General features: G+C 43.4%; 5 protein-coding genes across 17 annotated transcripts; 4 read left to right on the top strand and 1 right to left on the bottom strand.

Annotated features, from left to right (window-relative positions):
- The first annotated feature begins 5908 nt into the window (after positions 1-5908).
- Positions 5909-29730, top strand: EPHX4 (epoxide hydrolase 4). The gene is made up of 7 exons (XM_081914267.1): positions 5909-6429; positions 12319-12404; positions 22057-22214; positions 24428-24556; positions 26097-26200; positions 27024-27172; positions 28781-29730. The coding sequence occupies exons 1-7, from the start codon at positions 6142-6144 to the stop codon at positions 29010-29012; spliced, it is 1146 nt and encodes a 381-aa protein (XP_081770393.1). The 5' UTR covers positions 5909-6141; the 3' UTR covers positions 29013-29730.
- A 1679-nt stretch (positions 29731-31409) lies between these two features.
- BTBD8 (BTB domain containing 8) lies at positions 31410-75810 on the top strand. 5 transcript variants are annotated; one of them, XM_081914072.1, is made up of 18 exons: positions 31410-31740; positions 34746-34943; positions 47404-47693; positions 49185-49302; positions 50175-50264; positions 54955-55035; positions 56713-56809; positions 57703-57791; positions 57986-58088; positions 58507-58689; positions 60879-61016; positions 64197-64353; positions 66604-66665; positions 68137-68770; positions 69283-69373; positions 70156-70289; positions 70963-73260; positions 74680-75810. In XM_081914072.1, exons 1-18 carry the CDS (start codon positions 31589-31591, stop codon positions 75147-75149), a joined length of 5385 nt encoding a protein of 1794 aa, XP_081770198.1. In that variant the 5' UTR covers positions 31410-31588; the 3' UTR covers positions 75150-75810. The 5 variants fall into 5 exon arrangements, with proteins under 5 accessions (XP_081770198.1, XP_081770200.1, XP_081770199.1 ...); XM_081914073.1 differs by having other exon boundaries at positions 31412-31740; positions 64224-64353; XM_081914074.1 differs by lacking the exon at positions 50175-50264 and having other exon boundaries at positions 31411-31740.
- Positions 75811-80901: 5091 nt separating this feature from the next.
- LOC309371529 (protein SPO16 homolog) lies at positions 80902-92636 on the top strand. Of its 9 annotated transcripts, none has more exons than XM_081914331.1 (6): positions 80902-81002; positions 84901-85024; positions 88694-88787; positions 89812-89980; positions 91228-91306; positions 92208-92636. In XM_081914331.1, exons 2-6 carry the CDS (start codon positions 84956-84958, stop codon positions 92340-92342), a joined length of 546 nt encoding a protein of 181 aa, XP_081770457.1. In that variant the 5' UTR covers positions 80902-81002; positions 84901-84955; the 3' UTR covers positions 92343-92636. The 9 variants fall into 9 exon arrangements, with proteins under 9 accessions (XP_081770457.1, XP_081770458.1, XP_081770455.1 ...); XM_081914332.1 differs by lacking the exon at positions 80902-81002 and adding an exon at positions 82094-82289; XM_081914329.1 differs by lacking the exon at positions 80902-81002 and adding an exon at positions 82366-82559.
- A 918-nt stretch (positions 92637-93554) lies between these two features.
- On the bottom strand, positions 93555-120985 carry GLMN (glomulin, FKBP associated protein). The gene is made up of 19 exons (XM_081914200.1): positions 120846-120985; positions 119277-119337; positions 118241-118366; positions 116701-116820; positions 115292-115400; positions 111873-112119; positions 110418-110520; positions 109164-109351; positions 106612-106665; positions 105629-105659; positions 103457-103546; positions 101546-101587; positions 101381-101454; positions 101112-101196; positions 100154-100263; positions 98239-98302; positions 94586-94709; positions 94073-94155; positions 93555-93944 (listed from the first exon to the last, which is right to left on the bottom strand). Exons 2-19 carry the CDS (start codon positions 119313-119315, stop codon positions 93828-93830), a joined length of 1806 nt encoding a protein of 601 aa, XP_081770326.1. The 5' UTR covers positions 119316-119337; positions 120846-120985; the 3' UTR covers positions 93555-93827.
- RPAP2 (RNA polymerase II associated protein 2) lies at positions 120891-174141 on the top strand. The gene is made up of 13 exons (XM_081914199.1): positions 120891-121025; positions 122558-122603; positions 122722-122836; positions 124706-124804; positions 126074-126139; positions 126621-126709; positions 129316-129351; positions 131569-132502; positions 133431-133525; positions 133736-133816; positions 144247-144315; positions 171910-172059; positions 173428-174141. Coding segments are annotated over exons 1-13 (1836 nt in total). The 5' UTR covers positions 120891-120970; the 3' UTR covers positions 173429-174141.
- Positions 174142-224469: the final 50328 nt, after the last annotated feature.

Below are 224469 nucleotides of genomic sequence, written 5' to 3' on the forward strand. Positions count from 1 at the left end.
CATATCATATTTCTCCAGCCCAGCTCATTTCTGGGCAGTATCGGAGTTGGGTAAGGGATGGGTTTTGTTTATCTCTATCCCGGGAGTCTCCAACAATACCAGACACTGCCTTGGGTGCCCAGCAAGTAACCCTACCGCTTCCATTCTTTTTATTTTGACTTTTTTATTAGAGGGAATGTATTTATGTTTTTGCTTGCTGTTGTGGGGCAGGTGTTTGTTTTGCAAAGCTCTACCCATATTTTGCCTGTGTTGGAAAGGGCTCTGAGCACCGCCCATTTTTCCAGTTCTGAATCTGGTATTTTGTGCCACTCAAGCCAGTTTCCTTAGTTTTCTAAGTGTACCCCAGAACCCAGAAGGGTTGGGGGCCACTGCTCTCAATCGCATGCTTCCTTTTCGTGTTATTCCCCTCACACCTGCTTTTATAGTCCAGTTGGTGAAGACACACAATATGGTTCCTTGAGGCTGAGGCTTGTGAATGAAGGTTAGAGATGGAAACCTGAAAAGTGCAACCAAAGCAATCAATTCCCCTTTGAAGAAAGGTTAAAACATTTGTGGCTTTCGAGACTGGAAAAAGCCAAGTTAAAAGAATGACAGCTTTGTATAAAATGATGCATGGCATACAGAAAGTGGACGGAGGGAAGCTTTTCTCTCATAACAACACTACGAGAACCCATGGTTATGCAAGGAAGCTGAATGCTGCAAGATTCGGGGAGACGAGAGGGTGTTACAGATTTGGGGAGGACCCCCTCAAACCCTATAAATGCTAAGATTATGATTATTTGGGATACAAAGGGAGAATACAAACTGCAAATGAATTCCTGGGCTGGCCTATGCAAAAGCACACACACACACACACACACAAAAGACCTGGCCAAGCTAGGGCCATTAAGCAACAATACAGGGCCACTGAGGGCCATTGGCAATGCAAGAGAACTGTCCTTCCCCACCTGCCAGAGGTGGGGATTTGGAAGGGTGTTTGAGGTGACAGGAAAAGGGAGCAAGGGATTCTGGGAAGGAGAAGGAGGAAGAAAGGGATGGGATCCATCTTTGAGCAGGCTGGCTGCAGAGCTGACTGGGGAAGATGTCTTGGACTCCAGGGATGCGCTGCTCCAGGGCTGTGGGGGACAAGCGCCTCTTTAAACACCATGCCATAAGATCTGGACTCCCTCCTTGCAGACTGAAGGTGTAAACAGGTGAATAAACCCAATTTCTTAAAGCTACAACAGTCTTCACCATGTCTCAATGCTATAAAGCAGCCTTCCTCGACCTGAGGGTCCCCAGATGTTGTTGAACTACAACTCCCATCACCCCTAGCTAGCAAGGCCAGAGCTCAGGGATGATGGGAGTTGTAGTCCAACAACATCTGGGGATCCACAGGTTGAGAACTGCTGCGAGGATAAAGGAACACAGCCCCTGGGCGAGTGCCTGGAACCCCATGGGCTCTTGCCACCACTCAGCATAGAGAGCCACCTGACTTTTGTAACAATAAACTATTACTTTACACAGTGGCAGCTCATAGTTAAGCTAAGGACTTTGCTATCGCAAGATGGTCACCAAGCTGGCTGGCTATGAACAGTGGCGTAGCGTGGGGGGTGCAGGGGGGGCCGGCCGCACCGGGCGCAACATCTGGGGGTTAGGGTTAGGGGGCGCAAATTCATGGGTTAGGGGGCGCAAATTACTTGCCTTGCCCCGGGTGCTGACAACCCACGCTACGCCACTGGCTACGAAAGAAGATTTATGGAGAATAAGGATATCAGTCATGATGTCTATATATTACCGCTGGTATCAGGGGGGTTATGCTGTTAAATACCAGTTGTTGGGGAACGCATGGAAAAAGTGTTTGACCACTGCAGGAACAGGATACTGGACCGAACACAATGCTGGACCAAACAGGTCTTTGGCCAGACCCCAGTAGGAATGCTATTGATGTTCTCAACTCCGTATCATCACCAGCGTATTCCAGGCTTACAGGTCCTCACTGGCTACAACTGATCTCCCTTCTGTCACATTGTCTCCAGATCACGGGAAAAGAAGGCAAGTGCAGTTTATCTGTGCAGTTTGCAAAGAGTAATCAGAACCAGAAGAATCTTTATTTGCATCAGCCGCTAGCCATAGCAATAAAATAAAATAAAATGTACTGAAGATAGAGGTAAAAACTTAACTATACAAAATACATTCTGAAGGTTTACATCAATAGTCAAATAATAGATCTTACTCTAATTGCCCCTGCTATTTTTTTTATTTATTTTTTTGCAGTTTTTGCTGTCACCTGGTTATCTTAATCTGCTAGAAGGAACGACACAGTAGCAATGGTTGATTGACCTGGTCTGGATAGTAGTAGAGGGGTAATAACCTCACTCATCAAATCTTTACAGTGGTACCTCGGGTTAAGTACTTAATTCGTTCCAGAGGTTCGTTCTTAACCTGAAACTGCTCTTAACCTGAAGCACCACTTTAGCTAATGGGGCCACCTGCTGCCGCTGCGCCACCGGAGCACAATTTCTGTTCTTATCCTGAAGCAAAGTTCTTAACCTGAAGCACTATTTCTGGGTTAGTGGAGTCTGTAACCTGAAGCGTATGTAACCCGAGGTACCACTGTATAAAGAGTTCAAGCTAGAAGCACGTGAGCTACTGACTCAATACTGCCATCTCCACAAGGACATAAGTGTTTTTCCAGCAGAATCTTTTGAAATCGACCCTGTACAGTCGAAGGCAGTGTATTCAATCTTGCATAAGTGAAAGCACGTCTGTATTTTGGAATTGTTAAATTTTGCAACTGGGGTGCCAACGTGTCAAAATGACTAGGTGGAAAATCAAACCGTGGACAAAATTTCCTTATCGTGACCAAGTTATTCTGTTGCTCAATATCAATATATAGGCACTGTCTAATTAAATTATTTGCTTTACCGAAGCCCAGTGTTAATAACTGTTGTGGTGATGAACCAGAAAAGGAAAGCTTTCAGTTGACCATTTTAGTCCAAGAGCTCTCATGACTATCTAGCGATACTAAGGGTAGTAGACTGGTGGGGTTTGCCAAGTGTAACTTCTGGAGTGTGCTTCTAGTTTCTTCCTTTCACAGGGTGTTTACCTTGCTTAAAAACATGCTTAAAAACACACACACACCTCTTTGTACGATGCTCCCCTTATTTCAAATGGAAGCCTATTTGGAAGGAGGGGATGAGTATGGTGGTTGCTAGGCAACCCCTGACATTCCTCTATGGCAACCAAGTTTGCAGTCGGGGAAAGCTAGCAATTGTCAAGCGGCAGCCACACACCCTCTCCACATCCCATTGCTCTTGCCCTTCTCTCTTATTTGTTTTGCTTCGATCTTACCTTCCAGGAAAAGTTGCTGCCCAGGCACAACTCGCCCGGTTCGTGCTTTAACAGAAAAGGATGCAATGCGGGAGAACCCACCAAGGGTGAAGCCAGGGACCTCATTGTAACACAGACATTGTAACACAGGCACATACTAGCAGTAACAGGCCAATGGTCCATCAAGTCTACTATCCTGTTCTCACGGTGGCAACCAGGTGTCTATGGGAAACCTTCAAACAGGATCTGAGCACAACAGCCCTCTCACCTTGTGTGGTTTCCAGAAAGGGGCATTTGGGAACATTACTGTGAAGGCAGAGCATCATAGCTGTCAACCGCCCCTTATTTGGCAGGAAACTCCCTTATCCCAGCGCCGTGTCCCGCTGCTGTCCCTTATTGATAATGTCCCTTAAATTTCCTGGGTTTCAAAGGAAGCAGCTCCTCTCCCCTGCCGGCCAGGGAGGAGGGCGGCTCCAACTGTGTTGCTTGGCTGCGTTGCTCACCCAATGAGGAGTTTAAGAACGACTGGGGGGGTGGAGCTTGCATGCCTTGTGCCAATCAAATCAGCCACATTGTCTGGGGACTTGCCTTTGCTCAGTGCTTCCCAGCGGAGAGGTGACAGTGGTTTTCCTTGCTGCATCCCCTTTGCCGGGTTGCTGCACTGTGGGAACCACAGCTTGAGGCTTTGTTTGGCTGCTGCCTTTGTTTGGCTTTCTGCCTTTGGCTCGGAGGGGCTCAGAAGTTGAACATACCTGTGCTTGGAAAATCCCTTATTTTGGCTGCTGATCCCTTATTTTCGAGGCTGCTGGCCCCTTATTTTCAAATCTGTAAGTTGACAGCTATGCAGAGCATAGGCACCATGGCAATGGTCACGGATGATTTTATTGTTTAATTTACATAAGGAGGGCCAAAGGTACATAGCAGCAGCGAAGAACCTCTGGCCCCCAAGTCTAATTTGCACTACCAGTCTTCCCCATTTGATCCCCACCTGCCATACCCAGGACATCTTCTGTACAGCCAGATGCGGAGCAAGGAATGGCCCATTTCTCTGTCCATAGCAGGGTTGATCAGCTGAACAGTGGTAACTGCAAAGTCCTGCTTTTGCCCATGCTGTTTTGAGTTGATACAGTACCATAGTGCATGGCGCTCATGACCTCAAGGTTGCAGGTTCGATTTCCCATTTGGGACAGTTCCGTATTCCTGCATCGCAGGAAGTTGGGACTCGATGGTCCTCAGGGTCCCGCCCAAACTCTATGAAAGCGTCATAAGCTGCTGGAAGCCATTGTTTGAGCCTCGGACATAAGATCTCCAGGTTGATGGACTATATGGAACTGACAGAAAGGACTGGCAGAATCCGAAACCAGGGAGAGGAGATCGTGGAAGAAGACTGGAAAATTTAAAGTTTATATTTAGAAATACTGTAAAAGTAATGACTGCTAGAAAAATGGTGGAATGATATTTTATGGATTTTGCAGAAATGCTATAAGAAATTAAGTATATATAAGTAATTTAGTCTTAATGGGAAATAAGGTTAAAAAATATGTTATTTATAATATGATAGAAAATAGAGAAAGATGGAAAGGATTTGCTGAAACAATTACTAGAAGTGGGATACAAAAAGGGAGGTGTGAGGAGGTCGAGGAAACAAGGGAATGAAGGATAGAGTATGGAAAATGAGGGATGTTTTTAAATTGTTTGTGTTTTGCTTTATTTATGTGTTTAGTTTAATGGGTTCAGGTTGGGTTTTGTATTGTTTATATATTGTATTGTATTGTTTTTGCTTTTCTTCTCTTTTTTTTGTTTTTTGTCTTTCTTTCTTTTTTCTTCTCCTTTGTAACTTTTAAAAGTAATAAATATTATTTTAAAAAAAGAGAGTTGTTCTGATTATTAAATGGGAGAGGCGAATTGCATGACACTTTGCTTTTTAGAGGAAAGAAGCCCTAAAAGCCACTACATCCCACTAGCTCTGGAAGCTCTCTTACTGGTATATTCTGTTTTAAACTCTCTCTATATATCTATATATATCTTGCAGATATATATATGGCGGATTATATTTCAATAAAATGCTTTTGGGCTTCCATAAATATATAACCCCCCCCCCAAAATAAGTCTCTCTCCCCTTGTGCCTGTTTACTCAGGCAATGGTTCGCTGGGCCAGGCCAACAGGGAAGTTAAAGGGCTGCCCCACCCTCAATAAATGTTGTTGTTGTTAATGTGATGATGATACACAGTAACAGGGGTGTCAACTTGAATATCAAATACTGGGGGTGGGGGGACACCAGGTAAGCCTCACCCCACAGAATCGATCACATGACATGGTGCACGCACACCATTTGAATGGCAGTGCCCGTGAACTGGGGGTGGGGGCCTGGAGCCCCACAAATATTTTATTGGAGGGGCAGAGTTGGCCCCAAGGAGTTGGCTCCTGCGGATCACCAACGAATATCCCCTACGAAGCGCGACGACGCAAAATACACTGAATGAAAAGCAGTGTTGTTGTTGTTATGAACGCACACGCGACACGTAACGGCCCCCTTTCACACGTGCAGCCGGGCTGCGGCCAAGTGACGCGCCTGTGCACGTGCGAGCCGATCCTCCGCGCGCGCGGCGCCCCTCTGAGCCTTCCTTCGGCAAGCCGAGCGAGGGCCGCGGGCTGGAGGCGACGTGCGCGCCGGCAGAAGCGCGGGACTCCTCCTCGGTCTCTTCCACCTCCCTCCCGCCTCCCCCCGTCTCTCCATCTGGTTCGGTCCTCGCGATGCCGTCGTCGGTTCGTGCCTCCCGCTGGCGCAGCCCATCTCTCCTCCGCTGAAGGGGGGGCGGCGGCGGCGGATGGAGAGATCGAGAGCGCGAGTCGCTTCTCCCGCTTCGTGCCTGGTCGCCTCGCTCTCCCCCGGGCTGGCCATCCTCCCCGGCCGGCTGATGGTGACACTCCGGTCCGTGCTCTTCTGGGCTCTCGTGTACGCTTACTGCGGCCTGTGCGCCTGCAGGGAGCTGCTGAAACTTTTGTGGAGCCTCGGCACGAGGCCGGCCAAGACCTTCCAGTGGCTCGTCCGGGAGAACCCGCCGGGCTGCCTCAACGACCCTTGCTGGGGGACTCACTGCTATGTCCGGATCAAGGTAAACAGGAGCTTGCGGGGAGGGACGGCGCCGTCCTCACGAGCTGCGAGGTCTGCGTGTCTGCGGGGAGGGAGCCTCGCTTCTGCTGCCCAGGGCAAAGGGGGCACTCGATCGCCCTCTTCGTGGGAAAGGACAAGCACAGGCAGAAAGAGGCTTGCCTTGCTTCCCTCCTCTCTCCCTCTCTTTTTCTCCTTCCTTCCCTCCTTCCCAGTTCTGTCGCTGCTGGAAAACAAGGCAGAATGCAGCCCATAGAAAGGGTTGTGTTTGCTCCACAAACACCCACACATTGCTGCAGATAGATGGGTGCACACACATGTCATCCTGTGCACACCACACACACACACACACAAACATATATATTTGGGGAGGCGGGAGGCGTTATGGAGGAGGCGGGCTTGCAAGCAGCAGTCCATTTCCGAGATGCGAACAGTGAGAATAAGCGTGCGAGCTTTCTGGTCTTTCCTGGTGTTGACGAACCATGTGTTTTGTCTGTGCCAAAACCTACAGCGGGTCATGATCTCTGTGGGTCGTGATGGTTTTGACATTCCTGTCTGGAACAGATGCCCCCTCCCCTCCCCCCCAAAAAGAGAGAGAAAGCCTTGAGAGGAAATGCGAATATAAGCAACCAGTGTGCAGACATGAGAGGCAATGCATTCGAGGTGATTTGCAAACACGCTACTCAACCTTGCTTCAGGAAAAAGTCTGGGTGCTTAACCTAACTCCTGGTTTGCCTGATCTCTTAATCTCTGCAGGCACCGACTAAAAGTCCAGTATCTGGTCCATATGTGGTATCTGGGACAGAACTTTTTGGTGAGAAGGCAGCGGTGGCTCTTTCTTTAATCAGATTTATTTATAATTTTAAAAATGCTTGGAGAGTAGGTACACTTTTCCAGCACGCACACAAAAAGGTCTGCGAGCCCACACTGGGGGGAGTCAAAATTGTCTAGTCTCAAGGCAGAAACTGTGGTGGCGCATGAATCAAATGCCATCTTTGAAGTGCAGAGGCCATGTCCTTGATTCTAGGTCCCAAATTGCTTCAGCAGCATTCATATCTCTTGACTTGCCCTGGATTCATCAACTCAGCATCATCAACTCAGGGAAGAAGGACATTGGTGGGACTAGTTTATTGATTCTTTTGCCCTTCCAAAATGATAAATAGAAGATGCACTATACTCGTCTACAATTGTTTGCAGGTTTCATTTTCTCATTAAGAAAACACAGCCTTTTAGTGTTCCCAGGAGCTGTGCAGAATGAAGACATGATCTGCTCCTGCCTACTGGAGGGAAATACAAGCTAGGTCAGAATGGCAAGGCTAGTTGGTCATCAGATCCAACCCACCCCACTGGTTCTAGTCCTACCCCCTGGAGCATCAGAGATCATGGTGTGCTCGAAACCCCTTCAAATATTGCCCCCCATCATGCCTCACCTTAATATTTTCCTGCCAAACCTACCCAACTCTTTCAAGCATCTTCCAATGGCTTGATGCATGGATAGTGCTTAAGTAGAATTCCACATTGCATACGACTATTTGTTGTTGTTGTTTAGTCATGTCCAACTCTTTGTGACCCCATGGACCAGAGCACGCCAGGCACTTCTGTCTTCCACATTAGGGTGGCACAAATCGGAACTTCCTCATGTTGATTTCTTCCTCTCTGACTGCTAACGTATAGAATCGGTTACTCTTTGCCATGATATTAGCATGCTGTATGGCTTCCCCTGCCCCGACCAACCAAATGATGTGAGCCAATTCAGATGTGAGGATCCCAACATGGGATAAAAGAATTCTACACAATGGGGTGGGGGAGAACTTGGCACATGGAATCCACTTTCAGTGACATCCCATGTTTTGTGTAGCAAGCGGTTCTGTCCTTTAAATGGTTCTGAAAATGTATCTTTCTGTGCATTGATCCACTACCAAAATGAAGGAACGAAACTTAGAAGAGCCCTGCCCATTCAGGCCAAAGTGCTTTTGGGTAGACCACAAACAGGACATGGGATCAGATGTATATGGAAAAGTTAGGTTTGCAAGTTTCCTTGCAGTTTGTTGGAAAGAGCTTGAAATGCAGTGGTACCGATGATAAAGATTACCATTAAGAACTTCACGCGCTTGTTGTGAAACATTGGGGGGGGGGGGAGAATATATTGCAGAGTTGGAACTTCGATATGCACTTAATTTCTATAATGCCATTGAAATTTTCCCTAAGAAAATGAATTAGCAGTATATATCAAAGCATTGTAAGGTATGTAAAAGCACTGTTGATACTTTAAGTTGAATTACCCACCCAGTTAGTTAATGGTAGTTAAGTGCCCTTAACTACAATAGAAATAAATTATGTAGACTTAATGGCTGTGGGGAAAATTCCTATAAATGAAAGAATAGAGATTTAGAAATCTATGTTCAATCTATAAAACCATAGCTAACTTGAAATTTTAGTGAGAAGTTCTTTTCATGTACATCTAAAATCAAGCAAGTTTTATTTATGGTGATAAAGTATTTAACAGAGAGTCATGTGGCAATTATTCTAAAACTTAGGACATATGCCAATATCTAGAACCCGATGCGAACAAATTTGCATGGCAATTTATTTCCCTTGCTCTGAAATGAACAAAGCAAGTTTTGAAGCCATAAGAGTAAGATGAAGGAGAACCTCTCTCTAGAAGGGTGGCTGGGCTGCAAGGCTGGGACACTCCCATCTCCAGGAAGCACCCTGTTGAGTGAGTACAAATGTGTTGTTAAATAGAATTTGCCATGGTTTGTTCTTGTGGCAGCACAGCTAGCCACTTTGGCAGCCATAAAACCAGCACAGTGTCAAGTTAAGCACCACTTGCTGGAGTGCCAGCTTGGCCCCATAACCGTGGGGGCCGTGGGGGCCATATAGTGTGCATGGCCCTGGAGCTGAAATTTGTGGGTGCTCGGCCCCTTCATGGGGAATTTTGTGGGTGCTTAGGCACCCCAGGGTCCCAGAGAGTCATCACCTATGACCACATGCCTCCACCACTGCCTCATTTTGTCCTCGGGGAAAGGTGCTGGGTGCCCTCTCACATGCAGCAGTATTCAGAAGCGCATACTGGCTGTCTCTAGTGAATTACTTCATAAGCTGTTGCTGCTGCATACTTTATCAGCTAATTGCATGTTGATTTGGCCATCAGTCTCATCATCTGTCTTACAATGGCACTTCAGGCCTACTGACTCCCCCCCCCCCTGTAAAATAAATTAAGTGCCTCTTGAATATTAATTCATTGAATCAAGGCATGAAACACCGTTCCCCATATCAGTCAGTCTGGGCTGCTCATTATGTGGGTGGGACAGGGCCTTCTCTGTAGTGGTGCCTCAGCTACAGAATCCTCCCCAGCCCTCCTGGAAGCATGGATGAATACAACACTGCTTCCATTGCTTGGTGAAACACAGGCTTACTTTCCTAGGCCGTTGCATGTTTTGTTGGATTGCTTTATGAAATTGTTTTGCGTTGTTCCGCTGGTTAGTGAATTTAAATTTTAATGAGCTGTTTTATGTAGCTGTTGGAATCCACTCTGTGAACACGAGGTGATGAAAAGTGGTCCATAAATGCAAAAAAGAAAAAAATACAATGTTAATTTTTGTTTGTTGCAAAACAGCTTTGGAGATGGGAGGGGTACATGCACAACATCACAGATACTAGCCAATCAACTCTTGGCAGAGTTGCTTTCTGCATGGAGAGGGAAATGTTTGTCAAAAGATAATGTTTAGAGCTCTTCAGCTGGAGAAGAAAATTTTCATGTCACTTCTGTTTTGCGTGTTTTTTTTTCTTGATAACAGCTTATTCCATTAGTTCCAAGAATATTTATAGAATTAATTAAGTACGTATAAGGAGGAAGGATCAGATTGTGATTAAATTAGTTTAGCAAGCATGGCTTTTCCTACTCTGGGAATTGTTGTCCTGCGAAGGAATAACTGGAGGGCAGGAATGGAGAACCTGTGACCCAATATTGCTGGACAACAATCCCCACCGTTCCTCACCATTGGCCATGAAGGTTGGGGCTGATGGGACTTGGAGTCCACAAACATGAGCAAAGCTTCCCTTTCCTGCTGTGAGGAATCTGCAACATCTTCACAATCCAGCTGTGAGGGAGAGAGGGAGAAGCCAGGTCATATATACACTGGCTTTAAGATGTCCTTGGCTTTACTGCTTAGAGAAACCTTAGTTCCCAAGCGCTTTACCAATTTTGCCACAAGATTCATTTCACCACGACTTCAGAATAATGAAGCGGCAGCCACGTCAACCTCTCTCAATTATCCGGAGCCATCTTCTTGCACTGCAGCTGAGTGTTCGCCTCTCACAGCTGGCTGATGTCAAGCATGAAATGAAGAGAGGCTCTCAAGATAGCTGCTAACAGACAAAGATCCACAGCGCCTGGCTGGTGTCCTTATTAGCAGTCTCAGCAGAGAGCTTGTTTGTTGATCTGAAATAGTATGAGAAGTAATGTGACAACCGGTTGAAGTAGAAGTTTGCCTGACACCACTATGGCCCTATTAAGGCTTCGGCGGAAAGCCTGTACAGTTGCAGTGTCCGACCTAGGGTACGTACACACCGTCTTAATTTTGCAGAAGCCACTGCTCCTGATAAGGCGACAGAGGACAGGTGTCTGCAGCATATTTCATAACAAGCTCCAATTAGCTCTCTTTTCCAGGTGTTGCCTGTCATCCCTGCCTGAACCAGAAACAAGGAACTGCATAAATCCTTTTAAGTGCTTGCTTGATTTGTGCAAAGTCGCCATAAAGTGGAACATCCCCCATGTTCCTCCTCCTCTGTTCCTCCCATGCTCCTCTACCCTCCTTGGAAATACCTGGATGCACATCCACAAATAGCACAAGAATCCATAAAACAAGGAGTTGTGAAATAGTCCTGCTAAGGTGCAGACAGATGGCCAATATTCCTGGAGGTGGGGACAGTGTGCTCTCAAGTAAGTTGGACCAGTCCGATGCTCGATGCCGTGTGATGGAGAGCCTGGTGTGAATATTAGAACGGTCAGTTGGTTAGAGAAATCTTAACTAATACTGTTCATATATTTTTCAGGGTTTATTTTGGATGGTGACCTCATGCGCCACACAAGGCACCGAGGGGAAGGGGAGAATGCACACAGAAGGTCTCATGTTTGACATCCCTTCCCAAAGAGCTACTGCTGGTACAGTTGTACCTCAGAAGCCGAACGGAATCCGTTCGACTTCCAAAAGGTTCGAAAACCAAGGCGCGGCTTCCAATTTGGCTGCAGGAAGCTTCTGCAGCCAATTGGAAGCCACGGAACCCACGTCCACGTTCAGGTTCCAAAGAACATTCGCAGACCGGAACACTCACTTCCGGGTTTGCAGCGTTCAGGAGCCAAAATATTCGAGTCGCAAGGTGTTTGACTTCCAAGGTATGACAGTACTGAGCTACCAGACTAATGATTTGATTCAGTATAAAGCAGCTTTCTATATTCCTATTCCTTTCTGTGTGAGAGAGAGGCGAAAGGTCTCAGAAGTTACCTACCTGCCATCCACTCTGAAAGTACTTACCGGTACATTAGAAAATAATTAACATTTTAAAAAGACCACTGCTCAGCTAATTGGAGGCCCCCTTTTCATCGGGCTGAAGCTTTTAAACTGGTGAGGCATTGTATCCTTGTTTAACACTGCACCTTCAGTGATAATGCAGCTGAAGCGATCAAGAAATGAAAGGGAGCGAGTTGAAAGAAAACATGATAGTATGCTATTGGTCTTATGAATGCAGAGAAAAACTGGACTGCTGCAACTTTCCGTGTGACTCTTGAGAAGCACGAAATTCAAGCTATCCTTTGAACAAAGCTCTGCTCCATACCTAAACAGTAATCGTTGAATATAAAAACACAACTTGTCTTCTCTTTCACTTACAGGATTCCGGGTTAAGATTCCACTATGTGGCTGCTGGAGAGAGGGGCAAACCGCTTATGCTGCTGCTTCATGGCTTTCCGGAGTTCTGGTAAAACTCTTCCTTTATGTTAGTTTTATGCCACATATGCTTCTGTTTATGAACTACATATGCAAGATCAATATCCATGTGTGTTTCACTACAGTTATTAGTACATAGGCACTAGCTTCCCTTGACAATCGGGGAGCCCCGGTTTTGACCCTCAAAGCCCTACACGGCCTAGGACCCAGGTACCTATAGGACCGCCTCTCCTTGTATGCCCCACGGAGGACCTTAAGGACAACACTTTGGAGGTCGTAAGGTGGTTAGATTGGTCTCAACTAGGGCCAGGGCCTTTTCAGTACTTGCCCCGACTTGGTGGAACACTCTGTCACAAGAGACTAGGGCCCTGTGGGACTTGACATCCTTCTGCAGGGCCTGCAAGACAGAGCTGTTCCGTCTGGCCTTTGGTTTGGACTCAGTCTGACCCTTATTTTTTCCCTCCCCTTACAGTTTTGATCCATGGGCTACTTTTAAAATGAGGCTGCATTTTAAATTGCATTTTAACCTGTATTTTAAATTGTTGTTTCCTCCCCCCCCCCAATTGTGTTTTTATTGTAATTTTACTGGTGTTAGCCGCCCTGAGCTCTGGCTGGGGAAGGCAGGGTATAAATTATTATTATTATTATTATTATTATTATTATTATTATTATTATTATGCGATGTCTGAACACTGAGGCAGTACAGTCCCCTAAAAGAAAACAAAAAAAAAAACAAATTTGGGGGGTGTGGAATTCCCTCAGCCCCTAGGAGTCAGCACCTATGAATCTGTATCCTGCTTTTGTCCAAGAACTCTTAAATTAGTAGCTATTGTATTGATAATCAAAGCATGGTAACTGTTATTACCCATACATGTTGCACATCACAGACAGGGACCTAAATCCTAAGAAATTGTCTACCCGCTACCTGAAAATTTGACATGTGTATGTGTACTTGAAAGGCAATCAAAGTCAGTGTGTATAGGAGTGCAAATTAAACCTTATCCAAGTTGTTTTGCAGGGATGGGGGACCCATGGCTTTCCACGTGTTGTTGGAGTTCATCTCCCATCATTCCCACCCAACACTGCCAGTGGTCAGGGATGAAGGGAGTTGTATCCTAGCAATATCCCTGGAAGAGCACCGTTCCTGCACTGTTGCTTGGTTATATGACTCCAATTCACTTTTTCTGTGGATTTTGTCCTATTAGTTATATTTTATACAGGGGTGCCAACTTGGGTAAAATATTGGGGGGGGCGGTAATCCCCCCATAATCAACCATGTGATGTGGTGCATACACACCATTTGAATGGCAATGCCCATCAGTTTGGGGGAGCAGCCCCCCAAAATATTTTATTGGGGGGCGAAGCCCCTAGGAGTTGGCTCCTATGGCTTTATAGATGCCACAAAAGGCTATAGCTTCAAATGTAAAGTATTTACCGTCCAAAATTTGTTTTGTTTTTCATTTTTATTAAAGAGAAAACATTTTTTTAAAAAATCTTACGTTGTAACAAAGGAAAGTCAGAGAAAAAAGGGCACCAACTTACCATTTGTGTTCTAACATATTAAAAGTTACCTTCTTTTCCATAAATCTATCAATCTGCGTTCCTAAGAAACATAATAAGATACAGAGTAATACGAACTTAAATGAGAGCGCAAACATTGAAGGGGTTGAGGATAGCATTTTCTACCATATTAACCAAAGTCATGTTGCTATTCTTTTAACAATGGAAAACTTCATTCTAAGTTTTAAAAAAATGAAAGAAAAAAGTCGGACATTCCAAATACCAGCAAATACCTTAAAGAAAGATACTAAAGTATCTACCAGTTAATCAGGACCTGATCTTCTACCAGCCATGGGGCCAAATCAAATGTGTGTGTATGCTTGAGGGTGAGGATCTATGGGCCACTCTGGACAACCTGTTTATTGAGTGTTCATCCTGATTTGCTTGTAAAGATTATGCGGAGGTTACATTATAGCCGATCTTTAATGAGCATTTGTGTTTATTTGTTTCCAGGGCAGTTATACAACAGCAAGCATTTGTCCTACATCCATTCTGATTTACGGGGTGTTTATACATCTTCCTGTTAAGTCATTCTTCTCCGCTTTTTAATGCGTTTCACTTTCCAGACCATTGATTTTATCAAAAATGGATTTGGTACAAAATAGTGACACTCCGGAGGCACACGATGGTAAACAATTTGCCATATAGGCCAACATTAACATAACAGCGCAGTTCACATGGGTGCTATTTTTTTATATAAAAAATACAGTATTAAAATTTATGAGGTTAAAAATATGTATGATTGACTGTGGGAGAATCGCGGCATAAAGTACTCCAGCTAAAAATACCATAGTTATCTACGCAGATTGTATTTATGATGCTGGTGCCTTTTATTGAATCAAAAAGATGAAATGATAACTGAAGAGCATTTCAAAGTGCCTGAAAAACTTCCACTTTTAAAGAGTGAAAACAAGTTATGCAAGAGTAACTCATATTTACAAAATGGTTTAGCATCTTGTTTCAAGGTTAAAGTTTGGGCAAACAAAATAAATAGTCAAAATAAACTGATATGGAGAAGATGAGAGGGCAAAATTAGCTGATTACATGCACCATTGACTGTACCTCTTAATGTATCTACCCATATGTATCTACCCAAACCTTAAGTCTGAGTGACTCTGTTGAATGAAGTGAGGCAGATAACCATCAAGATAAGGGCCTTTTTGATAGTGGTACCCTGGTTAAAGAACAGCCTTCCCAGAGAGGTTTGACTGGAACCATCCTTGTGGTCTTTTCATCCTCTCTGTTCACTCCAGGCTTTTAAATAATTTCAACATTAATGTTAAAATGATGTTGGAATGAAATGAAGCGGCTTCAGCAACAAGGTTAAAAAGAATATGTAAAAATGGATTGATAATCAGATGAAAATATGAAGCTATAATATGTTAAGATATAGAATTAAGATAAAAACAAAGAGGGAAAGGATTTGCTGAATTAACCATGTGAATTGGAATACAAAAAAGGGAGGTGCGAGGAAGTCAGGGAAACGAGTAAATGAAACATAAGATATGAAAAGATTGATCTGTTTTTAATTGTTTTCTTTTTTTCTTGTATTTTGTGTTTTTCCTTTGTAATTTTTGTATCTTTTTTATTTGTATTTTTTCCTTTTTTTATTCTGTAACTTCTTTTTGTTTGTAAAACTTTAATAAATATCGTTATAAAAAAAATTAAATAATTTTAAAATCTGTGTTTTAACTTGGGAGGTGCGATAGCTCCTGTTTTCATCTTTGGATTTTTATGGTTTCGGCTCTTATTTTGCATTTAAATTGTTTTCATACTTATTTGTTTTAAGTTGCCCAGAGAACTTCATGCAGTTGGATGTCATACAAACGTTGTGAAACAACAACAACCCAGTAATACAAATAAAAGGGGGGGGATCAATAATAATCTCAAGTCATATGTGGAAGGGCTAGGTTCAATTCATACATTATTATTTTTAAAAACAATTTTTTATTGGTTTTTAAACAAATACAATAACCATTAAACACTTAACCAGCAGTACATGTAATTGTGTTTGTTTTCAATCCTTACATTACTGTGGTGGTGACTTGATCATAGAATCATAGAATTGTAGAGTTCAAAGGGATGCCAAAGGTCATTTGATCCAAACCCTTGCGATGCAGGAATCTCATCCACAAGGAAGCTTCTGATCTGACTAGTTAATTGGATAGTCTAAGAATTAATCCTGAGGTAGCCAAGCCAACCTCCTTCAGGTATGGTTGGACTAAAACTCCCATCATCCCTGACCTTGGCCTTGCAGGTTGGGGATATTGAGAGTCTAGTCCAACATCATTTGGAGATTAGGGTGTGTAGGTCAGTGGGCAAACTCTGATGCTTTTAAAAACCTTTACCTGTATTGCTGAGGGACGCGGGTGGCACTGTGGGTTAAACCACAGAGCCTAGGACTTGCTGATCAGAAGGTCGGCGGTTCAAATCCCCGCGACGGGGTGAGCTCCCATTGCTCGGTCCCCGCTCCTGCCAACCTAGCAGTTCAAGAGCACGTCAAAGTCCAAGTAGATAAATAGGTACCACTCTGGTGGGAAGGTAAACAGCGTTTCCATGCGCTGCTCTGGTTCGCCAGAAGCGGCTTAGTCATGCTGGCCACATGACCCGGAAACTGTACGCCGGCTCCTTCAGCCAGTAAAGCGAGATGAGTGCCACAACCCCAGAGTCGGTCACGACTGGATCTAATGGTCAGGGGTCCCTTTACCTTTACCTTACCTGTATTGCTAAACTTGATCCAAACCTCAAGAGTGCAGCTTTGGACAAGTAGCACAATGCTCATATAGTTTGGGTTCCTAGTAGCAGTTTGGCTACTGTAATAACATATGAATGGGGCATAAGTTTGTTGGGATACAGATATAAAGATTTCATGCTGTGAAATATGTTACAGGCACGTGTGAGATGCTAATAATTGGCATATTTTCTAAAGATTCACATATTTATACTGTTGGGTTTGCGGTATCCTTTGCTCTTGCTTGTCTGAAGAACCTTCATGGTAGTCTAGAGAATTGTCTGAGGTAACTCAGTGCTTTCAATGGGTAAAAGCAGCCTGGCCAGTGCTTAGAGAGGGAAACAGAAAGATTCTAAGCTTCTCCCAGAGATAGCTATGATTTACCATATTTTTTGCTCTATAAGACTCACTTTTTCCCTCCTAAAATGTAAGGGGAAATGTGTGTGCGTCTTATGGAGCGAATGCAGGCTGCGCAGCTATCCTAGAAGCCAGAATAGCAAGAGGGATTGCTGCTTTTGTTGCACAGCGATCCCTCTTGCTGTTCTGGCTTCTGAGATTCAGATTTTTTTTCTCTTGTTTTCCTCCTCCAAAAACTAGGTGCGTCTTGTGGTCTGGTGCGTCTTATAGAGCGAAAAATATGGTATTTATTTTACATACCTGATATGCTATAAATGGGTTTGCAGAAAATAGGACTTGCTTCTCATGAACAGCTTTTATAGGGCGATTGGCCCCTGCCTCACAGTTTAAACAACAACAACAATAGGGCTCTGGGGAAATCGGAGTGGGACTGAAAAAGACGCCATTGCGTTTCCTGAGCACTGCATATTTGGGAAGAAGAGGGGGACTGTGGAGCCTTTGAAAACTGGACCCACCAAAATACATAGCATCTCCAATGAAAAGAAAAGAAAATCTATACTTTGGACTATCCAACAATTTATTCAGAGTTTAAAATAATAGAGAAAGGCAAACAGGATGTGAAGGAAAAAAATATAAAAAATTTCCTTCCAGTAGCACCTTAGAGACCAACTAAGTTTGTTATTGGTATGAGCTTTTGTGTGCATGCAGATATATCTAGGATGTGAATAGAGATGCAAGATCCTTTTCAAACTATTTTTAATGAAGTTTTAAAAAATATTTTAAATTATTCAAAGTGGTGTGTCCCCCCCGCCCAGCTTGTCATGGCCGTTCAGTGACAATGGAAACTGATGGGCAATTAGGCAGCTGTTTGACCAAGCCATCTTAGAATGCACTTTGAGCCGCCCACCTGACAGGATGTGTTTTCAGACCAGTTTTGTTTAAGATAATGTGCAATGGAAAAGACTCCTTTGTGCATTATTTACGGATGGCAATACTGCATCAAGATATCTGGGGGTTTTTATGTCGATCATCTCCATGCAAATAGAGATCTATAAAGGTCCGTTGTCGGGTGTTTTGGAGTGTTGGTGTTTTTATGTGCCAGTCTTAGGTATCAGAAAATTTCTGTGTAGTTGAAAAGCACAGCTTTATAACACACACTGTGTATGCAGAAAAGCCTTTGCTCAATCCCTAGCAAGGAAGGGAGATGAAAAATGGGAGCACCTAGAAGAGAGGTTGGGGGCCCTGGGAGTAGGGATGTGAGGGACCATAAGGAGAGGGGGGAACAGCCATGAAGAGGGGGGGGGTGTGAGTGAGAAAAACCCAGCCAGGGAAAGAGATTGGGATTTGTTGTGATAGAGTTGGCTATTAGGGAAAGAGGATTGCAGAGAAAGAGGTGGGTTGGTTGGCAGAGGGGAAATGAGTGAATCAAGAGTTAAGGGATGTACATATCATCATTTGAAGGGATGCGGGTGGCACTGTGGGTTAAACCACAGAGCCTAGGACTTGCCGATCAGAAGGTCGGCGGTTCGAATCCCTGCAACGGGGTGAGCTCCCGTTGCTCGGTGCCTGCTCCTGCCAACCTAGCAGTTCAAAAGCATGTCAAAGTGAAAGTAGATAAATAGGTACCACTCTGGCGGGAAGGTAAACGGCGTTTCCGTGTGCTGCTCTGGTTTGCCAGAAGCGGCTTAGTCATGCTGGCCACATGACCCGGAAGCTGTACACCAGCTCCCTCGGCCAATAAAGCGAGATGAGCGCTGCAACCCCAGAGTCGGCCATGACTAGACCTAATGGTCAGGGGTCCCTTTACCTTTACTTTATATCATTTACTCTGGTTCCAGTGTGCTCCCACCACTGCTGCTTAAAACCGAGTGAACATGACGTCAGCCCCAATATATATACACCCTGTAGTTTCTCGAGAAACACTCCTAACTGATGTATTTCCCCTCAAATCAGCTTCCATCCGACTTGAAAACTCAAGCCACAGTTAAGTTCAGCCATAACACGTGTGCAGAAGACAGCTTCCTTCAGTAGCAGTTTAGGGGGTTGCAGACATGGGGGAACAAAACAGGTATTGCTTTCAGGGGCGACCCCCGCCCCCTCTCTGGTGTGCACAGCAAGCGTTAGTGCGACTTGAAGCACAGTGAGGGGAAACGACATTGCAGCATTTTAAGCTACTAATGTGTACATACTGTTTACTGAAGAGGAACTGATTTGAGGCAGATGCTGGGTGAGTAATGCATTTGGGAGGAATTTATCAGATGGCGTTCTTCCTATTAATCTTGGGTGAACAAAGTAATTTTAGAGGAATGCGTTTGGAGGTGATCAGGGGAAAATAATGAGCTCGCTTTCTGTGAAACTGGTGTTCTGCTGGAACTGAAAAGTGTAGGTTCAAAGGAGTCTGCCTGTGCCTGGTTTTGCCTTCCATTAAATGGGTGTGCTTCATTGTACTAGTTACATTTGTGACTAATCACATCCACAGTTGCCATTTTACAACTGACCATGCTCCCATGGTAGCCATCTTTGCAATAATGTCCACAACACTTTCTTAAAATTCCCAATGTGCCTTTGGGCTGAAAAGACTGAGATCTTTGCATACTTTCCTGTGCAACCTGGAAATTTCAGAGTCAAAGTTCAATAGTTCTACAGGTATAATTATATGCAAGTGAGGCTCTTCACCTTGCTAACAACAAGGCAGTTATATAGGCTTAAATAACCGGGTGATGTATAGTACATTATTATTAGCTTTAGTTGCAATAGAATTCATTGCCACACACCGTATATAGCACCTTCCAGGATCCTTTTAATCTTGACCCCTTTGTTATCCAATCATAGTCAATTATATGTTTAAATGAATAATAGTCAAACTCAGGCTATTTGTGCTTATTTAATTCATTTTTCTTATTCACTTCCTAAAATATAATACATTTTGAGTGATTCTACCCAGGTACTACTGGAGAAATTATATGGGAGTACCAAATCACTGACAGCTGTTAATCTTCATCATAAGAGGCAGCTGAGATTGACTGAAGAAGAACTGATTGAGAAATACAGCAGGAAGGAAAAAACACAGAATTTCGGTTAATTTGCTGCACGTGTTACATCTTCTTTTGAGCTGGAGAGCGAACAAGTTTTCTTGCTTTTTATCTTCTGAAAAAGAGCCAAACTTTATCCATCAGATTACTCCTGAGGCCTAATTCTTCTGGTCCAGATAGTCGTTTGTTTGTTTGTTTGTTTGTTTGTTTGTTTTTGTTGTTTTAAAAGGCAAAAAAGATGAGAAAGAAAGCTTTATTCTTACATTATCAAAGTCAATTCAGTACCCTTTTTAAAGATGCCCAGGGCTACTATAAAGACATACTTTAGCCACATTCATTCCTGTATTTACTCACACAGATATTTCATGAGAGCAAAATGGTAGGGGAAGGGAATGGCCCAGAAATGTCCTCCTTCAAACGAGATACGTCTAGCTGCATCAGTTTCCCAGATTATGGCAGAAAGTCTACGAGAAGCTCATGAGGCAGAGCAAAGAGGAGCAGCAATCACTGATACCTCACTGAAGTGGCTGTGTTAACTGTATAGCAATGAAGCATTTTCCTTTCGATGACCAAGTACTAGAATCTTACTGTATGTTTGGGAACATTTGGGGTCTCCCCACCTCGCAATAGGTAACTAGAGCATACCAGAATCAGACAAAGACTCATACGCCTAGCGCTAGATCAGTAAACAATGGTGCAGTTTCCAGAGAAAGCCCCTCGGGCCTAAAGTTGTTTTGCTTTCAGATGACTCACAGCGCTCTCCTCCCACCTCCAAATTCAAAATTACAGTGGTACCTCGGGTTAAGTACTTAATTCGTTCCGGAGGTCCGTACTTAACCTGAAACTGTTCTTAACCTGAAGCACCACTTTAGCTAATGGGGCCTCCTGCTGCTGCCGCGCTGCCGCAGCATGATTTCTGTTCTCATCCTGAAGCAATGTTCTTAACCTGAAGCACTATTTCTGGGTTTGCGGAGTCTGTAACCTGAAGCGTATGTAACCTGAAGCGCATGTAACCCAAGGTACCACTGTATTAAATTGGCTCCAAGCTGCTTTTCTGTACGACCTCACATGAACTACAGTACAGGCTTTCTCTATATGACTTCCCCTCACAACTCAAATCAGGAGTATTAAACTAGCAAGTATTACCTGGAGAGAGATTCCCAAGTATCAGAAGACTGTCTCCTATAACTAGCTTCCATTGATCATTCTGAGCTATTAACAGCGCATCAAACTAACCAATGATGATATCTCAGGCTCAGGAACCAAGAAGAAAAGGAATTTTTTAAAAGTATGGGAAATGTTTATAATGTATATACAAAATCATTGTAAATAGGTTAAAACATTAGCAGGGTTTTTAATGCACTTGTAATGTAATGGAAACTACAGACAATTTAGGAAGATTTTAGACAAGTATTGATATGCAGATGAAAACAGAATTAAGAGGACCCATGGATGGGTTGTAGAGGAAGTCAGGAGATTCAGAGTAATCTCAATACCTGAATGTGTAAGATATCTGGATGTAACTTTATCATTATTCTTTATTGTTTCTCTTTCTTTTCTTTTTTAACATTGGAAATCAAATTACAAAATAAAAATAAAAATGATGATCTTTCAGCATCCATAACAAGACATTTTTACTAAAGGTGTAGGGACATCGTAGTTACATTCTGCGTTGGGCACAGGAGTTAGGCTAGATGATATCCAACTCCGTATTTCTGTGAGGTAAAGTGATGCCTTGTTGATGCGGTGAATGTATCACCTTGTTTTGAGTTGTTTTGATCTGATGCAGCAAGATCAATATTGCGGGTTTTTGCTTCTGTGCAGTTTTTGTTTCTTCTTTTTTTATATAAAAAATGCTGGTATAACATCTTTCTTGAATTCAGGTTTGTGATCTTTTATGTTTCTGGTATGAACTGCTTTTCTAAAAATAAGGTAAAACAGCTTATCAACCTTAAGTAAAAAAAAAAAATACTAGGAAGTAAAACATTTTTCTTCTTTAATAGGTACTCCTGGCGTCATCAAATGCGGGAATTTAAGAGCGAGTACCGAGTTGTGGCCTTGGATTTGAGAGGTTACGGAGAAACCGATGCCCCTGCCCAGAGAGAGAATTACAAGCTAGACTGTCTGATTACAGATATAAAGGATATATTGGAGTCTCTTGGTGTGTTAATAGCATCCAAACTGCCCAGCTTATAATAATCCTAAAATGGGGAACGCTAACATTTTCCCTTTAACAAATTCTCGTTTAAATATGGCTGTTCATGTGTGCAGTGCATGCTATTTTTCTTAATTTAAATCTTAATTCGGGAAAATTGGGGTGGATTTTTAAAAGCCGCGATTCTTGAGCTGTTTATCAAAAATTCCTTACTTGAATCGGAATGAAAGCGTCAACACATGCAGTGCTCACATGCTGGGAGTTAAATGGAAAGGTCTTTCTCGACAATAAAGCCCAGTAGAAAGACAGCCAGAATGCATTTGCTCCAGGTAGACCACCCGTTGCACGGAAACTACCATTTATCCAGCAGCAAATCCGCATTAAGTTGCCAATGGGAAAATGCAATTCTCGCCCACACCCTGAGCAAATGCAGTTTCTGTGGGGGAGATGACTGTAATTCGTTTACAGGCACTTACTGGTTTGATGGCCAGCGCCACAGCTTTCCCCAACCTACATAAATTTTTGGATGGCTGCTTAAGCAGAGAACAACTCCTCTCCCTCAGCTTCCTCGAGGGTCGTGCTGTCTCATTCTTCTGCACTGGAACACAGTCTTCTGATATGCCCCCCTCCCCCCCAAAAAGAGGAGCTGTGTATGTGAGGGAATGAAAGCAGGAAGGCCATCTCCACATAGCAAGACTATCCGTGCCCTCAACAAAACAACATACAAATGAGTTTAAGATTAAGATTAAGATTAAGATAAAGATAAATTTATTGTCATTGTCCGTATATACACAGTATACACAACAACGAAAATCAAACACCCAAAGACCGGGTTCACATACACATTTGCACGTATCTCCAACACTCTCATCCTATTCAGACATAATCTATAAAACATAACATAATCCAGAATATAACATAACCTATTAAAGGCATAACATAACCTAAAACCTATCTCATTCCTTCCTACTCCCTGCTTGCTATTTCTTGCAACTGGCCCTGAGTTGCTTGCAAGTATTGTATTTGCGATGAAAGAAAGCACATATCTGTGGGGATATGGAACCTAAGGTAAATTGAGGTAGATGTTAAGCGTCTGGAAAAGGCCAAACGTTTCTATCTGTCGGACCGACAGACAGATATGAAACCACAGCAAGCATCTCAATCCGTAAGACAGAAGGTTGTAAAAGGGGTTTCGTTTTTCTTGTAATTTTAAAAAAATCTCTCTTTCCTGGTTGTATAATATTGCAGCCTTATTCCCCCACCCTTCTTGTTATAAGTTGATAAAGGGACGTGGGTGGCGCTGTTGTCTAAACCACTGAACCTTTTGGGCTTGCTGATCAGAAGGTCTGTGGTCTGAATCCACACAATGGACTGAGCTCCCGTTGCTCTGCCCCAGCTTCTGCCAACCTAGCAGTTCTAAAGCACACCACTGAAAGTAGAAAAGCTGTTTGCAGGCAAACACTGGTTTCCTTGGCCTGAAAAGTGAGATGAGTGCCGCACCCCATAGTTGCCTTTGACTGGACTTAACCATCCAGGGGTCCTTTACCTCATAAGGTAAAGGTAAAGGGACCCCTGACCATTAGGTCCAGTCGTGACCGACTCTGGGGTTGCGGCGCTCGTCACGATTTATTGGCCGAGGGAGCCAGTGTACAGCTTCCGGGTCATGTGGCCAGCATGACTAAGCCGCTTCTGGCGAACCAGAGCAGCATACGGAAATGCCGTTTACCTTCCTGCCGGAGGGGTACCTATTTATCTACTTGCACTTTGAGGTGCTTTCGAACTGCTAGGTTGGCAGGAGCAGGGACCGAGCAACAGGAGCTCACCCTGTCACAGGGATTCGAACCGCCGACCTTCTGATCGGCAAGCCCTAGGCTCTGTGGTTTAACCCACAGCACCACACGCGTCCCTCCTTTACCTTATAAGTTGCTCTAAAACACGTGCTGGAATATAAATAAACTCCAGTTACGAAAGAGGGGGGAAAGGGCTTTTAAGAAATTTCCCACCTTGTTGCTATGTTGTATCTCATGATTCTGAAAGCAGTTTATTAATAGAAGCACCCACCTATCGTGGTATGAATAATTTGCCAAGGGGTGAGTTGGGAGGGGCAGGGATGGAATTGAGACATACTGCAACTTCTGCTGTCATTCCCTTTGATGTGATAATGTATTTGGATGCAACTGCTGGTAAACAACTATCAGAAATCTATTTTTAAACAACAGGGTACAGCAAGTGCGTGCTGATTGGTCACGACTGGGGTGGAATGATTGCTTGGCTAGCTGCTATTTGTTACCCAGAAATGGTGACGAAGCTGATTGTTGTGAATTTCCCCCATCCGTCAGTTTTTACAGGTAAGTTTTTGGGGAGATGGGATCCAATGTTCTATCTGCCTGTAGCATTCTCATCTTTAAGCAGAGATGTGAGGTGCTGTTTTTTCTAGAAAAAGAGGTGCCAAGCCCCGGTGCCAAGTTAAGAACAGAGTGGGTTTGAATTGGAAGAATAAACATACCCAGGTGCCTCAAGCCATTAGAGAAAATGGTAGAGCAAACATCTTCAGAAACATAAGTACATAAAAGGAGCCACGTTGGTTCATACCAAAGGCCCATCTAAGTCAGTATTCTGCTCACTCAGTGGCTCACCAGTAGCCAATAGGAATTATTCAAACCCATACGTGCTTAGCACTTGTGACTCCCAACAGCTGCTTTTCAGAGGTATATGCTTCTGAGACCAGGGTGGATTTGATTTAAATCAAATCAATTTAAATCACGATTTAAATCACTTTTTACAGAAAGACTCATTCTTGCTGGTAGAATCTTAATATTCACAACCAGATGAAGGGTTTCATTTTTGGAATAATAAATTTTCAGAGTAGTTTTTACAGTTATATCAAAAGTTACTGATTTGGTTATATTATTAGAAATACATAGATAATTATGAAATTATTGTGAGGTTTAATAAGTTAACTGTTTATATTTGGATAACTTTTCTGCTGTACTTTATTGGAAGGAGAAAAATAATCATTTCCTTAATAACAATTTAAACAATTTATTTAACTAAAACAATAACATTATAGCATATGTATCTATGTTTGTTAACTGATGTAGTCAAACAATTAAGAAAACACTTAGACTGAGTTTTAGCACACATGGAAAACTTAAATCCTTATTTCCTGTTGAATAGCCTTTGGGCTATAATGTAACATAAATAGAAAACTATCTTTAGAAAGATTTTTCCTCCAAAAGCATTTATTTTAAAAATCCGATTTAAATTTTTAAAATCCGATTTTATTTTTTAAAAAAACATTGATTCTTATCCACCCTGTCTGAGACTGGATATACAGTACAAAGTGTCATGACTAATAGGCATCGATAGCCCATGTGGTCAGAATGAAAGGGAGGTTCAAGTCGGCAGGACCTAGGGTTGCCATATTTCAAAAAGTGAAAACCAGCTTTTTTAAAGACTTGCCTATGATCCAGGACAAAGCACCGCCTTTCAGAAATTCCCGAAAGAACACTTCTGTGTTCTCTCCCTCTTGCTTCTGTAAGATTAAGGAGAAAATAAGGTGTACAAGCTGCAATCCTAAGTGCAGTTCCTAGAGAATAAGTCTCAGTGAACGTGACTGGACTTTCTTTCTGGGTAAATGTGCATAGGATTGTCTGCAACATTACTAATTCCTAGGTACAAAAGGATATTAACATTTTATCATAATTCAAGATCATCAGCTTTTCATTTCAATTCACAGGTGTGTTATCCTTTTCATCATCATCATCATCATTTATTTGCCTTTCCACAAAATTGTGCCCAAAGTGCCTCACAGCATGTGAAATAAGCCATAATAAATACACCAAGCTAAAAAAAAAACCAACCCCAAACATGTCTTTTCTTTTCAAGAATACATTCTACGACATCCATCACAAATGATTAAATCTGCCTACTACTACTTCTTCCAAATGCCATGGTTTCCTGAACTTATGTTTACAATAAATGATTTTAAGGTAAGTGTGCTGAGAGAGAGAATTTGTATCGCTTATGGAAACATTGCTGCGCAGAAAGGAAAGGTATGTTTTTAATGCTTCCAACCTGGGATGGACAGATCTCCTTGGCACTATATTGAATACAAACCCACAGTCCCCAACACATTCCAGAACACCTTGGAACTGTTTCAGAGCTAGGGAAATTCGAACTGGTCCACATTTATCAGCTTTGCAGTTTCCAAAACAATATGCAGACTGAAACAGACCTGTCCTTCAAAATTTGCACTTACCCCAATTTTGCAATGCAGTTCTCCAACCAGTATTTACAAAGACACATATTTATGGGGAAAGTGCACCTAAAAATGAAAGTACTCATGAAAATAATATACAGAAATGCATTATATTAGGGGAAACTCACAAAAAAAATGTACGTGAGACAAAACTGCATATAAAAATGTGTTTATCGTGTGGATTTTTTTAAAATAAAAAAATGCTAATTGCTGCAAAATGTGGAAAATTGCAGATTGGGAAAAAATGAGAAACTGGGAAAACAGAAATTGAAATATCCTTCCATACTTATTCAGCATAGCCTGTTCTTACCTTGCTTTTTAAAATAATCAACTGGGGGTTAATTTTTTGATATCACATACTTCTGCAAAGTTGGGGGTTTCACTGAGGCGGCTGATGCCACCTTATTGTCCATAACTTCTGAAGGTGGGAAATAGAGGTATGATAACAGAAAAATTACTATAAAGCAAATGAGAGACAACTACAGTGCTTATGAATGAGAACTGTCTAGTAATTTTGGACAGATTTAATTCTTGTTACTTATTTGTTGCCACAGATCCTGAAAAGCCTCTTTACTGGCCAGTCAAGTGGAATTGGAAGGAAAGGCTGTAGGCTAACAGCGGAAGATATTGAAGCTTACCTATATGTATTCTCCCAACCAGGTGCACTAACCGGTCCCATTAATCACTATAGAAACCTTTTCAGGTCAGTCTATTCTTCTTTGATCAATCACATAATACGAGCCTCTGTTCACAAGCACAACCTAGGAGTGTTCGGGTACAGAGTATGGCTTAATTGAGGTGCAGAAGTCATTACCGTGCACTATACACTGTGGGTTAAACCACAGAGCCTAGGACTTGCCAATCTGAAGGTCGGCAGTTCGAATCCCTGCGACGGGGTGAGCTCCCATTGCTCTGTCCCTGCTCCTGCCAACCTAGCAGTTCGAAAGCATGTCAAAGGGCAAGTAGATAAATAGGTACCACTCCGGTGGGAAGGTAAACAGCATTTCTGTGCGCTGCTCTGGTTCGCCAGAAGCAGCTTAGTCATGCTGGCCACATGACCCGGAAGCTGTACGCCGGCTCACTTGGCCAATAAAGTGAGATGAGCGCCGCAGTCCTAGAGTCTGTCACGACTGGACCTAATGGTCGGGGTCCCTTTACCTTTGCCTTTATACATGCGTACAGAAACATAGCAGTCAGTTCTCACAGCTCCGTAAGAGATAAAATGGGAGTTTGGTGGCCTTATTTTGAATTTTCTACCTTGAAACTCAGTTCAGACACTCTTAAATGCCTTTTGGGCGTGGGGGAGGAAGGACAAAACTAGTTTGGAAATGGATGTTCAGCCGTGGGGTATATGACTTTTCTTAATTTGAAATTTATCTAAAGGAGGAGGATGGTAAATGTTATGTATGCAGTGTAAGCCAAGCCCAGGCTGCATGCATGCCATTGCAGACCTACACCTTGATGTCTCCTGGAGCGCAGGAGCTTCAGCTGCAGAACAAAAGACAGGAAGGATTCTAAAACGCTCCAATGGTATTTGCTGGTAGCTGGCAAGCAGCCAATCCCTGCTGCGATAGGGCCGGTGTTGTGATTTGCTAGTTGCAGCATAAGGCAACCTATCACAGGCAGGCTGGGCCGGCTTAAGGTATATATACTGGGCCAAGTGCCCCCTTTTGTCATTCTTGTTCCTGATGCGTCATTAAATTCTCCTGAGCCGAACCTAGGCCTCGAGTCCTGCTCGAACCCACCTACCCTTCAGTAATGTCACTTGAAAGTTGCGGTCCAATTTGCCTTTAATACGGGATGAGTTTATATGAAGTGAAAAGCCCTGTTTTCCTTTGTTCCTTATAAATATGTCCTTGTGTGGCATAACTGGGATATAGGCTGATAACCAATTGTGGCACACTTGCCTAGTGGGCTTCTGCTTGTGGAACTAGCATTCCCCATTCCTGCCTTCCCATGTGCTCCCGAAATCCGCTCCATAGGGTTCTCCAACCCTCTGGATCAGATGGGGGATGCATTGCCACAAGAGAGAGAAAGGAGCAGTCCAACTCTGATCACACAAAGCTAGTAGTAGCCCCAGATTGTATTTTGTATCCCTACCTGAATCGAAGGAAGGTAGGCCCAGATAAATGTGGCAGTGCAGAAATATATACAGATCTGTGTCCACACTGGCTACACAAGTTAGCCTGATTTCAGGTTGGATCTCTCTTGGTGGATTGAAGTGACAGACTATGAAATAGAATTAAACCTGATCTGTTTGTCCCAATTTTTAAAATAATAAGATCTTTATTTTCTTTTATTTTTTTTAAAGTTGCCTGCCTCTGCAGCACCACGAGGTCACCATGCCCACTCTGTTGCTGTGGGGAGAAAAAGATCCTTTCATGGAGGTTGAGATGGCAGAAATCACAAGGATTTATGTAAAAAATCAGTTTAGACTTACGATTCTGTCCGAAGCCAGTCACTGGCTCCAACAAGATCAGCCTGACATTGTGAACAAGTTGATATGGACTTTCCTGAAAGAAGAGTCAAGAAAAAGAGAGTGACTGTAGTGACTGTTGTTGTTTTTTGCTGGCACAATCTAAATGTTAAAATTAATTGTGATCAGGGCCATATTTGCAGCAAACCTTAGACCTGAGCTCTGCTAGAGAAATGTTTTTCAATGTACTGTACGTATTGATGCCAATGTTATTACAAGAAGGTGATGTAAGACTCTGTAATGTTAATGTTGGTTTTACCTGTATTCTGTATTTTGCACATGAAACACTTGCCTTAAAAATGTTTGTGCTTGTACAATAAGGAACTCATAGAAAGTTGCTTAGTTTTGGTTACTCACTTGCTTTAAAATTCTAATGTGTGGTGCCTTTAACAAATTTATAATGATTAATCAGTGCAGGGGTACCAGATGTAAAAGAGGTTATTATTGGTATGATGATCAATTTCATTCTACTGGTTGGAATTTTTTTTACTGTATTTTTACCATTAAAAATGTTAACAGGTCTTTTGGTCTACATATTACTGCAAAAGCCTAAAGAAAACAAAACTTGTGTCTGGGCACATTTTGAGATCCTAAAGTGACAAATCAGATGTAATTGTGCTAAGTTGATAGCTGCTTGTCCGGTGATGTAAACTGGGGGAAAAAACTAGGATGTATACACATAGTGTTTCAACAACTAAAATAGAGAATGAAGAACTATGATGACGACTTATGTATCCTAGTATTTGCCTTGTTCTAATAAACTGCAACTGACTTGGTGCCCTGTACCCAGCTCTTTATAGTGAGTTTTCTAAATGTATGACAGAAAACACGATGTATCCATTCATGATTGGTTGACTCCTTTGTGATATCATTATCCCAATTACCAGGAAGGCATTGCCCATCCTAATCCCCTCTTGCTGTGGGACTGTAACCTATCTGCACCATACATTTAAAGCAGTATCATACGAGAGAAGCCTTCCCCAAAGAATTATGGGAAGTTTGTTAAGGTTGCTACCGGTTGCTAGGAGGCTATTACCACCTTCACAAAACTGCAAGTTTTAATGGTTTAATGATCCATACCTCTTCCCAGTGGGGACACAGGTGGCGCTGTGGGTTAAAGCCTCAGCGCCTAGGACTTGCTGATCGAAAGGTCGGCGGTTCGAATCCCTGCTGCGGGGTGCGCTCCCGCTGCTCGGTCCCAGCGCCTGCCAACCTAGCAGTTCGAAAGCACCTCCGGGTGCAAGTAGATAAATAGGGACCGCTTACCAGCGGGAAGGTAAACGGCGTTTCCGTGTGCAGCTCTGGCTCGCCAGAGCAGCGATGTCACGCTGGCCATGTGACCCGGAAGTGTCTCCGGACAGCGCTGGCCCCTGGCCTCTTAAGTGAGATGGGCGCACAACCCCAGAGTCTGTCAAGACTGGCCCGTACGGGCAGGGGTACCTTTACCTTTTACCTTACCTACCTCTTCCCAGGGAATTCTGGGCATTGAAGCTCCGTGAAGGAAATTGGGGTCTGTGGGTTAAACCACAGAGCCTAGGACTTGCCGATCAGCGTTCGAATCCCCGCGACAGGGTGAGCTCCCGTTGCTCAGTCCCTGCTCCTGTCAACCTAGCAGTTCAAAAGCACGTCAAAGTGCAAGTAGATAAATAGGTACTGCTCTGGTGGGAAGGTAAACGGCGTTTCCGTGAGCTGCTCTGGTTCGCCAGAAGCGGCTTGGTCATGCTGGCCACATGACCTGGAAGCTGTACACCAGCGCCCTCGGCCAATAAAGCGAGATGAGCGCCGCAACCCCCGAGTCCGCCATAACTGGACCTAATGGTCAGGAGTCCCTTTACCTTTGAGAACACTGCACTCTTAACAAAATTAGGGCTGCCGTATGTCAAAGTCTGAATGGACATGGGAGCGGGGGGGGGGGGATTTCCGAAAAGGCGCTTTGTCCTGGATCAATGAAAAAATCACGGTTTTTTTGGAGGGGGAAAGCTCAACTATTTCCGGATCTTCCTAAAATAAAGCTCAACAATTTTGGAGTCTTCCTAAAAAAGTTTTTTATTCCCTTTCAATCCATATGGAGAAATCACACAGAAACAGATCTAAGTCCTATTCATGCAACATATTTTTTTTTACTTTTTGAAAAATGGCTTCAATACATAACAACGTATTTCATTGAAATCTAGCTCACTTGGCATCAGATCAGCGGAATTCAAACACCATCCAATCTCTACTTCTCCTCTGCCGTGTCCCAGTGACACCCCTGCCAGCTTTCTATACGAGTCCGCGGCTCCGGATCACCGGGATGCTTATGTACCCAAGCCCCGCCGCCCCCTTCTTTTCTCCCCGCCTCCACCCGCACCAAACCACGTGCGCCCCAGGATGGTAAACAACACGGAGGCGGGGCTCGACGGAGAGCCGCTTCGCGATTGGTCTTCTCCTCCCCGCTGCCCAATGAGGCGAAGGGTAGGGGTGGGCCTCTTCTCGGGCCGCCGCTTCTAAACAGAAGGCGAGAGTTTCGAGACGCTCCCTTCGCCGAGCGCCGGTTGCGCCCTGGGGGAGACAAAGCGGAGCGTGAGCGGCCGAGGCGGCGCCGCAGCTCTCAGGGACCGTCGGCTAATTCTGAGCCGGAAGTCGGGCTGCCTGGCCGGCTTCATGGCGCGCTGGGGCGGCGGCGCCTCGTCCAAGGGCCCCGCGAGGGCCGCGGAAAGAGAAGGGAAAGGCGGCGTCGGCGGCGAGAAGGCCTCGTCCGAGAGGCGGAGGCTGAAGGAGGCGGTGGCTGAGCGGCTGAGGCAGGATGTGGAAAGGTAGGGGGAGACCCCAACATGGGCGAGCGCTTTCTTTTAGGATACCGCCCAAATGGTTGCGCTTATTTTGAGGAAACCATCGGAATTATTGAGCTTTTTTTATTTATTTATAAGGAAAACCCCCAAATTGTGGAGATTCTTTGTAGGAAGGCCCCCAATTTGTGGAGACTTTTCTTTTAAGAAGGCCCCCAATTTGTGGAGACTTTTCTTTTAGGAAGGCCCCCCAATTTGTGGAGACTTTTCTTTTAAGAAGGCCCCCAAATTGTGGAGACTTTTCTTTTAGGAAGACCCCATACTTGTTGAGTTCTTCTTTACAAAAACACTTGATTGACTTGCCTATGATCAAGAACAAAGGGCCACCTTTTGGAAATACCCCCCCCCCATTGTCAATTCCACGTTTGAAATCCCAGTACTCTTAGGAAAATCCAGACGTGTGGCAGCCCTAGACTTGGTACAAGGAAGTGGGGAGGGGGTCACATGCACTCACCTTCAGGCCAATCTGCAGGGTGTTCTTAGCATCACTAAACCCCGGTGTGGCTCTTCCCATGTGCAGGTTGCTGAGGAGAGGGGCATGTGGGAAGCAACAGCACAGGCAGTCCCAACATGCACATGACCCCCCTCCCCCCGGTGTGGCACCTGCTAGTTTTGCCACCCCCACCCCATTTTCTTCATAAATCACCCAAGGTGTTTGTAATGCACGAATAGAACCATTGAAGTATAAAAGCACTGCGATTTCTCCATTGTAATATAAAGTAAGCAAATAAACTGTTATTAGTGCAATTAACTGAGCTTTATTATGGAGACTACCAGGCATAGGTGCCTGAGCACCCACAAAATTCCCTATGGAGGGGCCAGGCAACCAAATATTTTGGTGCCAGGGCCATGCACGCAGCCCTGTGCACACAACCCTTTTACCAAGGTGTGGCGATCACTCAGGGTCCCTGGACATTTCAACATCTATTGATCACTGTGCCACCACCCAAGCCCTACCTGGTACAATACTGAGTCCAGTCAGGGTTAAATTGGAACATAAACTTCTGTTTATTTATTGCAGTTTAACAAGTGTGTGGTTTCATAAACAGTATCGGTCAATTACAATCATGGGGTGCCTATCCAGACCTATAACTTCCGCTACCTGCTCTCGCTCACTAAACCACCTCCCAGATATTTATTTGTCTTCCTAGCTCCTAACTGTTCCTGACTCAGGTTATTTCACTACACTACCTCAACCTACCCACAGACTCTATCCCAATTCACTCCCACTCCAACCAAACTCCCAACTCCCAAGGAACTCCTCCCTTCGCCCCTCCCAGAGCTGGTTTTATAGTCCCTCTGACTCCACCCCCTGGGTTCTGATTGGGTAACCTGTTTAACTATTTCACCTCCAGCACTCTCATATGTTAACGTCACACGGGGTTGCTTATTAATCATGCAATTTTAGAGTTGGAAGGTATCATGAGAGTCATCTAGTCCAACTCCCTTCGACGCAGGAATCTCTTGCTTAACGTGGCGTTTCAAACTCATGATTCCGAGATTAAGAGCCTCATATGCTATCGTCTGAGCTATTCCAGCTGATGGAATAATTGTTTCTCCCTGGAGACTAATTGCTAGGGGATGCCCTTCTGGGACCTGTTTTTCCATCAGTGCTTTCGAAAGAACTTTCTATCAAGGAGGAGGTCGCTTTCCCGAGTCCTCCCTCCAAGCTTCTAATAATTCGCACGTAGGCACCAAACTGGTTATCAGACTTTATTGGCATCTTCTCTGGCACCAGCTACAGATGTCAAATGGCAGCCTAATCTACAGCGTGTTCTCTCCTCCCCTCGCCAGGTTAACTCGAAGATTTATAGGGGCTGGGGAATGCTGGCAGCCAGCCAGCCAGCCCCATCACCTGCTCCCACTTCAGGAACTAATTGTTACCACCTGCCTGAGGGGCCCCACCCAGCGATACTTGTTTACAGAATCACTACTTCATGACACTTTCATTCTCCACTCCTTGGAGAAAGCTGCAGTTTTCAAGATTTGAGAAAAAGCAAGGGATGGATGCAGGCTTCAGCATGCTCCAAGTAGGTCCACTGAAATAATGGGACATAAGTAGTTGTCACGGCTAACTTAAATCCCATTAGTTTCAGGGGGTCTGTTCTTGCCATGTCTGAGTTCCTGTCTGCACGATACATTTAAAGCAGCATCATACCACGTTAAACAGTCATGGCTTCCCCCAAAGAATTCTGGGAGCTGTAGGTGGTTCAGAATTGCTTAAAGTCACTAGGAGACCCGTATTGACCTCCCAGAGCTCCAATTCTTAGAGTAGTTAAATAATCGGTTCTTCCCAGGGCACACTAGGAATTGTGCCTCTGTGCAGAATCTCAGCAAGAAAAAAGCTCCCTGTCTCGCTTGCTCTCTGAAGCTACAGCTTTCCCAGTAGCTAAACAGAAATGAAAGGTAAAGAAAGAAAGAAATTGCAAGTCTTGGAATAGCAAGAAGCAGGGAGAGAGAAAACACAGGAGAGGAAGTGAGTTTCGCAATGGGCCTGGTTGTTCGTATTATTGAACAGCTGGATGTGAGTCCGATCCGGTACTGGCGCCAGGTTTGGGGTTGCTGTTGGGCAAAATCTCTGTGGGGGACCTTTCCAAAAGTTGCTCACTTCATTTTCCTTCCAGTGCCCACTTGCTTGCGCCTTTTCTCAGGGTCTTGTCTGTGCAGCTGTCCTGGGGGGGAAATAAGCATAAAGCACTGTGGCTTGCTCACACAGGTGAACAGGACAGCAAGGAGGAATAGGAGGGCACCTCCACAGGTTGGTATGTACTGAGCAGGTGACCAGTCATCCTGGCTGTTGGTGCCACCCCTGTTCCAGTTAATTTCAGTGCCACCTACCATCTGGGTAGCTGGTTATTGGAGGATGGCATGTGAGCAAGCATAGCACTTTGTTTTAGACATCCAAGAAAGAAACATATTCTGAACTCCATTTTGAGCTCAATGCGTGATGCTCTCTCTGTTGTGTTTCACAGGCTTCTTAAGGAAGAAATCCAAACTGATGTCACTTTCCATGTTGGCGGCGCTTTCTTCCGAGCTCACAAGGGAGTGCTTCTAGCAAGAGTTCCCAGTTTTTTCTCCCATGTTGCTGGAAGAGTGTTAAACAGTCCAAACCATGGTGAAGTTTTGTATCTGGAGAATTTGGAACCCTCTGAATTTAAAACATTCCTGCAGTAAGTTTCCACTCTCACCTGCCCCCTTAAAAAATGTAGTTCGAGCCAGTATTGTGATAGATCTGGTGACAGTTAAGAAACTTGTTTTCAGCCTGGTAGTTTTGATAGCAGACCATCAGTTTGTCCAATTATAATGGTTCTCTAGGCATCAAGGAATGATCCCGATACTTAGATTGGGGAACAAGGAATTTGGGAAGAGTGAATTCTCCCACCCACCCCACTCTACGATATGTTAAAAGAATTGTGCCCCACCTTCTTTTTTTTAACACTGTAGATATGAACCCATAACCAATCATCAACAAACCAGAATATATATTTTTGATACGTCTGTTTCTTAATATTTGGCAATATGAAATTGGAAGGGAGGTAGCTAAAGTGGAGGTAAAGGGGTAGCTGACAGAGTGATGGCCAGCAAGTTGTAAGAGTGTACTTAACTGCAAGATGACTTTGGGATAGTCTTAGTACTCATGAATTAAATGGAAAGAGGTGTGATTTGCATTGAGTAACAATGGTCTGCCCCATGAAACTGCATTTCCTCATGCCTACTGGCTAGTTAGATGACTTTGTTAAAAAGGTTGTTTTTTCATTAGAGATGCTTCTTGTATGTGGGAGAGAAACTCTTCTCTTTCTTAGAATTTTAAATGTTTTCACCAAGGATATATGAAAGAGATATAATGTCTATTCTACATTTTCTGCAAACTTATGCTCACTACTTGAGAGTAAGTGTGTGACTTGGGGAGCAACCCTAAGACCCTGGCTATCACACATTGTGGCAATTAGTTCCATAAGTAAATTACATACTCTGTGAGAAAGTATTTTTCTTTTGTCTGTACCAAATTTACCACCAATCAATTTTATTGGGTGATGTGGGCGACCTGGAGCAAGGCCTCAGTGTTTGATCTCTGTTCCTTTTTCCAGCTCCCTCACTCCACTGGAAGTTACTGGTTGCATATCCAGTAATTTATGCACCATTCATGAATTTATAAAATTACTTCAATTTGGTACCTCAGAGAGGTGGCAGAATGCCCTTGATCTGAGACTCTGAGGCAGTGTTAGAAACTCAGATATATAATCTAATCGCCAAATGGCACCTTAAACCTAAGTTACGGTTTCCACAATGGAATGTCTAGGCACCTTTTTTGCAGTTGAACTTCCTGTTATTATTACTACTACTACTATTATTATAAATTTCTCTATCACTTTATATTTTAAAGAAAAAAATCTTAAAAAGGTTTACAACACATTAAAAGATCAAATAAAGCAACCCAGAATAAAACAAATGCTAGCTTCCAGGAAACTCTTCAGAACCTTCTTTAAGTGACATTTGGCTTTCCCCAGATTTATTTACCTAGTGCCCCATAGCAGAAGACATATAGGAAGTCAGCGTGGTGTAGTGCTTAGAGTGTCTGACTAGGACATGGGAGATCAGGGTTCAAATTTGAAGCTCACTGGGTGACCTTGGAGCCAGTCACAACCTCTTAACCTGCCTCACAAGGTCACTGTAGAGATTAATTGAGGAGGATGAGCCATTTACTTCTTGGAGGAAAAGGTGAGATGTACCGTATTTTTCGCCCTATAGGACGCACTTTTTCCCCTCCAAAAATGAAGGGGAAATGTGTGTGCGTATGGGGCAAATACAGGCTTTCGGTGAAGCCTGGAGAGTGAGAGGGGTCGGTGCACACCGACCCCTCTCGCTCTCCAGGCTTCGCGGACCTCTCTGCAAGCAGCGGGAGCGCTCCCGCTGCTTGCAGAGAGTTGTCTGCATGCTGAAGCCTGCGCGCGCTGAGCTCAGCGCATCCAGGCTTCGCGGACCTCTCCGCAAGCAGCGGGAGCCAGCACTGGGTTCCCACGGCTTGCAAAGAGCTGCCTGTTTGGGGGCTCGGGTCGGGGGAAGCTCGGGCGGGCCTCCCCCGCCTCAGCCCCGTGCCTGGGGGGGGGGGAAATAATTTTTTCCCTGTTATTTCCCCCCCCAAAAAACTAGGTGCGCCTTATGGGACAGTGCGTCCTATAGGACGAAAATTACGGTAAATGCAACAAATAAGTAATTCTTCTGACCTGCTTAAGGAAGCTGGAGGGGCCAGCCAGATGGAGCGGTTATTTGCCAACATCCACATGGTCCCAAATGGACCAGCACCTGGTGCCTGGCTAATTTCTGAGGTTGCCAGAGGGTGGTTTAGCTCGTCCTGAGGTTGTCTGCAAGTGTGCACCTTTATTTTGCTCCAAACAAGTGAATGGTTCCAATTTACAGATGTGTAAAGCCCGCCAGTGTTGGGGATGCTAGAATCCTCCTGGGGTTCCTAAGTGTCTTTGCACAAATCCAGCACCTAGGACAGCTCATTACAATATAGAGGCTCCCTTTGTGGCTGTGCTGAATGTTACACTCGTCATCAAGACTGGGTAATTTGTCCAAATCAAGACACGTTCTTAGATAATTTTCTGGTTCTTTAATCCTCTCCTTTAGAGGATTGGTGTTCCTCAAAGGGTGCAGGGCAGGTCATTTTTTATGTGGCCCAGAAGCCAATTGCTACATGAAATGTGCGAGAAGCGGGATTGATGCTTTTATTGCTCTTGCTGAGTGGGAGTCTCTTCTGTTGACAGGTTTCTTCAACTGAGGTTAAGTGACATGGCCGCTGAGAGCCTGTGGTATATTGGAGAACTGCATATTAGACATTCCCTTTGTAATGTAAAGAGTGAGCAGCATATTGCTTAATTAAATGTGATCTTCAGGCCTGCAGGGAAGAGGCTATGCTAATTCAAGCTACTTTTTAGAACAGACATCCTACTTTTACAGAGATTCCCAGGGAATACCACAGTTTTTGATTACCAGATTATTATTATTATTTGCCCATATTTAGATGGGGCAAAACAGTAGTTACATCAGCTTTACAGGTTAGAGGTAGAAGACTGTGAATTCCTATTTTAATTTTAACCACCCTGCTGTAATTATTCCCCGTTTTCCTACTTAAAAAATAAAATAAAATCCATTCCATTTCTTACCCTTCTGTCTTGTAAACTTGACAGTGTTCTGGTTTTTAGTAGGACCTGTGCAAATCTAAGTGTGAATGCCATTGGCCGTGCCACCAATTAAAAAGGAGAAATGCTGTTCTCACTGTACGTACAGCTTGACAAGTAAAAGATTTTTGTCAATTCCAATTAGCAGCTGCATAATTGAATGAATTGGCGCAATGCAGGAAGCTTTGGAAAAATAGAGCAATGGAATTTTTACTCTTCCCAACAGACAGGAAAGGCAAAGCTTTGCATTACAGCTGTGTGTGTGTGAAAATAATTTTCCCCGTATTCTGAAATGCAAATATGCAAAAGCTTCCCAGAGAACTTTAATAAGGAAAAACCAATAGATTGACAGGACTATCCTTCAAATTTAGCATTCCAATATATATAGCAAATAAGCTTATTTATCACTAAAAAGAATCTCTTGTGAATATGTCTCCTTTCAGCTGAATGAAAGTAATTTTCAGTATATTTGCCATCTGTCTCAGTTTCACAGGCAGTTTATCAGGAGCAGGTACTCAGCTGGTTTTCAATATTTGGAAACCAGTGTTTTTGCTGTGGTTATTAGCAAAGAGTTCTGTTTTGGTTCTTTGTACCAAGCCTCTGGTATTAGAATGAAGAGGCAGGATTTTGAAATGTGTGAGACTGTGGATTTGCATTTTATCCACATTGGAGAAATTTGCAGGTGTAAAATGATGTATTCTTCCCAACAATTAAATTTTCCCTCTTTGAGAAATAGAGAGGTCTTGCTAACATTGCCAAGTCATGCAGGATATTTTTTACACAACTGGAACTGAATCCTGAGTTCCATTGGCTTTTATCACAGGAGTACTGCAGTGCAGCAAAAAAAGCTGTGGTCACAAACTATACTACTACTATACTAGGATTTGCACAAGAAAACTAGTAACGTGGTTATGCAAATATTTGCAAGTCTAGGCTATGATCCTTATCTACACTATAACGTTAACAGAAATTGTAAATGTTGGTAATGCTGTAAGGTCTGATTATATTGTTAAGTTAGCCCAGTTTTGTTGAAATTGATTTCAGTCTATTTGTACAGTTTACTTTTGTGACTCGGAGTCTTTAAGCTAAATTGAATTTCCTTATCGCTATCTGTAGCTTGCGAAATGAAACAAAATCTATATGAGGAAATAAGGATTTTTATCAGTTTCAGCAGCTATTAAAGGCGGTAATCCTATTTCTGGATTTTTAATTTATTTTGGGGGCGAGGGGGTATCTTCTATTTCATCCTTGTGTCCTTCAGTAAAAAAAAAATTGTATTTAAAGCTTTGTTTTTCAAACGCCCGACTTATTTTAATTCGTCTTTGAAAGCAGTTCTTTTATTCTGTCTTAATTGTTTTCCCATTCTTCAAATGTTCAGGAAGATAAAGCTTACGATGCAGTCCTACATATGCCTACTCAGCATGGTATGTAGGATTGCAGCCTTAATTTCAAATTTGACATTTTCAGTGAAAAGTGTTTGCAGTTGGAGCCTCCTTACCCCATATAATCAACATAACCCAAACCACAAATCCAACTTACTTCTTTGAGTCTCTAATGGGCTTTGTCTATTGCTGGTGTCCTCTTGTTATAAATACAGTGGTACCTTGGGTTACAGACGCATCAGGTTACAGATGCTTCAGGCTGCAGACTCCACTAACCCAGAAATAGTACCTCGGGTTAAGAGCTTCAGGATGAGAACAGAAATCACGCGGTGGCAGCGAGAGGCCCCATTAGCTAAAGTGGTGCTTCAGGTTAAGAACGGACCTCCCGAACGAATTAAGTTCTTAACCCGAGGTGCCACTGTACCAGTTCCTGACAACAGATTGTTCCTGACCATCTTAACTTCTGGTTATCATCAAGTTTCTTGGTAGATTCACAAGGTATTTACCCGGTAAATAAATCCTTTGTTTGCACAGTGCTGACTTCAATAACAGCGCAAGAACTCCCTTTATCCAGAGCTGCTGGTCACTGGCAACAGCCTCTTGTTACTCTTTCCTACCCATTGTACCCCTTCACCAGCCACTTAATAGCTCCATCGGTTAGAGTGTGGTGCTGATAATGCCAAGGTTGCAGGTTCGATCCCCATATGGGACAGCTGTGTATTCTTTCAGGGGGTTGGATGAGATGATCCTCAGGGTCTCTTCCATTTCTACAGTTCTATGACTCTGTTTGGGACAGGTTGGTCTGACTGAGGAACCAAGACAGAATCGTCTGCTTTAGAGAGCCCTACAGTAGCAGCCCATGTGATGGGGCACAACTGCCTTCCGAACAGGGCTGTCCCTGCTGCTTGCCTGGGTGTGCATGTTCAGGTGGCGGGAGCACTGGGTTGGCTCTGCTAGTGCAGCTGCACAGTCCCAATGTTGCTGCTCCATCTGGGTGATCTGCAGTGATCAGGAGTGCAGCTCAGCCTCACCATATGGGCTGCTCCTAGGACCTACAGTGGTACTTCAGGTTAAGAACTTAATTCGTTCCGGAGGTCCGTTCTTAACCTGAAACTGTTCTTAACCTGAGACACCAGTTTAGCTAATGGAGCCTCCCGCTGCCGCCGTGCCGCCGGAGCACAATTTCTGTTCTCATCCTGAAGCAAAGTTCTTAACCCGAGGTACTATTTCTGGGTTAGAGGAGTCTGTAACCTGAAGCATCTGTAACCCGAGGTACCACTGTATTATTATTATTATTTTATTTCATTCTATATTGCTTTATATTTTTAAGGAAAAAAATCTCAAAACGGGTTACAACACATTAAAACATCGAAGGAACCAAGCCTCAATAAAACGAAGTCAAATATAAAGTATACAGTCAAGGCAACATAATTAACAGTAAAAACAAAAACATTATCTTAAAGATTTCAAAATAAAACATTACAAAGGATGTCACCTATAGAATATGTATCTTATGCTATACATACAAAGTTAACAAACAAAAAAATCTTAAACATTTCATTTTAAAAAACAACTTTTATTTATGCAGTTTTACCAGCTTTTATGCACACATTGTACAATATCCATCACTCCTCTTTTTGGAAGACTTCCCAATCCATCTCTCTGTGGCATTTTATGGAAATCTTGACCTGCCACATATTCTAATATTTCACCCATTATCATCTCAAGTCTTCCTTTTTTGATGTTATCTGCTGCTCATAGGTTAACTTGTACTTATAAGTTAAATCATATATTGTACATTCTAAGATAATTTCCAAAACACCTCCACTCCTCTTTAACTTGTCCTTATTCCTTAGTTTTCATGGTCATGGTTACTAATTCTGTGTATTCGATCAATTTGTTTGGCCAAGTTTCCTTCGTGGGTATCTCTTCTTTTTTCCATTTTTCCGTATATACTCTTCTAGCTGCCGCAGTCGCACACAGAAAGACATTGAGTGCCTTTTTTGGAATGCCATCGCCTATCATCCCTAAGAGAAAGGCTTCTGGTCTTTTGGGAAATGTGAGTTTTATGATCATTTCCCAATACTCTCTAGCATGTTTACACGACCACCACAGATCAGTTTTAATATTAAATATCGGTATCAATCTTTATTTTGGTCACAGACCAGCGTAAGATAAAAGCATACGGATAAACTGAACACATCAGACTTAAAGCAGGTAAGCGGTAAAAACTAATCATCTTAAACATTTCAAGAGGAAACATTGCTAAATAAAGTCAAATATAAAATGCACATAATTTAAAACTGCATAATTACCAAGAGAATAAAATACTATCATAAGCATAGAACACATCTGCTGCTGTTGCTGCCAGTCCTGCCAATGGTGGTTCATAGTGGCTGGTCGCTATAGAAGCTCAGGCTTGGTGGCCTGGGTCTGCGCTAAGAAACAACCAGTATATATTGGTTGCATATTGATATTGGCTCAAATGTGTCACCTGACCTCCACTGAGCAGAAAGCAATAATACCGTCTACAGTGCTGCTCCCCCCCCCTAGAAAAAGAGGTGCAGGAACTCCCACCTTTTGGAATGGACAACCCAACGTTGAGCTTTTGTGTTTTTAGACAGTCTTTTTTTCTTATAAAAGCAAGCCTTTGTCCATGTATGAATTTTCTGAAAGGCAGGACTTCTGCAGGATTTTTTTTCTGCATTAGTAGCTGCTATCGGGAATTGGTCTGCTCTAAGAGAGTGAAGGTGACATGGGTTGTTTTCCACAACACAGCATCTTGTTCCCAATGTGCTTCAGTTGTTGTGAGATCGGTGAGTGCTGCCTCCCATGGCTAGGTCAATGCAGCAGGGAATACTGCAGCGTTCTTGGGCAGATACGGAGAACTCCACAAATATTAAACATTTATTAACCTGGCCAATTATAATAGATTGAAACGTACGGAGAACTCTCCCTACTTCAAAAAGCACAGAAGCTTCCGAGTTGCATTAAAATACAGAGCATGAGTACATAGTCTGCCTGCTTTCTCTATTCTGCTGTATTTCTGTCCTCCTTTTTATATAGACATTTCAGCTTCCTGTCTCGAGCAGCTTCAGAATGGCTGGTATCGTTTAGCTTGTTTACTGCTAAGGCTGTCATTCCTTTCAGCTTCTGTTCTACATGCTATTTTTAAAGCTATTGTTTGTTTGTAATGGAAAAATTCAAAGTGATGTATACCTTGTCTCCGAATGAAGGGGCATGGAAGTCTCAATGCCGTTTTGTTTTCCTCCTACTCCATAATAGAAATGTGCTCTCAGTCTAGCAGATCCAGAAGAAATTCTAGAATCAGCTATTTTGTGTATGAGGAAGGTCCATAAGCACAGGATTGGATCATAGGGCCATCTAACACAGCATTCTTTCCTGCAGAGGCCAATCAGATGCCTCTGTGAAGGCCAAAAATGGAGCACAGAAAATCAACAACTCTCCCATCTAGCAGTAATTGGTATTTACTGCCACCTTTTGCTTCATCCGCCCAACACTGTCCATTGGGCTTGTGCAACCCAGACTTGCCCTGCTAATATGCTCTATGCTGGTGAACCATTCCTTAACGTTGTCATCTCCTAGTGTCACTTTCACGGCTAAATTTCCTCTACGTACTTACCAGGTCTGCTGCTAGGAGTCTTCAGTCTGCAGACTGCAGAGGTTACGCTCCATGGATTCCATGCTGCACCTTCTGCAGAGAGGGGCTTTGATTTCTAACTCAAAAGCTACCACATCTTGCTGTGCTGCAAATGTTCTGTAACCATGTAAGACAGGGGTCGGCAAAGTTTTTGTGGCTTGGGCCGGTTCATGATCCCACAGGCGCCGCAGTGGGGCAGAGTGCACGTGCACATGCATGCGCAAATGCTATTTTCGGCGCGGAGGAGGTATGCGCAGCTTCCCATTGGATGCAGGAGCTTCCCGCAACCAATGGGAAGCCAGCCAGCGTTGCAGAAGGCAGTGCCCGCTCTGCTTGCGCCAGTTTAGTGCGGTGCACGGGAGTCGACCAACTGGGCAGCGGGGTCCCCAAGTGGGCAGTTGGGAGTCCATGGGCTGGTTAAATGACCCCTATTGGCCACTTATGGCCCATGGGCCTTAGGTTGCCGACCCCTGGTGTAAGAGATCTCTAAGCTGCCTGTTATATTAGGCGGGGCAAGTATATGAAAGAAGGGTCATCATGGCAGGAGCAGACTTTGATAATCTTTCGTAATATGGCACTCTGTACAAAGCCAAAATTTGACACCGTCAAAGGGATCTCTTGAATTATGGATCTTCTCAAATTGGAACCCCTTGGCTGGGCCCCTCCATGCAGGGAACCCCCCCCCCCATCACCCTAAATCCGGCGTTGATTCCAGACTCTTTATTGTTATGCTTTCATTATTTCTAATGAAACCTTAGTTAATAATCCTGTGCTCTTAACTGGAGGAGATTCTCTGTAATCTTGTCTCATCCCACGTTAGCGCCTTTTGTCTTTTTGGCCTAGTTGCTGCAAAAGTATGTGTTTAACTTGAGGTGGATGGGATAGTCAGAGATGGAAAGTTGGCAGCATTTCGTTGACCATCTCTTGCCGATTATGAAATGCTGTTCCCCAGAGAAGCTTACCTGCTGCCAAGAATGATGTATTTTTAGTGCCACATTAAATTGACTTTAGATTCTTAGGGTCTGTTAGTTTTTATGCTTTATTTATATTCAGTTTCTTGCTGAACTGCTGGTGTATGTGTGTGTGTTGTTGTTTTTTAACAAGATCTTTGGAGAGTGTTAAATATTGTTTCTATAGGTTTCACTAAGTCTTTGGACAGAAGAGCAGGGGAAGGGAACAGTGAGCTGCTGTTTTAACCCAAGAGGCCTGAGGTAGCCAACATGGAATCTTTCAGGTGTTGTTGGATTCCAACTCCCATCAGCCCCAGTCAGCATGGCCGGTGGTCAGGGATGATGGGAATTGTAGTCCAACAGCATCTGGAGGGCACTACGTTGCAACAGTTGAAAGCTTTTGCATCCTATGTGTCTTTTAGGGTGAATGTGTAGCTGTTTTCTCCCCAGATTTACTAATCTGCTCCAGGTATTGGGATAAACTGCAAGGTGCTTTGTTTGTTTTTTTAGAGATGGAGACAGCTTGTCAAATGTGCATGGAGAAGTGCAGAGAAGAGAAATGGGTGTTTGATTCAGGGGCAAATGCACGTGTCATTTGGGTGGTAGTGACTGAGGGAGGCTGAGTTCACAAAAACATGGCACTGACCCCCTATTTAAAGGTGCCTCTGTATGCTCCCAGGAGTTTCGGGGTGATCTTACAGAAAACCTGCATCTTGTCTTTTTCTGCAGAATGATTTGTAATTCAAGGCATGTGGGTAAATAGTGATTTAAATAAAAAAGAAGGTTGACCCCAGTGTCTTTAGGTAGAGCACGGGACAGAGTCAGACCTGCTTTCCCAAAGCTGTTTCAATTCTCATGGGCCAAACACAACTTCAGAAGCCAAAGAGGAGGAATGTGATGCTGATTCTCTTCCCTCTTCCAGCAAGAAGCATTCCAGTTGGAAAAGCAGGAGAAGAAGGACTCTTAAACAAAAATGGGGGAGCAGATTTTGTGGGGTTAAAGTTTTAAAACGACAAGTCCTCTTTCCCATAATCCTAGAGCCACCTTAAGAAAGAGGAAGGAAATAGACTTTGTTCTTCCCTTCCCCAAATGCTGTAAGGTAACGGTAAAGGGACCTCTGACCATTAGGTCCAGTCGTGGCTGACTCTGGGGTTGCGGCGCTCATCTCGCTTTATTGGCCGAGGGAGCCGGTGTACAGCTTCTGGGTCATGTGGCCAGCATGACTAAGCCGCTTCTGGCGAACCAGAGCAGCACACGGAAACGCCGTTTACCTTCCCGCCGGAGCAGTACCTATTTATCTACTTGCACTTTGACGTCCTTTCAAACTGCTAGGTGGGCAGGAGCAGGGACCGAGCAACGGGAGCTCACCCCGTTGCGGGGATTCGAACCGCCGACCTTCTAATTGGCGAGTCCTAGGCTCTGTGGTTTAGACCACAGCACCACCCACGTCCCCCAAATGCTGTACTTTCCCCCATAAGAATGAACAGCAGCTGTTCAATCTATGGGAGGAAGGTATGGGGTGCCCTTGGGGGACTTGGTCTGTTGAATAAACCTGTGCCCCTTGGGCAATGAGAATCAAACGTGGACTTGTCTTCACAGCTTGCAATCAGTTTATTGGTCATGCTAGAGTGTGACAGAATATGTAGAAATGACTATTTCTCCTTCCCTGCATAGGCCAAAGTCATTATTAGTTTATTGCTTTGTTGGAAAGCCTGTCAACCCTACAAGTGATGATCAAGATTTTAGCAGTCCAGTCAGCGTACTCTCCCAAAGGGGAGAAGAATTTTGCAACCTTAATTTAGATGACTGTCTGATAACGGAGTGTTACAGCTTCCAGGCAGGAAGATTATCTTGTATTTTCCTGGAATTATTATAAATTGACTAATAAATACAGACAAGTTTCATCTGATTGCAGCGCACAGTTTAGAATGTCTGTCTGGAGGTTGTTTTCAGAACAGATTTGGACAAGAGTGTTTATGCCTTAAAGGACACAGCATACTCTTTAACACTCCATAAATTCATGCATATTGCCAAGCAAGTCTTTCAAGGAAATAGTTATCTGGAAGTCTTCCCCCCAAAAAGTAGCCTGAGTTATTTAGCTACTCAGAGGCAATCCTGTTTTTCTTGTTTTTTAAACACCCTTGCCCTTTATGGCTTTCTTGAAGGTTGCATGACACTTTTGTCTGTCTTGTTGTAAAAGACTTTGAGAACTGATGAGGCTGTTTTTGTTATCGTTGGCAGTAAATGAGCACTTTAGAGGGGAAAACCAGGAAGTGATCCAAAGGGCTGCTCATTCAAAGCCTACATCACAGGATCTTCAAGTTATAATCTGGCATGTTTGGGTCGCGTTTTTTTTCTGTGCATATTCACATGCACCTGTATTTTATGTACATCTTCTCTCACTAGGTCTGCTTGAATCTGATTATGCTGAGATAATGTGGTTTTCTTTCCAATGCACGGTACAAGTTTGCTTTTTAAATAGGCCAGAAAGTAACACAGGGGGGGAAAGCAGACAAAAAAATGGTTATAGTTGTAGCATAATCTCTGTTGCATGCATGGACCCTCCCTGTAGAATAACTAGTTTCTGAAACTATTAAATTATGATTGTGCATAGGAACATAGAAAACTTCCTTATGCTGAGTTAGGCAATTGGTCTATTGAACCCAGTATTTTTCGCATGGTCTGGCAGTGGCTTTCCCCTTTTTCAAGTGAGGATTTCTCTCCCAGCCTCACCTGGAGATTCTGGGAATTAAACCTGGAACTTTTGATCTACAGTACCATGGAGGTGTGGCTCTTCCCCCATTATCAAATCTGCAACAAGTTTCTTGATCAGCAATTTGTTTCCTTCGTCAGCCACTTTCAGAGAGATTGGGAACCTGGTCTGGTCTTGAATTGCCCATCCTTTAAAGCTCCCTTTTTTATTTCTAGAATGACAACTAATAAGCCAGATGGCAGAAGCCTCATGGACCAGGTTTGGTTCAGGGATGTTGCATTGTAAAGTACTATTTCTCTAGCAGATGTGCTATTAGGAAAATACACTTTTAAGATGTACCTGGGAGATATTTTTTCTCCTGATTGAATTAACTTGCGATAACTGCTGTTTTTAAAAATGTCTTGGATTTTTGAGTACTCTGTATATTAAAATATAATTAGGTTTTAGTGTTTGGCGCAGCCTCACTTACCAAAATGATTGAGATGGAGGGGCAAGTAAAGCAATGTATTGTGGTATTATTAGATTTCTGTTTTGCTACTTGTTTTGGACAACTACTTAAGGATAGGAACCCAACTTCACGAGATCTGGTAGTCAAAACCACATTTTGAATTATGCAATGCATAAAACTTTCTATGAAGTCTGATCCTTTGGAGGCGTCCTCAGAGGCAAGTCCCATTGAAGTCAGTGGGACTCCCTTGCAAATATATGTGCATGGGATTACAGCCTGACTCTCTCTTCCTAGGGTCGTGTATTCATCCGGAAACGTCAAAGAGTCTGAGCAAGCGATTCTCAAGAAAGAAATATCAAAGCCTAGCTCCACAAAGGAACATGAAAGTGTGGACGTCAGCAATCTGCAGAATGGTGAAATATTCGCTGGACAGTGCCTAGAAAGGACATCTGGTTATCAGTATTCCTTAAGCGGAGCCCTAGAAACAGAAGCTGCTGCTTCCCCTTTTATTGCAAATGAAATTCCTGGAGAAGAAGCTGCTGCTGCTGCTGCTGTTGATGCTGAAGGCAATGCAGTTGTGTCAGGTGAGGTTAAACCGGTGGCATTTAGATTTCCTTTTGTTGCTTAAATGCCAGTGTGGGTTTGTTAACCATCTGAAACAAGGTTTGCCGTTGCTGCGCATACAATGTCGAGTTTAATATTCTTCGCTGTAACTTGGCTCCTGAGTAATGAGCCTTGCGTTGTTTAGACAGGACTGTAGGGATGTGTAGCCACAGCAACTCTTACACCCACCTATTGTGTAAGAGCAGAGATGCTGTAGTGCCGAGCATTTTGTGGAGTTACGGAGTTTGCTTAAAGCATTGTTAGCCCACTCTTCCGTTGGAAAGGTACCCTGAGGCTCACACAAGATCAATAAAAACAACAACCAAGGCATATTGTAAGCCTGCAGGCAAGATGTAACAGTGCAGTCCTACACAAGTCTCTTCAGAAGTCCTGGTGAGTTCATCTTTCTCCAAAGTGGGTTTAGGATTACAGACCATTTCCTGGACATGAGAACCGCCAGTCCATAATGCCTTTGGGCTCAAGCTCCATTTATTGACCCTCATCCAGCCCACAACTGTTCAGATTAGGGCCAGGCAATATCTGGTTTTCAACAACATGATATCACCAGCTAGACACCGTGATATACCCATATATCACCATGTCTGAAATAAGGGTGGAGCTGTGTCGAGGCATTGACTGGCATCACGGTTTTTCCTGCATCATGATTTCTGCCGGTGTCTACTCTTGTGATTCGCTGCCCCTTGCAGAAGGCAGGGGAGAGCTGAGCTGAGTTACCAGGGGCTGCAGGAATCGAGAGAAGCATTGGCTGGCTTCACGGTTTCCCCCACATTGTGATTTTCACGTAGTGCACTCCCACACTGTGATTCGCGATATATTGCCAAGTCAAAAAATTATGAAATTGATATCACGATACGGACTTCAAACTGATTTTGGACAATATATGGATATATTGCCCAGCCCTAGTCCAGATCATGGACAGCCTCCCCTGACTCAGCTGTTACATAGAAATAGGGCTGGATGGCATCAGCCCATTGATGACACTTCGCCCCCCAAACAACTAATGACCACACCTGGTGCCTTTATATTGGGAACAAGTGGTACAGCATAGTGCAAACACTATGGCCCTGAAACTCATGATCCCAATGCTACTCTTACTGACTGGACTGTGAATTAACATCTCCAGAGGAGGCCTTGAGGGTGTTCTGGATGCTTGGGGGAAAGTCTCAGGGTGTATCCCTTTCTATGGAAAAAACTCCCCTACAAAGTGCTGTAAGTGCCAGTGTTAACATTTGTCAGCAACTGAACACACACCTCTTTCCCCATGCATTTCGGAGGGATTGAGGTTTTAGAGATGTTCAGAGATCCTTTTTTATTACCTGTTTCCTATGTTACTGAGGCTGTATATTTTATTAATGTGAAATTCCACAAAGCTTCTCTTTTAGGATATGTTTCTATTTCAGGACCTTATGGTGGGAAATGGTCTCATAACAAGTCATTTTTCTTTGTTCCAGATGATTCTAAAATAGAAACAGCATCTTGCTTAGGAAAAGACCTATTGATGCTCTGCAAGAAATCTTGGTTTTCGGATCTTACTATATGGATTGACAGAAAACAGTTTCAAGTGCACAGGTACTTCAAGAGACTAGCATTTTTTTTTAAAAAAGAAGAAGCTTAGTGCGTTTTTGGGGTGGGTTGAACAACGTTTAGAAATGTCTGTGGGTTGTGTCTAATTAAGCTATACTTGGAGTCAGTGGAGTAGACCCATTGACATTAATGACTTAGGTTAGTCGTGTCCATTAATATCAGTGGGACTACTCTGAGTAGGTTGCATTGCATACAGTCCAATATGTGTGATCTTTGATGGAGAAGAGCTAATCTAATACTAGATGAAAACTGGCATTGATTCAGCAACAGTGTGTTGAGTTTTTAAATATTCCCCTCCTGCAAGGAAAGCTTAGTTTAGTGAGCGAGAGAAAAAGAATACAGCTGTCTTGCTCCTTAAAGCTCTTGGTCCTCAAAATAAATAAGCAAACCTTTTACCAGAATAAATCATAATGAAAAAATTGTAGAGTGTTAATAGCTGAATTACTGTTAAGCTGCAGATCTGCCCTCAAAAGAGGTATTTCCTCATTTGGAAGGAAGATGAAAGATCTGTGATGGGGAAAAATTGTGGTGTTCTGTGTTCAAAGTGGGAGAAAACCCCAGGTGCCTAAGAATTTGAGATATTCTTCCAGCCTTGTTTTGTGGATAATGAAAATGAATTGTGGATTAGCTGTTAACTGGAGGCATTTCAGAATGGTAGCATTTTTCCACATTCTGTGACAAATCGGATTAAATTGCCAGGCATCCTGGGAGAAATAAGTATGCAGTGAGCAGACATGCATTAGTAAGTAAAGGGCAAATAATTTCAACCTTTTTTAGCAGCTTTCCTAAAATAAATATTTGTATCTAGTAGAATAATGTTTACTCCCCCCACACATCCCCACCCTTCCCTCTCTCAGGGCCATTTTATGTGCCAGATCTTGTTACTTTGCTGCTATGCTGAATGGGAGCTGGGCCGAAAGCTCTCAAGAGCACATCACTCTTCAAGGGTAAGTTGTTTTGCAAGTCGTATGGGAGCAAAGGTAGGCAATTTAAAATCACTGCAAATGCAGAGCAGCCATGCTGCATACCAAGCAATTCAAATTAATCTGTCCTGACTCTCCTATTTGGTGCAGTATATTTTGAGCAACAGTCCTAAATTTTGGCTAGTGGGAAACCTCTGTGAATTGAGAACCCGCATCTATCTATTTGCATCAAACCGTCACCTGGAAGAGTTAAAAATGGGAAAGTTCTGCATTGCAATTAAATTCAATGAGCAAGTAACATCCCTTCTCTGCTTTTAGCATGACTTGCTGGCCTGTTAGATGGGTAGTAAACAAATTATAAAGGCAATGTTGGAAAGACATTGCTGTGTCTTGCCCCCCTGGAACAAACCCTGAAACAAATTCTTTGTAGGGGAAAAGTTAGGGGCAGAGGTGCCAGCTTGCGAGGGTGACAGGGTTGGGAGGCGTCACACAGGTGAGCATCATGCCTCCGTCAGCACTGATATGTATTGGCACTGATATGAACCATGCGTAAGGCTAATGGGAACCCATTTAAAACCACAATTGCGATGCTGGAATAAGGGTATCATTTCTGGGGAGAGGTTTTTCTTGTCGCCCATGTCTTTCCCAGCGCCCGGGGATGTTATTGGGGTAGGTTATGTATGGGGGCAGATGACACAACCTTGATGGCAGAAAGTGAAGAGGAGCTAAAGAACCTTTTATTGAGGGTGAAAGAGGAGAGCACAAAATATGGTCTGAAGCTCAACATCAAAAGAATGAAGATCATGGCCACTGGTCCCATCACCTCCTGGCAAATAGAAGGGGAAGAAATGGAGGCAGTGAGAGATTTTACTTTCTTGGGCTCCATGATCGCTGCAGATGGTGACAGCAGTCACAAAATTAAAAGACACCTGCTTCTTGGGAGAAAAGCAATGACAAACCTAGACAGCATCTTAAAAAGCAGAGACATCACCTTGCCGACAAAGATCCGTATAGTTAAAGCTATAGTTTTTCCAGTAGTGATGTATGGAAGTGAGAGCTGGACCATAAAGAAGGCTGATCGCCAACGAATTGATGCTTTTGAATTATGCTGCTGGAGGAGACTCTTGAGAGTCCCATGGACTGCAAGAAGATCAAACCTATCCATTCTTAAGGAAATCAGCCCTGAGTGCTCACTGGAAGGACAGATCATGAAGCTGAAGCTCCAATACTTTGGCCACCTCATGAGAAGGGAAGACTTCCTGGAAAAGACCCTGATGTTGGGAAAGATTGAGGGCACAAGGAGAAGGTGACGACAGAGGACGAGATGGTTGGACAGTGTTCTCGAAGCTACCAGCATGAGTTTGACCAAACTGCGGGAGGCAGTGGAAGACAGGAGTGCCTGGCGTGCTCTGGCCCATGGGGTCATGAAGAGTCGGACACAACTAAATGACTAAACAACAACAATGGATGGGGGCACTGTATTCCTACTAGTTCTTTAATTATGTGTGAGACCACTTGGCCAGTACCTTTTTTGGTGAGGACTTGGTACATGGTATCTATCAATTAGTGCTTGTTGGCTTGTTGTGGTCTATATGTAAATTCAGATTTTTTTCCCTAGGAAGTGGTTACCTCATTTAAATGACATGTTACACAATTGCATATCCTGGCTTAAGGGAAGCTTTAGTTAGCCTTGAATCAGGGCTGGCAACTACTCAACCATACTTGGGAGTTTGGGCCTGGTGCTCCAGAGAGGAGTGCAGATTCTTGAGGCTTTTCCCCATTTTACCTGGGAGCTGTCACTGGGCTTGTACTGGACACTGTAGGTCTAACAGTTTAAGCAGGTTTTTGTAGCCATTTCTACAATAAGAGCAGAGCACATGGCGAATAGCAAAGCAAGCTGACTGCCTTGGTTCATGGATTACTTAACACTTGACTGTGGATTAAGAATTACAGATTCATAAAACTCCAAATCTGCTTTCCTTGTCACCTTAGAAAACGCATTAACTGAGCATTCCTTGTACAGGTGCTCTGACTTTTAATTTGTGCAATATTATACAGCCATCCCTTTGAATAAAATCCATCTCAGCATAGTGAGATTTTCCTCGGAGTAAACATGAGGTTTGCTGTGCACATCTGTGGGGATATAAAGCTGTCATTGCACTGTGATGACGATGTGACAATAAAAACTAGCTTTCTTCTGCTCTTACATATGTTGAACATGGTTGTGTATACCTCGTGGTGTGATGCTGGATGCTTTTTTTCCTCAACTGACATCCCATAACTTTTGATCGCTTGGAAGCTTGGGGACACTTCTTGATACAGCCGAGTAAGATGCATCTTATCTGCGATAAAGCCTGTGACCGCTTTTCCTATTGTCCTGGTTGGAAGTCAGGCAGCACCACCAGTGTGTCTCAGTTGTAACCACAGTCTCAGTATTTCTGATGATGGAGCTTAAGACCCATTGACCTGGTTCAGCCAGAATGCCACATCATGGTTTTGTTCTATGACAGCCATGTCCAAACACAAGTTGGCTGTGATCTACCAACAAGTATAAAAAAAATGGCAGTGATCTACCACCGTCTGAAGTCATTTGTTAAGTAAATAAATGGATGGATGGATCATTATTTCACAGATACAGTAGTTATGTTTGGATATCATTATGACAGATCCAAATAGTTACTTGATGGACAAGTAACTAAACAACTGAGAAAAGTCAAACTGTATTTTTTTATTAGTTTGCACAGATCTGAGGAGCCAGCTTCTCTCTGTCTCTCCCCTGTCAAAGGGAGCCGCACAGCTGATGTGGATCCCAATAGTGCCTGCCCGCACTAAGCCCACCTCCCCTTTTCCAGCAGCACTGCACAGACCTCTCCCCAGCTCCCTCGCATCTCCCTCTGTCTCCCTGTGTGCGCTGCTCAGGGTTGCATTGCTGTGGAGACTGGCGGTGGCGGCTGCTGCTGCATCTGAGGTTGCAGAGAAAGGCCCTGCGATGGACCAGAAACAATCCTGTGGTCCACTGAGGGCTCGCGATCGATGTGTTGTACATGGCTGTTCTATGAGAACAAATCTGGAAGAAAGCTTGGGCTCACATGCACCCTTCTCTTATCCGCACAGAGTAATTACTGTAGTGTGTCATTGTTTGCAAACTGGCCCAGTAGGCGTCTGTGCTAGCCCCACAAATGAGGATTGCAAGCCCAGATTGAATCTGGGGCCACCATGGCAAATCTTCCTATACACTGTCCGGCCCTTTTGTAGATTTTCCTGTTGCCGTTATAAACGTTCGAGAGTACAGTGCATATGGCTTATCCTGAAATAATGAAAATGCTGTTTAAGAGACCAGCTGTCAAGACAGCAGGGCTACTCGTCCGTGCTGTTTTTATGGCTACCTCGTGTGTTTGCATGCAGCTAGACAACTGTGTTGATTTTTTGTCATTTAACCCAAAATAACTAATTTCACTTTTATTGAATGCTCCTCAAACATATTTAATGTTGCCACATGTTGCAGTATGTACAGTTCTTCCTGTTCATCACGTTGGAAGCTGTACCCCGAAAGGCAAGCTTAATTCTTGGGAACACAGCGGGTTACGTTCTGAGTTGCCCTTCATTCTCGAGAGGGCTCCTTCCACTCACGGGGAAAGCATTCTAATTCAGCAGAGGTGCTGGCTGCAGGAAGCGGGTGGCGAGAGAGATAACTTTTGCTGATTCATCATGCAGTTCTGGATGGTCCTCTGACCTTGCAGGGAAGACTTAAAAGGGCTGCAGAAGGAATTTGGTGAAAATTGCCTCTTCAGTGGTGCCAGCCTCTGGTTGGCATTCTAGATCCATGCAACCAATGCAGGTGTTTTTGTTCACTACGATAAAATTGTCTTTGTCCCGCTGCAATAAAATATACATTCCTCAGTACTTTTGTGTATTCTGTATATTGACCCCTGACTTGTTCTGTGACCCTGACAAGCAAGGTCCAGATTAGATTGACAAGGCAAAGGTAGTTGGAGAAGACACTGGGTACATCAAATGAGTTAACAGCTGTAGAAGCTACTTGGGTGTAGGGTTCTCCCACACACAGCATTCCCCCCCCCCATAATTCCAAAATATTCCACGTATGGCACCCAGTAGAAGCCCCCACCAATGTGGGTGTGCAAAGAGATAGGGGAGATTGAAAATGTGAACCTATGACTCCTGGACCACTTTTTGCAGTAGTAGACCGTGGTTCGGTATGTGTTCTGAATCTTCCTGTTATGACTGTATCTGCCTCTGATCTTCTCTGGAGGAGCTTACTTTTAATCTCTTGTAAAAGGCATTTTAATCTGCTGAAGATTTCTTCGGAAAGCCTTAGAAATAAGTACAACCCCTGCCATTTTAGTGATGGGGAATCTCATAAAGATAATTTAATCTTTAGATCGCACAATCTTAAAAGCACTTGTTCCTAAGCAGTGTTGGCACACTTGCCGGGGTGGTTATAGCCAAGGACTAGATCGCTGGAGCTCTTGTAAAGCTGTTCTTGTGGGAATCCAGCTTTTCACATTTTTAGCTGTTGGGGAATGTGACCCATGTATAATTTTAGATTGCATTAGTGGTATTACTTTACCTTGATGCGGTTTTGTTTTATAATATGACAGGGCTCGGTGAACCACTTAGGGTTTATAAAACGTGAACCACCTATTTTATTTCACAGATGCTGGTGTCTGTAATGATTTTTCTTTCTGTTTTGCAGCTTAAACCATGTAGAGATGACTGTCGTTCTGCATTTTATCTATGGAGGAGTTTTGGATTTCCCAAACAAAGCAGATGCTGGGTATGTGTCAAGTTTTGTTATTTTTAATTGCATACCATGCCTGTTCTGCTTCCACCATTCCACATTAAAATAGAAAGTATGTCACAGAGACTATAAACTAAAATGGCAAGAGTGCCAGAAATAATTATTATTGCACTATAATTATGTTTGAAGTACTGCGAAAAGGGGTGTGTGTCTTATTTTACTCGGCAGCTGAGCTGATGGGGTAGTAGTGATGAAGGATACTCTGTGGGAAGGAGGGGAAATGTTTGGTACTTGGGTTAACCTGTTTATTGCTGCACGATGAAGGGTCTGGAAAACCTGCCATTTTTATTCAATTTCATGTGAACTGCATCTCACTCACGAAACCCAAAATCCCGTCCATGACCTTTGCCCTCTTTAAGTCCTCCTCTTCCTGGATGCTGTGTAACCCTTTTACCAAGCCTGATGACTAGTCACCACATTCAAAGTGCCATTGCTCCATTAAATGAAGACGTGAAGGAATGCAGCAAACTTGGTAAAGCTAAACAGATGTGGGTCAGGTTCGTTCCTGAGTGGGAGACCATCCAGGGAAGTGGATAACATTTAGGCATCCAACCTCTGCTTAAAAACCTCCAAGGAGGAAGTGTCCATCACCTTCCAAGGGAGTCTGTTCCGCTATCAAACAGCTCTTAACCATCACAAAGTTCTTCCTGATGTTTAGTCAGAATCCCCTTCTTTGTAACTTGAATCCATTGGTTTGAGTCCAACCCCCTGGAGCAGGAGAAAACAAGCTTGCTGAATCTCAGGACTACAATTACCTCAAGGATTGCCTCTCCCCTTATAAACCAACTGGGAGTCTGTGATCATCATCTGAGGCCCTTCTTCATGTGCCTTCTCCATGAGACATCCATGAGAAGGTGGCAACACAAAAGCAGGTCTTTTCTGCAGTGGCTCCCCACTTGTGGAATGTTCTCCCCAGAGACGTTTGCCTGGCACCTTCATTATACATCTTTAGGCACCAGGCAAAAACATTCCTATTCAACCATGCCTTTGGTTGATATTCTGCGGCCTTTAACATGTGCTTATGGGAGGGGGGGTTATTGTTTTCTTTTTGTTCTATTTATTTGAGATTTTATCTACTATTTTCATCTTGTGAACTGCTCTGAGATCTTCGAACGAAGCATGGTATATAAATGTAGTAAATAATAATAATAATAATAATCTTCCATGCAACAACCCTTTAGATATTTGAAGATGGCTATCCTATCTCTTCTCAGTCCTTGAACTTTGGTAATGCCTTTTGCTTGGCTGTGAAAGGATAGAGAGGCCCCATGTATATGCTGGAAACTAGCCACCCGTACAAAAGTAAATGTGCATTCATTGTTCTATCTACTTTTGCCTCTGGCCTCTTCTGTCACTGGCGTGTGTCCCCAGAAGACTGCTAAAAAGGGACTGAGAAATGTTTACCACCGCAATGTATAGCATGAATTATCAATCTGAGGTTTATATAACAGGATTGCAAGGCTTACACCTTATTTTTTTACGGGTATGCTAGATCCCTTCGGAAATGTTGCTGTACTTGGCTCTCAAAAAAATATGAGTTGTAATGCAGTTGTTTAGATTCACTTGTCTGAATGCGATGCAGATTACTATGGAATGATTCCATTATAGGCAGGATTATCTTCTGTATAATTTTTATTATTACTTTTACTCCAGTTCCATACTGAACATTGCAGACATGTATGGGCTAGAGGGCCTAAGAGAAGTAGCTATATATGTTCTGAAAAGAGACTACTGCAACTTTTTTCACAAGGTGTGTTCCAATGTTTATTTTTTTCTATTTTGACGATAGCAATAAAAGCCAAACGGATCCAAATTCTTGATCAAATCTTCAGTCAAGGTATTGCAGGCCAGAGTGCTGAGTTGGAAAGCCCTTACTGTGTCTACTTGGTAACCTTTTGTAATTGATATGCTAGAATTATAAATAGGAATAAAATACAAATTTTAAAATGGATTTAAAAGTTGCTTTAAGCAATTCTGGGAAAGTGGAATAAAATGTCCCTTAAATACGTGAAGTAGGTGTCAGATCTAAAATTTTTGTTGTTCACGGAAACCATTTTTCATCTATAAATCAGATTGTGCAAAATGTACTACGGCGAATGTGCGGGATATTTTTTTAGATTGGTGGTTTCCATCTTGTTTCTTGGAAGTCTCTTAGGGCTTCCTCAATGAGAAGAACAGGTGCAGTGGGCAAGCTTGATTTGAAAGGCAAGACTCTTTGCCCACTGCTTCTGAGCTTTGTCACAGTTTGTGGCTGTGTTCTTGAGTGCACTCTTAGTTCATACTCTCGGTGTGATGTAGCAGGCCTGGCTCTGGCACCCCACATGGGTTGAATTCAAAATCCTCCGCAATGCATGGAGTTTCTGAGACAGACCTGGGTTATAGTGGGGGGGGGGGGATTTATCATTAGATAACTTGATGTGATGTGGAAAGGCTTCCCCAGAACCAGTAAGCATGCCCAGCTGCAGAATGAATAACAAACTGTTGATTATTATTTTTTGAAGTCTGGATCAGAGTGATCCAGTTTGTACACACAAATACAAGTGATCTGTTTACGGAAAGCGTTTCCTATTGCAATTAGCAACTTTCATATTTCTCAAAGGTTCTAAAAGTACAGTAAATATGCTTATATCTTTACAATTTTAGCCTGTGCCTGGGAAGCACCAGCCTGTTATTGAATGTCTAGCTATTGCCCATTCGACAGGAGCGGAAAGCCTTTATGATGCTTGTATGAAGTGAGTGAGTTAAACTATTTTGATTCTTTCTTTCCTTCATCGCTTTAAGTTTTGAGAAAACTGCTGAAAAACAGCAGACACGTATCATTTCTTAAACTCTGACTTTTAACAGGAAAATACTTTGCAGCTGCTCACATATGTGACAGGACATCTGATGGGTTGATTTGTCTAAGCACAATATTTCCTTTGAACAGGTGGATGGTACAGCATTTTGTAAGATGTTGGTCAGAGAAGAGCTTTGCTAGTTTATCCCCTGAGCTTCAGAATAATTGTCTTGGCATGTTGATAAACTCTTTGGTAAGTCTGTTTGCTTGTTTTCAAATTAAAAAAAGCATTGACACTAATACAGCTCACTACCTGCCTTGATTTCACTACGTGTACCAAGGTGACACTTTTGTTTCATTGTGTCTTAAGATTTCCGGCCTTGGATAATATATAACCTCTAGTGGAAAGTGTGGCTATTAGAAGACTTTTGATACACTATTTCAAATTAGTATAATTTAAGTGGTGCTAGCGTCAGCATAATTTAGGAGGCAAGTTTGCCATTGGTTTGTGTATTTAAATGTTCTAAGTGATTTTATGATGTTAAAAACATAACACATCATTTAAATAAGAAGTTTGATTGATCATTAGGCTGTAACATTTTTATATGCTGAAATAGAGTGTAGAAACTACATATTCCGTGTTGCTCAGAGCACATATGTATTGTTTTAAGAGTCCACAGAATGCTGCCCATCTTTTGATGGAAGCCAACCGGCTGATCGGTAGTCTTCCCCGAGTGAAGTGGACTGAAACAGCTCTTCTCTTGGCATCTAGACTGCAAGAAGAGTGTGTAGCATTTATGGTGGCACATTTCCCCGACATAATACAAAGCGAGAGCTTTTTTGCCCTGCTACAGGTAAAAATCTATCTGATTGATGCCAATGTTATAGCAACCGATACCATAGGCTGGGATTAGTTGTTACTAGAAACTGGGCTTTCGAAGCAGTGAACGATTTCTCCACCCACCAAGATAAAGTGGCTGCAGCTGCTTGGTTATTTTTTAGGATGGGTTGCAATGCTGCAGTCTTATATGCACTTTACCTGGTAGTTCATCCCATTGAACTTATTAGGGTTTGCTTCTGAGTAGAGATAGGGTTGTGATGTTAGGCACCCTTTTATTTCAGCGGGCTTGTGAACTTTCAGTTAGTGCAGGGATCACCAATCTAGTGCCTGAGGACGCACATGTGCCCCAGGATCTTCTTCCCCTATTGTAGTTAATCTTGAAAGGGGCATTCTGATATAGCCAGCAGAATAGGTTGTGGTATGTTATTGGTTGTGTGGGGTGGGCTTGGTGCCCACAACAGCTTATCTGATTTGTGGATGTGCCGCCTCTGGCCCCAGAGAAATTGGTAACCCCTGGGTTATGGGATAAGTTGTCAAAATTTAAGTTGGTGACTATTCTTGTCTTGAGTTGTTTGTTTTGTTTTCTGCACAGTTGTACCTTGGTTGTTGAACGCCTTGGTGCTTGGACGTTTTGGCTCCCGAACGCCGCAAACCCGGAAGTGAGTGTTCCGGTTTGCGAATGTTCTTGGGAACCTGAATGTCCGACAGGGCTTCAGTGGCTTCCAATCAGCTGCAGGAGCTTCCTGCAGCCAGTCAGAAGCTGCGCTTTGGTTTCTGAACATTTTGGAAGTCGAATGGACTTCCAGAACAGATTCTGTTCGACTTCTGAGATACGACTGTATTTAATATTTTATTTTTATTTTGTTATTTATTAAATTTGTATACTGCCCTATAACTTGTAGGGCGGCTGACAACACAAAGTTACCATGTAGGAAGTGCAAAAGACATAATAGAAATAATCAAAGGACAAAAGACACCATAAAAATAAATAAAACATAAAAAGCAGTCAAAACAATACTGATGTATACACACTAATAAACAATACGCTCTCCAACAAAATCCCCTAAACAGTACTCCAGCCCACAAACACAAAAATCCAAAGTAACCTATAAAATTTAACAACAATTTAAAGCGGCACCCACCCAAGTTAAAACCCCATCGCTGTTAAAACAATAATTTTATCACTTGTAAGCCACTTGTGCTAAGCGAATATGGCTCTACTTTAAATCAGATAATGGTGTTTGGGGGCTGCCTGGTTGGTGTTGACTTAGAACTTGTTCTAGTATTCAATGTGTTATCCGTATTCCCTTATGTTTTTCCCATAATGAATCAACAATCTTGGTTAAAAAGTCTAACTGTCTCTGGGCTTGGTGTTCACCTTGCACCTAAACCTCCTAAACAAGCTACAAAGCGTTTTGAGTTAATTGGCAGCGGCAGAAAAATGAAAGAAGCACAAATACCTGAGCTTGCGTTTACACAAAACGAGATTGAAACAACCAGTTTCCCTGACATTCTCTTTGTTTACCCAAGTTTTCCTGGACTCTGGCTCTTAATTGTTTTTTTTATTTTCTACACTGCTCAGTGCTCAGCTGGGAAAGGGAAAAGAAGGCGGTCCCCGGGCGTGCCTGGCCTTAAATGGGCTAGGCCCCGCCTCCCCGGCCCACCGATTGGCGGACGGGGTGGAAGGCATGCCCGGGGATTCCCTGTCTACGCGGGGGCAAGATCCCGCCCCCGTGTGTGTGGGTGGAGGGTTTAGCCTGCAACCCCCTCTCCTCCCAGGAGGAAATGGCTTTGTGAGCATTTTGTTTCTCTATTTTGTTAAAAAAAATCTTACTGTCTGTTCTGTTCTTGTCTTTATGTAAACTGCTTAGATTTTTATTAAAATGTTATCAATAAATAGATGTGGACATACCAACACTAGCCCCTGTATTTTCAGGACTTTTGTCCATGCTAGTTCTACATGCAGACATCATTTTTACACACCTGGATATAAATGTCATTGTTACCTGCTGGAGATTCTCGAGGGCATTTTGCTGGCCACTGTTTGAGATAGTATTAGATCCCCCCCCCCTTCCATCAAGGATTTGGGGAAGTGTGACAAAATATAGCCTAAATGACCAATCTAAGATCTGCCACCAAAATGCATTTTCTCTCTCTCTCTCTCTCTCTCAATTTCAACTCTGCTTCTATAATGTCTTCTAGTCTCAGGCCATGAGCAGTGAACCTGACCTCCTTGATCAAGTGTTTGAAGCAGTTGAGAAGGGTGTTGGCACTGAAAACAGTTGCTCTCTTCTTACAGCCATGGACACTTTGCTAAATTCTGCAAAAGTGAAGGACACGGTAGGTCTTACAAAAATTTCAAAGGGAAGAATATTCCACTGTTGAAATCTGGCTAATGAATTAACTTCCTAAAATATTTACACTTTGTGGAGGTGCTCATCCTTGGCTCAAGTGACTTGGTGTAGTCTTGCTATAAGTAGAACCTGCAACAAAACATTACTTGTGCTGTGTGCTCCTTTTGGGGTTCGTGCCGCACATCCTCTCTTCTGTTAATATGTTTATTCAGTTTCTCCCTTCCTTTCCATTTTTCCTCCAGTAGAAACCTAGCATTCTGTGAGCTCCAAATGCACACGGTACTCACCAGGGTGTTTTCTAAAGTTTTGTTTTTGCCCTTCTGCAAATCGTGGCCCAAATCCCCCAAGCCTGCTAACAACTCCCTCTATGTGTTAATGCTGTTTTAGTCTGCTTAAGAATTGGCACTCCAGGAACCGGTTTGCTGCTAGTACATAGGATGGGAGCTCTGTGTACATGCTTCTTTCCCTCAGTCCCTTTTCTGTTCTGGCACAACAGAGTATGTAAGCATGTCCTAGTAAATCTTGGATGAAATCAGTGGTGCTGCGATCTCAAGGAAGCACGCTTGTGAGTCTCTCTTCCTGCACTGCTCCTCTGCAAAATGGGTCTAGTTCATTCAGAGGTGCTGCAGTGAAAAATGTGCTGCATTATGAGGCAGCAGGTACAGAAGGGGTTGGTGCTTTCCACCTCTGTAGCTGCCAGTTTGCTCAAACGCTGTTTCGGGGGTTCCTTAACTTTTAATATAGGCTTCCTCTTTTATTTAGAGAAACATGAGTGGTTGTATTAGATATTTGGAGGCAGGGGAACCTGAAAAGTTCACGTATACATGTGGGACATTCTGTGTATCTTTCTGAATCACAGCCCATGTCTTTGAGTTGGAGCAAGCAGCTGTGTAATTTGAATGGACAATTAAGTTATCATAATACCCAAATTAAGAACATGAGGTCTCGTGGTGGTGGTGGGTTTGGTTTGGGGTTGTTTTCCAACTTGGAGTCTGAAGTATCACTCTTACGTTGGGGTGGGGAATCACTCTTTAGCATTTCTCTTGAAGAGATATGTACAGTAGCTGCTTGAGTAGCACCCTTAAGCTTACTTCATGTTGTGTTCCTTGGCAAATGGATTAGTATAGTTTCTTTCCCCCTTGTTTTCAGGAAAATGAATGACTCGTAGAAGCTTGGAAAATCCCAAAATTCAGAATTGCTTATGCCTTACTGATCCTGGGGTACATCAGTGCATGTTCACTTAAACCAGCCTTTCTTAACATTTGGGTCCCCAGATGTTGTTGAACTACAACTCCCATCACCCCTAGCTAGAAAGGCCAGAGCTCAGGGATGATGGGAGTTGTAGTCCAACAACATCTGGGGACCCACAGGTTGAGAACCACTGACTTAAACTTTATATCCCCTCACATTTTAATGTTTAGCACTACAAATATATTGGTTGCAAGCAAATCATCCCTTAGGTTTGGTGCCTGTTCAGCTCAGGGTTCAGAGTTTAACATTTTTTTGTTGAGCGATCTCCACTTGAACAGGGCTGGGGAAAATATCTATGTAAGATACTAGAGAGCTGGACTTGAAACTTCCAGCCAGGCCAAATTGAAAGTAGCCATTTAGAAAGACAATTGACTTGACTTGGCAGGAAGTAGCTTCCTTTTATTAAAATATGTTCCTTATCCCTGAGAGCCTACGGGGATCAGCAACAGAAAATAAAGTATCCAGTTACTTGGTTATTAATTTATTTGTCACTGGTTCACACAAACCTTGACTTAGCATGAATCTGTGGGCTCCCAGAGAAGAGCAAGCAGTTTCTTTGCTCCTCCCCAGTCACATTTGCTGCCATTGGCTTAGTGTGCTGTCCAAGCTTGAATTTGTGGTTAAGCTCTCTCCAGACCTAACCACAAAAAACCTCTGTCAGTTTGGGGAGAGTTTTAACCACAAGTCCAGGTTCAGACAATACACTAAACCAAACCTTGTCTTTGCAGTAGCAAAAAAATCCTAATGAGGAGTAAAGCAAATGCAAGCTTTTCTCCAGGAGCCTGTGTGCTCATGGTAAACTGCTTCTCCCAATACGATCTAAACTGGACCCTGCAATCGTCATAGGAGGTCCTTCTTTGTGTGCCTCCTTCACATGAGGTCCGGAGAGTGGCAACACAAGAACGGGCCTTCTCTGCAGTGGCTCCCTCAGTTTGTTGGCTGCTCTCCCCACTGAGGTTTGCCTCACATCGTCATCATATCTTTAGGCGCCAGGCAAAAACATCCCTCTATAACCAGGCCTTTGGTCTTTTAACTATCTGTGGCTTTTTAGATGTGGGCAGGGTGTTTTTAATGTATTTTTTCCTCTTAGTTTTAATGTATCTATGTGGAGCTGGGATTGTCTGTCTGTCTGTGTGGTTGCTTGCAAGTAGCTTCTGGTTGTCCTGGACAAGATAAAGCAACTGGCAAATTTAATAAATTAAATAATAGAACTAAAAACAAGGTGTGGCTTGGTGGGATATGGAAACCAGTCCTCTGTATGCTTAGGACTGGATGAATGCATTGGACATTTAAAGAGACTATATTATGCTAGTGAAGGCAAAGGTTATTCATATATTTCTTTGGAATATATATATTTTAAAGATTTTACAAGTATTTGATGAGACTACCGTGTTTTTGTGTAAAACACAGTTGTAATTCTAAAAATGAATTTTAGCAATGTCCTGGATGTTGCCCGTTGAGCTGCCAGGGTTTAAAATCTGACATGATGAGCTCTTGTAAACAGAAACCACATAGATTATTCTGTATGATTGCAATCCTCGTCTATTGTTGACTTACTCAGCAAGGGTGATGAAAATTTAATCAGATGCATTATTGGCCCCCAGAGGATTTGACCTTGTAGTGACATAGCCGAGAGTAAAAAAGCTATGAAGGGATTCATTTGTGGTTAAAAAAAAAAGAAAAAGAAAAAAGGGAGGGGGCTATATTTTTTAATGAGCTACAGCTTTTGTGGGAGTGGCTTGGTTTCAAGCTGTGCAGAATTATGGTGCAGGACAATTGGCCTTTGCAAAACCGCGTATGCATCTCTTCGGCAATCATAAAATCTAAGTGATGACATCATTGATCTTGCTTAAAGAGTAAGTAGATTCTGCAAAGGAATAATGACTGGTTGCTATGACAATGTGGCTCTTTCCAGCTGCTGATTTTCTTACTTGGAACGCAGGGGTTTACGTGCAGGATCCAGGCTCTGCGTGATAAGCTGTGGATCTTCCTGGTTCAGTCGTTTTATGCTGTTCGTCACACACAGAGCTGGAAGCTGCTGAAGGCAGACGATCAACAGAACATACAAGCAGGTAGGCGAGCTGTCGAGAGCTTAGCACGTTGCGTAACAGCTGTGCCCTTATTAAAGAAATGAGAGGAGCTGGCAATTAATGATAGCTGGGAGAATATGTTGATGAGCCTTCTGCTCTCAAATAGTACATAATAATTTAACAAAAACGCTGCTAATATCCTGCTCTGCCAGCTTCAAGCATGGAAGCCAAGTGATTGTATGTCCCTATTGTGAATGACGCTGCTTGCGTGTTATTACTGCAGATGCATGGAACTGCAGATATGTGGAATCAAATAAATAGGTAGGCTGTCTTTTGTTTGTACTTAGAATATTGAAAGATGGGATTTATTTTAAGCACGTGGGCATGGTAGAAAGAATTCTATACCAAGCTGATGGCTGGTTTAGTACATGTAGCAGATGGAGGGTTTTACTTTGCATTCCATACCATGGAAAGCTTTAATTTTGCCTAATAACAGATCCCGGTTACTGTCACCCTTACAATCTATATGGTGCTGTTGTTGCTGCAGAAGAATCTCTACGGAAGCTTCATAGCAGCCGCTGAAATGTAAGCAGCAGAATTTGAGCCTTTAAACAAAAGGAGTCTTGCTGTGGCTCCTTTGCCTCCCCTTTGTTTTCAAATGTATGGAACAAAATCTTGCAGATGAGGTACCTGAAAATGGCTTCAGGGCAATGCTTCTGTATTTGTGCTGTGGTCATGTAGTTTCTTTAATCAGGAAAGCAAGCTACATATTCAGGATTGCAGCATTCTGCAAAGCAGTTGGGTAGCAATAAACGAATGCTAGAAAAACAACAGTACCTCCTTGCTTGTATTAAGAACAATCTGGATAAGCTAGATTGTGGGGTGTTATTTAAAGGCTGTAACTTCAGCTCCCCACCCCCACCCCCTTCGTTTCCTGATTATCAGTGGCTCAAAGTCATGTTGGGAATAGAATTGGTTTTGGAGAGTCAGACTCTATCATTCTAAACAGTGCTTTATAGTGTAAAAGTACTAGGTTCTATAGATGTGAGACCGTAACCAACCCTGTGTTTGCGAAGTTAGTGTTGTGCCTTCAACCCCTAACGTGGTTTTGTGCTTGCAAATAATCTGCAGCATTCATCCTTGCATTTTAATTATAATATCAAAAAACAGAAATATGTCATTATTTGCAATTGTATGTATTTGTATAAGCAGAAACTGGACATGTTTTCCTTTGGCAGCTATTGGAATGTTCACATGAACTTTCAGAGAAGCATATAATTTCATTTAGGGATTTCAGAAGACTGCAGGGTTTTGTTTTGTGTTTTTAATGGCAGTAATAATAGGCTAAAAAATAGAGATAAGCTCTTCAGTTTATGGGTTCCCAATGGAACAACTCGTATTTGTACTGATGTGTTACGATATGTGTGAACACACACACACACACACACACACACACACATATATGAGATAGAGGCATCCCTAAAAATAAACCTCATGATGCCATTTTCAGCCTCATGGCTTTCCTTCCAGAACAGAGGTTCACCGAGGAACTAAATGAACAAGGGTGTTTTTTGGGGGGGTAAAATTTACTCTTACTTGCATATTTTATGAAAGCAATAATATATATCTAGTGCAGTCATTTTTAGAGTGGATAGAGTGAAATGCTTTACAGAATCCAGGCACATAAATATTGCTCCCTGGCAAAGGCTATTCTGAACCAAGTGCACTTCCTCTCATGTTTGCATCTGTCTAGTGTAGGTTACGTAAGCACTGCAGAAATCTCACATCTGGGAGCTTCAGCGAAGCATGCTCTATTTGGAAACTTCATATATGGCGAGCTGTGTCGCCAGGCCAAAGAGGCTTGTGTGATCACCTCGGAATAACCAAAACATAGCTTTGCTTACAGAGGAAATACAGATTCACAGTAATTGACCAAAACTACAGATGTGAGATAACAAGAAGGCACTTGTGTGTTAAAGGAGTGTCATGGCCTACAATAAAGTTGCCTATAGCTGCAAGTAAACCAACTCGTTCGTCAGAATAATTTGTGACTTCCTTCTTTTCAAAAATGGAACAGATATACAATTTAAGGGATCCTTTCTAGAACCTGCCTGTTTTCCTTCATTCTGCACTTCAGGTCAAAAACTGCTATCATTTCTTAATTACTTGTGGTCTAAAATGTGACTCTCTTCTCAAATGCTGTCCTGTTTTACATAAAGGTTATTTTCCCTGAAGCTTCATTCCTTTTCTCCAGTATTTCTTTCTAAAGAAAGATATTCTTTTCTTATACAGCTGCTTTTGATAAAGGCGATGATAGAAGACCTACCAAAAAGCCCGTATTCACTAGTTCTCAGGTAAAACTACAACAAAAAATACCACAAGCTAGTAGTGTGTTAGCCAACTTCATTTCCTTGTAATTTTGACTGAGCTAATATACACCTATGATCATCTTGACCCTATATTTTTTGTTTCTTTGGGTGGGGAGAGGGCAGGGTACGTGAACTTTCCCATTGAAGGAAGAGGTTGGTTTAGGAATAGTCAATACTCTCAACCCCAAAAGAAGCAGTTTGCATTCTATTTCTCCTTGTATGCATCTCTGAAATGCTTTTTAAAAAATAAAAGCATATTTTCCCCAGGTTGCAACACAAAAAGTGTCCTACCTAGTGAATGGAGCTATTCAGTTTATTCATCCCATCAAATAAATACCCAGTGGACCTCCATATTTGGGGAGATTTTTGTGAGCGAATCCAACCCTAAATAAGGGGGTGGTGATGCATACAGTCGTACCTTGGTTTTTGAACAGCTTAGTTCATGAACAACTTGGAACTCGAACGTCGCAAACCCGGAAGTAAGTGTTCTCGTTTGCGAACTTTGCCTCGGAAGTTGAATGTCCAGTGAGGCTTCTGCGGCTTCCGATTGGCTGCAGGATTTTCCTGCAGCCAATTGGAAGCCACGCCTTGGTTTATGAACGTTTCGGAAGTACTGGACTTCATTTACAGGTACATTTATAATCTGCAAAACTAGAATCCTAGAAAAATGCCCGTACCAGGAGTGGGGGAAGGATGGACTTCCATTTCAAGAACTCTTTGAAGATGTATTGCATCTCTGTTCTGTACATGGAACATCAGGCCTTCCAGCGTCCTCAGGGGAAGATTTATTTTAGTCTTCAATGGTGTTCCTAGAGTTTTACTTTTGCTTGCCTGAAGGATGTATCCAGTTATTTTTATATATGGAAAAGCAAAAGATAAACTGTATGCTCCAGAAGAATTATGATGTGAAGTGCTTTCTAGTCCCTGGTGACCCAATCCATTGAGAATGAAGCCTGTTCAAATATGTTCACCTCTGGCCCAAATGCTGAGAAGTGATTTTATATAAATGACGGCACGATTTTATGCATATCTTAGAAGTCCGTCCCACCATATCCGCTGGAGCTTTCTCCTTAGGAAGCAAGCACGCCAGCTTGCCCCTGCAATTGAGGGGGCCGGCGCAGGGACGTCAGCATGCCATGTGACATCGTGCAATGTGTTGATATGTTACAGGCATGCCGTGTGGTGTGCCGCACAAGTTGTGTGATTAAGGTGAGCGTGTTGTGTGCAGCCACTGGAATTTTGAGGGACGCCAGCTCCCTCCTTGAAAATTAAGCAACCTTAGATGTTTAAACTAGCTGTTGTTTCCAAACCTCAAAAATGGAGATAAGAACATTTTCTTCAAGTGTGGTAGTTAAGACTCATGCTGAACTAAATAGCTAAGTTTTCAGAGTAAGTAACTGTGACTCTCCTACTGTTTTCCTTTCTTTTCTGAATTATCATATTTTTCTCCTCTCAGTTAAACAGATGCACTACTGACAATTCTGGTCTAAAGCATCCTGCTTTGAAAGCATACAGAAAGCAAAACAGTTGGGGTGGTTCCTGCACTAATCAGGATAAAATGAAATCTGATGGATTAGGAGCATCTGGGCACACATCGGCTACCAACAGGAACGGCACTAATAAGGCTTTGAAACATGACGATTTAAAGGGGAAAGACAACAAAAAAGCTGTTTGCAAGATGATGAAAGAGTCCAAAATGGGGGAGAAAACGCCTTCGCCCAAGGCTAGAGCTGTTATAAAGCCCAAAACTGAAAATAATGGAAATGCTAAGGCCGAAAGCTTGCTTACCAAACAGGATTCCGAACGGTCTTTATCCGCTAGCGGACACAAAAATGTGGGAAGTGGCAAAGCCTCAAAAAATCAAGAAGGTAAAACTGCAGGTGCTAGACCCAAAGTACTCCCTGGAAGCTCAAGTGTACAGATTAAAGCAAAACCTTTGAAGAAGACCAGTGGAAAGGAATCTCCCTCTCTTATGGGCACAGAAACTCTAAGCAAGTCCACTAACTCCAGCACAGATCTACGGATGTCCATTGAACAGCTCGATGAACTGAAAGAGGAAAAATTAACAGATGAAGGCAAAAAGCACTCAGGTAATAGAGATTCCCTTTGGACCTGCCTCACAGATCGTTCACTGCAAAACAGGGGGGCGAAACTGTTAAAAAATCACTTCTAAGTGAGTTGTGATTTTTTTTTATTTGATTTTTGTAATTTAATGTTTTGATTGTAGAAAGGAAATTTAGATTGGTAAAATATGGACAGATACATAGCTAATCCTTTGAAAAATCTTCACAGAATTTTGAACAGCTGTTTGAAGATGGGGGTAAAATATATTTATTCCTTTGAGTATTTTTTCACTTTACATCTAATACATTTCATTTAGCTGCCATTACCTGGGGATGTCAGCTAAATTTGCAATCATAAGCTTAGGTTATTTGAATAGGAAGCATTTGGAGCAACTGTGGATAATCAAGGTTCATCTTTTGGGGGAGGAAGTGGATGAAGCTAAAAGACTGTATTTAAACCGTGAGATTTGAACTTTCCAGCAGATGCTCATTACATGGGTCTCTTTACTGTCTAATTCTGTTTTTATTTTATCATACAGCTTTGAAAACAAAGCCTGCTTCGAAGATGTCTAATGGCGCTCCTGCTAAAAAACATGTTAATGATCTTGAGGCTAATGATTCCATGAACAGGTCTGTTGGAAGTTGGGCTACTAGTTTTTCCATATTAATAGGATTTTATTTCCCTGTTGAAAATGAGGTTCATCAAGTCAAAACATTCTAAAACTTGTGTGTTTGTTCCAGGTTCTGTATTCTGGTTTATATTTGGATGGAGCAAGAAATTATAATTATTTTTGTTATATTCTCAGGACTTCGCATCATCCAACCATTTCATTCTGGCACCATTCCCATGCTTGCCACAAAATTCTGCTTCCCAGATTCCTTAGAGAATTCAAGAAGACTATGGGGAGAGAGTGCTCTCACATTTGGGGAAGGTTTTTTTCTTTAAAAAAATGTGTTTTTCTTATTGCTTGTGACACTCTCCCTACCCTAGCACTGATAAGCTCTCACCCTCTCCTATGAGTCCTCAACATGTGCCAGAGGAGTGGGATTGGGGGCAACAGCCAGAATTTGTGAACCCCAGAATTCTATAGAGTTTTGTTTCATTGCTGCTTTATACCTCAACCCTCCCTAAAGATCATTTGAGACTCTCCATTTTGCAAGTGTAAAATAATAACAGGATTCTGAGCTCTCTCAGTAATGGAGAGACAAGCTATATAGTCAACAAGAGATGTTGTTGCTTGTTAACATCCTATTTTCTCCCTTTTTAATCTGGTATGACTTTTTTTTCTTAGAGGCATTTTGTGCTTTTTCACCTAGAAACACGTGTAGGGCATGCAGATGCTTCAGTATCATGTTAGCCTTCTAGATCTTTAATCTTACAAATAATTCAAGCAGCGTGTTTCTGTTTTCAGTGTAAAGAAATGCACTGGAAAGGGCAACAACGAACCCCTACCGCAGGCAGTTTTGAAGAAAAGGGGAAATGAATCTGGCAACTCTACCATGCAACAGAAGACAAAAAACGTAGCTAACACTGTGAAAAATCAAGGTAAAGATTTGTCCTGTACGTGTAATGCTGACTTTGTATAAACCATTTCCAAACTGGGAATCTTTGTCAGAGATGCATGTGGTTAGATGACTAAACTGCAAAGCTAGGCACCCTTTCTTGGAGTAAGCGCCATTGAATTATACAGGTGTAACTTTCAAGGAACCATGCATTGTATTGAAGTGTAAGTAAAACTCAGATCCATTTGGGGGCATTCATAGGAGTGCTGCTCATCACTAATTTGCAGGGGCCATCTAATTAGGTTACAATGCCATACCTTCTTTTAGTGGTATGTGAGAAATCAATTTATAGTTTTCAAAACTAACCATGTGGCTAGTGTAATTACAGATCTCAAATATAGTGTAATAAATGCAGTCATAATACTGCAAAGACTTTTTCCCCTTTTAACGTAATTAATGATGGCAGTGTTCTAAGTTTTAGCCTAGTGATTGCTAGCTCTTGCCTGTTCCACAGTGTGGTTCTGGTTAGTAGTGATGATGCTTCCACAAAGGACAACTTTAATCTTCTGTTCATTTTTGGACTATTTGTGTTTGAGTGTCCTTTTGAAGTTCTTTTCGTATGGAAAGTCCTGACACAGCTGACATTCACTGCTCCTTCATATAATACACTCTGCAAATTGGAATGTAGCATAACCTTTAGATTTTTGTTTCGGTAGGTCCACCAGGAGAGATCCCAAATCTACTGAAGCCTGGACTTTCTCCTAAGCAAAATGAAGAAAAAAACATGACCCAATATCTAACTCAATCAGAGAAGCAACCTTCATCAAAGAAAAAGTCTAAATCTCCACAGACAGCTTCCGTTAAAGCCACAGCAAAAATAATAATAACATCCAAAACCCAAAACCATTCAAAGAAGAGTGAAATGGTGAACAATAAAGACCAAAAACAGAAAACAGTTACAGGGCAACCTGCTCCAAAGCTTCCTTCTTCAAGCCAGAAGCATTCCAGAAGTGAATCACCAGTTCAGAAGAATTTACATGCAGAAGGGCAAAAAAATTCAACTTCGTTGGGAACTCAGTTACATAGCAGTAACAAATCTAGCCCAGGGAAGAAGAACAACAGCAGAACATCTTTGCTTGAGATAGATAAGAGGCACATACCTGATTCAGAAAAAGTGACCCCTCTTGAAGAGAGAGACATGAAAGGAAATTTGGAACATCATTGTGTTGCAGAGCTGAAAACTGAAAAGATAGCAAAACAGGTTCATAAGAATGAAGATGATAAATCACTTGTAAACAAAACAACTGTACAAGAATTGCAGCATGTCCGAGAAGAGAAGGGTGTGACTTGTGCAAATGTTAGCCAGAATCCTGCAATTTTAGCTTCTAAAGAATTGAAGTGCAAAATACTCCCTGATTCTGTTGCCTACCGGAATCTCTTGGAGCAGACAGGAGAGAACCTTTTAACACAAGTAACATCGGCCGGCTGCAAATCTAATGATACCTCAAAGGATGTTAACTATCTTGAAGATCCATTGCACAGCTTGTCTGAAACGGCCAATGACAGCTCTAACTCTGAACATGAGGGGAGGAAATCTTCTAAGGTCTGTATAGTGGGCTCTGAAAGCGCTGATGAATTCTCTGATAAATCTGCCTTGACTGAATCCCAATCGGCTACGGTGGAATCAGATGCTGCTTCAAAATCTTTTGTAGAGCATGTTGCAGAAAAATGCTCATCTAAAGACACCGATACCACAGAGACCCCAGAGAGCTATGAGAACTCAGAGGCCCCCTTTGCAGATCATTGGAATCTGAGTTCCAGTGCACTTGATCCAAAAGAAAGCCCTGAATCGGACACTGGCAGTGCAACGACATCATCTGACGATATAAAGCCAAGATCGGAAGACTATGATGCAGGAGGATCTCAGGATGACGAGGGGTCGAATGAAAGAGGGATTTCAAAGTGCAGCACTATGATATGCCATGATTTCCTTGGCAGAAGCAGCAGTGATACAAGTACACCCGAAGAGCTCAAAATCTATGACACAAGTCTGAGGATAGAAGTGAAAATGAAAAAGGAAAACTCTGATCTCTTCCGTGTTATTTCAACAAGTGATGATGAGATCCCTAGAAAAAGGCCTGAAATGTGGCTGCACCAAGGTGATGAGAAAAGGGGCGGTTCCAGGGGGAATAATGCTAATTTTGCCGCTGCACAGTTTCCTCAAGAAGCTGATCAGGTCTCCTCTTCGGCTGATGAAACGGAGGATGAAAAGTCTGAAACTGAAAATGTCGTAGAAAACCTGCCTCCACCAGAAATCCCTGTTCAGCAGTTCCATGGAATTGTGAATCTCGCTTTTGAAGATGCAGCAGAAAATGATACTGAAAGTCAAGAATTCCCTGCCACCAAAAACTTTAAGCGTTCAGTATTGCTTTCAGTGGATGAATGTGAAGAATTGGGATCTGACGATGGTGGAGAGGTCCACACCTCCCTCCAGCGTTCTCTGGAAGCTGCAACGCCTTCTGATGTGTTTGATGGCACTTCCCATGAGGATCATGGCAAGACATTTTATTCAAGATACTCCTTGGAGATTGAAGACGGATTCCTGGAGTGTAAGGAGAATGATAAGGAAAGGTTAGAGAAAAGTGAGAATGCTTCTGTAGACCCTTGTGGCAATGAGCAAAAACCCAAGGACAAGAGTACTCCAGTTATGGAACAGAAGCCTGCCGAGAAAGATCTGATTGTGAGACATAGTCCGTCTCCTGCAGAAGTTAAGGAAAACGCCAAGAGTGAAGAGAACCATGAATTTCAATGTAATAAAGTCTCAGACAATGACACAAAATCTCAAGGAAGACCATGTCACCTGGATCTTCATCAAAGAGATAATACTGAGTTACAAAAGAACAATTCTGCAAAACCTGTAGACCCAAGTAGGAGTCATATACTGATTCAGGAAGGCCACGTGAAAGAGATTGATTCAGCATCTACTGAATACGCTAACTCTGCTTTATCCGCAGGTAACGTACAGAAATAAAAGCATTAAGTTCCTCAAGATATTACGTATTAGTGGAATATTAGATTTATAGTTGGGTTTGAGACACTAACTCTAGCAAATACCTTTAGAAATTTTATCCAAACTGTTATAGAATTAAATGCTTATGTTTCAAACAAAATCTTAAGTTGCATACCATATTCTCGACCATAATAGAATATGTATGACGCTGTCCAGTGGGCAGCTGGGAATATTTATCATGAGCAAAGCAGAGAGTGGGATGCTGTTCCCTGCTCTTGAGTTCATTTTTGACCCAACAGAACATAGGCAATATCATCTTTTAATGGAAACCTGGCTATCCATTGGTTCAGCAGCCTATATGATTCACTTAAATATATATCTATATCTATATATATCTATATCAAAGTGGGATGTGCAATAAGTGCATTAATCTTCTCAATTAAAAGTGCTCTGCGTATTTGCCTTTTAAGAGCTATATTCATTATTGTTTCTGTTTTGCACAGAGCTAGGGTCTCCTCTTAAGCTGCTGTTGGATTCAGTGGGGCCCTTGCCATTGGCCTCAGCAGAAGCTGGCCTCGACTCTTAAGATACTTTTTCAGAATTATTGTAGTTCTAAGTTTTGCCAGTTGAAAAATAATTGCTTTTTAAAAAGAGAAGGGTCAGCTTTAAAACAAACAAACAGTTAATACATTTAAACTTATGCTTGCTTCACACGGTTAGGTAACTTCTTGTCTAGTTTTGTGTCTTCCTTAAAACAGGGATTCAACTTGGTACCCCCAAAGTACAACACAGAGAACCTGAATCTTTCAAACTTCTGTGTATTTAAGAGTTATAAACTGATGATTTGTGTTCTGAAGAACCATACGAATGGATGACTTATCAAGCTGTACTTCTTTTTGTTTGCTTGTCCTTGCTTGCAGCTGCCCTTTGCATGTGCAATACTTAAATATTAAGCCTGTGAATAAACCATTTGTTTTTGCCCCTTTGAGGTTGACTTGGCTTAAGTCACTGTTTGGTGATCATGTCCTCCCTTTCGTTTTCCCCTCCCTCGCTCTGCTCCTTCCTATTTTTAGTTATTATTTTAGTGGTTTTAGAAATCCATGTGCATTAAATGTTGGTTTACATGACTTGTCATTTTCTGTATCAGAAATTTTTTCCAATTATGGAGGTTTATTGTCAATTGCCAGTGGTGATTGCTGCTTTATTTATAAGCCGTATACTTCGTTTCATTTACTTTTTTAAATGCATTTTTAAAAATGGCTCAAATATTTGTGGACTTTGTATACAAGTTACATTTTTCCTTACCTCTTTAATCTGGTTGGATTGGTCCTGCTGCATTGAGTGAAGTATGCTGTACAAAAGCCCTGCAAAAGGGGAAAGCCTGTGCAATTTTTACAATGTGTAGTATTGTGAATTATTTCAGGAGACATAGATGATTGTGACAGATTGACACAAACCTGCATGTATGAGCATCGGCCTCCAAAAACCCTTTCTCCAATTTACGAGATGGATGTTGGAGAAGCTTTTGAGCAGAGGATGGAGTCGGAACTGAACATTCTAGATGTGGATTTTGAAGATCAGCCGTTTGCAGAACAGGACTGGACTCTTCTCAGGCAACTGTTATCTGACCAGGAGTCAAACTTAGACATCAAAAACTCTGTTCCTGAAGACCTTAACTTAGCACAATATCTCATCAACCAGACACTTTTTCTGGCACGAGACAGTTCACAACCTCAGGGTAAAGCACAGATTGACACTTTCAGTAGGTGGACTGAACTGATATCTCCACTGGATGATTCTTCAGCAAGCATCACAGTGGCAAGTTTTTCCTCTGAAGATTGTTCTTCCCCTCAAGGGGAATGGACAATTCTTGAACTAGAAACCCATCATTGAAGTGATCAAGTGTTTTGAGACAGGACTCCTCCCCTCTTCTTTTCCCTGTACCTCTGCAAGTGAATAGGTGATGCAATATTTCTATACAATAATAAATACTGCATCTGTCAAGAAGAGTCAGTCCTTGATATTGAAATGATCCTTTCTTTAAGTGGTCCGTTTCTAATTTAAGATTTAAACACAGGTAAAATAAACTTTTGAGATTTAAGGTGGATGTTTTTCTAAAAACTATTTTCAAGCATGTCTTCTTTTCTTTCTCTTCCTAGACTTAGGAAATTAGATGCCCTGTAAGAAAAAGCTTTGACTTACTCTCTCCTTTTTTCATTCATCACTTACTCATACATTTCCTAAATGCTCAATGAATTAAAATATGAATGCAGAATAAGTATTGCTATCCTTCTTTCTTCCATTGCTCTCCATACATAGTGACTTGGTGACTTCTTCAAAGATAAGCGATTCACAGTGATTACGTCAAAAGATGTGTGCCAACAGTACTTTCAATTCTAGAAATGTGTGTTTGGATTTGCAGGAAATAATAATAATAATGCAACTGTTTCTGAATTTATTTATAAACAGCAGCATGTTTGGGTTGTTTTCTCCAGGTTGATTTTTTGTACCTTTTTTGTTTTTGAAAATTCAATAAATTTCTAAATTGTTTAAATCTAAGATTGCACAGGAGTTACTGGAAGGGATACGTAGTGTTCTTTTTCTAGGAAGAAATATATGTTTACAGTGTTGTTAAATTGAAGGGGGGGAAACCTCAAGAATTATTTATACAAAATCTAATACAGTTAACAGTTTTTTTTCCTTTTAAGATGGTATTTAATAGCATGAGACAGGTGAAATATAATGAAGTAGTCTGCTCATTTCAAATTTCTGTCTTTTGTGTGCCATATAGATCTATATTTGGATTCCTTAGAGTAGCACACTTCCCTTATCAAAGGACACTTTTAAAGGAGTGGTATTCATATTTTTTGATCCCGAGCCTTTTTCCCAGTTACAGCTTATCATCTCGGGGGTGGGGGTGGGTCTGGCTAATAGTGCAGGAACAGTGAAACACAATATCATCTATATGTGTTTTTTTAATTTCCTTTTCAATATGCATCGTATTTACTCTGTGACGAGAAAATTGGAATCCACTTCATAGGGAGTTCTTTCCATCCAAGTTCCACTTGGATGGAACACTCAGATACTGATTTTTGTGTTCTATGATGCTCACTTAAATAAACTTAAGATGGATGGACCTTTTTGCTGTGAAGTAATTGGGCGAGATTTACCTGTCAGCGGAAGCCCTGCACAAAGACTTCTGTTTGCCCTGCCCCGCATGCTCTCCTGACCTTTGCTCTGGTGGGATGGAGAACCCTTAGTACAGCACATGAGGGAAGGAGAGGGGAGATCTGTCAGGTTATAGTGCTTGTGCAGTTGGAGCATTTGTCATAGCGCAAATTATTATTATTATTATTATTATTATTATTATTATTATTATTATTTATTTAATAATAAATTTTATTATTTGTACCCCGCCCATCTGGCTGGGTTTCCCCAGCCACTCTGGGCAGCTTCCACAAAGACCAAAAATACACTAATATGTCATACATTAAAAACTTCCCTGAACAGGGCTGCCTTCAGATTTCTTCTGAATGTCAGGTAGTTGTTTATCTCTTTGACATCTGATGGGAGGGCGTTCCACAGGGCGGGCGCCACTACCGAGAAGGCACTCTGCCTGGTTCCCTGTAGCTTTGCTTCTCGCAATGAGGGAACTGCCATGAGGCCCTCGGAGCTGGACCTCAGTGTCCGGGCAGAACGATGGGGGTGGAGACGCTCCTTCAGGTATACTGGACCGAGGCCCAACTCAAAGTTGAGTTCCACCCATTTTATTTTAGTAACGCATGTGGAAATGCAGCTTTTGAAGGATTCATGATTTCATTCTTCCCTCTCTGTCTATACTTAAAGATAAAGGGACCCCTGACCATTAGGTCCAGTCGTGGCCAATTCTGGGGTTGCGGTGCTCATCTCGCTTTACTTGCCGAGGGAGCCGGCGTACAGTTTCCGGGTCACGTGGCCAGCGTGACTAAGCCGCTTCTGGTGAACCAGAGCAGCGCACGGAAACACCGTTTAACTTCCCGCTGGAGCGGTACCTATTTACTTGCACTTTGACGTGCTTTCGAACTGCTAGGTTGGCAGCAGCAGGGACAGAGCAATGGGAGCTCACCCTGTCGCAGGGATTCGAACCGCCGACCATCTGATCGGCAAGTCCTAGGCTCTGTGGTTTAACCCAAAGCGCCACCCGCGTCCCCCTGCCTATACTTAATAAATTTAAAAAGTAATTGATATACTTGTATAGTGCTGTTCCACTAAGAAAAATTCCCAGCTTTCAATGGAAATACATGAAAACATTAAAGTAAAACACCTAAATATCTCTCTTTCACACACACACGTGTCAGAAATTAAAAATGGTAGAAACTGTAAAGCGAAGATAGAAAAGCAGCATAGAGATTAACATGGGCTTTTGTGGAAAGGTCATTCCAAAGGTGCGGTTCAGATTCCTGTGGGCATAGGTGGACCTCCTGATCTTTGACTCCAAGAGCCATTCAAGGGTTCAAAGGTAAGCACTAGCAAGTTGAACTTTGAAACAGACCAACATCCAGTGCAGTTTTTCAAAGACTGGCAACATGTAATCCATTTGGCTGGTCTCTGTTAGTAGCCCAATGACCATTTTGTACTAGCGGTTTGCAGTAAGTCTTCAATGGCATTGTGAAAACCATTGCAGGTCTTGGCAATGCATAACGGCTTTCTGTGTACTTCAATAGTTAGATTTTTATTTCTGACAAACGTTGGGATTCGTTTTGTAGCAAACATTTGGTGTATGTAATGGGGAAAGAAAGTTGAATAAATGTGGCAGGAAAAGAATATAGCTTATGCTGTGTCAGCTCTTCCTAGTTCACTTACCCTTATTTTAAAAAGATTTTATTAAAGATAAATATAATGAGTATAATATCATAAAATTCCCCAGTAAAAATTGTGACACCCCCCCCCGCCGCATCCTCCTTTTTCTACAGCGTGATGAATTTGCAATAAATGTCTTTACAATCTTCAATCAGCTTCCAAAGTCACATTCACACATTCAGTGCTCCAAACGTCCATCAAAGAGAGTCATATCTGATAATAACTTACATGTTTTAATAGTCTATTCCTATGTCTAAATGTCCAATGTAGTTTGAGGAAGATTATCTGCCTGTCTGTGATCTTTGGTGTAGAAAATAAAGGACCACCATATTGTGAGAAATGTCTCTGGTTTTTGTTTTCCATGGGAAACAATATTATGGGTGACCTTTTCTGCTATTGCTTGCATCATATATTTTTATACTTGTAGCTTTTGCCGTGTTTGTGCCAATCATGCAGCGACAAGAAAACAGGCAGCGAACCTTTTATAAAGTTGTTTATTGGTGTCCTCAAAAATAGTAAGGAAAGCCGATTGTGGGTTAATAATACATTTCAATGTTGTTTAAATTTCTTTTGCTAGGGGGGAGATGGCAAATGGGCTCTGGTTATTTGGTTTTCAAGTGGAAAAGTTCCTTTGATCTGGCGTGACAATGGGGAGGAGGAAGAGGATTCAGGCAAGGGGTGTAGCCGGGCTTGAGACACACCAGCTGGGGTGATGTACTTGCAGGGTGACACAGGATGGTGAGAAGACCCAGAACTGAAGGAGCCAGAGTCAGAAGGGGCCCTGCCTCCATGAACACAGTGGGCTCTGAGACGTAGGGAGCAGTGGGAGATATGCTCTAGGTCAGGCATAGGCAAATTCGGTCCTCCAGATGTTTTGGGACTACAACTCCCTAGCTAACAGGACCAGTGGTCAGGGATGAACTGGAGGGCCAAAACATCTGGAGGGCTGAGTTTGCCTATGCCTGCTCTAGGCGGCTGAGGCAGATGAGCGTACAGCCCAGCTCCGTAGTTGGCCAGGTGGGGCTTGCTATCTCTGGGAGGAGAGTGATTGCTTAGCTGAAGTAGGCTCAGGACAGGTGCTGCACTCAGCAGGCAAAGCAGCAAAGGGCAGCTGAGCTAAGGGGCTGTGTCTGCTCAGCTGTCCATGTTGATGGATCTTGGCTTGGATGCTCCAGGTCCACTACAGGATGGTGCTTCTGGTTGGACTTTGGACATATGGATTGACCCTAGAACGTGTTTCCCGAATGTTGAACTTGGGACTTGAAATACTGCCTTGCCGCCAGGTAGGCCAAGGGATCAGGACAATGTCCATAGCAACGTCTAGCATGAAAGAAGAGCATATGATGGAAGGGTGGAAGGGTAGGATATCTGACAGATAAGCTGTGGAGGTGTGCTGGGCTAACCTCAATTTATTCCCCAGGGGGTGGACCCAAGCAACGACCCTTGGCCAGTTGGGCCCACCCCCTGGGGAATCCCTGGACCTAGGCCTGCCTGTCACTGGACCACCCATAGTTGGGCCAGCAGTCCTACCCAGGCTGACAAAAGCCTATGGCCAGGCCACAATGCTGCCTGTTTAAGGTAAGCAGACTTGTCTTATCCTTTGCCTTAGGCTGGAAAATGTCTGAAACTAGTCCCTAGAGCAGTGATGGCCAAACTTGGCCCTCCATCTGTTTTGGGACTACAACTCCCCTCATTCTTAGCTAACAGGACCAGTGGTCAGGGATGATGGGAATTGTAGTCCCAAAACAGCTGGAGGGCCAAGTTTGGCCACCACTGCCCTAAAGTACAATCGAAGAGGCCAAGCTGCAGGGATGGGGCAGAAATTCAATTCAGTTTGCATTTAAAGGTGAATCAACCAAATCTACACTTTCTGAAGCAATACGAGAATCAAAGCACAGCCGTTCTTTTAAATTCACACTTAACTGAATTTTGCAAAGGTTGTTTACAAAAATACATACATTGGGGGTCAGAAAAAACAACACAGCAGTGAAAATAACATACAAACTGTATTACATTGCTTCCAAAAATGTCAAAATTGCATGCAGAAATAGACATTCACACTAGGATGCTGGGTAAATTTCAGGAGGATTTTTTTAAAAATTGCAATTGCAGAAATGTGGAGAATTGAATTGAACATTGGGAAGATTAGAAACAGATAACCCAAATAGATAATTCCTTATATCCCTACAGAACTGTAAACAGAATTCACCAGTTCAAAAATTCTCTGCAATGAACTTGGTGGTCTCTGGCAAGCCAACATCTCTTAGCCCTTGGTGGTTCAAGACCAGCTACTGGGTCTCAAGAGCAACGCTACTCCCATTCAAATATCTGAGAAAGGTTAGGCTTCCCAAGTGCATGTTTGGGTTATAGTTGTATCCCGACTCTGAAAAGGTTGAAGACTATTACTGTTATCTCTCTACTGTAAATATGAAGCTTTTTCCAAGTATTATGCCCACTTTAGAGAGATTATTGAGATAATGTGGGAAGCACATCAAGTACTTTGAAGTGCATTAGAAATGCTGGGTGTTATAGTTATTGAAGAAACTTGTGCTGAGCTTGGCATGATACAATTAAGCATGTATTTGACCTAAGATCGACATTTAAAAAGTGACACTTCTGAAATGCTCTCTAAGGTGAGAAAATTTCATAAGCACTGAGGCCTGATTCACTCAAGTGGCATTTGTTTTTCTTTGCATTCAGTTACACGACAGGAGGCATGGAATTTTTTTAGTGTGGTCCAGCTCTTTAGTCCTAGGTGAGTTGCTGCGATTGACAGTGTCTACTTGTAAGAAGCTGGTTCGCATGCCTTCCCTCAGTGGCATCGTATACACATGTACACAAATGGAGAATAAAAACTCTGTGTAGATTGTGTCTCTAAAGATATGCTTGATGTGCTGAGTTGGCCAGGTACAATATTGTTTTAGGTGTGGTTTTGATCATGAGGTCTTCTTCCTCTTAAGCAGAGATGGGGAATTGTGGCCCTCCTAGATGTTGTCAAATATTGGTCATGTTTGCTATGGCTGCTGGGAGCTACAGTCCAACAATATCTGGAGGGCCACAGGGTCCCCATCCCTGTTCTCAAGTAAAACAATCCAAAATCATGGTAGGTGCAGTTATAGTAAATTGGAAGGATTGGCTGTAGTGTCTATTTGTTTCTAAGCAGATACACATAATATTATCTGGCTGTAGCCTGTTGGCTCTTCAGCCTGTACATGTGACAAAACAAAGATTTATGTCCTGGACGATTTCAGTTTAAAAGGATATAATTGTGTGTTGGTGTGTGAATATTCCATGACACTACGATAAGTTATCCGCTTGATATATGACGTAGTGCCTAAGGACAGGCAAAATAATAAGAATAGGAAGAAGTGCTCAGTTAATTGCATTGGTAATGATTTCAGCAGATTAAAAAATGGAAAGGGAGCTGGTGTACTAGAAGCCCATCCTGAAAAATAAGTTTTCTACCTCTTCCTTGAGGAGGCAAAACTCATAGCAAAGTGTGAGAGGCTGCCATACTGCTTGCAACACTGTGAGCACAGCTCAATGGGGTGAGACATTCGTTCCCAGAAATCACCCAAAGTTTCTAGCAGTTTCTTTCTAGCGGTTTCTGACCCCGACACAACACCCCTAAGCAGACTGTACTTAGGGCAGTCTCTGGTATCTCCACATAAAAGGATACACTCTTCCACCACACTTGAGGGAAGTTGGCTAGTTTAAGGAGTGGGGAAAGAAGGCTGCCTGGTCTACACATTTAGGTCCCTCAGCAATGGGGCAATCTTTGCTGGGTTAAGGTGGAACAGCGGAGGGGCTGCTACAGTTGCCCCCCCAGCATCTGCTCCCTGAGGGGTTGCCTATGTTGAATGTTTGGGCTGACCCGTTACCGAGTGAAGAAGGGAGTTTGCCTCGCCATTTTTCTTGCGAAGGCACAAGAACTGAGGAGACACCGAACGTAGTACTAAGCAAGCGAGTAATACTCCAGTATTATTAAGCACGACTAATTTCCTCTGAGATTTCTAGGCTTCTTTCCAAATATACCCCTTGCAGGAAAATATTTGAAATAGCAGGCTTTTGGATCAGCGAACTAAAATTACAATTCCTATATTGAGAAAAGCTTTGACCCTTTTGTCGTAGCGCCTTCAGTCTTTTCCCTGGATAGTTTGTCTTTCTGTACTGAATGGGGAAACCTGATACTGTGTAATTTATTAATGTCCTTGTTGAATTTTTTTTTATGCTTTAGATAGAATAGACTTCCACACGAACATAATCACCAGCAGTAACGCAAAGTTTTATTACAACAATCCTCTGTAACATTAACCCTTAACCCTGTCCTGCTTTTTTAAAAAAACAAAAACCCAGTATTATTTAACTGAGCATTTGATTTTAGTAGTAATTCTGCTTTTGCCTTAAGTTAATTTAGTCAGTTATGGTGGATACATCTACATAATTTATCAAATTCATTCAGTTGTAAGTGTAGAGTGGGGGTTTTTTAATTTTATTTAAGGACACGTACTGGGGAATCTTGTGCAAGTAAAGTAAGGAGGAGAAGGAATGGAATGCGGGAGCGGAGTTGAACAATTGAGTTCTTATTAATTTATTTTTATTTTTTAATTTTTATTAAATTTGTATACCACCCTTCATCCATATATCACAGGGGAAGAGTAGAGAAGGAGATCCCTTGTTTATTCCAATACCTTGCCCCCCCCCCCAATCCAGAATTTGAGAGTGAGTTAAAAACAGAAACATCATTTCATTGCGCCCATACAAAAGGAGAACGCTGTTTCCTCAGTGGCATGCTTTTTTGAATTTGTAAATTGAAAGTTGCCTGTTTTAAAAACAAATAAACGGGGTGGGGGTGAGGGAAAGAAAAGCCCTGTAGGGTATATTCTGCAAGTGCCACTGGCAAGTTAACCAGGCTCCCTTGGCTGTGATACCAGAAGAGCTAGGCCTCAAAGCCAGCCTCCATTACTGGCGTTCCATAATGGTGTCTCTTAGAAAAGTTGTGAGGGGCCAGAGCTCAGCTTTTGCAGGGACTGGGCTAAGTAGGAATGAGTGTCAATAGATTAGGAAGCTCTAGAAGCCTTCGCTTCCCACACAGTCCATAGCAAGCCTTAGTGACAAAACTGCCACATCCAAGCTCTCTCTTGTATGCCGCTTTTTATTGAACGTTGTGAGGAATTACTAAGCCATTCTTGACTGGCATGACTCACAATGCCATAATGCTGACTAGAATTCTAACTTCATAAGCGGCGTTAGAAATGGAAATATGAAAGCTAAATGGCACGTTAAACCGAGGTTACAGGCGCAGCAACAGAATGTTTTTTTGTCTTTATTTTCATAATAAGAATCATAGGCTTGTCCTGCGTCAGGAATTTTCCTGACATGTTTCCAGGTGTAAAAATGGCGTGTGGGGATTTTGCCGAATCGGCAAAATGTCAGTGAAAACCCGGATGTATGGTAACGCAATGAAAAAAGTAGCGGAAACAGTTCCAAAAGCTTAAAATCACTATTTGGGGTGGGGAGGTTTCCCCAGAAAAAGTAGACAATTTGGGTTTGTTCTCCAAAAAACCTCAAGGGGACCCAGGGTTGCAGGTTCAAGCTGGCACTCCTTGCCCCAAATCAGAACTTGAAGCTGGGGTCTCTTTGGTGTATGCACAGTATATTCAAAATATCCACTTTGCCACACTTTGAAACACACAGTGCCTCTGTAGAACAGAAAAGGGGCAAACCTAGTATTAAAGTACCCTTATTGTGAGGCCACAGAGTGGTAAATGGGGACTTTATGAGTAAACTGCAACAAATTATAATGATCTGCTCTCTGTGGAGTGTCTTAGTACCCTAACCTTTTCCTAATGTTGTAACAGAAAAGGTGCTTACAGTATGGGAAAAGGTGAAAAAACCTGAATGCCCACAGAATTATTAGCTCTGTTAGCAGATCCTCCAAGTGCCCCTATTTTCCAGGGACGTCCCTGATTTAGAGACGCCATCCTGGTTTCTGATTTGAACCCGGAATACCCCCCTTTTCCTTAGGATGTTCCTATTTTCATTGGAGAAATGTTGGAGGGTATGGCATTATCCAACCCCCGAGCCGTCTAAAGGCAATCCTGTATAGGGAAGGTTTTTTTTTAATGTTTAATGTTTTAATTATATATGTTGGAAGCCGCCCAGAGTGGCTAGGGGCAACCCAATAAGATGTGTGGGGTATAAGTAGTAAAATAATCATTCTGGAATGGGACGTCCCTATTTTCATTGGAGAAATGTTGGAGGGTATGTGTTAGGCCTGTGTGTCTCCTAAATGTTTATGACAGTCTCGCTCATAGATGGTTTGCAAACTCTGCATTCAGATGGTTGGGATCTGTATTGCTGAGCCACCTTGAAGTTATAATGCACCTCAGAGTATCACTAACAGTGCTTGATTGACTCATAGTAATAACCAGAACAAGGACTGCACTTGGGGAAAGTGCCTTTTTCTCTTCAAGGCCTTTTTGATTCAATGGAAGCTTGTTTCTGGTGCATGTACAAATGTTTTGCACAGTTGAAAGAGAATGAGTGCACCGTTTCCCAGGGCTAAAAATAGTCAAGAGCTATACATGTCTAATCTGAAGCTTCATTGAGATCAACGGGACTTACTCTTAACTAAGTGTGCTTAGAATTCCTAAAAGTGGAGTTCATCTCTTATATTTTGTAAATGACACCTTCTCTTTGCACTTTACTTCTCCTCTAGCATTATCAAAACTCAGTATAACGTGACCTGTTATATTAATGCTATTTATAAGGTGCAAACAAAGGTCCCACTATTCATTCTCAGTTTGTAGTGTTCCATAAGTGTCTGGTACTGCAGTAACTTTGGTGACTGTGTCAACATGGCGGAAGGCAGTGGGCAAGAAAAGACACGGTGGACTGCAACCGTAATTGTGAGTTCATCTCTTCAGGTACTGTATCCTATCATTTGTTTGTACAAGTTGCTCTAGCCTCGCAAAGGGTCACAAAATAAATGAGGCTGTGTATTCCACCCTTTCTAGGAACACCTAATATAGAAGAGAGAGCCATGGCATCAAAGCTTAACAACAATGTCAGAACACAGCTCTACCATGTCCTCATATGACTGGGATTAAGGCCTCCAGATTAGAGAGGGTAGTCTGCAAACAGATTTAAGACCCACCACCTTTTAAATTAAAATTAAAACTAACAGCTGTGTTGCATTAAGGAATTGACCAACATTGAAGCATAGTGTGATGGGAAGCACAATTCTCTAAGCAGTGAAAACTCCAAAAGTGCAGAGGGTACTCAGTTTAAACCAGTCCAACTGACACTGCTATCCCATTAGGTTTCAGGGGGGCACCCAGCTCCTTCGGAGCGCCCAAGAAATCCCACAGTTCTGACCTCAGTTTGAGCCCAAAATTGCCAATCAATTGTGCTCTTTCCTATTGTCAAATAAACCCAAGTGGCCAGGGGAAGGCACAGAAATACACTTGCTTTTTTTTGTTCTAGCACTCCCCTTCCACAAGTATCTCCAGTTATTTAGTTACTGTGGCATCATATTGACCCTAGCGTACATTACCAAGGGGATACTAAACAGATCTGGCTAGGGCTATTTACTTAACGAAAGAAACTGGTTTGACGATTTTACCAGTCCTCTTCTTCTCCAGACCTGTCTTATAGCTGCAGAATTACAGTACTGAGTTGGAAGAGGCCCCAGGAGGTGTTTTAGTTTAATCCCCCAAAACGCATAACAATATTTTAATTCCATTAAATCAGTGTAGTGGCTGTTCAGAAGTGAGATTTTCTGATAAAGCATGCTTACAGCAGAGTAGACTTCTTATATTCCTGTGCTTTCCCCCCACCCCAAACACTCCAGAGGGGTTAAATGCCATGATCAAAGAGCATCGACCATATTAATATGCCCATTTCAATGAAATCTAAAACACTAATGGCCTGGCTAGAACAAAAGCACAAAGCAGAAGACCTTGCTTTATCAGATCAAAGGCCCATCTAATCCAGCATTCTCTTCTCACAGTGGCCAATCAGATGCCTATTGGATGCCCAATAGAGGACATGAGTGCAATAACACACTCTCCACTTTTATTTCCCAGCAACTTGGTATTCAGAGGCATGCCCAGTAGCATACAACCATTCTGACTCTAGTAGCCACTGATAAACTTTACCCTCCTTGAACGTCTCTAATTTTCCTTTAAAGACCCGTTCTGACGAATAGCGTCGAACTAGGACCCGGGAGACGGGGGTTTAAATCCTCACTCAGTCATCAAGCTCACTGAGTGACCATGGGTCAGTCACTACCTGTCATCAGAACCTACCTCACAGGGTGGTTTGGAGGATAACATGGAGCCATGTATATTACCTGAGCTCCTGGGTGTATAAAAGCAAATGTAAATAAATAAATACCATATTTTTCACCCTATAGGGCGCACCGGCCCATAGGGCGCACTCATTTTTTGGGGGGGGGAATAAAGGGAAAAAATTACCCCCCCCCCGAGCCCCAAAGAGCAAAGAAGCCATGACAGCGAGCAGGATGGATCCCGCTCACTGTGCTGTCTTCGTTTTTAGCCTCGGGGCTGGGGGTCCAGGGGCGAAGGCGAGGTTGCGCTCAACCTCGCCATCGCTCCCAGAGCTTGCTTGCGGGGCTGGGGGCAGGCAGCTTCCCCCGACCCCAGCCCCCAGAATGGGTCCGGGAGCGATGGGGAGGTTGCGCAACCTCCCCTTTGCTCCCGGAGCTTGCTTGCGGGGCTGGGGTCAGGGGAAGCCCACGCTTCCCCTGACCCCAGCCCCCAGAACAGGCTATTGCCCACAAGCCTTGCAAGCCTTGCAAGTTCCCGCTGGGCTCCCAAGGCTTGCGGATAGCTTCCTGAAGCCTGGAGAGCGAGAGGGGTCGGTTCGCACCGACGCCTCTCGCTCTCCAGGCTTCAGGGAAAGCCTGCATTCGCCCCACAGGATGCACACACATTTCCCCTTCATTTTTGGAGGGGAAAAAGTGTGTCCTATAGGGCGAAAAATACGGTAGTTGGGGGCTAACTTCCATCCTTCTTGGGATGTTCCCAATTTGTAAAACTGACTGAAAGAAAATAGGGTGAGTGAGCTGGATTCTATAAGTGTTGTGTTTTGCACTTGGAAGACTTTTACATCAGGAATGATGTGGGGGACGCACTCTCTTATGGCTGTTAAGTGCCACTTCCTATCAGGTTGTAAGAAACCCTTTCTTCCTCCAACACTTGCAGCAGCAGCAGCACCTCCGTGACATTTAGAATTGTTGCCCACCTGAGGCCATCCCTGCTTCCCAACAAACAAAGTGGCTTTTGCATTGACTTTTTGTTAGTACAGCCAGTGCTCGCCAATGTGTTTCCCCTTCCCTCCTTTTCCCCTCTGGAGCCTTCCTTTAGTTTGTTAATAGCAATTACAGGATGCAATGAACAGTCATAATGACAAACAGGCGATGCAGAAAGTGCTATAGATGTTTTTATCTGGGTTCTCCTTGCTTTCAGGAAGCATTTTGATTGATTAATCTATAATGTTGATCTTTGTTACTCTTTTAATGCAGTTTTTTTTATTAGTTTCCCTTTTCTTGTCGACGAACAGTTCTTGGAGGCAGTACACTGTCATTGCACAAGCTGACATTGTTCTTGATTGATAGAATAGAAAGAAACTTGGCTAGCTTATCTTAAGATGCAAACTTATTGATAGGATACCTGGGTAATCTGCGACCCTCCAGATGCAGCTGGTCTACAGCTTGCAACATCTCTGTCTGGGGCTGATGGAAAACAGGCCCTCTTTAAAAGCTCCTGCTGCATTTGGAATACGTCTTCTGTCCATTCCTATCCTTTTTCTGGGTCCACCTTACTTTCCCGACTGTTTTAATGAACAGAAGGGGAATGGGATGACAGAGGCAGGAGGAACCGACAGGAGAAGACTCAGACATTTTCTCATTGCATTGGGGAGTTTAGTGGATGGCTCTCCAGGCTGCAACTGGGACAACTGTTAAGTTCTGTTGTATGGCAAGCTAAACATAGAATCATAGAATCATAGAGTTGGAAGAGACCACAAGGGCCATCGAGTCCAACCCCCTGCCAAGCAGGAAACACCATCAGAGCACTCCTGACATATGGTTGTCAAGCCTCTGCTTAAAGACCTCCAAAGAAGGAGACTCCACCACACTCCTTGGCAGCAATAAAAGCACCTTGGTTATAATGAGCAATATTTTAATGAAAAGGATGCATGTTTTATAATATACAGTGGTACCTTGGGTTACATACGCTTCAGGTTACAGACTCCGCAAACCCAGAAATAGTACCTTGGGTTAAGAACTTTGCTTCAGGATGAGAACAGAAATCGTGTGGCAGCGGGAAGCCCCATTAGCTAAAGTGGCGCTTCAGGTTAAGAACGGACCTCCGGAATGAATTAAGTTCTTAACCCAAGGTACCACTGTATGTTAGCTTAGTGGGAAGAGGAGTAAAGGTTAAAAAATGATCAACACTGTAGATATTTCTGTCTCTCTTTTTTGTCATTATAATACGAGCTCGAAGTGACCCAATTAACTTTATTTAGAACTGGTGAGCATGTTTTAATCCTGTATTTTATAACTTATTTAGGGTCATGAAATTTCAATGTCCCTACAAAATCAGCAACACCGGGTTCGATATTCAGATACAGTGGAAAATGGATCAATAATTTTCTCTCTTTCTGGTAGAGTATCTTACATTATGGGAAATATGACCACTAATATATATATGTATACACACACACACATATATATGAATTTATTTATATTTCATTTAATGTATTTATTTATTTACTATTTATATTTATTTCATTAAATATATATGCTACTTGATTGTGTGTGTGTTTATAATCTCAAAGCGGTTTACAGGGCTACTTAAACTGTAGAATTCAATATGGAAATTAAGAGTGACAAGTTGTACACATGGTAGTCTTGCAGCATCCCTACAACATAATTTGGGTCAGAGTATCAATATGCTTTACACCCAGTGAATTTTATGGAGGGAATAATCTCAGTCTCCATAACTGACCCTTTAGAAATCCCCCAAAGCCAAGAAATTTGTAATGACTGTTATCCTTCTCTCAAACTGGACATAATCGCATCAGAAGGAAATTTTAGAATGCTTGTAGCCAGATATGAATAGCAGAAAATGATCCTGTAGACTTATAAGGCAGAATAATTTTAAACCATTTCAAGCTATGAATGTTGGGTTTCATAGTCCAGTTCAACAAAAAACACTTGTTTGTTATTATTTTGTCCACTTAAATAAATCACCAACAATTTACTAAATTCTGTTTAAAACAGACAGTCCCTACCCATGGGTTTAAAATGTAAATAGACATCACACAAAAGGAAAAAGGATGAGGAGGAAAGAGGAAGACAAGCAAATTCATGTATAATTTTTTAATGTGTTCCTCATCTTCCTATCCTAATTTGAGAATCACTGTAATAAACTAAGCAGATAGGATCAGGACACTGTAGAAACAATTAGCCCCCTTTCATCTGTTTGTATGGGGCTTCCAAATAAACAGGCTGGGAAATGGATGAAAGAGTAGCAATGAGTCTATCTTCCACATACATATGCCTAGGACTACAGCTTTATATGAACAAAACACTATTTCAATAGTAAATATACCAACTATATATGTATTTGACTATTTTTTATATGCAGTTAAGTCTGACTTGATCATCATATTTATTCTTGCCCAGGAATTGCATTTTTGCTGGTCGATGCTCAAGGCTTATTTTTCACAGAGAGAGAGGTTTTATTTGAAAGAATAAAGAAGTTCATGACCATTCACAGGAATGGATTTTTGCTTTTGTCAGCTGCTCGTCATGGACCAAAAGAATGGGATGGGATGTTCAGAGTTCAGCAGAGGTATGAAATTTAAAAAATCGTCAATAGTTTATTAGTAAAGGAAACTAGGTATAATAATATGAAATGTTTGCTTAATTATCAAAGATGTATGTGAATTTGATTTTGCTCAAAGAATTTAGCCAAAGAATAAAAAACCCGTTGTCATATTGCAGTATATAAGAAAATGATGCATCTCGGTCAGTATGACCTGGCATACTCAAGTTTGATATGAGGCAATTTTGGAAATTTAACAAGTCATCATTCCCAAAGTACAAGATAACACCATTTTGTGTTACCTTTTCAGAGACTGCGGGTCCTATCCTGGAGGGCAACCTGGAAGTAAATCCTGTTGATTTCAATTAGACTTACTTCCAAGCAAGTATGAGTTAAGACTGCAGCACAAGTTCTAATAGTCTAAAAATGAGAATTACGCTTTTGAAAGTCCAGCAATACAGATCATTATGCCAACAAAGAAGCAATTGGCAGGGGTAGTGCAACCTAACCGAGGGCATGGCAGTAGTACTGCAAGAACAGAGCATATCCTGGAGAAACAGGAAGGTCCAATATTAAGTGGATGGTTCAATATTAAGTTTACGTTCAAAGTCTTAAAAGTGAGCAAGGAAATTGTCCCATCTGATCATAATGGCCACTATTAGTAACATAATTATCTCTGTTTGTTCTCTCCTGCATTTAATTTCCCTCTGACCTCATTGTTTAAATTCCTCCTCCCCTGCCCTCTCTCTGTTTGCCTGCAACTTGGGCAAATACTTCATGCAAACCTTACGGTCCACAAATAACATCTTGCTGAAGACAATGCTGAAACACTTTGGGAAATAAACAAAATTGCTAATGTTTTTTTTGGTGACCCTTTAGCTTGGCCTTTTCCTTTTTATTTCATCTTGGATGTAGCCCTCTTGTTTTCCATGTACCGGTAGCTCAGTAATGTGTACTCCTGATTGTAGTGACCGCCTGGGGTTTAAGGAAGGCGTCTTTTCCATCACCTGAATTATTGGTGCAAAGAAAATATAGAGAAAGGAGAATTCCTGGATGTCAGGCTCCAAGCCTGGGAACAGTGGTAGGGAAGGACTTTGAATACCTTCTGCTATCCCAATCCTAGTGAAAATGAAGTACCAGCTTATGCAAAACCCCAATTTGCTGCAATCATATCAACATACCCTTATGTAACAGCATGCTCCAATTCTGGTCCATGCTGTAAAAAAATATGAATACTGTACTTAGCATGATTGACATTTTGAGGGTTGTTTCAGGTTCCTAGGCAGCAATTTACGAATAATCCCAGTCCACAATACTGCTGAAGCTATTAAACTCATGCTAACTATAGCAAAAGTAAGTAGCAGATTTTTATTGTCAAATAATAACGTACAGCAAAACAGCTATGACAATATAGAATACATCAATAGGATTTCCACATCCTTTTTTTTGAAAAGTCTCTCGTACATGCTAAGCACGTAACTGCATCTAAAATGAGCCAATGTGGTTTAATGTTTTCAGTGCCAAACAAGAACAGGGAAGGTTCTGGTATAAATTCCTATTCAGTCATGAAACTCATTGGCTAACCCTTACAGGGCTGTTGTGATTTATTTATTTTTAAAGGAGGGTGGGAAGAATAACCAAGGATATCCTTGGAGGATAAGTGACATGTAAGTGAATAAAATAGTTATTTGCTATTTGGTGCTTGTAATACCAATTATAGATACTTGACTGGCAGATATATATAGGACCTAATGCTTAATGTGATATATGAATAAGATACAATACTTCTACATAAATACTTCTGGCAATTATTATTTAAGAATACATACCGTACCTAATTTTTAAAAAGTGTTCCCTGTAGTTTACTTTGCAGCAAAACCAGAAATAGAATTAAAGACTATTTTAAGCTATGCTCTTCAAAATAACTACTTGTTCCTTTAAAGTTATTTCAGTTTAACCTAAGGTTTTTCTTTCAATCACACCAATATAAAATCAGAATTAAAGTATTAAATTTTAAGCCTTTTAAAATCTAGTCACTTGAAGATGAGTCATTTGTAGACTTTCATTTCAAAATAGAAGCCAAAATTCTCTGAAACAGGACCCTGCAAGTAAAATCTGTTATTTTACAAACCTTCTTTAGTACTTTCCCTCAGGATCTTTCTTTCTTGCAGAATCCAAAGTTATTTTCAACTCTTATGGCGTATTAATTGAACAAACCATTACTATAACCTGCTTTATTTCTCTCCTTGTAAAGACTACTTCAAAACCGCATCTGGACAACATTCGCTACAGAATGCTAATGGCAAAGACACAGATTGTAGAACAAAGCTGTGTTTGGAAAATGCTTCATCAAAGTCAACTGGCTTGTAGTTTAGTAAACACCACTTAATATTTTATTCAAAAATGTTTGGCCATGTTTATTTGCAAAATAGTCTCAATTTTGTGCTTTTAAAAAATGTATCCACAAAGCAATAAGCATGTCACTTTGGAAAGCGCATTTCTGGATGTTACATTCACAATTAAAATCAGTGTGTGATTTCTTAGTTTAATTTCCTGTATAACCATCCAAGACTTGAAATGGATAGCCAGATGTAAAATACTGAGGAAGAATGGTCATTATTCAAGAGTAACACCTTTAAAAAATGTACATAACTTTGCAAATAAATGGCATGGTTGTAGCCTACCCAATTTAATATTTTCTTTTCTAAGAATTATTTAGAACTTGCTATTCTTTTATTTCCAAAAAAGAAAATCTCTTACTAAACAATTTGTATATTTAAGTCAATGAACTCCCATCTCCCAGACTTTTCATTCTGATCCATTTGTACTTGCTCAGATATATTTCCAGAAATGACCAAGGAAATTTGCAGTGAGGAATTTACTCATAGCTGAAATGGTAGATAGGATAACTCACCTTTATGTCATCTTAATGTAACATCATAATGATAGGCTGGTGGGCCTTGCTGCTATGAGGTGATTCAATTTTCTCCAGGTAACTGTTTAATCAGCCTACATCTAACAGTGCTGCAACATGCTGCTATATATCTCCGAATCATTTCTATGATAACTGAAATGGGTTCTTAGTATCTACACTGCAAGTTTAGAATGTACTCTCTCTAATGTCAATACAGCACATGCCAATTTATATTTATTCCCATCTTGAGGCATTTGTGTTTTCTTACTTTTCTTGTGGGTATGATGTAATGCCAGTAAGGGAATTTATCACTTTTATTTTTGCTTTTTCCTTGCTATTTTCTGAATACTTGAGGTCTGTACCAAATAGGCTGGCTGTTTTCTACGTGGTGTATTTTGGGTGGTGAAAATTAGAGGCCCATCACAGGGTGTGTATAAACCGGTGCCTAAGGGAAAACAATGAAAATCTTCTGCAGTTCTGGTCACTGAAAAAGAATCCTTGAGAGAGAACACGTGTTCCCATTTCTGTTTTACCATTACATTGAATCATGTGCTTTATGTCACAGTAGGGTTATAAAACAGGCTGTGCCATGAAAAAGTTCGCTGTGCTACCCACCCACCCATGAAACCTCATAGTTATAGATGCTCCTGGGAGTTCTGCCAACCAAAAACATTGCCGGAGGCTTCCTTTCACTGATCTTGGACGAGCATTTTTAATGAATGCTAAGACACACTTCTACACGTATTTTGTAAAAATACCAGTCAGGTTTAACAATTTCTTTAAAATCTGAAGGTGTAGAAAAAGTATTTTTGGACCTTCTTTTCCAGCAGCTATGTAATGACGACTTGGTGTATACTTAAAAGGTTGGTATTTTTATCTTTTCAAGTAAAGTCATAATGACAGAAGTAGAAACAGAGTGCACAATGTGAAACACTATTGGGATAAGGGAGGCAGAAAGCATCACTTGATCCTAGTAGTTTCTTCAGCTGCAGCATTTGTTTTGGTTTCAATGAGTTCTTCTACCCTGGCAAGAACACTCTCTATCAAATCAAACGTGTAAAGAGCTGAGTGGAGAACCTGAAATATTAGAGAAAATTAATGTTATTTATTGTATATTTACCAGTTTGTATTCACTTTGAATACAAAAGAAACCTAAAGCCCACCTTCCGACATTTTAACAGCTTTTCCAAAACTAGACCACTCACCTGAAGCTCCATTTCAGTTGTCATGTGGGGCATCTTTTCTCCAGCTACTGTTAAAGAGCAAATCTTCTTGGAAACATGAGATTCTATAACATGAGATTCACACAAGAATAAGTGTGTGTCTACTTGATAGGCAAAACTAGACAAACTCGCATCATATGGCAAAATCAATTCTGAACTTTTATTCTTTAAAGAGCCACAGATTTCTGATATTTGTGACCAAAAATAACTACTTTCCAATGGCAGAGTACAGGTTTGGCCATCAGAGCGTCTTGGTCTCAGTCCTTTCATTTTCATTTAAAGATCTCAGGGAAAGATCTCTGCCTAAAGCCTTGATGAAATGCTGCCAGGACAGATGGTACAGGACTGCAGTCTCACACAGAAAACATGACAAATATGTCAGCTTTTATCTCTTTTAATCTCTATAGTCTTTTGTCTAAAATGCAGTCTGCTTCGATCTACTTGCACACAATTTCTAAACCTTACATGCACACACAAATATTGAAGTCAACTAACCTCTTTTGTTCTCTTTTTTATTCTTTATTTCTGCTTCATAATGTGCTCTTGACATATTAAGTCCAGTGTGCAAGGGCTTCAAGAAATTTCTTTCAATTTTGCAAAGTTCTGTCCACACACAGGTCTTAGGAAAGAAAGAAGGGGGGGGGGAGGAATCAATTTGTAATGTTGCAGCGAGAGCCACAAGGCTAACAGTGTTTTCTTCAGGCACATAATCTGCTGGTCTAAGGAAGGAAAGGAGTCTAAGAAGTATCCTGTAATGCTGACCTATATTGCAATCTGCTAAATCCATGTAGCCTCTCCAGCCTTCTAACTGCAGCACTTGGCATACTTGTAAATGAGGCTTCAATGTTATCTTTGCTAGAGTGTCCTATGGAAAAGTTCTGCATAACTTGTCTCTCATCCAGCCCAGTACTGCCCCACCAGCAATATGTTGGGTGTGATGGATTTTTGAAAGACAAACACTTTGCTGGGCAGTCACTGAATCTGGCTGCTTAGCTATCAATTGTGTAAGGACCATGAAATAAGCTGCACAGATTCTAGACTTTTGGCTAGCTTTCTTCTTGGCTGAGATTAAGAAAAATAGGTTTTACTACAGGTTTTGCTACAATTTAAACCCTTGAGAGTTGTTTTTTAAAATGCTCTTGCGATTGGCAATCAAATGAAAATACTGATCTAGGACTGTCAAAGAGTTCCCCTCCTCTCTAGGCAATTCAGAAAACAGGTTTTTCCTGTGTTAAGAGATGTACAGAAATTCTCTTCTCCAGTTTATTAATTGTAATCAAAGTACAATGTATTATTTTATAAGCAAACAACTTGTGTGGTATTCAAAGCTGTATCAAATATTAGTTATTATGGACGAGTAGAAGGGTGCATGATGGTTTACTTATCATGCCTGTTCCATTTAGAGGATCTATGCTGCTGTACAATATATAGCAAGTTTCTTTTTTGCTCGCAGTGTCTAACATACCAATTCCTGGTTAACAATGTATTTGCTCCCCTACTGACACAGAACTTATTGGTGTTTTTTGGGATAAGTGGTCTACCTAGGGTTGAAGCAGCCAGAAAACTCTAAAGCTACATTGGCTTTTTTTAAGTGGCAATGAACCTCAGCTAAATGGTGAGCACTCAAGAGCATTAGGAAACAAATCTGATGCTGAGCCTGTGGCAATATTTAAATCTAAATTGCTCCTTTGATTATCTCAGTCCATTTATCCATCAAGATGCAGCAGCTGGATAGGGATATGAGCATGCAAAAACCACCATATCAATCATAAGCCGTTTCACTTGAAAGTGCTACAACCGTTGAATGTTAAGCTAGAGCAGCACTATGAATACTCAATGTTGTAGGATGTGTTGAGGCCAGAGATGGGCAGAGGAGTTTGTGCATAGGTGGAGCAGGGAGAAATGGGCTGATTAGTGCGGCTGTGCCTTTTGTGACAATGCAAATGCCAAATACACAGTAAAAAATAATCATGTAGAGAAAGGTGCACAGTGGTAAAAATCACTGAAATTCAAAATAAAGTTTTCAACTGACAAGTTTTAACTAATAAGCTTCATAGGTAAGATTGCCCCAGTCTACTCCTTACTAAGCTGTAGCTCAAAAGGTATTTTATTCACCATTCCTCACCTTCAGGTTGTTTCTGCTGAAAGAACAGACATTTCCAGTAAAGTGCTCAGTAGGAAACCATCTATTGCTAGTACAATTATAGTTTTAAGATATCCTTTGTCTCTTTGCTCAAGCTCTTCCCAAGGAAACCTGAATATTTCAACCTTACTCTTAACTTTAGTGTGTACAGATAGGAAGACAGGAATTGGAGTCTTCTCTCAGACACCGGAGTCAAAAGAGCTTGACTATTTCCATAAACTACAGCTCTAATGGTACCTAGATGTTCTGAATGTGCCACATATACTACCCGCAGCCTCCACTCTTCATGGGCTGAATGGGAGTGTCTGTATTACTGGGGCAGGAAAAAATCTCATCTAGATCAGGAGGGAGTTAGATTCTATGCCCCATTGTACCCTAGAAGGGATCCAAGGCTTGACACTGTGGGAAATAAAAGCCTTTAACCCTGCCACTCTTGTTCAGTCTAAGTCATTGGCAAGATTTCCTGACCACGGTAGACTCCCAATTTCCAAATGATGTGCAAAAGCGATTAAGAATTTGAGATGTCTAACACACATTGTCTTAATTAAACAACTTTGAAATGCATTAATTCCAAACTGGATACAGGAAAGTCACTTACTAGTTATACACACTAAACTGCAATTTCAGAAACAGTAAAACGGGAATAATCCAAAATTAGGTGTACCTAAATCCCACTGAAATAAAAGGGATTTCAATGGAACCTCATCATGCACAACCCCTCAAATAATCGAAATCCACTAAAATCAGTAGGTTTTAATATTGATCCAGATCAGGTTGTGTGCTTGATTGATGCACCCTAATATTTGTTAATAAAATCTGATATGTAAGGTAGTTTACATGATTAGCAAGTTAAATATTTATATAAAGCTGGGGTGCAAGGTCTTCAAAAGCAGAGTTCAGTGAACAGGGCAACAGTTTTAAATACACTCAGAAAATGGAGGTGAAGCTTTGCTTCTGCTAGAGAGGCATAAAATTATTTGCCAGATCAGAATAGAACCCTCCAAACTGGGCTGCCTTCAAGATGCTGAACTATTTGCCCTCTGGCAGAACAGAATTTAGCTAAAGACAACAGTTCAGTAAAGCATGTTTACAGCAGCAATTATATTGCTGTTATCTGGCTCTGCTGCTCTCTCTTTTTCTTATTGATTTCAAGAGCTTTGCTTGCAATGCTAAATTCAGCCTACTCATCGCCTTGACACAACAAGCTGAGATTTCACATCTTATATAATAAGAGGCATGCTAAGCATTGCATTAGGTAGTCTCAGAATAGAAGATACTAGGGTGCACTCTCATATTACTTTACTGTGGGGGTGGAAGAGAAGAAATCTTAAGATGATTAGCAGTTTCTCCTGTTAAGAAAATTGGTATTCATCATGGACTGTTTAAGATGGACATAAATACATATTTTATTCAAATAAATCCATCACTCCTGCTATTGTCAGAGCTGGCTTAAATCAACTGTCAAGCTGAAATTCAGTTCAAGTGCCCTGTAGTATGGTTGACCTGTTTAGAGGATGGAGCTGCAGAAAAGGATAGAAAATGAAGGAGCTTCATCCCAGTTGAAAATTAAAGAATAAATGCTTCAGGGCTAAGTTGTCTAAAGACTCATGAATAAACCCTGACATTGCTATTTTATCCCCTACATACTGAGAAGGAATAGAACATTCATGGAAAAATTCTCTGCAATGAAGTAGCATATTTAAAAATAAAAAAGCACTTTCAAAGTCCAAATGTCTTGTAGAGATATATTTGGGGAAATGTGCTAAACTCAGAGATTTAAAACTTTGTTTTTATGTAACCAAGGAAGCATTATTTACATGTGGCAATTCAATTTCTGCTCCAGTACACATAGATAAAAAAGGAGCTTTATCACATTTCAGAGTATTTCAACTGCATTCTTTTTCACAGATCTTCAGTGATTGTTAACACATCTCTTTCTCTCACACACATGCACGCTCTCACACACCCCAAAGTAGCAGGGTCTTTTTTTTAATACATCACTTACTTGATTGTCATTTTCATTATCCTTAATGACTAAATATCGCAGCAGGTTTAGTGATGCCATAATCCTGCAAATTAGAAATATACAATCAATCCCTCGCCATCTACATTTTTCTTCCACAGAAGGATGCCACTGGAGGAATTAATGTGAAACAGGTTATGCTGGAATACAAAATAGATCTTGCAAAAATGAAGAAAAGATGGAGCAGGCTAGATTCCCCTCCCTCCTGCAGAGCATCCCTGGAAAACCTTTGCAGACTTTTATAGTTTATCAAGTGGAATTAGCCAGTTATACCCAAATGGGCTCCTTTGGAGTGTTAATTTACAGTAAGACTGGGCAAGTAATTTAGCAGGTATAATAGAATACTCCAAGGCAACTGGTATAAAAAGCAGTAAAACAGACAAGAGAACAACTGAAACCTTTCTTGGTTGACCAATAAACTATACTGATTGTCTGGGAGGGAGGGAGGTAAATCATTCAATTTGAATCTTGCTTATTTCCAACAGAATAACCATCCTACTGGATTGCCTGTCTCACTGAAACTGCATAGCTAGCCCACTTTCCCACTATAGTCATGTCTTTTTGTATCTGTATGTCATGGGATGAACAGAAGGCAGCTTTCTTTAGGCATGTACAGTAACAGAAAATCGAGCCAATGCTCCAGACTCACTATTTGAAGTGGTAATATCACATACAGAACATAACTTGCCTTCCAAATAATTTCTTCAGCAATCAAAAATCAAAACAAAAAATCAAACAGTGATACATGGAAAGTCACCTTATACAGGATCAGACCACTGATCCATCTATCACAGTAATGTCTGCACTGACCAGGGTTTCAGAGGCAAGAGACTCTCCCAGCTCTATCTGGATATGCCAGGGATTGAACTTGGGATGCGTGCAAGGCAGATGATCCACCACTCATCAACCCTAGTGGTGACCACTCGGTAGAAGTGAAAAGTCTTTGCGGTCTACAACAATCCTTTCTCAACTCTCACACATTCATTGCCCAAAAGATGCTACAGGCAAGTTCAGCTTCTCTTCACTTCTAGTCGTTCCATTGATATCAGAAAGATCCAAATGTGACGTCTCAAAACCAGATTCCACTGAGGTTTTGTAAGCTAAAGCATACCTCTCTGATCAGCAGCCAACAATAAGCAGACTGGCTTATAGCAAGGCTTTCATTTATCCTTTGGTACCAATTCCTTGAGTCCTCTAGAAAGCACAAATGAGATGAAGGATGGAGGCTTTTTCTTCCCTAAGTCTCCATTCAAAGTGGGGGAGGGGGAACACAGGGGGAGAACTGCCAATTAGTGTTTCTTTTCTCCAAATTGAAGGGCAAGTGACACAGGCCACTAAGAGTCCTCCTTGCCAGAGGGTACAGAGTGCTTACTTTCTTGGCAATCAGATTTATGTACATCTATCCTCAGCTCCATGAACTGCCAAGCCCAAGAAAACAATTGCATTACAAAGGCTCTGTAGTTTCCTTTAGAGGAAAGTTTCCAGAAAATGTCCAGTCCCTCTAATGGCCATTTAGACTGCCTGGGGATTCTCGATGAATAAAGATGCTGGACACTGGAATGGTTTGGAGTTCCTGCAGCAGAGGCACAAGTTCAATGCTCTTTAAAGCCTACTAAAAGACAAGATGAAATCTGATGCACATTTTAATACTTATAGTTAGGAACATGGTCTTAATTACTGAAAGTCAAAAGCAAAAGACCCAAAGATTATTCTCCCCCCAAATTGCAATTCTAGTCTGATGTCTTCTAATCACCTGTAGATCTTAGTGCAGAAAGCTCTGGTAAAATAAGCTAAGTGTTAGTATACTTAAGTTAAGTTGCCAGCATTGTTTTAAAAGCTGCACTGAAGGCAGCTGGTGGGGGGCTCAGCAAAAATACTTTTGCAATTATCATCTCACCTGTCTGAGTTCTGAAGGAGATCAGTTTCAGCACCTTTAGGAAGGGACATTATTATGTCTAACAGTGAGGCCAACTGGAGTCCAGTAAAAAACTTACTTCCCGTTGTACTCTGAAAAGAAACATACAGAATAGGAAACAGTTGATATGTTCTTTGTGCAGCCAGGAGCTGTATCAATATTACAGATGAGCAAGTTCCAGAAAAGAAACTACTAACTTTGTATTCCAGTTGCATGATACGAGCAACCATATATTATTGCTTCTTACTCTTGCCTAAAATAGACCCAGATTGCAGGTAAGGCTAAGTCAAACAGGTAAGGCTTAGCTCATTTGCAACAGAATGACTGGGAAGGTGCAAAGTGGCGGTGATCTGCTCTCTAGAAGCCTGTTTGCTTGTTCACTCATGCCAGGCTATGGTTTGAGTCAGCATTATGGGTGAACGATGACACAGTCTTTCCACAACATTGCATTATTATTTAATTCCTTCCCCTTTAAGATTGATCCTTAGTATTTAAAACAGGTTCAAGATGAGAATTGTTCCAATATACCACCAATGACCACTAAACCCAAATAGTATAATAAAAATTAGAATAAAGTGTTGCGTATATTTCTGTGAATGTGTTTAAGCTACATGAATCATACAGCTTTGCAAGGTTTGGGATTTTTAAAGAGGTGTCGCATTTTAAAATGTCCTCTTAACTCTACCACAAAGATGTGGTATTAAGTGGGAATGCCTCAGCAAGAAAAGAGATAAATGCACTTTATAACACGTGCACTGAAAGATAGTTGTGCTACATGAAAAAGGCCCTTTCTATGATCACTTGCATTTTTCAAGTACTGTTTTCTCTGTTTTTACAAAAACTACCATCAACAGTGTGTATCCATGGACCACTCTGAATCCCAACCCTAATACATAGGTGTACATTTTCCCACTTTCTTATCTTCAGTAACCTTCCTTACCTGTAAGGATAAATCAATTTGATTTTTAATATTCTGAATGATGAATCCTTCTACCCCAGAATGGTTACTTGTCTTCAACAAACATCTGCGACACAAAAGATAGAAAAGGAAATATTATGCCCCAAACCATATAATTGCAACACAACTAGAGAATAAAAGACTGCAATAAAAATAAGGCCAATTTATGGTAAAATAAAAGAACAGTTATTGGAACTCTAAATTGCCTGATTATTTTTTTTGGGGGGGGGGTAATCTGAGAACAGACATACCTGAACAATGTGAATTTCCCCTCTTCTTCAAACTTCTCTATATACAATTGTAAAATCTTTAAACTCTTCTTTCTCTAAATGGAAGCAGACGTAGCAAGGAGGGGATTAGGAAAACTGCACTTCAGATGCAACACTTCTAAAACCACATGACACCCAGTTACGTACCAGATGTTCAAAAGGGCACAGCGTCATGACCTTTACCAAATCCTGCCGTTAAAAAAGGAAAAATACAAATTATAAAATGGAAATTCAGATAACACAACCCCACTGAGAGCAAAAACAATTTAAAATGCTGTTTAAAAAGAACTAACTTGCAACTCACAAAAATAAAGGCAACAGAGCAGTAAAGCTGTAACTCCGTCCTTAAGCCACAATACTGCACATACACATTTTGGAGGGGTCAGGGCAGTAAGCGATCTTGTAAGTGTACTAGCTGCAATAAAGGCAGAGAGAAGTGGATTAAGGAGAGAGTGACAGAGATGCATCAACTCAAGATACCGTATTATGTCCAAGACAGCCACAAGATTATAGCGAGAAGAAAAGAAGTCCATTAACTGGTTGATTAGGGATGCGGGTGGCGCTGTGGGTAAAACCTCAGCACCTAGGACTTGCCAATCGCATGGTCGGCGGTTCAAATCCCCGCGGCGGGGTGAGCTCCCGTCGTTCGGTCCCAGCTCCTGCCCACCTAGCAGTTCGAAAGCACACTTAAGTGCAAGTAGATAAATAGGTACCGCTTTATAGCGGGAAGGTAAACGGCGTTCCGTGTGCTGCGCTGGCTCGCCAGATGCAGCTTGTCACGCTGGCCACGTGACCCGGAAGTGTCTGCGGACAGCGCTGGCTCCCGGCCTCTAGAGTGAGATGAGCGCACAACCCTAGAGTCTGTCAAGACTGGCCCATACAGGCAGGGGTACCTTTACCTTTACCTTTACCTAACTGCTTGATTCTCCATGTAATATAATCTACTTAAGTGAGCACTTTGTGCAGTCTGCATACATGCGAAAGAGAATCAAGTTATGCTCACAACGTTTCTATATTCCTGCTGGAGCCTTCTCACATCATAGTTCTGTGGAAATCCTATTCACATCCTCCTTTTGACCAATAAAAGAACCATCTTGTGCTCTTCACTTCGCACACTTAAAAGGTGGGAAAACCAGCTGCAACTATCTGGGTGGCTCCTCCTCTTACAACATTTTGTTCTTCTGCTCCGATATGCTTCAAGTTGCCATCCTAACTTTACACTAACTAGAGAGTCAAGTTCTACTGTGGTCAGTGGGACTTAGTAAAGATTCGGCTGGAAGTTTCAAAAATACTCAAAATCAAAACAGCAAAGCAAAGTGTTCAAGAGGCTGCGCTTCAGATATCACATTAGGATGTTTTTTGGATTTGGGGGAAAAATGCAGGAGCAAAAGCTTGGCTTTGCATTTAAAATATAGGATGAGGTTCTGAAAGTGTTCACGAACTTTCATTCCAGTTCAGGTAGGTAGCTGTGTTGGTCTGACGCAGTCAAAATAAAAATAAAAAAAAATTGCCCAGTACCATCTTATAGACCAACTAAGTTTGTTCTGCTATAAGCTTTCGTGTGCATGCACACTTCTTCAGATACACTGAAACAGAAGTCACCAGACCCTTATATATAGTGGGAGGGTGGGGTGGGGTATGTTTCACTGCTTACACTGCTATTCTAACTTGAAACATGTACTGAATTTGATACCCATGTCTCCAAAGTTCTATGAAGTTTTGGGATAGACTTCACTTCACTTTCCCATTTATCAATTCTCTACAGGACTATTTAACATAGGTAGAGGCGAAGCTTCATTTTTTGCTCTAAAAATATCAACAAGGAGCACAAAATCTTTAAAAGATTGTATGCTGAAAGCTTTAAGCCTCAGATTGAAGGTTTTAAATGTTTGTTTGTATCAGCCTGTTTAGTTAGCCCCGTCTGAAGCCTTTTTCTATTAGTCATATTAAAACGCTGGGTAAATAATTAAGCTTATATTCTTTTCAAAGCACTTGGGAAATAACACATTAGAAAGTGTAGCATGTGTAATTAAAAGTTTATGGTTTCCATCACATTACCTGAGGTGTTGTAATGAAGCCTTTGAACTCCAAATACTCAAGCAAAAGGCTATTATCTTCCAGCCTCAGTAGACAGTTCTCCAATAGCGCCTGCAAATTAAGTTAATACAGTATATTGATTTTGAAGGACCATGAGTATTAATCTCATTTGCGCAAAAAAGAACATTTCCCAACTGATAGAACAGAAAACCAGGCAGAACAGAGCAACCACTATGAGCGTTAAAGAACTGCACATGTAAGCATCGTAGCTTTTTCTGTGCAATTGAACCAACGGATGGAGGCGAATGTACCTTTTTTGGGGCGACACATGAAGGCAGGACTTTAAAGTACTGAACAAACGAGTACTTTAGAAGTCCTACATTTAACTGGAATGCAAGTCCCACATTGAATTGGGAGCCACTTTCGTTTTCAGTTAGCTAGATGGTCACCACTATGGCAGATGGGGTGGAGGTTAGGAGGAAGGACTTAGAATGCACAAGGACCTTTGTGAAATGCCACGATTCTCCGTACACAAGATTAGTGCGATCCCGGTCAGCAAGGATCCTATCAGGGTTTGCCTTCCGCATGCCACATTCTTATTGAGCCCTCTGAAGTGAATGGGGGAAAGGTGTGTTCAGGAGGCATCACTGGGGTAGTGGCTAAACCTGCTTCCTGATGACCCTGGGAATCAAGCCTCTTCTAGTTTAATAGCCCTACCTTTTCTTCACTGTAGCCCCCACCCTGGGTTCTGTTTTTAAGGCTACATACACAACATACATTTAAAGCACATGGCTTCCTTCTGGGGAACTGTAGTTCACCCCACACAGAAATACAATCCCTAAGTACTCTTAACAAACTACAGACTCCAGGATTTGGGCCACAGGGGAGTCATGTGCTTTAAATATACGGGGTGTACACAGCCTTAGTCGTGCCTGACAGGATGTTGAGAATTTGCAGATTCAATGGCTTTATCCATTCTGAGCAAATATGCGCAGACTGAGTGTTTCAAGGTAGCCATGTTTTCAGACTCTACATGAAGGCCTGAATTAAAAGTGTCCCCAGGGCTTTTGACAGTGCTTTAAAAACACCAGCAAAAACACAGCACAATCCGTCAAGCGTGCCTCCATTTATTTTCAGCTGCAGTGGGTGCAACTCCTCAGCAAACTACATTCAAATTAATAGGGCCTGGTTGCTTAGCAACAGTGTTTAATGGATTAGGCCAGGAGGGACTGCAGCTCAGGAGGAGGAGGAGGAGGAGATGTGCTTTGAATGCGGTAGGGCCCAAGTTCAATCCCTGGCGCTTGCAGTTAAAAGGATCAGGTAGAAGATGAGGAGAGAGCCCTTTGCTTCGGGCCGCGAAGAGCCACAGCTAGTCATCCAGAGTATAGACAATACTGGGCTAGGGACCGACCAATGGCAATCTGGCTTACAGCACGTCCAACTTATGCCTTTCCAATTGCCATGGCAGGAATTTAAACTTTGTGCAAGTGCACATGCTAGGGATAGAAGCATGCTTAGGGGCAAGTCATGCTGCAGCCGTAAAGATACCTGCTTAGAAGTAAACTCCATGGAAACGCATGCAGCTGCAATGAATGCCAATAAAGCTATATGCGGAATCAAGAGTGATGCCAGCCAATCCTATTTCTGTATAAAGAAACAAGTCACACCGAGTTCAGGGAGACTTACTCCGAGGTAGACATATAATGAAGGCCGCAAACTCACATCCATCTCATCATTTAAAACAGGGGTGGCTAACCCCCAAGTTTGGGGGCCCAATGAGCCTCCACAACAATTATCTCTCCTCCCTCCCAATGTCTCTTTTTTGCCAGAAGCAGCAAAAACATATTTTATTATTAGACAGTGATGGGGTGCACAGATGCAGACTGTTCCCTCAGTTGACATCAGATTGTTCATTTGATAAGCAGGCAGGGGGCGCTCCTTCCTCTCAGCTGACCTGCATGGATCAGGTGGTGGGGCTGCGTGCCCCCATAGACCAGAGTGTATGCAGCATGGCTGCACCTTCCGTTGGTACCCAAGCCGCCACAGGTTGGCCAAGGGTGAATGTGGTCCTTGGACCAAAAAATAAAAGGACACCTCCATTAATTTACAAAAACTAACATGACAACAATAGCCAGCGAGACTGAGTTTATGCTTTCCGAAAGCACAGGGAATGTATATTAACACTGCACTTACAAGTCCTTTTGATAAAATAGATTCTTCTGTCCTGCAAAAAAATTAAAACACTTATCAGGTATTTTTAAATGCCAGTTAAAAATCCATCTTTTGTTGCCCTTTCTCTTAACAGCCAAGATGTGCTCTGTTTCCAACGCATTAGCCTCAGTCCTCCTTCCTAAGCAACTACAGTGGTACCTCAGGTTAAGTACTTAATTCATTCTGGAGGTCCGTTCTTAACCTGAAACTGTTCTTAACCTGAAGCACCACTTTAGCTAATGGGGCCTCCTGCTGCTGCCACGCCGCCGGAGCATGATTTCTGTTCTTATCCTGAAGCAAAGTTCTTAACCTGAAGCACTATTTCTGGGTTAGGTAGAGTGTGTAACCTGAAGTGTATGTAACATGAAGCGTATGTAACCCGAGGTACCACTGTACAGTGCTTCAGGTTAAGAACATTTTAGCTAAAGTGGTGCTTCAGGTTAAGAACAGTTTCAGGTTAAGAGCAGACCTCCGGAACGAATTAAGTACTTAACAAAGTACTTAAGTATTTTGCAAAGTGTCCTCAATTTGAGCAATTCCCTGTGATGCTTTTGTAGGTGCCTGGGTTACGCAAACAATCCTGCCTAAGTCACATGGTACTCCTGTAGGTCAGATCCTGCGCCAACTTTTGCTACAATTCCTCACCCCAGTTGCAATCTACTGCTGTGACGGTTCCCACCCTCTCCAACCCAAGCGTATGAATGTAGATGACCACTCTTGGAAGAACACATCTGCTTAGGTTAAAGCAGCAGCATTATCCTTTGAAGCTGGAGTTTAGGTACCAGTTTTCGTAGGCTCAAGCCTTCACTGTCACAGCTACTACATTTTCAAAAGGCACAAAGCTGCCTCAGCGTGATTTTTTTGGTTTAAGCTTCTTTAACTATATTTTTTATTAAAGCACTGTTCCCTTTCATGAACAGGCTGATAAAAACAGAAACAAAAGAGAAAAGGGATGGATAGCTTACCTTTTCAACAGAACTCCAACATGCACCATGTTGCACTGCAGAATGTATGATGGGCTACAAGAAAGAGTAATCCATAAGTATAACCTACAAGATACACAAAATCTAGGCAAGAAAGTAACATCCATTCTATGTTAAACCATGTGTGGAGAACCTATCGCCCTGCAGATGTTGTTATGCTTAAAACAGGTGTTGTTGTAGCCTATCAGGGAAAAACAATGCTATCCAGGGTTGTAAAGACTGCAGAGAGAATAACTGGGTGTGCTCTTCCCACCTTAGATCAAATCTATGCTGCCAGGTGCCATAAGAAAGCGGCAGAGATAGCACATGATAGTACGCACCCCAGAAATGATCTCTTTCAGCTTCTGCCTTCTGGAAGAAGGTATAGGGTTATAAAGGCCAGGACTAGCTGCCTGAAAAACAGTTTCTACGCTAATGCAATTCTGGTTCTAAACGCAGCATAAGGGGTCTCTGTAGTATAGTGTATTTTAAAATGGGGTTTTAGAGTTTTTAGGGGTTTTTGAATGTTTTATGTAGTTTTTATGTAGTTTTATGTAGTTTTTATGTAGTTTCGTGGTAGTTTTATGTAGTTTTTCAATTTCATTGTTCCACAAGGGACAATGACAATAAAGATATCGTATCGTATCGTATCAGTGCAAGTGACAACATACAGCAAGCAAGCCATATGAATAAGTTCACAGCAGATGCTATCCCACAATTTTTTTTATTAACTTGCCTGCCCACTGTTATATAAATATGTAACTAAGGGCTTGTCTACACTTACCTTTTGTCATGCTTTTTCCGGGCACAGGCCTGTGCTTAAAAAACCCTGTGTCTGAGCATTTTATTTTATTTTTGCCCAGCGTTTTCCCTGTGAAAATCTGCTCTCTAGTTCTCAATCACAGCAAATGTTAATTCTGGTTTCCCACAGATTTGCATTTGCCCAGACTGATCGCTAAAGAGCAGGTTTTCATGGGGAAAGTTCCGGAGCAAAAATAAAAGGGCGCTTGAGACATGGAGCTTTAAAGCAAGGACTGTGCCTGGAAAGAGCACCAAGAAGGTAGGTGTGGCTAAGCCCTAAATTTCAACTACAACAGAAAACCACCTTTAGTTAAGCTTTGTGGGGTCACCCAGATTACAAGCTGTCAGGCTTTGGGGAATCAGCTTCCTCCCCCGTGGCAGTAAATAAGATGATCAAATGAAAGAAACATCTTACCAATTACAGTGGTGCCCCGCAAGACGAATGCCTCGCAAGACGAAAAACCCGCAAGACGAAAGGGTTTTTCGGTTTTTGCGACGCTTCGCTAGACGATTTTCCCTATGGGCTTGCATCGCAAGACGAAAGCCCATAGGGAAATCTCGGGGACCTTTTTTTAAATGCTGGCGGTGGGGAGCAAAGCCTTTTCCCCCCCTCCGGACTTCAGAAGAGGTCCAGGAAGGCCGGCGGGGGCGAAAGGCTTTGCTCCCCACCGCCAGCATTTTAAAAGCGGTCCGGGATAGCAGGGAAGCGCTTCCCGCTATCCCGGACGGCTTTTGAAGGCAGGCAGGGGGGGCAAAGACTTTTGCCCCCCGCCCGCCTTGGGAAGAGGTCCTGGACCTCTTCCCAAGGCGGGCGGGGGGCAAAAGTCTTTGCCCCCCCTGCCTGCCTAACCGGGGGCTTTTAAATCGCCCCGGGACTGTCCGGGGCGATTTAAAAGCCCCCGGACGGCTTTTGAAGCCTCCCCCCGCCGCCCGGCTTCGGGGCATCGTCCCGATGCCGGGCGGCGGGGCAGGAATGCCTCCCCCTGCCGCCCGGCATCGGAACGATGTCCCGAAGCCGAGCGGTGGGGCGAGAAAGCCTTTGTCCCCCCTGCCTGCCTTCCCAGGGGCTTTTAAATCGCCCCGGACAGCGGAGAAGTCCTCTGCTGTCCCGGGCGATTTTAAAATGCCGCCCGCCAGAAGAGGTCGGGGGAAGGCGGTTTCCATAGGAACGCATTAATTGATTTTCAATGCATTCCTATGGAAAACCGTGCATCGCAAGACGAAAAACTCGCAAGACGAAGAGACTTGCGGAACGAATTAATTTCGTCTTGCGAGGCACCACTGTAGATTCTTTAATAATCACAGTGAGAGACATAAGAACATGTCTCCCTAGAAATGGCGGTGCTCCCAATTAAGGCTTACTCCCCCTTCCGTCCCTATTAACCTACGCCACTCTTATGTCTTATAATCTGAGCTTGTGCCCTCTGCGCTTTCTGTTCTGAGACTTTCTGAGCTCTTCTCAACTTTGGGAAGGGCAGTGGAGGAATGCTGTCCAACGACTGTGAATCTATTACCCCTCTCTCTCCCAGTGTTTCTTCTGCTTCTAGCTGTTCCCCATCCAGTATTTCCCAGCTTCTGCCTTCTGTACTAGGCCCCTCTGCAAACCGCTGTTCCAAATCTACGCTGTCCTCCTGTTCCTGGGAAGATTCAGGATCAGGGGGAGGGGGTGGCTCCCACCATTCCTCCTCAGTGCAGCCCTCCTCAGCACAGTCCCTGACACAAGCCTCCAATGCCTCTCTTATTAAAGTACTTACTTGAAGACGACTGGAAGGCAATCAATACCAAAGCAGTCCTGAACAAACACCATATAAGACAGACATGCCAGAGACTCTGCTGATTGCTCTTTGTCCATTTCCAGTATGTCCTCATCCCAGCATTCATATTTGCATCTATCCCAAGAGAATACCTTTGGGAGCAATTCTCTGATATCCAGCAAAATGCCCTATTGAAAAAAAGAAGAGGACTTGCTGTTTTCCATGCCTGGAGATATATACAGTGAGCAAGATACATCAAAGTGATAGGAAAGAAATATATATATTTTTTGCATAAACGTGTTTCTGTATTTAAATTTCATTAATATTATATTTCATTAATTTATCAATCACCTTTAACATAAGTCACAAGGTGATTTGCAATCACACAATAAACACACACAAACACACACACGTACGTATAATATTTAACTCTCCCACAAAGACAACACAACAAACAAACATGGCAGCAACCTATTTTTTAAAAAATACTCCAACCTGATGAAAAAGCTTGTCAAAGCAAAGCATGTCTTTAGTTGTTTTTAAAAAGGCTGAAATAGTGGGTGCCTGTCATAATTCAACAGGGATGGTGTTCCACAAAACAGGAGTAATCTAAACTTCTCCTTAGAAAAGTTTTTAGCTTTTACTTTTTGTTATAATAATAATAATTTTATTATTTATAGCCCAGCCATCTGGCTGGGTTGCTCCAGATACTCTGGGCAGCTCCCAACACATATGAAAATATTTTAAAAATCAAACATTAAAACCCACCTGATACAGGGATGCCTTCAGATGTCTTCTAAAAGTTGTATATAGTTATTCATCTCCTTGACATCTGACGAGAGGGCGTTACATGCAACCTTCTCTTTGCAGTAATATTTTTATATCCTTTTAAAACACTTTGAGGATATATATATATATATGGAAAGTTGCGTTTGCATATAATAAACACCAACAATAGTGGCAACCTAAAATATCCTTGACTCAAAATATGTAAATAGCTATAATAGAATACAGGTTTAAATTAGCTATGTGACCACCTGTTCAAACTACCAAATTGCAAGCTCTATTTTGGTTCACTGTTACGTTAGAAAAAGCCTAATATACAAGCATGTGCAGCCTGAGGTCCCCCTACTTCCCACACCTTAGAGAATCCATCTATGAATCCTGAAAATGGGAGGAGGAAGTCTGTTATTTCACAAGTATTAAAAATGGCAAAAAACACCACTACCAAATAAACACTCAAGGTGCACTTACTAGTATGTCCGCAGCAAACTGCCTTAGGGAATACTGAGGAGGATCTTCAGGCAATTGATCCAGCTCTGCCATTAGCAGGGGATATTTCAAGCTTTTCAGGCAACTGAAAACCAAAGCGTCCAAGCACGTTACAGGAAGCATCCATGATAACCACTAGAAAAGGCATCGGTAATGGAAATTGAAATTGAAGGGAAGAAAGAACACACCTTGGAATTTAGGAACTGGCACAATGCCAATAAATACTTGAAATACTGAATTTATTTTGTAAAAACAAGCCTTGTCGCTTAGAACCTGAAGGAAGAAAGGCAGGATATACAAGCCCTGTAGCTACCGAAGACTTTGGTGGTTTGGGGTGCCGGAAAAGAGAAACGTGTGGGACCTAACAAAAAACTGAAGTCCACAACTTGTGGGCTTTTTTCTTGGGTTTTTTTTATGCCCTGTAACTTATCAATGGATTCTGCTCTATTACTCTCAAGCCAGGTGACACCTGGCTTGAGAGCAGTACATGTGAAAAGGATCTAGGAGTCTTTGTTGACCACAAACTTGACATGAGCCAACAGTGTGACGTGGCAGCTAAAAAAGCCAATGCAATTCTGGGCTGCATCAATAGGAGTATAGCATCTAGATCAAGGGAAGTAATAGTGCCACTGTATTCTGCTCTGGTCAGACCTCACCTGGAGTACTGTGCCCAGTTCTGGGCACCACAGTTCAAGAAGGACACTGACAAACTGGAACGTGTCCAGAGGAGGGCAACCAAAATGGTCAAAGGCCTGGAAACAATGCCTTATGAGGAACAGCTAAGGGAGCTGGGCATGTTTAGCCTGGAGAAGAGGAGGTTAAGGGGTGATATGATAGTCATGTTCAAATATATAAAAGGATGTCACATTGAGGAGGGAGAAAGGTTGTTTTCTGCTGCTCCAGAGAAGCGGACACGGAGCAATGGATCCAAACTACAAGAAAGAAGATTCCACCTAAACATTAGGAAGAACTTCCTGACAGTAAGAGCTGTTCGACAGTGGAATTTGCTGCCAAGGAGTGTGGTGGAGTCTCCTTCTTTGGAGGTCTTTAAGCAGAGGCTTGACAACCATATGTCAGGAGTGCTCTGATGGTGTTTCCTGCTTGGCAGGGGGTTGGACTCGATGGCCCTTGTGGTCTCTTCCAACTCTATGATTCTATGATTCTACTTTGAAATAGCTGAAATACTGAATTTATTTTTTTTAAAAATAAGCTTTGTCACTTAGAACCTGAAGGAAAGAAGGCAGGGTATACAAGCCGAGGAAGTCCCTCACATAAAGACAAGCAAGCAGCCTGTGTCTTGGCGGTATATTTCTTACTTTGCTTATCAGCCCAATGCTCAAACATGTTTGTCTGCTGGCAAACACATAGCATCGTGCTTTATTATAAAAACCACTTTAAGCAAAAGTTATGTGTGTGTGTGTGGGGGGGGGTACTTACTATTTTAGCAATTCCTCCTTCAGTTCTTTGTAATCTTCACCTGATGAGGTCTCCATGTGTTTAACAACCTCCTCCACAAAAGGATTCACAAAAGGTGTTAAAGCATTACAACACTGGCAAAGACCATGCTTGTCTTCTTGTAGTTGTTGCTTTGTGTAAGGTACTGGCAGAAGCGAAATCTGGTTCAAAATGGTAGACAATGACAACCCCACCGAATAGGCTTTCTTATTCTGGAGTTTCAGAAGCACTAAAACAAAGAAAAACAATTCCAAAATGCTCGTTACAAGGTTTACGTTGTAATAATTAGATATACATTTTTTTTCATCCAAGAAGGAACTGAGTAAAAATGGGGTTCTTGAATAGACACCAGCTGTTGATTCTAAGCTTCACCAAGGTCTCATTCAGAAATGGACATTCACCTTCTCCCTGAGGTGTTCTAAGGAGCTCAGAAGCTTTAATACCATTCGCATTGGAACATGGTACAAGAAAAGCCAACACCTCTCCCTTTCAAGTTATATAATGCAATGCAATAAAGTTAAATTTACTTTAGAACTGGAATATACAGTCGTACCTTGGAAGCCAAACAGAATCCGTCCCAGAAATCCATTCAACTTCCAAAACATTCAGAAACCAAGGCGCAGATTCCGATTGGCTGCAGGAATCTCCTGCAACCAATCGGAAGCCGTGGAAGCCACGCAGGACGTTCGGGTTCCAAAAGAACATTCACAAACCAGCTCGCTTCCAGGTTTGTGGCGTTCAGGAGCCAAAACGTTCGAGTGCCAAGGCGTTTGGCTTCCGAGGTACGACTGTATGTAGCTGGTTTTTCAATCATATCCTTTCCCACTGAAAATTAACAATGTTAGATAGGAAGCCCATAGGTTGGTAACCAAGTTATTATGGGCTTTAATGTGCACACTGTATTTTTTAACTTCTCTTTTGGAACAGCAGACACAAACACAAACCCCATGCTAAACTAATTTTGCTCTGGATTCTCAGGGTAATCTTGGGCAGGTTCTTATCTCAGTCAGCCTCAGCTTTCCTTCAATAAGAAGGAAAGGGTTAATAGTGGAGGAACCCAGCAACCAGGAATGGGCAGAATAGAAGAGCTTCCTCATTCTGTGCTTTCTGCTGTAACCCCTTGTTGGGTCCACCATCACCCAAAAGCAGCTGCGGGGACCCTCTGGAACGACACCCAATGCTTCTGGATTGGTGAAATAGTAAAGATCATGGACTCTCCTCAGTGGAAGCAGAGATGTTCCTACTTGTGCATCTGCATCGTCTGATCCAAGACAGTATTTCCACCCACCGGGTGGTGATTGGGATGGAGGAGGAGATAAATTGTTGCTCAGGGTTATTGCAAGGATAAAAAAAGGAGAGAGAGAGAATCTCCATTCCAGTACATTGCTGGGAGTGGCATTTGGTGGTGGCAGTGAAAGCAGCTGGCATTTCTGGTGCATGATGGGAAAGCTGGGTATGCCTGAGAGACCAAGTAGCCAATCAGCAAAAGCTAGGCTCCTGTAGGGTGGGCAGAGCCCAGGAGCAAATGTGGGTGAAGACTTCACCTTCACAGGTCCGCTCCAGGGATCTAAAGGAGAGAGAGACTCAATGGCAGAGTTTTGCTTTAACATTCCCTCTCATCTTGGCTGTGGTTTTTGGCTGTCCTCATGGAGTAGTTCAGCTCACTCTTTAGACCAGGCTTCCTCAAACTCAGCCCTCTAGATGTTTTTTGGCCTACAACTCCCATGATCCCTAGCTAGCAGGACCAGTGGTCAGGGATGATGGGAATTGTAGTCTCAAAACATCTGGAGGGCCGAGGTTGAGGAAGCCTGCTTTAGACCTTGCTAATTGCTACGGACAGCAGCCACGAAATTAAAAGATGCCTGCTTCTTGGGAGAAAAGCAATGGCAAACCTAGACAGCATCTTAAAAAGCAGAGACATCACCTTGCCAACAAAGGTCCGTATAGTTAAAGCCATGGTTTTCCCAGTAGTGATGTATGGAAGTGAGAGCTGGACCATAAAGAAGGCTGATCGTCGAAGAATTGATGCTTTTGAATTATGGTGATGGAGGAGACTCTTGAGAGTCCCATGGACTGCAAGATCAAACCTATCCATTCTTAAGGAAATCAGCCCTGAGCGCTCACTAGGACAGATTGTGAAGCTGAGGCTCCAATACTTTGGCCACCTGAGAAGAGAAGACTCCCTGGAAAAGACCCTGATGTTGGGAAAGATTGAGGGCACAAGGAGAAAGGGACAACAGAGGACGAGATGGTTGGACAGTGTTCTCAAAGCTACCAGCATGAGTTTGACCAAACTGCGGGAGGCAGTGGAAGGCAGGAGTGTCTGGTCCATGGGGTCACGAAGAGTTGGACACAACTAAACGACTAAACAACAACAAATTGCTACACACACCTGTCAGTTACTGCACTCAGGGCCAGGGATTGGCTAGGTGTTGCCTGCTTCATAGCAATTGCCACAAGTGTTTGGTGGAAGGGGCATGGAGCTGGATCCTTAGTGGGGATGGGAGAATAGCTCTTCCTGTCTAGAAGCCCAACTCAGGGGCTAATAAGCCACAGTGTCAATCTCCAAACAGGGTCTGCCCAAAGTGAGCTGCACTATGCGGGAACCATTATGTTGGTCAACCCTTGGTGCCAATCAACCAGTAGGCAGGCTGGTTGACCACTGAATACACACCCAAGGCCTACATCAAACCTATTGTGGCCTAATTTTAACCCAACACACGTTCTTCTGGTCTTCATTCGCTGCCTGCACAGCTTGCCACAGACTCACTGCAAACATGTATGCTGCTTAGAGGGCAGAATTAAAAGGGATACCAAAGATGGAAAGAGGAAACAGTCCCGACCAACGAAGACTGGCAAACCAAGTTAATGGACTACGCTGAATTGGCGAAATTAACTGGAAAGCTCAGAAATCAAGATGACAAGAAATTTTAAAAAGAATGGGAAATGTTTATCATGTATTTGCAGAAGTATTGTTAACAGGTTAATACATTGGTAGGATTTTAAGAACCATTGTAATTTAAAAAAATAGTATAGGAAATTTGAGGTAGACAAAAATAATTTGGAATAGAAATGATATGCAGTTGAAAAGAAAATTAAAGGAACAGGGAGGGGGGAGTCACGGCATTCATTTTATGGATTTGATACTGGTTGCTGTTGTGTTTGTTGTTTGTTTTTTATTTTTGTTGTTTTTGTTGAGAATTTAATAAAAATATTAGATAGAATTAAACGGCATAAATATCATGTAGAGATAATATATAAGTACTAGTAAACAATAATTATACCACCATTACTTAGGATGCTGTCCCTTAAAAAGTCACAACTGAACAACATCTCTTAACTGGCAAGGTGCTCCACCACCCTCTCTTGTGTCCAGTATCCAGAAAATAAATGCTCATTACCTTCCTGCAAAGGCTTCAGTAAAAGCAAAATAGTTTGAGACCTATATTCCCCGGAGGCTTGTTCAATCTGCTCCAAGAAACCCAGGACAAGCTCTTTGGGACTGCACAGCTGCAAGAAAGGAAAAAGCCAGGGATATGTTGCTCGTAATGTTTATTTTTTGACATCGTTTGATAACAAGCCACCATTTTTACAACGACAAGCATACGGCAAACCAGTGCATCTTATACAATAATAAATGACATCTACCCTATTCTTAAAAACCCATAAAATTCAAAATTAAAGAGTTTTCGGTTGTTCAGTCATTAAATCTGCATATGATTGCATAAGAGATCTAAAATTATCCACGCACGTGCTGGAAAATCTTAGCCAAGGCAACCTCCTGTACAAGTCCAGTTTGAAAGGCACACTAGGCAAAGGGCTGCCAAGGTTTTTTTGAGTCAGTGGCTACGTCTGGGATTTTGAGAAAATGCTGTGGGCACCAGTCACAAAATGGTTGCCATGGGGGTACGGCATAACACAAAACAGCTGCCACATCCAAAGCAGCAGAGAAAGAGACAGGATCACAAAACGGTGGGCATCCAATCCATGCACTCAATGAAATGTTTAAGGCGGCATGTTCAGTGTGAGGCCGAGCCAGTGCAAACAGGAAATGAGATGGGCAGCAAACAGTCTCTCGTGCATTTTTAGGGAATATTTACAGAGACCTTTTGTTGGCACCATAGAAAGCACAGCTGGTTGCACTAGCATCTGTGTACACCACATACTGACAACCCCAAAACTAAGCCAAACAATGGAGGAACAGAGTGGCTGCAATCTCCTCCCTTGTGAACTTGTGCAGTTGCACTAAACCGTGGTTTGGCTTAGCATTACATGCAAACTGGGTCACAGTCTCAAGTGATACAATCTAGAATTCCAGCCTCACTTATGCAGATTTAATTAACTCAATCCATCTGGTCACTTGTCACCCATTTAAGTACCGTCGTACCTTGGAAGTCGAACAGAGTCCATTTGACTTCCAAAACGTTCAACTTGCAAAGCGTGGCTTCTGATTGGCTGTAGGAAGCTCCTGCAGCCAATTGGAAGCCGTGGAAGCCCTGTCGGATGTTCGGCTTCCAAAAGAACGTTTGAAAACCGGAACACTCACTTCTGGTTTTCAATTGTTCGGGAGCCGAAATGTTCGACTCCCAAGGTCTTCGGGAGACGAGGTACGACTGTAAACTCTTTCTTTCTCCACTGAAGGACCAAAATTCTCCCTATCCTCACACACTTCCACACACAAACATTACTCCCTCAAGGAGCTCAGATCCTAAGAATGTCTCCCAAACCCATCAATCAGTGAAGAGAAAAGCTAAAATATACTCTTTAGAAGAGTCCCGAGGCAGCTAGAAGGATAGATGCTGTGATTTACCTCCATCAACTTATCTAATATTTTCAGGCAGTGTTCTCTCTCAACTTCATCTTGCTTATACTTCACCAGGCACCTGATTAAAGGACCAACAAGATTCCAGCCCATGCTTTTGACAATAACCTATAGGGGGGAAATGTTCCAAAAGGCAATTTATATGACAACAACAAAATGTGCATTGTGTGCTTTGCTTAAGAAAGCCAGTAATAAACACCCTGCAGCTGCAATTGTAATATTTATGTATAGCTAAATAATGGTTTGCCGAGAACATGTCAGCATTGGGCACAATAGCAGCTTTGCAGCTTGAAACATCACTACTGAAAAATACAAAGAAGATATTTCTGCATAGAGACACAAGTCCACCCACAGGTTGCCTGCACCATTTACTTAGTTACAGAGATAGTAGGAAGAGACTAAAGATGGGGAATTGTCTAATGAGGAACTGTTGAGATGGAGTCTTTGAATACACTGACTTGCTATGGAAGAGATGAAAGTACCAGAAAGGAGTTACACTGTGGTTCTGGCAATGCCCAGATTGCAGATTTGACCCCTGTATGGGACAGCTGCATACTCCTGCATTGCAGGGAACTGGACAAGATGATGCTCAGGGTTTCTTCCAACTCTACAATTCTATGATTCTATCAAAAGGTTATATGCAAAGGAGTAGCTCTCCTGCCTTGGGAGATCTATATTAGAGCAAGACTGGGAAAATACAAGATTACGTTTGTTATACTGCAAATATTACTTGCCCTGCAATTAAGAGGAAAGTGTAGAGAGAACCTGCTAACTGTGCTGCAGCCAAACCAACTGCGACTTCTTTATGAGGGTTCAGAGGAACCTGGTGTTCCCCCTAACAAATGAAGTTCAGTGTCTGCTGTTTCCTTATACCTATGGGACCCAAGCCAAGATCCAGGAAAGGCCAGAAGAATGCTTCCTTGCTGTAATCTCCTTTTAGTTTTTGTTTTGGTGCAATTCAAAAAGAGAAACCTTCCTCCCAAGAGAGAGACCAGTCCCAAAACAAAGCAATGCAGGAGGGGTGGATGCCACAGAGTGATCAATCTATCGCCTAACTGGAGGAAAGGAAAAAGGCAGGCCCCATAGTCCAGTGAGGGAGGGGCAGCACATTTTAGAAGAGAGGTGTGGATTAGCCTCCCAGAAGCATCACAAAAAACAGACAAGCCAGGGATGCCATGATGAAGTTTATCCTACTATTTTGCCCTGAAGGTCATATGGTCTTTGGACACTGGGTCTGGCTCAGTGACATTTCAGAACACAGGCATGTGTGGAAAATTCATGACATCCAAAGTTTATAAACTGTCAGGCCACAGGGTGGAAGCCCAGTCAGTCATAGGGGTCAATTCCTTTCATTCCAACCGTTTTAATAAGGCTCACTTGCCTTGGTGGCAAAAGGGAGTGAGCCTGGATGTTCCCAAGAAATGCAACTGAATGTTATTGCCCCAGCAATGTGCGCGTGGCCAAAAACTGTACAGTTACCTCCAGCTGGTTTTAGTAGTTATGACACAAACATGTATTTTAAACTCACCTTGTTTTTCTCATTTTGAACAACTTCCAGTACATCAGCGACATATCCTTCTTCAAAGCATTTCTGTCCCGCAACTTGAAAAAGGTTGAAGTCTTCCCCTTTGAAATCCTCTTCTTCCAGAATTTGCTAGAACACATGTTTCCCATTGTAATTCACAATATGCAATTAAAATGCACAACACTTTACCTTCACGATGCAATACTGATTCCTTATTAAGCCGGAAAAGATTCTTTAGTCACATACAGAAGAAATCTGACAGAAAGTTCAGAGACTTAGGGTTGTATTCAATGCAGTGCTAAGGAGATTGTTCCCTCAAGCAGCCCAAAATGCTCGTGCTGACAGAACAATCTCCCCTTTTCTCCTTTGGGGTTCTCCCAACCCAGAATATTTGGGGAGGACACAGTAGCAGGAGAGGAGGGGGAAATCCTGCAGTAGCAGGCATCCTTGTACAAGCTCTCCCTAGTGGAATGAATGAATTGAATATGGTCCTTTGTATTTCCCCCAAAAGCACCGTCTTTTAGAATTATTGTCTCCAAACCACTGCCTATTGATAAGGTTTAGACACAAAGTGTTTTTGCTTTTGCTAGGCAAATGGAGGGTAGTAGCAACAGTCCCCAAACAGAAGAACAGAGTGGATGATCAATTAATGTTGTACTGTGTTACCTGCAGAGTAAGGATGAAGAAACTCAAGCCGAGAGACAACATCGGGTGATCCTGGCCTCTCGACCCACCTCTCAGGATTCTCCCCAAGCCACACTCTCACTAGCAACAGATCACACCCTCCTTGAATGCTTTTGCCTGGCTGGGATGTGCCCTTGAACTATGACAATGCCTCTTGTTTGCCTAGACAGATGGGAAGGTGAAGGTATGTCCACAGAAACCTCTGAGTTTTGTGTGGTTGGGTATTACCTAATGCATAAACCCATCTTTCACTGGCTTGCGGCCCCCAGAAATTTCCTCACAGGGGAATGTAAAAACTATTAGATCAGTAGGTTTTGCCACTTGGCATAGTTTCACAAGCAAAACAATCACTTACACATCTTTGTATGATGTCTCGAAGTTCATCTTCAGCCATTATTTCCTGATCTTCAAGGACTCTGTAACAAATTAAAAAGACAGACTTGAATGAGACTCACTTTAAACTAAATCAGAACTGGTTGAAAGTCTTTCTTTTCCTTTTCCCTCCTGCTGACCTTCTCCAACAGAAAGTTATGGACAGACCAGCTAGAAAACTACTGAAGTAAGTCAGCAAAGGTAGGGTGCTACCTTGTAGAGAATCAGACTCTTGTACCTCTGTATTGCCTACACCAGGAGGAGTCAATGTAATGTCCTCCAGTTATTGGGATTCCCGTCAGTTGCAGTCAACACTGGCCAATGCCATGGGATGATGGGAGTTTTAGTCAGTAGCATCTGCAGGAGAACCACATTGGCTATCTATGTCCAGTTCTCAAGGCCTCCAGACAAACTAGGCATTTTGGGGTACTTCTTAGGGCTGATGTGCCCCAGCAGGGCAGACTAGGGTGGCTCTCCCACCCATCAGTAGGACTGCTTGGCAATGCAGCTATCACTGTTAGTGGCAAGAGAACCAATTAGCTTGTGGATTTACATGGTGGCAGGCTATGTTTCCATTACCATTTTTTGGCCCACCGGTGAGCAATTAAGCGACCTTGGAAGCTGCAACAGCACCACTGCCTGGGAGCCCAAGCAGTGGCAGGTCCTAAAGTAAACTAATCAATTCATCAGCAAGTTCAGCTTTATTTATTTGGGCCTGAATAGAGACAATGGCTTCCTTCCCCACTGCAGATGTTCATTAACCATGAACCGTCACCTAGGCTGTTAGATCATCACTGCTATTGTAAAGGGTTACAATACTGATCCTGCATAGGTCCTAGCGCTAACCCAAATGCCGTAATCTGTACCCCTCCACCACCATGACGCCTTGAAGATGCATCTGATGAAGTGGACAGAAGTCCACGAAAGCTTACCCCACAATGAATTCATCCCAAAGCAGCCTCTCAGCCTGCTGCTCTCCAAATCGACTCAAGCTCTCATCTGTCCTGGCAAATGGAGGTGGGAAGGCAGCCTCAACATCCATTGCTCTCCTACTTATAAGGGAAGCTTTTCAAGCCCTTTTAATCCGAATTAAATGGGGCACGCCTCAGGCTTACTGCAGCCTATGGAGCATATTATTACAGTTCTGCTGAGTGCTGCTGTGGCATATCCACACCCCTTTTTATGCAATTAAAAAGAAGAAGAGAGAAATGCGAGAGGGGTCCTTTTATGTTTCATTTGAAGCAGTTTTTTTTGTTTTTGTTTTTAAAGATACCCCAACGGTTAAAGTGAAAAAGCTGGGAGTTCAGTTGCTTACAAACCAGGGTTTCCCAAACTTGGGTTCTGGACTACAACTCCCATCGTCCCTAGCTAGCAGGGCCAGTAGCCAGGAATGATGGGAAATGTAGTCCAAAAAAAGACCCTACTTTGGGAAGCTCTGCTATAAACGGAGAGAAACGGGTTTGCTGCTTCTGAGTCACCACTGCTCCTTCTCTCTATCCCTTTTTTCTTTTTTAATTGTCAGCCCGCCATGAACTAAGACGACTCCGCTTACCCGAAGGAGCAGCCTCGCCGCAACCTCCACTAGGCCTTGTGGCGAAGGCGGCCGCCGGCAGCAGCAGCAGCAGAAGCGCCGCCCCACCCGACAGCGCCTCAGCGGTTGAGAGCTCAGAGGCGGCGATGGCGGAAGAGAAGCCGCGGAGCGCCGCCCAGGCTAGGAGCCGCCATCGCGCAGGTAAACGGGAGACGACGGCGCTGCACGCGCGCACCCCCGTTTTCCTTCCGTGGGCCGTTCCTCCCCGCTTCCTGTGCGTGCGTAGCGAACGGGGAGGGACGAACCAACCGGCGTTCCTGGAGGGGTGACCGCGAGACGAAAGAATTGCGGGGGGGGGGGAGAGAGAGATTGAAGGCGTCGGGAGTGAGAGGACAAAATGCCCCCCATGCCACACACACAGCGCCAGACTCCTCCACTCACCTGGGGGCCCGAGGTCCCTTTAACGCCCCCCTAAAATATTTGAGGGGGACGGGCCTCCCCACAAGCTGTTGGGCATTGCCATTCTAATGGTGTGTCTTGTGGTCGATTAGGGCTTACCTGCCCCCCCCCCCAGTATTTTATTCAAGTTGGCATCAAGTTGGGCATAGCCAGGATTTTTTTATTGTTGGGGGAAGTTGAGCTTTTTTTGGGGGGGGGGAGAGATAGCCTCCAAAGTTGTTGTTTTTTTAAGTGGTTGTGGTGGGCAGAACTACAGTTGATTGAGATTTTTACTCATTTTTGAGCATTTCCATGCATGCCTGGCACCTGCTAAGTCCACCCAAACTCATTTTGCTGTCTCCTTCGGTGTTTACCATTGGGCTTGCTTTCCTCAGAAGCGGCCACCACTGAATAGGATGGGTCCCTGCTTTTGACAGGTGGGGCATAGGTTTGTGCTGTTAAGAGGGCAATTCCCTATAAAGTGTAAGGTGGTACCCATTTAGTTAGGTATAATAAATAGGCTCACGCAGACTGTTCTTCAAAATACTGCTTAGCCTAGTCCTGGCCCTTTAATAGGACTGGAACAAATTTTAACCCGTGACACTTTTCCTAACACAGATAGGAGGAGAAAGCATCACTTGCTTAAATTTGGCCTCTGAGGCTGCCACTTAAAGGAGCAACACCGGGACAGAGACTTGGCAATTCTGCCAATGAAGTGATTGGTCCTGTAAAGTATTTCAATTCTGTTTATGAGTGCACAATATAATAGCCTTCTAGCTTACCCATCTTCCATCTGTGCATTCAGTATTGCTAATTTGGGCTACGATGGCCTTCTGTAAACAAGCCTGGGCAGTAAACATGTAAAAACAACTTTTCCCCACAGTTTAACTCTCCTGAAACTGTGTATGTGATAATGGTTCAAATATATTAATTGGCACTTAGTGGTGTGGACTCTTGTTCTGTAGGGCAAGTAGTCATCTTTGCAGATGGTAAAAGTTTGCTCTAAAATTACACATGCAACCAAAGACAAATTGCAAAAGTCTCCTTATGCTTTATGGTGTGCTTCTGCAGTGTACATTCAGCTTTTTTCTCTCAGTATTTGCATACATAATTATAGAGAACTTCCATTTCCAGACACCTGTATAATACAATTCACAAACTTCTATAAGCAGACACCAATGTACTAAATATATTAAAATATATGAAAGCACTTTTTTTGAAAAGAGACTCATGAAAAGTATTCCCCAAATGTTTTAAGTCAATATAATCATTTGTTTGCATGTTATTATTTTTAGGAAAGAAACAGTCGAGTGCTTTGAAAAATGAAGATGCTGCACAAAGGTATCATATCTCTAAGCATAGCATAGTTAAACCAAATACTGTTAAACCAACAACATCTGCAAGGCCACAGGTTTCCTATACCTTGTGTTATTCATACGGCTAATTTGTTCTCTTGTAGGAAGGCGGCGCTTGAAGCTGCCATTAGAAAGAAGATTGAGGCTGAGCGAAAAGCCTTGCAGGTTGTCGAACGTCTGTTGGAAGAAGATATTACAGAAGAATTCCTTGTGGATTGTGTAGGTCCTCTTTTTCTTGGCAAGTTTTATACTGCTTTGTGTTTCAAAAAGTTTGTTGTTACTGTTGGATAAGCTTTTGCCAGCCTTCTGTATATCATCCGCACACTCATCCCAGTCCAGACGTAGTTTGCAGACGCTTAGCAATGCACTTCCGTGTTTGCTCAGGAATGAGTCCCACTGTTTTAAATGAGGCTTACTGAATGAAAGCATGCTGTGTTCCAGTGTACAAGTCCCATTAAAATCAAAGGCGTATCTTACATTTGCATTCTTTGTCACTTCAATTTTCATGCAGAGATGCATACACCTATTAGAAACTTACAGACTGGTTGTGGCTAACCTACGTTTCTCTGATAAATCATGTAGCTCATTAAGGCAGGACACAGTAGCAAAGTTGGGACAAAGGAGGGATCTTCTTTTGCTTAAAACAGGAAATAATGTGACAAGCTTGAGGGTAGAATTTAAAAAATATGGCACACTGTGGATGGTCCTGAAGTACGATCAGCTTTTCCCAGAGTGGTACTTGCAAGATTTCCAGTCCTAGTAAATTGCTTGTAGTAGAAATAGAACAGAGCTTAGGAGTTAGGGAGTTCCTTGATCTTTTTAATGCTACAGTTCAACCTGTGACCCAATACACCCTTATGTGGGAGTAAGTCCCCTTGAACAAAGTGGGTCTTACATCTGACTAGACATGCATAGGATTGTGGTGTCAGACGATTGTTTAGATCTCCTGAACTCTGAAAAGGGTTTTTGTCTCTACTAAACAACCCATATTAATGCCTTCTCTTAGGGCAGGGCATTTTCAGCCCATGGGCTGCATTGGACACTCCACTCCTGCTTTCTTGCAAGCAGCAGGTGTCCTGGAAGATTTGAGGGAATAGCAGATACTATGGAGTCCCATCAGATATTTGTAATCCCATTCAGACAAGCAAGAGGCATTATCAGAGATCAAGGACGTATTCCAGCCAGGCAAAAACACTCAAAGTGTGAAACAGTGCCAGCAAGGGGTGTGGCTTGTAGAAAAGGGACGTGGTATGAGGAGAGCTCAGACAACCAGAAAGAGACAGACCTAGAGTTTGCCCCCCACCCCTGCAGGCCTGATGTTCCCCATCACTGCTGTAAGGCATTTTTTGTTCCCCGATTTTGCAGATAGATGCACTGAAGTGGGAAGAGAGTGACTTCTCTAAGGCTGCACAATGAGCTCATCACAGAGATGAGTCTGAAATGGGAGACTTCCTTATTTGCTACTCAGGCTCTTAGTTTTCAGGGCTCCTACATATTCTGGCAGCCCAATCTGAGACACCTTTCCTTTAGGTGTTGGTGGGGGACTCCATGGATTTCCATGAAAAAGACTTTATGTAAAAACGAACAAAACAACTAATATTTTATTGCATTTTCAGAACTTAATGTTTCATTCTTTAAAACCCTTCTAAGAGAGTAAGGTACATTGCACTCTTGCTGGGCGACCCTAAGCAAATTGAATCTTGCAGCCACCTACTTGGAAATAAGCCTCATTGAAGAAAATGTGACCTCTGAGTAATCATAATTACATAGTCACACGGATATAAGTACCACAAGTGATGGCAGCTGGAAGATTTGCATCATTTATGCAAAATATTTTAAGCGGCCTCTGTTCTGCTCCATCCTGCCAGAGGAAAAGCAGTTGTTGCTTCTTTGTTTTCATTCAGAAAAAAATTAGAGAGAATCTAAAAGATAGACTCCCTTTGTCATGGTTCGCAGTTTCTGTTCCTTTTCCAATTTTCTGCTGCTTTGTTTTCTCGAAAACACTTTTTTCTATTCTAAGCTTTTTATTTGTTTTGAGTTTCAAGGCAGTACCCTGTAACTTACGTCTGTGTGTTTTCATATTTTCAGGGGAAGATTATAACACCTCCTCACTATAAGGATGTTGTGGAAGAACGATTTATCATCAAGTTGTGTGGCTACCCCATATGCCGAAAGAGGCTACAGAATGTAAGAATCTATGAGGTGCTTCTTTATATTTCTGCAGTTTTGCATCTGTCTATCTGTGTTGGAATGTGGTGTCTGGTCAACTGAACTTCACAGATGCATGGACAGGAATCCTTGGTCATCTTTGTGTAGATCAGCCTTCCATAATCTGATGCCTTCCAGATAATATGGACTGTAACTCCCATCAGCTGCAGCCAGCATGGCCAGTAGTTAGGGCTGATAGAAGTTGTAGTTCAATATTCTGTAGGGCACCATGTTGGAGAAGGTTGGTTGAGAGACAGTGGCTTGGCCAAAGTCAGCTATTAAGCTAATTGGCTAAGTGAGGATTTGAACCCAGGGCTCCACAGCTTTAGATGATTATTTAATTTATATGCCACTTAATGCCAAAGCAGTTTACAAGAACAAAACCCAATTAAACGAGGATTAAATATAAGCATCCATAATTAAAATGCCCAATTAAAATAAACAATGAAACAGTCTCATCAAAACAGCAACATATAAAGATCCATAATTAAAATATGCAATAAAGCAATCCCATTAAAACAGCACAGTAATTAAAACAGGAGACTTGAGTCAAGATTATTTGTTTGCACATTGGCCACCTTTCCCTGTCAGTGATTTTGGGTGCCCCCTTTCCCTCCCCAATGAGGCCAAGATGAGGAGATCAAAAGCTTTTGCTTCTATTTTCGACTAACTGCAGCTTAGCATTAGGTTTGAATTCAGACAAAACGTGGTTAGTCTTAACTATGATTTACCCAAACAAGCCAACTTCAAACCTTGGTTTATGAAGCTGACTAGTTTCAATAAACCATAGTTAATATTACCCACAGTTTAGGTTTTGTATGTAATGCTAAACTATGGTTGATCAAAAATGGAAGCAAAAGCTTTTGATCTTGCAGTTGTGCCAGAGGAGCACAAGGCTCATGTGCATAACAATGCATTGTTATGTTGTGTTATGCATTCATTGTTGTGTCCAATTCAGGTATTCGGCTTTTCTTACAGAGATTTCTATTTTAAAAAATTGATATAGCTTAGGTCGGGGGTGGGGCAGCATGTTGCTCTCCACATCTCAAGACTTCAAATGCAAGCTGAAGTCCTCAGTATTTAAACAAAAAATGTCAGCAATTTTCAGAAGTGTGGTTTGAGAAGCTCAGTTCAACATAATGTGATTTGGTCAGTAGTGTTAATTATGGAATATTATTTTAGAGGAGAGGAATGCTAGAGGGAGCACTGACACATTTGCAAAACAGTGTTTGTGATTTTTTTTTTTAGGTGCCAAAACAAAAGTACAAAATATCAACCAAAACAAACAAAGTGTATGATATTACTGAAAGAAAGGTAAGTTTAAAAGCTGTTTGTTACATTATCACTTCTTCGTTTATTGTTGTTTAGTAAGAAATTGGTTCAGTGTTGCCGAGGGCTCTAGAGGTGTAATCCTGGCTACATGCAAGGTTCTGGGTTGCTATTTCTTGCTGCTGTTGGCTTCTTCAGCTCTTTAAGTTCCTTTGCCAAGTACCTCTTCATGCCCTACCAGTTCAGAGCCACAGAAAGAGCAACTTGCAGCGTAATGAAGTCAGTACAAGCTGATTTGCTGAGCTTTGTAACACATGACTAGATTGGAACTCAGAGGCAGAGAATAATTGCTCTTGCATTGCATCCTACTTCCTGTCTTAGCAACTGATAATAAAATGTTAATCATCTGTATTCATTGTGTTAGCTGATTCTTCACACTCACCAATCTATCAGAGTTTTTATCAAGTTTATTTCTATTTTGTGAAGTATGAAAATGACATTTGCTGTTCTCTTTTGGGGGGGGCAGTGTTTTTGCAGTAACTTCTGCTACAGAGCATCAAAATACTTCGAAGCTCAGATTTCAAAAAGTCCTGTGTGGCTGCGAGAAGAAGAAAGGTAATTGGATAGTGTTGTTTGGCTAGGCCCAGGGTTTTGTTCTTGGGCATCATTTGAAAGGAAGACAACACCAAAAACATGCGTAGAAAAATACACTATTATTTTCTTTTCAGTGCATTTGAAGATAATACCCTTTGTCAAAAGATGTAGCCCAGGGATGGAGAAGATTTTTTTCCAGCTGGCTATTCAGGTGCAATAGCAGGCTCAAACCCCCATTAGCCTCTTAAGCAAGGTCAAGCTAGCTGAACTACATGACTGTACTGTATTTAAAGAAGTGAGGGAGGAACTTGGTTTAGAATATCCAGCTAAGGCAGAGAGTAGCAAACCTCTGACCCACTTGCATAAGCTTCTCCATGTGGCCCCACAAGGCCATTTTGGCCAAGCCATGCCTATGGCCACCCACCCTACTCCTGATTTCATATATGTAGCAGATTAACAGCCTGGGCAAATGGTTTTGCTAGTGACTTTGAAGCCAGAGTTTTGTTGGGTCTGGGACAGGTAATGGCTCAGTTGAAATGTGGTTTGTGGGCTGATCTGATCAGCGGTGCCTGCCAAGCCTTGTGCAAATCTCTATGCACATAGGCTTCCAAGGCCTAATGATCAGCTGTTTGTTGGGTCTTGTGAAACCCTTTGGAAAGTGGGAGGCTATGTGTCCCCCCAGGATCTGCCTCCTGTTGTGAGCATTAGGTCTGCTCCTTCCAGCTCTGCTTGATCAGGCCCCATCTCAAATCTATCTGTCTTTTTAAAGGCAGGATTACCTTGCCTAATCTTATTAGAGCAGCTGTCCTAATTTTAGCAACAATACCAAAGGGGACTGTGATTCAGGCTTTGGAAACAGGACACTTGCCTAATAGACTCTTAGAGTAGACCTAGTCAACCTAGGAGGTAGGAAAGGAATCTGACTAGGCTAAAGAGAAAAATTGTGACTTGCAAATTACCAAGTTGCCACTGGGTGTCACCATCTCACAAGGCATGTCCCTATTCGGAGGCAAAATGCCACAGAAATACAGCAAAAAACCCCACCACCTTATTATAGGCCAGTTCCAGATAACACATGTGGATATTGATTAAAAAATCAGAACTAATAATCTATTACAGTAGTACCTCTGGATGCGCATGGGATCCATTCCACAGCCCTGTTCGCATCCTGAAGCGAATGTAAGACGCGTCTGCACGTGCGCGGGTCGTGTTTTGCCGCTTCTGCACGTGTGCACGACATCATTTTGAGCGTCTGCATGTGCGCGAGTGGCGAAGCCCGGAAGTAACATGCTCCGTTACTTCCGGGTCGCCGCGGAGCACAACCCGAAAATATTTAAGCTGAAGTGTATTCATCCCAAGGTATGACTATACCTTGTCCTGAATGACTATATTGGTCCTGAATAGATTATTTCTAAATTCCAGAAGTTGGAAGAACATTTTCTTTTTGTGCTTTCAGACCAAAAAAGTAAAACTTCACTTGAATTGCATGAAGTTATTCCGAGATAAGTGCAGTATCGAAAATTATGTTGCTGCGAGGCTTTTTTTCCCCATTTAAATGATGCCAGCTTTAGAAACCTGCCCACCTCCCACCCAATAGTGATGCTAAACACATTGCAAAACAATCATTGCCAACACATATAGTCCTTGATCCAGGAATAGTTGCACCGAAAAAGCTTTTTCTAAAGACAAAATAACATGGAGATGAAGACAACTCCTGACATATCACAAAGAGCTGCTAAGCACCAGTTTTAGGTATTCTTATGATGCTTTAAGGATTTCCCCCCCAAAAGCTTTGTCTTTCACCTGGAGCAGCATTGTTCTTCCATGGCCTTTGGAATTGCCTCCAGCATAATGCTGCCCCATCACCATCAGGTCCAAATGGAGCAGTTGGAATGGATGCAAAGAACATTTCTTGCTAGGATTGTTTCCTCCCGATACATTCTGAGCCAGTAGCAAACAGCAGGATGGGGTGATGGTCAAGACCATACTAGTTCCATTGCCAGTGAGTTTGCAGCTTGCTGACCGGCCCCTTGCCCCTCCCACTTTTCTTCCAGCAAACGGCAGCAGTGACCCATCTTCCTGGAGGTCAGGAAGCTGCTGCTGCTCTGCCCCGTCATCTGTTACTGTTCTTAGCCCAACTATTTGAAGATTCAAGTTTTAATCTTAAACATGCATAACTAGGGAGTGAGCACCAGTGAAAGCAGCGGGACTTACTTCTGAGTAAACCTGCCTAGGACTGTGCTGCATGGTTTTCAAACTTATCCCGATGCTTCCTATTCATTTGGCTTTAGGCACGTAAGCTTGCAGGTCAGAATTGACCATTAGCCGTGGTTCTCCTCTCCCCAAATTATTGGATCTGCTTAGGTGGGTTAATGTTGTTTACCAGCCTGGATAGCTCAGTTGGTTAGAGCACTGTGCTGATAATGCCAAGGTTGCAGGTTTGATCCAGCTGCCTATTCCTTCATTGCAGTGGGTTGGACTTAGATGATCCTCAGGGTCTCTTCCAACTCTACAGGTCTATGATTTTAAATCATTGCCAGACTACTCTAGCTGTAAACCCCAGTTCTCGAATCATTGCTCAAAATCAATTTAACTTCTAAAATGCACTTTGTTTTTTGTTTTTCAAGGCCACCAGACATTGAATTGCTGAAGGATGGGGAAAGGTACAGTAGAAGTGGTGGTTTCATTTATGTATCCACAATCTGGTTGAAAGAAGTCTTTGATTTCCTGTTCTCTTCTGTCACACGGCCACGGCTCTTGCCGGCCTCCAGAAAGAGATGTTTGCCTTGATTGTTTCCCCCTTTTGTGATGGCGAAGGGTCTGTTTGATCTGTATGATTTACAGCTGCCCCTAGTGCTGCGGCACAATCGGACCTGTTGAAACATGACACAAGCACAGTGTTTGCTCTCGGGCCCGAAGCATCGGTGTTTTGTATGTGACTTTCTTTGTAACTGAAATGAGACCAATTATATGTGCCGAAAGCTTGTTTACATCTTCAGGTAAAATGTCAAATGGGCAAATCCACTGGTTTTGTATTCATTTAAAAGGAGAGAGAAAGCTTTGGCCGGATCTGCAATCTGTGGTGGGTTTTGTGTGCGCGTGTTTCAATGGCTTTATTTTGCTTGGTTTCTAGTGGTCCGTACTTTGTCTGCATCTAAAGCAGAATGCAATTTCACAGCAGTTGCTCTTCTAGTATATCACTGGGGGCAGGGAAGACCTGTGTCATGCTTGTTGTCGTAGAACTAGTTAGTATCTATTTATTTGTTCTTTAAAAAAATCCCTTTCTTTATGAAATTTATGAAATTGGTGTTTCTCAAAGGTCCAGTTGCTTAGGTACACTTTATCCCCATGCCCAAAATTACTTTATTGGCCCGAATATAAGATGCACCCACAAATAAGCTGCACCTTTAAAATTCAAGGCTTATTTACGGGTGCGACCCGCCTCCCGGCTGTACCTCCCTGAACGGGGGGGGGGGGACAGCTGGCCGACGCTTGGTGCCCTGCTCCCCAAGCCGACACTGGCACTCAGTTTCGAGCGCACTGGGTGCGCGCCTCCCAGTACTCCTGGCACTACCTCCCCAAGCTGGCACCGGCAGCCCCCTGTTCAGGGCAGTAGTGCCAGGAGGCGGGCACGCAGCATTCGATTCTGAATATAAGCCGCACTTCAACTTTTCACAGTCAGAAGGGGGGGGGAGTGTGGCTTATATTCAGGCCAATACAGTACTTGAGAGGGAGCGCCTGCCTCACATTAGCCTGCCCATTGGCAGAAAGCATCAATCATCTGGGGTTCTCTTCTGGGTTACGCTGCCATCAAAAGCGAGGCAGGTGGCAGCTAGGGAGAAAGAGGTCCCATTTGCACAATGCATTTAAAGCAGTAACATACCACTTTAAACAGCGATGGCTTCCTCCAAAGGATCATGGGAACTGTAGTTCGTTAAGTCTGGAGAGTTGTTAGGAAACACTTTGCAAAGCTACGATTCCCACAGTGGTTTAATTATCCGTCTTTCTTTCCAGGGAACTCTGGGACTTGCAGCTCTATGAGAGGGTCTCCAAACAACTCTCAGTTCCCTTAATAAACTACAGTTCCCAGGATTCCCTGGGGGAAGCCACGACTATTAAAAATGGCGTAATCGTGCTTCTCGGGGTCGTGGGTTTGAGCCCCACATTGGGTAGAAGATTCGTGCATTGCAGGGGGTCCCTATCAGCTCTACAATTTTATGATTCTGTGAAAAGTGTAGTAGAGAGCCTTCTCAGTGGTGGTACTCAATGTAACTCCCTCCCTAGGAAAGCACACTTGTCACGAATGTGAAGACCTTCCCTCTCTTCAGATCTCTAGTTAATAAGCATGCTTGTTGGTTTGTTTGTTGTTAATTTATGGCAGGCATAGGCAAACTCGGCCCTCCAGATGTTTTGGGACTACAACTCCCATGATCCCTAGCTAACAGCACCAGTGGGCAGGGATGATGGGAACTGTAGTCCCAACACATCTGGAGGGCCGAGTTTGCCTATGCCTGATTTATGGCTTGCCCTTTACATACATGTCTCAAGACATACCACAAACACAGCTAAAATAGTGACAAGAACAAATTTTAAAACATGAAGATGGGTTTAGAATCAATGCAAAACGAACACCTAACGCAGAAACCTTTTCACTCAGCTGGGAAAGCCTGTTGAAACAAACAAACAAAAAATGAATCAGTTATTTGCAGAAAATGGGTGCCTTCCATATCTCAACAGGATGCTGTTCCGTAGAACGGGGGCAGCCACGCTGAAAGTTGCTGTGATACTTTGATAGCTGCCAGATTCTCCTCTCGCTTATTTTATCCTTTTTGGTTTTGTCAATGTGTTTTTATATTTGTTTGCTTCCCCACCCCCAACAGTGGCCACTCTGGGAAGGAAGTGAAATTAGTCAACGAAGCAATCAACACTCTAGACATTGAGAACCCTCTCCCAGCAGCGACCCTGGGCGACTCCAGCACAGACAGTGAGAGCAGCAGTGAGGCCGAACAAGAATTTGTTTCCTCCGTTCTGCAAGAAAAGAGTGTACGTCCATCGCCCAGGAAGGGTATTCCCAAAGAGAAGTGCAAGCGGAGAGCACAGCCCAAACCTCCCAATGCAGACACCTCCATTGATGATGCCGCAGAGCAGTTAAGTCGGTGCAAATTAGACACTCAAGGAAAAGAACATGTTCTGGATAGCTCTCGGATTAAAGGAGCTCCTGTTTCTCTATCCAGTCCTACTCCTGAAACTGTCCAGCTCTCTGAAGGCTTTGGAGATAGCTCCAGCGGCTCGCAAGTAGTTTTCCTGGGTGTGAGCCCCAAAGGGGCAGAACTGTTTAAAAGGTTGCTTGCCAAATCGAAACAGATTGCGAAGCCCACCTCGGAAGGCCCAGCCAACCCGCTCACTGCCAAATATAGCTTGCTAGAAGGGCTGAGGCAGACCTTTACCGAATGGAAGACTGAGGAAACGGCGAAGCTCCTCCACGGCAGCGCCGCCGCAGCCACCTATGCCCCACAGCCCTCTCCGGCAGCTGGCCATGAGGAAGAGGAGGAGCTTGACGAGGATGACTTGGAGAGTGACGACGAACCTAACAAAGCCGCTTCTGAGAGAGGCGCCCAGAACTCTTTGAGCCAGCCGTTGCCTTTCAAGGCCTCGAGCCCAGCAGCGAAACCTATACCCAGCTACGAGAAACTGAAAGAAGAGACCTCGCAGTTAGAGTTGAAGGTGCAGGAATTTTACAGAGGAAACTTCGCCTTAGGCGAAGAAGATCTAGCAACCCTGTCGAGAGGGGAGCAGTATCACAGCAATGACAATGTAAGTATCTATCTGGAGAAATAGGCTGGTTACAGACATGCACACACACCCTCCCAAAAAAGCAGTCTTTTTGTAAACCTTGGTTTATGAAAGAACTCTGTGCATCAAAGGTGAATAATAAGAATACCGTATTTACTCAAATGTAATGCACACCTTTATTTGGCCAAAATGTGCCATGAAAATTAGGACACATTTTAGATTTGATGGCGTGTTTACATTCGCCAGCAGATACTTTTTTGGGTTTTGGGGTTTGAGGTGCGCGTTAGCTTCATTGTCAAATACGACAATAATAATGCAGATGTAACAATGAAGTTAAAAGATTAGGAGCAGCGCCTTGGGTGCACGCCTGCCTCCCGTCTGTTCACACACTGTCCTTCACCCCACCCCCTGCTTCACTTTTTGGATCTGAAAATGGTCTACATTACATGTAGCTTTTAATGTTTAACAGACCACTGTATTTTAATACTTTGTTGAAAGCCGCCCAGCGTGGCTGGGGAAACCCAGCCAGATGGGCGGGGTATAGAGAATAAATTATGATTATTATTACAAGTTTTTGCCAACTGTAGCTAGTATCCAATGAAGTCTGGTGCTAGCGAGACCAGTGGTCAGGGATGATGGGAATTGTAGTCCGAAAACAGCCGGAGACTCAAGTTTGGGAAACCTTGCTCTGAATCAGTATACGGCAGCTTCCTATGTTAAACGTTAGTCTTTCTAGCTTTGCGTTGTCTGCATTGGCTGGTAGAGGCTCTCTGGGGTTGCAGGCACAGATTTTCCCCAGCCCTACCTGGGGAAGTTGGGGGTTGAATCTGGGACCTTTGGCATGCAAAGCAGATGATCTACCACTGAGCTATGGCCCTCCTGTGCAGTTTTTAAAATATATTTTATGTCAACCCCCCCTCCCAAAAAATACTTTTGTTGTGCCCTGTAGGGTGATCATCAGCGGCCCCCTGCCCTCCCGCTTGTAGATTCTAAAGCTCAACAGCAGATTCGGGCACGGATTGTCCTCGAAAAGCTGCGAAAAGTGTAAGTACCTCTTTCACACCTGCTGTTCAGACACCCAGAAGGGAGCCATTTGTTGAATTGGGAGAATCACTTAAGGGGTGAGACTAAATTGCGAGCATCCGCTAAAGTCCAGCAAAGCTATAGAGATGTTTTTTTAATTAACCATTCATGACCAGTGTTCTCAAGGGAGTACATTCGCTAATAAATGGCCTGATTTTGCTTTCTTTCCAGTTTGCCTGCTGTTTTGGGCCCTCTTCGGATTCCTCTTGGGGATGTTTACAGTGAACTTAAAGATCTCGTTAAGACGTTCAGGTAAGCAGAAAAGACTCTTTTCCCCCAAATTTTTTTTATTTATTTTCCAAATTTATAGACAAACAAACAAACATAAATCCTAACTATAATTATTCCACTATTATTAACATTGTTAGGTGACTTCCTCGAATCCCCCTGGCTGAGTTTCAATGTACAGTGGTGCCTCGCAAGACGAAATTAATTCGTTCCGCAAGTCTCTTCGTCTTGCGAGTTTTTCGTCTTGCGATGCACGGTTTTCCATAGGAATGCATTGAAAATCAATTAATGCGTTCCTATGGAAAAAGCCTTCCCCCGACCTCTTCTGGCGGGCGGCATTTTAAAATCGCCCGGGACAGCGGAGGACTTCTCCGCTGTCCGGGGCGATTTAAAAGCCCCTGGGAAGGCAGGCAGGGGGGACAAAGGCTTTCCCGCCCGGCCGCCCGGCTTCGGGACATCGTTCCGATGCCGGGCGGCTGGGGGAGGCTTTCCTGCCCCACCGCCCGGCATCGGGACGATGCCCCGATGCCGGGCGGCTGGGGGAGGCTTTCCTGCCCCACCGCCCGGCATCGGGACGATGCCCCGAAGCCGGGCGGGGGGGGGGGAGGCTTTCCCGCCCGGCCGCCCGGCTTCGGGACATCGTTCCGATGCCGGGCGGCTGGGGGAGGCTTTCCTGCCCCACCGCCCGGCATCGGGACGATGCCCCGAAGCCGGGCGGCTGGGGGAGGCGTTCCTGCCCCACCGCCCGGCATCGGGACGATGCCCCGAAGCCGGGCGGCTGGGGGAGGCTTTCCTGCCCCACCGCCCGGCATCGGGACGATGCCCCGAAGCCGGGCGGCTGGGGGAGGCGTTCCTGCCCCACCGCCCGGCATCGGGACGATGCCCCGATGCCGGGCGGCTGGGGGAGGCGTTCCTGCCCCACCGCCCGGCATCGGGACGATGCCCCGAAGCCGGGCGGGGGGGGGAGGCTTTCCCGCCCGGCCGCCCGGCTTCGGGACATCGTTCCGATGCCGGGCGGCTGGGGGAGGCGTTCCTGCCCCACCGCCCGGCATCGGGACGATGCCCCGAAGCCGGGCGGGGGGGGGGAGGCTTTCCCGCCCGGCCGCCCGGCTTCGGGACATCGTTCCGATGCCGGGCGGCTGGGGGAGGCTTTCCTGCCCCACCGCCCGGCATCGGGACGATGCCCCGAAGCCGGGCGGCTGGGGGAGGCGTTCCTGCCCCACCGCCCGGCATCGGGATGATGCCCCGAAGCCGGGCGGGGGGGGGAGGCTTTCCCGCCCGGCCGCCCGGCTTCGGGACATCGTTCCGATGCCGGGCGGCTGGGGGAGGCGTTCCTGCCCCACAGCCCGGCATCGGGACGATGCCCCGAAGCCGGGCGGCTGGGGGAGGCGTTCCTGCCCCACCGCCCGGCATCGGGATGATGCCCCGAAGCCGGGCGGGGGGGAGGCTTCAAAAGCCGTCCGGGGGCTTTTAAATCGCCCCGGACAGTCCCGGGGCGATTTAAAAGCCCCCGGTTAGGCAGGCAGGGGGGGCAAAAGTCTTTGCCCCCCCTGCCTGCCTTCAAAAGCCGTCCGGGATAGCGGGAAGCGCTTCCCTGCTATCCCGGACCGCTTTTAAAATGCTGGCGGTGGGGAGCAAAGCCTTTCGCCCCCGCCGGCCTTCCTGGACCTCTTCTGAAGTCCGGAGGGGGGGGAAGGCTTTGCTCCCCACCGCCAGCATTTAAAAAAAGGTCCCCGAGATTTCCCTATGGGCTTTCGTCTTGCGATGCAAGCCCATAGGGAAAATCGTCTAGCGAAGCGTCGCAAAAACCGAAAAACCCTTTCGTCTTGCGGGTTTTTCGTCTTGCGAGGCATTCGTCTAGCGGGGCACCACTGTATATCATTGTAACAGTTTTCCAAAACTAATTTCTCATAAAATTTATTTAGTCAATTAACATCTTTCTTTCTTATCTTATTAACTTTAAACATATTATTCTGTAACATCAAATATTTAAATCCTAAGCCAATCTGGTATTTGCAGGTATTTCTATTTAAGTTATCTTAACATATTTAGCTAAACAGTCTTTAAATTTCATCCATTCCTCCTGGTACTCCTCCTCCTTCTGGTCGCGGACTCTTCCGGTCAGGTCGGCTAGCTCCCCAAAATCCATCATCTTCATCTGCCATTCCTCCACTGTTGGCACTTCTTGTGTTTTCCAGGTTTTTGGCTAACAAAATCCTAGCAGCAGAAAAGACTCTCAGAGCTGACTGCTGAGATAGCTCGGTCGGTAGAACATGAGACTCTTAATCTCAGGGTTTTGGGATCAAGGCCCACATTGAGCAAAAGATTCCTTCATTGCATGGGGTTGGGCTAGGTGACCTTTGTGGTCCCACCTTTATGATTCTTAAGTGGCACCAGTGAGTGGCAAGCTACGATCCCTTATTGTGAGAACATGGGTAAAGAATTAGAGTCCTAAATGATACCTGTGGGTCATTGTATCTGGCCAAGTTTCCTAAAGCAGGGTGGCTGGAGGCTAAATCCAGCTCCTATGTATTCAAAAGCATGCTTATTTTACCTAGCATGCACATCTGAAATAATAGTGAATTTGTAGTGTAAAATCTGGCATCTTGTCCGTAATCTGATATCTTTACTCAGAATTTTCTTATTTTTGTTTCGCATGTTAAAACCAAGCTTCTAGTCCTGGGTTTCAAAGGTTTAGCAAATTGTGTTGCCTTTGTTGTTGTTGCTTCAAGGGTTCAGGAAGTGGGAGTTCTATATTGGTCTTCATATTCACAATCTGTCCTTACCAAAGCAATGAAAAACCCCACCTTCTGCAAACTAAAGTAAGCAAATATGTACATCCATCAGAATATCACTGTGATCCTAAAAGTAATCTTGTCTGAATTCATTAGATTAAAGCTGCACACGAAGGCAGTTGCAGTTTGTATATTCTGATTGCAGAGTTTCTGGTGTTTACGTTTCGGAGATTTTTTTTTAAGCACAAAAATAAAGACTTCACTGTGAATTATGCTGAGTTTGCTGGTTTGGAAGGGACTGTGTGTGTGTGTGTGTGTGTGAGAGAGAGAGAGAGAGAGAGAGAGAGAGAGAGAGAGAGAGAGAGAGAGAGAGAGAGAGAGAGTCGGGGGGAAAGGAAGAACACATCCTCATCATTTTTCATTCTTGAAAAATGATGCATCTGTTCCTTTTTAATTAAGTAGTACGCCACCTATAGGGACGCGGGTGGCACTGTGGGTTAAACCACAGAGCCTAGGACTTGCGAATCAGAAGGTCGGCGGTTCGAATCCCCACTACAGGGTGAGCTCCAGTTGTTTGGTCCCTGCTCCTACCAACCTAGCAATTCAAAAGCATGTCAAAGTACAAGTAGATAAATAGGTACCACTCTGGCGGGAAGGTAAACGGCATTTCCGTGCGCTGCTCTGGTTTGCCAGAAGCGGCTTAGTCATGCTGGCCACATGACCCGGAAGCTGAACGCCGGCTCCCTCGGCCAGTAAAGCGAGATGCACGCCGCAATCCCAGAGTCGTCCACAACTGGACCTAATGGTCAGGGGTCCCTTTACCTTAAATCACCTACAACATGTTATGGTAGGTGAGTGAGAAATAAATGATAGCAATGAAATTGTTCAATCGCTTGCTTAGAGCTCACTGGTTATGAATGTAATCTGTAGCCAGGCATCATTTTGTCAGAATGCAGAGAGCATGTGTTCAGGTACATCTGGAATCTTCCCCAACAGTTCTGCATCTCTCTCTGAATCTTCTTCTGACGTTTTCACTTTTACGGTCCCCTCTTCAACCTATGACCCCTCTGCCTGCCTCACCTCTCTTGATGCCATTGGCTTAGCTGCCCTGATGTCATGGATCTGCTTAGGCCCTACACAGCTGTGTGGCAGGGAGGGAGCGCTTGGGAGGCCTTAGAAGTGGAATCCCAGGGGCCACACAATTGTTAGCTCTGCATGCCATGAATTTTTGGGAGAGACAAACCAAAATGGACATCATATGGAACATTCTAAGTCTTAAAATATTTTTTAAAGTTTAGAAGATCATTAGGTAAGTGTATTTCTGCTCAGTGTATTTTTGGTGACCTGTACACTTGGTTATTTATTAGCTATGGGTTGTGCTGGATTATGGTGGTTTGCGCTGACGAGGAAATTAAGGTCGCCTTTCCTTCGAAGGGAGGCAGAGAGAGGAAGGATCAGCTTTAAGAGACATATTATTCCACCTTCAGTGACCTCATGCAATCTTAATGCTATCTTGCTTTCTAACTGCCTTCTTTCATTCTGGAAGCAAACCATTGTGCATTATATCGGCACTGGTGGGTTTTTGTTTTTGTTTGTTTTTGCTAACCATGGCTACCTCCTTTGCAACCATGATTGGAAATGGATTTGCAAACCACGGTCATAATGCAATGCTGCATTCATTTAGCTCCAGAAATTAAAGACGATAGGTAAAATTGTGTGCCAGGAAGAAGCCCAAGTCTGTGGCCTGTCAGATATTGTTGAACTACAAACCCCATCACCTCTGACCATTGTTCATGTTGGCTGGAGCTGAAGAGGGTTTGAGTCCAATAACAACTAGAGGGCCTCCGGTTCACCATTCATGATGCCCAGCAATAATCCTTTGTAAAGACTAATTGTGACTAGAATTAAAACCATCTGACGATGAAATTACATTAAGTGTAAGCTTGGTAAGTGACTAAAAGGCAGCGTGGTAATAGCAAAGCAAGAATTAAAAGCATAATGGTGGGAAGACAGGTATTTCTTTTGTGTGTTTGAGTCTGAGAGAAGCCCTGCTCTAAAAACGCATGGTTCATTATGAAGGGGAATTTAGCTACAAAAACAAACAACCGCCGCCCCCAACGACGGTTAAAAGAGCGTGTGGTGAACTGAGCAACAGCCATTTTCAGCTCCATTGGTTTTTAAAGGAGCGCGTGCCGTTCATCCTTGGCTGTGCACCATTTTATTCAATCTCCACTGCTGGGAAGTACACTAAAGAGTTCTCTGGAGACGTTTTAGGAACAGTTATAGTTCTTCCTAAGCAAAGTCCCTCAGTGCCTGTATGCTTTTGTTATGAAAGCTGAGATGTCAAATAATCTCCAGAGCCGTCTGGGTCATTTTGTTGACGAGCGAAGAAGGGAGCAGCGTGTGTGTGTGTGTGTGTGTGTGTGTGCGGAATAAAGAAGCCAAATGAAGACGTTTGCAAGTGAGATACTAATAAAAACGGTCCTCAATATTTCTAGACTTGTTTTTTGGACTCGGAATTTTCTGAGTGGAAGAAGAGGAGTAGAGCTTTAGGTCATGGCTGGGGAACCTGTAGCCTTTTAGATCAAAGCTTTCCAAACTGTCGCGACACGTTAAGTGTCTTGGCTGCAGTGTGTAGGTGTGTTGCACGAATGCTCCCTATGCTCTTCCCAGGGCTGGAAAGTGTTAGTTTAACCTCATAAAACTGAATTACTGTGTCACAAAATGATGCAAAACTGAATTACTGTGTCACAAAATGATGCAAAACTGAATTACTGTGTTGCGGAATGATGCTGCAGGACTTTAAAGCTCCATCATCCCTGACCATTGCTGGCCGAGGCAGAGGAGAATTGTAGTCCAGAAAAGCTGCAGGCCAGTAGGTTCCCTGGCTCTGCTTTAGACCTTTTCAACTGGCAGCTGGTTTTGCTAGTTCTTTACTTGGTCTAAGGCAGAAATCAAACCATGTTCGCCTGTGAATGAATGGTCTTCGGCTTATTACATGCACTTCTACCTTACATGGTTTGGATGTTAACTATACCACCTTTAGAAGACATCTGAAGGCATATAGGCTATATAGGAAGGCTATATAGGAAAGTTTTTAATGTTTAATGTTTTCTTATGTATATATGCTGGAAGCAAAGTGGCTGGGGCAACCCAGTCAGATGGGCGGAGTACAAAAATAAAATTATTATTATTATAAGTGAAACCACCATTGCTTCCAGCCTTGCTTAAACTTGCTGCCTCCAACCAAATGTTTGTGGTGTGTTTCGTTTCCGGAGGGTTTGCATTTGAAAGGCACATGCATTTTGCCTGACATTTAGCAAAGCGATATGGGCTAATAACTTTTAAAAGAAGAGAAATTCTATTTTCCACCCTATTGACTTGTGCCGCGCCGAGGCAAATAGTGTTAGCTGGTAGAACTAGTGAACCATTTCTACATGGGACATGCTCTTGACTGTTTCCTGAAAGCTTTCTTTCTCTTCTGAGGCCTTGGCGTCAACGCACAGCTTGTCTCTGAAAGCGACTGCCCTTTCCCTGCTCCTCATTATTTAAGGCTTCACACCTGTAGGTTGCATGCTTCCTTCTTGAAGCGGCTCCTTCGCTACCGCTGTGCAGGTGAGAAACTTGTTCTGGGACAGGAGTTGGAGCTGACGGCTTCTGGCTTGAGGAACCCCGGCCTCTCCTCCCGTCTAGCCATGCAGCCGTCTCTGCCTTGCCTTGTTCCGCAGAGCGGATTGTTGGTGTCTCCACTGTAAGGAGCATATTGATGGCAACAACTAGTGTTGAGACCTTGCCAATCAATACTGACATTGAATGAGAGTTAATTGACACAAATAACTGCATCTCTCCGTTTGTGTACGAGAATGATGCCTTCTTGAGCTGTGATCAATAGTGCCTTCCTTGTAGGGCACTGAAACAAAGCCGCGTTCTCTGCTGTTTGACAGAGCTCTCCCCAGTGATTTTTGGACCTGTCTCTTCCATTGTATCTCATCGGGGCCGATTAGCTGGAAGGTTACATATGAATTGCCTGTCAGAATGATTCTGTCAGGCCTTTCTTTGTAAGTGTTTAGCACTGTCATCAGCATAGAGTCCAGACCTTCAGCCTTTTGTTCCGTCTCTTATTTGCAAGTACACCTCGCTATGCATAGAGTGGGGCTTTTTCCATACTGCCACAAGCCCTTAAATTTTTTTTTTTTTAAAAAAACCTCTTCTGAAGATGTTTTCCTGGAAGCAAATCCTACAGAGCAGTGTGAGAAACTCAGATATACAGTGGTGCCCCGCAAGACGAACGCCTCGCAAGACAAAAAACCCGCTAGACGAAAGGGTTTTCCGTTTTGGAGGCGCTTCGCAAAACGAATTCCCCTATGGGGTTGCTTCGCAAGACGGAAAAAATCTTGCATCCCCCCGCGGTTTTTTTCCGCTTTTTTCGCCCTTTTCTTAAGCCGCTAAGCCGCTTATCAGCTGTTCCGCTGATAAGCCGCTTAACAGCTGATCGCTGGAAGCCGCTTGACAGCTGTAGCGCTAATCCGCTAAGCTGTCAATGGGCTTGCTTCGCAAGACGAAAAAACCGCTATACGAAGAGCCTCACGGAACGGATTAATTTCGTCTTGCGAGGCACCACTGTATAAGCTAGCTGCCAAATGGCTCCTTAAACCAAGGTTACAGTTGTGAAAATGGAAGGTCTAGTTGCCATTTTGGGGCAAAGGATGGACTGACTGTGATTGATTCTCAGTTAAACATCTGGCGATTGATCTAGGACTAGCTTAAGAGCTTTGAGAATTTAAAAAAAGAAAAGTTGCTTGATCCAGGGACATTCCACATATATATTGGCCTATTCCGACCTCTCTTTCTCAATGGTGACTGCTCCTGCTCAGGCTGCATAGGAAGAACAATTTGGTTCCAGAAATTCATTCTGATTGCGCAGGTAAAATAGAATTGATAGAATTCGACAAGGTGGAGTATTAGTATGTGAAAACAGTCCAGATCCAATGATCCCTAGGCATGCACTTCCAGATGGTGGAGATGTCAGGCGCCATCCTGGTACCCAGGCATCTTCACTTGGTCACAAGTAGTCAAAAGCCAGGTGCAAAATGCGCCTGGCGCCTGGCTAATTTCAAACACTGCTATGGAGTTCATTGCCGTTTACTTCCTAGTCAGTTGCGCATCAGCTTTAATTAACATTAGATGATCTGTTTTGTATCTGATTAGGACCAGGATGCAAGAATCTCCTTGGTGGGGGGTGGGGGTGGGTTGAACTTCAGGGACTAATGATAATTCTGTATGTTTTCCTAAAGATAATATGTGCCATCATTTTGTATGCCTTTTCCAAGATGATATTGGAAGTTTATTTTCAGAGTACTTTTCCAAACTGAGTAAGAAAGAACCATGTGGGTGGCAGGGTAAAGGATGGAAAGAAAGGAAGAAGTAGTAAATTCCTGCATTGCAGGGGGTTGGACTAGATGACCCTTGTGGTCCCGTCCAACTCGTATGATTCTACGATTTTATAATTCTATGTTTTCAAAACATTGTCATTGAGTGCTACCATGAGCTTCTTTGAGAGAAGAGACAGTATTGTTGGCATCCAGCTGTCTCTAGAGACAATGGAGTGTGCCTCTGGGGGTGATGTCAAACTGTGGCATTCGTTACTTCCCTGGGGCGCAAGCCTGGGCCGTGTCAATGGAGATCCTGGACTGCCCAGATGACAGTCTTTGATGTGGTCCAAAGGAAAGCAGAGCAAGACATTTGGCACCAGCTTGGCTGCAGGAGTCGTCAGAAGGCGATATACAAGGTGTCATCCAACTATCTTAGAGACTCCACTCTGGATTTGTGTAGGATTTACTGCTTAGCCTTTTCTTTCTTTCTTTTTTTAATTTATTTTATTAACATATCAAACACATATGTATACATTTACACAATACACGCACACAACACTCTACCTAATTTTCATAACATAAAACATACCTACATTACTCTATATAATACCTACCTATACTATACATATCAACATGCCTACACACCTACCCCATACGGACGCCCACCAAGTGACTTGACTTCCAGCCGTTCTTGTTACGCTACTATATTTTTCCAACTAGCTTAAACGCATTTCAATATTTCTTTAATCTCTTCTTTTATCTTACCTTTACTCTCCTTTCAAAATGTGAAAGGAGTGGGCTATCTTTAAGGAATACATCAAAATTTATGTGGAAAAAGTAGAATTTCTGACAGATACTGAGTGAATCCAGAAAATGATTTACTGCTTAGCCTTTTCTCCCAAAGATATCCCGTAAGGTAGCGATGGTTGAATTCAATAAATAAATAAAACCAGACATAGGTATGACTCTAAAGAGAGGAATTCTGGTGCTTTTTAAATTTTTATTGTGCTGTAATATTGGTCCTGCAGAAGTCAGTAGGCCAGGGGTAGGTAACCTCAGGACTAGGGGCCAGATGTGGCCCTCCAAAGCTTCTCTGTCCAACCCTTGAGATTTTCCCCATTCTGCAAACTCTTCCCAAGCTACATCCTTCCCCAGTCGTCCTTTGCACCCTCTGTTTATTGCCTGGATGGAACGTGTCCTTGAATTTCTCTGGTAATGCCATTTGCTTACTCAAAGGGAGGGTAGAGATGGGTGCGTCAAAACTAGTCTACTGTACTAATGCAATATTGACATTTGTGGCTCCACCCAGTTTTGGCTCTGGCCCCCTGCACTACTGCATATGGCCCCTGGAAGGTTGCTCTGGGGCTGAAAAAGCCTTTCTGCTCCTGCCCCCTAGCTAGACCCCAGCTGTGGAAGTATGAATTGTGAGGCCCTGTGCAAGATGTTAATTTTATGTATGATTTGCTTTTCTTGTCCGAACATGCATGGGGAGACCTCAGTTCATATCTCTGTGGGCCGTGTAGCTTGCTGGGTGATCTTAGTCCTCTAACTGTCTCTCTGATTTATTCTATTTCATAGGGTTGTCATGAGGATAAAAATGGATAGTCTGTGGAAAGAAAAAGCTACTTTAAGTTCCTAGTACTAAGTTAAGCATAAGACATAATTTGCATTTTTGCATAGTAAAGGTAAAGGGACCCCTGACCATTAGGTCCAGTCATGGCCGACTCTGGGGTTGCGGCACTCATCTCGCTTTATTGGCCGAGGGAGCCGGCGTACAGTTTCCGGGTCATGTGGCCAGCATGACTAAGCCGCTTCTGGCGAACCAGAGCAGTGCATGGAAACACCGTTTACCTTCCTGCCAGAGTGGTACCTATTTATCTACTTGCACTTTGACTTGCTTTTGAACTGCTAGGTGGGCAGGAGCAGGAACTGAGCAACGGGAGCTCACCCCATCATGGGGATTCAAACCGCCAACCTTCTGATCGGCAAGTCCTAGGCTCTGTGGTTTAACCCACAGCGCCACCCGCGTCCCTTTTTGCATAGTATATCCCCAATTAATAAGAAGGCATCTGTCATTTTTAAAGGCTGCCATCAAATGTGAAAAGTGGAAGCAGTTTTACATTTCTTATATTGCCATTGAAATTATACCTCTTTCGTCAAATAACCCTGGTTTGGATGAATTATTTATAGAACCTTTTACCTATAGATGATTTTGTGGGCTAGTGTGAATAAGCCAATTTTTTTTTTTAAAGTAGACATAAAAAGTTGACTTATTATTGGTTTTACATCATTCTTAACAATTTCTGAAATAATACAACTGTTAATGCTCGTGGTGGTTTTTTTCCAGGTTAACAAATACAAATATTATTCACAAAACTCCCGTATGGACCCTGATTGCCATTGTGCTTTTGTCTGTGTAAGTACTACAACTGAATTCATTTCTTCTCAATCTTTTGTTAAGTTTATTAGCAGCAACAGAATTGTGCTAAAGGTTCTTCAGTGTTGCTGAGTGGTCAGCTGGTTAAGTAAGAGAGGCATAGTCTTTAATCTGGCCAGTTTTGTTGGCTATCTCTTGCCAGCATCTTGCAGTGGGGACAAGAATGTAGAAGAATAGGGCATGAGGGTGACCTTGGAGAGTCAAATAGGGCATTGCCCTCCCATAAAGTCTGCAGAAAGTTAATTTCTTAGGCTTGGAAATGGTGAGAATGGTTTTTGGTTCTTTCAACCATTAGCAGGCTGCCTTGCCGTCTACCCATAATCTGTCTATTTTTATATATTTGGTGCATTTTTCTTCTGTCTGTCTTCCATGATGGCACTCTCAGGGTGGTTTGTGATGGGTTCCCAGTTAGCTGGGTCTCCCATCCAGGTGCTGACTCTAAATCAGGCCTGCTTTAAATCCGGAAAGGTGGTTGCATCCTGTGCCCTGCGACCATAAGTGTCTAAAGGTAGCCATGAAGGAGCACACATTCTGTGTCCCAAACATTTAATACACCCCCCCAAAAAAAAATTGTGAGTGGGGAAGAAGGGCTAAGACAATTCTGTAACTTGCACGGCACTTTATCACATTGTGCTGAAATCAGGAGTGGGGCCCCTGTGGCCCTGCAGTATGTATATTTCTTTCTAGTGGTGGTTGAAATGACCATGATGGTCGTAACAACAAATTCATTCATTCATTCATTCATTCATTCATTTGGAGCATCACAGATTCTCCAACCCGGGTTTAAATATTTCTGATGCATGTTAAGGGCTCTCTTTTTCTCAAGCAAAAGCAGTGAAACACGAAAACTGTTGACGTACCATTTACAAGGCTGCCTGGCTATAATTGGTGTCAGATATATACATTGTCAACAAATTCTGCCCAAGCATTTTGTTTGTGTGTCTGTGTCTCTTTAATTATGCATTCTCTTACATGATTTAAGCAGGCCTTTTAATTTGGATTATGTAAGCGTTCTCTGCTTCCATTTAATCAACACGTTATTTCTGAAACGACCTCCGATATCCACCTCACCAGAATGCTTTACCTCCCCTCCATAGATGTGAGGCGGGGATCGTCTGAGGAGGGCAATGCATTCTGCACATGCTCGTATTCCCTCCCTCCTTTTCTTTTATATACACCTAGAGTAAAGCTTGGCTTTTGAAACAGATTCCCCAGCTAGGCCCTTTCTTAAGTGAAAAACTGCTGTTCGTTGTTTTAGTTCAGCCTTGCTGATTTAGACATTTCATTGGTACCCCAAAGCTTCTTTGACACACTTACCTGGGGACCGCATGAATTAAGGGTCCTAATGAGCTAAGTTTCAAGTTTAGTTCCCTCGCTTTGTTATCCAAGTAGTTGCATAGACCTGGGATGCAATCTAACAAAGCATAGCATTAGCACGCAGAACATTTGTGCACCTCTTCAGCATCCCGCACATGCAACTGGGTCCCAGAAAACTGGTCATGGTGTCCTAGCGGCTATGAGATGACTGCCTGCACTATTCTGTTTCGAGGTTCTTGCATTTACAGTCATACCTTGGGTTGAATATGCTTCAGGTTGAGCGCTTTCAGGTTGCGGTCTGCGGCAACCCGGAAGTAACAGAGCGCGTCACTTCTGGGTTTCGCCGCTCGCGCATGCGCAGATGCTCAAAATGACGTCACGCACGGAAGCGGCAAAACGCGACCAGCAGACGCGCCGTTGCATCTTACGTTCTGTTCAGGGTGCGAACGGGGCTCCAGAACGGATCCCATTCGCATCCCGAGGTACCACTGTACTGCAGTCACTTGCAAAGCCTCCTCCCGGAGAGCAGTAGGACGGGAAACATAATATCAGCACACGGATCCTGCCGTTAAAATTAAATGGCAGAGGGGAAATGTTTCACAGCATTTGAAGGCACTTTGTAAACTGTGTTTTAAAAACTGGCACTAGTTGTTCTGTCTTAAAAAAAAACATATAAAAGAAATCACTGGTGGCTTTTTTAAAAAAAATGTCGTGGTCTACCTTTTAGTTAAGAGTTGAAACCATCGAGCAATCTTTGTACGGCTTTCAGCTTGAATTACAAGATTGCGAAAATCTTACTTCGAAGGCTGTTTATTACCGCCCTGCTGCTTCTCCTCCTTTTGGGCTTGCTGGGTCACTGGAGTCTATAGGGCAGCCAATGTGCTTGCCAGCCATTCACAGATCCAGATGTGTTGTAGGCCAGCCCCATAGCATCCCCAGAACTGCACTTACTTTGATCTTGCTTCAGTCTGACACATTGTTCTGCTTTTGTTGTCCCAGGGAAGGCTATACCAGTAGGCATTAGAGCAGGCTTCAATGAGCCTTACATCAGTGTCACCCCGGCCAGATACTGCTCAAATGATTCATTAAATCAGAACACAGAAAGTAACTTTACTTGAATGCCTTGGTATAAATTTTTTATCAACCGTAAGAACAAATCTTTTGTCATTTTTTTCCCCTCTACACTTTTCTGGTTGAATTCCTAATGTGTGAAACAGATCTTATGAATTTTTCAAGTGGTGTCTTTACATTTAATAAAAGGGTGCCTGTTTTGTTCACAAGTAAATATGTGTGTCTCTGCGATGAGCCGTAAATGTTTTCAGACCTAAATGATTTAAGTTTGTCAACCGCCCTCCCCCCAAAAAACCATCTAATACCAAACTTCCTCGGAATAGGACCATCTATCTGTGTCACCAAACAGGTGTATTCTACTTCTATCTTCTATAAGAGGCAGATGCTCTAATAATAGTGTGGTCTGTTGGACTTCCAGCTTGGGGGACCTGGATTTAAATACCTGCTTAGTCACAATGTTCATTACGTTACCTGGAGCCAGGTCACTGGCTCTTAGTCTACCCTACCTTACACAGCTGTTAGGGGGTATAAAACAAAATAATCCCCATGTATGTCATCTTGTACTCCTTAAGAGAGAGGATGCAGATAGCAAATGTAATTTTAAAACCTAGGCTGCTATATTGGGTACCAAAACTGCATTTTTTTTTATTCCTTTTCAAACAGCTCTCCAAAAATCTGGTTACGAACTGGCATTGAGTGCTGATGAGTTGTGTATAATATGATATAAAAAGTTAAAGCCAGACTGGCCTCTTTACAGATTATGAAACAGTCAACAGGTTGTCTATGTGGCTGTGTATAAGCTACAGTCTACACAGCAGATCAGGATAGGTGGCCTGTTTAAACTTGGGTTTTCTGAGCCAATCTCAAACTTCTGTGGGACAAGGTGATTGTGCAGGTGGTTGCTGAACAACTCCAGGCACGCCTAGAGGATGCAGACCATTTGGATCCCTTCCAGTCAGGTTTCAGGCCTTATCATGGGACTGAAACTGCCTTGTCACGCAGGTCAATGATCTCTGGTAGGCTAGGGACAGAGGTGGAAACTGTTTCCCGGTCCTGCTGGATCTTTCAGCAGCCTTTGATACCATCAACCATGACATCCTTCTGGACTGACAAGAGGAGCTGGGGGCACTGTTATATAGTGGTTCCGTTCCTTCCTCCTGAGCCGTGTTCAGAAAGTGGTATTGGGTGATGAGTGTTCACACCCCTGGGCTCTCACTTGTGGGGTGCCTCAGGGCTCCGTCCTCTCCCCCATTCTTTTTAACATCTATGTGAAACCACTGGGAGAGATCATCAGGGGGTGTTCATCAGTATGCGGATGATACCCAGCTCTACCTCTACTTTAAATCGGAGCCAGTGAAGGCAGTGAATATCCTGTGTGAGTGTCTGGATGCAGCTGGAGGATGGATGGCGGCTAACAGATGGAGGTTGAATCCCGACAACGCAGAAGTACTTGGGGGCAGGGGGCAGGTGTGGGAGACTCCCTGCTCCTGAATGGGGTAATTGTGCCCCTGAAGGACCAATGCGCAGCCTGGGAGTCATTTTGAACTCACAGCTGTCCATGGAGGCACAGGTCAATTCTGTGTTCAGGACAGCTGTCTACCAGCTCCATCTGGTATGCAGCCTGAGACCCTAACTGCCCATGGACTGTCTCACCAGAGACAGGTTATCCTCTGGTTATCTCCCGCTTAGATTACTGCAATGCACGCTACGTGGGGCTACCTTTGAAGGTGACTTGGAAACTACAATTAATCCAGAATGCGGCAGCTAGACTGATGACTGGGAGTGGTCGCCGAGACCATATAACACCAGTCCTGAGAGACATACATTGGTTCCCAGTATGTTTCCGAGCACAATTCAAAGTGTTGCTGCTGACTTTTAAAGCCCTAAATGGCCTCGGTTTTGTATACCTGAAGGAGCATCTCCACCCCCATTGTTCAGCTCGGACACTGAGGTCCAGTGTCGAGGGCCTTCTGGCAATTCCCTCACTGCAAGAAGTGAGGTTACAGGGAACTAGGCAGAGGGCCTTCTCAGCAGTGGTGCCCTCCCATCAGATGTCGGGGAGATAAATAATTACACAACTTTAGAAAACATCAGAAGGCAGCTCTGTATCGGGAAGTTTTCAATATCTTGACATTTTGTTATTTTTTATATTTTACTGGAAGCTGCCAGAGTCGCTTGGGAAACCCAGCCAGATGGGCGGGGTATAAACAATAAAATTGTTATTATTATTAGCTGATGCCATGCCCATAATACACAGTTTGGAATTTTGAATGCAATCTTCATCCTTTTGATGGAATATCTGTGAACTTTATGGTTCAGAGTTGGTCAGGTTTCTTAACAGAAGTTACCAGAAACAATGTAGACTCAAAAATTAACTGAAACATTTGCTTTGATTTGTAATGCATATTCACAAAAGGTTGCATTCCTAACAGAGGTGGCCATACCTTGTTCCAAGTCCTTGTGTGTAATACAACCACCCTCCGCTTTTGACTTGGTGTGTTTCTGTGAGAGCAAAAAACAGTCATTGATTTTGGATGCGTGCTTGAGATACATATGCAAGGGGCTCATCTATAATTATATTTTGGGAGGGATTCATGTTCCCATGTAGCACATTGTTTTGTACTTTCTGCATGTCCCATGATCATATTATAAAGTAGTTTATTTTTGTTTTCCAATGTGTTTCTTATCAATGTCTGAATGCCTTGTTTGGCTTTCATTCCTAAGGATCAACTATTCCCCTACTGCATGTTCTTTGTTCCAATCTGAATATTTCACTGCTGCAACAGAAAGCTGGAGGAACAATTCGTTACACTTTTACCTTTCTATCAAAATATTGATGTATTCATATTGTAATAAAATAAAACTTCTGGCAAATACATCTCCCACTACTCCCCACCCCCACCCCCAATATCTTTACTGGATATCAACTGAATTAGGTAAACAGATACAAATAAGATATCTAGAAGATGCATGCTAAGATTGGCAATGGGATGCTCTATACCTCAGCCAGGACACTTGGCTGTTGTTAGCGAATACCCCTGGTACAGTCTAATGGAAAGCTTTCAAGATAATCTCCAGAAACGTCCGCTTTCATTTTATTTATCTGATCGGGCTGATTCCAGTGAACTGTGGTCAGTTGCATCTACTAAGCCCATGCAACAGTTTCCCACCCCCCTTCCTTCCCCATCCCTTAAAAGCTTTAGAGACTTTCCAAATGTTCTGGGAGTAGCGTGGCAAAGCGTAGGGACTCCGTAAGTCAAACGGACTCAAAACGGCCGCGATGGCTATGGAAAAGCCATCGCTTAAAAATGCGCACTTTAGGAGAATGTGTCATGCGGAGAGAGAGACTCCAGAGGTTTGCTTTACGAGACGTAGCAACACAGAGACAGAAAGATCTGCATACAAGGGCTTTGTACATAGTGCAAAGTAAAACACAACCGTTGCCTGAAACTCCTCTGAACCCTTATAGTAGTCAACGTGATCAAGCTGTTGCAAGCAAGTTTATACAGAACGTAAATCTGCAGAGGGCATACTTATTTTTAATAATAATAATAATAATTTATTATTTATGCCCTGCCCATCTGGCTGGGTTTCCCCAGCCACTCTGGGCAGCTCCGAACATCATCATAATAATAATAATAATAATAATAATAATAATAATAATAATAATGCAGCAATAAAACATCAAACATTAAAAACTTTCCTAAACAGGGCTGCTTTCAGATGTCTTCTAAAAGTCAGATAGTTGTTTATTTTATTGACATCTGATGGGAGGGCATTCCACAAGGTGGGCACCACTGCTGAGAAGGCCCTCTGCCTGGTTCCCTGTAGTTTCACTTCTTGTAGTGAGGGAACCGCTAGAAGGCCCTCGGAGCTGGACCTCAGTGTCTGGGCTGAACAGTGGGGGGGGGGGGAGACACTCCTTCAGGTATACAGGGCTGAGGCCGTTTAGGGCTTTAAAGGTCAGCACCAACACTTTGAATTGTGCTCGGAAACGTACTGGGAGCCAATGTAGGTCTTTCAGGACTAGTGTTATATGGTCTGGGTGGCCACTCCCGGTCACCAGTCTAACTGCTGCATTCTGGATTAGTTGCAGTTTCCAGGGCACCTTCAAAAGTAGCCCCACATAGAGCACATTGCAGTAGTCCAACCGGGAGATAACTAGAGCATGCACCACTCTTGTGAGACCGTCCGCGGGCAGGTAGGGTCTCAGCCTAGACAGCTGCCCTGGACACAGAATTAACCTTTTCAATAGGCAAAGGACTGGGGAAGACTCCATAAAACTGAGCTACACCGGATGTTGGTTGCATGGCTTAGCCTTGAGCTGATGCTTTTCCTTTTATAAATGACCAGAGTGCGGGTCATCAGATTTGGAACATAAGGAGCGCCTGCAGGATCAGGCCAACGCCGCACTTAGTCCAGCATTCTCTTTTCACAGTGGCCAACCACATGCATGGACCTGAGCACGAGAGCACTCTCCCCTCTTGCAGTTTCTAGCAACTGGTACTCAGAACCATATTGCCATGGAGGCAGAGCATAGCCAGACCATTGGTCTGTCTTGCTCAAGGTTATCAACACTGACTGGCAGGGACTTTCCAGGGTTTTAGGCAGGATTCCTTCCTAGTCCTATCTGCTGCGGATTGAACCTGGCGTTTTTTGCATGCAAAGCAGGCGAGCCCTTCCGAACACATCACGCTGTTGCATTGACCAGGACTCAACCCCGTGTCTCCCATGTGGCAGGCGAGAATTCCACCGCTTGAACCATCAGCCAGATGTCACCGACAGGACGTCTCACTGCCACTATCTGATCAAATTTGGATGCAAATCACCTTGCTTCCCTTTACTGGTTACACCCAGCCTGATTGTTAGCACTGCAGAGCTAGATATATTTGTCTCCTGTGCAAAACAGGTGAAGAGCTAACAAGAGGACCTTTGTGATCTCCTCACACTGGTGGGAAAGGAGAATCAAAATCTTGAATTCCCAGTTCCTTAAGAAGAGAAGAAGAAGAAGAGTTTGGATTTGATATCCCGCCTTTCACTCCCTTTAAGGAGTCTCAAAGCGGCTAACATTCTCCTTTCCCTTCCTCCCCCACAACAAACACTCTGAGTTGAGTGGGGCTGAGAGACTTCAGAGAAGTGTGACTAGCCCAAGGTCACCCAGCAGCTGCATGTGGAGGAGCGGAGACGCGAACCCTGTTCCCCAGATTACGAGACTACCGCTCTTAACCACTACACCACACTGGCTCTTGAAGAGGGATTGATTGTCAAACCACTCTGGGATGAGAATAGGGAGTCTCCTCACTCCCTTAACAAACTACAGCTTTCAAGATTCTTTGAGGGAAGCCACAACTGCTAAAAGTGGCATAATGCTGCTTTAAACATATAGTTCAGAGGAGGACTTCAATGATGATGATGAAGAAGAAGAAGGAGGTCTCAGGGTGGTTCACAGTACAGTGGTACCTCGGGTTAAGTACTTACTTTGTTCTGGAGGTCCGTGCTTAACCTGAAACTGTTCTTAACCTGAAGCACCACTTTAGCTAATGGGGCCTCCCGCTGCCGCCGCGCCACCGGAGCATGATTTCTGTTCTTATCCTGTAGCAAAGTTCTTAACCTGAAGCACGATTTCTGGGTTAGTGGAGTCTGTAACCTGAAGCGTATGTAACCCGAGGTACCACTGTATTCATAAAACATCAGCAAGTCCTTCTAGTAGGACCGCTGAAATCAGTAGGACTTAAATTAGTTATGACTTTTGCTTCCAGGATTCTACTCTAAGCGTGACGCTTGGTGGAATCCATGGTAGTGCTGAGTTAAATAAAGCTAGTGTTGAACTTGGGGCCCAGCTTGTCCCATATGTGACATCAGGTGTGGGGCATGGAGAGATGCAGCTGCCAAGTAGCAGTTGGGAGCTTCAAGTGAGTTCCAATAGCTCGGTCGGTACAGCATGAAACTCTTAACCTCGGAGTCATGGGTTCAAGCCCCACAGTGGGCAAACTATTCCTGCATTGCATGACCCTCATGGTCCCTTCCAAATATACAATTCTATGATTCTTGTTTCTCAAGGAGCCTCCTTCTCCAGGCTCACTTTTGAAGAGGCCCCGCTCCCTCAAAGGAAAAAACGTCAACGTGCAGACATGATATGACTCTAGTCTGACCTGCAGTTAGACAGAGTTGGGTTTGCAGTCTCCCCCTTTGAAGGTACTCGGTCACAGCCAATCAGATCACTGGCACTGGTCGTGCGTCCTTCAAAGAGAAGTAGTAGGCTGAGCAACCCTGCCCACCTGTCAAAATGACCCACAGGGGATTGTGGGCGGTTGGGATCCAGCCCTTTGCTTGGACGATGTCCCACACAGCTGCACTAGTTGGTCGTGTTGCAAAAGCAGAGGTTCTATAAGCAGACAACTGCACTTGTATGTGTAATGCTTAGAAGATAGGAAAATTGACGGGGGTTTTTTCTATTATATTTTCTTTAGCGCAAGCTCTTCCATAATGATTCTGCCAGTGGACCTGTTGCACTGCATCCCTGTGTTATACAATATTGAGAAACAGATCTCTGCTAGTGCAAGATCCCTTGTGCTGGTGGGTCTGATCCACTGGATCCAACCCTTTCTCTTCTGTAGTTTCATGGTTGAGAGCTTATCCACACTTTTTTTGCCCTGCTCTTTCCAGGCACAGCCCTGTGCTTTAAAGCTCGGTGTCCATCCGTCCGTCTGTCACCCCCCTCAAGCTTCCCAAAGAAAACCTGCTCTTTAAAACTGAAGTGCAATAAACAGAGCTTTAAAGCACAGACCATGCCTGGAAAGCGCAGAAGGAAGGCGAGTGTGCACAAGCACCTTAGTTTCGTTGAAAGGCAATTTCCTCCTGCCTCTCACGTTGTCGTCCTGTTCCAAGATCGGCATACTTCATGGCCCAAAGCAAATCAAGAAACCCTGCTCCGTGTAATTCCAAAAGTCCATTCTCCACCTTATGCAAAGACACTCTGTGCTGTAATCAGAGTAGCTCTGAAGAAAAGACAACCTGATGTTATTGCACTTCCACTGGACTGTCACCAACAGGATTTAGGCATAAAAGCTTGGCACCGAAATGACTTTGGGTTCACCCATCGGGCAAACCTGTTTGAGGCATTATCACAGGATAAATGGCACAGAGCATTTGCTGTATCTGTGATTGGAAGCAGCTCTTGAAAGCGCATCCGCTTCCTATTAATGCCTAACTTTAATATATTCAATACAAACATTTGCAACCTTGAAGCACTCTCCATATGTTAAAATGAAAACATGCTGGCTGGCTGGAGCCTTTTGGTTCAAAGCATCGTTTTTATTGCCTTCCTTCGAAAGAATACGGCGACAATGTTAGTCCCAGTAATTTTGCATTGATATGCAAAGTTAGAAGGGGTGTGTGTTTAGACCGAGGGTACCCATACCAATGGTAATCATTCAAAAATCCTCCCAAGTCAATTGGCTGAAATCTAGGCTAACTGCATGTTGATTCTGGCCATGGGACACTCCCTTGGAGGACCGGGGGGGGGGGTCCTCCAAGGGAGTGCTGATTTCTCCTGCAACCACTTGTGCCCCTTGAAAAGCTGCTGCAGAGGATCAAGGGACCCTCCAAAAAAGGGTAGGATGTGGCTCTTAGTGATGCAAAGAAAAGGGGGATTGCAAAAATCCTCTTATCTAGTGGTTCCCAACCTTTTTTTGGCCACGCCCCACCTAAGCATCTCTAAAATCCTGACACCCCCCCCCCGGTGACATATAATTCTTATTATTCAGAAAGTGAATTCCTATTCACTTGGAGGAGGCCTAAAAGGCCATTCACTGTTAATAACTCATTCTTTAATTGCCCCCCCTTAAAAATCTAATCCTCCCCCCGTGGGGCATGTGCCCCCATGTTGGGAATCACGCATCTAAATCTTGTTCCATTCTGCAAACAGAAAAATGTGAATACACTTTTATTTTCATGGGTACTTTAACATTAAGACCTTTTTAAAGTGCATTTAGCTTGGCTGTATTAATGTTTTCCTGCTAGTGGGTTTATTTATTCTAATTTGCTCTGGCACAGTTCACACAACACTAAACCATGGCTCATTTGAATATGCAAACCCAGCAGACTGAGCATGGTTTCTTCCTACCAAGCAGCCACTGTCTGAAACCATGGCTTGTCAGGCTTGCTCTAACTGTGGGTTGGCACTATGTCTTAACCCAGCAGCCTTGCTTAAGCCATGGGCTTGTTTGGCTACCCCATCCCAGACATTTCCCAGGCTACAACGCCACAAGACAGAGCAGGTGAAAAACAAAACAAGCCGCAGCTTGTTTTCTTGTCTGCCAGAGAATCTGTGGTTTGTAGAACAAACAATGATTAAAAACAAACCATGGCTTCGTATTCTGTGTGCAAAAGGGAGGGCCGTTGTAGTTGTTCGTTTCACTTCTCTAAATCTTTATGGTTTTCAGTGTTATTGTTAGTCGCTCAGAGAAAGTTGATTATTAAGTGGTAGACAAATAAAATAAACAAATGCGAACCTCTAAATTATCACTGGTCTCTGTCTTAAGTGTGCATGGAGGAGATTCTTCATTTCCTTCAGGATTTCTTCCCCAATTTAATTCTGGGCACATGCCCTTCCCTGTCAGGTGCTTGGTCCTGTCTCTGACACTGAAATGAATGACCTCCATGGCCCTTTCCATGTTTTGGATTTATAAGGATATTTGCAACCAATTTTGAGAGCCTCCAATGAAGGCCTGCAAATCAGCTAATCATAAAAAAGATGGTACAGATATTCAGAGTTTACATTGTTCAGTGCAAGCCCCACTGAAAGTACTGGAAGTTGTGTTTTGTATGCTGCTCAATATGACAGGAGTGCAGGGCAAGTAATCGGAGAGAAGTATTAAGTGGTGCACCATACATGTACTTAACTTTTGCAGTGTATTTTCATTTTGGATGTTCTTAAATGCTTGCGCAAGGAGGCTGCAAGGTTCCCCCCTTCCCGCAGCCCCCAAAGTCATCTCTTTATTCAGCTGCCTTATTCCAGGTGTTTGGCTTTGCTTGTTGGCTTGAAATGAAGATAAGCAGATTATTGTTTTAGAAAGTTTAAAACGAAGGTATGATCAGTTTTATGGTTGTAGTTTCCATAGTAACTGGGTGCAGGTGAGTAAATTCATAGAGTCTTGTATTGATGATATGTTTACCTAAGTGGATTATTCTGGCTTTTTTTTCATCTGCTGCTCCCTTTGCATATGAATCCATATTTCCCTAAGTTTTTCCATAAGCTTTGTAAAGTACTATAAAGCGGTGCATGGCTTCTTTGTGATGCATTTTTATTTTTTATGCATTCTAGAGATTTATGAGTCCATGTTGTTGTTTTTCTAAAAAAAATTCTGCTGTCTTTCATATCTGCTATATATTTTGGAAACCTGTTCATCTCTTTGCCTGTTCTCTGTGCATTTGGTCATGTCTCAAAGATGTCATAAACAAATTTTGCACCATGGTTCCCAAGACCCAAGAAACAGGTTTTTCTCTGTGACAGAGTCTGTTCCCTTCCCTCCCCTTTATGTTTTCACAAAAGCCCTGTAAGGTAGGCTAGGTTGAACTCCACCCGCCTATTTAAATATATCTCCCGCCTTTCTGCACAAGAGTACCCGAGGTAGTGGCTCCCTCACATCCCATAACCTATTGCTTCTGCCGCAATGAATAACTTAAGATTTCCCTGGCTTGGCATCTTGCAGGTGGCAGTGTGCAACTCTCACCATCATTGACCAGTGGCAAAACTGGCTGGGACTGATGGGAGTGATGACCCAAAACATTTGGGGGTCACCAGGTTGGGGAAGGCTGCTTAAGGTCACTCAGCTTCAGTGGCTGAACAAGGCTATTGAATTTGGGTCTGTCTGTTCTGAGACACTGTCCTCTGCCCCACATATGACACTGTTCAGTTTCAGTTGTTAGCTGCACGGGTAATGATTTATACCTGCTACCACATTCACTAAGGGACGCTGGTGGCGCTGTGGGTTAAACCACAGAGCCTAGGATTTGCCGATCAGAAGGTCGGCGGTTCAAATCCCCGCGACGGGGTGAGCTCCCGTTGCTTGGTCCCTGCTCCTGTCAACCTAGCAGTTCGAAAGCGCGTCAAAGTGCAAGTAGATAAATAGGTACCACTCCAGCGGGAAGGTAAATGGCGTTTCCGTGTGCTGCTCTGGTTAGCCAGAAGTGGCTTAGTCATGCTGGCCACATGAACTGGAAGCTGTACGCTGGCTCCCTCGGCCAATAAAGCGAGATGAGCGCTGCAACCCCAGAGTTGGCCACAACTGGACCTAATGGTTAGGGGTCCCTTTACCTTTACCACATTCACTTAATAAAAAGATTGCCTTCTCTTTAAAACATGAGTAATAGAATCGTATTTCTAATAAACACTAATAATTTTTCAAGTTGGCAATTCCTAGCTTGCAAGCAGGTTAGTTGTTTTGCGAGGTTCTTTAAAAAAACATTAAGGATGCACAAATTGGTCAGTTTTTATTTATTGCTCATTTCCCCACATTTCAGCATATATATATATACAAAGACTTTAGCAACTAATCCACACCTAATGACCCACCTAAGTGGTACTCAGGATATCACTCAAGAAATCACTCAAGATATCCCTCAAGTAATTAAGGAACAAAAGAAGAAAAGGCACACTAGCCTGGGAACTTCCTCTCTGCCCAGAACATTGGAGGCTATACACCACACCCCCTCAACAGTATTTATAGGAACTCAAACACTGAGATCCTGCTCTGTTCCAGTAACAAGAAGCCGAAAGCACCAGCCTGAAGATGACGAGTGAGACCTCGTCGAAACGTCGCCTAGACACCCCAACTTTTACACGGGAAGACACCCGAGGACACCAAAACCTGCATTCCTGTACCCGTGAAAATCTACGAAAGCAAATATATATATATATATATATATATATATATATATATATATATATGCCCTCCCGAAAAATCAGCAGTCTTTCAGTGTGCCGTTTTCCTCACATACACATTTTTGCAGACAATTTCTCCTAATATAATGAATTTTGTATACTTGTTTTTGCTGATATGGACATTGGTTGGTTGGATCACAAAAGCTGGAGAAGTGTGCATTGCAAAAGATAGCTGCAGTTTGGTTCAGGTATTGTTTTGGGAAGGGCAAATTGCATTAAAATGCAGACCAATCCAAATTTCTCCTCCAGCCCTATTTCTTTATGTGCCTTGTGCAGATTGTTGCCTCACTGTACTGATTCTCCATACCCTTAACAGTATAAGGAAGTTCTTCTGTATAAATATACTCCCCCCCCCCCGTTTGTCTATTGATGAAAGGATTTTATTATAATGCTCCATTGATACGACATCTTTGAAGTAAGCTCTTTGCATTTGTTATCTGTGATAGCCAGCAGCTGACAGACACAAAAGGGTTGCCTTTCCCTTGCAGGAGAAATGGCCAGGTGTAGCTTGGACAGTGTGTGTGTGGGGGGGGGGGGAGACAGACCTTTAATTCTGTTTCTTTGTATGCAGAAGGCTGCAGGTTCAATCCCTGGCATCTCCAGGTGAGTCTGGAAAAGACTTGCTGTCTAAAACCCCGCAGAGCTGCTTTCAGCCAGCATAGACAGTCAGGAATCAGGTGGCCAATGATCTGACTCAGTAGAAGATATCTTCCTATGCTCCTGAGTCCTGGACTGTAGAGGTGTGTTGATAATGACCAGCACTTTAAATTGAGCCTGGAAATGGAGTGACAGCCAGTGGAGCTGATTTGCAGATTTCAAACACTGGCTCTGGGCAAAACATTTGCTGCTCCGTTTTATAGCAGCTAAAGCCCAGTCTCTCTCTCTCTCTCTCTCTCTCTCTCTATATATATATATACACACACACCGTATTTTTCGCTCTATAAGACGCACCAGACCATAGGACGCACCTAGTATTTGGAGGAGAACAAGAAAAAAAAATACTCTGAATCCCAGAAGCCAGAACAGCAAGAGGGATCTGGCTTCTGGGATAGCCTCTTGCTGTTCTGGCTTCTGGGATAGCCGCGCAGCCTGCATCCGCTCCATAGGGCGCACACACATTTCCCCTTACTTTATAGGAGGGGGAAAGTACGTCTTATAGAGCAAAAAATACGGTATATAATTTTTATTAAATTTTCTGTTTTACAATTTAGAAAATTCATTTAAACAACCTTAAAATATCAAATTCCCTTCTTCTCTTTCCATGGTTCATTTTGCATAGCATAAATCCCTGCATATTTTATATAAACTAAACCATCCAGTATTCCATTATTACTTCCATCAAAACTTATTTACACTGTTGAATTTATCTTAATGCTGCCAACATTTTCAAGTGTACACAATTTCCCCCCATTTAGTCAATAAACATTTTCCAATCTTCTTTAAACAAACGTTCTTCTTCTCTTATTCTATAAGTTTGATCTGCAAGCTGTGCATATTCCATCAGTTTAAGTTGCCATTCTTCTTTGGTTGAGACCTCACTCGATTTCCATTTTGGGGCTAACAAAACACGGGCCGGCATAGTGGCATACATAAATAACCCCGTTGCTGTATCAGTGTCCTACTGATCAAGTACCACTTCCTTCCTGTCTGGATTAATGAAGGGGGATCTCTACACGCGAGAAGCCGTTGGCAAGTGAGTTACTTTAAGAGAAAGCTGGTCTTAACCTAAGAAGAGACCTGTTGGATTAGGCTAAAAGCCCACGTACTCCAACATCATGTTCTCACCGTGGGAAGCTAAATCATAGAACTGTAGAGTTGGAAGGGACCCTGCGGATCATCTAGTCCAACCCCTTTCAACGCAGGAATAGATTCTGCCTGTGGAAAGCCTACAAGCATCAAACTAGAAAGAACCAGACCATATAAACAGCTTTATCGAGTTAGAGAGACCCAGTTACCCTGTTTAATGCAAGGGAACAGTTTTTCGTCCCTTCAGCTGTGAGCAATATCAATACCGGGCTTGCATATCAGAAGTGAAAAGTGAAACCACCTCTCCTCCCCCCCCCTCCGTGCTTTTGCTTTCATGCTTTTCTGAAAATAGCCAACCATTATTGTGATTAAATCAGGGCTCGGCTGGGCTGCATGAGGTGAGCCTGCCAGCAGTGGGAGCAGTCAGCTAAGTTAACATTTGGTTGAACTTCAGTACTTGCACGGTGATGGGTTGAAAACGTTTGTGCGTTGGGGTGGTGGTGGTTGTTTTGCAGCATTGATTCAAGTGTATTGCCTGTAAGTGTACAAAACACACACACACGAATGAATCATTTAGTTTCATTTGCCATCAAAGAATAAAAGAACTTGCGTCAACGCCGGGCTGTGAACCCATCAGCATACCCGAATGAGATTTTAAATAAAACATAGGCAGCGCTCGATCTGCAAAATTCATCTTCGCTGTAAGTAAAGGAGCTTTGGGTGGCACTTAAAACTGGACTCCAAGTAGCCTTTGTTCTTTAAGAGGATTCAGTATCTGTTAAAGCAGATGTCAAATATGAAAATCGAAATGTAGGCCAATCTGTTCTTATGATTCAGCGAAGTAAATGCAAGCCTGTCCTGTTGGTAAAATGTGGGGTTTGGGGTGAATAACGGCACAGGTTTCCCCCCTCCTTTGCTATTCATAGGCCATTATTAAAACATCTAGTGTAAATATTTACTATTAAAAATAAAAGTTTTGCAGGGCAATCTTAAATGGGGCCAGAGAAAACCAGAGCAGCAGAGTGAACATTGCATCTGAAAGGGTGGAAGGTGGGGGGGGGGGATTTATATATATATATTTGCAATGTGTGCAGCACAGCTAGGAGGCCTATGGATTTAGATCTCTTGGATCTAAGACCTTAGACGCCCTGCCCCCCGAACACCCTATTTTTGCTGGCTACCAGCAAAGAGCGACCTGCCTGTAGGTCAACAAGCGAGCACCCTCAAGCACACCAGCTATCAACATAGAGGGATTAGGACTGCAGCCTTGGATTACTTTTGTTCCGATAAAATTGGCTTGATCGGGAATTTCAAATGGCGTGAAAACCTTGCGCTGGGTCTGCCCTTAAACATGCTGCATGTGGATGTTGGTAAGCTAGATGCTCCCATTCAAGACCAGCCATCAAATATTCATGCATTCTAATGGAAAATCTTCACTCCAGAGGCACCTGGGTTCTTCTTCTTTTTTTGCTTTTAACACGATTCTCTCTGCCACAATGTGTGTTTTGTCGAGCTTGCATTTAAAACTTAAATGCAAGTTACAAGGGAAGACTTTTAAAACTTAACTCCCGATAACAAAAATGTCCAAAGGAGGCAGTATAATAATTGGCAATCTGTCGATCCAAATGTGAAGATTTTAAGCAACGCAACAGACACATTGGAATATGGCTGGGAGAGTGTGTGTAAGATATAATACAATAAACACGATGAGAAGTAGAACAGAATTAAGTGTAAATCAATGAAAACTCGTCAAATGACATGATTCTCAAATCCAGCTGAGCTCACTATTTAACTAGATTTTGATTTCCATCAAGCCAGTTTCAAAATGTAGTTTTGTTGGTAACTGTTTGCCTTCATGTAACGTACAAAAATAAAATTGAGATAACTGATAAAATCAGACTTATCCAGTAACTTAATGTGATTTTTTTAAATCAGGGTACCACTTTTTTTAAAAAGCAGATCAGTATTTCCTTCCAGTGCCTTATGTCAGAAAATAATTAAACAGATAATGAGGGAGATCCTTTCCCTCAATGAAACCACAGTGGCAGAAGTTTATGTTGTATGATATTTTTTGCTAATCTGACTTCAAGGACTGTAGGAGGCACAAACTGGAATCTAGGAGAGGTTCTTCCTCAGACAGAATTAATTAATCTTAAGTAATTGGTTATCTGGACCTGGTTCATATTTAAATAAACTATACCAGTGGAATATCTTTACTGATGCTACTTCTACACTATACATTTAAAGCAGTATTAAAACACTTTACACAGTCATGGCTTCCCCCAAAGAATCCTGGAAATTAACAGTTTTGTTCTATCTCCTTTTCTTTGTATACATATAAGCTTCTGTATTAAGGAGGTTTCATATCAGAAAAACTCATAAGTTTTAATCATAATTTTATTTGGTATTTTATATGGTCGTCTTTTTGCAATTTTCTAATACAAGTAATGATGGCACCCTTCTGATGTGTGAAAGCTCAGCTGCAAATCTGAGATATGGCATTTGGCAGATTCGCCGCAGGTTTGATTCCCACTTCTCTTGATCCGTACACAGAATCATGTGAATGAGTTAACCTTTCACCACTTTGATGTACTTACTAATAAAGTAGTAAAGAGCTCTGAACTGGCAGGATGGTAGTCCTATTAATGTGGTTGCAATATTCACACATGTTCTCCAGCAGTGTGGATCACTCCATGGGGAAACTGATTACATGGAGCATTGTGTGTGTGTGTGTGTGTGTGTGTGTGTGTGTGAGAGAGAGAGAGAGAGAGAGAGAGAGAGAGAGAGAGAGAGAGAGAGAGATTCTTTTGTTCTTTCTTACAGCGCAATTTTAAGCCATGTCCACTTGGAAGAAAATCAGTTTCCCCACGGAGCAATCCACACTGTTGTTGTTGTTGAAGATCAATTTCTCCATGGAGTGATCCACACTGTTGTTGTTGTTGTTGTACTTCATAATAGCACACTTTTCACCAAATACATATTCCTCCTATCACATCACACATCACACATTTCATCTATTATACATTATTCTATTTCATATATTAACCACCACAAGCAGTTCAAAAGACCACAGATAGTTCTTCTCCCAGGACTTTGGCTAATTAAATGGTGTTTTGGACTGGCACCTAAAGATACGCAAGGAGAGCCTCCTTGGGGAGAGCATTCCACAAATGGGGAGCCCAGCACACGAAAATGTCTGCTCTCCTGTGGCCACCTGGAACAGAGCTTTAAAATTTCATAAAGGGGAACAAACTTCTTGCAAGATGTCAGTACCATGGTTGCATTGACCCTGCACTGGGGCAAGGAAAGCTGCCCTTCGCTCAGGCCCACCGAACAGTGAATGGTTAAGTCAGGTCATAATACGATCATGTGGATCCATTCTGAGTGAATGCACAGATTACCGTGGTCAGTAGCTGCCACAGTAGGATTCTACATAGCGCGTTGCTTCAAATACAATTAGATAAAGGAAATTAACGAGCTATGGGCATTTGAATCAGAAAACTTCATTCAGGAATGAAGGCTATGATGGTAGACAAGGAGGTCAGAATAACATTACAATAGGCCTTTTCATTGCTTTCAAGGCGCCAGATTGTGTAGATTAATGTAAATCACAAGAGTCTGTGCTGATATAAATAATGTCATTCATGCAGTTATCTGTGACTGATCAACCAAATAAACCAATTACATGATGAAATATTTTTAACATCTCATGATTTGCTTTACTAGCGGTTTCCAAGGACTGTGCAAGTTCTAGAGATCATGAATACCCCCAAAATACAGATTAGAGCCCAATCTCATAGTAGCCTCGCCAGCAACAGAAACCCCTTCTTTGCTCTGATGCTGAAATGCTCAGAACACCAGGGCTGGTTTTGCAAAAGTCATGGACTTTAATGTGCTGGAATGTGTGTGAGAATGTGTGGCACATGCACACTAAGTATGTAAGAGGCTGGGAAAGAGAGAGAGGCATAAAGGGCATAAAATAAATATATAACCACATTCTGGAGTTTTCGAAATGGCTTTACCTTGCCCCCAAGCTATGGGATTCCCTCTTCACAGAGGCACATCTGGTACTTTCATCCTTTACCTTTTTGAGACCTAAGATATAAATGTTTTAGGACCCGGCTTACTCTTCTGATTGCAGATTTCTTTAGAATATCAGCCACAGGGCTGTGAAGATTAGCTAAAGATGGGTTGGGATCCTCTCACCACAATATTCTCAGAATCAGAATATTCAGAACTAATTAACAATTTAAGTCAAACAGATATCCAGCATTAATGGAAGTCCATTCGACACGCTTTACACATATTTCTTTATTCATTTATTTTATTAGATTTGCATACCACCCTTCATCCAAAGATCACAGGGCCGTTCACAACATAAAAGTACAAAATGAGAACACAAAATATATAATGAAACCAAAGCAAAAACAAACCAATAAACACACACACCGCACACATTTAAAATGACATATAATACATTGCACACACTTTTGTAAATCAACAAAATCTTTAATAAAAATAAAATAAAATAAAATTACATATAATGTTAATCAACCAAAGGGAGACGGGAGCCTGCATTGCTGTACAAAGTTAGTTACACAAACCCGTTTATTTCAGTGGGCACACATAGCTCTGCACAGAATCAGGCAAAAACAAAAGGGAAATTCAGAAGCCGAAATAGTCAGAAGATCTGCCAGAAGATCTATGCAACAAGTAAGGAGTTCAAAGCTTCCATACATAGCTATAGAGACGGAAGAGAAATCTATTAACCTAGCAGGTTCCTATTCTGAGGGAGCTTTCTGAAAATCGAACTGTTTCTCAGATTGAGGCTCAAGCTGCAAAAAAAACCACAACCTTTTGCGATGCGTCTTGACCTGCACGTAGTTGGCAACTGAAAGGGCAGAGCAAAATTAGGCAGAACGTTTCCAATAAAAATTCTACAGCTGACACAGTTGGTGTTAGCTGCTTGTGCACTGTGTATTCCGATTGCCAGTGCCAGCCTCTGGGACAAATTCTCACTGGGGCAACCTACGGGACAGTCTATCAACAACGTGCAACACCTTCGTTGAAAGTGCTACGCTGGCTGCCAATTTGCTACTGAGCTGGATTCAAGGTTTTCCTACTGGGTTATAAAGCCCTATATGTATCCGGGCAGGACCTGAGAAGCTGCCTCTCCCCTTCCATCCCACCCTGGTCACTCAGAGGTGTGTGTGGATGAAGACCTGCTAATGCTGCCACATGTCCCTGCGGCGAAAGTCTTTTAAGTGTTTTAGCACCAGTTCTCTGGAATTCTCTTGCCTCAAAAGTGAAGCAACGTCCGGCATTCTGCTATCCTTGACGTTTGTTGAAGACATTTCTTTTCTCCCACGCTTTCTCAGATCAATCAGTTTTGTTTCTGTGGTTTTAAACACTTGCTGGTTTTCAAGTTTTTGTTTTGTTTTGAAATAATTTTTATTTGATTTTACAAGTGTTGAATTATAACAATACAAAATACATATCCATATTTATAGAGATTTCTCTGAACCTCCAGACTTCCCACCCTCCCCTCCATGAGTCCTTTTCAACTGCATATTGTTTCATAATCCATATTTTATATCTCTCCATATTGTCCATGATATTTGCTAGATTGCAAGTGTTATTAGAATCCTGCTAATGTTTCCATCTGCTTACAATGGTCTCCTAGATAAATTATAATTTCCCCCCATTCTTTATTGAAATTTTGGTCTTCTTGGTTCTTGAGCTTTCCGGCCAGTTTTGCCAGTTTGGCGTATTCCAACAGCTTGGTTTGCCATTCCTCTCTGGTAGGGACTTTGTCTTCTTTTCGTCTCTGGGCTAGTCGCATCCGTGCGGTTGTTGTCGCATACATAAGAAGTCTTTTCTTCTCTTTTGGGATATCAGTACCTACCAATTCCTAATAAAAAAGCTCCTGGTTTTTTTATATATAAAGGTTATTTTCAAGTTTTAATGCTGACTTTTTATGTGTATTAGGCTTCATATTCTATTTAGGGTATTGCCTAAATGGAGGGCACTTTATAAATGTTGGGGAAATGATGTCTCTTCCATACAAGTGATGTCTTTAACCAATGGGTCCCAAACCTTTCCCAACATGCAAAGACAGGCTCCGGCAGATTGAGCGGATGAGATAAATAGTCCAACGGTCAAGAAGGCGTTTTCTGCACATGCTGTATAGAGGGAAGTGAGGGGCAGGTGGGGCTCGGCAGCATGGGAAGGGAGACTATTTGGGAGAAAGAAAACTCTGATCCCAAACTGCCTTGTGGGATATCTTCAGGAGGAGAAAAAAACTAAGGAGCAAACCCTACACAGATCCGGATGGCTGGAGCATCAACTTACCTGCACTGTAGAAGACCCAGAATGCTGCCAAAAGTGGGTGAGCCTCGCACCACCACACTTTTCAAATATTATTTTGGAGGAAGAACCTCTCTGTTTTATTCCTCCTCATTATCAAATGCAATTTCTTTTACCTCTGAAAAGTATTCTTAGTTTCTTTTCTCTCTCTGGACTCTATGTCTCCTCTATTCCCGTCACTCTGCTAAGTTCAGCTGCGCAAGGGTAAATCTTTGCGCTAATTGAGCAAGAATCTTGGTGCTACTTTGAATAAAAGCTACCGGATTTCAGCCTTAGTCTTCACTTCTAATCCCACTTACTTGGGAGTAAACCGCCTTGAAATCATTAAGGCTTACTTTAGAGTGGACTTGGTTAGAATCACACTCAAGTTTGGCTCCAAAAGCCCAAGCACTCCTGCCTTTCCCTATTGTGAAAGCATTTCAACCCCTCAATCATTTTAGTTGCCATTTTCCTGGTTCTGTAATATCCTTTTTCCAGGGGTTGTTGCCCCCAAAGCGGTACACGGTATTCCAAGCAGGTCTATATCATTGATAAAACAGTGGCATTTTGAGACTGTCACTCATGGAAGATCTCAGGAGTGGTGCTGGGAGCAGCCCAGATGACTTTTATCTGAACATCCAGTCTCTCCTCCACCTGTGGCTCAGGGGTGCCATGGAAAAAGCAGAACTTTTAAACATTAAACAAGACACAGGATCTTTTTCATGACAACCTTTTAACATGATTAAGTCAAGGCGCGATGGGTCATTTGGGGTTTATGTTTCACTCTGTTCCTTGGGACGCTTCTAATGAATGTCACGATGTCAGATTTCAGATGCGGAATGTGCATTTTAAGTAAGCAGTTCTTAAGAAATCTTCCCCCGTCATATTGCTTAACTGTTGTTGGGCAAATGATTTATTGAAGCTCCCGAGGCAGCAGAACATGGACTGTAGGACTGTTGTTTTTGTCTGTGTATGTGTTAAGGGCTACACCGAATTATTTTATTGTAAGTGCGCACTGATACATGCCTTGCGCTCGGGGAGACGTTTTCTGTATGATCACATTCCATTAAATATTTAGCTTTGAAAAAACAAAGTCATGATATTTGCTAACTAGCCTGGCATTGTAGGACTCCTAGAGCCATCTGTAGCGGCTCATTGGGTGGGGCAAAGCCGTACACTAGCTTCCCATCAGGTGGGTCTCTTTGGTTTACTGGGAGGGAGCTGGCGAGGCAGGCGGGAAGGTCAGTACGTTGCGCAGGATAGACTTAGCTGGCACGTTTGCCCTGCAAGGACCTCCCTGCCACCTCCGAGGAACAGTGACCCACTTGCCAGGAAGTTCACCTAGCATTTCCACCCCACTGGATGGGACACACCTGCTTGCAGTCCTACCTGCACCTGTGTCTTCTTGAATTTATTTGGACTTGCACCTGAAGAAACTGATATAAGATTGTGCTACATGGTAGCATGATGATGATGATGATTTTAGTAGTAGTAAACCCCCCCCCCCCCGCCTATCTGGCTAGGCTTCCCCAGCCACTCTGGGTGGCTTCCAGCAGAATATAGAAAACATAATAAAATGCCAAACGTCAAAAACTTCCTGATACAGAGCTGCCTTCAGGTGTCTTCTAAAAACTGTGTTGTTCTTTATCTCCTTGACATCTGATGGGAAGGTGTTCCACAGGGAGGGCGCTACTACCCAGAAGGCCCTCTGCCTGATTCCCTGCAACTTCACTTCTCATAGTGAGGGAACCACCAGAAGGCCCTCGGTGCTGGACCTCAGTGTTTGAGCTGAACGGTGGGGGTGGAGACGCTCCTTCAGGTGTACAGGGCCGAGACTGTTTAGGGCTTTAAAGGTCAGCATCAGCACTTTGAATTGTGCTCAGGAACATCCTGGGAGCCAGTGAAAATCCATTATGACCGGCGTTATATGGACCGAGCGGCCACTGCCAGTCACAAGTCTAGCTGCCACATTCTGGATCTTTCTCGTACTTTGAATAATAGAATTGTAGAGTTGTAGTAGTCCAACTGCCTGCAATGCAGGAATATGCAGCTGTCCCATACGGGGATTAAACCTGCAACCTGGGCATTACCAGCGCCATGCTCTAACCCACTGAGCTATCTTACCTAGGAGTTAGTCCCACTGAGCCCTCACTGTAACACTAAGTTGAACTGTGGCTTGGCTTCTGGCAGCACTGCAGGAGTGGACAAGGGGCAATGTGTCCGTGATTTTCATCCTATGCTACTGTCACTCTAGTCCTGTCTTGGGGAAGGCTACAGTTCTATACACATTTACCTGGGACATCCTTTGCTGATCAACGGGGCATACTTCACTGTATGTATACCAGTTGCTTTTATTATATCAGGACAAATCCACTAATTGAATATAATCTGTGGGTTGGACTGAGAAATGTGCATTCAATTCTGCACGGATGTAATCTGGTACATCGGTGTTAGAGAAAATAACATTTGCTGCAAAAAGGTCTACAAGATTTACTTTCAGGTTTTAAAAAGGGGGGGAATTAAAATATTCTAATACTAGAGTACTTGTGTGCATATTATTACCGCACTGGCAGATTCTGCTTACAGGGAAAGTATTTTATAAAAAGCTAGGGATTGATCATTTCTTCATTTTGTTAGGGAAGAGGGAGAATTGCAAATGCTGTTCATGTTAACCAGCTGTCGCTTAATAGCTTGCTTAATAGTAGCCCGGTGCTGCTGCTTGTCTTAACATGAGTTTTCACTCAGCTTTTTCATGTGTAGCATCTGTGGAGTAGGCAGCTTAATAGGAGTCTGTCGTTTGGATGTACTCTTGACACTCTAGCTTTTTCTTAGCTTTGCCAAGGCCTATTTGCCATATGCTGGATGGAAGGGTATCAAGGCTGCACTGCTTTCTCATCTGTGATCTGATGCATGGTACATTTTTTGTTCTTTAGTGCAAACCCAGCACTTGGTTTCTCTGCGTAGGTGGTGAATTATTGCCTTACTACTTAGAAGTAATTGCGGAGTGGGGTGGGGGAGTTAGATGATTGCAAAGGGAAAGGGAGAGACATTTCTTAAAGCCAAGGTCGCAACATGCTAGCTCAGTTAGCTTTCTGCCCCCACTGCCCTATAGCAGCGCCGGGGTGGGGGGACTTTAGCATTGGCATGTTGCAGAGAATTCTGGAGAGCCATTTAGGATGCCCACTCAGTTCTTGATGATGAGCTGCCCCTTGGCCTCACGTGAACTGAAGGTGTGCCCTAGGATGTTCTCATGGATCCTCTGTGACTGCACATTACAGTGGAGATTTAGTAGATTGGGGTGCCTCAGGTCCAGGGGCCAAAGCTGGCCTCTCTGTATAGGTTTCAGGACTTTGCCTGGTCTACACTGCCTCCTCGACCACAACCGTTCTGCCCAGGCCACATTCCTCGCTGACTGAACTTCACACCCCAATTTTTTATTATTTTTTTGCCGGAATGTGTCCTTGAATTTTTACATGGCTTCTTACTTGCCTGGGTGGAGGACAGTGTCAGGGCCGGTGTCCGGAGCAGAGCAGCAATAACTCACACAGCTTCAGGGAGCTCTGTATTCGAAGAAACCAGGCAGCTCAGGAGGCCAGGCCTAGGGAGCACAGCAACTCTTCCTGGCGGAACTTGCCCCTATGAGGCAGTTGCCAGGACTGAAGGTCCCTGCCTTCCCACAGCTCCTCTTCCCCTGGTTCCTTCCCAAGCAATCTGAGGCTCTTTTATCTTGTCTGTCTTTGCTCTGCCCTCTTCATGCCCCTTCAGGTTCTGGGGCACCAGGGGAAGGGGAGCTTATCACAGCAGGAGGGGGAGACTCCCTGGCTTCCTCACCAGCCTGACTCATTGCTACCTCTTGGCCCCCTTTTTCCTCTGCCTCTGCCGCTGATTCTGGACTGCTCTCTGCCACAGCCTCTTCCTGCTCACTAAACCCTGTTGCCTCTTCAGCTTCCGACACCCCCTCCTCCTCCCAGTCTGCTCCCTCTTCTACTTCTGACCACTCATTGTTGTCCTGCCAGCAATCCCCTGGGTCTGAGTCTTCTCCCCTTGGGGGTCCCCTGGGGGTTCCCCAGCTGGTGCCTCCCAGCACTCCTCTGCATCCAGTCAGCCCATGATGGATAGAGAGAGGTGCCCTGGTGTGTCTAGAAAGTAGCCTAGCAGGCAAAGGTAACATTTACACCCACTGCACCGTCTGCTTTTGCCTCTGTACCTGCCTGTCACTTTCATGTGGCCCCCAGAAGGTTAACCAGTAAGGAATGTGGCCCTCAGTCTGAAGAAAGGTTCCCTATCCCCAATTTCCTACCTTTCATTCAAGGAGCTTAAGCCACTGTACATGGTTTTCTTCCCACCCCCATGTTATCCTCACAACCAGCTTGTGAGGCAGGTGTGGCTGCCTTTGAGTGGGCCAAGGTCACCCAGTAAGCTTTGTAGATTTCAACTTGGGTCCCACCTACTCAGTCCAACATTCTTAAGCTCTACGCCAGCCTGGTTCTTCCAAGTAAGCTTATCCATTGCTGATCTCCCAGTTGAGAAATTCCTGCCAAGCTTCTGAAGAACCCCCCGAGTTCCCTGAAACACAGTTTGAAAACCACTTCCCTTTGGTGTCGTGGTCTCTGCCAACATGGGCAAAGCTTGCTGCTGAAAGGGAGGTGCCTGAATCAAAAAGCTACTAGTTAGGGAGGGGGGAAAGTTTGGGAGGGCTGTTCTGAACCTTCAGGGTCTGCGAAAGTGGCTTCGTGGGCAAAGCATTGCAGATGCCTCTGATCACTCGGGGTGCTATTAGTCCAATTGCTCTTGTGTTGGGATTTTTTTAACTTTAGAATTGAGGTGCATCGGAGATGATGAAAACCCTTAACCTGTTGGCAGCTTTACCGTTCTGTGTTCACATGTGACAGACTGGTTTTTCTTCTTACAGACTGACATTTTACCTCCTGAGTTCAACACCTTTTAAAAAAAAAAACCACACATACGTACAGTGCTGTTAAGGGAGGAAATCAGCGGTGGTCTTTTAAAATAGTAACAAGATTTTCTTCTCGTCGTTCTGAGCTTCATAAAATGATATCTTGAGCTGCTTTTCTGTTGGTCTGACGGTTGCTTCTTGCTAAGGCTCTTCCAAAGCCTGATTTCGGATGCTTCAAGGAGCCAAGGCACAGCTAAGAAAATGCACTGCTCTGATTGCCTCTCGCTCTCTCCCCATTGATCTGCCTTTTCCGAGAGTTATTTTATCCATATTTTATGTGCCCACGGGCAGTGGGTAAAGTTAAATTAAATAACCATCTGAAAGGCCTCTGTTCTGTGGGGAAGTTTCCTGGCGTTTTGTAGAAATCATGAAACGTAACAAGGCAAGTTCAGTATATTTATCAAAACAAACAAACACATACACAGCTTATAGAATCGTAGAATTGAAGAGTTAGAAGGGACCATGAGCTTCACCTAGTTCAACTCCGTTATGCAGAAATCTCAACGAAAGCATCCATGACAGATGGCCATCCACCTAACTGGCCTATAATTTCTGACCACCACCCAATCCCTTCTTTGTTACAGCGACCACTTTCAAATCCTATGATACAGAGGCCAATTTTAGTGACAAGTTGTATATTTTGGATGGAACTTCAGCAATTTCACATTTGAGTTCTAAGAACTCTTCAACAGATACTCTCCAGACTCTTGCCGGTCAATTAGAGCTCGAACTTGTCACAAACATTTGTCATTCGTCAGGCTCCCTTCCTGGAAGAATCAGTTCAGGCACAAGTATCAGCCCTGTGTCTTCTGCGGTGAAGACAGATGCAAAGATGCATATCCTTGTGTGTTATCTGGGTCCACTGTGCACAATTGTTGCCCATGACTTCCTAAGCGCAAAAGGTTGCATGACTCTTCTGTATTGGGACCTTGGTGTCAAATATCATATCCTAATGAATAGTCCTGAAGCATTATGTGTGGTTTCACTGACTTGCGTCAGGAATTCCCCCTGGATGTCCTTCTGCTGGTTTAGTAATTGTATTTGGTAAGGGATATATTTGATATTTAATAATTACTGGACTTTATTACAGTTTCCTCTAGGTTATATTAAAGGGACTGTTTTCTCCCCTCTCTCACACCCTATTCGGAACTGTAAATGTGTATATTTTTAAATATTCAACATCGTGTTTCAGGTTGTCGCAAAACATTCCCATCTTTGCAAGTTCCCAGCACAGCCAAGGATATTCACAGTTCCTGGCTACTTTGCTTGAAGAATTACACTTCAAAAATGAAGATTTTGAAAGTTTAACAAGAATATTCAGAAGCGATAGTCTTCCATACTGGTAAGTTCTTCTTTCATTTGTGCCCCATCTGCCACAACTTCATCTTGTCTATGAATGGTTACATGTGATGACAGTTGGTTACATGTGATGACAGAAGGGCATTCTTTTGCTAATGGAGGGATAGAGGTGATTTTTGCTCCACGGAGGGAACATCCAGAGCAGGGTAGAAGGTTGTATGCAGGCTTGCAGTAAGAAGAGCAAATTGGCAAAACAAACACACACACACACCCCAAAACCTTCCTCCCCCTGCTCTTCTCTTAAGTGTTTGCAGGATCCAAAACCCTTCCATAAGCACAAAGATCTCAGTTGGATTCCACCCAGTGTCATTAAAAATATAAGCACACTGGTTGCATTGGAGGGGTGAGAGAGGAGGAGTTGACACGGAAATGACTGGGACCGAAAGATAAGATTATTGCTTATCAAGATGGTTCCATTTGTCTCTTTAACCTTGTGTGATCACTAAAAACATTTAATAAACACCGCTTTGGAATGAGTTAGCAAAAGCCTTCAATTTAAGGCAGAGCATCACTCTGGTCAGTGCTTGTTTGGCCCCAGCCAAAGCATTCTGTTCAGTTACATGTTACCACATTGTAGGAAGGATGTGGACAAGCCAGAGGAGATTGAGAGGACAGGAGCGAGGTGATAAAAAGGTTTTAAAACAGAAGATGCATGAAGCAAGATTGATAGGGCCCAAGTATGTACATATTCAGGCCACAAAAAGCTGATTTGGCAGGAAGGCAAGATTGCAAAAAACCCAAACTGCGCACACACACATACACACACACTTATTTATTTTTGCAAACGGCTCTTTCCACCGACACTGAGGGAAGTAGGTTAGCACCACAAGCCTCTACGTGTTTACAAGTTTCCCTCTGGTAGATTCCAGTTGAAGGGAAACAAATGATTTGTGTAATTTCTCACTTGTTCCAGACAGAGGAAAGGGAGGCCTTTGATGTTCCTCTGCTGGCCTGCCCCAGTATGGCGTATTTTTGGCCCCTCCAACATCGCAGCTCCATCTTCACAGGAGCACCAGCTGTTAACTTTTGTTCAGCATCCTGGAAGCGGCTTGCAAGTTCAGATCTTCCTCTCAGAAGATGTATTTCTCCACCCTTGGAGATTGTCCTCATTTAACATAATTCAGTATTTATTTACTGTTTTCTGTTTCCATGTATAGATGAACTTTTTTACACAGTTAGGGCTTGATACTTTTGGGACATTACAGATTAAGAGCGAATTTTATATTTTAGAGTTCATATCAAATGCCACCGGATTAAGCATGTCACTGAAAATGAAACTGTAATACAGTAGGTTTGATAATGATGCTTTCATGACATCGATGGAACTTTTCCTTGTGTCTTTTATCTGCAGAATAAGTTGACCATCATGCGCTTCTTTTTCTATGCTGAAATTGGATCAAGATGTGAAGTGACACTGCCAAACAAATTAAATTTAAGTACACCAAAAAAAAAACCAACCTCATTGGTCGAGTTTGTATGAAACAGTGGTATGAACGAAGGCTGATCACCATTGAATTTAACACAACCGTTGAATTCATCAAACCAAACTGAAGCTCTTGTATGATGAATATTTTTCATCTTTCTCATTTCTTCGGATAAGTGGGCTACGCTAAGATTTGGACACCAAGACAGATCATCTTTCCAGGTCTTTCACTATTTTCATCAAGTTGCCCTAATGGAGGGGTGGCTGTCCACATCCTATTGGACTTCAGCTTCTATTAGCCACAGCCATCATGTCCTTTGTTCAGGGATTATGGGAGTTGTAGTCCACCAACATTTGGAGAGCAAAAGGTTCTTCATCACTATAATGGAACACCAACATTTTGTGTGTGTGGCCATGTGCCATTAACTTCCCAAGGAAATTGTGTCATTCAGCATTTCTGAAAAGTTAAAGCAAATCTAAGGTCAGTTCTTTGAGTTTTTTTTTTCCAGAAAGAAGTGCCGTAGTAAAGTATATCAAATAAACATAATCTGAATTGTCATTGCAGTAGTCACAAAATAATATAACATCCTACGTTTATTCTGATATGGAACTTCTTAATAAAGTGCTTATTTTGCTTATTTACTCAATTGTTTGATTTCTATCCCACCTTTCTTTCAAGGAGTTCCAGAGAAGATCCATGGTTCTTCTCCTCTTTTTATTTATTGGAGTACTTTATCACCAAACAGCCTATCAGACTTAGTTTTGCTCTACGATGGTATTGTACTGTGGAGGTTTCCATCCTCAGCTTTTAAGATTGCATTACAAAATCCCTGATTGCATCTGCAGAAACCAGAGAGCGCCCGTTCCTTTCCACAATTATGTTCCACGTAGTGTATTGCCTTTACAATATCTGCAGTTAGGTCAGCTGCTTGGCAGTCTACTTTGCTAGCACAATCCTGCTCCTTCCAAATGTGTTTTGAGGGGCATCCACAGAAGGGGGTCTGAACCTGAGGGCGCTGGGCAGGATCTATAGAAGAGCAAAATAATATTGTTGTTTTTGTCAACTCCCAAGCCCTATCTTTTCACCAGGTCTTTATTTTTACATTTCCTGTCAGCTTAGCAGCATGATTTTTACAGGTTTATTTTAGGCTCAGTGCTTAGTCTCCTACAACCATTTGAGCTTACATTAAAAAAGTAAGTGTTAGTCTTGTAATCTTTTAAGAGGATGTATTTGTTTCTGAATAATAGATCCATTTAACACACACACATCCAATTTCAACTTGTTAATTGCTGGAACTCTTAATTTGACTGCCCTTTTCCATCTCCAACAGGTTTGGGTATATTTTGGTGGGGGAGGGGGATACGGGCTTTCTTTTCCCTCACTTTGCTCATAATGTGGAGTTGGTTGAGGTGCTATTTTCCTTTACAGCCCTATTATTCAGAAGGCAAATTGAGCCAGGTGAGAGATGCACTATTTTTACTTCGGGGGACAAAGTCACATCTACTATAAAGATGAGATTGTCTAGCATAGGTGATCTTATTTCTAAGTAGGAAGTGCTGCCATTGGGTATAGGCAGAACATGGAGAATCCTCATGCTTAAAACAGTGTTTTTCAACCACTGTTCCACGGCACACTAGTGTGCCGCGAGATGTTGCCTGGTGTGCCGTGGGAAAAATTGAAAAATTCGAAAGATTTAAAAATAAAGTGTTTTATAATTTTTCGTATTTCTGTTTACTTACTATTTCATAATAAAGTAATTATAAAATACATTTTTTGTGTTTATTTGATTCCTATTCAAGAGAATTACTTTATATATAGTCAATATAGGCACAGAGTTAATTTTTTTAACATTTTCCCGGAGTCAGTTCAACTCCCGGAACTGTTTGGAAACCAAGGCGCAGCTTCTGATTGGCTGCAGGAGCTTACTGCACTCAATCAGAAGCTGCAGAAGCCGCGTTCAGCTTCCAAAGAACATTTGTAAACCTCACCTCTGGGTTTTCGGCTTTCGGGAGCCAAAACGTACAAGTACCAAGGCATTCAAGAACCAAGGTATGACTGTATTGCAGACTTATGCATATATGTATCATTGGTGCACTTTATTTTAGTTTTAACTTTTATATTTTGTTAGTTTCAGAATTTATCGTTTCTATTATTGTAATAATAATAATAATAATAATAGAGATTTGTGGTTCCCCTCCATCTTAAAAAGTGTTCCTTCGTGTTCCTTCAGCTGCGGCTGTGCTCTGACCTTTCCATGAACCAAGATGAAGCAGAGCTTTCCAACCCAACCCTCCTGCTGACAACACTAAAAGCTGCACTGATTCGCTTAGAATAGTCGCGGGGAGAACTTAACTAAACCTCTCTCCCAAAATGCATCTCTCTAGATAGCCGTAGCCTCTTGAGTGAAGCAGCTGGGGAGAATTTTGCACATTCCCGATGTGGCGATGCATCGCTCACTGACAGACACACGCTAGCATGCCTGCAGATGAGCGGGGCTGGACTCCAACAGAGCCGCTGCGTGAGCGGAACAACTTTCACTCTTGCAACAGAATGTCCCCTCCCTTTCCTCCCACCAGGCTACATGTCCCTTGCATGCACACACCCACACCATTCCTCCAGGAGTGGGGGAATCCTCCTTCTGGGGGTGCTGGAAGGAAGGAGGGGAAATTTCCCTTGTGTGAGCAGAAATCATTTTCGCAAACGAGGGCTGGATGGATTCAGCCATGTTTTCATACACTTCTGTACAGCCCAAATCTTCTAGGTGTCTATGGTCTCTGCCATGGGAGCATATTCACCCAGTGCTTTTCCAGCTCCACTGGCTCCCGGTGGAGTACAGGGTCAGATTTAAGGTGCTGGTTTGACCTTTAAAGCTCTTCGCGGCCTAGGACCCTCGTACCTACAGGACTGCCTCTCCCGGTATGCCCCCCGGAGACCCTCAACGTCCATAAATAGCAACACCCTAGTGGTCCCGGGCCCTAAGGAAGTTAGATTAGTTTCAACCAGTGCCAGGGCCTTCTCAACACTGGCTCCAGCCTGGTGGAACACTGCCTCATGAGACCAGGGCCCTGCAGGATCTGATTTCTTTCCGCAGGGCCTGTAAGACAGAGTTTGTCCGCCTGGCCTTTGGCTTGGAGCCAATTTGATTCCCTCCCCCTCTTTCTTTTTCCTTTTCCTTTCTCCTCCTGTGATGAGGCTGCATTTTAATATTTTAATGTTTTTAAGTTGTATTCATTCAACTTGTTTTTATTATTGCTTGTTAGCCGCCCTGAGCCCGGCCTTGGCTGGGGAGGGCGGGGTATAAATAAAAATTATTATTATTAGGTGGTTCACCATTTAAAATGGACAAAGTGCAAATACAATCAACGGCCCTAAAAACTGTTCGCACATGAAGGCACCAGCAGCACAAAATAAAAGTTAGCTTTGAACCACATGGCAGCATGAAATGGGCAGGGAGCAGTTCAAAACTAGCAAGGGAAGGCAAAAAATAGTTTGAAAACTGGAAAGCGTTGGATATTTAATAACTTGGGAGAAGAGAAACACATTCATCTGATGCTGAAAAACTTATAATATGGGTGCCAGGGGAACCTCTCTGGGGAGAGGCAACTGGTACACCTCTTCCAAGAAGGGCTTTTCCTGAGTAACCATCCACCCCACCTCATTAGGCAGCAGAATCTGGATAATGTCCTCCAATGAAGATCTTATGGTCTATCTATGCAGATGCCTCCTCTCATATGAGATAGAGTCCCATGGGTTTCTTGTATATTTAATTGCTTGGGTGTGAATATAAATGGAAGTCAAAATGGGCAAACTCCAAGCAGAAGTCAGTTGCACCAACTAGTGTTCTTTGAAATCAGGACTCTGGGGTACAACATTTTACACCAGTGTAATGCAGGTGGCGCTGTGGGTTAAACCACAGAGCCTAGGTATTGCCAATCAGAAGGTCGGCTGCAACGGGGTGAGCTCCCGTTGCTCTGTCCCTGCTCCTGCCAACCTAGCAGTTCAAAAGCACATCAAAGTGCAAGTAGATAAATAGGTACCACTTTGGTGGGAAGGTAAACGGCGTTTCCGTACACTGCTTTGGTTCACCAGAAGCGACTTAGTCATTCTGGCCACATGACCTGGAAGCTGTACGCCGGTTCCCATGGCCAATAAAGCGAGATGAGCACCGCAATCCCAGAGTCGGCCACGACTGGACCTAATGGTCAGGGGTCCCTTTACCTTTAATGCAACCAGAAGTCTCACACAGGGATACATTCTAGAGGAATACAGGGTCCCATTCAATCAGCTTTTAGGAAATGTAATCCTATTGCTTGTACTAGCACACAAGACTTATTGAAATCTATCGGATTGTTCACACATTCTACTGAACATGCCACAAGCTGCCTGTACACATGCACAGTGTGTGTGTGAGAGTGTACACTTGTTGATTTATACAGTTCCAACTTGTGTACACAGTCTGTACACTGAGCATTGCATGCGGGTTACTGTGAGTGTACAACTCAACCCTTTGTGTACACAAATTGTGCACTTGTTCAATGTAATGTGTGAACGCCCCTTCCGAGACTTAGGCATGAGCAGCAAGTTCTATTCGATTACTCTCAGCAGTGCTTGGTCATTACAAACCTTATATGGTGCCCTATGAGTAATACGGCTGTGTGACACACCTTTTCGAATTTCACACCAGTGGGGCAGCAATAACTAACTTGGCATCAAAATCAAGCCCTACTTTGTGTGCCATCCCGCCAAAGTGAAGCACTTTTAATTCACATTTCATTCAACATAATTTTTCCAAGCATGTGCCGAAATGTCTCCTGTTAAAATCTGAGAAATCTGAAAGTGCTGGGTTGTGCCCGACATTTGCTGTCTCAAGCGACTGGCAAATGAACCTTGCAAGTCACATATTTAGCTGATTTCTGCAATTCATTGCCTGTGAATTGCTCTCATTCATGTCTGTTTCAGTTGTAAGAAAACACTGATACAGTGGTACCTCGGGTTACAGACGCTTCAGGTTACAGACTCCACTAACCCAGAAATAGTACCTCGGGTTAAGAACTTTGTTTCAGGATGAGAACAGAAATTGTGTGGCAGCGGAAGGCCCCATTAGCTAAAGTGGTGTCTCAGGTTAAGAACGGTTTCAGGTTAAGAACTGACCTCCGGCACGAAGTAAGTTCTTAACCCAAGGTACCACTGTATTAAAAATTGAGAGTGGTGGACTTCCGGTCGGCGCCAGCGTTAATGGCGGTCCTTGCTTCGAGCTCCGAAGCAGGACTGCTCCGTGAGTTCGGGTCTGACCCGCTACGGCGAGCGGGGGACCCCTAAAATCACAGGCGCTGAAGCCTGTGAACAAGGAGATTCGGTGGGCACCTTTGCGCCCCCCGGTATCGCGAAAGAGCCTTTTTAAAGGCTCAGGAGCGGCATCGGGTGTGAGCGCGGTGCTGAGGATCGCAACCCAGCTCACGGAGCGAAGCCGCGTCGCCATTGACGGAGAGCGCCGATTCCTTCCTGAAACTACCGATTGGAAACAACACCCGTGAGTAAGAACAGCAAATAAAGGGAACGGGACTTTAAAATTTAAGAAGATTCGGCTGAAAACGGGATAGGCAAAAATTAAGGAAGTCTGCCTCCCGGAACTGCATGATTGACTGAGCAACGAAAAGAGTAAGCTGTGCTTAAAGGGGACGCATTTATGCTTTTTAATCCTGTTAAACCTGACATCGGAAGAGGACCTCCCCCCCCAATGAGCAGGAGAGGGGGGGGGAGAAATTTGACTTAATTTAATCTGCTTAAAGAAAGGAGTTTTGAACGGGAAACCTTCCACTGCCGATACCTCTGGCCAGGCTGCCGGAGCAGTGAGCGCCTGAAGTGAACTGTCAAACTAGATGGAGGATATAAAGTAAGATTTATCTGAAATAAAATAACAGGACTTTAGTGGACAAAAACTGTAACATTTTAAATTGCAACAAAGTAGGGTTTTTACTTGGACTTTCGCTTTTGGAACTCTGTATGGCTACTTCTTTCCCTGTTTCTTTGTTTTCGTACTGGATACAATGTACTCCCTCTAGAGGCTTAAAAGAGAGACTGCTGCATTGAGATAGAAACAGTGGGATTTTCCAACTGCAACTGTTCCTGTGGGAACGACCTTGAGATATGAGCGGCCCACTGGATGAAATATCAACAAGATCCAAAGCAAAACAGGCTCAGGCTCAAAAGAAAAGAGGCTCCTTGACAGGAGCAGCAGCAACACAGGAAAGAACAACAACGGTATCAATGGATTCCATGACACAGGCGCTACTCAGGATAAATGAATCTCTAGAATCACTTACTAGGCAATCTACAGAGAACTCCAAGAAATTGACTGAATTGACAACAAGATTGGCTTTGAACACGACAATAATATCGACTAATACAGATTCTATAAATCGTTTAATTCAGGAAAGTACAGAGACGAGGAAAATAGCTGAAAGCGCGAGGACCACGGCCGAGGAAACCAAAGGGAAATTTGTTCCTATTGCAAAGAAGGTACATGAACATGATGAAGCCCTGGCCCTCATGGAATTGGAGAGGAAAGGCAAGAATTTGAAATTGAGACTGGTACCTGAGGAGGAGGAGGACAAGCTCGGGGAATTTCTTACAGACAAGTTCCAAGAATTTTGGAGCGAAGAGTTAGGGGAAGAGGAAGAGGATTTTACAATAACTACAGCCTTCCGGATCGGCAGAAAGCAAGGCAAGAAGCCAAGGGACTGCTTAATTACTCTCAGATCCAAGGAAGAAAGAGACAGAATATTGAATCTACACTTCCAGAGGGCATTGGTTATTAAAAATTCCCAAATACAGATCTTTAAAGATATTCCTAGATATTTTTTGGAGGTGAGAACACAATTTAAAGACTTAGTCGACCTATTGAAACAAAATAACATTCCATTCAGGTGGGAATTCCCACAAGGGTTGTCCTTTAACTTCAAAGGGAAGAAAATCAAAATAAAAACAATTCAAGACAAAGAACACTTTTTGGAGAGAAACTCTGAGGACTTTCAGAAAGGAACTGTAGAGAGGGAAACACTGGATATTACAAACCTATCGTTTGGATTGAACCCAGCACCGACTGACGAGGAACAAGAACTTGGAGCAGTGGGTGGGAAAAATACCCAATAACAAAAATGTCCCTGCAACTTCTGAGTTGGAACTGTAATGGTCTAAACCATCCCCGAAAAAGAGATCAAGTTTTTCACATATTAAAGAAAGAACAGCTAGATATAATCTGTTTGCAAGAAACCCATATTGCCAGGATACACAGGAAACTTTTGATAAATAAGAGATTAGGACTGGAATTTGTTTCCTCAGACAAAGTTAAGAAAAGAGGGGTGGTGATTTATGCCAAGGAAAAATGGGAACCAAAAATGATCTTTAAAGATGATGAAGGAAGATACCTGGCAGTAGAAATTCAAATTCAAGGAGAAAAGATCTTAATTGTTGGAGTTTATGCACCTAATGAGGGGAAGGCAGAGTTCTTCAAGAAGTTGCATGAGACTTTAATGGACTTTATGGACTTTAAAATCATAATGATGGGAGATTTCAACGGAGTTGTCTCCACAAACATGGACAAGGCACAAAGACAAGTAATATCTAAGGACGGGAGACTACCAAAGACCTTCTTTGAACTCACTGACACCATGGACTTGATTGACATTTGGAGAACTAGGAACCCTCTGGAAAGAGAGGGAACCTTCTTCTCGGAAGCAAAAATGACCTGGACTAGAATTGATCAAATTTGGATTTCTAGCAGTCTGGCACCAAGAGTGAAAAAAACAGAAATCTGCACAAAAACCTGCTCCGACCATAACGCAGTCAAGATGGAAATGAAATTAACAACGGCTGGAACCTTCAGATGGAGAATGAATGACACCCTATTTAGAGATGAAGAAATTTATCAAAAGGCCCAAAAAATATTGAAGGATTACTTTGAGATAAATTTGAGAACGGAGGTGGAAAAAAGAATAGTATGGGACGCAAGTAAGGCCGTGATGCGTGGATTCCTAATTCAGCAAAATTCTATAAAAAGGAAGAAACAAAATGAGAGGAAGGAAAAGATTTTGAACCAGATAAAGGAAGGAGAAAAGAAACTGAGATCTAAACCGAAGTCTCATGAGATCTTAAGAGAAATAAAATATCATCAGACGCAATATATGGAATTGATGAATCAAGAAATAGAATGGAAGATAAAGCAAATGAGACAAAAGACATTTGAATCGGCAGATAAATGTGGGAAACTGCTGTCATGGCAACTGAAAAAGAGGCAAAAGTTAAACACTGTGACATCCCTGGAAATAGATGGGAAAATTATCAACAAACCAAATGAAATAAGTAATTGTTTTCAAAGTTTTTTCAAAAAACTTTATGCACAAGGGCCTACAAACGAACAAGAAATAGAGGAATTTGTTAAAAAATATGGACTATCAAAGATTTCAGAACAAAATAAAAGGATTTTGAATGAAAAAATTACAGAACAAGAAATAGAGGGTGCCATCCAGAATATGAAATTGGGGAAATCACCAGGACCAGATGGTTTGACTGCGAAATACTACAAAGATCTTAAAGAATGGCTAATACAGCCATTGAAGGAAGTATGCAATCAGATATTAGAGGGGAAAAAGGCTCCCGAATCGTGGAGAGAAGCATTCATCTCACTTATACCGAAGACAGAAACTGAGAAACATCAAGTTAAAAACTACCGCCCTATATCACTCTTGAATGTGGATTATAAAATTTTTGCAGACGTTTTGGCAAAAAGATTTAAGAGAGTTTTGGTGGAGGAGATTCATAAGAACCAAACAGGCTTTCTCCCAGGGAGACATATGTCAGAGAATGTGAGGAACATTATAGACATTTTGGAGATGCTAGAGGTAGACATTAATAGGAAGGCAGTTCTGATCTTTGTGGATGCGGAGAAGGCCTTTGACAACATTTCTTGGAAATTTATGAAGAAGAATCTCCATGGGATGGGGGTAGGCCAAGGGTTTGAAAACGGTATAGGTGCAATATATTCTGAACAAAGAGCGAAACTAATTGTGAACAATGTGGTAATGGATGAAATATCAATAGAGAAAGGTACACGACAGGGATGCCCTATATCCCCTTTACTGTTTATATCTGTCCTGGAGGTTTTATTAAACATGATTAGGAAGGACCAGCTGGTAAAAGGAATACAGGTCGGATCCAAACAATATAAGTTAAGGGCATTTGCAGATGACTTAGTGCTAACTTTGCAACAGCCAGAAGCTAGTACCAAAAGAGTTTTAGAATTAATGGAGATATTCGGCCAGGTCGCAGGATTTAAACTGAACAAACAGAAAACAAAGGTGCTGGAAAAAAATCTAACAAAAGAGGAGAAAGATAGGTTTCAAAGTGAAACTGGGTTGGAAATAGAAAAAAAGGTTAAGTACCTGGGGGTAAATCTGACATCAAAAAATGTGAATCTATTTAAGGATAACTATGAAAAATGCTGGACAGAAGTTAAAAAAGATCTAGACATATGGTCTAGGCTGAAACTTTCCTTGTTAGGCCGAATTGCTGTTATCAAGATGAATGTATTGCCAAGAATGTTGTTTTTATTTCAGGCGTTGCAGATTCTAGACAAAATGGACTGTTTCAAGAAGTGGCAGAAAGACATATCTAAATTTGTCTGGCAGGGCAAAAAGCCCAGAATAAAATTTAAGATCTTAACTGATGCAAAAGATAGAGGGGGCTTCGCCCTGCCGGACTTAAGACTTTATTATGAATCAGCAGCCTTTTGCTGGTTGAAGCAATGGCTACTTCTTGAAGACACAGACATTCTTGATCTGGAAGGATATGACAATAGTTTTGGTTGGCATGCATATCTGTGGTATGACAAGGTAAAGGTTTATAAAAGTTTTAAAAACCATATTGTCAGGAAAGCATTGTACAATGTTTGGAATAGATATAAGGATTTACTGGAAAGTAAAACCCCTAGGTGGTTGTCACCAATGGAAGCGAAAGCAGTGAAAAAAATTAACATGGACTCTAATTGGCCTAAGTATTGTGAAATTTTAGAATATGATGGCGAAAAACTGAAGCTACAAAGTTTCGAGAAGCTAAAGCATAAAGTTCGAGATTGGTTACACTACCGTCAGATAAATGAGATGCTTAAGCAGGACAGGAAACTTGGTTTTCAGAAGGAGAGGTCAAAGTTAGAAACAGAATTGTTAGAATCCAATACTAAAAATCTATCTAAAATGTATAATTTGCTGCTGAAATGGAATACACAGGATGAAACAGTGAAATCAGCTATGATTAAATGGGCACAGGATATTGGTCATGACATTATGTTTGACGACTGGGAACAGTTATGGACCACCGGTGTTAAATTTACGGCATGTAATGCCCTGAAAGAGAATATAATGAAAATGATCTATAGGTGGTACATGACCCCAGTCAAACTTGCAAAGATCTATCATCTGCCCAATAACAAATGTTGGAAATGTAATGAGGCTGAAGGTACTTTTTACCATCTTTGGTGGACCTGCCCAAAGATTAAGGCCTACTGGGAAATGATCTATAATGAAATTAAGAAAGTCCTTAAGTGGACATTTGTTAAGAAACCAGAGGCTTTTCTCTTGGGCATGGTCGGCCAATTGGTATCAAAGAAGGATAAGACATTCTTTATGTATGCAACCACAGCAGCAAGAATCCTGTTGGCAAAGTATTGGAAGATGCAAGAATTACCTACTCTGGAAGAATGGCAATCGAAGGTGATGGAATATAAGGGACTGGCAGAGATGACCGGCAGAATCCGTGACCAGAGGAAAGAGACAGTGGAAGAGGACTGGGGGAAATTTAAAACATATCTAAAAAACTACTGTAAAATTGTGGACTGATAAGATGTTAAGGGGTAGGAAACAAAGAATTACAGCTGTAAATCTTAAACTTTAAGAAAACTCAAAAGGGACTTGACTAAAGACTGATCGATGAGTTGCTCGAAAAAATGGTAAAACAAGGATGTGGCGAAGGGAAGGCATGGGGAAGTCAATTTTTGTTGTTTGTTTTTAATGTTTATGTTTGTTTTGTTTGTTCTTATTATGTGTAAAAACCATCTTCCCCATTCTTCCTTCTATGCGTGCGGGAATTTGCTGCTGCTAATCCCCTCAACCTCTTTCCATGAACATACAGCTGCACCCTCGTGACCACTGTTTGCTGCTAAAGGCTGGCCTGCAAAGGGATCATGTGCACAATTTCAAGCGGAAGTGTTGTGAGATTTGATTGTCCATGTTAAGGTTTCTGAATCTAGGGTATGTGGCCGATACAACAAGGATCTAGGGTTTAGGGTTTGGCTCTGTCCCAGGTTCATGAAGCGTTATTCTCACATTTCACGTTCATGTGTGCATACTTATATTATCCACTTAAAAACATCTAAGGCAAGAGGTTGCATCTTAATTCTGATTACTATCTGAAAGGTAATCTGTCTCTGGAAAGCTTCATCTCCAATATGCAGGTGTTATTTGTGGCGATGGAAAGGCACTTTGCACATGTTCAGATGCACTGTTATAAATTCACCTGCCCTGTGTCTTAAGCTCTACTGCTGAAAACCAGTAAGCCCTGGAAATTAAACATTATGAAGCTAATTGTTATCTACATTTGGGCTGTAGACTTTAAAATCCATTTCAAAGCAGAAGCAGACCAGATTTGTTTTAAAAATCATTTAAGTTCAACCTACGGTCTGCAGATCTGATTCCCGTGAACTATTCGAACTTTTCATATATGCTGAGAATTAAATCACCTTCCTCCCCTTTCTGAAATCACCTTCCTCCCCTTTTCCGTGTGAAAAAAAGCAGATAGAGGTGATTGCTTTAAAAACCACACACCTGCTGCAATACCTTTTTCGGCATCAAAGCCAGCAGAGAGGCAACGGATGTGGCTTGGGGTTGGAGGGAAAAGCGCTTTGTTTTCTTTGCTGCCCTCTGAATAACAAAAGTCATTTTGAACAGTATTTGCCGCCAAGGGTTTAAAGCAGTTTTAAAGTTGCTGGGGTTTAAAGCAGTTCGCACAACGCTCTGAATTCACCATCCGCCTCAGCAATAAAAGATGACTTTCCATGCATTGCTTAAGCTCTGCTCCTGATGCACGCCCAGATAATGTAACATGGCACCAGCCTTTTCTGCAAGTAAATATTCTGGTACAGTTTTCTTTTTTTTAAGCTTTCTGATATGTCCATTACATTGACCGCTCCCATCATAACATTCTCATATCCTCAGCTGCCCCTATTGCCAGCTTTAAGATTCCTGTATAGCAGGAGGGATACAGCTTTTTTGAGCATCATTGATGTGGACATCAAACTCTCATGTCCCCAAATTAATCAGGGTGTGGCAGAAGGGCTGTAGCTCAGTCTCCAGGTAGGCTGGGGAGGACTTCTGCCTGAAACCCTGGAGGACAGCTGCCAGTGAAGAACAGGTGATACCAAGCTAGATGGAGCAATGGTCTGACTCTGTATAGGTCAGTTTCCTGGGTTCCAGTAATGTGGGAGCAATTCTCGTAGTTTGTGCAGCGTGTGGAGAAGTACTCTCTCATCTGTCCTGAACGCCTTTCAACAGTCACCAAATGGGCGTTGGTTCTCATATTATGAGTGGGAGAAAAACATCTCTCCTCTTTTTCCACACCACAACACTCACAAAGATCTGAGGGTAGGCATTCGGAGGTACAAAATGTCACAAACAAAGCCTCCCCTGAACACGTGTGTGCTCCAAAGCTCTTTCAAATTAATGCAGCAGATTTTCAGGTGCAGAGGGAATCCCACAGAAGCTGGATGCTTCCACTGAAGTAAATAGGGGAATTATGTGCACGAGCTCCATATGGACATTAGTGCGCCTGTGCACCTAAGGAATTGCTGGATGGATGGGAGTTTACACCACCAGAGACTGTCCCTAATTTGGAGTATTTTCTGTCCCTGTTGAAATTAATTAAAGTACACAGGAAGGCGCCCCCCTAAAAATACAAAGTGTGACTGTGACAAACCAGGCGTTTGAAAATGTGGGTTGGAGAGGTACACCCATCGGTGAGCCAGGATTTAACAGGTGTGTACACTACCTGTTGAGTATACACTCAGGGCCAAATCAAACATGGCATGGGAAATCTATAATCAGAGCTCTGGTGGTGGTGGTGCTTACATTAAAGCAGTCACTGGGGTTTCTGATTTTGATTGAAGCAGCGATGCTAAGAGGTGAGGATTTTAAACCTTTCCCCCTCACACTTAAACCCCCCACAACTGCTATTAGTCCCACATTTGGGGTGGGGAACAAATGACTGTCTCCCTGTCCCCCACCCCGGTGTGGACTGAGTAGCAGCTTTGCACTGGGTATGGGGGAAGGTAGATTAGGAAGTGGCATAGGAAAGGGTTAAATACTCTGCCACAGCGTTGCTGCTTTTATCAAAATCTCAGCTCTTGTGGCTGCTTTAAATTTGTCCTTTTAAATACCATAGATTGCAAGAGTATATGAGTGGCTACGCCAGGTTTGTTGCTGTGAAATGGCCCATAGTGGCAGCTCTGTCACCCTGAGCTAATCGCACCCAGCTTTTTTTTTCTTCATATTAGACTTCTGAATTACCATGTTGTTTATGAGAAAACTGTTCTAGCCGTACCTGTAAGACTCTGTATATCACGAACCACCCTGGTGCAGCCCCGAGCCCTATAATGCCATTTCAGGTTGACATTAAATATTGAAAACAGGCAACCAGCTTGCAGGAGCAAGTCTTAGGTTTCTGTATTCAGCAGCTGGCATGCAAGGCGGGACCAGGCTGCCTATAAAACTCTTTTATTCCTGCCCTCGTCCCTCTGCCACCTGACAGCTACCTTCTTTTCTACCTTCACTGATTAGATTCTGAGGATATATCCTGAAAATCACATGCCTTTCTGCTGTATGCCGGGTCTCCTTTCCAATCTGGAAGGCAACAATAGCAATAGAAGGAGCCTCAAGCACTACATGATGGTGGTGGGCGGAGCCCTATGCAAAAGTGGTCTTGGGCAACTATTTCAATTTTTTACCTTTGTACTGTAGGCTATTTTCTACAAACACACATGCACAGACCCCTACAAGCAAGAGATGTTATCAGAGTCCAAGGGTGCCTGCAAGCCAGGCAAAAACACTTGGGGTTCAAAGTAGGGTTAGTGAGGGCATGGCCTGAGGAAGGTTTGAGGGGCCACATAGAGATGCCTGGGACCTTTATATGTTTCAATATCTGGCTTCCTGGTGCCAGTAGCAAGAGGTGGAATCTTCAGGTCCCGCCTTGTCTCGGCACACATTCAAGAAAGCTCTTTTTTCTTGCTCAGCGTATGACCTTTCCGCGCAACCTTTGCCACCAGCTTAAAACCATGCAGTTTGGTGCAATGGAAACGAGGACACGTCTTGCCACATAACACCCAAATACTTCAGAAGAGCCGCCAACCGGGTTAGAGTTAGTCTGGAGGCTACTGTAGGGCAGACAGAGGGCAAGAGCTGGTGTGGGCTGCTTTCGGTGTTGCAAAACCAGGCCACAGACAAATCTTGGAGAAAACTCAAAAGAGGGAAGGAGCACACGCCTGGCTGCAGCCGTTGATAAAATGGTGCGCTGACCCTTGTCATCTGTCCTTTGGCGGGAAGATTAGTGGAATGACCGCTCCCCACATCAAATGAGGGGTGCCTTTTGAGCGGCTGCGCGCAGCCCCCCCCAATCCCATGCGGATCCAACCGCAACCAATAAATACCGTATTTTTCGCTCCATAAGACGCACTTTTTTCTTCTTAAAATCTAAGGGAAAATGTCTGTGCGTCTTATGGAGCGAATGTGTGGTCTCCCTGGCCAGCCCCGACAAGCTCTGGGAGCAGTGGGAAGGCTGCGCACAGCCTTTCTGCTGCTACCCAACCTGCTCTTTGGGGCTGGCAGTGGGGGAAAGCCAGGCTTCCCCCGCCAGCCCCGACAAGCTCCTGAGCAGCTCTGGGGTAGCCCGCAAAGCCTCCGCAGGGCAGCAGGCAGCCTTCACCCCGCTGCCCTGGGGAAGCTTCACACGGCTATCCCTGGCTTTTGCAGGAGGTGGGGGAAGGGACGGAGTGAGGCTCTCTCATTTCCCTCACCTCCCGCAAAAGCCCCCAAGAGCTGCATTTTTTTCTCTTGAATTCCCCCCCCCCCCAAAAAAAAGTAGGTGCGCCCTATGGAGCGAAAAATACGGTAAATGGAGGGAGAAGCATGACCAAGAGTTTGGAATGAAATTCCTTTGAGATGAAGTTGAAGGATCTCTTCCACTGAGCCTAGACCTGTGGGTTTTAACCCCAGCTCCAGTTTTTTCAGGTGCTCTCGGGCAAGGGCCCCTCCTTCAGTGGCTCTGTGTCTTCCTCGCCACCACTGTTGGCAGCTGTCGAAGGCTGCAGTGGTGATGAGTCGCAACACCAGCCGTCCCAGGGGATTCTTCTCAGAGGCTTTGCTGATGAATGGGCTTTGGGCAGCTTCCAGATTCGACCAAGCCTTGACCCCAGCAATACAGACCAGCTTTCCTGAAATACCGCTCCTCAATCTTCCCACGTACAGAAGTGCTCAATAGGGTGAGGTTGTTGCCTTCAACAGAGAGGGCAAGACTTTGGGGCAGAAGTCCAGGTCCCTCTCGGCAGGATAAGCAGGCGCCCCCATTCCTGCAAGACAGCAGGTCTGGTTTGCCACATTTTGAAGTGAAGCCAATACGCATTGCTATCTAGAAACCCTGTCCCCTTCATAAGTCTGGAGTAAAAAATTACCCAGTTGCATTACTGAGGAAGGCCAGAGGCAAATGTCTTCCCCAGGCAAGGTGTCCAAGATCCTTTCACCAAAGGTGGGACTTCTGTGCGGTCCCTTGCTGCAACTCAACACGTTCCTCTCTGTCTTCCATATAAAATCCTCCTCCAGACTTTTCTTTGTATTCCTGTTCTCAACCTCTATCACAGCTCCTTCCACATGATGTGCACGAATTGCAAAGCTCTCTCTCTGTCCCTTCTCTTTGGCCCAGTAGTGTCTGGGTCACATTGGGACTAATAGGGCGCAATGCAAGGAGGTCAACAGTAGGTGGAGCCAGAGCCAATGACGGCCAGAGCCAACTCATCCTAGTTTTGTCCCCATTCTCTTCCCCAAGTTCCAAAAGGGCCAACACTGAAAGCGAGAAGGAAAAAGCTGGTCTACAGTTCCATCCCCTCAACTGGTTGCAGAAAGGCAGGTGGTGACACATTGAGGGCAGACCAAGGTTGGTGGGGCAGTGCCCCATTAACCCTAGTAGTCCTGGCTCTACTGCTTTAACCCCTTGAGTGCCCTCTTCCCCTCCAATCCAGCTACTGCTTCCTCCCCATCTAGCCTGGCTCCTCGCTCCAGCTGACGCAATTACGGCTGCAGGAAGGTGGCTGGGCCCTCCATGTTTCAAAAGCTCGGATTCAGTGCTCAGAAACCCAGATTCTGCAGCTAGAACTAAATTGTGCAAATTAGACACAACGGCACCCATTGCTTAAATCATGTGTGTTACAACCAAGTTCTTTCTCCTTCTCTCTCTCTCTCTGTTGTAATAAGGAGATGTAAAACAACGTTTTTTTGTTTTGTTTTGTTTTTTACAGTCCTCCTAATGGACGTTTCCATGATACCTGAGTAAACGGCAGTCAGATATTTGCCAATATTTCCCACACAGAATTTTTTTTCTGGCCTCTTGTCTTACATGTGGTGTAACTTCCACCAAATTGTGGGGAGGTTGACGGGTATTACCTCATGCCATTTTAACTGCCTTGTCTAGACATCCTTTGTTGGCCAATTCCATCATGGAATGAACTATACCTTCGGAGTGGAGCTTGCAAAAGCGTCGCAGCTACCTTTCGGTCTCAAAGCCAAAACCTCAGTACAATAAGCAGATTGTCACAGAACTGTTTGAATCCCGGATTTATCTACTTAGACCCTAGCTGCTGCTGCTGCAGAGAAAAATAAGGGCTGCTGTGGTTAATGGGCAAGGCTGGGGTAATGGGTATTGTTGAGGGTTCTCTTCTGTCCATCGTACATGTACAGTAGAACCTCATTATTGAACACCTTGGTACTCGAACATTTCGGTTCCCCAACCCCAAAAACACGGCAGTAAGTGTTCCGGTTTTCAAATGCTTTTCGGAAGCGGAACGTCCGATGCGGCTGTCAGTTATTGTTTCTGGGTCGCCTGTGCCAATCGGAAACTGCGCCTTGGTTTTCAAATGTTTTGGAAGTTGAACGGACTTCTGGAACAGATTACGTTGGAGAACCAAGGTACCAATGAATTTACCTTTTGCCTCTTGTGTTTACCATTCTCTCTCTCTCTTCCTGCGCCTGCCTATCTGGCTGCCAACTAGGATAAAACTTTATCCACCCAATAAAGTAGACTCTAGTTCAGGAGAGTTTTTGCCCCAGTCAATCTGTTAATCCTTAAAGTGCCAGGGGATTCTTATTTTCTGTGTATACAGCAACAGAGCATTGGTTGGTTTAATTTGTGTTGGGGGGAAAACTTCAATAAAGAACGATAAGAACTGAGTTATCAGTGGTTCTCAAGAAGCTGGTTGCTCACAGTTGGCAGCTACAGCCTGACTCATCAGGCGCCTTTTTTTTTTTTATGGCAGCCAGATGCTGAGCCTGTCGCAAGCTCACCCTTCATGCAAAGAAAACGATAACAGCTTCCTAATCAGGATTTGCTACTGAGCAGGATTTCCTATAAAGATTTCAGGCCAATAAACCTGGCCCGCATTCAAAAGAAAGCATGGATAGACAAGATGTACAGAGTTAAGCGTGGGGTCAAGTGTCACTGCCAAGCAGATAGCTGCTCTAATTGAATTATTTGGCACTCCAGCCACACATGAAAAAGAGTATTTGCATGAATGCTTGGATGAGTCACACCAGTCAGAGTCCACTCAAGATTCATGCCCGTGATTCACTCCAGAGCCTTTTTCTCCAGGGGTGCATTCCATCCCTGGAACATGCAAAGTAACAATGAAACTGTAAGTGAATTACCGTATTTTTTGCTCCATAAGACTCACTTTTCCCCTCCTAAAAAGTAAGGGGAAATGTGTGTGCGTCTTATGGAGCGAATGCAGGCTGCGCAGCTATCACAGAAGCCAGAACAGCAAGAGGGATTGCTGCTTTCACTGCGCAGCGATCCTGCTTGCTGTTCTGGCTTCTGAGATTCAGAATATTTTTTTTCTTGTTTTCCTCCTCCAAAAACTAGGTGCGTCTTGTGGTCTGGTGCGGTAAGAACTTTCAGTTGATTAACTGGTTGGGGCCCAATTTCAATTGGTAGAGTGGAATGTTAAGAGAACGCTTTACTTTTTGAGGCCATTTGGGCATGGTTTAAATTATGGAACAAAAAATAAACATGGCATCTAGACTGAGATATTTGTAAAATGCAAATATATAAAAATTGAATCAATTAATTGCTCAGAGGCCAGGAGACTAATCAGTTGCTAGCCCCAGTAATACAGAGATGAGTGTTTACGGACATTATTTCCTTGCATTTTAGAAATTAAGCACTAATTCCTAGTCTCCCATGAACAGTTCATGCAGAAGGTCTCAGGCACGAGCCCTGGCTAGATTGCCAGTTTCACAAGAGCAAGGGAACAGAAAGTGCCACGCCAGATATTCTCAGAGAACCAGGAACAGATCAAGCTCAACAAAACTTGTGCATGAAACAAGCAAAGCAAAGACTGCCCCATGAACAGGCAGAAACGAAACAAACTAATAATGTCTTGATACACTCTTGAAAAAACAACCACCTCTCTGAAGCTTTGATTTTTTACACAGCTCACCTTTGTAGACTCTTGGTTTATGTATGTGTGTGTGCTCTTTAACCACACTTGCATCCTCTTGAACGGAAAACAAATTCAATCTGAAAACAGTACTCGCTTGTGCAGTACATCAAACCTACAAGCAAAGCAGCACTGGAGGGGGGGGAAAGCACCTTGATTTGAAAATTAAAGGAAAGGATGAACACCTTCACAGAATCTTAGAACCACAGAGCTGGAAGGGACCTAAGGGCCATCTGGTCCAACCGCCTGCAACGCAAGAATCTCAGCTAAAGCATCCATGACAGATGGCCATCCAGCCTCTGCTTAAAAACCTGCAAGGAAGGAGAGTCCACAACCTCCCGATGGAGATCGTCTCACTGTCGAACAGCTCTTACACTGTCAGAAAGTTTTTTTCGTATGTTTAGTTGGAATCTCCTTTCTTGCAACTTGAGTCCTAGCCTCCAGAACAGGAGGAAACAAGCCTGCTCCCTCCTCCATGTGACAGCCCTTAAGATCTTTGAAGATGGCTATCATATCTCCTCTCAGTCTCCTCTTTCCCAGGCTAAACATACCCAGCTCCTTCAACCGCTCCTCATAAGGCTTGGTTTACAGACCCTTGATCATCTTGGTTGCCCTCCTCTGTTTGATGCTGTATTGTTTTTACTATTCGGTTGGAAGCCACCCAGAGTGGCTGGGGAAACCCCGCCAGATGGGCTTCAAGGCCAAATGAGATAATATGTGAAATGTGGGGATGCATGTCACATACCTGCATTTTAATCATTGAAATAACAGCTAGCAAGACAATGGTGTGGGTGAACACTTTCCTGACAAAAAACAGTTGGCGGGGGGAGAGAGAAAGCTTGAACAGAAAACGAAGATTACAAACTTATTACCAAACTTAAAACCATGGAGAGACCTGGTCTGAACAAAGACATTGGATTCTTATCTCATTATACATGACAAAGCCATTTTTCACCTTCTCACCCCTTGCTTTTTCCTGTAAGACCTATTGCAGTTGTTAAGAGTTGTCAACAGGCTCATCACAGCTATCTGCCAATCACCCATTCCCACCACCCTTCTGAGTAATACCCCTCCCCACCTTCTCACTATATAGAAGGGTCTGGAAACTTCTGTTTCAGTGTATCTGAAGAAGTGTGCATGCACACGAAAGCTTATACCAAGAACTAACTTAGTTGGTCTTTAAGGTGCTACTGGAAGGAATTTTTTTTGTTTTGACTATGGCAGACCAACACGGCTACCTATCTGTAACTGGAAGATTGCAAAGTTAGGTTTGGTGACTGCAACACGGCATGCGAAAGAACACTTACATTTATTTGACTGAAGCATTTTAACTCAATTCCTCAGCTTAAAAAAGGACTAACAGAGTGGCTAAAATGACAGTCCATGCAATCTCAAAAGGAAAAAAGGGATTGGGAAGCCTGGAGGAAAAACAAACAAACTCGATTCCTACATCGCTTGGGGTTGGACTAGATGACCCTCGGGGTCCCTTCGAACTCTACAATTCTGTGATCAGCAGTCTTTAGTCACATAGTTCCAGTTCTTTCTGGGACAGGAATAGGTTCAAAGGGGGGGGGGGCAAAGCTGCTGGTCTCTAGGCAGAGCCATTGGGAGTGGCCCTGCTTCCTTTTGGCTGCAACCCAATGACAGTTGGCTGCCAGAGGGGCTGAATGATGCCTTGAAATGATAAACCACCAATTATGTGGATCTTTTTATCCTCCATGCTGGTTTCCAATTAGTTTCCTGAGCTCAATTCAAGGTGCTGATTCTTCCCTAAGCAGCTTGGGGATACCCAGAATACCATATCCTCCTGTACTGTTGGCACATGTCTGTCTCAAGAGACAATGGAGTGCACCTCTGCGGGTGGAGTGAAAAAGCTGCAGAACCACAGCCCCTGCTGCTTCCCATGTTGTTGTTTGTGATGCATTAACAGCACCAAAGTGACCTCTCTGGGGTGCAAGCCTGGGCAGTGTGTGTGGAGGTCCAGGGCTGCCCCAGACGCCAATACTCTCCTCCCAGCCTTACTGACGTGGTTCAAAGAAAAGCAGGGCAATACATTTGGCACCGCCTTTGCTGCGGGAGTTGCCAGAAAGAGGCATACAACATGCCATCCGACCATCTTAGGGACTCCATGCCGTATTTGTATAGAGCTTATTCCTTAGCCTTCCCCCAGAGATGTCCCACAAGACAGCAGGTATGGATTATTCCTCAGGGCTTACCCCAAAAGCCTTTCTCACAAATGAGTACAGCCAAAAGGCACCAGAGGTTTATGATTAGAGTTTTCCTTCTCCAAGATGGGCTGCCTTCCCAGGTTGTACAAACCCCGCCTGCTCCTCTCCTGTAAACAAGCCCTCTTCTGTTCCAGCTTTCCTGAAATGTACCACCATCACCAGAGGCCTAGCTGTCTATTCCACCACCGAGAGAGGCAAGGAACCAGATCATTTTCTGTAGCAGAACCCCAATTGTGGAATTCCCTCCCTAGGGAGATTAGGTTGGTCCCCTCCTTGCCTAACTAGAGACAGGCTATAAAAATGGACAATGATTCTGGTTTCGTTTCTAACTGGTATTTTGGGTATGTACTGTTATTTTTAATTATTGTATACCTCCTTAGGGGCAGAAAAGTGCTTCGTAAGTGCTATGAAGGAAGGAAGGAAGGAAGGAAGGAAGGAAGGAAGGAAGGAAGGAAGGAAGGAAGGAAGGAAAGAAGGAAGGAACGACTCTTGAGTGCTTCCACTGCTTCATGCCCACCAGACCAGGGAGACCCCAGTGTGACGTGATTCTCTGTGTGTGTGTGTCTCTCCTTTTCTCTCTCTATCGATATATGAGGCGTGACAGCACATCAAGGACAAAAAAGGCACACTAGGATTCCCTGACGCAGCCCATGCTTCAACAGAAGTATTACTATTGCCCAGAAAGCATGGACCCATCGCTGAGCTCCGAGTCACTAGGCAAAAAGATTGCGACTGCAATCTGGCAAAGGGGCAAAATAACCTGTAAGTTCTCATAAGCCAACTGAAGCTAGAGAATTTTGGGTGTAAACTATGATCGTTTTTACCCTATGCTTTAGAATTTCTAAGCACTATTTTTCCTGTAAGGTAGGTCACGATTTCTCTCCCCATTTTACTGCTGCAGATGGAAAGACAGAGAGATCACCTACAGAGCCCACGGTAGGGAGGCAAGATTTGAGGCAGGGGCTTTCTGCTTCCCAGTAACCTCTCCCTGCCATTAAGCTCCAGAATCTCTCATTGCGATATCTTCAAGATTCATTTGACCCTTGGACTCAAATCTTTTCACTCCTCAATATAGATTCCTCCTCCTGAATTCTGGGTCATCCCATTCATATTTTAAGATGCCTGTGGTCAAAAACTTGAAAGCTGGATACGTGTGTGTGCGTTTTTAATGCTTCGTTCCAGATTGATTGTTCTGAATATGAGAAAGACAACCCCCGAGGCGAAACCAATAAAACCACTTGCCGTGCTTTGCCCACTCAGTGTGCTGGTGGGATTGCAGAAAGCGTCTTCAGGTTTACACATGCATTTCCTGAGAGCTGCTCTCCTACGCAAAGTCTGCTGGGAAGCATCCTTCCTAATCACAATGCAAAATGTGCAGCCTGTTCCTTTACAGGCTTGCTCAGAAGTAAGCCACACCGAATTCCACGAGGCTCACTTGCTCCCAGGGACGTACTCATAACAGTGCAACGTGACATGCTAATTCGACTTGACAATCATTTCTAACTTACAGCCCATTTGAATCTCATGAGAGTAGTCACTAGATTAACGTCTCCACAGTTCCCTGTTTGATGCATTCCTCCAGCTCGCCAATAGACAGTGGCAGCACTACATCAGGGCAGGGTTTTTAGGCAGAATTCCAGGGTCTTGCTCAGCAGAATGAGAAGGTCTCCCCAGCACAGCACTGGCTTACTACATTTTGAATTAAAGTAATACACACAGTTTCATCTAAAGAGGGTGGGGACCTGTAAGACCATTAAGTCCAGAGCTGAGAATTACCTCAGTGCCTCACTGTCAAGGGAATATCACATAGATAGCATAGTTACAAACAGGACCTGCAACAAACCAGCGTGGACTTCTGCTATTCAGGATTCCACTTAGTCAATCAACATTCCATAGTTGCTGAGCATGCTACAATCCTTTGAACACTTCCCACTGAATGCAATAGAAGTTTCTTTCAAGTGAGATGATGGACATTTTGGAGCTGGCCGACCTGACTGGAAGAATCCGCGAACAGAAAGAGGAGGAGCATCAAGAAGATTGGAATAAATTTAAGGACTAGCTAGCTAGATATTCTAATATAACACTAGTAGAACTACGTCTAAGTACCAAATTGGCCTAGGAGTTAAATATGTTGAATTGTATAACATTATGGATTGAAAATATTATGAAAAGAAAGAAAGATGTTAATTGAATAAGTCAATTTTATTTGGAAGTGGATATTGGAAAACTGCTACAATGAGTCCTATGGAAACTCAGTTAGCAGGGATTTGAGGAAGTCATTCAACAATAACAACTAAATTGGGATTTTAACAGTTGGGGTACATGTTTGTTTGTCTTTTTAATATTGTAATGTTTTTCTTTTATGTTTGCTATAAATTTGGAAAACCAATAAAAAAATTTTTGGGGAAAAAGAAGTTTCTTTCAAGTGCATATACATGGACTGCAAGGTTGCAATCCTAACCGTTCTAAGCAGGAAGGAGGATCTTTTGAACCCAGTGGGACTTGATGTCTGTGTAGCTCTTTCATTAGAAACAGACATGCGTGACAGCAGCTACCCCTTGTTATATTTTAAGACATGAGTGCGTGCAGCCACTGCCTCTTAAAGTTATATGAAAGGTGATCCTTGGATCATATCTGTATACCTGTGCCATGTCATGCAGGTAGCATTATAAGGAAGCTACCATCCTTCAATAAACTGATCAATGTCTGGTGAGGAGCTTCTCTACACCCATCGTTCAGCCTGAGATCCAGCACCCAAGGTCTTCTAGTGCTTCCCTCACTGTGAGAAGTGAAGCTACAGGGAACCAGGCATGGGGCCTTCTCAGTAGTGGCATCTGCCCTGAAGAATCTCCTCCTACCAGGTGTCAAGGAGATGAGTAACTATATAACCTTTGGAATACATCTGAAGGCAACCCTGTACAGGGAAGCTTTTTACTGCATAATGTTTTTTTATGTTTTTATATATGTTGGAAGCCACCCAGAGTGTCGGGGGCAATCCAGTCAGATGGGCAGGGTACAAATAATAATAACATTATTATTGTTTTCAACATTGTGATATATCACCAACTAAACATCACAATGCACCCACATATTGCAATGTCTGAAATAAGGGTGGAACTATGTAGAGGCTAACAGCATAAAGTCCAGGAAACTGCTACTACAGTGGCACCTTGGGTTACATACGCTTCAGGTTACAGACTCCACTAACTCAGAAGTAGTACCTTAGGTTAAGAACTTTACCTCAGGATGAGAACAGAAATCGCGCAGCGGTGACGCGGCAGCAGCGGGAGGCCCCATTAGCTAAAGTGGTGCTTCAGGTTAAGAACGGACCTCCGGAATGAATTAAGTATGTAACCAGAGGTACCACTGTACTTAGGGGTCTAAAACCAGTACATTTTTACTTACCTTTAACATATTGTTAAAACTGTCGTTTTATAGTAAAGAGTGCTGCACTTCTGTGGGGGATAAGAGCCTCCTGAGATGACCATTCATTCTCCAAAGGAGCAGAGACCCTGGTTGAGGAATTAGGGTGGCCTAAAACAATATAATGTCAGGTCCGTGACGGCGGATGTGGCCAGACCAAAATTGGTTGCAGAAGCCAAATTGGTCAGCCTGGCGGGCTGGAAGTTTCTCACACCTGGTCTAGACAACACTGAACTAGACTGATCAAAGATCTGTCCGCAGTAAATAGAGAGTGTACAGCCATTGTGGCACTAATTTAATAAAATGAGACGGTATCTGTGCAGAACAAGCCCAAAATGGAGACCAAACTGCCTATTTGTTTAGGGAGAAGCATGCAATTCTCTTTACTCTAGAGTCAATGACACTTTGTCAGGCCTGACTGAGCTCCAGGAAGTTTGAGCAAAGGTTCAGATTTAACTATCAAATTCACAGCAAGATTTAGCCTCTAGCTTCCTATGAAAGCTTCAATAAATAATAAGTCAACAGGACGAGGGCAAAAAGCAGCCCCACCACCAGTCCTTTCCACGCAGAAGCTTTGAAAACATTCCTTTTTGACACAGATGCATATTTTGAGATCTTCATTGCCCAGCTCTCCAGTAAAATAGCCAAGGGCAAGAAGCACTTCATCTGCTCTTTACACTAGTCTGGAATTCCCTAAAAAGCAGAGTGTGTATGAGGGAGAAACTTGTTCCCATAAATTTCACTAAGGACACTATTCGAGACGCACACCTGCTTAAGAGTAAGGCCCACTACACTCATAGAGACTTGTGTCTGAGTAAACATGCACAAGACCATGTCTTAAACATCTTATAGAATACAGTAGTAGCTCGGGTTAAGTACTTAATTCGTTCCAGAGGTCTGCACTTAACCTGAAACTGTTCTTAACCTGAAGCACCACTTTAGCTAATGGGGCCTCCTGCTGCTGCTGCTGCCGCACCGCCGGAGCACGATTTTTGTTCTCATCCTGAAGCAAAGTTCTTAACCTGAAGCACTATTTCTGGGTTAGTGGAGTCTGTAACATGAAGCGTATGTAACCTGAAGCGTATGTAACCCGAGGTACCACTGTATAGAGAAATCATTCTCCTGACAATGAACAGTGAGTACTATTCAGGTTTGGAGGGATTCCTTTGCACCTACTGTTATGTAGTAAGAAACACAGAAAGCTGCCTTATTTTGTCAGTCTAACCATTACACAAATCTTATCATGAGACTGCATTGGGGCTATAGTGTACCGTTCTGGTTGCCTCACCTCAAAAACGATATTGTGGAGCTGGAAAAAAAAGGTTCAGAAAAGAGCAACCAAAATGATCAGGGGATGGAGCAACTCTGCTATGAGGAAAGGTTACAACAGTTGGGTTTTGTTTTTTAGTTTAGAGAAAATGCAAGTAAGAGGAGACACGATAGAGAGGTATACAAAAACTTTCACGGTTTTGAACGCAGCAAATCTCCCTCTCTCATAACATTTGAATTCGGGAATATTCAGTGAAGCTGAATTGTTGGGAGGTTCAGGATAAGCAAGGAAGTATTTCTTCATACCATTTTCCACCTTACTACAAGGCCACCACATAGGATAAAATGAACCTTCTTTCTCTTTACATTTCCAACCTTTGTTTGATTTAGATTTATACATTTTTGCCAGTTTACTCAGTGTTAGATACCAGCGATATATCATTTTCATATAATTTTCTCTTAAACCATAACATGCTGTAAATTTTATATCTATATTCCACAATCGTTCCCGTGCTTCCATATCTATATTATGACCGATATCTATTGCCCAGTGTATCACTGAGGATTTTACTCACTCATCCTTTGTCTCCCATTCCAACAATATTTTATACATTTTAGACAACACATTTACATTACATTCCAACAGGTCTCTCTCCAGTTGTGATATTTGTTCCCCAAACCCTCGTATCCTATCTTTCTTAAATACCACATTCAAATGGTGATATTGTAACCATGTTGTTAATTTCCCAGATAATTCCTAAAATTCTTTTAATTGGAAGTACTTCTTCATACAGAGGATTGCTAAACTATTCCCGCATTTCACGGGGTTGGAATAGATGATCCTCAAGGTCCATTCCAACTCATAATTCTGTGATATGTGATATGGAACTCACTGCCACAAGATGTGGTGATGAACTCGGGTGGCATTAAAAGAGGATTAGACAAACTCATGGGGGATAAGGCTATCCGCAGTGCATGCCTCTGAATACCAGTTGCTTGGAAACAGAAACAGGGAGTGTGTTGTTGCGCTCAGGTCCTGCATTCGGGGTTACCATAGGCATCGGGTCAGTCACTGTGAGAACAGGATGCTGAAATAAATGAGGCTGGGGTCCAATCCAGTAGACTCTTCTTATGTAGCCCAGTATGGTCAACTCTAGGGTGGCACTGTGGGTTAAATCACAGAGCCTAGGACTTGCAGATCAGATAGGCGGTTCGAATCCCCGTGACGGGGTGAGCTCCCGTTGCTTGGTCCCAGCTCCTGCCAACCTAGCAGTTTGAAAGCACGTCAAAGTGCAAGTAGATAAATAGGTACCTCTCTGGCGGGAAGGTAAACGGAGTTTCCGTGTGCTACTCTGGTTCGCCAGAAGCGGCTTAGCCATGCTGGCCACATGACCTGGAAGCTGTACGCCAGCTCCCTCGGCCAATAAAGCGAGATGAGCGCCGCAAGCCCAGAGTCAGTCACGACTGGACCTAATGGTCAGGGGTCCCTTTACCCCTTTATCTTTTTATGGCCACCTCTGGCAGTGGCTCTCCCAAAAGCTTTCTCATCACCTGCCCCTAAATCACTTGTATGCACACAGCCATGGTTGCTTATCCGTTGCTGTACATGACATTCTTGATTCCCCGCTTCCCTGCAAGAGAAAACACCCTGTTCAAACTGCCAATTGCCCCTAGGATGGCAAATCCAAAGGGATGCATACTCTGTCCACTGGCTTAGGGCACTAAGGACCAGAGATGCAGGTAGTCTAAACCACTGACCCTCTTGGGCTTGCTGATCAGAAGGTCGGCTGTTCAAATCCCTGAGATAGGGTGAGCTCCCATTGCTCTGTCCCAGCTCCTGCCAACCTAGCAATTCAAAAGCACACCAGCATGGGTAGATAAATAGGTACCACTGCAGTGGGAAGGCAAACAGCATTTCCGTGCACTCTGGCTTCTGTTACAGTGTCCTGTTGGGCTGAAGTGGTTTAGTCATGCTGGCCATATGACCCGAAAAGCTGTTGGCTCCCTCGGCCTGAAAGCGAGATGAGTGCCGCAACCCCATAGTCGCCTTTGACTAGACTTAACCGTCCAGGGGTCCTTTACTTTTTTACTAAGGACCACTTGAAGACTGCTCCCTCTCCTACCTCCCTGGAAGAACTTCACAGCAGCTGCTCCAATGCCAGTTTTTGTCTTTATAAATGACTTGGATGAAGGAATGGAAGGGGATGCTCATCAAATTTGCAGATGGCACCAAACAGTAACTAATGCCTCAAAAGACAATCAGGATTCAAAATGAGCTTAACAGATTGGAGACCTGGGCCCAAGCTAACAAAATGAATTTCAACAGGGACAAAGGTTATGGTTCTGCACTTAGGCAGGAAGGACCAGATGCACAAATATAAAATGGGGAACAGCTTCCTTACATGCAGTACATGTCAAAAGGATCTAGGGGTCTTACTGGACCACAAGCTTAACACGAGACAACAGTGTGATGCAGCAGCAAAAAAAGCTAATGCTATTTGAGACTGCATCAATGTCCAGATCCAGGGAAGTAATAGTACCACTCTATTCTGCCTTGGCCAGACCACACCTGGAATACTGTGGCTAATTCTAGGCATCACAATTTAAGAAGGATATTGACAAGCTGGAACAGTTGCAGAGGAGGGTGACCGAGATGAAGAGCATTTGAAGAAGCTGGGTATGTTTAGCCCGGAAAAGAGGCAACTGAAAAGAGATATGAAAGCCATCTTCAAATATCTCAAGGGCTGTCACATGGAAGAGAGAACAAGCTTGTTTTCTCCTGCTCTGGGGGGTAGGACTTGAACCAATGGCTTCAAGCTGAAAGAAAGGAGATTCCAACTAAACATTCAGAAAAACTTTCTGATGATAAGAACTATTCAGCAGACTCCCACCAGAGGTGATACACTCTCCTTGCTTGGAGGTTTTTAAGCAGAGGTTGGATGGCCATCTGTCATGGATGCTTTAGCTGAGATTCCTGCATTGCAGGGGGTTGAACTAGATGATGATGATGATGATGATGATGATGATAATAATAATAATAATAATAATAATAATAATAATAATAATAATAATTTATTTGTACCCCGCCCATCTGGCTGGATTTCCCCAGCCACTCTGGGCGGCTTCCAACAAAGATTAAAAATACACCAAAATGTCACACATTAAAAATTTCCCTAAACAGGGCTGCCTTCAGATGGCTTCTAAAAGTCAGACAGTTCTTTATCTCTTTGACATCTGGTGGGAGGGTGTTCCACAGGGCAGGCACCACTACCGAGGAGACCCTCTGCCTGGTTCCCTGTAGCTTCGCTTCTCGCAGTGAGGGAACTGCCAGAAGGCCCTCAGAGATAGACCCTTGGGGTCCCATCCAGCTCTAAAGTTTTATAATCCCTCTTTTCTTTTCTTTAGATTGGTATTCCTGACTAAACATTCAGAGGACTTTCCTGATGGTACAAGCTGTTCCTCAATGGAATAGACCACTTTGGAGTGTGGCGGATTCTCTTTTGTTAAGACATTCGTAAGCAGAGGCTTATGAGAAGTGAGAAGTGCATTACTTGCAACGACTGGCGGTGGGGCTAGATGACATTTGAGGGATCTTCCAACTCTATGAATCTGGCAAGTCCAAGGTGTGCCATTGTACTGGTGCTTCTTAAAGGAGAATCTCTCTCTCTCTCTCTTTCTCTTTTAAAGCCACAGGCTTCAGGGGAAGTTGTGACCTTCCACACATAACACCCAGAAGGAAAGATATTGAGACATCTTCATCTATGGTGCAACACTCCTGATTTCAGCAGAATTGCAGTAGCAACTGTGCACTTGGCACATCCAACTGCAAGGAGCCTTGACATGGGAGACTGTGCTCACACCCGTGCACACACGAGGGCAAGGGGGGGGGACTTGAATAGGAAAGACATTGATCCTAATGGCCTGGGTGAAGTTTACAGTAGCATAAAGGGCAAAAGAAATAAGGGCTGCATCGTGCAGTTCAGCAAAAGCAAGAGTGCTGTATGGGATTGATGGACTCAGCTCCCATCTGCCCCAGGCAGTGTGGCCAAATGGTCAGAGTAAGAAGAGCAGCATCTCAGAGTTATAACAGCAGCTGCAGATTTCCCATCCCTGCTGTACTTACGCTCTTCCTTTATTCACAACATAACATTCATGTCTCTCCTGTATCTGTATCCACAGCCACAGCAGGCGCTGAAACTATCCATCACTCTGACTTCAGTCCCCAAAGGCGCACTTCTCCATTGTCTCCCAAAACAGGCAGATGCCAACCATCCATATGAGAATGTAAGAAGGGGCCTACCGGATCAGACCAAATACATTCTGGTCCATTATCCTGTTTTCACAGTGGTGAGATACCTATGGGAAGCCCCACAAGCATGACCAGAGGGCCACAGGGCTCTTCACCACTTAGGGTCCCCAGCAATTGGTAAACAGAGGCATTGTGCCTCTGACATTGGAGGTAGAACATAATGGAGGTAGTCATCAGCAATGATAGGCTGATCAATACAGTGGTACCTCAGGTTAAGTACTTAATTCGTTCTGGAGGTCCGTACTTAACCTGAAACTGTTCTTAACCTGAAGCACCACTTTAGCTAATGGGGCCTCCTGCTGCTGCCGCACCACCAGAGCACGATTTCTGTTCTTATCCTGAAACAAAGTTTTTAACCTGAAGCACTATTTCTGGGTTAGCGGAGTCTGTAACCTAAAGCATATGCAACCTGAAGCGTATGTAACCCGAGGTACCACTGTAGTTTGTTTTATTTTAATGAGAGTGCAAAATGGTTCCCTCTCTTGTCTGTCCTGAATTGTCCCTGGATGGGCCTGAGTTGTAATATTATGAGAGAGGGAGGAAAACTCCTTTCCATCAACTTTCTCCATTAACTGTTCAGTAGTGCATACCCTGTTGTGTTGTGCTAGTTTCACAAGTTGATCCGACGCACCGGCTGAGATTGAAACAGGGCATATTTAAACAACTACAACCCACCCTTACCCATGCTGGGTGCCATGTGCTCAGTGCCACATTTACACTGGGTCGCTTAGTACCCTAGAACAGTACCCACCTGGGCCACAGAGCCCTGGGATGCTAATGGATGCATAGGAGCCGAAATCCCAATTTAATTGTGAAGCTATTTGTAGAGCATGCCACATGGCAAAGCAAATTTAGCGATGCACTGAAATCAGGCCATTGTGGCAATGTCACAAATGCTGGGGGAAGCCGATACTGACAAATGTCAATCATTATCATACAAATTGAACGTGGCACAGATACAGATGGAGGCTAGGCAAGTTGGACAGAGAACTGGAGAACTTATCTGTCCTGCTATACATTCCAGCCACCTTCTTCTTGTTGTTGTTTAGTCATTTAGTCATGTCCGACTCTTTGTGACCCCATGGGCCAGAGCACGCCAGGCACTCCTGTCTTCCACTGCCTCCCGCAGCTTGGTCAAACTCATACTGGTAGCTTTGAGAACACTGTCCAACCATCTCGTCCTCTGTCGTCCCCTTCTCCTTGTGCCCTCAATCTTTCCCAACATCAGGGTCTTTTCCAGGGAGTCTTCTCTTCTCATGAGGTGGCCAAAGTACTGGAGTCTCAGCTTCAGGATCTGTCCTTCCAGTGGGCACTCATGGCTGATTTCCTTAAGAATGGATAGGTTTGGTCTTCTTGCAGTCCATGTGCAAAAACCTACTTGGTATTAACAAACTCACCATCAGTGCTGGACTTGAGTAAGTTCAAAGCCATCAAGGACGAACCTGCACAGGAATTTTTGTACATATCATTTTGAGTCTGATCACATCAACTGTGACATCAACATCATCTTAAGATCAGGGTGTGTCAGCTTGGTGACAAAATGCAAGCCTTTGTGAGATAATCACACTTTGATTGTTTTTGTTTTAATAACAATGCAAATCACTTCACTTGCAAATCTGAAAGTTGCAATGGAAAAATCTCTTTGGAAGATTGATCTGAATCCTCAGACTATGGTGTAACTTTCTCAGAGCTCTATTTGAACTGCTTGCCATTCATCAACCTCACCTACAGCAACCTAGCTAAACCAAAGAACGTGGATTCAAGCCGCTTGGTCCCCATTAATTTCAGTGAGACTCAGTTGGCTTAAGGCCAAGTGCTTTGGTATTGCTGCATTGTGGGATTGGGCTCTGTGAAAGGACTATAATTCTTTGCCAGACCTTTGCCATGGATTATGGGGTTAAGCCTCCTGGCATTGTTGTGTGACTGCTGTCTTTTGGAGAACTACATTAATGTAATGAGTTTCAAGCGTGAAGAAATGACCCAACTAATAAGATAGCGTAAATCCTTTCTCCACAATGACTTTGTGTGTGTCATGCTTACAGCTGGGTCCACTCTTATCTCAGAGGAAAAGAAGAAAATCAAGAGCAGCAGTTCCCAATGGCACAGAAACCATGAAGGAGAAATGACTGAGAAGATTGTCCTTTACTAATAAACCAAATGAAGTGGTTAGTAGAGGAGAAATGTAGTAATCATCCTGCCTGCAACAGGCAAAAACTTCACTTTCTTTCAGGTTAACTGAGCTTATGGGTTACAATAATATACCCATTTTTTTATAATTCCATTTACACTACCACTGTTGCTAAATCCACTTAAGTTATGTAAATAAAATGCTTACACAAGGACATTGTCAATAATGTTTGTGTGCATTTCGCTTTTTAAAACTGGGGGCAATCAAATAGATTGTTACATAAAGAATAAAGTGGAAATCTGGATTTTCTTTTTTAAATATGACAGAGAACATGCATTTGAAGCTTTATTATATAAACAAACCTCTATTCAGATTAGCCTAAACTACAGCTGAGGCTGTGACAATTGCCCCAATCATAAATAAAGGGTGCCATTTGTTTCAGTGGCTGTTTGTTTATCTATATTTTGGTGTGCTTATTGATAGCGAAGCACTTCTGACACCAATGAGCTGCTGACTTGATAGAAATGAATGTTCACGAACATTCCAAGTTCTCAAGGGACAACATTTCAAAAGAGGTTAAAAGCATTGTTTTGTGAGAGAACAATGGAACACATGCCTGTAACAAACTGAGACAGCAGAACACTGAGACATTCCTAATAGTTAATGTAGGCTAAGTCCTATATCCACTTAATCTGTGCTCAACAAAACTTATTTCTGAGCAGAGGACTGTACTCTGAAGTTACAAAAAACTTTGGAAGGATCCATGACAAAGTTTTATACCTCTCCTGGAGAACTTTTGGTGTGTCTACCAACATTGCCTGACTTGTGCTGACCTCTTGGTTGCATGGCTTGTAGGGGCAAGGAGTCAAGGGCATGGCGGACTTTTGACTGGTAAGGAAAGCGCACTTCCATTTGGTGCAAAGAAGAAAATTTGCACCTCCTGAGGTCAAGTGATAAATCTGGACAGAAGGTTCGGCTTCTTCTTCTTCTTTAGCTCAGGTTCAATAATATTGTGTGGGGATGATACTTGCAGCCACCAATGTTTCATGTGGTCAGGAGTGAGGTGGCGCACATGAGGCGCTATTGCTCCCCTGACTTCCCAGCACATCAGCGAATACTCTGCGGAGGGTAAATGTGGATTCTGTGGGGACAGTGGTGAACCTACATTGGAGTCCATCAACATATGGAGGGCTAATGGTTTCCACTCCGGGTTTAGGAGATCTTAGATGTTGTTTTATACAGATCCTTAAACCTTGCTTGCGGCAGCACGCTGAAACCAATTTGCACACGATGCTCTCTGCACATGCAAAACATGCTATTGATGAAGACGTGTGGGGCAAAAGGCTGAGTAAGTATGGAAAGGGGTTCTGTGTTCAAAAAGGTCTGAGAGATACAGACCTAAGTGACCCAGGCCAAGAGCCACGCATTACCCAGAGATAGTTGCCATATCTCCTGAATTTCCTGGACATAACTGGAATATTTCAGCTGGCAGCCTGTCTGGGAAAATCAGGATGTATGGCAGCCCATGGCAGCTGTGTCATTGTTGCCAATTTTCCATTAAAATAGCTCAAAAACGGCATTTTGTGTGGGTGCAATTTTGCCAATAAAAGCTCAACAACTTTGCCCCCCCCAATAAAAAAGGATCAACAGGTTTTCACTTCCCGGTCCCAGGAACTCCAAGATTACATTTATTTAGCACATGGCTTGGCTGAGATCTAACTTTGATTGAAAGCTGGGAACAACCCAGTAATAGCCCTTTGACTTTCCTCGTAGCTCGAGATCTTCATAAAATGCCTGTACATTTCACGGGCAAATATTGACAATGCGATCCAACTGACTGAAAATGTTTGGTTTGCGCCAGATGTGTCGCGTGGTACGTCTTGGAAACATTAGCTAAAGGAGTGATTTGGGAACATAAAACGTTGGGTGGGTATGTTGACTTTGCTGAGCTGTTTGCATTATGTTCCTATCACGAGATGATGACATGAGAATTTTAACGATTAAAAATCTAAGCCAGGTATCTAATCTGCAGCACTTTAAAAACATCCTCACAGTGGAAAGATAAATCATTTTAAAAAATTAAAACCTCCAAGGGAAAAAATCAGTATCCGTGTAGTTTGTTACGGGTCCTAAGAGTTGTTAGGAGACCCCTATTCCTCCCACAGAGATAAAATTGCTAGAATTCTTAGGAAGAGGGATTGACTGTTCAACCCACACTGGAAAATGTAGTTTTCTGAAGGAAATAAGGATCTCCTAATACCCGCGACAGGGTGAGCTCCCATTGCTCAGTCCCTGCTCCTGCCAACCTAGCAGTTCGAAAGCACGTCAAAGTGCAAGTAGATAAATAGGTACCACTCTAGCGGGAAGGTAAACGGCGTTTCCGTGCGCTGCTCTGGTTCACCAGAAGCGGCTTAGTCATGCTGGCCACATGACCTGGAAGCTGCACGCCGGCTCCCTCGGCCAATAAAGCGAGATGAGCGCCGCAACCCCAGAGTGGGCCATGACTGGACCTAATGGTCAGAGGTCCCTTTACCCTTTACCTTTAACAACTCTCAACATCTTTAACAAACTACACTTCCCAGGATTCTTTGGGGGATGGCATGGCTGTTTAAAGTGGTATTTTGTAGATGGAGCCATACTTCAACACTGCTAAATGGATAATGTTCTCCACCACCCCTGAGGCCCAATTAAGGTGCCCAATTAAGACCATGTAACAATGAGGAAAATGACTAGAGGGCTCAGAGGTGAAATCAGGGGTAGATGCTGCTGCTGCTGCTGCTGTTGCCCACCACCTGCAGCCTGGGACAGTTGTCCCCTTGTGTCTAATGGTAGGGCCAACCCTGAACATAGCAGACTATTGAGGTAGTGAAGTGAGGAATCAACTGCCGTGGCTTCCAGCGATCGGTGCACCCCAATGAGCAATGTTTGGGCAAAGCTGGCTTCGAAATGTACATTAGTTTACAACCTACAGTATAGCATGTGTTGATTGACCGACTGACCAATTGATTGATTGGTGTTGTCTCTGTGTTAACAGATTTTTAAAATTGTGGCACGCTAACGAAACACGAAAACTTTTTAGAATTGTTCCTTCTTCAGCAAACAGAAACAGAGTTGTAAGATCAGATACAAAAAAAGCCACAAAGCCAACATTTCCCCCGCCACGTTGCTACAATGGCAGGATATGCTCCTGTCAGGGTTGCCATTTAGGGAGGGCAGGAAGCAGTAACCCAGAGGTGAGATCACCTGCGATTATTCTTCAGAAACACCCATATCTGGTGGGTAAGAGGCATCAGAAAGGAACCACAGTAAATGCCCTGACATTGCTTATTTCCCCCACCCACCCAATTTATCTTGAATTTAACCCCAATGTTATCTCTGAAGCTTTCTTTGAATCTTATCACGTCTGCTGTAATCTTTTCTTCCCTCCCTCTACAGCAGATTTTCTGGCCCTCCAGATTTTGTTGGACTGTTGGACATGGTGGCTGAGTCCAATGGGAGTTGGGCGTCCAGGAACATCCAAAATACCACGGGTTCCTCATCCATGCTCTACAGATACTTTAAATGATGTCCCTTGTGTGAGGCACAACTGCTACAAACCCAGCAGCAGTAAACAAGGAGCAAACAACTTCTCTGTACAGTGGTAAAGGTAAAGGGACCCCTGACCATTAGGTCCAGTGGTGACCGACTCGAGGGTTGCGATGCTCATCTCGCTTTATTGGCCGAGGGAGCCGGCGTACAGCTTCCGGGTCATGTGGCCAGCAAGACTAAGCCGCTTCTGGTGAACCAGAGTAGCGTACGGAAGCACCGTTTACCTTTCCGCTAGAGCGGTACCTATTTATCTACTTGCAGTTTGACGTGCTTTTGAACTGCTAGGTTGGCAGGAGCAGGGACCGAGCAACGGGAGCTCACCCCATCGCGGGGATTCGAACCGCCGACCTTCTGATCAGCAAGTCCTAGGTTCTGTGGTTTAACCCATAGCACCACCCACATCCCTCTGTACAGTGGTACCTCGGGTTAAGTACTTAATTCGTTCTGGAGGTCTGTTCTTAACCTGAAGCACCACTTTAGCTAATTGGGCCTCCCGCTGCTGCCGTGCCGCCGGAGCACGATATCTGTTCTCATCTTGAAGCAAAGTTCTTAACCTGAAGCACTATTTCTGGGTTAGCAGAGTCTGTAACCTGAAGTGTATGTAACCTGAAGTGTATGTAACCCAAGGTACCACTGTACTTTTTTCTTTCTTTCAGAGGGGATGTTAAATGCATACTCGGTTTCCGTGCTCAGTCTGCAACAGTTTTAGGCTTTAATTAGGGAAATATCACTTCTTCTTTTTAGCGATCAAGTATTTTATACCCAAGGACCTCCTATGTTGCACATTCGCTAAACTTTGAAGTTTCTGTTAATTCTGGGGGAAATATTCAAAAGAAGAGCTTTCCGAGCCTAACAGTTGCATTAATTAGCATTGGAAGTAATCATATCATTTAATCATTTTTGCCTGTAATTCCTTAAGAGTGGGGGAAGTGCTTTTTCTCTTGGCCTGAATTTTCCCTGTTAGCTCAGCCCGCAGAGACTGGGCTGTTCTCTTTCCTCACCAACACCTTTCTTTATTTCCTGTGTGATTTTCCATCCCATGCAATTTCTCTCTGTTGTGAGCCAATTTGCGGTGGCAAGACAGTTTAGGTGTCCTCAGCACTCCGTTTCCTTACAGGTTTAGCAATCTCTAGATTGATTTTGTGGCCGGTAAAGATAGCGTGATTGCTCCGTCATCCGTTTGCCACCTCTCCTTTGATTCCAGCCCAACGGTGAGATGTTCTAAGAACATGTATTTCCTCCATGGTTTCTTCCCCAATCTGAGTTGCATCACTATGCTTCAAAGAGGATGGGATGCAGCCGTTGCCCATTGCCTTTTTGTTTTGCTGCCCTTGTGTCACCTTTTCTTCTAACCCCCCCCCCCGGATTCTGTTCATTGCCTCTCTCCAGGAGTGGCTGAATCTATCCGTTTTGGTTTCTCACAGGTTCCAAATTTCCCACTCCTAAACTCAGTTCTCCACATCACGTTACAGTTTTGGGCTTTTTAAGCGCCTCTCATTTCCATTTTACCGTAAATTTCTCCTAACGATAAACCTTCTTCTGCAGTTTTGCCTAATATGCACATTTTGGCAAAGCGACTTTCTCTAGCATGATGCATTTGCGCGTATTATTTTCACTAACAGATGCATTTGTACAGTTTGCCCTACTTAATTCAGTCTTCAGTATACTTGACTGTAGGGTAGAACAACGTTCAGAGAAGTGCCAATTTCGAGAAATGGCTGTGTATTGGTTTGTTTATTGTTTCAGAAAGTGAATTTAGTAGCATCACCTGCAAATGTGAACCGAATCACATTTTTCCTCCATTCTTACTCCTCACTGCTCTTTTTCTTTAGATTCTGACCACTGGCTTTATTATTGACCCACATTCCACCCAAATATATATTAGCACATTTCTCTGTTTTGTGAATGGCGTGGTGTGCTTTCATTTGGGCTTCTATCCTTTTGCCTTTTGAGCGTCCATTTGATGCATCATGTTTGAGAAACTCTTTCGTAGAATGTGATTTACCGCACATGGCTGACAATTCCTCGTGACAACCTTCCTGAAGAAACCAGAGGCCTTTCTCCTGGGTATGGTCGGCCAATTGATGCCAAAGAAGGATAGAACATTTTTTATGTATGCTACAACAGCAGCAAGAATACTCATCGCAAAGTATTGGAAGACACAAGATCTACCCACCTTGGAAGAATGGCAGATGAAGGTGATAGACTATATGGGACTGGCAGAAATGACTGACAGAATCCGAGACCAGGGAAGAGAGACAGCGGAAGAAGATTGGAATAAATTTAAGGACTATCTTAGGAAACATTGCAAAATTAATGAATGTTAGAATGACGTTGGTTTAGAAATTATGTGGTTCCCAGCTGTAATGGTTAAGTAAAAAGAAAAGAAAGGTTCAAAACTAAATGAAAAATAAAGGAGAGGATTTGCTGAATTAATAATTAGAAATTGGAATACAGAAAGGGGAGGTATGAGGAGGTCGGGGAAGTAAGGTATAAGAAAATAAGGGAATGAAATTATATTTGTTTTTTGTTTGTGTTGGTTTGTATTGTTGTTTTGTTTTGTTTTTATATAATTTTTGAAACTTTAATAAATATCTATTAAAAAATAAAGACAATTCCTCATGACAGGTCTTCTTAAGACTCTTTCAGTGTCATCTACAAGTATAATTTAAGCTAGGACACTTTTCTAAAGGCTGTTTATTTCTGCTCAAGCCGGAACTACTGAACTGGATTAAGTATAAATCAATGGAGGCTGGTCCATTATGACAAACTTGAGTCCACCATCAGCACTACCTGCCTTGATTGCATCCTATGATTGGAGCCCAAGTTAGTCATTCCTTGATTTCACTGTGCATTACACATAACATCTGTTAGCTAGACCGAGGCCTCAATGCCCAAACATGCCACTTTCTGAATTTTCGCAAACATCTGCACTCTTAACTATTGGGTGGAGAGGGTATGAAACAGTGTGTGGATTGGAGAAAAGTAGACATCTGGCTGAGAAAAAGAAATGAGGCAAATTTCCTTTACGGATATGAAATCCTCAGTTGCAGGTCAGTAGTTGTATTTCTACAAGACTCAGCAGCTACAAAGAGAATTGGGACCCAATGTACTCATCAGTGTGTACATCCTCAATTCCCCAAGTGTGTGTTTATATGTGGTCTAAACCACTGCACCTCTTGGGAAGGTTGGCAGTTTCAATCCACGCGACGGGGTGAGCTCCCTTGCACTGTCCCAGCTCCTGCCAACCTAGCAGTTTGAAAGCACACCCGTGCAAGTAGATAAATAGGTACTGCTGCAGCGGGAAGGTAAACAGTGTTTCCATGCATTCTGGCTTCTGTCACAGTGTTTTGTTGTGCCAGAAGCAGTTTAGTAATGCTGGCCACATGACCCATAAAGCTGTCTGTGGACAAACACCGGCTCCCTCGGCCTGAAAGCGAGATGAGCACTGCAACCCCATAGTCGCCTTTGACTGGACTTAACCATCCAGAGGTCCTTTGCCTTTACCTCACCTATAAATGCTATTGAAACTTATGCAAGTAAATACCTATGGAACTAGGAAGAGAATTTTAAAAGATTAGTTTGCAAAAAGGGTCTAGTACCAGCCATCTTTAGTTGGGCAAGTCTTTTATTTTATTTTTATTTATTGATTAGATTTATCCACCACCCTTCATCAAAAGATCTCAGGGCAAATCCCATTTTTGATCCTTCCCATAACCTAGTCACACATGGAATCTGGGAACTAGAGGAAAGATCTCTTTTCCTAGGACATAGGTAAAGGCAGTGGCGTAGCGTGGGTTGTGAGCACCCGGGGCAAGGCAAGTAATTTGCGCCCCCAACCCATGGATTTGCGCCCCCTAACCCGTGGATTTGCACCCCTTAACCCTTACCCCCAGATGTTACGCCCGGTGTGGCCGGCCCCCCTGCACCCCCCACGCTACGCCACTGGGTAAAGGTAAAGGGAACCCTGACCATTAGGTCCAGTCGTGACTGACTCTGGGGTTGCAGCGCTCATCTCACTTTACTGGCCGAGGGAGCCAGCGTACAGCTTCCGGGTCATGTGGCCAGCATGACTGAGCCGCTTATGGCGAACCAGAGCAGCACACGGAAATGCTGTTTACCTTCCTGCCAGTGCGGTACCTATTTATCTACTTGCACTTTGACGTGCTTTCGAACCGCTAGGTTGGCAGGAGCAGGGACCGAGCAACGGGAGCTCACCCCGTCGGGGGATTCGAACTGCTGACCTTCTGACCGGCAAGTCCTAGGCTCTGTGCTTTAACCCACAGCGCCACCCACGTCCCAACTTCCTAGGACATAGCCTGACCTTAATTCATCGTTGTGCGGACTATTCAATGAGCACAGGTTCAACACCATACATTAGGCCTGCTTAACCTGTCAGCCACTAATCCAAACACAGCCCACCAGCCAGTGGAGGCTGGTGCCCATTGGGACTGGTAGGGAAGAAGGTAGAAAGTTCAACAGAAAGTGAAGCCAGAGATAATGACAGGCAGAGCCAACAAAGCCTTGATTTGTCCCCATCCTCCTCTACAAGGAGCAATGCTGAGAGGCAGTGCCACCAGTGGCGTAGCGTGGGGGGTGCAGGAGGGCCCGTCCGCACCGGGCGCAACATCTGGGGGGGCGTGCTCGCACTCGCAGCTTTCTGCCCCCTGCTAAAATCCACGGGTTAGGGGGCGCAAATTACTTGCCTTGCCCCGGGTGCTGACAACCCACGCTACGCCACTGAGTGCCACTCCTGGAATTGGATGTAAATAAGGAGGCAGGCAAGTGTGGCTGGCTGGGGACAGACTGACGTTGGTGGAGCAGGGCCTCATTCACCATAATGGACCAGCTTCCATGGGGACTAGCCATGTATTGGGGCCCCCGTAAATGTCTACCTCTTGACACCTGCCTAGAGCTGCAAAACCAGGGAGCATTTGAAAGGAAGCTTGGTGACTTGCGCTCAGCGAGGTGAGTCATAAGTTGTGTAGCACAGGCCTGGCCTGTGAATTGGTACCGCCAGGACAGGAAGTGCTAAACTAGCACATCCTCTGTTCTAGGTAAAACAGGGGTGGGGGGATGCACCAGGAATTCACAACTGGTTTTGGTGTCTGTACCATGCGCAAGCCCTGGTGCCTGCATGATACAGTAAGTCCCACTGAATTCAAGGTGTTTCTTCTGAATAAATATTCAAAGGATGAACACTGCACAATCATTTTAAATATTTTTTTCAGTGAGCTGGTGTGCTATACCTGATGATAACCCTTCAGATGTCTCTCAACTGGGAACATGGCTAAGTTTGAATCTATTAAATCTTTATATAACATTTTATTGATTTTCCAAAAATATAAAAAACAACAATAGCAAAACAAAACAAATGGACTTCCCTCTAATCCCTTCCTTGGTTCTATTATTTATCAAGATACTGCATATCCATTGTTAAATTTGTAACATATTTAAATCGCCTATTATCCATTCATAATAAAATTACAAATAATCTTAAAGGTAAAGGTAAAGGGACCCCTGACCATTAGGTCCAGTCACGACCGACTCTGGGGTTGCAGCGCTCATCTCGCTTTATTGGCTGAGGGAGCCGGCATACAGCTTCCGGGTCATGTGGCCAGCATGACTAAGCCGCTTCTGGAGAACCGAACCAGAGCAGTGCACGGAAACACTGTTTACCTTCCCACTAGAGCGGTACCTATTTATCTACTTGCATGTGACGTGCTTTCAAACTGCTAGGTGGGCAGGAGCTGGGACCGAACAATGGGAGCTCACCCCCTCGTGGGGATTTGAACCGCCTACCTTCTGATCGGCAAGTCCTAGGCTCTGTGGTTTAACCCACAGCGCCACCCGTGTCCCACAAATAATCTTAAAACCCTGCCAATGTATTAACCTGTGTACATTGCTTCTGTATATATACAATAAATATCTTCTATTCTTCCACAGTTATCAAGAGAAGGCAGACAAGTCTGTAACGATTTGGAAACACTGGGCAATGGTATCCCATGCAGTAGATCAGCTAGTTAAAGCATTGCCACTTGCACAATGGAACTTCCCCTCCTTCTCCCTCTAGATTAAGAGTCTCATGCTCCACCAAATGAGCTATCCAACATAGCTGCTGTAGCAAGCTAACATGATAACATATGCTCATGTCTTCACGCTAAACCGTGATTTGGTTTAAGGTGATGTGCGAAATCAGGCCTATATCTGACATGAAGACATAGTGGGCACCTGTAAAGGAAACCATGTCGGTCACCTTAGATAATTGGATTTAGCAACACATAGGAGTCAACTCCTAGGGACTGAGGTCCCTTCACACACACACCCCAATTGTTTTTGTTTTTGAGAGAGGGCCAGCCCCCGCAAAAACGCTGATGGACATTGCCATTCAATTGATATTGATAATAATAATAATAATAATAATAATAATAATAATAATAATAATAATATATTATTTGTACCCCACCCATCTAGCTGGGTTTCCCCAGCCACTCTGGGCGGCTTCCACAAAGACCAAAAATACACTAAGATGTCACACATTAAAAACTTACCATAAGATGTCTTCTGAATGTCAGGTAGTTGTTTATCTCTTTGACATCTGATGGGAGGGCATTCCACAGGGCGGGCTCCACTACCAAGAAGACCCTCTGCCTGGTTCCCTGTAGCTTTGCTTCTTGCAATGAGGGAACTGCCAGAAGGCCGAGGCCGTTTAGGGCTTTAAAGGTCAACGCCAACACTTTGAATTGTGCTCGGAAACATACTGGGAGCCAATGTAGGTCTTTCAAGACCGGTGTTATGTGGTCTCGGCGGCCGCCCCCAGTCACCAGTCTAGCTGCCGCATTCTGGATTAGTTGTAGCATCTTGTGATTGATTATGTGAGTCAGGGCTTACCTGCCCACCCCTCCAATATTTAGTTCAAGTTGGCAACCCTGTAACAACAGTATGGAAAAAAGGCAGAGCAGGATGAGGGCATAGAAGTAGCAGTTAAGGTGAAAAATGGACACTGACCAACATCAAAACCACACAAGTGTTGGGTGGTGTGTGTGTTTTTCTGTCATTTGTTCAGCTGCTTTGTGTGAATTCCAAACCATATATGAGGGGAATATTTCCTGCTGTCTTATTTCAAGTTCTGTATCTTGTGCATGCTACTCGGGGAGCAAAAATGGAGAGTAAAACCCAAACGTTAAAAGATCCTTTTAATTTCCAGGTGCTCTCTTTGCCTTTTTCTTCATTGCACAGAAGAAACTAATTATCAGAATGCTGGGGCAGTTCCCCACTGAAAGTGCTCCCTTTCTTAATTTTTTTACTGAAAGATTTTATGGCCGACACCAAGTTAATCTTTGTCAGGCGATGGGCAGTAAATATCCCTGCTAGATGTGTGCCTGACGCTTTTATAGATCCAGGCTTCCACAACCACCCCCAACTTCCTATTTGCTCTCCGTGGCATTTATATGCATATAACGAACAGGTGTGATAAAAATCGATCAGATGAACTGGAGTCCAAACTAGATGAGATGCCAGGGGATGCAGGCTTATTTTCAAAAATTGAAATGAATTTGCCTTTCCCCTGTGGTTGGGAAGACAGCTGAGAGGGCCCGATTTTGACTGGGGGGTTCTGCACCCCCTCTCCCATGCTGCTGCTGGTCTTATCAGTTTCACAGCCCCCTGCAGGTGCGCTTCAATAATAATAATAAAAAACAACGCAACTGTTGGAAGGCTGATCACTGGTATCCAGGTGTCTCAGATAACCCGGGCAACCCAGCGCCAAGAGTGAAAGGCAAATTCTGGCCAACCGCAGCGGTGTCCATTCAGCCACCACTTTAGTTATCCCTTATATGGAAGAGAGTAGAAGCATGCCTTCAGGGACATGAGTGGGGCAGTGATTTAACTTCTGTTGACTTTCTGCCCAACTACCAGTTGGCAGCACCCACAACCTCGGACGACAAAGGTTGAGGGATCCAGTAGGGTCCATTAAGCAGGCTGGAACCCTGAACACCTGAGGGCTTGGTAGCGCTGGCCGAGAAGCTGCTCACCGTTTAAATATTCCCTCAGTGCCCTGGAATACCTGACAACAGTGTTGCAGCTGTGGTGTTTGGGGAAATTAAAATGGCAGGTGGCTTCCCACATCTAGATGCTGCTGCTGCCAAATGTGCCAGTGGCAAATCATGGCATATTGCTGCCTGCAGAAAAGAGAAGGTGACGTGTACACATTCAGGAAGAAGAGTTTGGATTTGATATCCTGCTTTATCACTACCCGAAGGAGTCTCAAAGCGGCTAACATTCTCCTTTCCCTTCCTCCCCCACAACAAACACTCTGTGAGGTGAGTGGGGCTGAGAGACTTCAAAAAAGTGTGATTGGCTCAAGGTCACCCAACATCTGTGTGTGGAGGAGCGGAGACACGAACCCAGTTCACCAGATTACAAGTCTACCACTCTTAACCACTACACCACACTGGCTTTCAGAAGCTGACTGGAGCGGCGGTTGAATCTTACTCGAACTGTGGCTGTGTCCTCTATTGTATGGGAGGGCAGCAGGACAACTGTTGTATGTCTTCCAAACATAGCTGTATCCTCCTTGGAGCTTCTCCCCACCCACTCCCTGAGGCCGCCACTTCCTACTGGTTAAAGGTTGGGTGGACACTGGCCCTGAAAGTGGACCGGAGAGCATCAGTGTGGGCAAGGCCAGGACAAGGACCCATCACAGGACATTTCTAGCCCTGCTCCAGAACCTGGAGCTAAACCAGAACGAGCCACATGCTTCCTATGGACAAACAGAGAAGCATATGGCTCATTCTGGATCAGCTGCAGGTTCTGGAGCAGGGCTAGAAACGTCCTATGATGGGACACTATTAAATTTTCTGTTTTACAATTTATAATATTCATTTAAACAATCTTAAAATATCAATGACTATCCCTCTTCTGTTTCCATGGTTCATTTTGCATATCATATTTTACATAAACTAAACCATTCATTATTCCATTATTGCATCCATCAAAACTTTTTTACACTGTTGAATTTATCTTAATGCTGCCAATCAGCGGCGTAGCGTGGGTTATCAGCACCCGGGGCAAGGCAAGTAATTTGCGCCCCCTAACCCGGGGCAAGGCAAGTAATTTGCGCCCCCTAACCCGGGGCAAGGCAAGTACAGTAATTTACTCTCCCAAGCAGCAGCAGCGAGGCTTCTCTTTCCCCCGCGCTCTCCCGGAGCTGCCTCTTTTCTTTCCTTTTTTCCCTTTCTCCAAGGCTTTTCGCTTTCTCTCCTTAATTGATTCCCCCTCCACACCTCGGCGTTTCCTGGCTGCTCCCCCCCTTCCCCTCTCTCTCCTCCTCGCTCTGCTTGCCTTGCCCTGCCCTGCCTGAGGGCGCCCTGAGGAGACTCCGCTCTCCTTTTTGACCAGGCGAGGTGGAAAAAAGGGGGGAAAGTCTCTTCCCGCCCCACGCCAGACTCCCTGCTCAGCTCGGCTCACTACCCAGGTGGCCAGTGGAGAGAGAGCCGCAATTACCATAAAGCTCCTCTCCCTCCGCTTCGCCAAGCTGTCAAAGCCCGGCAGCAGCGGCAACGGCAGCAGCAGGCGCAGCCATACCCCCGCCAGCCAGCCAGCCCGCCCGCCCGCCCGGCTTCCTCTCCTTTTTTTTGCCCGCAGCAGAAGGCTTCACTCTCCCCCTTCCGCGACCTCCTCGCCAAGCCGAGCGAGCGCGGGCTCCCTAACCCGTGGATTTTAGTAGGGGCAGAGAGCTGCTAGTGCGAGTGCGCCCCCCGCTCATGTTGCGCCCGGTGCGGCCGGCACCCCTGGCACCCCCCACGCTACGCCACTGCTGCCAATGTTTTCAAGTGTACACAATCCCCCCCCCATATTCAATAAACATTCTCTAAACGTATGTTCTTCTTGTTCTCTTATTCTATATGTGAAGTCTGCAAGCTGTGCATCAGCTTAAGTTGCCATTCTTCTTTAGTTGGGACCTCACTCGTTTTCCATTTTTGGGCTAACAAAACATGGGCTGCAGTAGTGGCACACATAAATAACCTTTTTTGACACCTGGGAATTTCTTTCTAAATTATCCCCAACCAAAAGGACTCTGGTTGTTGTTTTTTTAAATACTTTTAAACATTTTTTCCCAATTCATTATGGATTATTGTGGCCACATGCTTCTCTGAATACTCACCACCCTCTAGATAGATCAGCGTTTCCCAAACTTGGGTCTCCCGCTGTTTTTTGACTACAACTCCCATCATCCCCAGTTAGCAGGACCAGTGGTCAGGGATGAAGGGAACTGCAGTCCAAAAACAGCTGGTTAGACCCGAGTTTGAAAAACACTGATCTAGATGGTATTGGCCTCTAAGCCCCATCAGCCCCGGACATCCAACATGGCCAAGGGTCAGAGATTATAGTTGTACAGGATGTTGTACTAGATGGGCCATTGGCCGAATCCAGCAGGCTCTTCTTATGTTCTTAAGGCTGGCATAACACATTTTAAAGTAAAGCAATACACCCATTGCCATCTAAATAGGCCCCATCTCCTGTAAGACCGTTAAGTCCAGAGTCTGAAATTCCCCAATTGTACCACTGAGCCAGGAGACCTGGGTTCAGATCCTGACTCAGCTATAAAAAGCTTGTTGGGTGTCTGTCAGTCTGACCCAGGGGGCCAGTCCACTGTCCCTCAGACCTTGTGGGGGGCCGGGCTATATTTTTTGGGGGAAATGAACGAATTCCTATGCCCCACAAATAACCCAGAGATGCAGTTTAAATAAAAGGGCACATTCTACTCATGTAAAAACACACTGATTCCCGGACCGTCCGTGGGCCAGATTTAGAAGGCGATTGGGCCGGATCCACCCCCGGGCCTTAGTTTGCCTACTCATGGTCTGACCTAACCTACCTCACAGGGTTATTCTGATGGGGAAGCAAGGGGAAGGGGCTGGAGCCATCCAGAGCTCCTTGGAGGAAGTGTGGGGGTGGAGTGGGGAATGAAAAATTTTAACGCTAGCAAAATAAATAATCATTCCATTTTCTGTCAGGATCAAATGATAACATCGGCAAGCAGGGGGTGGTTTCTTTGTTGCCCATTCTTTCCCTCCGCTCTTCTGTTCTTCCCCTTCCCCATCCCATCTCGCGCGTTTCAAATCAATCAGGTGAAATCCACCTTGTTCTCCCGTGGCCTGAATCATGATAGCTCAGCGCACTCGATAGGTAATTTAATCACCGCTGGCGTGAATGAACACAAGCTCAAATTAGCTCCTGAAAGGGTTAGTCTTTCTGAGATAGCTCTGCTTTTCCACTCTTGTGTGGCCACAGAGCTTCACCAACTGGCTAGCTGGAGGGGCCATAAAAAATTCAGTGAGAGACATAAAGGTGTGCACAGCCGTTGTCTCCTCTTACCTTTTCCTTCAGTTACTCTGGCAGACAAAAGGTATGGAACCTGCTTCATGAATAATGAGTCACATAATATAGGCGATGCATTTTTAATGCAACCAAGTAATAACATTAAGGAAGATATTTGCAATCTTCAAATTTCACACTGTAACAGCCTCAATAATTTGTTCTGATTCCTACCTGCTTAGATTATTACGATATTTCCCACCCCAGCACCGTTTTTCACTGCCAAAAGGTTATTTTTAAACAGCAGTTTTGCCTGTGACTTATTTTTGCCTGTCAGGGTGCAATAATACAGACTTCTGACATTCTTCCTGCTTAACTGCGGCTGATATTTCAAAGTAGTTCTGTTGTGATTGAGGTTTTAACATTGTTTTGTTGACTTGGTCTTATTGTGTTGTTTTGCTGGAGTCCCCTTTTCGTTTTGTTTGTTTGGTATTTCCACATGAAAGGGCAATACATAAATTCTTGTAATAAAAAATGAAAATAGAGATACTCACCTGCATTGCAAAGAGATGACCCAGTAAACTACAAAAGTGGCGGAAAAAGTGACCATATGCCATAATTGCTTTGAAAGGTTACCACATGAATTCGATTTTTAAAATGTCCTCACATCATGGGCTTTAATGTTGGGGGGCACAGAGAGAGTATTGAACTGAATCCACACCAGGCATTTGGTGTGGTTAAGATTTTAATGCAAACCTACCTAATGCAAACTTTCCTAAACACTATACAGTATGTGCCAAAACACTGCTACTCTTTGACAGCTGCACTTCTCTGAATTTTTTGATGCAGTTTTCCAACCAAATTGTGTGTGTGTGTGTGTGTGTGTGTGTGTGTGTGTGTGTGTGTGTGATAGGGGAAAGTATGTATTGAAATGCATATATTCATGAAAATGATATATAAAATGCATTATATTTGGGGAAATTGCTTGCAAAAAGACTGTGTCTTATCAGGCAGAGTTGTATAAAAATGTGTTTATTCAGATAAATGTGTATTTAAATGCTGGTGAAATTTATATCAAAAGGCAGACTTGTGCAGATAGCTGGAGAACTGAACTTGAGACTGCAAAAATGAGAAATGGAAAATTGACAGATTTGTCCATCCTAAATCCATAAACTTTTCCTTTAGGAGTGTGGCACATTCTGACAAACCATGTAGCCAGAGCTTGCAGACAGCTGGAGGTTGTCATGTAGAGAAGGACCTTTATTTAAACAATTTTTTTTATCAGTAACAGTGTGAACACCAGTTTTCATCCCTGACCACTGGTCCTGTTAGCTAGGGATGATAGGAGTTGTAGTCCCAAAACTGCTGGAGGGTCGAATTTGCCTATGCCTGGAATAGGATTTTGTTGCATTTTCCTTTATGTTGAGTTGACTATCCATACTGCCCTCCAAATGCAGAAAACCTGTGCTGGTTTTGTGGATATCCTGAGTGTAGAGCTCCAAGACCTGGGGGCAGGAGTTATGTGTGTTCAAAGCCCCATATTTAGAGGAATCTTATGGTATGGCCCTCCTGAAAGTGTCCTGTTTCAGAACGCCTAGGGAGGTGATGGGATTGAATATTTCACATCAGAAAAACTTATTCGAACTAACCTGTCGTGGGGGACTAGAGGGCAGATTAGACTTAGATCCCTGACAGGCTAGCTTTCCACAAGCGGGGCACATTGAAATATTCCATCTCCCACAGAACTCCCAGGCTTTTTTTTTTTTTTTTTTTTTTACAAAACTGTATAACTTTATTATTACAGAACCAGAAGCTTTCTTTTTCTCTCATGTGCCTTGTCTTTTGGATTGTAAGTCTGAAGGCAGGAACTGTCTTGATACTGCTCTCTGTCTGCTGGTCTACTTAGCACCTGATGTTGCGCAGTCCCTGGTTATTACTTCACACAAGATCTCCTGCCTAGCCCAGGTTAACAGAACCCCATTTCAGCACTCCGAGCCTGATACTTTGGCAACCTATCACAGGGTTTCGCAAACTTGGGTCTCTAGCTGTTTTTAGACTACAACTCCCATCATCCCTAGCTAGCAGAACCAGTGGTCAAGGATGATAGGAACTGTAGTCCAAAAACAGCTAAAGACCCAAGTTTGGGAAGCCCAGATCTATTGTAAAATGAACCGTGTCTTGAACGAGCAAGGTGGGACTATTCAGACTCTCCTAGTTAAATGGATTTATAACACTAAATTAAGAACTGCTAATTATTCATCATGATTTAAAACAAAACAAAGAAATGCCTGGAAGTTCTGCTAGAAATGAGATGAGCTAGGCCACAGGTGGGCAACCAGATATCATTGGACTGCAGTTCCCATCTGCCCCCTCATCAGCGCCAATGGCCAGGGATGATGGGCATTATATTCCAGCTAAATCTGGGGGGCCACAGTTCTGCATCCCTGAACTTGGCCGTCTCCTCTTAGGTGTGACCAGTGATCAGTGGGTGTAATCTTCGATACCTCCCTCTCTATGGAGGCGCAGATTACAGCTATAACAAAGGCGGCATTTTTTCATCTCCGCCAAGCTAAGCAGTTGGCTCCTTATCTCTCTCGCCCTGACCTAGCCACTGTGATCCACGCGACGGTCACCTTCAGACTGGATTATTGTAACTCGCTCTACGTGGGGCTGCCCTTGAGACTGACCCAGAAACTCCAGCGGGTGCAAAATGCCGCGGCGAGACTCCTTATGGGGTCTTCGCTGCGAGATCATATTCATCCAGTACTATACAAGCTGCACTGGCTCCCGGTGGAGTACAGGATCAGGTTCAAGGTGCTGGTTTTAACCTTTAAAGCCCTATACGGCCAGGACGCTCGTACCTACGGGACCACCTCTTCTGGTATGTCCCACAGAGAAATTTACGGTCTGCAAATAAAAACATCCTAAAGATCCCAGGCCACAGAGAGGTTAGGCTGGCCTCAACTAGAGCCAGGGCTTTCTCGGCCGCGGCTCCAATCTGGTGGAACGCTCTGTCACAAGAGACTAGGGCTCTGCGGGACCTGACATCTTTCCGCAGGGCCTGCAAGACAGAGCTGTTCCACCAGGCCTTTGGTCAGGGTGCAGCCTGACCCCCTCCTCTGGCAACCTGCACAGGATTTTGCTTGATGGTTGCCATTAATTTGATTTTAATTAGTTTTATAATGAATGTTTTTACAATGTTGAACTATTTTGACTGTTGTTAGCCGCCCTGAGCCCAGCTTCGGCTGGGGAGGGCAGGATATAAATAAAATTTATTATTATTATTATCATCATCCCCAGTCCTAAACAACTCAGCATTCATTTCTCTGAGCTTTCCACATGCTAAGCCAAAGAAAGTCGAAAGTGTGGGTGTAAATCCAGCCCTTCTCTGAACCCTGTGCTTCTTTAGGTCTCTTTTCTCGTTCTCAAAAAATGTGTCACATCCTGGTAATATGCTGAAATAGCTGCCTTCGCATGCTCTCTAAGCCTGTATAATTGCCACGTAGGTTACATGCGCACAGCTTGCAGAGGAGATCAAAGGACTGCAACCCTACACCAATTTACCAGAGAGTAAGCCCCTACTGAAGCCAACAGGAGTTGCTTCTGAATAGGCATGTATCAGGTTGCACCCTAGAAAAAGAATCTGCTTATCTATGATCCTGCTCAGTCGAGACCGCTCTGGATGATTTTTTTTTTTTTTTTGTATCATGTGCAATATAAACTCCTGTCCAGGCATTGACTGCATTGTCAAGGAGAAGCGCACCGCTGTGGGGGAATCAGATGGTTTTGCAGTGCAGCTGTCCATACCTTTGTACTGTTTGACACTATATTGGTATATATATATGGTGCACAGGCTGATAGGACTCCAACTCTGGCACTGATTTGACATGAATATGCCTGTCA

This window comes from Podarcis melisellensis (assembly GCF_964234715.1).
Source record: "Podarcis melisellensis genome assembly, chromosome: 6".
Lineage (NCBI taxonomy): Eukaryota > Metazoa > Chordata > Lepidosauria > Squamata > Lacertidae > Podarcis > Podarcis melisellensis.

Excerpts from the sequence above, each read along its gene's own strand:
- EPHX4 (XM_081914267.1), top strand. The coding sequence starts at position 6,142 with ATGGAGAGATCGAGAGCGCGAGTCGCTTCTCCCGCTTCGTGCCTGGTC. Across the intron at positions 12,405-22,056 it reads CATGGCTTTCCGGAGTTCTG|GTACTCCTGGCGTCATCAAA; the intron begins GTAAAACTCTTC and ends CTTCTTTAATAG. Across the intron at positions 22,215-24,427 it reads GGATATATTGGAGTCTCTTG|GGTACAGCAAGTGCGTGCTG; the intron begins GTGTGTTAATAG and ends TTTAAACAACAG.
- BTBD8 (XM_081914072.1), top strand. The coding sequence starts at position 31,589 with ATGGCGCGCTGGGGCGGCGGCGCCTCGTCCAAGGGCCCCGCGAGGGCC. Across the intron at positions 31,741-34,745 it reads CTGAGGCAGGATGTGGAAAG|GCTTCTTAAGGAAGAAATCC; the intron begins GTAGGGGGAGAC and ends TGTGTTTCACAG. Across the intron at positions 64,354-66,603 it reads TCAACAGAACATACAAGCAG|CTGCTTTTGATAAAGGCGAT; the intron begins GTAGGCGAGCTG and ends TTTCTTATACAG.
- LOC309371529 (XM_081914331.1), top strand. The coding sequence starts at position 84,956 with ATGGCGGAAGGCAGTGGGCAAGAAAAGACACGGTGGACTGCAACCGTA. Across the intron at positions 89,981-91,227 it reads ATGTTCAGAGTTCAGCAGAG|GTTCCTAGGCAGCAATTTAC; the intron begins GTATGAAATTTA and ends GGGTTGTTTCAG. Across the intron at positions 91,307-92,207 it reads TCATGCTAACTATAGCAAAA|ACTACTTCAAAACCGCATCT; the intron begins GTAAGTAGCAGA and ends CTCCTTGTAAAG.
- GLMN (XM_081914200.1), bottom strand. The coding sequence starts at position 119,315 with ATGGCTGAAGATGAACTTCGAGACATCATACAAAGATGT. Across the intron at positions 110,521-111,872 it reads AAGGAGGAATTGCTAAAATA|TTGCCTGAAAAGCTTGAAAT; the intron begins GTAAGTACCCCC and ends TTTGGTTTTCAG. Across the intron at positions 101,197-101,380 it reads GGGAAATTCACATTGTTCAG|ATGTTTGTTGAAGACAAGTA; the intron begins GTATGTCTGTTC and ends TTTGTGTCGCAG.
- RPAP2 (XM_081914199.1), top strand. The coding sequence starts at position 120,971 with ATGGCGGAAGAGAAGCCGCGGAGCGCCGCCCAGGCTAGGAGCCGCCAT. Across the intron at positions 122,837-124,705 it reads AAGAATTCCTTGTGGATTGT|GGGAAGATTATAACACCTCC; the intron begins GTAGGTCCTCTT and ends TCATATTTTCAG. Across the intron at positions 144,316-171,909 it reads GCCATTGTGCTTTTGTCTGT|GTTGTCGCAAAACATTCCCA; the intron begins GTAAGTACTACA and ends ATCGTGTTTCAG.